This window comes from Pristis pectinata, chromosome 10 (genome assembly GCF_009764475.1).
Source record: "Pristis pectinata isolate sPriPec2 chromosome 10, sPriPec2.1.pri, whole genome shotgun sequence".
In the NCBI taxonomy this organism is placed as follows: domain Eukaryota; kingdom Metazoa; phylum Chordata; class Chondrichthyes; order Rhinopristiformes; family Pristidae; genus Pristis; species Pristis pectinata.
In genome coordinates this window covers 84,497,241-84,785,598 of record NC_067414.1, presented here as the reverse complement: position 1 = coordinate 84,785,598, position 288,358 = coordinate 84,497,241, and the positions used below count along the sequence as shown (strand labels likewise).

General features: G+C 42.2%; 3 protein-coding genes across 5 annotated transcripts; 2 read left to right on the top strand and 1 right to left on the bottom strand.

The window, feature by feature from the left end:
- Nucleotides 1-2,930: 2,930 nt before the first annotated feature.
- Nucleotides 2,931-104,954, top strand: mettl24 (methyltransferase like 24). 2 transcript variants are annotated; one of them, XM_052024943.1, is made up of 5 exons: nucleotides 2,931-2,996; nucleotides 36,138-36,236; nucleotides 61,456-61,595; nucleotides 70,710-70,938; nucleotides 104,247-104,954. In XM_052024943.1, the coding sequence occupies exons 3-5, from the start codon at nucleotides 61,471-61,473 to the stop codon at nucleotides 104,565-104,567; spliced, it is 675 nt and encodes a 224-aa protein (XP_051880903.1). In that variant the 5' UTR covers nucleotides 2,931-2,996; nucleotides 36,138-36,236; nucleotides 61,456-61,470; the 3' UTR covers nucleotides 104,568-104,954. The 2 variants fall into 2 exon arrangements, with proteins under 2 accessions (XP_051880903.1, XP_051880902.1); XM_052024942.1 differs by lacking the exon at nucleotides 2,931-2,996 and adding an exon at nucleotides 4,379-4,791.
- A 5,826-nt stretch (nucleotides 104,955-110,780) lies between these two features.
- On the bottom strand, nucleotides 110,781-214,143 carry cdc40 (cell division cycle 40 homolog (S. cerevisiae)). The gene is made up of 15 exons (XM_052024715.1): nucleotides 213,745-214,143; nucleotides 209,253-209,339; nucleotides 196,414-196,543; nucleotides 181,349-181,438; nucleotides 178,316-178,455; nucleotides 175,673-175,769; nucleotides 173,525-173,664; nucleotides 160,439-160,513; nucleotides 159,007-159,052; nucleotides 152,601-152,702; nucleotides 151,175-151,290; nucleotides 148,261-148,394; nucleotides 123,492-123,568; nucleotides 114,769-114,913; nucleotides 110,781-112,428 (listed from the first exon to the last, which is right to left on the bottom strand). Exons 1-15 carry the CDS (start codon nucleotides 213,916-213,918, stop codon nucleotides 112,251-112,253), a joined length of 1,731 nt encoding a protein of 576 aa, XP_051880675.1. The 5' UTR covers nucleotides 213,919-214,143; the 3' UTR covers nucleotides 110,781-112,250.
- Nucleotides 214,144-214,240: 97 nt separating this feature from the next.
- On the top strand, nucleotides 214,241-283,649 carry wasf1 (WASP family member 1). Of its 2 annotated transcripts, none has more exons than XM_052024716.1 (9): nucleotides 214,241-214,755; nucleotides 256,172-256,331; nucleotides 257,737-257,871; nucleotides 261,694-261,847; nucleotides 275,059-275,173; nucleotides 275,502-275,671; nucleotides 276,078-276,269; nucleotides 279,154-279,770; nucleotides 282,712-283,649. In XM_052024716.1, exons 2-9 carry the CDS (start codon nucleotides 256,199-256,201, stop codon nucleotides 282,867-282,869), a joined length of 1,674 nt encoding a protein of 557 aa, XP_051880676.1. In that variant the 5' UTR covers nucleotides 214,241-214,755; nucleotides 256,172-256,198; the 3' UTR covers nucleotides 282,870-283,649. The 2 variants fall into 2 exon arrangements, with proteins under 2 accessions (XP_051880676.1, XP_051880677.1); XM_052024717.1 differs by having other exon boundaries at nucleotides 214,310-214,755; nucleotides 275,505-275,671.
- Nucleotides 283,650-288,358: the final 4,709 nt, after the last annotated feature.

The window sequence follows — 288,358 nt, the reverse complement described above, 5'->3', positions numbered from 1 at the left end:
ATGATGGTGGTTGTGAGGGGAGAGGGTTGGGATGCCATCACCCACACACTGAGATTAGGTAAGGTCAGAAGCCCAGATGACCTGGGTGTCCCCACAGTGACTGACAGTGGGTGATCACAGAAGGTCAGCGATCTGCTGTATTGGGGGAAGAGAAAATGTTTCAAGGAGGGCTGGACCCTGAGAGGCAAATGAAATAATTATTTATAATTATTAGATTCATCACACAGAAACAGCCCATTGGCCCACCAAGTCCACACTGACCATCAAACATCTATGCTAATCCCACATTAATCCTATTTTTCATTCTCCCCACAATCTCATTAACTCTCTCCAGATTCCACCCACCCACTTACACTCATGGTAATTTACAGTGGCCAACTAACCTACCAACCAGCACGTCTTTGGGATGTGGAAGGAAACTGGAGCACCGGAGGAAACCCACACAGTCACGGAGAGAATGTGCAAACTCCACACAGACAGCACCCAAAGTCAGGATCGAACCCAGGTCACTGGAGCTGTGAGACAGCGGCTCTACTGGCTGTGCCACTGTGCTGCTCATTTCACCATCTCAGCTCTTTTGACCAGCCAACCTGAGCACAAGATCACTTAAGGCAGCCTTCAAGGTGGGGGCACTTCTCCTTTGCCCTGATGAGAAGCTGTCAGACACTTGGACACCTATACTGACTGACCCTACTATCAAGGCCTGCAACTTGGGTCTGTCACACCTCTCGTGGGTGGTGACAAAGGTCGTGCTGGCTCACTGTGTGGTCATGAGGAAGATGTTTCAGTTGAGGGTCAGTTGGATTTGTCTCTGAGGCAGAGGAACATTTTCATGGGATATTGAATGGGTGAATGGAGTCCATCACAGAGTGGATTTGATAGTCTGGAGTGTATGGGTTTGCATACTCTTTTGTCTTGTAGTATCATCTCTTTTTATTGAATACAATACACCAGAAAACCTTAAAACCATTTTTCATTCTTCATCATTAGCCTTGACAAACAACATTCAACACAAGGGCTCCAATCAACAGGATCTTGCATTTGTATAGCACTCAATGTAATAAAACACTCGAGTTATACACCCATGAGAGTACTCATTGTAAAATCTCAAATTACCTTCATTGTTCATACCATTATAGGTAGGTCAACCAGCCACTGTAAAATTCCCCCAAGTGTCTGTGAATGGTTGGAAGGTCAGGAGGGAATTGATGAGCATGTGAGAGAGAATAGGTTGCAGGAAAAATGAATGGGGGTATGAGAGTGATGGGAATGCTTTCAGAGGTGGTGTAAACTCAGTGGTCTCCTTCAACATCATAAGGAAATATGTTAAAAGGTAGGCTAAATATTGTTGTGGTGGTGACTTCATACTGTCCTACCTTCCCTCTGATGGTGTTCATGCTGCTTCTTTGTAACTTCACATGCTCTCCCTCCAAAATTACAACATGAGCAAGAGAAACCCTTCCCCACTGTAAGTCACCCCATTAAACTTGTCCCTTCTTATGGTCTAACCTCCTCTTCTGCTGTATTCTCTGGGCTCAGATCCTGCCATACGGTCATCTGCAGCACCAGCAGAAGCCTCTTCTAAGAGGTAAACGAATTGGGAATGACTCTCAGATTCTTATCCCTGTTTGTTTTTGCCATGTAAACTTTGGCACTAAACTTTCTGATGTAATTTCATAAACTTACAACTTTAAGCAAATAGTGCAAACACAGGCAAGGCCTCTGTTCTGAAAAGTCAATATTTGTGAAGGTGGATTGTGCTATTACAAGAAGCAGGTTGGCTGGGAAATATCCACATATCATAATTCTGCTTTCTGAGAAGTTAATTTTAATTTGAAAAGTGGTACTCCGTACTTTCCTAAGGCACAGACCCATAGTTCATTCCAGGAGAGGATTAGAATGTAGATTCTAAAATCAAAAATACATACACCATGGGCAGAAGGAGCAGAAGCTGGGATGTTGTGTTCTCTCCCTCTGGGCAAGCAGAACTGGCAAACTATTCAATGGAGTGGACCATGTACAATGGGTGCTGGTAAACTGGCAGAACAGAATGATCTCCCACCTTCGTTGGTCAATGGAGATAGGGGAAGATGTACAAACAGACTGCCGCTGTAGAGCTGTTGGTCAGTGGGAAAGGAAAGTGGGCATCAATGGACATGACACCCACAATAATCATTAAGCAAGTCAGGACGTGTGTGCTTCCAAGTTTGTGCATTAGTGTGTCAATCTTAAATTCCTGCATAAACTCCATAGCATCTATTTACACCACCGCACAATGTCGAAATTCTGTGCTAACGTGTGGTCATTCCCTCTCTGGAGGCAATACTACCGTTTCATCCATTCAACATTTTGGTGCCTCGCTGATTGCTGCTCTGCATTGACTGAGAGGCTGCTGGGCTTCATCCAATCATTCTTCCCGTGCTATTCCCAGAACGCTGTTCCATCCTCAGTGTAATGGTGCACCAGCTTTGTGCTTCACCTCTCATCGGTGTGTTCAAATTCACCTTGGGCTGTAGGTCCAAGTGCACCCATTTCCTTGCTTGTAATCAATAAATGTCACCGCTCTGTTGAGTTTCTGAATGCAGTCAATAAAGGAGATGAGAATCAGAAGTATTTCCAACACCAAACTCCATGACATTGCTGTTCTCCACTCACCCCCTCCTCAGGGTCTCCCCCCCCCCCCCCACCACCACCCTTCTCTGCCAAGGATTAGTCTGTCTCCACTCACCCTGCTGTGTTCTCTATTCTCATTTTCCCAGAACTGGTAAACTGCAGTTGTCACGACCTCAAAACTGGCCAAGCCTCTGATTGGCACAGAAGTACAGCGATGGTTGAAGGTGCGGCGGTGGCAACCAGTTTCCAGCAGTCTGAAAAATTACCTAATCACCCCTCCCCTCCCCTCCCCACGCCATGGCCGGTTTACCGCTCATCTCGACCACTACGTCCAGCATTGCCTGAACACGGAACCAAGGGCATGACTGATATTTTCAGGAACGGTGAGAACACCCTGGGCACGCTGCCTTAGAGGCAAAGTTCTGATGAGAATCATGTGAAGAAAAACAGGGAATTTATCTAAACAGGGAATTTATCTAGTGCCCGGTCCCAAAAGGCTAAACAACTGATTCATCAGTCACAAGTCAGCACGTAGGTTGAGGACGGATTTAGCGAGGGCGGTGGGGGCACGCCGCGTTAAAGCGCTGAGATACTTCACATCCCACAGATGTGTGAGCCGGGGTGCTAGTGTGTGTGCGGGGGGATGAGATTGCTCTTGAGTCCGGTGGACGCCACGCTTATTTTTCTGACCCGGTTTTGTAATCCTGTATAATCCCGTGAAACTGACACTCGGGGCATCACCAAAACAAGCACACACCCGACACCCTCGGGCTAAACGATAACGCATTGGGGGGTGGGGGTGCTGCATCGAGAGGCGGGTGGGGGGGGGGGGTCCCTGTGATCCCGCTCCGCTGCCGCAGACAGTGGCGCACTCCCCTGCTGAGCAGATCCTTAAGGAAGGAAAGTGGGTTACATGGGTGGGAGGGATGGAGGAACCAGGGGGCGGGGCGGTGCTGAGGGCTGAACCGGGCTGCAGAGAGGGTCCAGACCAGGTGAGTTGGGGGTCTGAGCTGGTGAGGGGGGAGGGGGGAGATGGTTTGGCAAATGGGATGGTCAGGGGGCGTCCCCGGCAAGCGGGAAGGGAGGGAGGGAGGGAAAGGGGGGAGAGGGGGAGGGGGAGTGGGGGACAGAGGGAGGGAGGGAGTGGGGAGGAAGGGAATGGGGAGGGAAGAAAGGAGGGAGTTGGGTGAGAAAAGGAGTTGGGTGAGGGAAGGAGGAGTTGGGGAGGGAGGGAGTAGGGGAAGGAGGGGAGGGAGAGAGGGAGTGGGCGAGGGAGGGAGTGTGGGACGGAGGGTGATGGGGAGGGAAGGAAGGAAGGAATTGGGGTAGGGAAGGGGGTTAGGGAAGGAAGGGAGGAGGGAGGGTGTAGGGGAAGGATAGAGGGAGTAAGGGGACGGAGCGGGGGAGGGAGCGGGGAAGGGAGGGAGAGGGGAGACGGAGAGAGGGGGTGGAGGCGGAGAGGTTCGAGAGAGAGAGGGATGGGAGAGGGAAAGCGGAGGGAGAAGAGTTGGAGGGAGTGGAGATGAAGTTTGAACCGGGAGGAGTGAGGGGGAGGAGGGAGAAGGGAGGAGGGAGAGGAGAGGAGGGAGAGGGGAGGAGGGAGGGGGAGGAGGGAGAGTGGAGGAGAGGAGGGAGAGGAGAGGAGAGGAGGGAGAGGGGAGGAGGGAGAGGGGAGGAGAGGAGGGAGAGGAGGGAGAGGGGAGGCGGGAGAGGGGAGCTGGACTGGGGCGGATCAGGAGGCGTCCCCGGGGAGGGGGCTGGCAGGCAGGCGATGTGTGATCGCTCTCTGCCCATGGAGCTGTCAGTTCGCGGCCAGGCGGCGATCCCGGGCGGAGCAAAGCCGGGGCCAACCCGCGGAGCGGCTCCGTACAGCCGGCCATGTCCAGGCGGAGGCTGAGCCGCCCATTGCCCCTCGGCCTCTGCTCCGTCGCCCTGCTGCTGCTGCTGCTGCTGCTTGGGGGCTTCTGGGGCTCCTGGTGCCCCCGCAACCCGCCGCCGAGCCGGGAGGAGGCGCTGCCGCCCGCCGGGGCAGCGGGCGCCGGCAGGTCAGAGGTGGGCGCCGGGCGGGTGACTTATGTCCGGAGTCTGAAGCGGGACCGTCCCGCAGCCCGCGCCCAGGACGCCGAGGGTTTGGGGCCGGACTGCTGCCGCAGCCCTCTGCTGCAGGGCAGGCGGAAGGTGAGTGAGCGGCGAGCAGCGGGGGCCACCCCGCCGGCTGCAGCCCCTTCTGCATGCACAGCAAGAGGCAAGTGTCAGGATAATGCACAGCAAGAGACAAAGGTCAGGATAATGCACAGCAAGAGGCAAGTGTCAGGATAATGCACAGCAAGAGTTAAGATAATGCACAGTAAGAGGCAAGTGTCTGGACAACTCGGGAAGACAACCAGCCCCGGCGTGAGCAACCCCCTCTCTGGGTTCTTACAACGCTGCAACAGAAAGAAATACCCTGCCTCGGGGTTAGAGACCATATTGTTGCCCCGGACTAAGCCCTTTGCCCTTGTTGGGGCTATTAAAAGGGCGGCATAACCAATATCACTCATGGTCTCGCTGAGCGGACAGGAACTGGATACCCTGCTCCGGTCCCAGGCTGAGGTGGGGGCACCTTGGGGTGAATTTGGCGGGGAGCTGGGGTTAGACAGGTGCCACCGTGACTGGTAAATCATTGGGATGGGAAGCGCTGCTGATAGGCTTCCCTGACCTGACCTGTTAAATGGAAGTCTGAAATGTGTGTGTCTCTATGAAAGACTTAATTTTTTTTAAATTTTATTTACAGCGTGGTAACAGGCCCAACGAGTCCACGCCGCCCATTTTAAACCCAAATTAACCTACCCGTACGTCTTCTTGCAATGTGGGAGGAAACCGGAGCACCCGGAGGAAACCCACGCAGACATGGGAGAACGTACATTATAGACAGCGACGGGAATCGAACCCCGATCGCTAGCGCTGTAATAGCATCTCGCTAACCGCTACGCTACCGTGCCTGTACTTTTAAAAAGGAAGCGAGGTCTGTACGTGCAAACTGTACTTCATGGTGGAATGCCCCGCTATCGGAGCAACAAACTGTACAAATAGGACGGTATTAGGGAGCTCCGCGTCTTTACACCGGTTTGAAAGGAGACTCTGGGCACAAGTTCCAACCTGCGGGGTCATGCGGGGTGGCTGAATGTCTCCGGAGCTGTGTTAGTGACAGTACAATCTAGGATGTCTGTGTTTGTACGAGGTACCTTTGCTTTGTAGGGATCTGCACAGTCATCTTTTTAAAGTAAATATCTGCACGTTACATTGCCTGTAGTCAGTTGCTCCCTGCACATCTCCGAGCCCCTTTGATATGAGAAAGTTTACATGGCACCTGACGTGGTCGTTGAGGTTGTATGCTCCAAGCTCCCTGCAATGGGAAAGCGAGTAATGCGATCCGTGAAAGGGGCATTGAGAACGTCCCTTTGTACAATGGGCAAGGAGTGCCCGCCACGGCTGCAGCCGGCTTGTCTGAGCTGTGATTGAAGCAGAACTGTGGGGCACGTTTAGTAAATGAATTAAGAACTGTGGAGGCACTAAGTAATATCAATAGAGTGGGAATGAAAGGAATGAATGGTGTGTCCCGTTGCTTTAGTTCGTATGCTGACAGATTGAATTAAGTTAGAAAGTTCTAGATATCTGCATGTAAATTATTTCATTGACTAGAGGATGTCTACTGTTGCACCATGAATTGAACGGGACCGCTAATTTAACAGGTCTCTTATTAACAGATTGACAAAAGTACCTTTTTTATTTTGAAGCAATTACTAGTGGAGACACCGCAAGTGAAAAAACTGGTTACTGCAGAGGGCCACAGGAATGTGTGCTCTGCTTTATAAATAGCAGTTTAATAGGCTTGGGGGTTATTAAACTGGGAACACTACCTGAGGCAGTACTCATGCAACTAAGCGAGCGATGAGCCCAGACATCAGCAAACAAGACGTGGTGGAAGGTGTCGCCAAACAGGTTCGTGACCTCCACCAGCTGTAGCTCTCGGCATCAACAAAGTCCACTGAATGTTAAATGTTTATTTTCCTCAAGTGTTTTCACTCCACCCACAAGCCTATTCTCAGTCACTGGCTTTATGGTTTTTGTTGCCAGAGTATCCTGGTCACATGGTACTGGCAATCCAGACGCAGGGAATCCTATTTATAATTAGCAATAAACTACCAGGAGCAGACTGTTGTTGGGCTTGTGATCTCAGTACACATTTATACTGCACTGCATGCCTATTTTAACTTTTCTCTGCATTTGTTGGGAAAACAGAGAGAGAGGGAACTGAGGATTCATGCGAGTCTTTGATCATTATGAATGCTTCCTCTTATTGAATAATGAAGGGGAACTGTTAAAAATATGCGTGAAGCACATTTGCTTGTACTGTGTGAGAATGTGTCACACTCACTATAATCTGTCTGGATGGCATACAAACAAAAGCCTTTCACAGTTTCTCGCTACATGTGACAATAATGAACCAATTACCAATTAAAACAATGCCAGTGTGGCCCCACCTATAGCTGGTCTATGATTTATATTGGATAGCACTTGTTACACCAGCTATGTTGGCTTTCAGGAGAACATCTCACAACAACAACTTCTTAGATGTCCCTCAGATCTGAAGTGGCTGATGAGTCCCTTGTGTGACCTCAGGTCTCTACCACTGGTGGTGCTTGGGAGTAAGATGGGAACCTTGGAAGGTAGTCCACTCCTTCTGCTGTCTGTGAATGGTGCTCCTATTGTAGAGACGTGAGACACTCAGTGCCTTCCTGCATGCTCCTTCTCCACTGAGTGGCCATGGGATTCCCACGAGTTGCATTTTCTCAAGGAGACATTGTGAATGTTCTTGAAGCATTTCTCTTTCCTCCTGGAAACCTCTGCCGAGCTTGTTGTTTCAAGAACCAGAGTGGTTGTTTCAAGAGTATTCTGTTGGAAATGCAGGTAGTGTGGCTGGCTGGTTCAGGTAGTCAGAGCCTTGGTGCTGGGTATGTTGAACTGGGTGAGGATGCTTATTGGTCTGCCTTTCCTGCTAATGGACTTGGACGTTGCAAAGATAGCTTTGATGGTATTTCTCCTATGCATTGAAGTGTCTGTTGTAGGTTATTCTGCACTCTGATAAGATAAGATAAAATCTTTATTAGTCACATGTACATCGAAACACACAGTGAAATGCATTTTTTGCGTAGTGTTCTGGGGCAGCCCACAAGTGTTGCCACGCTTCCGGCGCCAACATAGCATGCCCACAACTTCCTAACCTGTACGTCTTTGGAATGTGGGAGGAAAACGGAGAACCCAGAGGAAACCCACACAGACACGGGGAGAACATACAAACTCCTTACAGACAGCGGCAGGAATTGAACCCGGGTTGCTGGCACTGTAAAATGTTACGCTAACCGCTGAGGTGTTTATGAGAACAGGAATCTCTGCTACTCAGTTGGCAGTCAGCTTAGAGCTGTGTTTAAGCTATTGTTTTTTGTCAGTCAGCTGCAGGCTGTGCTGAGGCACTGGAATTCCATATCATCGATGTCTGCCTACACTGGAGGCATCTCTAGAATATCAGAATCAGGTTTAGTATCACTGACATATGTTGTGAAATTTGTTGTTTTGAGGTAGCAGTACAGTGCAAGACATAACATTTACTAAAATGTACTAATAAATAAATAGTGCGAGAGAGGAATAACAAGGTAGTGTTCATGGACCATTCAGAAATCTGATGGCAGAGGGGAAGAAGCTGTTCCTAAAACATATAACTCTTATGGGAAGCAGTCCAAATTTCCCAGGGTCTTATTATGGGCCACCATTGTCAGAGGGTGGTGCTCTACAGGGGGCTCGGGTTTGTACAGGACCTTTGCCTCAGCACACATGGAAATAAAAATAAATAATTTTATTCATTTCTTTCCCTTTACAACATTATAATCTTAGAATAATTGCCCTGAATAATAGATGTAACTGTTCACTTTGGCCTCTGATTCTGCATTAAGTAAAGTAAAGCTACCCAGAAAGGTTTAATAGTTAAAAGACTGTGAGCATCAAAGCACTGATGCCTCAGCCAATTGTCACATTTCTGTTTAGTTGCTTGTAGACTCCTTGCCAGATGATTACTGTCATCTGCAGGAGTGTTGATAGCTGGAAGACCTAGATTTAAGGTCATTGTCAAAATAAGCAGGAGGGATACAAGGAGGTTCTTTTTTAATTAATTAACTCAGCAAGCTGTTGCAGTCTGCAGTTCACTGCCTGTGGAGGCAATGAAAGAGAAACATAGAAAAATGGAAGCAGGAGAAGGTTGCTCAGCCCTTGGAGCCTGGTCCCCCATTCAATACAATTAGGAGTGATCCTTTGTCTGATTACCTTATTCCTGTTCTCTCCACATAGATCTCAATGTACTTTGTCTAGAAGTTTATCTCCTTCTTGATATAATCAGTGATCTGGCCTCTAAGATGTTGTCTTAGAGCCTTCTGTGGTAGGGAATTTCACAGGTTCACCACACTCTGAGTGAAGAAGTTTCTCTTACCTCAGTCCAAAATATCCTGAGACCCCTGGTTCTGGATGGCCCCAGCCAGGGCAGGGGGAGACATCCTCCCCTCACTCAGCCTGTCAGAATTCAGGATATATCAATGTGATCTCCTCTCATTCTTCTAAACTCTAAAAAATACAGGCCAAATTAATCCTATTAGGGGTTATTCTGAAATTATGAAATGATGGATAGTAGATGTTAATTAAAATGAGAACCAATCCTCAGGAAATAAAACCTGTTTACAATTTAACTTCAACTGAGAAACAAAGGACTGCAAATGCTGGAATCTAGCTGAAAAATACTACGATGCTGGAGGAACTCAGCAGGCCAGGCAGCATCCGTGGAGAAAAGCAGGCAGTCAATGTCTCGGGTCAGGAGCCTTCTTCAGGACTGAAGATAGGAAAAGGGGAAGCCCAATATATAGAAGGGAAAAGCAGAGCGGTGATAGCTGGACAAAAGAGGGGAGGCGGGGTGGGCACAAGATGGTGATAGGCAGATGCAGGTAAGAGACAATGATAGGCAGGTGCAGGAGAGGAGGGGAGAGCAGGTCCACTGGGGGATGGGTCAAAGGTAAGGAGAGAAATAAGAGGCCAACAAAGGTGGTGCTGTGGTAGTCTGGTGTACTGACATCTACCTTGCAGAGGCCAGACCCTTCCACCTATCTTCGCCTGAATCATGACCCCACCAAGGACCACCAGGACACTATCACCTGCACCATCACTGACCTCATCAGGGAGATCTCCCCTGCACAGCTACCAACATGATAGTCCCACAACCCAGGACTGCCTGCTTCTATCTCTTCCCCAAAATCCACAAGATGGTCTGTCCTGGCAGACCTATTGTCTCCGCATGCTCTTGCCCCATGGAGCTTGTATCCTTGTACCTGGACACTATCCTGTCCCCCCAGTCCAATCCCTTCCCACCTACGTTGGTGACACATCACACGCTCTCCAACTCTTCCATAGCTTTAAGTTCTCCTGCATGCACAACCTCATCTTCACCATGGACGTCCAGGCCCTATATACCTCCATTCCCCATCATGATGGCCTCACCACCCTCTGCTTCTTTCTTGACTAGAGACAGAACCAGTCCCCTTCCACTAACACTGTCCTCCGCCTGGCTGAACTTGTCCTCACCCTAAACAAATTCACTTTTGATTCCTCTCACTTTCTACAGACCTATGCCTGCCTCTTCGTTGGTTACGTTGAACAGTCTCTGTTCCAAGCCTATTCTGGCCCTATTCCTCAACTCTTTCTCTGCTATATCGATGACTGCGTTGGTGCCACCTCTTGTACCCGTGTGGAACTCAACAGTTTCATAAGTTTTGTCACAAATTTTCACCCTGTTCTCCAATTCACTTAAGACTATCTCTGACACCTCTCTCTCCTTCCTCGATCTTCCCATCTCCATCTCAGGAGATTCCTTATCCACCAACATCTTCTACAAACCCATTCTCGCCTACAGCTACCTCAATTACAGCTCCTCCCACCCTGTCTCTTGTAAGACGTGATCCCTTTTTCTCAATTTCTCTGCCTCTGCCCCATCTGCTCCCATGATGAGGCTTTCCACTCCAGGACATCTGAGATGTCCAACTTCTTTTCTAACTGTGGCTTCCCCCCAATTGTGGTCGAGAGAGCTCACACCCTTATCTCTGCTATTTCCTGCACCTCTGCTCTCACCCCCACCCCTCCCAGACCCAACAGGGACAGGGTCCCCCTAGTCCTCACATTTCATCCTACCAGCCTACGTATCCAACACGTCATTCTCCGCCACTTCCGCCATCTCCAATGGGACCCCACCACCAAGCATATCTTACCCTCCCCACCCCTTTCTGCCTTTCGCAGGGACCGCTCCTTCCACAACTCCCTAGTTCTCCCTCCCCACCCATCCCGCTCCCACCCCGGGAACTTTCCACTGCCCCCGCCATAGATGTAACACCTGTCCCTACACCACCTCCATCACCCAAACAGTCCTTTCAGGTGAGACAGAGATTCACCTGCACCTTCCTTAATATCATCTACTGCATTCGGTGCTCCAAGTGTGGCCTCCTCTACATTGGTGAGACCAAATGCAGACTAGGTGACCGTTTCGCAGAATACCTGCGCTCTGTCCATAACCACAATCGGTATCTCCCTGTTGCCAGTCACTTCAACTCCCCCTCCCACACTATCACTGATATGTCAGTCCTCGGCCTCCACTGCCAGAAGAATTCCAAGCACAAACTGGAGGAACAGCACTTCATTTTCTGTCTTGGAACCTTGCAGCCTAACGGCATGAACACTGAATTCTCCCACTTTAAGTAACCCCCACACCCCTTTCCTCCACCCCACACCCCCCAACCATGCCTCTTCTTTCCTTTCCTAGCCTCTCTCTTTTACTATCCCCTTTTTTTTCTCTCTCCTTACCTTTGGCCCATCCCCCAGTGGATCTGCTCTCCCCTCCTCCCCTGCACCTGCCTATCACTATCTCTTACCTGCATCTACCTATCATCACCTTGTGCCCACCCCGCCTCCCCTCTTTTGTCCACCTATCACTGCTCTGCTTTTCCCTCCTATATATTGGGCTTCTCCTTTCCCTATCTTTAGTCCTGAAGAAGGCTTTTGACCCGAAATTTTGACCGCCTGAGTTCCTCCAGCATCCTAGTGTTTTTTAATCTTAACTTCAACTGATATTATAAGGCTATTGAAACCAATCATTGGTCGTGGGACATTCTGATTCTGTCCCATTGAAACTACGCAGGGGAAGACAATAGACGAATGTCTTGTTAATCGATGGTCATTGAAAACCTCAGGATGAGATTAAGGAAGGCAATAAGTGGCCATCTCCTGTATTAGTACATTATTAAAGGTGTATCCCTGCCACTTAATGTACAGTTCAGTACAGGTCTGTTTTGTCACTTAATATTCTGGTTAGTTGTATATTCAGGGAGCCATCAATCAACACTGTAACAAAAGGGGTATATTTTGGGTGTCTGGAGTTTGTGCTCAGAAGCTTTTGGACCAACCGCCAGTATTTGAATATTCAAAGGGGTTCTGCTAGTTGGGATGTGTTACCATTGTAGACATGTAATTCTGTAAAGTTAATTGTCTACATTCAAAACGTTGAAGTTACGTAGGTGATTATAGCCATTGAAACTGTAGTTAATCATTTATTGTTGTCTTTGTGTTTAAAAAGTGTAAAACGTAGTGTGAGGAGAGGAGAACGAGATTCTCTCCAGAAGATCTGCTGTGTTGAATAAAGACGTTTTATACATTGCAGTTACAGCTTCCGTGTGGCTCAGTTCAGTCAGTCACCACAAATCCCTCCCCCCACCTCCCCCAACCCCACCCGACCCCACCACCCCATCTCTCATCATAGAACAGGTCTGCTATCCCAGGAATCAGTCTGGTGAATGTTAGTTTTGCTCCTATTGCAAATGTATCATATTTTTTAGGTAGGAGACCAATACTCTAGGTGTGGTTGCATATAATTGTAACTGAACATCAAAAAAATGCAGATGCTGTGATTCTGTAATAAATCAGAAAAAGCTGGGTATACTCAGCAGGTCAGGTAGCATCTGTGGAGAGAAAACCCCAGTTAACTTTTCAAGTTGCACACCCTTCATCAGAGCTGGGAATATGAGAAAATAGGTTTCAAATTGCAGAGAGTGTGGAGGTGGGATGGGTACAACAAAGAGAATATCTCTAACAGAATGATTCGGTTTTCCAGGTGCGTCCAATGTTTACAGAGCTGTCTGGCTGATAGGTAATGAGGACAGTAAGAGAGAGTGAGAAAAAAACACATGTAAAAGCTGTGAAATGCAGGTCAGAGACCTAAAACGAAAAGGAGAATGCTGGAACTGCCCAGCAGATCAGGCAGTGTCTGTGGAGAGAGAAAATGGAGTCAATATTACAGACAGATCACCTTACTGTAGACTGGCCAGTTCTATTACAAACAGATCATACAAGTCAAACAAACAAGTCATACAAACAAGTCATACAAGCAAGTCAAACTAATACAAACAAGTCATCTGAAATTGTTGAATTCAATATTGAGTCCTGAAGGCTGCAGGTTTTGTTCCTCAAGCTTACATTGGGTCTCATTGTAACAGCGTAGGAGGCCACAGGTTGATAGCTTCGAGTGGGAGGGAGATTTAAAATGACAGGCAACTAGAAGCACGGGGTTCATCCTGCGGGCTGAACGCAAGTACTCCACAAAGCCATCAGCCAATCTGTGCTTGGTTTCTTCAATGTAGAGGAGACCACACCATGAGCACTGAACACAATATACTACATTGGAAGAAGTGCAAATGAATCACTGCTTCCCCTGGACAACTGTTTGGGTCCCTGCTCACAATTCTTGAGGTTGCATTGGAAAGTGCTCGAGAAGTATTGGTCAAAATGAAGAGCGGAGCAGGGAGTCACTAAGGGAACTGTCCCTCTGTTGGAGGTTACTCCTTTGAACATGGAGGCTGGTGGGGTGGAAAATGAGGACCATGGGAAATCTGTCCTTGCTCTGAGAAGGATGATGGGAAGTAAGTGAGTTGCTGTCAAGGTCTCTGCTAACTATGGTGGGGGGGGGGGGAGCTGTGGTTAAAGAAAAGAGCAGACATGTCAGAGACACGTGTGTGGAAAGTCTTGTTAATGGAGTAGATAAAACAGAGAAGGAAGAACTGAGAGAATCAAATGAAGCCCTTACAAGAGGTAATGTGGGAGGAACCTCCTCAATACCACTCACTTTCTCTGCATCTGCACAGGTAGTGAAAATTTAATCACTTTTGCAGCCAATTACCACCCTGCTGTTACTTTCACCGTATAAATGCTTCAAACAGGCTCACTGGGTGTTTGCAATGTAGACTGGATATGCTTCATTCTGCTGCCAGATGGAGTGAGGAAGGCATATTGTCTGCTTCCCTGCAGAATTCAAGAATCCCAATGGAAATGGGTTTGACATGCAGGATCTGAGGTATCTGTTTCCAACAGCCCTGCTGTGTGAAGTAGTTGGGAAGAAATAGTACATCAGATCCACAGAAACGTTTGTTCATTATTGGAAAATGAAACCAAATGGGAATAACTGCGACTTCAACCTATGAAGATCTCCTCATTCAATGTGAGTGTCCTTAGCTCTATCCCACAGCAGGCAATCCACTGCAATTTCAGTGGTACTCCAGCCCAGCAGGAGGTTGAAAAGGCCGTCTCACATTTGAAAAACGTGAGGTCTCTAGAGCAGACAAAACCCTGCTGGAGTACTACAACAGAGAAGCATCTCTGGCAGAAGTGCATGTCCTCCCCTTTCCTCACTGGGAAGTGGGAAAGCCTGCTTGGAGATGGTGTAATTGTGACCATCTGCAAGAAAGGAGACACCCAGTTGTGGCAATTACAGAGGGGTCTCCCTGATGTCTGCCACGCGGTAGATTATTGCCAGGGTCCTCCTGAATCACCCCTTCCCAGTGGTCAAAGAGCTGCTCCTGGAGTCGCAATGCAGACTTCAGTTGTCACGGGTTATAATGGATGTGATGTTCATCGTGTAACATGTCCAGGAAAAGCACAGGAAACAGAACTGACCACTGCACTTGGCTCTTTTTGACCTTTGCAAAAGCCTTTGACTATCATTCGAAGGGGATTATTCAAATCCTTCTCAAATTTGTCAGAAATTCATCTCCATTCTCTGATACATGTTGACCCGCACCTGTGAGCCCAACCGATGGGCCAGTGCAGACTGGGGTCAAGCAAGGCAAACCTCTTCTCAATCCCCTCCACTGTAAAGTCTCACCTTGCCTCTAGCATCCTGTTGTAGTGGAGCTAATCTATGGGACGAATGGTAATTGAAGGTCGATTTGGTCATGGTGCCTGAAGGGTCTGTTTCTGTTGTGTGTGACTTGACGAGTATCAAACTCTTCAAGCTATGTTGTCTCCATTCTGGAACCCAGATCACCCCAGCCTATATAGATGATGCATGCATGCACTTGGAGACTGAGCTCTGAGTTACCATCGATTCCCTTGCTGAGGGGTAGGAGAGGTTGCTGCTTACACCAGGAGTCTAGAAAACAAGGCCCTCTGCCAACCTGCTCCTGCTACATAACACTGCCATCATAACCCCCTCCCTGTCCTCTATCCCCCCCTCCACACACACGCGCGCACACACGCACACACACACACACACACGCGCACACACACACACACACACGCGCGCATGCACGCACGCACACACACACACACACACACATACACATCTGCAACATTTGTGACCAAAGCATGACCCTGGAAGACGAGGATTACTTTCGTACCTCAGGAGCCTCCTCTCAATAAAGCCTGACATCAGCAGTGAACATCACTATCACTTCCAGTGCACCAGCACAGCCTTTGGATATCTGAGGGCTTTCGAAGCCCAAGACCTCAAATCTAGCATGAAGCTCATGGTCTACCAGGCATCAGTTGTCCCTGGTGTCCTGTAAGTCTGACACCTAAACAACATTCAATAGGTGTGCAAAGCACTGGAGAGTTAACCACCAACGCTGTCTCTGCAAGATCCTCCAAACTGATTGGCAGGATTGGTGTAAGCATCCTCTCCGAGGCCGACATGCCCAATGCTGAGGTTCTGATTGCTCAACCAGCTCTGGCATAGGGGCAACATTGCCCACGCCTGACATCAGTTCCCGAAACAAGCACTGTACTCCAAGCTCTGTCGTAGGAGCAGACCTCCAGGAACAAGAGAACATGCTTTGAGGATGTAATCAAAGTCTCCTGAAGAAAATGTAACATGTGGAGAATCCCTGGCCCATAACCACTCAAATTGAAAACAGCATTTGGGAAACTACTGAGCATCTCAAGTCTTGGCAATGGGAGCACAGGGAGGCCCCTTGCGAACAGCAGAAGGTCCACCTCCCAAGCTACCGACCCACCCACCCTGTCCTGCATCTCCTCCCCCACCTGTGCCAGAGACTGTGGATCCAACACTGGATTCCTCAGAGCCCACAGAACTGGTGAGGAAGCCAGTCATGCTCAATCCTGGGGCATTGCCCGTGAAGGGGAAGACAACCTGCAGCACTATGGACCAATGGCCGTGCAATGGGATTAACCTGAAGTCCATGGAGATGATGGCTGAATGTCGTTCTATGGTGTAGATTTCTGTTTGTTAAGGTTGCTGTGTTCAAAAGGGGTTTCTCACCACCATCTCCTCAAGGGCAGTTGGGATGGACATGAAATATTGCCCTTGCCAGTGATGCCCAGATCTTGTAAGTAAAATGAAATCCTTTGCAAAACCTGGCCTTTTAATTTTCAGGGAACCGTGTCTCTATCTCTCACATTTATGAAGGCTGTAAACTTAACTTCTTTCTTTGAATCTCACTTCCACCCCAGCCTGTGCACCTCTCAGGTAAGTAAAGCAATCAGTGTTTATCCACAGGAAAAGGCAGAGAAGGACAAGATCCCAGTAACTGGGTCCCGAGGTAGTTGGAAACCGTGTGCGAGTGTGTGAGTGTCTATGTAAGTGTGAGTGTGTGTGTAAGTGTTGTGTGACTGTGTGCGTGAGTGTGTGTGTGTGTAACTCTATATGTGTGACTGTGTGTGTGTGTGACTGTGTGTGTGACTGTGTGTGTGTGTGACTGTGTGTGGGGGGAAGTGTGTGAGTGTGTGGGGGGAAGTGTGTGAGTGTGTGTGACTATGTTTGTGTGTGTGTGTGTGTGTGTGTGTGTGTGTGTGTGTGTGTGTGTGTGTGTGTGTGTGTCTTTAATTTCCCCTCTTTTTAAACGGTGAAGCAAGAGGATACAATGTCCACAGGATCATTGCCTTATGTACCTTGGTGCAGTAAAATGATGAGTAGAACACTTTGGCATATCAACGTGGTATAAGAAGAATAGTTTCAAGGTCTTCAAATGGTGTGGTGGCTGCTGCATCCTGTTCTGGCAGCCGGTCAGGAAAGTTATCCGCACCGTGCTGAGCTATAAGCGCAGCAGCAGGAGAGTGAAGCAACATACCAAAGGTTTAAAGAAATATTCGTTTCAAAAGTTCAGTCAAATGTCAACAGAGAATCTTTTCATCAAGGCAATTTTGTGATGTACTGTATACGCCTTGCCATAACATTTATTGAAGAAAGCACTGCAGGGAAAATTAATTACCAGAAATGGGGAACAATTGAATATTCTGCACCCAGCTCCTTTTGGGCTGATGGTTTACATGAGTTTGTGAGCATTTATCACCGGCAGTATTCAGAACTCACTGCATGAAATGAAGTGGAAAGTGGTCCCATTGAGCCCAATGACAAACTCTGCTTTATACTTGGGAAACTTTTACATTAAGAAAATTCTTTAAGATTACCTGAGGAAGCAAACGACCAGCATGTTGCATCACCAGGGCTGAGATTCTACATGTCAAGGGTGGTCTATTTTACATAGTTTTATTTGGCAATGTTTGTGGTGTATTCATCCAGACACTACAGGGGGACTCTAGAGGGCAGCTCATTTAAAGATTCAGGAGTTGAATGTTTCACCTGCCCTGCAAATAAATAATAAAAAAACAAAAACAAAACTTCAGATGCTGGAAATCTGAAATAAAAACAGAAAATATTGGAAAGACTCAGCAGGTCAGGCAGCATCTGTAGAGAGAGAAACAGAATTAATGTTTCAGGTCAAATAACTGTTTCTCTTTCCAGAGGTGCTGCCTGACCTGGGTGTTTCCTGCATTTTCTGTTTTTATTGCAAATAAACAGCAAATGTTTATAAAGATGAATAATATTCTGGCAATGACAGAGTTTTATCTGTGTTTAACAAAGCAACTTTTGTTTTTTATCCTCCAGTTTGAATGACTGGAATTACCTTCAGAGAAGGTATAGCTGTTGGCCAGCCCAGACCCAGTCAGTGTGAGCACCCAAGGCTGGGGCTGCCAGGTTTGTGTACTCCCCCCTCCAAGTCAGTATTACCAATGGAGGCAGTGTTCCCGATAGGAAACGAGATTCCAGCTGTTGGATTGTCTCAAGTTTTAAGAGCATTTAAAGAAGGGCATTAAACGGTGGCCTTGCCAACAACATTCAGATCGTGACAAATCAATGTTAAAAAATTGCAGTTTTTTTACATTCCAATATAGACACGCTGTGTTTTCTCAATGTATGCATAAGCATCTCATTCCCATACCAGTAATGAGAGAGAATCAGGCTTGTGTCCACAGCCTTAAAGAGGATAAGCTAACATATTTATTAGTCACATGTACATCAAAACACACAGTGAAATGCATCTTTTTGCGTTACTGAGAATGTGCTGGGGGCAGCCCCCCAAGTGTCGCCACTCTTCTGGTGCCAACATAGCATGCCCACAACTCCTAACCCGTACATCTTTGGAATGTGGGAGGAAATCAGAGCACCCAGAGGAAACCCACGCAGACATGGGGAGAACGTACAAACTCCTTACAGAAGGGGCGGGAATTGAACCCGGGTCACTGGCGCTGTAATGGCCTTACGCTAACCGTAAAAATATCGACTCTGGCGGGACTCGAACCCACAACCTTTCAATTACTTGATCACGCATCAGTAGAAGTCCAACACACTATCCATTGCACCGAGTGAACTGGCTGGGTCCCACACTCACCTGAACACACAACCTCCAACTGTAGGAATGCTTTCACTGCAGCTATTTGTGCACCACAGAAGCAAAATACCATTGCTTGACAGGGCCACTTATACCAATATGTATATGGCACAGAAAAAGGTCATCTGGTCTAACAGGACCATGCTGGTCTCCACTCACCTCACTGTGTTTAACTCTAGTGACATATCCCTCTATTATTGTGTCCCTCATGAGCTTGTTTATCATCCCTGTAAGTGACATAGAGTCATACGGCATTGGAACAGGCCCTTCCATGCCGACTGTGTTGCCCGGTGAGCTAGTCTCATCTGCCTGCATTTGGCCATAGCACTCTAAACCTGTCCTATCCATGTATTTACCTGGATGGCTTGTAAATCTTGCTAATGTGCCCGCCTCAACCATTGTTTCTGGGAGCTCATTCCAAATACGCACCACCCTTTGCATGAAGAAGCTGCCCAGTGCATCTGTACAGTTTGTGTCATGTGGTGACTGGTTATACAGCCTGTTCTGTGCATTCCCACTGTCTCTTATCTGTTAGTGTCCAATGAACAGTGGAGCCATGTTCCCTGTAATTGCTCTCACCCTGATCAAACCGTGTAAGAGAAGGATAGGTGAAGGCTGTAGCTCGGACCTCCCATGCCATTTAGTTTGGTCCACGTGGTGTAGAGCACAGTGCTTTAGATTAAATACGCGAGCACGGTAGTGTTGCAGTTTGTGTAACGCTATTACAGCGCCAGCGACCCGGGTTCAATTCCCACCTCTGTCTATAAGGAGTTTGTATGTTCTCCCCGTGTCTGCATGGGTTTCCTCTTGGTGCTCTGGTTTCCTCCCACATTCCAAAGACATACGGGTTAGGAAGTTGTGGGCATGTTATGTTGGCGCCGGAAGCGGGGCGACACTTGTGGGCTGCCCCCAGAACATACTACACAAAGATACATTTCACTGTGTGTTGTGACGTACATGTGACTAATAAAGAAATCTTATATCACCAATGCTGTGTTGAGGGTCTGACCCCAGTGTCTTTGCCTGAGGGTTGCCTGAGAGAATATGCCAGGACCGTGTGACACCAAGTGACAAGATCTGACCTTCCGCTTTCACTCTTGCACACAGCAAACATTAGACTTCAAAACATCGACCTAGACTGTTGTGTGGTGCTCGCAATGGGTGGCCACATCAAAGATAGGGAACTGATTTTTTTTTACAGCATTCATTGGAAGAACAACAGATTTTGTGGCAAAGCTGCAGAAAACTTTAAGCTAGGAAAAGACTATCATCTTAGATGATTCCTTTAGCATTCTTTTTACAGTTCACTTCAGTGCATAATTTAATGGGGGATGAAATAAACATGAATTTTTGTAAATTATATTGTAGCATTTCAGCCCACAGTGGTCTTGGAACCTGGAGTTAACCAGACTTTAACTGATTGACAAAAAGATCAAAATGTAAATATCTCCATCCATGTGTGGCTGTTAGCGATTTATTTTTGGCCACGATTATGCAACCTCCAATAATAGTTCTAAGCATGACTTCTTGTTATGTTCTATCCCGACAGCTATAATCATCTTTTCATGTAAATGTGAACTCAGTCCATTACAGCTCCAGCTTCCATTGACGCCGAAAGCAAGGTCTTGGGATAACATTATAATCTTGCATTATGATTCTGCATAGACGGATTGTTTAGATAATTACCTCATGCCTTGACTTTGCATTAGTATCAGTAAAGCCTACAAAGCCTACTACACCTCACTGGATGTAATGAGGGCTTGTATATGTTGATGGTTTGCTTGATCACCTGTGAGAAGCCTGGTGCACACTTGGATTCCTCTACTTGGCTACAGTATTATGTTGCATTTCCTAAGAGGCAGAGGGAAGAAAATGCACAAGATTAGCTTATTCTCTGTGGTCAGCGTGCATGTGTATCTGTTTACTTGTTATTGTATTTGGCTTATGACATAATATGGTGTGAAAATGAGAAACTGATAGTAAATTAAAATGGAAGTAAAGTTAATGTGTGAATGTCAAACACAGATGTTTTTGCATTGAAAACCAGATGGATGCTTTCCCTGCTCAAAAGTACTGAAGCCAGTGTTGGTTGGCCATCTCAAAGTGTGACCAAACCGCAAGCCTGAAGCTTAGCGGAGAATTTCATAAAAAAAACAGAATTCTGTAATAAAAGCAGAAATTGCTGGAACTGCACAGCAGGTCAGGCAGCATCTGTGCAGAGAGAAGCAGATTAACGATTCAGGTTGAGGACCACCCACAAGGTATTGGTATTGGTTTATTATTGTCACTTGTACCGAGGTACAGTGAAAAACTTGTTTTGCATACTGTTTGTACAGATCAATTCATTACACAGTGCAATGAGTTGGTACAGGGTAAAAACAATAACAGAATACAGAGTAAAGTGTCACAGCTACAGGGAAGTGCATTGCAGATGGACAATAATGTGCAAAGTCACAACAAGGTGGATTGTGAGGTCAAGAGTCCTCTCATTGTATAAGGGAACCGTTCAATAGTCTTATCACAGTGGGATAGAAGCTGTCCTCGAACCTGGTGGTATGTGCTCTCAGGCTCCTGTATCTTCTGCCTGATGGGAGAGGAGAGAAGAGAGAATGACCCGGGTGGGTGGGGTCTTTGATTATGCCGGCTGCTTCACCAAGGCAGTGAGAGGTATAGACAGTTATATAAGAAGGTTAGACGTAGTATTTAAGATGAAGAGGAAGGGGAAGAGAATAAAATAGGAAGTTTGATAGGGTGGTAGGCAAGGAGGAATTACATAACGAAAGATTACATCATTTCAAAGTGAGGGAATGTAGTAATGGAACAAGAAACAAAAGATACATCTGGAGGAGGTACACTTTGGAGAAGCAAAATCATTATTTGAAATTAAAAAAGGAAAATACTGCGAATGCTGGAAAGCTGAAGGTAACTCAGAAGAATGTTGGGAATGTTAATTATTTGAAGTAGTCGAACTCACAATACAGAAGGCTTTAACATGACAAGGTGAAGGATGAGGTCCTGTCCTTCGAGTTTATGCTCAGATTTGTCGGAATTTTGTTAATCCATAGGCACAGAGGTCAGAGTCGGAAAGGCATGAAGCATTAAAGTGTCAGCAACTGGAAGCTTGGGGGCAGGGGTGTGGACTAAAAGAGTCTTTCTACAAATTGATTCAAGGACTCTGTAAACCGGCTGCATGTTTAGCTGCCGGACAGGAAGGAGATGTGATTCTTTCTTAAGTCTAACCTGGGTGACTGGAACAAATATCACTGGCCTTAATGTTTGAAGCTGTTTGCAATTATATTCCTCGTTTTAGGATACTGGATGATGTGGCCCTTGTGGGTAATTCTCACATGGGCATGTCTAAAAACCGCAAGGTCTTTGAAAATTTTTTGTGAAAAGACAGGCCTTGAGATTAATCTCAAGAAAACTACCGGATTTTATATGACTTTTAAAAAACAAAAACTTCATTTTTAATACCATTGATAGTTGGCTGTTTAATAAGGAAAAAGTTAGTTTTATCAGTCCTGGTGAGTAGGAGACGTACTTTGGCGCCAGGATTGATCCTTGGAATATTAGGACATTCTAGGACCTCCCAAAGTGTCTTGCAGCCAACGTGCTTTCGAAGTGTGGTCACTGATGCAATCCAGAAAAGGCAGCAGCCAGTCTGTGCACAGAAAGTTCCCATTATTAACAATGTGATAATTACCAGATAATTTTTTAATGATGTTGTTTGAGGGATAAATATTGGGCAAGGTACACTGGATAAACTCTCTAATTTCAAAATAGCATCATGACATCCTGAGAGTGCAGGCAGAATCTTGGTTTAATGTCCTTCTCAATAATGGTATCTTCAACAGTGTAGCATATCCTTGGATCTGCTGGGGCCCCAATTAAACCTCGAATCCAAACCTCCTGGCACGGAGAAGCCGGCTGAGTCCTGGCTTACAGTTTTGCCCACTCATATTCTCAATTTCCTGCTGCCAGCCACACTGCTGACTGTTCCTCCTAATCTGTGCCATCCACAGACTTGGATCTACAATTCTCCATTCCTTTTTCTGAGCCATTAGTAAACATGGTGAAAAGTTGAGCTTCTAGTTGTGAACTCTGGGCTCAAACCTTGGAGAGAAACAATTTAAACAACATGAATGCAATCATTTTACAATTGAGGAAGTAATACAAATTCGATCAGGAAATGAATGGCAGGAATATCCTATCCACTGTGTTATCACGGAAGGAAGCAGAGTCATGCTCAGAGTCACAGAGGCAGCAGCATTTGCAGTCGGTGTAGAGTGAAATGGGCTTCATTCCACATTCCAGTCTAGTCTGCCACAGCTCAGTGGCCCTTTTATTAAGCTGCACTTTCAGAGCGATCAGTGATGACGTGTCATTGAATTTGTACATCTGCGCAATTTATTGCAATGCTACCAATTCTTTGGAAATGCAAGAGGATTTCTAACAAAGCTTGCTGTCCAGATTGCTCACACTCCTTCTCAGACTGATAAATCCCAGTAAATAAGGTGACTGACCCCAAAAATCCAACAGTCTGCAGTGAGTATTCTAAGCAATTTATAATCTGGACACTGTAGCAAAAGTCTACAAAATCAACTGAAATCATTGCAGTAAGATGAAGCCACAGAAACAGTTGAGTTTTCCCACTCTCCTCTTGACCCAAGAGATCTTGTGCTTGTGTCTATAATAAAGCAGGATGTTGGCTAAGACAAGACCATCTTCCAAGCATTTTGTCAGGAGGACTTTGTTGGGGTTACCTTTCCCTACTCCCTCCTTGCCAGAGGATTGTGTCCTTTTGACTCTGGCATTGACGTTGTCATTCAGGAGACCAGGAGTTAATTACCACAATACTGTTGGTGGACCTTACGCACTTTTTTCACCTGCCATCTATATCTTTTCTGTTAAACTTGATCTTCAGTTGCTGATAGAACTGTTTCTTTACCCATCAGATGCAGAGGAGTTTCTAATCCAAGAATCCCTTGTGTTGGTGCTAATTAACTCCTGGTCTCCTGAACGGTAACTTCACTGCCACGGTCAAATAGAATACAATCGTCTGGCAAGGAGGGAGTGGGGAAAGTAACTCCAACAAAGTCCTCCTGACACAATGCTTGGAGTTATAACCAACATTCTGCTTCAGTGTAGAGACGAGCACAAGACCTCATGGCAACATGCTTAGTCCAGGCACTAGTACCTGTCTGAGTGGGAGACCACACAGATATTTGCATAATCCACACTATACCCAGTCTGTTGGACTGACCACTTTTATCTGTTATCTCCATAATTGTGGCCCTGAAACAACAGTGGCAATAGAAACTCTGCTGCAAGAAAATCAACGTCGAAGGTCTCAAGGACCCCTCAAGTCGGCCCCTTGGAGGCAGCCTGACAACCCTCAACCAACAGGAGACACATAGTGTCCACAATGGCACGGTCCACTGCCCTGTCCACCTTCATTAGCATCTGTGAAGAGACTCTTGGCTTCTCCACTAGAAAACACTGGGACTGATTTGATGAAAATAAGCAGGAGCTGGTGGAGCTAATTCACTGCAAATGTGTGGTTCGTGAATGTTGTTATTAGCTGCCAAGGCCCTAGGCTCTGAAATAACCTCTTTACTTCTTGCTCCTACTATAAGGCATTCCTCCCATCCCATGTTTTTGACTGAGCTTTGCATCGTCTGTGACTCAGTGTCACATTTTAATTGACGGCCCTCCTGCAAAATGCCCTGGGATATTTTACCACCTTAAGTAAACGATATATAAAGTCAAATCTTTGTTGACACTTTGTGAGCACAGAAATGTACACACTTCCAGCAAGGTCACTGGGTGTCTATTAGCTGGCATCCTTGGCTAATTTATTATTCCTCTTCCCTACTCCTAAAGGTAGTGAGATTGATGCTGGTGCTCCACTTTGAGATAAAAGATGAAATCTTAGTGTGCAGAGTTGAATTCCACTCTACGTGGGATCTTTCCAACAACTGAAATACTGTTGGATTGTTTAATTATGTTTGTGAAGCTTGGTGTGCTCTGAACCGGGAAGGACTCTGCCAGCTTGTCTCATGTGCAATCTGAAATATGGAGGCTGCTGTGTTTTAATCTGCCTTTACCTGGGGGTTTACGATAGCTTTAAGACAATGCTGTGTCACAGCAAAAGAAGCAATTACATTGCACTTTCCTTCCAGGATATTAATTGAGAGAGCAGGAATATTGTATTGGTAATTGGTTTATTATTGTCACATGTACTGAGATACAATGAAAAACTTTGCATGCCTTCCATACAAATTGTTTCAAAACATAAATACATCGAGGTAGTACAAAGGGAAGAGCAATAACAATGCAGAATGTAGTGTTACAGTTGCAGAGAAAGTGCAGTGAGGGTAGGCAATGAGGTGCAAGGGCCATAGCGAGGTAGACTGCAAGGTCAAGAGTTCATCTTTATCATACTAGAGGTCCATTCATGATATAGAGATCAGCCATGATTACTGAATGGCAAAACAAGCTGAAGGGCTGAATGGCCTACTCCAGCTCCTGTTTTCTACGTTAAGGCACAGTAGTGTAGCGGTTAGCGTAATGCTTTACAGCGCCAGCGACCCGGGTTCAAATCCAGCCACTGTCTGTAAGGAGTTTGTACGTTCTCCCTGTGACTGCATGGGTTTCCTCCGGGTGCTCCGGTTTCCTCCCACATTCCAAATATGTACAGGTTAGGAAGTTGTGGGCATGCTATGTTGGCGCTGGAAGCATGGTGACACTTGCGGGCTGTCCCCAGAACACTACACAAAAAGATGCATTTCACTGTGTGTTTCGATGTACATGTGACTAATAAAGATATCTTATCTTACATACAGTTGAAATTGCCTCAGGTTTAAAAGCAGTGAGTTTCACAGGTTCAAAGGCAAATGTCTCTGTAAATGTTCTGCTCACTCACTGATTTTCTAAGATCCCCTTTGTGGTGGGGTTGGGATCAATCAACAGATTTCTATTTACGTTAACAATACAAAAGATGTTCTTTTTGTTGGAAGCTTTTGCAGCCATATATTTCGGGCTTTCCTGCACCCATCATCAAACCACCCTGCCTCCCCCACCCCCCACATCCTCATGCCCAACCTCCACCAAGCTGTCTGAATATTCTATTGCAGTACTGAGGGACTGCTGCACTGCTGAAGAGGCCATCTTATTGGATGAGGTGTTAGAGTGATGCCATATTTTGTGGTGCTTTTTTAAAAAAGAGCAGATGAATTGCTGTGATGTCTTAGCATTCACCTTTCAGTCAATATCATGAAAAGTTATCTGGTAATGATCTTATTGTTGTTTGTGGCCTCTTCCTGTACATGTCACCTGCTATGTTTCCTGCGTTAAAACAGACTTGTAGTTCAAGAGGCACCTCATTGGCTGTAAAGCCCCTTGCGGTCCTGAGGGTCTGGATAAAAAAACCAACCTGCCGTTCAGTACACTTCCCTGCCATCGTAACTTGCATTACAGTTCATTACTGGCTCCTCCTCTGTCTATGCCCTTACATGGAATGTAAGAACAGTACAGCACAGGAACAGGCCCTTCAGCCCACAATGTCTGTGCCGACCATGATGCCAAATTAAACAAAACCTATCTGTCTACACATGATCCATATCCCTCCATCCTGTGCCTGTCTAAAAGCTCCTTAAATGCCACTATTGTATCTGCTTCCACCACCACCGCTGGCAGCACTTTTCAGGAACCTACCACTCTCTGTGTAAAAAAAACACATCTCTTTTAAATTTTCCCCCTCTCACCTTAAAGCTATGTCCTCTAGTATCTGACATTTCTACCCTACGAAAAAGACTCTTATCTCTACCCTATGCCTCCCATAATTTTATAAACCTCTATCAGGCCTCCCCTCAGACTGTGAAGCTCCAAAGAAAACAATCCAAATCTGTCCAACCTCTCATAGCCCAGACAGTTTGGAGAGCACTCAGCAGGACAGGCTGAATCAAGGTTTCAGGTCCATGATCTATCACTGCAGCCCTGACAGGAGCCGTTCCTTTCACCAGCCCATACGTGAGGTGTGCCCCTCATTCACACCCTGTCACAGTAACATACTGGTAGGAGACCATGAGGCTGTGTTACTTTTGTTTCATGACTTTGCATAAACAGGAAGAATTAAATAAACTGCAGTGAAAATCTGTTTTCTTTCCGTAAATAATAAAAAAACAGATTGTTGTGACACTGGAAGGCTCCCACCCGCCTTTACCCCTCACATCTGTCAGACTTGGCTTCTGACACGCTGACGAAGGCAACAGCCTTGGTCTAGACTTCAGCTGCTGAAAGCTGATGACTGAGGGTTCTAAAGAAAGGTTGTTGACCCGGGACCTTAGCCTTGCTCCCCTCTTTCCCTTGGACTGGAGCTGGAGTTGGGTTGCCGAGAGGACACAGCGGGGGTGGTGAGTCCTGTTGGCTATTGTCCTCTGCATCATGGATGAACCCTACTGGAAATGTTGATGGCTGGAATTACGGAAAAGGGATTGGACAAACACATTTTCTTAACCATTGCTGAACCTTTAGTGGCAGGCAAGTTGGTAAAACCTCTCAGGTTGATGTTAAAGATGCCACAGCACTCTCTGGAGATCAGGAGGAGAATTATACCTGGTGACCTAGCCAGCGTTTATCTCTCAATCAATATCACTAAAAGTAGAAAATGCTGGAAACCCTCAGCAGGTCAGGTGACATCTGTGGAGAGAGAAATAGTTCATGTTTCAGGTCAATGACCCTGCATCAGTTCAGCTGAAGGGTTGTCGATCTGAAACATTAACTCTGTTTCTCTCTCCAGAGGCACTGCCTGACCTGCATTTCCTGCCTTTATTTCAGATTTTCAGGATCTGCAGTTTATTTGCTTTTCAATTACTTAGTACAGACCGACTGTAGAAGGTGGTGTGGTCATTGCCATTAGTGTTTCCCACATTACAACAGTGACATCTAAGATTTTTCACTGACTTTAAAGCGCCACAGAAGTAAAAGAAGATAAGATATCTTTATTAGTCACATGTATATCGAAACACACAGTGAAATGCATCTTTTGCATAGACTGTTCTGGGGGCAGCCTGCAAGTGTCATCATGCTTCCGGTGCCAAAATAGCACACCCACAACTTCCTAACCTGTACGTCTTTGGAATGTGGGAGGAAACCGGAGCACCCAGAGGAAACCCACGCAGACACGGGGAGAATGTACAAACTCCTTACAGACAGTAGCCGGAATTGAACCTGGGTCGCTGACACTGTAGTAGCGTTACGCTAACCGCTACGCAACCGTGCCTACGGTACCGTGCGTACCGTCCTGAGGTTGTGAAAGGATCTTTTTTTCCATGTGAATGATACCCAATTGTCATCCTCCTGAAAGGGAGACATAGATATCAGAGAACAAACAAAGGTATATGGAAGGCAAGAACCAAGGGTCTTGTTGCAATATTACTTCCATTTATAAATTTGGTTTAGAATGCTGATTTTGTGGTGGCTTTTATTTTTTGCATGGCAATCAGACAACAATGTAACGACCAGTGACAGAGAGAGGTTAAGGAGCCTGAGATAGATGTTGAATGTAGATTTGGGGGTCTAGGGAGTTCGACAGGTGGGTAGAGCAGGGAGGTCATGGTAGAACTATGTGGAGCTTGCATCTTCTCTCTGTGGCCGAATGGGTTCCCCCAGATGCTCTGGTTTCCTCCCACATCCCATGTGTAGGTTGTAGGTTAGAGGGAGGATGTAATAGCACCAGAGAGGGTGCAGAGGAGATTCGCTGGGCTGGGGAACTGTACTGGTGAGAGGAGACCAACTAGGCTATGGTTATTTTCTGTGGAATAGGCGATTTATTTGAGGTGACACAATTATGAGTGGCTTGGACATGATGAACGGGAAGGACCTACTCCCCATAGCAGAGGTGGATAACTAGGATGTGCAGATTTATGTTAACAGGTAAAAGCATCAGAGGCAATTTGGGGTGATTTTTTTTCATTCAAATAGTGGTGAGTGTCTGGAATTTACTGCCTGAGAGAGTGTTAGAAGCAGAGATTAACACATTTATAAAGTATCTGGATGAGGATTTGGGAAGGCGAAGGGAAGAGAGCTGGAATGAGCCTAAGGAGCACATTTCTTTGACCAGGGAACGACACATGGGCTGAATGCCTTCCTCTGTGTGCCACATACGTGTCTGGTTCTGTGGTCACAGTTCCTTCCAAACATCCTGGCTAGAGGAAGATTGAGGTTGCCTTCTTCCTCATGCTGGTGCAAGGACTGGTTTCCCGTGACAACGCATTGTGCAGCGTGCAGCAGGTCCCACCGAGCGCTGCGTGGTTCCTCTGCAGTGGTCCAGCCACTAGATGTTGTGCAGCACAGTGGCTTGTTCTGTCACATCTGGAGTTTCATTGGACCCATGCTGCACATGGTTGCTTGGGCTGTACCATTAGTGCTGTGTCTTGTTGCCCAGTAGCCAGACTCTGTTATGGTGGCTCACTAGACTGTTGCAGAATGAAGACATTGTGACTGTTGACAGGATGCCGGGCTTTGACATATACATGTGTTGCCTTTGGACTCATAAGCAGCTGGATATTGGGGGATTCTGGATTCCTGTATGGGGACCATGTGGACGCACGGAGCATCTACAGTGATGTGTGTGTGCATTCAGTGACAGCCTGCACCACAGGAAACCCTGCCACAAGCAAGGTCACACTCTCTGGTGAGGGGGAATGAGGTGTAGTTAGCTCACTCTGGACAGAAAGCTTCAATACTGATGTTACACAACATCAGATGGAAAACTGCAAGTTGTTGCAAATATCTCCAACCAGGAACGATTCGGATACATAAATGTCCATTGCTGTGGTCACCTTCACAGCCGCTGGCAATGCAGTCCTTGTCCTGCTCAGAAGCTGCATTTATGGTTGGAGCAAGTGACAGATTTCAGTGAGGACATCGTTGTTGAAGGCTGTCAATGTCTCACATATTGTCCATCATTGAGGTTCAGTAAGGCAAATGACTCCCTGAATACCCTGGGAGAATAGGCCTCCTGCGGAAAGCTCTGCTTCTCCTCCCCCTTCCAGCTTCGTTGCTGCCTGCTTGTTGCAACACTCCAGGGGGGAATGCCTACCACTGCACCCTCCTCTGACCACATCAAGAACCTTGATCAGCAGAGAGTCCTGCTGCACCTGCCATACTATTTTCTAAAGTATTATACGTCCCAGCTTTCTATACAACACAGAAAGCACTGGAGGAACTCAGCAGGTCAGGCAGCATCTAAGGAGGGAAATGGACAGTCGATGTTTCAGGTCGAGACCCTTCATCAGGACCGGAAAGAAAGAGGCAAAATAGCCAGTATAAAAAGGTAGAGGGAAGGGATGGAGCAAGAATTGCTGGGTTAAAGGGGGATCCAGGTTAAGGCCGGGGGTGGGGGGGGATGGTGACAGCCAGGTGAGGGAGGGGGGGAGAGTGGGAATGAAGTGAGAAGCTGAGAGGTGATAGGTGGAAGTGACAAAGGGCTAAAGAAGATGGAATCTGATCGGAGAGGACCGTGGACCATGGAATAGTCTTTCCATAATATCTTTTCAAGATTTCCTGATAAAGTCAATGCTTCCTGTAAAGTGCAGAAACCCCCATGGAGGCAGTGCTAAAGTTTACACTGACATAGCCAAGCAAACTGTTATTGTGGATTTGTCCTAATTGAGGAGTGGAACCCATCATGAGGAGTGGTTCAGAGGCACAGCTGGTGGTGACAACGGGAACAGTACTGAAAGAGACGAGCGGTCCGACCCGGCAGACCTGCGGAGGATGCGCGAGTGCCAGCGGGTCTACTCGGCCGCGTCCTCCACCAGGATCAACTGGGCGAAGTGTTCGGGTCTGCTGGTGGGGCCGTGGCGGGCGGACTCCCTGCCGGAGGAGCTGCGGCCCTTCGAGTGGAGCACCTCACACGTCCTCTACCTGGGGTTCTACCTGCCCCCGACCGAGGGGTCCTGGCTGGCGAACTGGCAGGAGTTGGGGGCGAAAGTCTCTGCCCGGCTGGGGCGCTGGTCGGGTCTGCTCCGGGCGATCTCGTACCGGGGCAGGGCGCTTGTCATCAACCAGCTGGTGGCCTCCATGCTGTGGTACCGGCTGGCCACGCTGGTGCCGCCCAATGTCTTCATCGCCACCACCCAGAGGAGGTTGACAGACTTCTTCTGGGGCGGCCGGAGGCACTGGGTCTCCACGGCGGTCCTGAGTCTGTCGTCGGCGGAGGGGGGTCAGTCGTTGGTGTGCATGCGCACCCAGATGGCGGCCCTCTGCCTCCGGGCGCTGCAGAGGTACCTGTACACGGAGCATCCCCCGTGGTGGCACGCGCTAGCCACCTACTTCCTCCGCCGGGGACGCTGCCTCCGGGAGGGGGTGCGTCTCCAGGTGGCGGGCGTCGGCCGTGCCGCTCTGCGGGAGCTGCCCGGGTTCTACCGGGATCTGATGCGGGTGTGGGGCACGGTGTTGTGCAGCGAGCGCGCGGCCGCTCCCCCTCCAGCCGCGGCGGGCGCCAGGGGGGTCCCGGCCACGCCGGCGCCGGCCCCGCCGGAGTTGCTGGTCGGGCCCAGGGCCTGGCGTCTCTCGCGGGAGGCGGTGCGGCACAACCTGAGCCGCCTGGCGGACACGCCGAAGGTACCATTCCGCGAGGCGCCTAGGCGGTTCTTGTACGGGCTGCTCCTGCACACCTTTCACCTCCTCGCCCTGGTCTGCCGGCCGGACACGCCGTGGCGGTCCGTCTTGCCGGCGGGCAGCGAGGGCGGTCCCCGGTGGGGGTCTCTCTACGCGGGAGTCCTCCTGCTGTACATCGGGGACCTGGGGTGGAGGGTGTTGCAACGGGCCGTGCCGTGCAACCAATTCTTGAGCTGGTTCACCGACACCCCGGCCGCCTGTCACTTCTGCGGCCAGGAGGAGACGGTGTACCACGGGCACGCGGAGTGTGAGAGGTTGCAGCCCCTCTTCGAGTATCTGCGGGGGCTGCTGCTGAAGTTCTGGTTGCACTTCAGCCTGGCGCTGTTGGTCTACGGGCACCCAGTGCGGTACAGGGAGGGGCGCGTGGTGGATCTCCTGGTGGGTCTCCTGCTGGGCCTGGCCAAGCTGGCCATCCACGGGACACGGTGGCGGGCGGCCGAGGGTACCAGCAGGTCGGCCTGCCTGCCCGTCTTCTGCGCTTACGTGTGTGCGCGGGTGCGTTTAGAGAGGGTGCACGCGGTTTCCGCGGGGTCCCTAGCTGAGTTCCGCGCTTGGTGGGCCCCTCAGGGGATCACGTGTGTCGTGGACGGTACGAACACGATTCTTATTTGAAGTGTTGCGTGTCGCGTTAACGGGTGTAGCATCGCGTGTGCGTTTCGTTAGTATTAGTTTGCATTCTCTACCGTAGTATGTCATTGCGTAGTTTCTTCTTTTCTGTATTAGATGTAGTGCTTTTAGTGAATAAACGTTTATCATTAAAAAAAAGAGGCGAGCGGTTTAGTGTCACGTTGGTGATTAATTGGTTGCTGCCGACATTGGAAGCCTCATCAGGCTTATTTATTTGCTATGCTCATTTATTGCTGGAGTTGGAAGGGATCATGCCCCTTGTCAGGAGGTAATTGACAATGTTCAGCAGAGAGAGACTGACAGACTCCTCAGACTTATTCTGCTGCAAGTGAAGCCTTGCCAACTCAATCACACTGACAGCTCCCCTGAACCGTGTCAACATCCCAAGCCTGGAGGAGAGTGCCTGTTACACCTCTGCCCACATGAGTTTAAAGTAGAGCAAACTGGGAGAAATCAAAAGTCTACACATGGAATCACGGATCGATATCTCACATAGGAAGTCATTCATCCCATCAATAATGTGCTGGCTTCTTGAGAATTATCCACAGTTCATTTCCCCTATTTCTACACATCCATACACTTGTAATCTTCCTTTAAAGTACAGGCACTCCTTGATTTACGAAAGTTCAATTTACGAATTTTCACCATCATGTCAATGACTCTCTTGGGTAGGTGTCCTCGATTTACAAACCTGTTTTTCATTACAGTGAATAGCTCGTCATTCTCTGCCTATCGGAGTATATCGTGCCAAAGTACCAACAATACATTTTGCCCAGCATCTTCCAGTTATGAAAGTTCATTAAGGAAACCCTTCTTCCAGGAATGATGTCCTTTTATAAATGGGAAAAGGCTGTATTTGTTCAATTCACTTCTGGAAGTTACTTCTAAATCTGCATCCCCACACTTTTAGCTTGAGAGTTTCAGTAATAGCAACAAGGTGTTTTTGTTAAAAAGCTCTAACAGAGCAGAACATCCCAAGATGCTTCACAGGAGAGATTATCCAACAGAGTGAGACACAAGGCACATGAAGAGGTGTTAGCACAGACAGCCAAAAGCTTGGTACAAATGGGTTTTCGCCGGGTGCTCCGGTTTCCTCCCACATTCCAAAGACGTACGGGTTAGGAAGTTGTGGGCATGCTATGTTGGCGCCGGAAGCGTGGTGACACTTGTGGGCTGCCCCCAGAACACTCTACGCAAAAGATGCATTTCACTGTGTGGTTCAGTGTACATGTGACTAATAAAGATATCTTATCTTGGGTGTTAAGGACTAGAAAGAGGCAGTGAGGTTTAACAAAGAAATTCCAGAGTTTTTGAACTCAGCTACTGAAAGCATCTTGGCAAATGGAGCAATTAGATTTGGGGCTGAGCAAGAGCCCAGAACTGCTTGAGCATTGGTACCTCAGAGGATGAGTGGGCTGGAAGAGATTAGAGAAGGGAAGGTGTGAGACTGTGGAAAGATTTACAGACAACGTCAGAGTTTTGTCATGAGGGAGCTGCTGAATGAGAGCGAGGGATGAGTGGGCTGGAAGCAAGACACTGACAGCCTGGTTTTAGATGGCCTCAAGTTTATAGGGAGTAGATGAAGGATCAGGCCTGGAGGTAACAAGACCACTGGTGTGAAGTTCTGCAGCAGATGATGAGATCATGTTCCACATCACAACACTTCACAGTCTGAATGTCATTTCAGCAAACCACTTGTCTCTAAATTCAACATATTGGCCTCCAGAAGTGATATGGTCCATTGTCTTTGCCAGGCACAAGAACCTCGAAGCAATTGTGCTCCCTGACGGATGTGCCAGTGGCCTTCGCAGTGGTGTGACAGGGACTATTCTGGTGAACCTCAGTGTATCCCGAGGCCCAAGGCTTAAGGTGTTCCGCTTTCCCGGGAATAAAAATGTGCCAGCCAGCACCAAGACCAGGTGTGGGAGGATGTAGTGGAGGGAGAGAGAGCCAGTGGTCTGGGGCTGGTTTGGTGATAGGTGGATGGATAATGTGGGAGATGGAGATTTCTGGAGATCGGTGCTTTCATCAAGGAGCCGAGGAGATTGCCAGGATTGGAGGAAAATTGAAGGGTGGGTTAGTGATGCGCTGGTCGCTGGTGTTGTGGGGGTACAGTGCAGGAAGGATAACAGGGAAGTGTCCGACTTCCCTTTGTGGCCCCACTCCGGTGCTCACTCCCGGGACAACCTGGTCTAATTTTCCCCACAATGCTCGAAAAGGAGTGCTGTGCAGGGAAGTAACTGGATGCAGAAATGCACAAATGTCACCCACACCAGTAAGCACATGGCTGAATTTCCAGAGTGATGCAAGACAACTCTGGAATGGTCACTATCTTATTTCAACCCATGGTCATTACATTTGCAATATGAAATAAAGAGTGCAATGCAATCTAATTTCCATTTGAGTTTCTGATCACCTCAATATGAATAAGATTGCTGGAAGTACTCAGCAGGTCAGGCAGCATCTGTGGAGAAAAGAACAGAAGTAATGTTTCAGAACGATGGCCTTTCTTCAAACCTGCTGAGTATATCTAGTATCTTATGTTTCGGTTTCATTTTACTGCCATGTGCAGATTTATGCATTTTATAAAACCATAAGATATAGGAGCAGTATTAGGCCATTTGGCCCATCGATCTGCCCTGCCATTCAATCATGGCTGATTTTCTTTCAACCCCATTCTCCCATCTTCTCCCCATAACCCTTAACCCCCTCACCAATCAAGAACCCATCAATCTCTGCCTTAAATATACCCAATGACTTGGCCTCCACAGCCCTCTGTGGCAATGAATTCCTCAGATTCACCACCGTCTAGCTGAAGAAATTCCTCCTCATCTCAGTTTTAAAGGGACCTCCCTGCTGCCTGGATTAGAGAACATGTTTTATGAGGAGAGGTTGAGAAAGTTAGGGCGTTTCTCTTTGGAGCGACGGAGGATGAGAGGCGACTTGATAGAGGTACATAAGATTATGAGAGACATAGACGGAGTGGACAGCCGACACCTTTTCCCCAGGGCATTAATGACCAATACTAGAGGTCACCCATTTAAGGTGCGTGGAGTAAAGTTCAGGAAGATGTCAGAGGTAGGTTTTTTACACGGAGAGTGGTGGGTGCCTGGAATGCATTGTCAGGGGTGGTGGTAGGGGCCAATACGTTAGGGTCTTTTAAGAGACTCTCAGATAGGCACATGGATGAAAGAAAAATGGAGGGTTATGGGAGGTAGAGAGAGGGGGATAGATTGAATGTGGATAATGTTTATGGCACAACATCGTGGGTGGAAGGGCCTGTAATGTGCTGCACTGTTCTATGTCCCTTTATTCTGAGGCTGTGCCCTCAGATCCTAGACTCTCCTACTGTTGGAAACACCCTCTCTGTGACCACTGTATCCAGGTCTTTCAGTATCCAGAAGGTTTCAATGAGATCAATGAGATTTTAGTACATCTCTCCATTGACTTAGGATCAGCTTCACTTTGCAGGACTGATATCTCTCTAGAGATGTGGGGAAGGAACTAAAGCAATCACTACTGAGAAGGTATATAATCCTCATGTAAAATACCACATGGATGAAATTCCCGAGCTTAGAGGTGGAGAGGGTACAAAGGAGATTCACAAGGATGTTGCATGGGATGGAACACTTTAGTTGTGAGGAGAGACTGGATAGGCCGGATTTGTTTTCCGTGGATAGTGGAGGCTGAGGGGGACCTGAGAGAGGTATATAAAATTATGAGGGGCCTAGATGGAGTAGACATGACAGAGGTGTCTAAACCAGGGGGCATAGGTTTAACGTGAGGCGTAGGAGGTTTAGGAGGGATTTGAGGGAGAATATTTTCACCCAGAGGGTGTTTGCAATTTGGAACACGCTACCGGAGAAGCAGGTACTCTCACAACATTTAAAAAAGTACTTGAATCACTAAGTGCTAGCAAATGGGATTGTATAGATAGCTAGTTGATGGTCGGCACAGATGTGTTGGACCGTAGGGCTTGCTTCTGTGTTGTACCACTCTGAGAACGCAAAGCTGACCATGTATCACTAAAGTAATCATTGAGGCATAGGTTGCAAGCAACTATGATTACGCTATGGGTGATAGATTGTCTGGGGGTTTCATGCACACTAACTGTAGTTTGTCTTTTTATAGTCACTTCGTTGGCACATAGCACTCCAACCATGGGTCAGTCCACGGCATTCCCTGGAGGAGGAGGCAGCTCGGTTCCTGGACTATATCAGCAGTTCTCAGGTGGGTCTAAAACATAAGAGAACGGGAGCAGGAGTAGGCCACTCAGCCCCTCAAACCTGCCCCACCATTCAATGTAACGATGGCTGATCTGGCCCAGGACTCATCTCTTCTGTGCCAGTTCCCCATAGCCCTCAATTCCCTGGTTGGCTAATGGGAACGTGAACCAGAGTGGAAGTGTGGCAACAGGTACAGTCATTGCCATCAGGAAGGAAGCAATATAAATGGAGCCTTGCATCTCTTCTGGCTGCAGCAAATGTAAAGCTTTGCTGTGTTTTTTCGCGAATTACAGCTGCTGTTCTGGAACACAGCGAGTCCAACAGCAATGAGTTAAGTAACCAGTGAAGTGACTTCAGTCGTGTTAGTTGAGGAAAATTCCAACTGTGTGTTCTACACCAGCAGTGAGAGGCATCTTCCCACATCTGAACTGATGCCTACCCTGCTCCTATTACCCAAACCAGCTTGGCTCTCTCACCCACTTCAGGTTCACATTTGCTCCAGGCACTGCTGCCTCTGACTGCACCATGTCCACCCCTAGTGCCGTCTGACTCCGATCTCCTTCGAATCCAGAGAAGATGCAAACCCCAACCTTCAGTTCTACTTCATCTCGCTGCCTCTTTTTGGCTGGCAGCAGGCAGTGAATTCTCAGTGCAACAAACAATCTGCTGGAGGAACTCAGCAGGTCGAGGGGGATGTGTGGGGGGGTGGAAAGGAATTGTCGACGCTTCAGGTCGAAACCCTGCATCAGGACTTTCAGTGGGTGGCCACAAACTGACTGCTAGTGGCTACTGGCTAAATGGTGGCTGGCCCTTGTCTGAGTGGTGGCCATTCCCTGTCTGGGTGGTGGCCATCTCCTGTCTGAGTGGTAGCTGTCTCCCGTCTGAGTGGTAGCCATCCCCTGTCTGAGTGGTGGCCGTCTCCTGTCTGAGTGGTGGCCGTCTCCTGTCTGAGTGGTATGTGCAAACATTAAATTAGGAGCGAGATTGGGCAACTCAGCCCTTCAAGCCTGTACTGTCATTTAGTAGGATTATGGCTAATCTGATGGTAGCCTTGGCTCCACATTCCCATCTACCCGGGTAACCTTTCTCCTCCGTGCTTATCAAGAATCTACCTACCTCTGCCTTAAAAATATTCAAAGACTCTGCTTCTACTGTTCTTTGAGGAAGAGAGCTCCAGAGACTCAGGACCCTCAGAGAAAAAATGTTGCCTCATCTCTGTCTTAAACGTGAAACCCCTTATTTTTAAACCATGAACCCTCGTTCTAGATTCTTCCATAAGAGGAAACATCCTCTCCACATCCACACTGTCAAGACCCCTCAGGATCTTGTATGTTTCACTCAAGTCCCCTCTCACTCTTCTGAAGTCCAGCGGATAGAAGCCAAGCCTCTCCAACCTTTCCTCATAAGACAACTGACCCATCCCAGGGGTTAGCCTAGTAAACCTTCTCTGAACTGCTAATGCATTTACATCCTTCTTTAAATAAAGAGACTGATACTGTACACTGTCCTCCAGATGTGGTCTCACCAGCGCCCTATATAACCTAAGCATAACCTTCCCATCTTTATACTGTATTCAACTTCCCAAATAACAATATCATTCTGGTAGCTTTTCTAATTACCTGCTCTACCTACACATGAACCTTTGCAAATCAGGCACCAGGACACCCAGATCCCTCTGAAATCTCTCACCATTTAGATCATGTTTTTTTTCATTTTTCCTGCCAAAATGGAAATTTCTCCCCCTGACCCGCCCTGCCCCACACTCCATTTACCAGATCTTTGTCACTCTCTTAACTTACCTAAATACCTCTGTAGACACAAGAGACTGCAGATGCTGGAATCTGGAGCAACACACAAGATGCTGGAGGAACTCAGCAGGTCAGGCAGCATCTGTGGAGAGAAAGGGACAGTCGATGTCTCAGGTCTGGACTGAAGGATAGAGGGGAGATGGCCAGTGTAAAAAGGTGGGGGGGAAGGGGTGGAGCAAGAGCTGGCGGGTGATAGGTGGACCCAGGTGAGGAGGGGTGAGGGGCAGATGGAGGAGGGGAGAGTGGGAATAGTGACAGAGGCTGGGAGGTGATAGGTGGAGGTGACAGAGAGCTTCGGATGATGGAATCTGATAGGAAAGGAAGGTGAAGCATGGAATCAAATGAGGGATTGGGGAGGGCAGATGGGAACAGCGGAGGGGGGAGGGGACCCAGTGGGAGGAGTGTGTGGGTGAGGGGCAGATGGACTGGGTGGAGGAGGGGAAAGAGATGGGGTGATGGGGAGGCTGAGGTGACTGTCAGAAGAACGGGAGAAAAGGGATAGGGAGGGGAACTGGTGGGAGGAGTGTGTGGGTGAGGGGCAGATGGGGGGAATGAGGGGAAAGAGATGGGGTGATGGAAGCCAGTTGTATCAGGAGGAGAGAGAAAAGAACAGAGAGGGGAAAGGGACAGAGGGGGAGCAGTTTACCGGAAGTTGGAGAATTCAATGTTCTTGCCGTCAGGTCGTAGACGACCCAGGAGGAATATGAAGTGTTGTTCCTCCGGTTTGCATTTTGCCTCACCGTGGCCGTGGAAGAGGCTGAGGACAGACATGTCAGTGTGGGAATGGGGAGCAGTCGCCTAGTCTGTATCAGGTCTCACCAATGTAGAGGAGCACAGGATGCAATGAACAAAGCCGGAGGATTTGCGTGTGAATGTCTGCCTCACCTGGAAGGGCTGTTTAGGCCACTGGATGGTAAATACCTGTCGTATCCTTCTTATCTCTTAGCAAACTACTTTTCCACTTATCTTTGAGACATTAGCAAATGATGACATCACTGACGGACTGTTGGCCGGCTACTGATGAACTGTCAGTGGCTACTTGCTGACTTGTGGTGGCTATTGATTGGCTGGTGGCCTACATCTGGTGACTACTGGTTGACTAGTGGTTAGCTATCAAATGAACGGGGCCCACATATTAACTGACTGGTGGCCAGCTATTGATCAACTGTTGGCAACTGCTGACTGACATGTTGGCGACTGGTTGAATGGTGGCCAGTTATTAACTGACTGATGACTGGTTACTGGCTGTCTAGTTGTCAGCTGCTAGCTACTGTGGACTAACTGCAGGCAGCTGTTTGACCCTGAGCTTGCTGGAATGGCTGTGTATTTTTGGGCCCATTATGTTTAATATGGAATGGATTGTGGTTGCTGCATCCTGTGTGTGACTTAATATGGAATGAATCCCACTAGCCACATCCACATCCAGGGCACTCTGCATTCTACACCTAGTGAAACTAGAAGACTTATCATTATGGCAACCCTGTGTCCAACGAGAGCAGTATGTTTACATAACATTGGAAGGTGATTGGCAGTGGGATTTGAGTATTTGGGATTTTGTGATGGATGGTGCTGATTAAGACCAACAATTCCTTTATTGTTTTACAGTACCTTAACTCAGATTGGCTCGGTATCAATTGGATTATGTGTGTCTGGATTATGAATGTGGCAGACCACTTAGCATGTTACATGACATTTCACTGGATGGGTGGAATTTCTGCAACAAGTGTTCTGTGATTGGATCTTTTGTGTTGGAATTTCTGCCGGCACTGGAATGTCTGGCACATTTCCTACTGTTTGCTCTCTTTCAACTGTTCTCTATCTGATGCTCAGGTCACTGAAGTGACAGACAGGGCTTTCAGTCAGAACCTGAAACATTTTTTTACAGAAATACAATCAGAGCTTCTGCAAAGGAGTGCTTAGCAAACTAACCTTCTCCTCTGGGTTCAGGTTCCGCAAGGCTGCAAGGTCCAGTGAGGTGAAATCTTCCCCTCCGCTATGTGCAATGTTGTTGCTGCAGTCTTGAACAAACTCTTAAAGCTGTAGAACGTAAGAAATAGGACAGGTATAGGTCATCCGACCCCTTTGAGCTTGCTCTGCCATTTATCAAGATCATAGCTGATCTTCTATCTGCGTGCTATTTTCCTGCACCGTCTCTATATCACTCTACTCCCTTAATATCCAGAGATCTATTGATCTGTTATGAATGAACACAATAACTCAGCCTTTGCAGTTCTCCGAGGTAGAGAATTCTGAAGAAATTCTCTTCATCTTACTCCTAAGTGGCTTACCCCTTATTCTTAAACCCCTCAGTCAATGGATATATCCTCTCTGCTTCTAGCCTGTCAAGACCTTTAAGAATTTAGTACCTGTTGATGAGATCTCCTCTCATTCTTCTAAACCCCGAGAAACATAATCGCTGTCTACTCAATCTCTGCTCCTGCAACAAACCTGCCATCCCTGGAAAGAGGATTACACAATTGAAAATTAACTTTACCTGAAGTAATGACCATTTTTGCAATTTAATGATATGGTAATTTTGTAAAGTCCATGCATTAGGAGGTAACCTAAGCAACTGGGGAAGGTTCTGTGATGATAGCGAAGGCTTTTATTAGTCTGGGAGCTTACCCTGCAAGTGACCTCGTTCTGCTGAAGCTCACCTGGGCCGGATATCGACAATGGTTAAGGAACATTTTTTGCTTTGAAACTTCGTGGACAAAATTTGTGAGAGGCTGCAAGGTCAAAATGCTGTTGCTGCGGTCAAAGTGCGGTCTTTGGTGAGCATCAAGCTTTGGCAGGGAGGGAGGGTAGTGTCAGGTAAGGTCTCAGAGTCTTTCTTAGTACAAGGGTCTGGGATAAACGATATGGAAGCTTGGGCAGTGGTACTCTCCCTACAGAATGTGGAATATCAGGGACATTTCCAGTGTCAAGATGAAGGGTCACGACCCAAAATGTTGACTGTTCATTCCCCTTCACAGATGCTGCATGGCCCGTTGAGTTCCTCCAGCATCTTGCCTGTTGCTCCAGATTCCAATATCTGCAGTCTCGTGTGTCTGCATTTCAAACGTCCCTGGTGACTATACCTGTGGGAAGTGTGTCCAGCTGCAGCTCCTATCAGACCACACAGAGCAGCTGAAGCTGTGGTTGGACTTGCTATGGAGCATCTGGGATGCAGAAAAAGTTGCAGACAGCACCTATGACGAGTTGGTCACACTACAGGTATAGAGAGAAAGGAGGTAGATGACCACCAGAAAGGGCAGGAAGTGCAGGAGTCCCCTGTAGTCTTTCCCCTCACAGACAGGTATCAAGTTTTGGATATTGTTAGTTGGGGGGGTGGCCTCTCAGAGGCAAGTGACAGCAGCGGGTAAATTTGTGCACCACAGGAAGGGAGGGAAATGTCTAGATGAGCAAAGTGGTGGGGGATTCGTTAGTGAGGGAAACAGTAAAGGTATTTCTGTGACTGAGAGTGAGTCTCCAGAATGATATTTTGCCTCCCTGGTGCCAGGGTCCAGGATGTCTCAGACTGGGTACTGAATGTTGGTACTAATGACATAGGTAAACAGGGGATGAAGTCCTGCAAAGTAAGTTTAGGGAGTTAGGCAGAAGGTTAAAAATCAAGAACTCTAGGGTCAAAATGTCGGGGTTACTCCCTGTGCCACAGGCTAATGAGACAGAACAGAAGAGCACTGGCTAAGGATCTGGTGCAAGAAGGAGGGCTTTAGATACTTGGATCATCGAGATCGCTTCTGGGGTAGGTGGGACCTGTATAAGAAGGACGAGTTGCACCTAAACTGGAAAGGGACCAATGTCCTTGCTGGGAGTTCTGCCCTTGCTACCTGGGAGGGTTTAAACAAATTAGGCAGGAGAGTAGGAAGCATAGGAGCAGAGCAGTAGGTGGGGAGAAAAATGTAGAGGAGATTCATCAGGATGCTGCCTGGATTGGAGGACTTTAGTTATGAGGAGGGACTGGATAGGCTGGACTTGTCTTCCAAAGGGCAAAGAAGCTGAGGAGTGACTTAGAGGTACTATATGTAAAACTACAAGAGGCATAAAAAGGGTTGATAGAATTTTCTTCCCATGGAGCAGGTATCAAAAGCAAGAGGGCCGTAGGTTTAAGGTGAGAAGAAGTTTTAAAGGGGATCTGAAAGGAAAGTTTTTACACAGGGAATTGATATCAGGAACTCAACTGCCAGAGGTGGTGGAATGAGATAAAATCACTACATTTAAGCGATATTTAGACAGGTACACGAATAGGAAACGCATAGAAGGATATGGTCCTAATGCAGAGAAATGGGATTATTGTAGATGGGCAAAAAGGTCAGTATGGACGTGGTGGGCTGAAGGGCCTGTTTCTGTTCTGTACAACGCTATGACTGTGTGACTCTATGAATTCAACCTACAAAAAAACATGAACCTGATTAGGAGAGTCCAGAAGCAAAGCTGGGCAGATGCTGGAAAACCAGAATGAAACAAACTGCCAGCGATGCTCAGCAGGCCAGGCTATGTCCGTGCAGAACAAAACAATTAACATTTCAGGTCAATGACCTTCCATTAGATGGAGCAACACAACTGGCAGCTGTTTGGATCCTTGGAGAAGGGTGGTTGATAGCCAGGAGGGGAGAGGGAGGAAGCCAATGTAAATCTCATGTGTGTTCAGAACTGGGGAATCTGAAGCTTGCTGGAAGGTGCAAGGCATTCGGAGCAGGTGCAAGCATAACATGAAGTTGGTGGGAAATAAACACGAGCTGGCAAAATTTAACTTCTTAATTCTTTGGAATCCATCAAAGGTTGAGCTGTGTTCCTCAAGCAGCTGTCCCTGTCCAGCTGCAGTGCGATCCTGATTCTGGTAATGTGTAGGACAGCTGCAGTAGCCTCACACCTACATCTACATTCTGCCCTCTGTTATTCATTCACAGGATGTGGAAGTCACTGACAACATACGTCCCTAATTACCCCTGATGAGGGGAGAGGCACGCCACAAATGCCCCCAAGCTGACTACGTTAGAGAACGCATTACCCCTCGTGCTTCAATCTGTTCTTGATAGCTTAGTTGGCAGGCAGCAAGGCATGGTTGTGTGTGGAGGAAGCCGAGCTTTTCTCCGCTGCTGGAGGTGACAAGCTGGCACTGAAAACTGCATCAGGTGAGTCACTGACCTGATGTTGGAAAAACACAGCAGTACCTGGGACTGTACAGAGAAAAGGCAAGCTGGTACCTTAGGGCTTTTGTCTGAGCAGGCACTAGCTCCCAGAGTGTTAGTCTGGCTTATTAGTAAATTGGTAAATTGGTTTATTATCGTCACATGTACCGAGGAACAGTGATAAACTTTGTTTTGCGTGCCATTAATACAGATCATTTCATCACATCAGTACATTGAGGTAGTACTAGGGAAAAGCAATAAAAGAATGCAGAGTAAAGTGTTACAGTTACAGAGAAAGTGCAGTGCAGTCAGGCAATAAGGTGCAAGGCTATAACGGGTAGATTTTGAGGTCAAGAGTCCATCTTATCCTATTAGGGAACTGTTCAGTTTTCTCATAACAGCGGGATAGAAGCTGTCCTTGAGCCTGGTGGTACATGCTTTCAGGCTTTTGTATCTTCAGCCTGATGGGAGGGGGGAGAAGGGAGAATGTCCGGGGTGGGTGGGGTCTTTGACTATGCTGGCTGCTTTACCAAGGCAGCGAGAAGTGTAGACAGAGTCCATAGAGGGGAGGATGACACCTGTTCCATATTTACTATTTCGTATTTCCAGGATTTTATTTATTATCTCTTGTGCTGACTATATCATTTATCATCGATTTAAGAAAAGTGGAAGAATCCCACAATGCCAGAATTTTCTAATCTGTAGCACACATCCAATACAACTTCAACAGTAAAATTCTTTTTTTAAATAAATCTTGTTGATAGAGTTAAAATAAAAATGAGAGACTTGTTCCGTTTTCCCCTTGAAATCCCAGAATCTCTCCTCGGAAAGCTCAGCAATGCGAGATTGCTCGCCTGATGCAACTTATTGCACTGTGGCACCAGATAAAGGATGAATTATTTCAACAGCTGGATGCTCAGTTCACCGGGCTTGGATTCTGGCTCCAGAAACAGTGCTAGCACGAGTCTTCACATCTGCACAATGTCTGTCCACATGCTGCTGTGGATAATAACCTCATCATTAAAGAGATCACTGGGATGAGTGCCATTGTCTGCTCTAGCTTGCTCTGCTCGGGAGTTCTCTATGAAAAGCAGCAATGGATTTGGCTGTTGCAAGAACGATTTTGTTAGCTCATGGCTGATCTGTACCTCAGGCTGATTTGACCCTCTTTACACCAGATCCATTGACACTCTGTAGCCAGCAACATTTTCAATCTCAGTCTTGCAGATTGTGTGGGGAACCAGCCCTTCATTTATTCTCCCTGTTCAAGAGTTTCCTCACCAGAGGAAATCGTTTTTGTGGATCTGCCCTTTTTTGATTACAATCACCCTTAGACTGCCTTCTAAACTCATGGTGATATAAATCACATCGAAACAGCCTCAGATCTAATCCTGATCGGTGTTGTATCATGCTGGTGAAGTTGTAGTATAGCTTCTTAGTTACCTCCTTGAAAAACTCAATTGCTCACAGTCACCCAGCACCACACATAGATTACCCCTCTGGTCCATAAGGGGACCCACTCTTTCCCTGGCACCTGCTTCAGTTTTTGGTTTTCAAGGATGTGAAAGGTTTGTGGGTTCCTGAAGGAAGGCCCCAGGGCTCTTGATATCAGACTTCCAATTCTTCAGAAGAAGTTAATCCAGGTTGGTTTAAGACTGAGTTATTACATGACCTCAATGTTGCCTCAAAATTATTCTAACTCTTCCAACATGATCCCCCGAGAAACTTTCACAGGCAGCTCATCACTCATTGAGCAATGGTGTAAAATCAGTTTGGAAAGTCCCCAGTGCTCAAAGCTGAGTTACTTGATTGATGAGACTTGCCAAGCACTCATAGAATCATAGAGAGATACAGTGTGAAAAGAGGCCCTTCAGCCCACTGAGTCCATGCAGACAATCAACCACCTATTTATCCTACATTAACCCCATTTTCCTGACATTGTCAACTTCCCGCCCCCACCCCAGTTTCTACCACTCACCTACACACCAGGGGCAATTAAGTTACCAAGCCACATGTCTTTAGGCTGTGAGAGGAAACTGCTGGAAACCTATGCAGTCACAAGGAGAATGTATAAACTCCATCAGACAGCACGCGAGGTCAGGATTGAACCCAGGACTCTGGTACTGTGAGGCTGTGGCTCTACTCGCTGCACCACTGCGCCACTCCACTCACCTGGGGCATAACACCAACACCCACTTTCAGTTACCAGGTACCAATCACAATAGTTAGCTTTCCTGCCAGTGGCTGTACTGGAGTTACATTGCAACCAGCCATTTGACCCAACCAATAGTTCTTACAGTCCACGTGAGCTGGCAATTCTAATCAGATTCTCACGCCCTGTTTCCATATTATCCTCTCCTCTGGACTCCTTTCTACCTGGACCCATGATCTCTACCAGCTCTCCTGTTTAACCTGGTATCTATGGTTGATTGTACGTGACCTCTCAGCTACTGGAAGCATTTTTTATGTACGCTGTTCCCTGCCTTCAGTGTTTTAAACACTCCGCCCAACTGTGAAGCAATCAGCATTGTTAATCGAAATGAGCTAATTTTTCCACATAATGTTGAAACCCACCCTTCTCATAACTGACCTCACCCCAACGGCATCAGTAAACTGTTTCCCTCGAGCAAACCAAACTGATAGAGGGAGCCGTATTTATAGGAGGACTGGATCAACTCCACATCCGTGGCCCCAGCCAAGGAGTTAAAAAAAAACTCATTTTGGCAGGAATGAAAGGACAAGGAAACAATAAAAGTGAAAGCCAAATTGAAATGATTGCCTTCGGTGTAACAGAAATTCCAGCAGAACATGAGAGTGTGCAATATAAGAAGGGGTAATATAAGACTGTCCAAATTCTAACCTTGATCTGAACCCTTAGAATAAACTCCCGAGTGTATTGTCCTTCACAGTTATCATCAATGGTTAAAAATGCTTTCTGTTCCAGTGGATGATGGGCTCCCAGCGATGGGCCAAAATTACCGAGGTACTGTACTGCCTCTGGTAGTGGAGTTCATGAGACCTCTGAATGTCTGATAAGAACAAGGATGGATCCCTTTACTTGGACAGCACATTGGCCAAATCTGCTGAAGCACATAGTACAATGAATGCAACTCCAAAAAGGAGCTCAATACCATACAGAACAAAGCAGTTCGCTTAACTGGCAACCCATCCACACCTTAAACATTTGCTCCCTCCACCACCACCCCAGGGCTGCAGTGAGTGCCACCTTCAGACACACTGAGTGGCTTCTTTGCTGGCACTTCTCAACACACGCACACCTCTGCCTCCTGGAAGGGCAGGAGCAGCAGGCATTTGAGAGCCCCACCTCCTGTAAGTCAATCCAAGTCACACGCTACCCTGACTTGGAAATGTTTGCTCTTCCATTGACAGACCCGTGGAGCTTCCTACCTACCTAAGTGGCATTTTGAGGGGTTTTTAGATAGACACATGACTATGTAGGGAATGGAGGGATTATGGACCATGTGCAGGCAGAAGAGATTTACTTTAATTTGACATCATGTTCGGCACAGAGACCTTGGGCTTTAGGGCCTGTTCCTGTGCTGAACTGTTCCATGTTCTAATAGCACCTAAGGTGTGACCACACAGCACACCACCTTCCTTAGGGAAAAAAGGGTCAAGCAATGAATGCTAGCCATGACCACATCCCTGGAATGTTTACGAAGAGTTAGGAACGGTCAGGACAGGAGAGCAGTTGTCCCCTCTTACCTTCATTTTCTCAGTAATTGCTGGAGGATCTCTGACACCAGAGATTATCACAACTACTTTGTTTTTTATTATTCCCTATTCTGTCTCAAAGGGCAACTATTATCTGCTACCCTGATAAGGTGAAAATAAGGTGAAGATAGCCCAAGGAAGCAAAGGGAGACCTTCTTGCAACTCTCCCTCCTAGAGTGTGTTGGATTTTCAGAGGGCTTTCAATAGCATCTCACACATGAAGTTGGTCAATGAGGTTAGAGCCCAGGAAGTTAGAGCTACAATATTGAGATGGATTGAAACATAGAAATTTATAACATAAAGAGCAGCAGTAGGTCATTCAGCTCTTCAAGCCTTCTCTACCATTCAGTACAATCATGGCTGATCCTCCACCTCAATACCATATTCCTGCTCACTTCCCATTGATGCCACAGAGTTGTGATTTGATTATTGGACAGAAGGACTAAGTGGGTCATTCAGAGGTTGGCAGTGATATAAGTACCATTCAGAGGTTGGCAATGATGTAAGTACCATTCAGAGGTTGGCAATGATATAAGTACCAGGTGTGCTTGCTGGACATGATCTCAAAGGCTCCACCTGATGAGATTGATGTAAAAAAATCTATGTGTGAGAGAATTCCAAAGGTGAATCCCATGAATACTTAGATTTTGTAATCCTGCCATAAGGTGATTCTTGGGAACAGAAGAAAGCAAGTATTTAGCAGCAATGGTCTTTCACAGATCAAAGGAGGAGTGCTGCAATAGGGAGGTTCAGTCCTGATCTCGGGCGCTGCCTCTGTGTGGTTTGCACATTCCCCTGTGTCTGCGCTCGTTTCCTTCAGGTGCTCCGGCTTCCTCCCACATAGAGTCACAGAGCAATACAGCACAGATACAGGCCCCTTGGCCCAACCAGTCCATGCCGCCCACGTTGTCCACCCAGCTAGTCCCAATTTCCTGTGTTCGGCCCATATCCCTCCAGGCCTCTCCCCTCCCTGTACCTATCCAAGTGCTTCTTAAATGACACTATTGGACCTGCCTCACCCACTTCCTCTGGCAGCTCGTTCCATATACTCACCACCTTCTGTGTGAAAAGTTGCCCCTCAGGTCCCTTTTAAATCTTTCCCCTCTCACCCTAAACCTATACCCCCTAGTTTTGGATTCCTCTACCCTGGGGAACAGACTGTTACCGTCCACTTTATCTATGCCTCTCATAATTTTAAACACTTCTATAAGGTCGCCCCTCATTCTCCTGTGTTCCGAGGAATAAAGACCTATCCTGACCAACCTCTCCCTATAACTCAGGCTCTCTAGTCCTGGCAACATCCTTGTAAATCTTTTCTGCACTCTTTCCAGTTTAACCACGTCTTTCCTATAACAAGGTGACCAAAGCTGTACACAATACTCCCAAGTGCAGCCTCACCAATGACTTATCCTAAAGATGTGCCTTTACATAGGTTAAGTGGCCAACGTAAATCGCCCCTACTGTGCGGGGAGTGGAGGAAACTGGGAAGAGGTGATGGGAATGGGGGGAGAGTAAAAGTGGGGTTAGTGTAAATGGGTGGTTGATGGCTGACGGGGACTCTGTGGGCCAAAGAGCCTGTTTCTGTGCTGTATGACTCTTTGATTCTATTAAATGGCAGAGCCAGAGGACCTATTGGACAGGGCAGAATTCCCAAGGTTTCCCAGGAACTGCCCTACATGCCCTCTCACTAGCAGACATGGTGTGCGGGGCAAGTGCAGGCAACGGGAAAACCCTTCATTCCCTGCCCTTACAATCTCAGGTTGTCCAGTTTGAATGTAACCTGACAAAAACTGGGTTGAAACTACCCAGTGTCATTTCAGTTACATCCCTGGCGGAAAGAGAAAACCTTTACCCCACCAGTTTGATCTCGATTCAAAATACGGCTCTAGAGACAAAGCATTAAATTAACCCACTTGGCTTCTTAAACCGATGTTCAGAAATAAAGGAAAAACTGAAACCGTCAAAGTGGTTTACAATATAAAGCTCATCAGTAGTTAACTTGGAAATGTAACATACGCAAACCCTTCCTTTCCTTTTCAAAGTAGGCCAACATTGTATATAATTATCCTCAATCCCAAGGATCGCTGAAGAAGAAGTAATTAATCACTCTTTGGATCAAATTAATTACATGTGTGTGTTCCGGAAGATAGCTGGCTGGCCATTGTGTAACCCTGGGTTTTAAAGCAGGAGTGAGTCTGTCAAAAGAAAACGGCAGCAAGCGATATTGGGGGGAGCAGGGGGACAGGGTGAGTGGAGAGAGGAAGCAACCTGACCTGTACTTTGAAGTGCGCTCTTGATGAAGGCTCTGGGATTTGAACTGTCGGAAACACAGAGGCAGAAGGAAAGATGAGGCAAGTCAAGAGCATGTTGACCTGCGTAATTTTATTTTGCTCATTAATTCAAAGGTGCTGTTATCTGACGCGAGCACTTGATGTGCTGCAGCGTATCACTAGTGCATGGGCTCGAGCCAAGAGTTAAGGGTTGGGAGTCTGACTCCCAGGGCCAATGCCTTGCTCTCTCTAATGCCTGCACAGATCGGGTGTTAGCAGTGGGTTCCTCTGAGTGTACAGACATGCTCTTAAAGTGTAAAAAAAACTCACTTTGCCAATTCCACCTTGAAGGATTTCAAGGACAGAAAGCATACAGCAAACATAAGCATAACAACATGAGAAGTAGAAGCAGGACAAGGTCATCTAGCGTCCCGTGCCTGCTCTGCCATTCAATAAGATCACGGCTGATCTGTCACTTTGATAAATTGCATTTTGAGTACTGAAAACTGTTGGGGTTCAGCAATTAAAAGACGACAATTAAAATGAGGGGGCTAGTTGTTACCTCTTCTGTGCCTACCCATTCCCTCCCCACCATCTCCTGCTGTGAACCAGCTCTTTTGAAAATGCAGCAGCAATTAAGGCTGTTGCTGTGTAGACAGACCTAATTAATTGTCACCGTGTTGAAGTTTCTGACTGGTACCAGAACCACCCCCCCCCCCCCCCCCCCCCCCCACCACACCACACACACACACACACACACACACAGAGACACACACACACACACACACTGTCCATAAAGAAGCAAACTTCAGTGCTGTCATGATTGGACATACAGGGCAGGACCTCAGTCTGTGGCCTGTGTTAAATTTAACCTTGGGTGTAGAAAATATTCCTTTCCCCTGACCTTGATATGAGCTTTGATAAGTGCAAATCTTTGAATAATTTTGAACAATTTTGAATAGTCCAGTTATCAGTGCCATTCTTCCCTGAGCCAGTCACACCTAATGGGGCACCCACTGCAAATCAGTCTGGACATAAATGTCCAGTGTTCACAGGACACCTGCAGCTGTAATTGCTTATTCCCTGTGAATGGGACTGATGTGTAGAGTGCCCAGGTGAACAAGGAACCCTTTCATTGATAATGACAAATCCATAGGGATTTCACCACTCTTTCTTCATGTCAGTTGATGTTAATGCTCATCAGGCCAACTTTTGGAACAAGTTAGCCTATCTATGAATGAGGCTTTATTCATGAATAAGGCTAAATAAGGAAGCTAATGGTAAAAGCAAAAGATTGAAGTCAATCAAGATCAATGGTCTGGAGCCAGTTCAAGAAGATTAGACGATCTGAATGAAATCATTTAAAAATTTATTTTCTGTACTTTATTAGAATCAATACATGAAGAGGCCATTTGAACCACTCTACTAACCCTTGGATTGCCAAGGGGTTGCCTTGTTCTTTTCCCATATTCTTGTAGATGCTTCCTTTTCAAACACTTGCCTAATTCCCTTTTATATTGTGTCATGGTCTCTGCTTCTGTGACAACATGGCATAACACCTGCATTCAAAACACACACCACGAACAAAGACTTCTTTCAGCGGCCGTCTTGCAGTGATAATCCTTCATCTTTGCAGAAACTGATTTTTTATTAATGGACAGAAACAAATTCTTCAGGTACAGTGGTGCAATAGTTAGTGCAGCTGCCTCAGCAGTGCCAGAGACCCAGGTTGAATCCTGACCTCCAGTGCTGTGTGAAGTTTGCACATTCTCCCAATGACTTCTCTGCACACTCCAATTTCCTCCCACTTCCCAAAGATGTGCAGGTTGGTAGGTTAATTGGCCACTGTGACTTGCCCTGGTGTGTAGGTGATTGGTGGAATCTGGGGGGAGCTGAAAGGAATCTGGGGGGAATAAAAATGGGATTAGCAATGGATTACTGTCAGCCCAGACTTTTTGGGCTGAAGGGCCTTTTTCTGTGTTGCATGACTCTACAACAATGAGCTTATGACAAAGATCAGGTTCAGCTATCATGTCTCTACACAGAGGAGCAGCTACAAGGCCCAAGGTCCAGTGTCAGAAGTGGAGAATGGCACTTCATGCAACGGGCTGGAGAGTGGACAATGGCTGATTCTGTAAGAACCAGAGCACAAGATCCAGCAGCATCCTTGGAGAAGGAGGGAAGATAAACATTAAACCCAGATGTCTTGCAATGAGGGAGGAATATATATGTTTCTGAGTGAAGACAGATTTACATTTCTTTAGCATCGTTTATAACCTCAGCATGTTGCAAAGTTTTTTACAGCCAATGGAATTCTCTTGCAATGAGATCAAGCACCAATGAGATCAAGACCAGATAACTTGTTTTTAGCAGAGTTGGTGAAGGACTGAATGTTTTCCAGGACACTGAAGAAAACTGCTCTTCTTCAGATAACTCTCTGAGATCCTTTACGTCCACCTCTGAGGAGATTTTCCCTCAATTTAACAAAGGGGTTCAATCCTGGCCTCCAGTGCTGTCTGTGTGGAGTTTGCACATTCCCCCTGTGACTGTGTGGGTTGCTCCCCGGTGCTGTGGTTTCCTTCCACATCCCAAAGACGTGCCACCTGATAGATTAATTGGCCACTGTAAATTGTACCCAATGAGTAGGTGAGTGGTGGAATCGGAGTTGATGGGATTCTGGGGAGAATAAAATAGGATTCATGTAGATGAGTGCTTGCTGGTTGGTGCAGACTTGATGGGGCTGAAGGGTCTGTATGTGCTGTGTGACTCTATGTAACATCTGGAATGAGCTACCAGAGGAGGTGAAGGAGTTAGAAAAAGTCACAACAGTTAAGAGGCATCTGTATAGGTACTTGAATGAGCAGGGCATAGAGGAATATGGGATTAATGCAAGTGGGAATAGTATAGGTAGTTAGCATAGATATGGTGGGCTGGAGGGCCTGTTTCTATGCTGTACAACTCTATGATTCTGTGACTGTCTCAAAATATTTCATCCTTCTGAAATCTCGTCTAGATTTCCTTCTCCTTCTTAGTTTTCTTAGCTCCAGTAAAAAAAAACCCAAAAAAATCTGGCTCAAGTGGGTGAACTTTGCTTGAATTGATGTTGTTTCTCTCTTTTGATGCCAAGGAGAAATGCTGTTGTAGTCCACAGAGGGTTAATTGCTGCTGAGCCACCCTCTCCCGAGTTTATGCACAATGCCCGTTTGCTTGATGCCTGGCACATTTGCAGGTTTAAGTGAGCTCTTGTGTTCTTTTCTCTCACTATAATCATCAGATTATCATTATACCCTTCTTTCTGGCAACACAGCAGACAAGTGGACTCTGTATGTCCTGCTACACAAGCTTCACCCAAAGTAAACACAACATTCCTGGGGAGCTGATTGAAATTTGATTTATGCTCCATCAAAGTCAACACTTAGAAGCTCAGAATTCTGAAGAAGAGAGGGTTGTCTAAGAATCTGAGTTTAGCCCATTCATTTTATATTTAATATTTCATAATAATTATTTTATCAGATGCAGTGACATTCATTCAACCATGGGCAATGTTTTGACAAACTGGCAGGTAGGTTTTCTAGTGCGAGCATCATTATGCACCATGGGGCACTGAGCACAATAACAGCCTCTGGACTGATGGCCACTGTCACTTCTTCTTAAACAAACACTGCGGGTCTGATCTTTATTAGCTCTCACTGGAGGGAACAGTGTCCTTCAGGGTAAGTCTTCTGCGTAAATATGAAAAATCTGAAACAGTAGAATGGACACACAAGAGACTGCAGATGCTGGAATCTGAAGCAACAAACAATCTGCTGGAGGAGCTCAGCAGGTCGAGCAGTACCCGTGGGAGGAGAGGAATTGTCGACATTTCAGGTCGAAACCCTGCATCAGGACCATTATCCTGCCACTGTTTACTTGTTCAAATTTTAACTCATTGTCTCTTAAATCCAATAACATCTCCAGGCTCAAGCTACCACATTCACAGGAATACTGTGCTCCAGTGCAGAAATTCCCAAAACCTGACAAAATGGGGAATGTCTCAATGTCACCAGTAAGGCTGCATTCAACTAGAGGTCTACAAGAAAGACTAGCTGCTGGTTATTATCCTCAAAAGCCTGTTGATGTCCATGCAGGTGGAGGAGACACCTGCATGGACACAGAGATCACAGAGAGCAGTGATCGGACTGCACATTTCTGGGGATTTCAGTTACAAGGCTCTGAGATGTGGTTGTAGCCTTTATCTAGAAGATAGAACATAGAACAGTACAGCATGGAACAGACCCTTTGCCCCACAATGTTGTGCCATTCTAATTAAATTAGTAATCAAATACCCAACTAAACTAATCCCTTCTGCCCAAATATCCATATCCTTACATCTCCTGCACATTCATGTGCCTATCTAAGAGCCTCTTGAATGCCCCTACTGTATTTGCCTCCACCACCACCCCAGGCAGTGCATTCCAGGCACCCACCACTCTCTGTGTAAAGAACTTACCCTGGACATCTCCTTTGAACTTGCCCCCTGTCACCTTAAATGCATGTCCTCTGGTATTAGACATTTCAACCCTGGGAAAAAGAAACTGGCTGTCTACTCTATCTATGCCTCTCATAATCTTATAAACCTCTATCAGATTTCCCCTCAGCCTCCACCGTCCCAGAGAAAACAACCCAAGTTTGTCCAACCTCTTCTTAAAGCACATGCCCTCTAATCCAGGCAGCATCCTGATAAACCTCTTCTGCACCCTCTCCATAGCCTCCAGATCCTCCTTGAAATGAGGTGACCAGAACTGAATGCAATACTCTAGATGCGGCCTAACCAGAGTTTTATAAAGCTCCTGATTCTTGAACTCAATGCCTGGACTAATATAGGCAAGCATGCCATATGCCTTCTTTACTGCCCTATCAACCTGTGTAGCCATCTTCAGGGAGCTATGAACTTGGACCCCAATTCTGATGAATTCCTGATCTGCGTTGAGTGAGGTGGGGAAGTGATACATAATGGCTGGCCTCTCTCTGAGACTGAGGAAGTACTGGAGGGGTGGTCTTCCTGCAGCAACTCCTTCATTCTCCAAGGGGTGGGTAGGGTGAATGGCTGCTGGAGCTGTAGATGCCCCAGTCCAAACAGACTGAAGAATGATGAAAAATAGATTCACCTTATGGATCATGTTTTTATATTTTCTTAAGACATAGGAGGAGGTTGTTCAGCCTATCAAGTTAATGCTGGCACTCAGAGCAATCCCATCAGTACCATTTCCCCACTTACTTCCCTGTAACCCATTTTATCTCACCTGCCTATCCACTCCACCCTGATTCTCCTGTCATCTACCTATATCAGGGGCAATTTGCAGTAGCCAATTAACCTACACATCTCTAGGATGTAGGAGGAAACTGGAGCACCCAGAGGAAACACAGGTGGTCACAGGGAGAACGTGCAAACTCCACACAGACATCACCGGAGGTCAGGATTGAAGCTGGGTTGCTGGAGCTGTGAGGGAGCACATCTACCTGCTGTACCACTTTTGGAACTGGAATTGAGATTGTTTCATTATTGTCACATGTACTGAGATACAGTGAAAAACTTTTGTTTTCATGCCATCCAGACAAATTATTCCTTACATAAGTATATCGAGGTAGCAAAAAGGAAAATGGAATGCAGAATGTCGTGTTCCAGGTACAGAGAAAATGCAGTGTAGGTAGACGAATAAAGTGCAAGGGCCACGACAAGGTAGATTGCAAGATCAAGAGCTCATCTTTTAATGCATGAGAGGTATGTTCAAGAGTCTGATAACGGCGGGATAGATGCCGTCCATGAGTTTGGTGGTACGTGCTCTCAAGCTTTTGTATCTTCTGCCTGACGGGACAAGAGAGAAGTGAAAATGTCCAGGGTGGGAATTCTCAGGATAAGAGGAGAAAAAAGGCAGTCTTTCATCTTGTGTAGCTTGGAGATGAATACCAAAAATATTACATTGGAATTCTCCTCAATGTGGCTTGAAATGATGGCGTGTAATTTTAATAACAAGATGCAGATACAGGATTCAGTGTTTTACTAGAACTTTGATCTTCGTACTTTATTCAGTGAAACAAAGTCTTCTTCAAGTTCTGACCAGCAGACTCTGCGAATGAGCAGACATCACTGCATTGAGGAAGAGATGAAGCAACAAATACTCTCTTGGTACCAGAGCAGCCACCTCCTACATCAAAGGACTTACCCGCAAGTGAAATATGATGAGCAAGCAGTCTCCAGAAGGAAACCTCAGGCCATAGTAAGATGCAGAATCTCAAAAGGAAGGAAGAGAGAATGACCAAAGTGTTCAGCCAAGGGAAATAGTCCAACACGAGACCATTCCAATGGAAGTTATGTGCAGCTTTTCACACTGGATGTCTCTCAAAGGTCAGCCAGCTGTCTGTACATTCTCAGCAAATGGAAATCCCCTTTCCCTCAGCCCCGGGAGTTGAAGTCCAGCTGCCAAGGAAAATCCTGGATAGAAAACAGTCTCAAATAACATTGAGGCGCAAGTATTCTGTTCAGTGGAGGCAATTCTTCCAAAGTCATCCAAAATTCTTCCAAATGCTTCCTGGTACCAAGACAAATCCCATTACGATAGCAGCTAAAAATCTGAGCCAATTCCAAGATGTTCCCATCATAACTCTGTTGGGACTGCAGGATTGCTCCAGAAGAGTCCCATTCAACCATATTCTCAACATTCACCTGGAGCCACTGAGGAAAGAGCTTCCACCCCACCCCTGATTGAAACAAGAGGGGTAACGGGATTCTCTATGTCTGGATTTTCCACCTTTCAGGGGAACATGCTTGGATTTGGTGAAGATGAAAAATTGCCGCTGCTGCATGTGCTAATATGGTAATAATTAGGTAATATGGTAGCGCACAAGTGTCAAATTCCACACTGTTACCGTATTGTGTGTTTGGTGCATGCTATAGAGAACGAATATATGCCCTGTACAATCGTACAGCTCAGAGGAAATCATGTGGACCTTTGATAAAGCAGGCAGTAGATGTACCCACAGGATGGGTCCAGTGGTCCGCCATCCCTCCCCACCCCAACTCCCAACCTGAAGAAAGCCTGACATACCCATTCCCACCCAGCCGCTTGTTGCTTGGACTTTTCAGTCACTTTAGATGCTCTCCCACTGCCACATACACCAGCTGTCGCTGTGCAGATTAGAAAATCCCTGTCAAACCCTGCACACTTTAGCAGAAGTTCAGGGCTGGAGACCCTCACTATTTATACTGGGATACAGTTTCCCAGCCCCCCCCCCCCACCCTGCCACCCCCCAAACCACTGCCCCCACCACTTGAAATTATTTGGTGTTCTGATCTCTGCAAAAGCTACAAAGTTAAAAAATAATTGCTCGCTACTTGGAAACACAACATTAGAATAAGTTTATTACTGTTACATGTATAGAGGTACAGTGAAAAACTTTGGTTTGCACGCCATCCATACAGATCATTTCATTACAACAGTGCATTACAACAGTACAACAATAACAGAGTGCAGAATAAAGTGTTCCAGTTACAGAGAAAGTGATGTGCAAGGCCATAACAAGGTAGATTGTGAGGTCAAGAGTCTATCTTATCGTACTAGGGGACAGTTCAGTAGTCTTATAACAGTGGGATAGAAGCTGTCCTTGAGCCTGGATGTACGTGCTTTCAGGCTTTTGTATCTTCTGCTCAATGGGAGGGAGGAGAGAATGTCCAGGGGAGGGGTTGGGTGGGGTCTTTGATTACGTTTATGTTGGCTGCTTTACCAACATTATATACATTTATTCTCCATCTGTCCTTAAATAATCAAACGTCATCTGGAGATTCTCCTTCATCTTGCTGTTGGTGAGGCAAGTAAATAGGACACGGCTTCTAGCCAAGATTCTTTAATTAATGGCTAGGATAAGAACATAAGAAAATAGGAGCAGGAATTGGCCACTTGACCCTTCAGTCCTCTCCTGCCATCGAATATGATCCTGGCTGATCTGCCCCAGGGCTCATCTCCTTTTCTGTGCCAGTTCCCCATAGCTCTCAATTACCCCATCTTTCAAAAGTCTATCTACTTCCAGTGATCTGGCCTCCAGAACCTTCCAGGATAGAGAATTCCAGAGATTCATCACCCTCTGTGAAAAGAAATTCATCTGCATCTCAGTTTTAAATGACCACTCCCTAACCTTGTAACTTTGTCCCCTAGTTCAAGACACTCCCACTAGTGGTGACATCTCGACATCTACTCTGTCATTGCCCCCTCAGGATCTCATATGTTTCAACAAGATCACCCCTCATTCTTCTAAACTCCAAGGAATACAGGTCTATTTTGTTTGTGCTGCTTGTGACACAGCAGCCCCCTCATCACAGGAGTTAGTCCAGTGAATCTCTTTTGAACTGCCTCCAATGCCAGTAACACACAAAAGATGCTGAAGGAACTCAGCAGGTCAGGCAGTGTCTATGGAGGGAAATGAACAGTCGACGTTTCGGCCTGAGACCCTTCATCAGTCCAGTATGCCAGTACATCCTTTCTTAAATGAGGGGACCAAAATCGTGCACAGCAACATCCAATTAACAGTGGTGGTTGATACAATGCATCTAAATTTGATCACACCACTGTAGTGGGGCCAAATCTCAAATAACGATGAGTCGGAGTACAGGAAGGAGATAGAGACCTTGTGACATGGTGTCACGACAACAGTCTTTCCCTCATTGTCAGTAAAACAAAAGAGCTGGTCATTGACTTCAGGAAGGGGGAGGTGCACATGCTCCTGTTTAGTTCAACAGTGCTGAGGTTGAGAGGGTTGAGAGCTTCAAGTTCCTGGGAGTGAACATCACCAATACCCTGTCCTGGTCCAACCACATAGGCACCATGACCAAGAAAGATCACCAGCATCTCTACTTCCTCAGGAGGCAAAGAAATTTGGCATGTCCCCTTTGACCCTCACCAATTTTTATTGATGCCCCATAGAAAGCATCCTATCTGGATGCATCACAGCTTGGTATGGCAACTGCTCTGCCCATGACTGCAAGAAACTGCAGAGAGTTGTGGACACAGCTCAGCATCACAGAAACCAACCTCCCCTTTTTCACTTACATCGAGGTACAGTTTTTCACTGTACCTCAGTACATGTGACAATAATAAACCAATAAACTTACACCACATGGTATACATAGTCCTTAAAGGTGTACATACACAACATATACTAATATCTGAAGTGAATTATTTTTGCTATTGCATTTTCCTGCTTTCTTTTGTAAATTTAAAACAATCTTCCTTTATGTCATTGCATGGGAGCATTGACTGCTTTGAAATGTCACTGCAAATGCACATTAGCAGGTTAGGGCTCCGAAATGGTGATAATTTTGCAGTTACACTCGCTTGTTGGAGCTTTTGTGTTTGTCTTCTGGCACGAGCTGACAAAGTACCAGATCTGTTGTGTTTAGATTCACAACCCTCTATGGTGTGGTTAAAAACTCACAGCCCTCTGGGTTGCTAGTCCAAACCTGGAACCAACAGGCTGGTGTCCTGGTTTCCCTTCAAAATAGTTCTCCTATCACGGGGATGAAAAGAGTGTTTGTTTTAATATTTCTAATCGCTTGGAAGAACTTGCTCGACTGGGTTTTCTCATTTTTATTTCCTGGACGATCTTCTTTCTACCTTTGATAAATATGGACCTGAGATTGCCACACTGTTAATGTTGCACACCATTAGCTTCTGCCCAGCTGCAGTTCATTGCAGGATTTCTATCTGGGATCTGTCACCTCCTCGTTCCCCAGAGATCCTCCTGCACACTAAAAGTGCAATCTCATTATTTCCAGCTAAATCTAATAAATATCTGGTCGTGAGTGAATGCAGTCTCCCAAATTCTCTGACCTTCATACAACACTCAAGCTTCACTCTCAGAGCCTGCAATTTCATTGCAACTGTCTGATTGAATTACAGCTCTGGCACTCAGTCCTGGTCATATTTTACATTCTGCACTGGAGCTCTGCAACAAGGAATACAGATTTGCTGATAAAAATGCTCAAGTAAAAGTGACTGACTTCGGAATTCTACTGCATCAGCGCAATGTTTACCTGCATCATGCAGTAAGATTGCTTTGCATTTACTGTGTTCCTAACAGCGGACGACGGGTTGCTTCCTGGTCCGCCATGCGTGTGGCATTGCGACACACCAAGGTGTCTGGACACGCACAGTGATGCCCAACAGCTTGCGACGCATGTTTGGGAATCACCTCCATGAAATTTATTGCCCCTCTGTGCCCCATCTGTTCTGAGAGTCTTCTGCATGAGTGGCAAGCCTACCGATGGGCCAAACAAGTGAACTAAATTTTGTGGAACTGGGTTTCAAATCTGCATTGCTGTTGGACACTCTGAGACAATTTCCTAATCTAAATGTGTGAAATAAATCCAAACTGTTGCTGGTTTGTTCAGCATCCTTATTGGGAATAATTTGGATAAGAAGCAATGGACAAGTTAAATCCAATTTGTTCCCCTTGTTCTTCCTCCCCCACTTTGTCCCTCAGTCATCTCTGATCTGTGTGTTGGTCAGGGAAGCGAGGCTGGTCTGCTGACGTGACCTGCAATCTGCCACTGTTTTCAGAGAACATAAAAGCACAGTAGAGGCCCTTCAACCCACAATGTTGTGCTGACATTTTATCCTGCTCTAAGATCTATCTAACACTTCCCTCCGACAGAGCCCTCCATTTCTTTATCATTCATGTGTCTATCTAAGAGTGTCTTAAATGTCCTTAATGTATCTGCCCCCATAACCTCTTCCGGCAGTGTGTTCCACACACCCCCCACTCTCTGTGTAAAAAACTTACCTCTGACATCCCCCTTATATCTTCCTCCAATCACTTTAAAATTATGTCCCCTCGTATTAGTTATTTTCGCCCTGGGAGAAATTCTCTGACTGTCCATTCGATCTATGCCTCTTATCACCTTGTACACCTCTATCAAGTCACCTCTCATCCTCCTTCTCTCCAAAGAGAAAAGCCCTAGCTCACTCAACCTATCCTCATAAGACATGCTCTCCAATCCAGGCAGCACCTAAGCAGCCGTGTCCTCTCCCACAGTGAGGGCCTCCTCTTAGCAGAAGCCTGCAGCCAAATGGGAAGCAGAGCTCTGAGCTCCACCGTGGACCACAGACTGAGCCCGTGCAGAGGTAGATCCCCCAGCACTAAAGGCCCTTGTGTGCTGAGGAGAGTAAAGCCACTCATCCTGTCCAGGACTTTTGCTTCTCCTAAATAAGCAGGTCATATGTAGGGATGGGTTCGGGGCTCAGTTCTTCTTTTTGGCTGTTCCAGTTGTTAACCAGCTAACACTGGGGATGGAAAATGAGACAAACGGGACCATTTGATCAGTTTTGCCTCATTTAGCATTAAAATTGCTGCAGGTACCACTTTACTTTCCCCACCATCTCCCAGGAAACTCAGAATATGCCAGGATGTTTGAGGTACCTGGGTTACTGGGTCTCTTCATCTGGTGAGTAATATGTAGAGTACATGGGAACTGCTTTTATGGAACTGACAACATAAATGTAAATTTGTGCCTTGTCGTGGGGAACAACGTGATGTTTCATTAATTCTTCAAATGGTTTGTGTGTGTGTGTGTGTGTGTGTGTATTTGTGTGTGTGTGAGAGTGTGTGTGTGCGCGTGTGTGTGTGAGAGTGTGTGTGTGTGTGTGAGAGAGTGTGTCTGTATGTGGGTGTGAGAGTGTGGGTGTATGTGTGCATGTGAGTGTGGCTGCATGTGTGAGTGTGGGTGTGAGTGCCTCTGTATGTATGTTTATGGGTGTGTGTGTGTGAGAGAGTGTGGGTGCCACTGTGTGTGTGTCTATGTATTTATTTCCTGTCCCTAGATACTTAGAGAAGCTGGTGATGCTCTCTGGTGCTTTGCTATAATGGAGAGATTTGCAATCCTACTTCACTTTAAAACTAACCTTGAGGCCAAGGGACTGGAATCACAAGTGGGCCAGACTGGTTCGGTGCTGGTTCAGGTTTTAACTGAATTCTCCATCAGCCACACTGGGATCTATTTCATTGATTACTAGACCAGGAGTGTAACCTCTGTGCTTCCAGAGACTGTGATTGATAACCAGCTCTCTGAGGCTTCTGATAACCTACTTGTAACTTCATCCAGTCTGAGTTGCCTAGTCAACCTCACAGGAGGTGATAGATGTGTGTGGGCGGGGCTTCAGTCAGTTTAAGCGCCAGACACAGGAACTATTTGCTCAAGATCCATAATTGAGAGATACAAGCTACTTTCAGCTTTTGTCACTGAACAGGTTCCCTGCACCAACATGGATGAAAAGAGTTTGATGGGCAGCTCGGAGGAGACCCAGGAACCATGGGCTGTCTGCCTGGACAATACGTTTCACCTTGCTCGACAGATGCACACACGACAGTGCCGGATTTACTCAGTGGGGTAGGTCTGATTCTCAAAGGTGCAAACTTTCCATTTCAAGTCAGTGAGAATCAACATACAGCATGTATGGGTTTAGAATAGACTGGCTTTAAGTGTTGTGTTTCCTTAAGAAAGGGACAGAGATGTGTATTTGAAGAGGATTGATAACAGTGGTCTAATTTCCATGGAAACTCTCTCATCTCTTAAACCAAGAACTCATGAGTTCAGGTCCCACCCCAAGGGACCCTAATCTGGCCCAGCACTTCTGAGGGAGTGCTGCACTGTTGGTACTGCTGTTTTCCAATGACTCTTTAGTCCAAAACCTCCCAATGACATCTCTCAAAAAATCTCATGAGATAATTTTAAAGAAATGTAGAGGAGTTCTCCCCAGTGCCCTGGGCAATAGAGCAATACATCACGGATACAGGCCCTTCGGCCCAACGAGTCCATGCCGACCACGATACCCACCCCAGAAGTCCCAATTTCCTGTGTTCAGCCCATATCCCTCCAAGCCCTGCCCCTCCATGTACCTCTCCAAGTGCTTCTTAAATGATACCATTGCACCTGCCTCAGCCACTTCCTCTGGCAGCCCGTTCCATATACTCACCACCCTCTGCGTGAAAGAGTTGCCCCTCAAGTCCCTTTAATAGTTACCCCTTGAATCTATTCTCCCTTCAGCTTATAGGGGGATGTTGCAGGAAATTGGAGCACACAGAGGAAACCCACACAGACACAGGGAGAACATGCAAAGTGCATACAGACAGCGCTGGAGGTCAGGATTGAACCCAAATCACTGGAGCTGTGGAGCCACAGCCCTACCTGCTGCACCACTGTGCTGCTCCTGTGCCCAGGTACATTAAAGAAATGCCCGTCAGTGCTGTCATGCCGGCCCCAGCTGCAGCACTGCAAGTTTCATGAGTTCAAAAAACACAAGAACATAGGAGCTGGAGTAGGCCATCAGGCCCTTCAAGCCTGTCCCACTATTTAATATGAGCATACCTGATGTATGCTGGCCTCAGCTCTTCTTCTGTGCCATTTCCCCATACCCCTTGATCTATCAAGGGACATCTACCTCCACTTTAAATACTCCTAGTGGTATGGCTTCCACTGGCCTCTGAGGCGCAGAATTCCAGAGACTCACCACCGTCTGTGAGAAGAAATTTCTGCGTACCTCAGTTTTAGATAGCTGGCCCATTATCTTGTAGTTATACCCCCTTGATCTAGTCTCTCCCACTGGTGAAAACATCCCAACATCTACCCTGTCAAGCCCCCTTAATGTTTGAATAAGGTCACCCCTCATTCTTCTAAATTCCAAGGAATACAGGTCCAAAATAATAGTCTCACTTGGTCAGACAACCCTCTCATCCCAGGAACTAGCCTTGTAAATCTCCTTTGCATCTCTGATGTTACTATATCTTTTCTTAAGGGACCAAAACTGTACACAGTATTCCAGGTGAGGCCTCACCAACAACCTGTAAATTGCAACAAAACCTCCCTATTTTTAAACTCCAACCCCTTCGCAATGAAGGCCAAAATGGTGCTTGCCTTCTTAACTACATATTGGATGTTATTGCGATTCATGCACCAGAACACCTCTGTATTTCCCTCACTGGCAGTCCCTCTCCATTTAGATAATAATCTGCCTTTTGATTTCTCTTTCCAAGGTGCATGACCTCACACTTTCCCACATTAAACTCCATTTGCCAGTCCATTTCCCACTCACTCAATCTACTTACTGACTGTCCCCAGGTAATGAACGGATCAGTTTTGTCCACAAGTTGGAAAATACACAAAGTCGCTCGATAGGGTAACCACATCTCCAGAGTATTGTAATGAATGGCATCAAAAGCACATATGACTGATAAGAAAGAATAATTACTCAAAGTGGAGAGAGAGGGGAAATTAGTTCTGCCTTTCATAATTAGATGTGTCGGACTTTTGAATTATAGGAGGTCATTCATATGTAGGAGGTGTCTCTAAGTCAGGTGTTAACCCAGGGACAGCCTGCATATCCCATTGTAGAATCACAGTATCTGTATCACAACTTGCCCTTCCACCTATTTTTGTATCAGCAGCATTTGAATTGAAAAGAGAACATGGAAACCTCATGTATTGTTCGCTCTTACAGATCACTCATGTAAATAGAGAACAATTGTGGGCCAAGAACTGATGCCTGTGGTCTTCCACTAGTTACCTCCTTCCGGGGAGATTATAGGAGAATGGACCATTGGCGAACTGGTTGCCCCTGACACCAGTTATTATCTGGATACGGTGACAGCTGGGTTGACAGTGCAGCCTGCAATGCTTCTCAACTCTTGGAATCAATTCACAGGTTCACGGCCTTAGGCTGTTAGCCAGACGTACATCCCCAGCTATTTTCCAGTCCCTGTTCAGTTTGTCAGCATCAGGTCCTGTTTATGTTGCTGTTGTGCTGAATCTTAACAGAGTGTAATGTAAACTTTGGACTTTGCCATGTTAGAAGTGTTTACAAAGAGCAGATGCAGGGTCTAAGAAATCACTAATTCATTTTCGTACGACGCTGGTGGGCGGTGACTGGAAGGTCACATTCATTTCGGGACACCATGTTTAGGAAGGCCAACAGACCTCGGGGAAACATCGGAGTGGTGAGAGGGATGCAGGACTTCAATTGCATTGAGAGATTTCACGAGCTGGAGTTGTTCTCCTTGGAGCAAAGCAGGTTAAAGGGAGAATTAATGAAGGTGTCCAAAATCCTGAAGAGTTGTGATAAGGCTGAAGCTGCTTCCAGTGGCAGGAAGTTGATGCCTGGAGGAAGTAGATTTTAGAATTATAGTCATAGAGCTGAACAGCTCGGAAGCAGGCTCTTCGACCCAACTCGTCCGTGCCGACCAAGTTGCCTAACTGAGCTAGTTCTATTAGTCTGCATTTGGCCCATATCCCTCTAAACCTTTCCTCTCCATGTACCTGTCCAAGTGTCTTAAATGTCATAACTGTACCCACCTCTACCACCTCCTCTGGCAGCTCGTTCCATATACCCACCACCCTCTGCATGAAAACGTTGCCCCTCAGGTCCCTTTTAAATCTTTCCTCTCTCACTTTAAACCTGCACCCTCTAGTTTTAGACTCTCTTACCCCAGGGGAAAGATTGTGGCTATTCACTGTGCTCCTCATGATTTTATAAATCTCTATAAGGTCACCCCTCAGCCTCTTAGCTCCAGGGCAAAAAGTCCCAGTCTATCCAGCCTCTCCCTATAACTCAAGCCCTACAGTCCTGGTAACATCCTCGTGAATCGTTTTTGAACCCTTTCTGGTTTAATGACATATTTGGGGAAGAATCTGGAGGCAATGTGGCAAAGCTTTGGTTTTCTGCTTTGAGGTGTGTGGGTCGGGAATACACTGCCTGAACGTGTTCAATAGTAACTCCCAACAGAAAATTGAATAAATAAACAAAGGGTAAAAGGATCTACAGGCTATGGGACAAGAAAGGAAGGATATATAATCTTTCCAATCATGTGGAGGCTTTGGAGAGGGTGCAGAAGAGGTTTACCAGGATGCTGCCTGGATTAGAGGGCATGAGGAGAGGTTGGACAAGCTTGGGTTGTTTTCTCAGGAGCGGTGGGAGTTGAGGGGAGTCCTGATAGAAGTTTATAAGATAATGAGAAGCATAGATAGATTAGACAGCCAGTATCTTTTTCCCAGAGTCAAAATGTCTAATACTAGAGGGCATGCATTTAAGGTGCGAGGGGGTAAGTTCAAAGAAGATGTGCGGGGCAAGTTGTTTTACACAGAGCAGTGGGTGCCTGGAATGCACTGCCTGGGGTGGTGGTAGAGGCAAATACAATAGAGGCATTTAAAAGGCTCTTAGATAGACAAATGGATGTGCAGAGAATGGAAGGATGTGGACACTGTGTAGGCAGGAGGAATTAATTTAGTTAGGCATTTGATTACTAGTTTGATTAGTTCGGCACAACATTGTGGGCTGAGGGCCTGTTCCTGTGCTGTACTGTTCTATGTTCTACGTTGAAGGAGTACTGGGATCTATTGGAGAGACCCTTGAAAGAGACAGTCCGTGATGGGTGGCCTCCCCTGTGATATGACTTCATAAATATCATCAGTGCTGGACACACCCATCAGAACAGACACTGAACCAACCAAGCTATTCAACGCAAAGTCTCAGCAAATACCTCAAAATATCACATCAACCTTGCTCTGTGCCTTTGGGCATCTGGCAGAGATTTACTTGGGAAATGTTAACTCGATTAGTTGCCTCCACAGTTCAGTGCAGCATTTTTCTGTCTGTTTCATATTTCCCGTTCCTGGAAATTTCCAGAAACTTCAAGTGATTTTTTTTACCTGAAACCCAACACCTCCTCCCTCACCCGCAATCCCACTCTGGAGAATATTTAAAGATAATTTCTGGAAAAATAATCTCTACTGTTGGTGTTTGCTGTGGAGACAGTTCAAAGTACAGCACAAACTGAGGTTGAGATGATATGCAAGTTATTTCCTGAGATAAAGGGACTTGGCTGAAGTTGTGTGCTCAGTGTTCCAAAGGACAGGAAGTATTGGTAAACAAAAGTCTTTCAAACCAGTTTAGATTCTGGTCAAGATTTTAATACAGGAAGGTGCTTTCTCATCAAGTAACCTTACAGATCCTGATAAGTTTAGATAGAGTGGGGCTAAGGTCCAAAAAGAACAAATTCCTAACCTTCCAATAACTGAATAAAGTTTTATTGTCTCAGGCCGGGCTCCAAGGGAGCAGAGCTGCACCAAGCCTGAGTACGAGGCACTTTGGGCTGTCCCAGGCTCAGTGAGACAAAGCTTGGGCATCAGCTGCCTCAGGTCCAGGAACTCTCGCCCCCACCTCCCCTCCTTCCTGTAGAATGTTCCTTAATAGCTACCTGTTTAACCAGGTCACCTTTTGCAGTGAATCTTTAATTCAGTGTCTAACCTTGTCTGAATGTCCCTTTTGTCAAGGGCCTCAGGGGAATGCTTCACTATGTTAAAGGCACAATACAAGGCCAGTTGTTGTAGTGTACATCATAACAAGATAGACTTAACGATTCTTAGTGACAAAACAACAAGAAAGTGTGAGGAGAAATTGAGTGTAGGTCCATAAAATTAGAGCTTTGAGTGAAGCTGAGAGGACCAGGGACTCAGTTGCCATCTTCTTCCATGTGAACCAACGATTCCTGTAGATGTCACTGGCTGATGCAGACGGTTCTGGCGTGAATAGTCAAGGCTCAAGGGCTGCAGGATCTGCCCTAGCAAGATGGCCCTCCCTTACATGGAGGAGCAGTAAAACTGGTTGGTCATTGTCCACTGACAGTGTTCAACACTCCAAGGAGACGCGCACGATCACATGTCAAAAAGACAGAGCCCGTGGTTATCGGTGAGCTGGGCATTGAGCAGAATCTGAAGGCTTTCCTCTGCTGGCTTGCTGTTCAAGCTTTGGATGTGATGATCGTTCCTCTGCTTATTCAAGCATATTGTTGACGTGCCCTGTCATGCCGGTTGTCAATCCCAATATCATCAGGGGGATGTAACTGTTTGAAGCTGAGCTGGGCTAATGAAGTGAGTGGAACTGCTCTGGAAGTCAGTCTGAGGTCACACTAATCCATTTAGCACCTAATCCTTCTAAATCCAATTTACTATTCATTTCAGCAACCTCATATTTTCACAGTGCTGTCTATGAATAATCCTAACTTGTTCCAGATGGATGTTTAAAGAAGCTCATTTAATATTCCTTGCTCATTCATTCTTTTTGAAGCATTTTGGGGTGAAGGATTTCAGGCCCAATTGTAACATTAGAGGAAGAAGTTGCAATTAAATACCATCATTTATATCTTTAGGCATGTCACACTGTGCTTTGATTACTTTTTCATGACGTCAGACGACAGTGGAGCAGCAAGTAAACAGGAGGAGGCCTTTTAGCTTTCCAGTCCACTTTCACCACTTTTGTCCATTGGTCCACAGGATTGGACATCACTGGCAAGGCCAAGCATGTATTGTCCCTGACTTTAGTGGTTTGTGAGGTCACTTCAGTCACATGAATGGGTCTGGAGTCACATAGAAGTCATGCTAGGGAAGAGTGGCAGATCGCTTCCACATGTTTTGTATTTCCTCACAACAAAGAGGCCATTTGGCCCATCGAGTTTCAGTCCCATCCCCCTCATATTTCCCTGTAACTTATTCTCTCTCACGTGCCCATCCACTACACCCTGATTCTCCTATCATTGACCTACACTGAGGGACAGTTTGCAATGATCAATTAACCTCTCAACTAGCACGTCTTTTGGATGTGGGTGGAAACCAGAGCACCCAGAGGAAACCCATGCGGTCACTGAGAGAACATGCAAACTCCACACAGACAGCACTGGAGGTCAGGATCAAACCTGGGTCACTGGTTCTGCCAGCTGCACCACTGTGCCACTGTACTCTGCAATAGTGAATCAGGGAGGTTTTTTGCAACGGTCCAATGGTTCCATTATTGACGCTACCTTTTAAACTTAAAAGTTATTTAATTATTTTGAATTAGACAGTGGCACTTGAATTTGCATCTCCTGAGAAATAGCCTACTTTACTGAATACAAACTCAGTGAGTTAACCACAGAGCTGCAAACTCTTGTGAGATCATGGTCAATCTGTGACCTGCTTCTCCAGACTGAGTTATTGGTTTATGTCCAACTCCGGGAGCTGAGACCCTTGATTTGGGCTGACGTGACACTGCTCAGCCTAGAGCAACTTAACAAGGCACTGGAGGGTCAGGCAGCATCTATGGAAGGAAATGGACAGTGGACATTTTGGGTCAAGACCCTTCATCAGGACCGGAAAGAAAGAGGGGAGATAGCCAGTATAAAATGGTGGTGGGGAGGAGGGGTGGAGCAAGAGCTGGCAGGTGATCGGGGGATACAAGAGGGGGGTTGGTAGGCAGATGAGGGAGTAGGGAGAGTGGAAATGATGTCAGAAGCTGAGAGGTGATAGGTGGAAGTGACAAAGGGCTGAAGATGATGGAATCTGATAGGAGAGGATGGGGGAGCATGGAATAAAGGGAAGGAGGTGGGGAGGGGAGCCAGTGGGAGGAGTGTGTGGCTGATGGGCAGGTGGGGCGTTCGGGGAAAGAGATAAGGTGATGGGGGCCAGTTGGATCAGGAGGAAAGAGGGGATAAAAATGGAAAAGGGACAGAGGGGGAGCAGTTACTGGAAGTTTGAGAATTCGACGTTCGTGCCTTCAAGTTGGAGACTGCCCAGGTGGAGAAAGTGATAAATTAAGAGACTGGTGACTGTTAGATGCAACTGTCTGCTCACTTGGTGTCCTGTCCAATGAGTAATCTTTACCAGTAAAACGTAAGCAGATAATCTGAAATAAAAATAGAAAATGCTGGAAAAACTCAGCAGGTTAGGCAACATGTGTGGAAAGTGAGCAGTTAACATTGCAGGTCAAAGATCCTTCATTGGAACTCAGATCAGTTGATTTTCATCAATAGATTATCTGACTATTTATTCACTGTGGGAGCCGGCTTGGGGCACAACTTTTCACTAAGTTAAGACAATGACCACATTTCAAAAGCACTCAATTGACTGGAGGCTACTTTGGTACATATCAAGGATATAAACACCCAACAACAACAGCAACCTTCATCTATATAGAGCCCTTAACATAGCTAAACCATCTCAAGGTGTTTCATAGGAATGTTACCAAGCAGAACATTGACAGAACAGTTATGTAAAGAGTTCTTGGTGCAGGTGAGCAAAGCCTTGTTCAGTGTTAAGTTTTAAGGAGAAGCATAATGGAGGAAAGGCAGTTCCATGTAAAGGCGAATTCTGTCTTCTTTGTTATGCGGGCAAGCATAGGCTGCATTTCCCAGCCAGCAAAGCCCCATAGTGGCGCAGCTAGTGGGGCTGCTGCCTCATAGTTCCACCAATGCCAGTTCAGTCCTGACCTCGGGAGATGTATGTGTGAAGTTTGCACATTCTCCCTGGTGTCCTCCCACATCCCGAAGGTATGCGGGTTGGCTGGTTCATTATCCACTGTAAATTGACCCTAATTTAGGTGGGTGTTGTTAGAATCGGAGAGGTGGGCAGAGTTGATGGGTATATGAGTGAAAGTGGCCGCACAAGTCAATGGGGTGGTAAAGAAGGCATTTGGCGTGCTTGCTTTTAATAGCTGAGGCACTGAGTTCAAGAGTCAGGTTATGTTACAGCTTTATAAAACTCTGGTTAGGCCGCATCTGGAGTATCGCATTCAATTCTGGTGGCCCAATTATAGGAAGGGTGTCGAGGCTATGGAGAGGGTGCAGAAGAGGTTTACCAGGATGCTGCCTGGATTAGAGGGTATGTGCTTTCAGGAGAGGTTGGACAAACTTGGGTTGTTTTCTCCGAAGCGGCGGAGGCTGAGGGGAGACCTGATAGATGTTTATAAAATTAGACAGCTGATATCTTTTTCCCAGGGCTGAAATATCTAATACTAGAGGGCATGCATTTAAGGAGAGAGGAGTTAAGTTCGAAGGAGATGTGCAGGGCAAGTTTTTGACACAGAGAGTGGTGGGTGCCTGGAATGTGCTGCCTGGGTTGTGTTGGTGGAGGCAAATACGATAGGGGCATTTAAGAGGCCCTTAGATAGGCACATGAATGTGCAGGGAATGGTGGGATGTGGACATTGTGTGGGCAGAAGAGATTAGTTTAGTTAGACCTTTAATTGATATCGTGGTGTTCCTGTGCTGTACTGTTCTATGTTCTATAATATTCACTAGGACACTGCAATGGACTCAGATACTGCCATAAGGTCTTTTACCTCACCCTTGATTATTTTGACATCCAAAAGTCAGTGTCCCTGACGGTGCGGCCTTAGTTCAGACTGCTGAAGGAGAGGGAAAAGAATTATTACTCATTTTGGGAAGTGGTTTTATTTCTTAAAATACAACAGTGTGAATTGTGAATGAAACACACTGCCGTGAGTATCAAATGAAACCCTTGAAGAATACACCACTGCCATTCGTAGTGTCTGCACTGGCTGTGAATGCCCCAGCTACAGGTGGCAGGTCTGGGGAATGATTGGACAGATATTTCTCTGCAGTGGTTGGTTTATTGATGATTCTAGCTTCACAATGTCACTCCAGGCAAATAGCTTAATCAGCCTTTCACTTTTTGCTTCAGACTAGGGAGCGGAGACAAACATTTTGAAGAGGAAATGGCCAGAGCGGGTTGCGAGGTTCACTATTTTGATCCCAGTGTCAAAGAGGCTCACGTTCTGAAGCGCGAGGGTTACTGGCACCATCGCATATCAATTGACTGGCGAGACCCCAACCCAGCCATCGCAGCCCACAGACAACCCATAACCACCAAAAAGTTGGGCGTGATCATGAATGAGTTTGGTCACAGGAAGGTGAGTCTTACAGGAGCTGAAGGGAAGCAAGTCCTCTCTCTTAGACACTTCCCTCTTTTTATAAGATAAGACAAGATAAGATAAGATACCTTTATTAGTCACACGTACATCGAAACACACAGTGAAATGCATCTTTTGCAGAGAGTGTACTGGGGGCAGCCCACAAGTGTCGCCACACTTCCGGTGCCAACATAACATGCCCACAACTTCCTAACCCGTACATCTTTGGAATGTGGGAGGAAACCGGAGCACCCGGAGGAAACCCACGCAGACGCGGGGAGAACGTACAAAATCCTTACAGGCAGCAGCTGGAATTGAAGCCGGTTCACTGATGCTGTAATAGCATTACGCTAACTGCTACACTACCGTGCCTGCCCATAAATACAACCTGCAATGGCCAGGAATCGAACCCGGGTCAACTGCTTGGAAGGCAGCTATGCTCACCACTATACACCATCGCCATTATTGCATGCAGTTTACGTTACTACATTGTAACGAGAACCTGAGGACATTCTGCCTCCTCCAGAGGGATACTGCTGGTGTTCTGTGCACAGTTTGAGCTACTGAATTATAAAAGGAGAGACAGAGAGAAATTGGGAGGTGTTGTCTTCACTGTGGGTAGGGCAATCATTACAGGATGTAATTTAGCGTGAGCTGGTTTGGGATTGTGCACACTGCTCTCACTGCCTGGGGATTTCCAATCTCCATGAGAAAAGTAAGACTAGGGAGATGAGTAGCTTGCCCACTCCCACAAGTCTGTGTCCTCTGGTAACTGACTGTCCCACCACTTTCAGCCTGTCTTCTGCAAATTGCATAGGCAGCCTGAGCAAGGAGGTCTCACCACCGGTGGGCCCTTGAGAGTCTGTCTGGAGATTTTGAGGCGGATTGAATTGATGGGAGCTTCTGACCATCAGCGATCCGGATGCTCAGTAGGGCTGGTGACAGCCAGTGCAAGGGTCGGGCGGGGGGGGGGGGGGGGGGGGGGGGGGGGGGGGGGTGGGTGGGGGGGTGGGGTGGTGAGGTGTGAACACCATTGACGTTGCCTTCTCCACAGCTGCCCTTCTCTCTCACCATGTGTCCAACCACTGCCTGTCATGGTGGCAGAAGGCAGCTGGAGGAGACAGTGCAAGGTGTGGAGTTTAACTCAACCAATTGACAGTTGGATGCACCTTCCAATTACCCCCAATTAAAACTGAATTTTGTGGTCCTAAAACTGTACAGAGCAGGCTATTCAGCCCTGAGTACCTATGATGGGGTCTTTGAAAGAGCTACAAACAAAGAATCCTAAAGCAGGGTTTCGATCTGAAACATTGACGATTCCTTTTCTCCCACAGATGCTGCTCGACCTCCAGCAGATTATTTGCTCTACAAAATTATCACACCGCCTCCCACTCTCTCCGTCACATGCCATTCTTTCCCCATTAATTATTTATCCAACAACCTAGTGAAAGTCCCAACAAACCTGCTGCCTGCACTCTTTCGGGCAGCACTTTGTAGAACATGACATGAGTTGTCTTCTGGTTCCTTGATGATTACCATAAATGTGTTCCCTCTGGTAACTGACCATCCCGCAAGTTTCAGCTTGTCTTCTGCAGATTACAGAGCACAATCACACTGTGTTTGTGTGCAGGAGTCTCTGCCTGCTTTCAGCGGGCATCCAGCTCCCCTGCTGCAGTGTCCAGATAAAACATTGGCCAGTGCCGCTGACAACAGGCCGTAAAGTCATCGCTTGACCTTAACAGCCTCCTTGTCCCATTCTCACTGAGTGTCTTTCACAGAACCATAGAATCATAGAATCATAGAACAATACAGCACAATACAGGTCCTTTGGCCCACAATGTTGTGTTGACCTTTAAACCTCACCTAAGACTATCTAACCCTTTCCTCTGACATATCCCTCTATTTTTAATTCCTCCATATGCTTATCTAGTAATCTCTTGAATTTGACCAATGTACCTGCCTCCACCACCACCCCAGGCAGTGCATTCCATGCACCAACCACCCTCTGGGTAAAAAACCTCCCTCTGATCTCTCCCTTGAACTTCCCACCCATTACTTTAAAGCCATGCCCTCTTGTATTGAGCATTGGTGCCCTGGGAAAGAGGCACTGGCTGTCTACTCTATCTATTCCTCTTAATATTTTGTATACCTCTATCATGTCTCCCCTCATCCTCCTTCCCTCCAAAGAGTAAAGCCCTAGCACCCTTAGTCTCTCCTCATAATGCATACTCTCTAAACCAGGCAGCATCCTGGTAAATCTCCTCTTCACCCTTTCCAACGCTTCCACATCCTTCCTATAATGAGGCGACCAGAACTGGACACAGTACTCCAAGTCTGGTTAGAGTTTTGTAGAGCTGCATCATCACCTCGCGGCTCTTAAACTCGATCCCACGTCTTATGAATGCTAACATCCCATAAGCTTTATTAGCTACCCTATCCACCCATGAGGCGACTTTCAGTGATCTGTGGATATGAACCCCCAGATCCCTCTGCTCCTCCACACTACCCAGAATCCTGCCATTAACTTTGTACTCCGCCTTGGAGTTTGTCCTTCCAAAGTGTTTCCAAATCCTTCCCTCTCACTTGTCAGAAAACCAACATTTTAATGGAGAGATATTGTAGAATTTCTAGGCAACACATGATTAATACTCATTTCTTGTCTGTGTTAAGCAGGTTTATTCATTATAAGAATATTTTAAAACACTGGAGCATTTTGAGGCAATGTGCCAGCATCAGAATTACGTGAATATCTGGAATATCTGAGAAAATCAACGCTCTCCCAGAGTCTACTGTCAGGCATTGTGATATATTGTGTTCCATTTTGCTCTGGGAGTTTCTCTCTCTCTTTCACGTGTGCGTGTGCGCACGCGTGCACACACACACACACACACACACACACACACACAAATACAAACACACACAAACAGAAATACAAACACACACACACACAAACACACAAAAATATAAACACAAACACACATGTAAACAGAAATACAAACACACACACCCACACATACAAATACAAACACACACACAAATACAAACACTCGCAAACACACACACACATGCATGCACACATGCACACATACACACATCTGATTCATTTTCTTAGGCTTCAGTCTTCAATAGTTGCCAGGCTTCAGGGTGATTATTTGCATGAAATTGGAAGGAATTAACCACTTGGGGTTTCTCCTGATTGGCTGGGACATGCAATTTTGGAAAAGCTGCAGATGCTCAGGAGAAATGACGTAAGCCCCATTTACATTGTTCCTGGAGGGTTTCAACAAATGATTCCCATCTGCAGAAGTCCGCTCCTGGCAGTGAGGCCAAATGTCCCAATTTAATTGATGGCAAGGAGAGGAATGAAACTCTTTGCAGTACGTGGACCAAGTGCCAGTCAGCATCAAGCACTCCGAGGTCATAGATAACTGCCAGATGCAGCATAAAGCACTCTCTGAAGTTCATGTACCAGGCATTGTTCAGTTGGTAGCTCACACCCTGCCCCCCACCCCGAGTCAAAAAATTGTGGGTTTGTGCCAGTCTGCAGATTTGAACACAAAAGTTCAGGCTGACCCTGCAGTGCAGCCCTTCAACATCCAAAGCCAGAAAATCAACTGGAACAGTTCCGTAAGTACTGTGCCTGCAAGAGCAGATCAGAGACTGGATATCCTTTGGCAAGTGGCTCACCTCCTCATTCCCCAAAACCTTTCCCCCATCTACAGGGGACATCAGGAGTGTGACGGAATACTCTCCCCTTCCTGGCTGGGTGCAGCTCAACCACTCTCAAGAAGCACACCACCATTCAGAACTGCAAACAATCTGCTAGAGGAACTCAGCGGGTCGAGCAGCATCTGTGGGGGGGGGGGGGGGGGAAGGAATTGTCGACATATGATTTTAGCCCCCGCTGAGTTCCTGCAGCAGATCGGTTGTTGCTCCAGGTTCCAGCATCTGCAGTCTCTGATGTCTCCACTTAGACCAAAGCAGGCAGGTTGTTTGGTGCCACCACTATCCTCTCCCTCCACCACTCATCCTCCAGGTTTATTTCTTAACTTTGTCGCTATAATCAGGAAAATATCATTAGATTAACATTTCTTCAAGCATGATACGTTTCCTCATCCAGCGCTGTTCACAAGAGTCAAAAGGACATCCAGGATCACGCATGACTTTAGCAGCCTTCAGCCAAGAAATTTATTGTCTTCCATAAACGGCCTGTGCTTGCAATATCCTGTAAAGATGTCACTTGTTATTTACAGTATGGTTTTTTTCCAACACTGAATGAGATTGATATTTAGCAAAGCTGTGCGGAAGGTTTCCTGAGCACATAGTGGTATGCAGCAGCACAAAGGCAAGCCTGAAATGCCTGTTAACTCCTGAGTTCATGTGACCATTAAAGTTGTGCGGGGGATGACGGTTGTTTATGTTCAGGCAGTCCCAGAGTGCTGCACAGTCCAATGAACCACAATAGAAGTATGGTCACTATCGCAGGGAGACGGTAGGTGCTGATATGTGCATAGTAAGATCCCACAGGCAGAAAACAGATGCTACAGTAGCCAGCAACGAACAGCAGGCAGTCCACCTCGTGTGCAAGGAGGGGTGACACCTGCTCACCAGGAAAGGAGGGTGAAAGAAAGCAGAGTAATACACGAAGGACCTGTCAGAACAGAGACAGGGGTGAAGGTAGGACTGAGACTTTAACTCCAACAGCTGACCTTACTTATGGGCTCTGTGTTCTGGGTTGACTGCTGCTTGAAGACTGAATGCTTCAATGGTCGAGGTTTGCTGGTTTGTGGTGTATATTGGAGTCTGCTTGTGGCGGTCAGTGACGAAACACACAGACTGGGCTCCTTGCATGAAAACGTTTCCTTTCCAATGTCAAGAACTGCAGTAAAAACCAAAGCACAGCATTGGAAAATTATAAGTCACAAAATAATGAATGCAGCTTTATAACATGCAGTAAACTTATACTGGGTGTGCTCCAGTATCCCCTTACCAAACACAATATAAACTATTCTTATTATAAATAGCTACTTTTTTCTAAAAATAAATATTTTTCCAATATTTTTCTTTGTTTTCCTCTCTTACTTTATCTCCATCCCTCCTTCTGCATCCACCCGCCTTCTCTCAGGATGTAACTGAGAGAAACTGTCCACTTCTCCATGTTGTCAGGGTTAACAGTAATGGTTGGGAAGGTGTTGGAGGGATGGGTGGAAGTGGGCCGGTTGGAGGAGGCTTCCATTTCAGCAGCACTTTCAGATGCCCCAGAGCACAATGGGGTGAACGTGAAGTGCGGTCACTGCAGCCTTGAAAAAAATGTCATCTAATTTGAGCGCGGCAAGGTTCCACAGTGCACTTTGATGATGAGCCTTCCTAATGACATTGGGTAAGTGTAGGTATTGGATAGGATAATGAGAATCCGGAGACCAATTCCTAAAAGGTTGGTTGAGGCAGAAATCCTCATCACATTTAAAGTGTGCTTAGGTGGGAACAATGGCTATAACCTGCAAGGTCAGGGACAAGAGCTGGAAAGCAGGATCAGTCCCCATTGCTCTCCTCTGGCCTAGTTACGGACCAAGTTAGAATATTCAGCAACAGAAACTTGGGAGGATCAATGGCATTGTTCTGATCTACGAATTTCTCACACTGTGTAAAATTCAGGCTAATGCAGTGAAATGCTTTACATCAACCTGAGAGAGTGACCAACTCACTTTCGCTTCATTCAAAAGATGTGAAAAAAGTAGCTATTTGTAATAAGAATAGTTTAGTTTGTGTTTGGTAAGGGGATACTGGACCACTCCCAGTATAAGTGTATTGCATGTTATAAAGTTGCATTCATTATTTTGTGACTTACAATTTTTCAGTAAGTGCTACACTGGTGCATTAGGGCACCATTTGCTCTTAAGTTGGATTTGAGGCTACAACCTTCTGACACAGAAGCACCAGCACTACCTACCAAGCTTCAGCTGCTTGCTGCAAGTCCTAGTGTCTGAGTCTGTCGAGCGGTTTTCTTCGCAGGTCCCAAACAGAAATATTTAATGATTTTATTCAGCAAATGATATGGTGAGAATCCTTTCCCCTAATAGGACACCCCATAAAATAATTCCCTTATAATCCTGTTAAGTACAGACTGTGAGTGTATGTTCGAATGAGTATTTAGGTTTGTGGCAAGTTACAGTTAACTGAAGGAAAGGACTTTCCTTCTGGAGAAGCAGAAGGAAAAGTCTGTGTAAAAAAGGATAAATTAGATATTATGTAATCAGACCTAAATATTGAACTTGAAATGGTAAGGAACAGCAACACGAATAAATCACATCAATCCAGCTCATTCTGATCCAGCTCTATCTTGCTTTAATCCAGCTTCTTTTAAACTGCACTGCTAACCCAAGCTGTAAGGCTTGAAAAGCACCAATTTGTGGGGTTATTTGGAAAGAGCAGGAGACTGGGATTGCTAGGATAGCTCTTTCAAAAAGCTGTGCAATCACAAGGGGCTTTGCTGCCTCCTTTTGTGGCCGCTGATTATGTGATTCTAGTATTGCTCTATGACCTTATACTAACTGTTGGAAAGGTTAGAAGGGAGTCCAGTGCAGGATTATGTCATCCTGAAGGAATGTTTTTGATGCGGTATAATTACGTGGGTGCAGCAGTATAGAACAGACTTGTTTTTAATGAATATAAATGATCCCACTCTCGGTCCCACAAGGGATTGTTAGCTGAGTTTCCCATTGTTTCCTGGTTTGGTCAGTCGATCTGTGGAACAGACGATGGGGCCGGAGGGAGGATGGGTGGCTTCAGACATTGGAAGATTAGGGTCCGGAGAGCTGGGATGTGGAGTTCGGCAATGGGGAGGTGGGAAATGGGGTGTGGGCTAGGTTGGTGGCTGTTTGGAGCTTTAGGGGCCTTTTGTGGAGGGGATTGGGGCATGGTGATTGGGTCTCCATGGGGAGTTTGCAAGTGTGATCAAAGGATTAGGGCCTGTGGCGATGGGAAGGACTGAACCAAGGGTGATCAGGGACTTAAGGGTAGCATCAGTGGGCGAGTGGGGTGGGGAAGGGATGGGGGGACAGGGGTGTGGGTGGAAGCATGCAGGTGCCCCCACATAGAATTTAGTGAGGCCCCAGTTTGGCAGCCTGCTGGCAAAACCTAGTCCTTCTGAGAGTAACCAGTCGTGGTCCCTGCTCAGAGCAACGTGGACTAATGACCCTCGCAGTGCTGCACAAAGACAGTTGCAGGGGAATGACGTCATGATGCATGCTTAGCACAGAAGTCATTGCGCACTGGTTCAGCTCCTCGGGAGTGCCCCTTCAGGTTTATAGAATCTTGCAAAATTACATGAAAATAGTTCTTATCCTATTTCACTGTGTAACACTAAACAGTGTTGCATCACCAAGTCCAAGCCTACCTGTTGTAGTGTTGCCAGTTAAGAAATGTTACTGACCAGGAAAATTGTAAAGCTCTCTTGCTCAGTTAATGCCGTGGACGCTTTACTGGGCAGGTGGTGCCTGAATTAATATCATATTGAAAGAATCATTGCCTGAATATGCAGCACTGCCGTACCATACTGGAGTCGAAAATGTTCCCCCACCCTCTAACTGACTGCTCTAAGGGGTATATTATGTGATTAGAAATTGGATTCCACACCCAAGGGTCAACTCTGAATTAATAAATTAAAATGTATAGTGAAGGGTGGAACATCGGCACTTTCTACACTGTTGAATTATGTGCAGCTAGACTTAAAAGTGGAATATAAGCAAAATGAATATTAAAACCATGGGATTTCATACATTGAATGGAGCCCAGTCCACACACAAGAGGCTCCTCCCTGTTCATCTCACTCCTGTCCCTCCCCTCCCTGTTAATCTCACTCCCCTGTCCCTCCCCTCCCTGTTAATCTCACTCCCCTGTCCCTCCCCTCCCTGTTAATCTCACTCCCCTGTCCCTCCCCTCCCTGTTAATCTCACTCACCTGTCCCTCCCCTCCCTGTTAACCTCACTCCCGTCCTTTCCTGTCCTGTTGATGACATTTCCCTGTCACTCCCAACCCTGTTAATCTCATTCTTTTATAATTTATCCACCCCCCTTGATTAGTTCATCTTTTGATTATTTATTCATCCTACTTTCAAAAACAGCTTTACAAGAAGCATGCAAAAAGGCATTGTCAATTAGAGGGCACTGTTCTAACAGGGCTACAGGGACGGAGAGTTCCAGGGATGTTAGTGCACAGTTTGTTGAAAGTGGCAGGGCAGTTTGACAAAGTGGTTAAAAAGGCAGGCAGGGTCTAAATCCAAAAGCAAGGAAATCATGATGAATCTTTATAAAACACTGCCTCAGCCACAGTTAGGATGCTGATTCTAATTCTGGGCACCATACCTTACAACACAGAACAACACAGCACAGGAACAGGCCCTTCGGCCCACGATGTCTGTGCTGAGCATGATGCCAAATTAAATTAATCCCTTCTGCCTGCACATGATACACATCCCTTCATTCTCTGCATATTCATGTGCCTATCGAAAAGCCTCTTGGATGCTTCTATCCTATCTGCTTCCACCACCAACCCAGGCAGCAAGTTCCAGGCATCTACCACCCTCTGTGTGAAAACCATGCCCCACGCATCCCCTTTAAACTTTCCCCCTCTCACCTTAAAGCTATGCCCTCTAATATTCAACATGGAAAGATGTGGAAGCTTTCATGTAAGTGCAGAAGAGATTTACTGAAGTGATTCCAGTGTTCAGGGATTTTAGTTATGCAGAAAGCCTGGAGAATTGGAAATTGTTCTTCTTGGAACAGACAAAGTTTGCCAGGGGATCTAGCAGAAGCATTTAAAATCGTGAAGGGTAAAGACAGGGTAGATGGAGAGAAACTGTTCCCATTGGTGGAGGGGCCAAGAACAGAGGACATAGAATGAAGGAGATTAGCAAAAGAACCGAGACTAACATGAAAATTTTTTTCTGCATTGGTTCATTGGAATGCAGTGCCAGGGTGGTAGTGAAGGCAGATTCAACTGTGGTGTTCAGAAGGAAACTGAATAAGTATCTGAAGTCAAGGCATGTGCAGTGCTTTGTTGAGAGTGTGGGAGCGTGAGACCAGGTGAACCGTCCTTACATGGAGCTAGTATGGGCTCGATGAGCTGAATGGCCCCCCTCCCGTGCTGAATTCTTTCTGTCATTCAATTCCAGATCTTTTTCTCACCACTGTTTCTGTCAACTGTAATCTGTAACCTGCAGAGCTTCAGCTAATGTCTGTAATCTAGATAAGTGTTAGGGCAACATATTTTATTGTAAAGGCTAATTTGGCTCATAACTCAGTGACTTGTACCTGTTTAGCCGAGACTGCCACCCACACACGACCAGGGTACTTTCTTTGTAACCATCAGTGGGTCAATGGACTTCATCTCTGCCAGTTTTCACCCCTTGCTAGACCCCTAACCCCTGCACATTTCTGGGGTCTATGTGTATCTCATCCACAAATACAAACACAAGTTGGCCAATAACATCAGGATAAAGACATTGGCTGATCACAGTTTCTTAAAAAATTCAATAAATATAGTTAATTGGTCTCTGTAGGACACTTTACCCAAAGTTGCCCTTGTAAACCACTCCTAAACCCAGAGCCCACACCACTGCCTGACATCTTAGTGCCCTGCTTTGCTGTGGGATAGATGGGGAGTGCATCCAATGACCTCATTGCACCTGGTGCCTTGGAGACTACAGTGGAAGAGTGTAGGGTAATGAACGCCAACAAAATGACCAAAGTGAACTGGATCCTGAGCTGTATCCTGTCGAGATCCTCCTCAGGAAGCAAAGTCACACCGAGGTCAGACAATGGCACATCCAATCCCGGAAAAAGATTCATGCTGCTATTTTATTGCCCTGACCCCACATCCCAAGGGTGAAGAAACTTCTTTCTTGTTGCTGCTGTTCTGCACTGAAATAATATTGTTGTGTAGATTTTATGAATGAGGCTAGAGTTTCAGCGAGGGGACTGTCCGTACTGTGTAAATAGAACTTTTGTTCTCTGGGTCTTGTTGACCTACTGGATGGCAGCTCAGAAATTCTCCTGCCGGCAGTCCCACAGGTTGCCGACACATGTCGGCTGCAGGGGCCGTCTATGAGCAAGATTATGCTGTGTGTTTGACAGAAACTCATTTTGCTTTGGAATGATGAGAGGCCCTTTCTTTAATCCGCTCCTCCCAGCAGCATGTCCACATCTGGCAATCTTTCAGCTCACCTACCATACCCGATCAGATTTTGTACTACTTCCATGTACCTATATTTGGAATGATCTGTCTGCATGGCATACAAGATATTTATTTATTAGTCACATGTACATTGAAACACACAGTGAAATGCATCTTTTTGCGTAGAGTGTTCTGGGGGCAGCCCGCAGGTGTCGCCACGCTTCTGGCGCCAACGTAGCATGGCCACAACTTCCTAACCTGTACATCTTTGGAATGTGTACATACAGCGGCCGGGATTGAACCCGGGTCGCTGGCGCTGTAATAGTTTTTCACTGTATCTCGGTGTATGTGACAATGATAAACCAATTAATATTATTCTGCAGAGACAGGCAAAGTGAGAGAATGGCCGCGGCTTCTCCCAGTGTTACCCCGTCAGAGCTTGTAGGCAACTTTTCAGGGTAATTCCACTGTTAATGGAAATAAACTTACTACAAAGGCTGAGAGGTGACATGATAGAGGCATAGATAAGGTAGATAGCCAGACTCTGTTTCCGGTGGTAGGGCTGTCTAGAACTAGAGGGCATAGGTTTAAGTTGAGAGGGAGGGGGTTTAATGTGAATCTGGGTGGTTAGTTTTCACACACAGTGTATTTGGTATCTGGAATGAGCTGTCAGAAGAGGTGGTGGAGGCAGGAACAGTAACAACATTTAAGAGGCAGCTGGAAGAGGAATGAGCCCGGCACGGAGGGATATAGAATTAATACAGATTCGTATAGATAGGCATGACCATCGACGTAGGAGTGGCGGGCCAAAGGGCCTGTTTCTATGCTGTACAACTCTATGATTATATGATAACACAGTAGGCCATTCAGCCCATCAGGTCAATGCTAGCTCCCAGCAGAGCAATCCCATCATTACCATTCCGTCTCTCCTTACTTCTCCCTTTCTCTGCAACTTATTCTCTCTCACACGTGCTCCACCTCCCTTTTGCTTCTTTTTGCTGTTCATTGACACTAGAGGGTATTTTACAGTAGCCAGTTTACCTCTGGATACATCTTTGGGCAGTGGGTGGATACAGGAGCAGTTACCAGTCACATGGAGAACATGCAAACTCCACACAGACAGCCGAACAGCCTCATTGTTTGATTCTATTAGAGCAAGAGGAGTCATGCAGGTTTTGAATACGAGTTGAAATAAATTCAGTGCGTTTCAGAGAAGCTGGGTTTTAAGCAAGGAGTTCCAGATCAAATGGACTTTTCCCTCTTTTAGGAAAGTAGATGTTCAGGTGCCAACAGTGAACAACATGAAGAAGGTGGAAAGAAGCCGGCCAGAGTATTGCAGAGTACAGGGTTATAGATGGGAGAGAGGGGGGAGGAAAGCTCAGTCTGGGACAGTGGTGAAAGTCAGCCACCTATACGACCTTCCAGTAAGAAGGTTCTGTACAAATGGGTAAAATGCAGTAAAAGTGTATATGACTGCATTGGTACAAAATTTACTTTAACGTCACCCCTGGTTGGGGAGGAGATGTGGGGAGGGAGCCAGTTTAAGGATTGGTAGCGGAGTACGGCACTTCCATTGCCCCTTTGGTGAAGCCAAGAGGGAAATGAAAAAAAACCTGAGGTATGAGGAGATCAGGAACTGAAGTAGGACATGGAGGACTGGGATGGTGAGTAAGTGTTTCTGCTAGCCCCAGGTCATGCCAGCACAAAGGGGCCGGCGTGCATACACACGTGTCTTCGGCCTTTGGGACGTGAGAGGAAACTTGAGTACCCAGAGGAGAAGTTAATTTTACTTTACACCAGGGAGTTGGGCAGCCATAGTCTGTGAAATTACTTTTTATAGAACAATTCTCACCACCTCAAAGGTGCCACAAAGCATAAACTGCAGAGGGCAGCAACATGGACAACTGTTAACTGCCCTCTGTCACAGCCAAGCAAATCACCCAGTTACCCTGAGCTGCCGGGACACAGATTCACCGCCATCTCTTCAAGGGCAGTTAGTGATGGGCAATAAAATACCTCCCCAAGTAACAAAGGTCATGTCTAATGCATGAATAATAAAAATCTATTATGAATTGATTGAAACTCTGATACTGTCATAAACAGAAATCAGTTGTAAACTTTATAATGCAACTACTAAAAGTATAATTATATTGTGCAGTTGGGATGATCCTTGACAAATGGGCCTTGAAAGCATTCCAATTATTAATTTACAAACATCAGTCCTCATAAGTCTTTTAATTTTTTTGTTGGTTGGCACTGCTTGAGTATAATGAAAATTACATGCTCCAAAATTACAAGGCTGTTCATTTAATGATGATGATTGCCTCCAATTTGTTGCATGCAGTGATTTTATCCCTTAAGGTTTGTGTTCGTTGTCGTGTGCACAAATGGTGATGGATGCTCTCTCTGCGGTGGTGCCGCTTATTTACATAGTACTAATCTGGTTGCCATGGTAACAGATGGTAAAGTGGAGGTGTTAGATGATAATGATCCACCGACTGATGCCTATGCCTCAGAAAGATCATGGAACCTGCCATCTCCTTAGAAGGATGCATATATTATATCTGCAATGATTATATGTGACCCATGAGACTCCTTGTCCAGTCCAGGAAGTTTCAAAGTTAAATGACTACATCCAAATCTAAGATAAAACAAATAATCTCTGAGAATTATACAGCATACAATCTATGTCAGTGCCAAACCCCTGTGCAAAATACTTGGAAGGCACAGAATGTATTTATCTTTGTAAGCAGGTGGCAGGTTCAATGATTTTCCGGAGGCATAGGTATCAGTCAGTGTATCATTACCATCTCTGAGAACAGTTGAATCAGCATTCAAAGCTGTTTCTGTTGAAAGTGGCACTAAACCATAGTCAAGGTAGACTCAAACCATCTCCTTAGAAATTCATGCTGGCGGCATTATCTTGCTTTGTCTGCATAGACAGAGGGTAGTGGTCAATGGGACTTAATCAGGCTGGAGGTCCGTGACTAGTGGTGCTCCACAGGGATCCATACTGGAACCTCTGCTGCTTGTTCTTCTCTGCTAGAGAATGCACCGCATTTTAGATGTCACAATTGGGTCCTCCACCCCGGTTTGGAAGAGGAAGATCAGCTGGGTTTTCTAGTCCTGAATTACTCACAACCGGCCAATAGTTATCACTCACCTACAGTCACCCAATCAGATTCTCCACTCAGTATCTAATTGCTACTTGTGAGATTTTCTTTGCACCAAAGATGCAACATTCCCACTGATTCCTGGGAATCTCTGGCCCAAGTGGGGAAGGAGTATTCAGGATGGTATTGAGAACCTGAAGGTTATGCACGGGGAGCATAAGGAACAGATCATCTCACAGACTACCCACCTGCTCAACCCAGCAGTGACCGCCTGCCCTACCCATCTGTTGAGGAGCCAGTGGTGCCCACATCAACCTCATCAGCCTCCTCAGAACCCTCGAAACCAGAGCAAAGGCATCCTTGATCCCAAGAGACAGTCTAAAAAGGAGTGTGAAGCAGTGTGAGAGTTTGTGGAAGGCACTATGTAAATACAGGTTCCTTCTTGTTTATAAACTAAACGTTACAAAATATTGGCTCATGCCTGCATATTCCTTTTAATATGATAGTTAAACCACTAGACCAGTAATCCAGAAGTGAGTCCAGATTCCACGCTGGCAGCTGGGAATTTCAAATTCAGTAAACTTAATAAATTTGTCGTTTATTAAAACAAAACTATCATAAGTCTTGGTTACCATAAACTCTCGGGTTGTTTCAAAGCCCATCTGGTTCACTAGTGCTCAGTGATGTCAAACTGCTGTCTTTGCCTGGTTAGACCTACATTTTTCTAATGCATTGGTTCATGGTGCATTGAGGCAACTGGACAGACTGGAATTGATTGTTCTTCCCTGACCAATGCTGGGCCATTTCAGAGTGCAATTAAGTTCAACCACATTGACAGGTCTGGAGTCACATACAAGCTGGGTTGGGGAAGGAGGACACAACAACCATCCTCCATTGCCTGCAAAAGACCCCATTAAAGCCAAGGTACCAAATACAACAAATTTGTGTTTCTGATGTCTTTATCCCGACCTCAGGATTTCCCATTGCAGCCAATGAACTGTTTTAAAATGTGACACTGGCTGTAACACAGGAATTTAGCAATGGCCCTCGGTCTCCCTTTTGCACTGCAGACCTGCATCTTCTCACTCCAGGGTAGGTCACTGTGGCAGCCTGGAAATTCTACTCCCAGGCTTGTGCTCAGAGTCAGAGGGCAATTTAAATCAGTGGGTCTGTGTATTCTATAGACTTGGAGCAGTACTCCTCACATAAATGAGAGAGCCCAGGGCAAACAGCTGAACAGTTTTAAAAAAAAACTGCAGATGCTAGAAATCTGAAACAAACCCAGAAAATGCTGGAAACACTCAGCAGGTTGGTCAGTGTCTGTGGAGAGAGAAACAGAGTTAATACTTTAGGTCAAAGACCCTTCATCAGAAATACAAAATGTGGAATACAAAACCAGGGGAAGTATGTTGAACATGTGTGGCACATTGGTTAGGCCACAAATGCAGCCAGCGATTAGTGTAGGTTGGTTGTTGGTGGCTGGCATGGACTCAGTGGGCCGAAGGGCCTGTTTTCTTGCTGTCTGCCTCCATTCCTCCATAACTCTGTGACACCAGGGCTGTCTTGCATGACACACCACACGGGTTTCCTGCCATACTCTGCTCTTCTCTCAAAGGGTGGCAAGTAGAGTCTGACGTCCAGGCCAAACTAATTTAACAAGGTAAAGTTATTGGACAAAAGATTAAATGCAGAACCGGATGCGATTCTGGACTTACATATTTTGGAATAAGTAAGGAATTCTAGATGTTTTGAATTTTATTTCAAAAGCTTTTCAGCAGGCTCTCTGCTGAGCCATTAAATGTGACAACACCATGACCCCTGTGCTGCCTCCAGTGAAATGAGCAGATTAATTACTGCTGGGCACTGATGTGTCTATATTTCTTCTTTGAAGTCTGTGTGTGAAGGCAAAAGAACAGCCTGCCATTTTTTACAGTAATTTCAATACATCAAAGTGCTTCAGCCTGTTATCCACATGCAGAACATCCAAAATGAGAGTCAGGAAGGGTGAGCCAAGGTGTGCTTGAAACAACAGGTTTTAAATGCAGGGGAAACAGATGATGTTAAAATATGGAGAGGAAGGCTGTGCCACTGAAAGACGAGAGTGATGGGTGAGCAGAGCAGGATAACAGCACGGAAGCAGGCCCCATGACCCAAGTGGCCCATGCTGACCAAGATGCCCATCTTAGCTAGTTATATTTGCCTGTGCTTGACCCATAACCCTCGAAGCCTTTTCTATCCATGTACCTGTCCAAACGCCTTTTAAATGTTGTTATTCTACCTGCCTCAACTACTTCCTCTGGCAGCTCATTCCATACATGCACCACCCTCTGGGTGAAGCATTTGCCCCTCAGGTCTCTTTTAAACCTTTCCCCTCTCACCTCAGACCTATGCCCTCTAGTTTTTGATTCGTTTTCCCTAAGAAAAAGACGGTGTGCCTTCATCATATCTACACCCCTCATGACTTTATACACCTCTACAGGGTCACGCCCCAGTGTCCTATGTTCCAGGGAATAAAGTTCTAGCCTGGCCAACCTCTCACTATAACACAGAGTAACATTCTCATAGATCTCCTTTGCATGCTTTCCAGCTTAGTGACGTATTTCCCATAACAGGATAACTAAAACATGTACAAAATACTCCAGGTGCAGCCTCACCAACATGGGCAAGGCGGTTTGGGTAGATGGGACTCAGTAAGCTTACGCAGAGAGTGCTGTGGAAAATCAGATACTGAGGTGGCCAAGATGTACCTCAGTATTTCAGCAGTGGCAGGGTGAGGTGGGATGGGATGAAGCTGAGCAATGTGAACTGTTAGTAAGGGAAGGGTGTGGTGTTTGACGCTAAGCTCAAGCTGCATTTGAGGATCAAGGAGTGTCAGTGGTCTAGCATTGAAGATACTAATCATTTCACTGACATACATATAATATCAGAATGGCAGTTTAATTATTTGTTGAGGCGAGTTGTTGACTCCTACATATCCTTAACATCTCGTTACGAGTCTTCAGGTTTATTTGCATTTCCACTTCCAAAACGCAAAGGACCAAATGAAACAAATCATCTGATAAGCCTCTGATCAGATTGGCTTAATGGCTATTTTGAGACAAAACTCTTCCCCACCATTGGTGAGTAACCAAGCAAGGTTTGGAAGTGTCTGATGTTATCCTAGAGCCCTGGTTTACAAGAGGAAGCCGTTTGGCCCTCCTTGTGTCTGGGCTCTCTGAAAGCATGTTCCTCTGTCCGTTCCTTTTCATGCTGAGTGCAGCTCAGGAAAGCACTGAAGTATCAGACCAGCCTGGACATTCAGCTGTGACTTTAGGGCAGTAACCTGGGCTTCAGTCTCATGCAAATTCTAAAGACACAAGAGTCTGCAGCTGCTGGAATCTGGAGCCAAAGTGCTGAAGGAGCTCAGCGGGTCGAGCAGCATCTATGGGAGGAACGGAAATGTTGATTTTTTTGGGTTGAAACTCCCTGCTTCAGGACGAAGAGTGGAGAAGGTAGATAGCCAGTATAAAGAGAGGGGGAGGGGTGAGACAGGGGCCTGTAGGTGATTGGTGGACCGAGGAGGGGTGAAGGATGATGGGCAGAAGGAGCCAGGAGGGAACGGGGTGTAGTTGGGGTATGGAGGCAGGTGAATGGTAGGTGGAAGCTGACAAGGGACAAAAAGAGCTGGGGGGGGTGTGTGAAGGGGAGGGTAAGGTGGAGACAGAGGCTGGCGGGTGATAAACAGGGACACAAGAGGCTACTAGTGCTGGAATCTGATAAGTAAGGAGGGTAATGTTGGGAACCGTTAAGAGAGAAATGAAGGGTAAATGGATCCAGCTGGGAGTGGAGATCCGGTGGGTAAAATGTGTAGGTAGTAGGTGGATGGAACCAGGAGGGGGAGGAGGGCAAAAATGGGCAGTGAGGGGCTGGATGGGGGTTATGGGAAAAAGAACAAAAATGGGAGGACCAGAGGTAGATCAGAGGGAGAGAGAGAGAGGGGAATACAGGAGGTAAGGGTTGCCTGAAATTGGAAAATTCAGCATTTATACCATTGGGTTGTAGACTACCCAGGTGTTGTTATAAGATAAGATCTCTTTATTAGTCACATGTACATCGAAACACACAGTGAAATGCATCTTTTGCATAGAGTGTTCTGGGGGCAGCCCGCAAGTGTCGCCATGCTTCTGGCGCCAACATAGCATGCCCACAACTTCTCTAGTTTGCTTTGGACCGGTTACCTTTCCTCTCTGCTCTCAGTCCTGATGCAAGCACTCAAACCGAAATATCAACAATTCCACCCCCACCCCTCCTCAGATGCTGCTCAGCCTGATGAGTTTCTCCAACATTTTATTTTTTGTTTTGTGTAAATTCTAACAACTGAAAGGCTTTGGATGGCACGCCAGCGGATTGCATTCTGGGCGAATGGCAGCAGTGTCGCAAAGGATGAAAGAAAAGTAGAGATTAAGCGAGAGGTGGGGGTGTACTTCCAAAGTCTGGGCCCCTAACAAATGAAAACATGGTTCATTTCTGCCCGATAACCACGAGTTTTGTGTCAGGTTTGAGGTCTTGATTTTCAAATACCCGTTTCCTCAGCTGGCCAAACACCATGCTGGCATACTGATTTGAATGCGCAGGAGCATAAGAAGCCGCAGAGGTTAGTGGGTTCTGACCAATACCTCACAGGCATATCCCTCCCCACCATTGGTAGTAGCTACTGGAGGCCCTGCCTCAAGAAGACATCTGTCATCAAGGATCCCCACCATCCGGGCCATGCCTTCTTCTCGCAGCTACCATTGGGCAGGAAGTACAGAAGTCTCACTGTAGTGATTAACGTTGTTCTGACTGGTTCAAGAATCGAATAGTTGAAGGGAAGTAACTGTCCTTGAACCTGGTGGTTTGGGTCTTCAGGCTTCCATACTCCTGCCCGATGGTAGCTGTGAGAAGATGGCATGGCCCGGATGGTGGGGATCTTTGACGATAGATGTTGCCTTCTTGAGGCAGCGCCTCCTGTAGATACTACCAGTGTTGGGGAGGGATATGCCTGTGATGTATTGGGCAGAGCCCACTACCCTCTGCAGCTTCTTGCGTTCCTGCGCATTGGAATTGCAATATCATACCATGCTGCAAACAGTCATTATGGCCTGCCGGTTGACCCTGCGGTCACTCTCATCACTTCCTAGAGGATATTATTGAAACTGCTGACTTGCCCTCTTTGTTTACTGCACCACTATCCCCAGCCCAGATATTTCTCTATGGTAACAAGCTCAGCAAGCAGCCTCTCTCTACTGAGTAATGGGGAGGCTGTTCATTGCTGGATTCATGCCAGGTCCTTGCTACAGCAAGACTGTCGATGACACATCTCTAAATATAATGCTATCACGACCCCTTTTAGCACTGATTCAATTAGCACTCCCAATCCTGGGAACACTTCCTGTGCACCAAGCGAGCTACCAATGGATCTTCTTTTATGTATTTTCCTTTCTCTCTCAAGCCAACTTTTTTTCCCTCTCTTTATTTCTCTTTTGTTAATAATTTGGGGTACAATTTATCTTCACTGCCATTCTCCCTACCATTCTTTTCACTTAGAGATAAACCACTACATGAAGTGCCAGTGCCTCTCTGAACTTGCTGCATCATGGACAGCAGGATGCAGTGCATCGCTTGTACAACTGGAAGCATGAGGAATAAAATTCAAGTCACTGCCCTGGACGTGAAATCCCTATTTTAATATTTTCTGGGCCTGAACACACCCCTGGTAGGAATAAACAATACAGGAAAATCTGCTTTTTATGCTTTACCTCACCAGATGCGTCTTGTGAAAACCCTTAAATAAGTTCTGTTTACAATTAATTTTTTGGCAGTGACATATTACCTTTGAATGCAAAGTATTTATTTATTGTCACAAAAAAATTCTACAATATCCACAAGTTCAAATTGCAAATCTCTCAGGCAGTTACCATGTGAGATCCAATATCCTTCAGTAGTATTTCAGAAAATATGGTGCCTATAGCACTTTTGTGCTCCATTTAATGGTTTAATCTTTCATTGTTAAGGCTTTACCTAACGTAGCTGACTAAAGCACTTGGGAAAACAGAAGGTTTTGGTGTATGAAGATTGTTTTGTTCAGGGATTATGTCTAAATTGGATCTTGCTAATAATGACTCAGTTCAGGTAGCTGGTTTATCCAGTATCGACAACACCAACTGATTTATTTCCAAGCAAACACCACTTTATTCTTTTTCATAGTCAATTAACATTGACACAAATGCATCGCTATAGCAATCTTCTGTTGTCAGTTTTAAAGTCTGGAATTTTCCTGAATCAAAATGCCTTCATTTCCTGTAACATAATCAAATAATTCCTTTACCATCTTCAAGTATGTTTTGGCTCATCCAAAGGAATGCTGAGCATAGTCTGGTCGTTCTGCAGTTTGTCACTGTGCCTCTGACAGTCTGCTTGGAAGCCTGGATTGATTGTGTGTGACGAGTACCGAGAATGAAACTCACCAGTCTGGGGGCTGGCTTGAGATCTCTTTAGGAGAATAACAAGTGACTTTCTTATCCTCTGTTTTTGGACTATCTGCCATGGGCAGGACTGCAGCTCAATGTTCTGGGGTACAGATGGTACAGGCATGGTAGAAGCTGAGGTAAGAAAGGAGGGAGAGTTGCACTTTTGATTGGAAAGAACATCATGGCTGTACTTAGAGAGGACATTCCTGGGGGAGTGTCCAGTGAGGTTATACAGGTAGAATTTAGGAATAAGAAGGGGGCAATCACTTTGATGGGATTGTACTATAGGCCTCCCAATAGCAGCAGAGAGCAAATTTGAAGGGAGATTGCAGATAGCTGTAGGAATAAGAGGGTTGCAATAGTAGGTGATTTTAACTTCCATAATATTGACTGGCACTGCCATAATGCTAAGGGATTAGATAGGGCAGAATCTGTTGTGTGTCCAGGAAATTTTTCTCAAGCAACATGTAGATGTCCCTTCTAGAGAGGGGGCAACACCTGACCTCCTCTTGGGAAATGGGGCTGGGCAAGTGGCTGAAGTGTCATTGGGGGGAGCATTTTGGGACCAGTGACTATAATTCGATCAGTTTTAAAAGAGTTATAGAGAAAGTTAGGACTGGTCCACAAGTTAAAGTCCGAAATTGGGGAAAGGCTAATTTTGATGGCATTAGACAGAAACTTGCAAAGGTTTATTGGGAGAGGCTTTTAGCAGGTAAAGGGATGTCTGGCAAGTGGGAGGCTTTTAAAAGTGAGACAGGGAAAGTTCAGGGCCAATAAGTTCCCATTAGTGCAAGGGCAAGCACGGTAGTGTGGCAGTTAGTTTAACGCTATTACAGTGCCAGTGTCCTGAGTTCAATTCCAGCTGCTGTCTGTAAGGAGTTTGTATGTTTTCCCTGTGTCTGTGTGGGTTTCCTCTGGGTGTTCTGGTTTCCTTCCACATTCCAAAGACATACATGTTAGGAAGTTGTGGGCATGCTATGTTGGTGCCGGAAACGTGGCAACACTTTTGGGCTACCCCCAGAACACTCCATATAAAAGATGTATTTCACTGTGTGTTTTGATATACATGTGACTAATAAAGATATCTTATTTTATATTATCGTAGAGTGAAGGGCAGTGCTGGAAGGATTGGGGGAACCCTGATTGATGAGGGGTATTGAGGCTGTGGTCAGGAAAAAGGAGGCAAATGTCAGGTATAGATAGCTGCAAATCCATTGAGGAATACAAGGGTTATAGGAGTACACGTAAGAATGAAATTGGGAGAGTAAAAAGGCTGATAAAGTAAATGATAATCCTAAAAGATTCTATAAGTGTATTAAGAGCAGAAAGATAACTAGAGAGAGTAGGTCCTCTTAAAGGTCAGTATGGTCATCTACATGTAGAGCCACAGGAGATGGGTGAGGTCTTAAATGAATGTTTTTCATCTGTATTTATCATGGAGAAGGTCATGGAAGCTAGGGAATTCAGGGAAGAGAACAGTGATGTCCTGAAACATATAGATATTATGAAAGAGGAGGTGTTGGTGATCATGAGGTGCATAAAAGTGGATAAATCCCCAGGGCCTGACCAAATGTATCCTTGGATGTTGTGGGAAGCAAAGGAAGAAATTGTTGGGGCCTTGGCAGAGACTTCTGTATGTTTCTTAGCCACAGGTGAGGTACTGGAAGGCTAGAGGATGGCTAATATTGTGCATTTATTTAAGAAGGGCTGCAAGACCAAGCCAGGGAACTATAGACTGAGCACTTAGTGGAATGAGCTAGAGGGTGGTAGCGAAGGGTTGTTTTTCAGACTGGAGGCCTGTGACCAGTGGTGTGCAGCAGGGATCGGTGCTGGGTCCCTGTTGTTTGTCATGTATCTGGGATGAGAACGAAGGTGTCATAGTTAATAAGTTTGTGAAATGACACCAAAACTGGTGGTGTGGTGGAGAGTGAAGGAGGTTGTCTGAGGTTACAACAGGATCTAGGTCAACTGGGAAAGTGGGCAAAGGAATGGCCAATGGAATTTAACTCAGACAAGTGTGAAGTAATTCATTTTGTGAAGTTAACCAGGGCTGTACTTACACAGTAAATGACATGGCCTCAAGGAGTCCTGTAGAACACACACCTAGGGGTACAAGTACAGATTTCTCTGAAAGTGACAGCACAGGTAGACAGGGCATTGAGTACAAGAGTTGGGACATCATGTTAGACGTTGGTGAGAACCCAAATGGAATACTGTGTGCAATTCTGGTTGTAATTCCATAGGAAAGATGTCATTCAGCTGGAAAGGGTGCTGAAAAGATTCACAAGGATGTTACCAGGATTGAAAGGCTCAAGTTATAAGGAGAGACTGGATAGGCTGGGATTGCTTCCCCTGGAGCATAGGAGGCTGATGGGTGACCTTGAAGAGGTTTATAAAATCATGACAGGAATAGATAAGGTTGATGGTCACTAGAGGGCATAGGTTTAAGGTGAGAGGGGAAATATTTAAAGCAAACCCAAAGGGGCAATTTTTCACACAGGCTGGTGGGTATGTGAAACAAGCTGCCGGAGGAAATGGTAGAGGTGAGTACAAGTACAACATTTAATGGATAGGAAAGGTTTAGAGGGATGTGGGCCACATGCAGGCAAATGGACTAGCTGAGGAAGGTACCTTAATTGGCAGGGATGAGTTGTGATGAAGGGCCTGTTTCTGTGCTGTACAAATCTATAACTCTATGACAGACAATTTCTCTTCATCTTCTCATACCACTTAGTAATCAACAAAAGCTCTATCAGGATACTCCTCAACTCTTTCACCAGAGGAAGTAGCCCCTGCCTCTTAGGCTTTTCCTAACTCTACCCTCTCATTATATACTGTCAGTTCTGGTATTGTCTTTGTAAATTTTTTGGTACCTTCTCTAGTTCAAGAAAGATCTATGTCCTTCTTTAAGTATGGATGCAAGAATTATTCACCCCATTCCATGAGGGATTTAATTAATTTTCTCCATAAATATAAACCAACTTTCCCAACTTTAAATTCTATCACCCAAGAAATGAATCAGAATGTTTGCTATGGTCTTATTAATCTGCATCACTTCTCTTAGTGACAAGCATAAATGTACCCCTTGTTACTCCACTCCATTCATACTGTAATCAAGGTGCACGTGATCACTTATTTTTTTCTGTCACTTCATCTGGCAGCTTATTCCATACAACCCTCAGATCTCCTTTACATTTCTCCCCTCTCTCCTTGGGAAAGAGATTCAGACTGTCTATCCTATCTACGCCCCTTATAGTTTTATAAACCTTTATAAGGTCATGCTTCAGCCTCCGACGTTCCACATCCCAAAGGCACGTCAGTAGGATAATTGTTTACTATAAGCTCCCCATGGTGCAGGTGGGTTGGGGGGAGGGGAGGTTAGTGCAAGGAAGTGCAGGAACAGGACTGATAGATGTGCTCTAGGTGCTAGCATGGACTTGATTGGCTGAATTATCTCCTTCTGTCTCATAAGGAAATATGACAGAAATGAGAAATTGGTACTAATAGAACCATAGAATACTACAGCACAGAAAACAGGCCATTCGGCCCTTCTAGTCTGTGCCAAAACTTTATTCCGCTAGTCCCATTGACCTGCACCCAGTCCATAACCCTCCAGACCTCTCCCATCCATGTATCTATCCAATTTATTCTTAAGAGTGAGCCCACATTTACCACATCAGACGGCAGCCCGTTCCACACTCCCACCACTCTGAGTGAAGAAGTTCCCCCAAATGTTCCCCCTAAACCTTTTTCCTTTCACCCTGAAGCCATGTCCTCTCGTACTTCTCTCTCCTAATCTAGGTGGAAAGAGCCTACTCACATTTACTCTGTCTATACCCCTCATAATTTTGTAAACCTCTATCAAATCTCCCCTCATTCTTCTACACTTCAAGGAATAAATTCCTAACCTGTTCAATCTTTCCCTGTAACTCAACTCCTGAAGACTCCTGAATATTGATATTGTTTCTGTAAGTTATTCATTTACTGTTTAATAAGTTAATTTAACCTTGCCCACATCAGCATTATTTCCCCCCCACCCCAATAGAAATCAGAGTAACACTCCCCTCTCCAGTGTCTGGTACATGTTGTTCACCCTATTCAAACAGTGGATGAAGTTGAACAATGTGTCTCAAAATGGTGCCATCTCTCCCATTTTTAACTTGCAGTCACTTGGTTTCCCTCCCTCACCAAATACTTGCGGTGTGGTTTTCTGTGGGGGTTCAGACACGTACTTCCGATCAAACCTCTCTCCTTCCCACCTCTGACATCATCGCTCACTCTCTGGCCTCTGACATCATCACTCATTCCTTCCTGGCTCTGACATCATTCTTCACCCCTTCCTGCCTCTGACATCACTCACCCCTCCTTTTCCCACACTATACTATATATTGCAGCAATCTAACAGGCTTTCCTTAGGCTGAACCTTCTGTGTTGCCCCTGTAATGCAAAGACTCCCTCCCTTTGCCCACTTCTTTTCTAAGGATGTTTGTGCTCACCAGCTACATGTAGCCACATAACAATCCTCAGACACTTATTCTTAACAATTCAGCAGCATTGCAGTTAGTTACTGGACTAGCAGCCAGATTTCTAGATCCAGAAACACAAGTTTGAATCCCACCACAGCAGCTAGGGACTTCAAAATCAAGTCATTAAATAAATCTGAAATTTAATGCCAGTAAGGGTAAACAAAACTATGGGCTGGTTAGAAATCCATCTGGTTCACTGATATCCTTCAGGGACAGAAACCTGCCATCCCTGTGTGTGCCCCCAGACTCACCTATGTGGTTGACAATTAACTCTTTAGGTGAGAGGCATTTTGGGAATGGACAAAGTGCTGGCTCTCCCATCTAGTGAATGAACAAAAAGGTGTTGGCTGCAAGCTAGGAAGCCAAGTTTTCCCATTGAATAGGTTGCAATCGAATACAAATCCCCATCTGCTGATGTCATTTTGTTTAAAGTGCACAGCTGGTATGTCGTTTTAAAGTGCATGATTTTCTGGACCAGATGTGTAGGCCACTGCACTCTTTGTAAGTCAATAAATTTCCATCTTGGAAAAATGGCATTTCAGAAGTCCTGAATGTAGATGTGGGTTGTGCTGGGAACCAGCAGAATAGCTGAAGGCCTGATAAGCACAGGTCTCGTCAATCCCAGGAACCCCTGCAGGACCTGCGAGGCCAGGATATCAGCCGCTGACTCTAAGTGGGTGACAGGGATCCAGACCACTGGCACTGGCCACTGTGTATAGACCGATGTGGTGAAAGAACTCTCGATGGCTGGAGACCTTCGTGGGGCCTTGGGTCCAAGGAAGTTATCTTGCCCCACACATCTCCTTTGAACTTACCCCCTATCACCCTAAATACATGCCCTTTGGTGTTAGACATTTCAACCCTGGGGAAAGATACTGGTTGTCTACTCTATCTGTGCCTCTCATAATCTTATAAACCTTTATCAGATCTCCCCTCAGCCTCTGCCACTCCAGAGAGAACAATCCAAGTTTGTCTAATCTATTCTCATAGCACATGCCCTCTAATCCAGGCAGCATCTTGGTAAACCTCTTCTCAAAGTCTCCACATCATTCCTATAATGGGGCAACCAGAACTGAATGCAATACTCCAGATGCAGCCTAACTAAAGTTTTATAAAGCTGCAGCATAACTTCCTGACTCTTGAACTCAATGCCTCGACTAATGAAGGCAAGTATGCCATTTGCTTTCTTCACCGCTCTATCAACCTGTGTAGCCACTTTCAGGGAGCTACGAACTTGAAAACCAAGATCCCTCTGCTCATCAAGACTATTAAGGGTCTTGCCATTAACAGTGTACTGTCTCTTTGCATTTATCTCCCAAGGTGCAACACTCCACATTTGGCCAGTGTGAACTCCATCTGCCATTCCTCTGCCTATATCTGCAACTGATTTATATCCCACTGTATCCTTTGTCAGTTTTGTATGCTATCCACAACACCACCAATCTTCGGATCATCTGCAAACTTACTAACACACCCACGTACATTTTCATCCAGGTCATTTATATACATCACAAACGGCAGAGGTCCCAGCACAGATTCATGAGGAACACCACTAGTCAAATGGCCAATTTACCGTGGCTCCCATGCATCTTAATCTTCTGGATGAGCCTCCCATGAGGGACCTTGTCAAACACCTCACTAAAATCCATGTAGGCATCATCCACAGCTCTACCTTCATCAATCACCCTCATCACCTTGTCAAAAAACTCAGTCAAGTTAGTAAGGCATGACTTGCCCTGCACAAAGCCATGCTGACTGTCCCCAATTAGGCTATGGTTTTCCAAATGCTCATAAATCCTATCCCTCCAGTAACTTCCCTACTACTGACGTGAGACTCACCGGTCTATAGTTACCAGGATTATCCTTGTTTTCCTTCTTGAATAATGGAACATTAGCTACTCACCAATCCTCTGGGACCTTGCTTATGGCTAGAGGACATGAAGATATTGGTCAAGGTCCCAGTAATCTCATCTCTTGCCTCTCTCGATAACCTGGGGTATATCCCATCAGGCCCTGGGGACTTATCCACCTTAATGCTCTTTAAGAGACCCAACACTATCTCCTCCTTTATCTTGAAATGCCCTAGCATATTAGCACGCTCCACACTGATCTCCCTGTCCTCCACATCCTTCTCCTTGGTAAATACTGATGCAAAGTACTCATTAAGGACCTCACCTACATCTGCCGCTTCCAAGCAGATGTTCCCTCCTTTATCCTTAGTTATCCTCTTGCTCTTGATGCCTGTATAGAATGCCTTGGGATTCTCTTTAATCCTACTTGCCAAGGACTTTTCATGGCCCCTCCTGGCTTTCCTAATTCCCTTCTTGAGTTCCTTTCTGGCTTCCTTAAGTGCTCTGTTTGAACCTAGCTTCCTAACCTTTATATACATTTCCTTTTCCTTCTTGTCTAAATTCACCACCTCTCTCGACATCCAAGGTTCTCTTACCTTGCCATCCTTGTCCTTCCTTCTTCCTGGAACATACCCGTCCTGTACTCTGTGCAGTTGGTCTTTAAACACCCTCCACATGTCAGATGTGGACTTGCCCAAAAACGGCTGTTCCCAATTAATTATCCCTAGTTCCTGCCTGATGCTCTCATGATTTGCCCTGCTCCAATTTAATACTCTCCTGCAAGATCCATACTTATCCTTATCCATAGCTAACTTAAATCTTAAGGAATTGTAATCACTGTTCCCTAATCGTTCTCCCACTGAAAGTTTGGTTACCTGGCTATGCTCATTACCCAACACCAGGTCCAGTACAGCCCATCCCTTTGTTGGACTATCTATGTATTGATTTAAGAAACCCTCCTGGATGCACCTAACAAATTCTGCCCCGTCTAAACCTCTTACACTTAGGAGGTCCCAGTTATATTAGGGAAGTTGAAGTCCCATGACAACAACCCTATTAGTTTTACATCTTTCCCTAATCTACCTGCATATCTGTTCTTTTATGTCCTGGCGGGACACTGGGGGGTCTGAAGTATAATCCCATCAGAGTGATTGCACCTTTCTTTTTTTTTGAGTTCTACTCGTAGGGACTCAGTGGACAGGCCCTCCATTATGTCCCCTGAGTGCAGCTGTGATATTGTCCCTGATTAGGGATGCTCTGGTTCCCATCCCCCTGCCAAACTAGTTTAAACCCTCCCAAGCAGTACTAGTGAACCTCCCAATCAGGATATTGGTTCCCCTCCAGACAAGGTGCAGCCCATCCTTCTTGTACAGGTCACCCCTACCTTGGGGGTCCTGCTCTTCAGCCTCGTTCCTAACTCCCTGCGCAGGACCTCTTCCTCCTTTCTACCCATGTCATTGGTGCCAATGCACACCACGACCTCTGGCTGCTCACCCTCCCCCTTGAAAATATTCTGCAGCCACTCTGAGACATCCTCCACCCAGGCACCTGGGAGGCAACACACCATCCTGGTGTCTCTTTCACAGCCACAAAATCTCCTGTCTGTCCCCCTAACTATTGAGTCTCCTATCACTATTCCTCCACCTGACTTTACCTTTCCCTGCTGAGCCACAGTGCCACTAACCTGGTTGCTGTTGCTGTGCCCTGATAGGTCACCCCCCCACCCCACCAGCAGCATCCAAAGGGATATACTTGTTGCTGAGGGGCATGGTCACAGGGGAACCCTGCACTGACTGCTTATTCCCCTTACTTCTCCTGATGGTCACCCATCTGTCTGAAGCCTGTAACCTGGGTGTGATCACCTTGGTAAAAGTCTCAACCATGAGGTTTTCAGCTTCCTGGATGGTCCTGAGCACATCCAACTCCAGCTCCATTTCCTTGACTGTCAGTCAGGAGCTGCAGCTGGGTGCACTTCCTGCAGATGTAGTCATCAGGGAGGCTGTGAGGTTCCCTGACATACCACATCTTATAGGAGGAGCATTCCACTGCCCTAACTGCCATCCTGCCTACACTGAATCGAGGACGAAGGATTTACAGACAACAAAATAAAGACCTTATCTGTTCTTATCTGTGCCTTCTTACTGAAACTTTTTTTTAAAGAGCTGCTCACAGTCCCCTCACCTAGGTCATTTGCCTCAGCCTCAGCCTCTCAAACACTGAACCACTCCAACAATGGCCACTCTGCTTAACCCCAGCTCTTTTTATTGGCTGCTGCCGATTAGCTAATTAGCCAGTTGTTACTAACAATATGCAAGTGTGCCTCTTTACGGGTCCTGTTCACTGAAAATGAGCACCAAGATTCACCTCTTTTGAAAACTCCCACCTCTCGTTCCAAGTCCCAGCTCCCGCTACTAAAAACACTACTGAACATCCTTAAAACCAAATTGTCCCAAGGGCCTATACTCGATGGAGTTCAGAGGATGGGTGGGGGGGTGGAGGAATCTCATTGAAACCTACTGGATACAAAAGCCTGGATAAAGTGGACATGGAGAGGATGTTTCTATTAGTAGGAGAGTCCAGGATCCGAGGGCACAGTCTCAGAATAAAGGGACAGCCCTTTAGAACTGAGATGAGAGGGTATTTCTTCAACCAGAAGGTGGTGAATCTGTGGAATTCGTTGCCACAGAGGGCTGTGGAGGCCAAGTCATTAGGCGTATTTAAGGCAGAGATTGATAGGTTGGTAAGAGGATTAAGAGGATACAGGGAGAAGGAGGAGAATGGCGTTGAAAAAAAATCAGCGATGATTAAATGGTGGAGCAGACTCAATGGGCCGAATGGCCTAATTCTGCTTCTGTATCTTATGGTCTTATGGAATCTTTAACAACTGCTTGGTCAAGGCCTCAGTTTAAAATGGGCTCCCAGCATAGGATCTCAGTGCTCCCTTGGTACCGCATTGAAGTGTCAGCCTGGTCTTAGAGTGGGTCTTTCACTTATGACACTCAGAGATAAGGATCCTTCCCCTGCATCAAGCTGACAAGTTAAAATAAAACAGTGATGTTTATGATTTATTTTAGAACAGGACTCATCCGTTCCTGGAGCTTGCCCAGCTCATCATTTTCTTAGTCCTTTGTTGTGGGAGATGCAAGTGTCCCTGTTTCCATGACAGCACACTGTACCATCCATAGTCTGTTTACCGTAAGCTTGAAGAGCTGGCAGGATGTTCATAATTATGCAATTTCCCTCAATCCAATTTAAAATTAGACTCAAAATCTGAAATAAAAATCAAGCACATTGAGAACAAAAAGATCATTCTGCTCAACATTATTCAATAGCATTTTCAGCTAGCTTCACTTTTTAGTGTGCCTTATTCAAATGTGGCTCTGTTTAATCTCAAATGTTTCACGTCAGCCAGTTGTGTTTGCAACGTCACCCTTACCTTTGGTGTTATGGTGACAGAGAGCTGTGTTTTTTCTGGGGCCCATAGAGATCAGTCTTGGCTCATCTGAGGCTTATCCAGCTCTGTGTTACATATGGGAAGGAACCCAAACAATTTATTTTCTTTAGGGGGATGGATATACTGTAATATCATCGCTTTGTATTCGGAAGTTGTGGTGGAGATCTGTACCTATGTGTTCATTTCTGCCAATGACTGTGGGTTAGTTATTATCAAACTCCATCAGTATCTGGTTTGTACAGATGTGTACAACTTTGACTGAAGGGCCAAGTCTTTCCCTCACAGGGAAAATAAATCCAAATTCAGAAATTATTGTTATTTCAAAACGTACTCCTTGAGGGGGCTCTGCTTTTTTAATGTTTTTATGTTGAGCTTTGGTTGTACTCCCTTGAACTCAAAAGTTTGAGGGCTGATCTGACTGAGGTATCTAAGTGATAATCTGAAATAGATGTGGAAGGGATGCTGATTCCATTACTGGGGAGTCCAGAACATAGTGCCTAACCTTACAACGACAGCTGGGTCCTTTAGGGGTGAGATCACAAGGGACTTCCTCACACAGAGATTAATGAAGCTAGGATTCAACCCTCCCAAATGGCAGCAGATACTGAATCAAACACAGTCTTCAAAACTGACACTAACTTTTCTAAGCAAATATTTTGCAGAATATGAATAAAGGGATCTCAAGAAGATAAGACACATGATCAAATGAAATGGTTGACACAGCAGCTAGTGCTGCAGTCTCACAGGTCAAGTGACCTGGGTTCAATCCTGACCTCGGGTGCATCCTGTATGGAACTTGAACATTTGAATCTGGGTGCTCTGGTTCCCTCCCAGATCCCAAGGATGTGCTATTTTGTGGCTAATTGCCTTATGTAAATTGCCCCGAGTGTAGGTGGGTGGCAGAAGAAGCACCACGCAGAAGTGTTAAAGGGTGTGTGGGAGAAGAAATCACAGGGAAATAAGAGGATAAGAGGGAGAATGGGACTGGGCTGAGGAGCCCCATAGACTCAATGGGCGGAATGGCCTCCTTCTATGTCAAAGGAAATACAAGAAAGCTATGAGATAAATAGATGAGTAGACTCAAGGAACTGAACAGGCCTCTTTTTGTGGCCCTACACACATGTCTCTGGGGATTTATATAGATTCCTTTGGCTGAACAATTTAGGGATTGATTTGAATTGTTTACTCCAGGTTTCAGTAGGTGGATTTGGGCTGGCAATGGTATCTGGCCTAACCAGCGGTCCCCTTGGATAAGACCAGTGTCTCTGCCCTACTCTTGGTGGACCGCAACTGATGCCTTCCTGTTTTGATCAGGAGGTGGCCAGCATGGCTGGGGGATGGGGAAATATTATTACTTAAGATATTATAAGTTCTTTGTGTTTCCAAAAAAATTGACTGCTTGTGTTTAGCGCATGGCAATAGCCAGAGAGTAATGGATTTCATGCATTGCTGGAGCTCGGAGCCCTGATTTGTTTCAGCATCAATAGATGCTGGTTTGGTCTCTTTCCAAGTGTGTCTTCACAATGCTCATCCTCCCTGCCCTGCTCCACACATAAAGCAGGGAGAATTGGACCAACAAACAATCTGGATTGCAGATTCCAGTATTTGCATCTACACGGAGAATTGAAGAGTGTCTCTCCTTCCTCCCTGCTCTTGCTTACATTCTGGTGGTCAAGTGTCCCTAATGGTGGAGTGCTTAGCGGCTTTTCAATTTGTATATCGGAGAGGCACCACCTGGGAAACAAGGCAGAACGGCGAATAAAAGGAGGAATTCATCCACGGAAAAAAAAGGGGTAAAATAATATCACAGGCTTTAGGTAATCTCAAGCCTAGTTTCTCTAAACCTACTAATTTCTGTCGTATTTTAGCAGAACCAAAATTAGGAAGTGCAAAGAATTAAGTCATTGAACAGACTGAACTCATTGTCACCAATATTCATAAAGCTACTATAAAGCAGGGGAAACTCCTCTTGAACTCCAGGTCCATCATGCCTGAATAGGTGAACATGAGACTGTAGGTTGGAAAGTCTTCCAAATAATACATTTTTCTGAATACAGAAAATGGGAAGTAACTGATGGCTAAATATTATTATATTTCCATTGAGTAGTGCTTGGGACATGTAATGAACTACTTGCTCAACAATGCCATCGGATTATCTTCACTGAGGCAGTTCAGGAATGTGGCTCTGCAACACCTTCTTGAGGGCAATTAGGAATGGGCAATAAACATGAGCTTTGCTAAGGATGCCCACATCCCTGGAAATGAAAATTCTCAGGAAAGCCTAACCTTGACAGCTGTAAGTGTGTAAGTGTGGAATAAACTGGAGAAGATTCAAGACCTTTCCAGCCCAAACTATCCAGAGCTTGGTACCAGTCGCTCCTCAATTACTATTGTAAATCAGAGTTGTGTTAGTTGGTTAAATAAAGTTGGTTAGTGTGGGGGATAATATGAGGCAGTTGCATATTCTGGGGAAAGGCGGATAATTCGGGCAAAATAGTGAGAGGATTGGTCTGAATTGAATGGACCTTTTGATGAGATGAACTCTTGACCTCACAATCTACCTTGTCATGGCCCTTGTACCTTATTGTCTACCTGCACTGCACTTTCTCTGTAACTGTAACACTATATTCTGCATTCTGTTATTGCTTTTCCTTTTGTAGTATCTCAATGTACTTAAATGTTTTGAAATGATCTGTATGGATGGCATGCAAAACAAAGTTTTTCACTGTATCTCAGTACATGTGACAATAAAAAACAATTACCAATTACTAACAAAAGTATCCAAAATAGAAAGGTTTTCAGTTTCCCAGGACAGAATCCATCACTTTAATAGATATTAAAGATTAAAAAAAAGGTACATTTGTCAGATTTGAAAAAAATATTGGCTTCCCTTTGTACTGAAGCACCACTTTGGAAAACAAATTCTCTTTGCCTGGTGAAAGGAGTCTTCATGCTCATCGTCAGCCCTGTGTTGAGATGCTGACCCTTGTGTACCAGCCTTCAGGTCCCACCTGATTCACTGCAGTCCTCACTGGATATTCACCAAGCTGAGTGTGCAGCTGCTCCACCTTGTACAGATGTTGTGGGCTGTTATTGTACAACAGTTGGGAACCTGATTTGGCATTGTCTTGCCAAGTAGCCTGAGGCCAGGCATGAATCCCCTGATAGTGCACTCGCTGAGAGTGGCTAAGAAGACATAAAGGGGAGAAGCTCTGGTACTTCCAGGGCCACATAGCTACCTCCATTTCGATTTGTTCACTGAGGAACAAAAGGCTTGCCATTAAAATCTGCAAGTCTCAAATTAAAATCACTTTGCACATCAAAGTACTTTACAGCCAATAGAGTGCCTTTTGAAGTGTGCTTATGGTTGTAGTGGCCAATTTGCACACAGCAAGCTCCCACAGACAGCAGAATAAAAATGACCAGATAATCTATTCTAGTGATGTCACTGAGAGAGAAACAATTTATCAGAACACTATCACGAACCCCTCCTTCAATAACTGCTGTGGCACCCTCTACAGGGAGATTAGAGGGTATTTTGTGGTCTTGTCTCACTTCATCTTTATGGCACTAGAAAGCCAGGCTAGATGTTGTGGATAACTCACTGCATAAGGGTTAATAAGCCATTAGTTTGATATATTGTGTAGCTTGTGCAGCAGACAATTAAAATTGCATGCCCCAACAAATCTGTTTACTCTTTCTAGATTGATGTTCTCAAGGCAGACTTGGAGAGTGCAGAGTGGAAGATTCTGGAAAACCTAATTCTAGAAAATGTCATTGAAGAAATTGGACAGCTCGTTTTTGCAATACATCTGCATTGGCCTGGGTTCGAGGTCAGTGGAGGTGACAATGATGTGGTTCGGTATTGGTACAGCCTGCTGAAGGAACTAGAACTCACGGGATTCAAGCTTTTCTGCAGTTACAAGAACGTAAATAAGCCACAAATCTTCCTGCAAAAGCAGGCTTTCAATGCCAGTAGCAGCTACATCCTCAGCTGGGTGAATACCCAGTGGGGACAGCATTGAATCAGGAAATACGGATCCACTGGTGAGGTTAGATGTTGATGCTTTGTGCTCAGTCCAAGCCTCCCCATGACCCACTGGTGGAAACAATCAATGATCTGTAAATTCCTTCAGGAGCATTTAATCTATTCCAGAGAAATGCAGTTTGAGACTTCATTGCTGGAACAATTTCAGTGGCTACATTGCCTCTTATTTTCAGTGCTTAATGCTGGGCTTCCTCTAGACAGTAAACTGAACTGATTTGGATTTGATTGCCACAATCCTGGTTATGTGCACCTCAAGGACAAGTTTAGGTTCCGACACACTAAAGTTCAGACTGGACATTATGTTGTGTGGAATGTAGTTCTCAGGGTTGACAGTTACCAACACTGGTGACAACCTGGTAAATGTTACAGAAAGAAATAGATGTTTAAGAAAATAAATTCTTTTCAATAACTTGCCTTCCTTTTCTTTAATCTCAAAATTTTCGTTTACAAATAAATATCACAGATGTCAAAATTGTTTTTGTACATATGTGAGGTGGGTCTAAATGAGTTACATTTAATGAGCAAGGGACTAGAAGTTTGTATCAGTTCAAATTACAGGCGTTGATGGAGGAAATTTAAGAAATTTGTTTGTAAGCACAGGGTCTGGAACTGAGCAAAGAGTGAGGGAATAGGGCTGATGGGTTTGCTATACTAGCAGCTGACTCAATGGGATGAATGGTCTTCTTCAATGTGATAACTATTCTATGGTTCTATAATCTTACAACAGTGAGGTAAGTGACCACAAGACCTTAATAAACATTGTAAGAAACAAAATCATGAAGTGTTTTGATAAGGAAAAATAGTAAATCCCAGTGGTTATAAAGTCATTGATGAGGGGTCATTAAATTGAAAGCGATGAAGGCAAGAAGGGAAGTTGGACAGATCTAACAGCTGGCCCTGGCAGAATGGGCTGAATGGCCATGGCATATAAGACATGAGCTGAAAGCTGGGAAATGGGATTAGTATAGGCTGGTACTTGATGACTGGTATGGACATGCTGGGCAGAAAGGTCTGTTTCCAGTTCAAGGACATATGACTTTATTCTTGTATCTATCTACACAGCAGGAGAGAAGGTGCAAGGACTTTAAATTCCTGAACAAAATACTTTTATGTGAAATAAAAACAGAAAATACTGAAAAGACTCAGCGGGTCAGGCAGCATCTGTGGAAAAAGAAACACAGTTAAGTTTCAGGTCCCTTTGTCATAACTGTAAAGAGTTTCAGCAGCAGAGCAGATGGAGGAGAGACGGGTAAGAGAAAGGGAACATCACCGATAAGGTGAGCTCAGTTTTGCCATGGGAATAAGCTGTTGATGAGTTAACTTGGTTTTCCACAGTTACAAGAACAAAAATAAATCACAACTCTTTTTGCAGAAAGCAGACTTTCAATGTTAGTAGCAGCTGCATTCCACTGCTCACTACCCAGCGGAGACAGCATTGAATCAGGTGATATGGGCACCTGGTTTACATGTAAACCTCCAGACTCTCTGTCATTGCCAACAGCCTACCCCACGGCAAGTTGGTTTATCCTTCTTGCTTTCAAAACCCTTTCCAGGTTCCTCCTTCACTGCTTTTCTTCAGGCTCCCCCTCCAAATTCTACAGCGTCTTCTCTACCCACCACCAGGTAAAATGCTCCGATGCCCTTGCACCTAATGAACCCTGTTCAATATAATACTGCTGTTACTGATGAACATATAATGAACATCTATATTTCTTTCTAGGAATGCTTTAGAGCTAAGCTCACAGCTGGTGAGATCAATAGAAAATAATATCAGCTGGATTTTCTGCTTAGTTGCATCTATATTTTGCCATAGATCAGCAATACCAGTGGGTAATTGCAAAGTTAGGTGTAAATTATGGTAGCAAGAATCAAGTTTCTATGATCCTTTGTGCTGGTTAAATTAGTTGTGCTCCCTTTACACTGCAAGCTGTTCCAAGCTGGGGCTCCTGGATGCCTCATCCAATTGACTGCTGCCTTGGTGTCAAGGGCACTCATTCCAGTCTCACCATACTACTGAAATTAGTGATCCTGGAGCAACCCAAATTGAGCATCAATAAGTAGTTATTTATTTATTGGAATGTAAGCATTTATTGCCCATCCTTAGTTACCCTTGAGGAGGTGATTCTTGAACTGCCAGAATGTTTCTGGTGATGGGACCTTTGCAGTGCAGTTGGGCAGGAGTCTCAGGATTTACCCTGCACTTTATACCCTTCTCTCTCCAGGGGGTGGGGGGTGGTGCAGAGCTCATGGGTTTGGAGGTGCCGATTGAGTAAGGTCCCTAGGTAAGTAAATGTATTGCGTTTTGTTAAGGCGCACACTGATGTCTCTTTCTCCTGCTGATGGAGGGAATGGATATACAAGGTGGTGGATAGGATGCCATTCAAGCAGCCTGCTTTGTCCTGGATGGTGCTGAGGTCCTTGAGTGTTCTTAGAGATAGATTGGACAAAGGGAATCTTATCATCAAGGGTTGCCTTGATAAGATGTTGGTGAAGCCATTTGATTGGTAGGTAGAGAGGGCAACTGGAGGGAGAGAGAGAAAAAACAAAGTGTCTTGTAAAAGCTGTAAAATGCAAAGTAAGGAATATCCAGCAAATCAGGCAGTGTCAGTGGAGAGATAAAAAACTGGATTAATATTTTCTGGATAACCTACAGCAGAACCAGCCAGTCATAGAGTGCTACAGCACAGGAACAGGCCCTTCGGCCCAGCATGTCTATGCTGACCTTTTTTTGTCCATGTATACTAATTCCTTTGGTCTGTACTAGGACCATACTTTGCCTATTTAAGTGTCTGTCTAAATGTCTCTTAAATGTAGTAATTGTACCTGATTCCACCACCTCCTCTGGCGGTGAATTCCAGGTATCAACCACTCTCTGTGCAAGATAAAACTTACCCCTCAGATCTCCTTTAAAACTTTCTCTCACCTTCAATCTATGCTCTCTTGTTTTTGATACCCATACCTATGGGAAAAAGGTTTTGACTGCCCACCTTATCTATGCCTCTCATAATCTTATTCTTCTATCAGGTCATCCCTCAACCTCCTCTGCTCCAGAGAAAACAAGCCCAGCCTATCTGATGTCTCCCCATAATTAAAGTCCTCCAATCCAGGTAACATCTTGGTGAATCTCCTCTGCACCCTCCCCACTGCAATCGCGTCCTTCCCATGGTGTGGTGATGAGTTCTGATAGCTTGACCTAAAACATTAACTGTCTCCCTTTCTACAGACACTGCCTGACTTGCTGGTGTTTCCATCATTTTCTGTTTTTATTTCGGATTTCCAGCATCTGCAATTTGTTTTGTATTTTGTTTGATGAATCAAGTGGGCTTTTCTGGCAATTCAGCTGTTTAGTGGCATCAGTTATTGAACGTAGCTGCTTCTTTAAAAAGCTGATCACTTTTAATTAATTTTTTTTAAAATTCATACTCACATCCAATACAAGCTCATGCCTCTGCATCATTATTCCAGCTCTTTGGATTACAGTTTCACCATTCCTACAAAATACTTTAAAGTGATATTACTAAAACTGCACCAGGTTACCACTTAAATATAGAAATATTTTTTTAAATGATTAAAAAATAACTTGCATTCTAATTGGCTGTTCTCCAATGGTTTAGAGCAGGTTTTATGTTAGGCAATATGAACATGGATTTTCACAGAAAGAAGCAACATTTATCAGAACTGCTGTGATTGGCACCTGGATTGTCAAATGCACTCAATGTAGAAACATTCTTTACTTTGTTCAGAACTTGTGATTCTTCTCCAGCCAGGTATTTTTTCCCCATCCAAAGCTATCTTGAAACAAAGGTTATGCATTTTTAAGCAGCACCATAGCAACTGGTAAGAAATAAACTGCAGGGAGCTGAGAGCTCTGATGGGATTTTTGGAAATAAAAACACAACTGTTCAGCCTTAGAATTCTGCCTGGAGGAAGAGAGCAAGGGATTCAGATCTGGCCCACATAAAATATCTTGCTCATTTCAGGTGGAATCTGGATCCATGCCCACATTGGCTCTGGGCAGTTGTCAATGTAAACCTTCTTGGATAAGTGCGTGGAAGTCTAATCCCAGTGGAATGGGATTACTGTGAAACCACAGGTAGGGCTACAGTGTGATGATGTTTGCCAGTTTTCTCCTTGCAAGCAAATAAAATGGCTTCATTCACGTTGCAGGAAGGTGCATAGAGCAATTTGTAACATGACTATGAGGAGCACCAAAGGCTGGCCTGGGAATTTCACTTTCACTTTGCCTCAATGGGAACAATTTTTGTGTTGACACCAATCAACAAGTGATCCTTTTCATACAATTACAGCAGTCAATGGAATTGATGATTGCAGATGATTAAGAAGAATTTTGAGAACAACAATTAAGGTTAAATAAACAATCCCAAATCATTTGAAACAATTTGGCCTGCTCTGTGGTCAGGGGAGTATGGTGGGGGTGTCTCCCTGGGAGACCCATCTGTTGGTATGTCCATATCCCCACCCCTTCCCTCACAACAGATGACTCAGTGTATGAATGGTTCGAGCTGGTCGTCTAGAAAGAAGCTGCTGTGTGTGAACTGCACAGGCTGGGATGTAAGATGGAATAAATCACAGCAATGATTTATTAAATCAAAAATGCCCTGAATTCGCAACTTTTTTTTTAAGTGACTTCCAATTTGGGGATATTGCTTATATGCAGCACTCACTTTTGTGTTTCAAAAATGGCTAATATCTATTGCCAATTTAGAGGAAAGGTTGGGACTTGTGAAATGATAAGCTTGGAATAAGACACGTGAAGTGACTGCCCACAGGTTTGGCTGATTTCAGCACCTTGGTCCAAATATGTCTTTGCCAATCAAGATTGGTTGTTGTTGTCATTGGAAGTTGAAGGTCAGACCTGAGCACAAGGTGGGGTTGAAAGGAAAGGAAGTTCATGGCAATAGTGAGCCAAGGTTTCCTTCCCATTCCTGTTGGTTCAGCAGGAGTTTGAATAAAAAGAACTTACTTTGCTGTTCCTCTTATGGTCTGGTCTGACTCCTAGCTGTCTTCTTCACGATGGCCTTGAACACAGAATGTAAGCTGCCACCAGCGCAATGCTGAGGGAATGCTGCTCTGTTGGAGGTGCCACCTTGCAGTCAACGTGCCAGGGTAAGGCCTGTGTCACTTGCTCAGCTGGATGTAAATGACTGTACAGTATTCAGTTCTTCTGGTGTCCTGTTGGCACTCTGCTGTTACCCAGAACTGGTTATCTGGTTAGTCATTCACTGTTTGTTAGATATGGTTGTTCACAACTTAGCTGTTGTATTTTTTTACAAGGTAACAGTAATGGGTTCAAGTATGTGAATGGTTTTAAGACCCTCAGGTCATGGGAAGTACTAAATATGTACAAAATATTGCCGAGTACTATAGTATAGCACCCTAAAAATAAAGCACAATACACTTTGAACACAATTTCCCCATTTCTCTGCAGTAGCAGCATTAGACCACCCATCATTATCAATAACTGCAGCACAAGTACACAAAATACAGTCCTTCAAAAAGAAATTTAGGACAGGGTTAAAGAAGGGGAAATTCTGAAAGCAATGTCCCAGGAACCCATGTGTTTATTTTAGCCTAGTGCGGGTAAACATCTGTTGAGAAAACCCTGAGCTATTGAATGGATTTGTTTAAATGGAATCCCAAACTAGAAGGAAAAGTTTGGCTTCCCAACCTTTAATTAGCATTTGGAGAAATGCCTCAGCTTTGATATGAACCACCCTGTCAAAATATACCACCACACTTGTCTTATTTACGAAGTCTGCACATGTAACTTTTAGTATTCCATTTGCAATGCTGTGCACCAGATGACTTCTTACAAAACCATGCCATAGCCTGTATACTGGCTGACCTGTCAAGACATTTGAAGCTGTGTCTTATTACAAAGAATCAGTCAATTTGAATTTCCAATGTAATATTTAAAGTGCACAATGATTAATCACTATTCAGATCATAAGCTCTTTCATCTCTGAGATTTACAAAAATCAAGTGGATTGTTTTCAGGACATTAAAGTTCAAGGGTAATTTTCTTCAGTAAAATGCTTTCTGTTGCCTGTCAAAGTGGACTGTTTGACATTTAATTATGAACTCTGTCCTTTCACGCTGTCAACCTTAAACTGACACTAGAAACCAACGTGCCAGAGAAACAAATGCACATATACACACACAGGCACATAATGGCATAGAAAAGTACATTTATTAGGGTACACAATCCAACAAAAAAAACATATTGTTTAAAAAAGACCCCTTGAATTCAATTTACTGTTAAATCAGCACAGTTCACCAATGTCAAAAAATAAACTCTTATTAATCATTCAGCATAAAAATAATTTAAATATTTCTGTTGGAGACCTGTGAATGCCAGTATCTCTGGGCTTTGTTTCAACTCCTTGCCTTCTACATACACCAAGGTACTTGATATTATCTCTTCTGGTTCAACCCCCATTCTGTCATACAAATTATATAAACAAAAAAATGCTGGAAATTCTCAGCTTGTTAGGTGGTATTAATAGAGCAAAAGCAGTTAACATTTTAAATCAGAGAATAAACAGCAGAACTAGAAAAGTTCATCTAACATATTCCAATTCACAGTAAAAGTAAACAACTTATACTATTAAATTCTATTTCTCTCTTGCAAGCTGCTCGTCCTGCTGAGTATTCCCTACATTTTCCATTGATATTTCAGATTTCCAGCATCTGCAGTACTGTCTTTGTTTCAAGGACTAGAAGGGCAGGCGGTTTGGTTACCAATTTTCTGTACAAATCTCCACCATTGTGTAAATGTTTGCAATTATATTGAAGGGCAAATATGTAGGTTTCTAATTAGGACTGCACTAATTTCACAACAGCTGAACAATAAAAAAGCCTTTTGTAGCAAAATTGTGATTATATGGTAAATATTAGTCTTGAAACAGTCAATACTTAGTTTTCTGAACAATATATTCAAAGAAAGGTCAATTTGATTAACGATACCATCAAGATCAAATCCCTTGACAAGTAAGATGACTACTTTTCTCTGTAATTCGTAGCACTCTGACGTCCCTTAGAAATTAACCATTTCAGAATTGCATGTTCCTGTTTAATTAAAAAGTCTGGAGGCATTATCTATTTTCCATTTAGTAATAGAGACTATACTGAAATAAGAGAGAGTGGTGACCCAAGGTTCATTTAGTAATTCACAAACAGCAGTTGCATTAAACAATACTTCTACAGTGAAAGAACAGTAGGTTATTTGAAGATACCACAATCCTCCGAGGAATCTTTAACTGCTTTGGCCCAAAAGAAGCACTGTATGATAGCTTAGTTCTTTACACTGAAAGACTTTTGAAGTTATGTGTTCAAAAATATCCTTTATCTTGTTCTTTCCAATTTTTAGTCACTCAGAACTGTTTTTGCTCAGAACAGCACAAATTCAAAATAAATAATGGGAGAATAAAACAGTACAGAGCAGTTTGTTGATTGTTTAAGATTACTCAAATTTATAAAAGACTAGAAGCAGGTGGATATTCTTGCATCTTGGAACCTTCAATCTAATACACATTCAATTTTCCTTGAGAATGTTAGTGGCTTCAGCCACTTAGAATGTATCTGAGAGCACTTCGATGGAACTTGAAGTCCAGATGCCAGGTAATTTCAGGAAATCCCATCAGTCCCACAGTTTGATTTGCCCATCCCAACCACAGGTGATGACTTTTGATGTTTCATGAGGATGCCAGATTGCACTAATGCAGACCTTATCGTGTGCTTTGATTCGACTGTAAAGTTTGGTTGTCTTCCAGTCCCAGATGTTCAGTTTTCCATCAGCGTCACCTGAGGCAACATAGCTGTTCAAACAAAGGAAAGGTTTAGAATATAAAGCAATGTGTGCTCTAATGGAATGTGGATATTGATCTTTAGGTGAAAAATGCATAGTCTTCAAGTCACCGGCGATTTGGTTTCTTTTGTGGATGTATATTCTTTTGTTTTTTTAAAAAATTTATTCACTTATGGTATGGTATGGGCCATCGCTGGTATCTCTCAGCTCTAATGGCCCTTGAGAAGGTGGTGATGAGTCCCTTCTCAACTGCTGCAGTCTGTGTGATGAAGTTATTACTGTGGCTTTGTTAGGCAGTGAGCTCCAGGATTTTTACTCAGCAACGATGAAGGCTAGATCATGGAAGTTTAGACAACAGACCCTATCATTTAAAGTTGGATTTTCAAAGCAATATTTTACTAGCTAATACCTTCCAAGTTCAATCAGTCAGTCAACCATCATTTGATCCATTGCCACATTTGTTCTAACGAGCAAACATTTTCAATAGATTACTCAGACAAGTGTTGCACAAATAATACATTGTGGCTTAATTACTCGAGATATCTGGAGTGTGGAATATTAATCTGGAGACATGGGTTTGAATCCCACAACCGTTTAAATTCAAAGAACTACATAAATTTGGAATAAATGCTAGTGTACGTAATGCAAATAAACAACAAAACTAGGAGATTGTTGGAAAAACCCATCTTGTTCACCAATGCCTTTCAGTGAAGGAAATCTGCCATCTCCATCTTGTTCCGTCTCCATGTGACTCTAGGTCAACAACGTGGGTGACTCTCCTCTGAAATGGCCTAGCAAACTATTAAGTTCAGTGAGGGATGGATAATAGAAGTATGCATTTTCATGCAATACTCAGTTACCATAATTTCCAGGTCAAGGAATAAAGATTCACCATTGTGAGTAGCTATAAAAACTTGCACATTTTCACTATTTTTTTGCTAAAGACACTTCCACAGGCGTTAAGTAGAGAAATTCCAGGATTATGAATCAACAGAATGGATGAAGTGCAACTTGCTCTGGGTAGCAGTGCCCTTTTGCAACTACTGTCTTTGATGCTTCATGTCACAGGTTTGGGAGCTTTGGCAAGTTACTATGGCACATATTGCAGAGAGAGTGAATGTTTGAGGCAGTGGATGCCAGCATCAATCAGGAGTTAGAGTCTTAATGGCACAGAAGCAGGTCATTTGATTCATCAAGCCCATGCCTGCTCTCTACTCAGCAATACAGTGAGTCACATTCCCCTGCTCTATCTACATAAGTCTGCAAGTTCACTTCCCTCAAATGACTATCTATATTTTTTTCCAAAACCTTTAGTTGTCTACCCCCAGTGGGTTCCAGGTCACTTCCACTTGTGCAAAAAGTTCTTCCTCACATTTCCATTGCATCTCTTGCCCCAAACCTAAAATCTGGATTCTCTAATCCTTGTATTATTAGCTAATGGGAAAAACATTTCTTTGTCTGCCATATATAATCTGTCATAATATCTAACCTCTCCATAATATCCTTTTACTCCAAGAAGAACAATGCTACTTTGACAACCTCACCTTGTAGCTTCAATCCCTTATCCACGGAACTAGTGATAAATCTTCTTTGCACCCTCTCAAGGACCTGCACACCCTTCCTAATGTTAAGTAGTGACAGGAACAAGATGTAATACTCTAGTTGTGGCCTAACAAAGCTTTATAAAGGTTCAATAAATCTTCCTTGCTTTTGTACTGAGTCTCCCTATTTATGAAGTGCAAGATCGCATATGGCTTGCTATCTACTGTCTCAATATGTCCTGCCACCTTCAGATTTATGCATATCAATCCCTTGGTCCCTCTGTTTTAGTACACTCTTTAGAAACATGCCATTAAGTTTAGCAACAAACAATCTGCTGGAGAAACTTTGGAGGAAAGGAATTGTCAATGTTTCAGGTCAAAACCCTGCATCAGGTCCTGGAATTCCTTTCCTCCCATAGCTGCTGCTCGACCTGCTGAGTTCCTTCAGCTGACTGTTTGTTGCTCCAGATTCCAGCATCTGTTGGCTCTTGTGTCTCCTCTGCTGTTAAGTTTATACTGTCTCTCCTTGTCCCTTCCACCAAAATGCATTACCTCACACTTCTCTGCGTTAAATTTCATCTGTACTTCTCTGCCCAGTTAGCTAGCCCCATTGCAGTTGATTAGTTTCACTGTCTGCCATACATCCATGAGGACTGCCCCGAATATCACTGAGCTTCTTGAGCATTGCTGGAGGTACATTCATTCACCTCGATAAGTTGAGAGTATTAGATTTGAATAGTCCGATTTCAAAGCAACAACAAATCAGAAATTAATTCAGTATTCCAAAAACTTACAACCAAGCAACTCACCTCATGTCAGGTGAAAAATCAACCTGACAGGCATAACCTGCCACCATGTGGCCCTTAAAGATCTTTTTCTTGTTCAGTCGGAATCTGTTTTGAGCTCCAAAGATTAGAATTTGGTTATCCATTGATTGACATGCCAGCCATTTTCCTACACAAAAAGCAAAAGAGAAAATAATCTAGTCAATTGTGCAACAGTTAAACATTCTATAATAAGTTCCCATTTAAAATTCAAGCATAATTTTTGCAAGTTATTACTTTAGATCAGAATCAGAAAGAGTATGTGAGGTTTTTGCCTCTTCCCATCTATATGAGGGTACTGTGAATAGTTCTTATTGCTGTACTAGCTTCCTGACACACTGATCAGTGCAACATGAGCTGCATCTGTAGTCAGATTCACGAGGCAGTTTCTTCCCTGCAGGAGGGGAAAGAAATTGGAGGAGGATGTTAAATAGGGTGACCCAGTGCAGCTCTCTCAAACATTAATTACAAGCAGAGGCCCAGGAGTAGAACCCACCATGTAGGGACATGGGGGATGGTGAGAGATTATGAGGTGGAGGAGGAAAATTACATTTTTACTTTGAACTTAATCCACCTGGACAACATTTGGGATTCTGTGCTCAGAAGTAACATAAACCACAATAATAATTTTCAAGTTAATGGACGAAATTGTGGAACAATCTATGATTTACGATGAACGGGATTTATATTTGGGTCCTCTTGTGTCCAAAGAAAAAGGAACAGCATTTGCAAGTGTGTCAGGTTAGGCAGCAGATACTTGTGACAGAACAGTTAATTTTGTGTAGCTGGTTTCAATGAAGTACATTTACAGTAAAAAGTGTCTTGTGCCTATGTGTCATTCTCACTCATAACATAAACATTCATGTAAACTGCCAATGCAAACTGGTCAAACCATAAATTCCATCTTCTCACTGGTGGTGATGATGCTGTAGCATCTATCAAACTGTCAGATTGTACTCCAGAGAAATTCCTATGTTGCAACCAACACCCATGCTTTCCTGCTCCACAATTCCTCCACCTTGATTTATCAATAGGAAAATAAGAATTTGAAAGCTGCAGTGACCACGTCCCTGGCATTGAGCCTGGTTGTGTGGTGCAGAATGAAAGGGGGGAGAAAAGGAGAGCTGTAGTGATAGGGGATTCAATAGTAAAGGTGGGGGGGGGGGGGGGGAGGTGGTGGGAGGAAGACAGGAGTTTCTGAAAGAGACTCCCAGATGGTATGTTGCCTCCCAGGTGCCAGGGTCAGGGATGCCTGGGATCGGATCCACAGCATTCTGAAAGGGGAGGGTGAACAGCCAGAAGTCATGGTACATATTGGTACCAATGACATAGGTAGGAAAAGAGATGAGGTCCTGAGGAGGGAATATACGTAGGAAGCTGAAAAGCAGGATCTCAAGGGTAGTAATCTCTGGATTGCTGCCTGTGCCACATGCCAGTGAGGGTACGAACAGGTTGATTTGGCAGATGAATGTCTGGCTGAGGAGTTGGTGCAGGGGGCAGGGTTTCAGATTTGTGGATTATTGGGATCTCTTCTGGGGAAGGTATGACCTGTACAAAAGGGACAGGTTACACCTGAACTGGAGAGGAACCAATATTCCTGCGGGCAGGTTTGCTAGTACTGTTGGGGAGGGTTTAAACTAGTTTGGCAGGGGGATGGGAACCTGAGTGGCAGGTTAGAGGTTGGTGCATTTAGTGTACAAGTAGATGCAGTGTGTAGAAAGACTGTGTCGAAGGTTAGGCAGTTGAAAGGGCAAAATTGCAGTTAGTTGGATGGGCTGAAGTGTGTCTACTTTAATGCGAGAAGTATCAGGAACAAGGCTGATGAACTTAGAGCATGGGTAAGTACATGGAACTACGACGTAGTGGCCATTACAGAGACTTAGCTGTCACAAGGGCAGGAATGGCTGCTGGATATTCCGGGGTTTAGATGTTTCAAAAGGGACAGGGATGGAGGTAAAAGAGGTGGGGGAGTGGCTTTGCTGATCAGGGACAGTGTCACAGCTGTAGAAAGGAAGGACGTCCTGGAGGGATCGTCTACTGAGTCAGTGCGGGTGGAATTCAGAAACAGGAAGGGGGCAACCACTTAATATGGGAGAATTCTACCGACCTCCAATAGCAGCAGATACATTGAGGAGCAGATTGGGAAGCAGATTTTGGAAAGGTGCAAAAATAGCAGGTGTTGTCATGGGTGATTTCAACTTCCCTAATATTCATTGGCACCTCCTTAGTGTAAAGGGGAAAGATGGGGCAGAGCTTGTTAGGAGTGTCCAGGAAGGATTGCAGACACAGTATGTGGACAGGCCGACTAGAAGAGAGGCCATACTGCACCTGGTACTAGGCAATGAGCCTGATCATGTTTCAGATCTCTCAGTTGAAGAGCATTTTGGAGACAGTAACCATAACTCCTTGACCTTTACCATTAGCCTTGAAGAAGGATAGGAGCAGATGATATGGGAAAGCATTTAATTGGGAGAGAAGGAATTAAGATGCTATGAGGCAGGAACTTGGGAGCGTAAATTGGGAATAGATGTTCTTGGGGAAGTGCACAACAGAAATGTGGAGGTTGTTTAGGGAGTACTTGCATGGTGTTCTGGATAGGTTTGAGGCAGGGTAACGATGGTAGAGTGAAGGAACCATGGTTGACAAGAGACATAGAATATCTTGTCAAGAGAAAGAAAGAAGCTTACCTAAGGTTTAGAAAGCAAGGATCAGACAAGGCTCTTGAGAGTTACAAGGTAGCCAGGAAGGAACTTAAGAATGGACTTAGGAGAGCTAGAAGGGGGCATGTGAAGGCCTTGGTGAGTAGGAGTAAGGAAAGCCCCAAGGCGTTCTACATGTATGTGAAGAATAGGAGGATGACTAGAGTGAGGGTAGGACCGATCAGGGATAAAAGAGGAAACACGTGCCTGCAAGAGGTAGGGGAGGTCCTTAATGAATAGTTTGTTTCAGTATTCACCAGTGAGAGAGACCTTGACGTTTGTGAGAATGGCATACAACAGGCTGATACACTAGAGCACTTCGACATGAGGAAAAAGGACGTGCTGGATCTTTTGAAAAACATTAGGATAGATAAGTCACTGGGGCCCGATGGGATATATCCAAGGTTATTACGGGAAGCGACGGAAGAGATAGCTGCACTTTTGGCGATGATCTTTGTGTCCTTGCTGGCCACAGGAGTAATGCCAGATGATGGGAGGGTGGCAAATGTTGTTCCTTTGTTCAAGAAAGGGAGTAGGGATAACCCTGGGAATTACAGACCAGTGAGTCTTACTTTAGTGGTGGGCAAATTACTGGAGAAGATTCTTAGAGACAGGATTTATGGGCACTTGGAGAAGCATAGGCTGATTAGGGACAGTCAGCGTGGCTTTGTGAGGGGCAGGTCGTGCCTCACGAGCCTGATTGAATTCTTCGAGGAAGTGACAAAACAAATGGATGAAGGTAGAGCAATGGATGTGGTGTACATGGATTTTAGTAAGGCTTTTGATAATGTTCCTCATGGAAGGCTCATTCAGAAAGTCAGGAGGTGTGTGGATTCAGAATTGGCTTGCCCGTAGAAGACAGGGGGTGGTGGTAGATGGAGCGTATTCTCCCTGGAGGTCGGTGACCAGTGGTGTTTCACAGGAATCTGTACTGGGACCCCTGCTCTTTGTGATTTTTATAAATAAATTGGATGAGGACGTGGAAGAGTGGGTTAGTAAGTTTGCTGATGACACGAAGGTTGGTGGTGTTGTGGATAGTGTAGAAGGTTACTGTAGGTTACAACAGGATATTGATAGGATGCAGAGCTGGGCTGAGAAGTGGCAGATGGAGTTCAACCCGAAAAAGTGTGAAGTGATACACTTTGGAAGATCTAATTTGATGGCAGAATACAAGGTTAATGCAGGACTCTTAGCAGTGTGGAGGAACAGAGGGATCTTAGGGTCCACGTCCATTGATCCCTCAAGGTTGCCACATAGGTTGATACGGTTGTTAAGAAGGCATATGGTGTGTTGGCCTTCATTAGTTGGGGTATTGAGTTCAAGAGTCACAAAGTAATATTGGAGCTCTATAAAACTCTGGTTAGACCACACTTGGAATATTGTGTTCAGTTCTGATCGCCTCATTATAGGAATCTTTAGAGAGGGTGCGGAGGAGATTTACCAGGATGTTGCCTGGATTGGAGAGCACATCTTTTGAGGATAGGTTGACCGAGCTAGGACTTCTCTCTTTGGAGCGGAGGAGGATGAGAGGTGACTTGATAGAGGTGTACAAGATGATAAGAGGCATAGATCAAGTGGACAGTGAGAGATTTTTTTCCCAGGGCGAAAATGGCCAACACAAGGAGGCATAATTTTAAGGTGATTGGAGGAAGGTATTGGGGGGGGGGGGGGGGTGCGGGGGTGGGGGATGTCAGAGGTAAATTTCTTTTTGTTTTACACAGAGAGTAGTGGGTGCATGGAACGCACTGCCGGCAGAGGTTGTGGAGACAGATACACTAGGGACTCTTAGATAGGCACATGAATGATAGAAAAATGGAGGGCAATGTGGGAGAGAAGGGTTAGATAGATAGGAACAGACAGACTAGAAAGGTGTTTACTTGGAGTAAAGGGAATTATGAGGCTCTCAGGCAGGAAATTGGAAGATTAAATTGGGAACAGATGTTCTCAGGGAAAAGTACAGAAGAAATGTGTCAAATATTCAGGGGATATTTGTGTGGAGTTCTGCATAGGCATGTTCCAATGAGACAGGGGAGTCACGAGAGGATACAGGAACCGTGGTGTACAAAGGCTATAATAAATCTAGTCAAAAGGAAGAGAAAAGCTTACAAAAGGTACAGAGAGCTAGGTAATGTTAGAGATCTGGAAGAGTATAAGGCTAATAGGAAGGAGCTTAAGAAGGAGATTAGGAGAACCAGAAGGGGGCATGAGAAGGCCTTGGTGGGCAGGATTAAGGAAAACCCCAAGGCATTCTACAAGTATGTGAAGAGCAAGAGGATAAGATGCAAAAGAATAGGGCCTATCAAGTGCAGCAGTGGGAAAATGTGTATGGATCCGGAAGAAATAGCGGAGGTACTTAATGAGTACTTTACGTCAGTATTCACTATGGAAAAAGATCTGGGGGATTGTAGTGGGGACTTTCAGCGGGCTGAAAAGCTTGAGCATGTAGATATTAGGAAAGAGGAGGTGCTGAAACTTTTGGAAAGTTGGATAAGTCGCCGGGACCGGATGAATGTACCCCAGGCTGCTGTGGGAGGCGAGGGAAGAGATTGCGGAGACTCTGACGATGATCTTTGCATTGTTGATGGAGACGGGAGAGGTTCCGGAAGATTGGAGGGTTGCGCATGTTGTTCCCTTATTCAAGAAAGGGAGTAGGGATAGCCCAGGGAATTATAGACCGGTGAGTCTCACCTCAGTGGTTGGTAAGCTAATGGAAAAGATCCTGAGAGGCAGGATTTATGAACATTTGGAGAGGTATAATATGATTAGGAATAGTCAGCATGGCTTTGTCAACGGCAGGTCCTGCCTTATGAGCCTGATTGAATTTTTTGAGGATGTGACTAAACACATTGATGAAGGAAGAGCAGTAGATGTAGTGTATATGGATTTCAGCAAGGTGTTTGATAAGGTACCCCATGCAAGGCTTATTGAGAAAGTAAGGAGACATGGGATCCAAGGGGACATTGCAGTGTGGATCCAGAACTGGCTGGCCTACAGAAGGTAAAGAGTGGTTATTGAAGGGTCGTATTCTGTGTGGAGGTCGGTGACCAGTGGTGTACCTCAGGGATCTGTACTGGGACCCTTGCTCTTTGTGATTTTTATAAACGACCTGGATGAGGAAGTGGAGGGGTGGGTTAGTAAGTTTGCGGATGGCACAAAGGTTGGGGGTGTTGTGGATAGTTTGGAGGGCTGTCAGAGGTTACAGAGGGACATAGATAGGATGCAAAGTTGGGCTGAGATGTGGCAGATGCAATTCAACCCAGATAAGTGTGAAGTGGTTCATTTTGGTAGGTCAAATATGATGGTAGAATATAGTTTTAATGGTAGGACTCTTGGCAGTGTGCAGGATCAGAGGGATCTTGGGGTCCGAGTCCACAGGATGCTCAAAGCGGCTGCGCAGGTTAACTCTGTGGTTAAGGCGGCATATGGTGTATTGCCCTTCATCAATCGTGGAATTGAATTTAGGAGCCGTGATGTATTGTTGCAGCTATATAGGTCCCTGGTCAGACCCCACTTGGAGTACTGTGCTCAGTTCTGGTCACCTCACTACAGGAAGGATGTGGAAGCCACAGACAGGGTGCAGAGGAGATTTACAAGGATGCTGCCTGGAATGCAGAGCATGCTTTATGAAAGCAGGTTGAGGGAACTCAGCCTTTTCTCCTTGGAGCGACGGAGGATGAGGGGGGACCTGATAGAGGTATATAAGATGATGAGAGGTATTGATCAGGTAGATAGTCAGAGGCTTTTCCCCAGGGCTGAAATGGTGACCACAAGAGGACATAGGTTTAAGGTGCTGGGGAGTAGATATAGAGGAGATGTCAGGGGTAAGTTTTTTTACTCAGAGAGTGGTGAGTGCGTGGAATGGGCTGCCGGCAACGGTGGTGGAGGCGGATATGATAGGGTCTTTTATGAGACTGTTGGATAGGTACATGGAGCTGAGAAAAATAGAGGGCTATGGGTATGCCTAGTAATTTCTAGGGTAGGGATGTGTTCAGCACAGGTTTGTGGGCAGAAGGGCCTGAATTGTGCTATAGTTTTTCTATGTTTCTATCTTAGAGCAGGATAAAATGTTGGCACAACATTGTGGGACGAAGGGTCTGTACTGTGCTGTAAATGTTCTAAGTCCTCTGTTCTAAAATACATCAAAATAATATCTCAATACATCATGGGCACATCCCTCCCCACCATCAGTAGTATCAACAGGAGGTGCTGCTTCAAGAAAGAAACATCTATCATCAAAGATCCCCATCATTCAGGCCATGCCATCTTTTCGCAGCTACCATCAGGCAGGAGGTACAGAAGCCTGAAGTCCCACACCACCAGGGTCAAGAACAGCTACTTCCCTTCAACTATTAGATTCTTGAGCCAACCGGCACAACCCTAATCACTACAGTTTAGCAACGTTATCACTTTGCACTAAGTGATTTTGGACAGAGAAACAGAGTTAATGTTTCAGGTCAATGAACTTTCATCACAACCAGGAAAAGTTAGAAATCAAACATATTTCAAAATCAAATTGCAGAGAAAGGTGAGGAGTGAAAGGACAATGGGAATGTGTGTGATGGTGGAGACCACGAAAGACTGAATGGGACATGGTAATGGTGTCGGCTGAGAGAAGTGGCAAAGGTTTGTTGTTTTGCTGCTGATCTGACTGGAGAAGATGAAAATAGAAAGAGATGACTGTGTCAGAGGAAAGAGAGAAACTGAAATGCTGGAACCGTGAGTTACAAAACACAGTAGCTGCTGGAAATCTAAAATAGTGGATTTCCAGTACAAGCAGGTCAGGCTGCATCTGTGGAGTGACAAAAGCAAAGGGTGGGAGTGGGATGGAGAATTAAAGTAATTTTAGTTTTCCATCCCACGCAGACCTCTCCATTTTTGACCCAATGTGAACTTGAAAACAGCAGCTTCTTTCTGACCCGACTTATTATAGCCCTCAGGATTTCATATTGAGTTCAGAAGTTTCAGATAAGCAGTGTTTCTGGTTTGCATCAGAACTGGCCAGACTATTAAGTATTTGCAGCATTTTCTTTTATTTCAGGTCAGCATTGCTTTTTTTTCTCTCTTTCCTTTGACATCATTCATCTCCATTTATTTACATCTCTTCCAGACAGATCAGCTGTGATTAAAAAAAACCTTCACCACCCTCTCTGCCAGCAGTGCCTCTTGTGTCACCCATTCCTTCTTGGTCTCCCTCTATCACTGACATTCCTTCTGTTCTCTCCACTCTAACCCCTTCTCTGCAATTTAAAGCATGTTTGGTTTTTAACTTTTCCTAGTTCTGATGAAAGATCATTTACCTGAAACTTTAACTCTGTTTCTCTAACTGCAGATTTTGACTGATCTGGTGAGTAAATTCAGCATTCTGTTTTTGTCTTGAACACAAAATGGGGATCAAATTACAGATAAAAACCTTGGGTCCAAGTTTCTTCTCTCCTTTAATTCTGCTTTAGCTAAATACTGCATTTGGTCTTGATTCTCTTTCTGCATCTGTACCTGCCCCACCTGAATTATTCTAATGTTCTTTGGTCCAGTCTCCATCTTTCACCTTACTCACCCATGTCCTAACGCTCACCAAGTCTCATTCACCCATCACCTACCTTCACTGACATATCTTCCAGCCATGTATCCTCCAAAATCTCTGTACTTCTCACATATTGTTTATTTTCAGCCCCGTTCTAATCACTTCATCACTGTCTGCTGTATAACTCCTTGTCACAGATTCTGCAATTCCATTCCTATTTCTATTTATCTCTGATCCTTAAGATATTCCCTAAAACCATATCTTGGATCAACCCTTTGGCTGTCTGCCCTAACATCTCTGTGGAGATTTGTTTGAAATTTTGTCTGAAGGTGTGTTTGTGATACCGCTAACATTGTAAAATGTCCCAAAATGTATCATATAAATACAATGTTATGATCAACAAAATTAACATAGTACAGTTCTTTTAAGTGAGGTTGTGCCTTACTGCTCAGGACAGCAAAGCAGGTTCAGAGATTATAAGGACTTACCATTGGGTGACAATGTTACTGCAGGCATGGAATGCATACTTGGCTCAGCAATGTATTTGAAGTCCACAGGAATATCCCTGTAGGAAAACAACACAGACATAAGATGTTGGAAAAAAAGGTTCTGCTGAAGTTCACACAATTCATACCCGAGTTCCAAAGGTGCAGCGAGCTAAATACTCCAAAAGCACAAAGCGTGTGCTCACACAAAAGCCAAACTGTCAGAGTGATGAATAAGTAGGATAAAAGCTCTAAGAGGAAATCTCAACAACAACTTTTTTTTTATTTTTAAATGCAGCAACACCTTATAGAGAAGTAAAAGGAAACAAAGATATATCATTCAGTTGAGGATTACATTCAACGGTAACCACACCATGAAAGGAAAGATGAAATTGCAAATAATTCAAACAAATGACGAACGTCTTAGCACAGAACTATTGCAATTATTTGTTAGTTGTAAGAGACAAAGAAGATGTAAATTCCTTGGAGTGTTTTTTTTTAGAAAAGAGGACCATGTTTAGGAATTTCACGAGAATGATTACAGCTGTACCTAATAAATGAATGCCAAAAATCTCTCTGCAACTGAAATTGTTTAAAGCAATAACTTCTTAGGCAAACAGGAGAATGGAGTCTAAAAGTGCTCCTATTCAAAACTGATTAATTTCTTTATAATACATATTAGATAAAATTCATACAATTCTGTACTATTACCCATCTCCCCAATTTAACCATATCTTCTTCAGAATTCACAACAACAAAAGCAGAAAATCACTAGGTACCAAAGCACTGTAAAAAATTATAGTTACTCGGATTGATATCCTCCTTCTATGTAATTTAGTCTCTGAATTTTTGAACCTATTGGTTTGAATGAGCGATGAAGATCCTAGTTCAAGTCTGCAGCTATATTAGGTGTTAACCCTTATCATTATCACTCCATTTCTTTATTAGAAACACCGACCACAAATTGCTTAGAATGGCATTATTAGGAGTGGAAAGGGAAAGACAAGATTCACCTTGGGAACTGCAAAGTAGAGTTTACCAATTCAATGTTCAAATAAAAATGCACAGGAGGCTATTATGCGACTGCGTCTTTGAAAGATCTACCCAACTAATCCACTCTTTGCTCTTTCCTTGTAGCTGTGCACAATTTTTCTCCTCATTTATACAATTGTCTTTCCAAAATTATTATTGCGCCTACGATCATCATTCTTTTAAATTATGTATCCCAGTTCATAATTTATGGTGCAATTCTTTTTCCTCATGACACCAATGGTCCTTCTTCACATTAAAATACCCTGTTGTCTCAATACAATTCCACCTTATTTCCTCTTTCAAAAATCTTCAAGATTTTGAATAGTTCTATCAAATCTCCATTTAACGACCTCTGCTGAAAGGAAAACAGCCCATAACAACAGAGTATACACAAGGGGGTGGTGAACCAACTATTTTGCATTAATACATGCCAGAATGCATCTGTTTCTGTATTCAATTATTCCTTGTCGCTGTTCCTACTGCCAGCTCGACTCAGTGGTAGTGCTCTCACATCTGAACAAAAGGTACATGATTTAGGCATAGCCAGCTATGGACCTAGTGCTGGGTAAAGAGATTAATATGAAGGATGCCTACTGGCTGGCATGGATGAGTTGGGCCAAATAGCTTGTTTCTATGCTCTATGATTCTATGACTCCCAAATTTGCAGTCAGTATTAGGGCCTCCCACATCACCCAAACTCCTGATTTTGTATTGCCTGGGCTTCCACATATTACAGAAAAGATCTCCTTGTTCTCAATCAAGAACTGTGACCTGGAGGGCTTCATCTTGGCTTCCTCTGCAAGCCCAATTCTCACTGCAATTGTGTATTCCATTAAAATGGTCATCTGCATGGGCTTTGGGATTAACCATAGTGTGCTAATTTTGACATACAGAACACACCAGAGCTTCCAGAAAATGTGCTAGTGAGAGTATAGTAACAAGGACAAAACTTTCAAGTAAAATTTCAGTCCCTGAGGTCATACTAAACTGAATCACTTTATACATTTCTGACAAGAAGGAAAAAAAAATCCATGCTCTATGGAACAAAAAAACCATCATAATCATTTGGTTGAATGTTCAGCAAAAGGCCATTTTGAATCACTACACAAATAATGAGATGTGAAATTTGCCATTATGATTGGCTGTGGCTTTGAGCTAAATGAATACTCTCAATTATTGAGCAATGACCTAGAACCAAGGTAATACAAAGCATGTTAGCTCAGGGCAGCTTGTGCATTTTATTAAAGTGCATAGAATACTGGATGTTTCATTGAAAGTAAATACTTCTCTGAATCTGATTCACAGCAGATACAAACAGCAAGGGGAGCAGATATTTGAAAAATGGAACTGCAAAACAGTTTAAAAACAAAAAATCTTTGGTAACTAGTTAGTCAACATATAATTCAAAAAGATGCATTCCTCCTTTATAATATAGGAGATGATATGGAATCATAGAACCATATTGTTGTGAAACTTTTCTTCTCCAAGTATTTCAGAGCTGCCCATGATTTCTGTTCAACCATCTGGTTCCTCTTCAGCTTGGCACAATATTCATTGCTCAGGATTCTGCAGCTCGTGCACAATTGTTGAAAAGATAAAAACTATTTTTAGTACAAGTGCTAACTTAATTCATCTCTACATTTTATGTAACACATTTCAAGTACATTAATATTTTTCCACATTTCTGTCATATTGAAAGGATCTTGACCTAAATTATGTTCCCATTATTGCAGGGACAAATAACAAGTAACATGTTACTTGACTCCTGTTACTGTAATCAAGCAACAAGAAGGAATTTATTTTTTCTCCTTTTGGTAAATTAGGTAGAGCACTGGCAGATGGAATTTAATCCTGATAAGTATGAAGTGATTAATTTGGAAGGTCAAATAAGAGCAGGGCCCCAAATGTATTGAGGAACAGAAGGACATTCGTGTCCAAGTCCAAAGATTCCTGAAGGTGGCAGCTCTGGTAGATAGAGTGGTAAAGGAGGCCAATGTTATGCTGGCCTTCAACTGTTATGATACAGCTTTATTAAACATTGATGAGGGCACACCTGGAATACTGTGTGCAGTTCTGGTTGCCACAGTATATAAAGGCTGTGATTGCTCGAGAGAGAATGTAAAGGAGATTCATCAGGATGTTGCCTGGGATGGAATCATAGAATCATACAGTTATACAGTGGGAAAACAGGCCCTTTGGCCCACCTCATCCATGCTGACCAAGATGTTTATCTGAGCTAGTCCATTTGCCTGTGACTGGCCCATATCCCTCTAAACCTGTTCTATCCATGGACCTGTCCAAATGTCTTTTAAACACTTTAATTGTACACACCTCTACAGCTTCCTCTGGCAGCTTGTCCACTTACCCACCACTCTCTGTATGAAAAAGCTGGCCCTCAGATCCCTTTTAAATCTTTCCCCTCTCACCTTAAATCTATGTCCTCTAGTTTTAGACTTTCCTACTCTGGGAAAAAAAACTGACCATCCACCTTATCCAAGCCCCTCATGAAGCCCCTTTATAAGGTCACCCCTTAGCCTCTTACACTCCAGGGAAAAAAGTCCTAGCCTATCCAACCTCTCCTTATAATTCAAGACCTCCAGTCCCAGTAATATCCCAGTCAATCTTTCTACACCCTTTCCAGCTTAATGACATCCTTCCTATAGGACTGTGCACAATTCTGTGATCTCATCAATGTCTTGTACAGTTGTAACATGACATCCCAACTCCTGTACTCAATACCCTGATGGATGAAGGCAAGCATGCCAAACGCCTTTTTCACCACACTGTCTACCTATGTCACCACTTCCAGGGAACAATGTACTAGGTCTCTCTGTTCTACAACACTCTCCAGGGCCCTAACATTTACTGTGCAAGTCCTGCCCTGGTTTAACTTCTCAAAATGCAACACCTCCCTCTAGTCAGAGTTAAATTCCATCTGCCATTCCTTGGCTCACTTCCCTTGTTCATCTAGATCCTGTTGTAATCTCAGATAACCTTCTTCACTGTCCATTACGCCACCAATTTTGGTGTCATCCACAAAGTTACTAACTGTGTTACAACATTGTCATCCAAATCATTAATATACATGAAAAACAACAGCGGACTGAACACCGATCCCTGTGGCACACTACTGGTCAGAAGCCTCCAATCTGAATAACAACCCTCCACTACCACCCTCTATCTCCTTCCACCAAGCCAATTTTGTATCCAATTGACCAGCTCACCCTAGATCCCATGCAGTCTACCTTCTAGACAAGCCTATCATGCAAGACCTTGTCAAGGGCCTTGCTAAAGTTCATGCAGACAATGTCTACTGCCCTGCCCTCATCAATCTTCTTCATTACTTGACTATCCCTTATCAGTCCTTCCCTTTCCAAATGCTGGTAGATCCTGTCCCTCAGAAGCCCCACCAGTAACATTCCCAACACTGAAGTTAGGCTGAACGGCTTGTAGTTCCCTGGCTTGTTCTTGCAACCTTTCTCAAATAAAGACACAACTTTAGCCAACTTCCAGTACCTCACCCCAGCTAAAGATGATGCAACTATTTCTGCAAGGGCCTCTGAAATTTCTTCCCTAGCTTCCCACAATACCCTAGTGTACACTTGATCATGCCCTGTGGATTTATCCACCGTACTATGCCTTAAGGCTGGCAGCACCTCCTCTGTAGTAATATGGATAATATTCCAATACATTCATTTCCCTTAATTCTTTAGCTTCCATGACCTGCTCCACAGCAAATACAGACAAGAAATATTCATTTAAGGCCTTGCTCATCTCCTGTGGCCCCACACGTAGATGACCACACTGATTCTTAAGGGAACTTATTCTTTCCTTATTTGTCCTTTTGCTCTTAATATACTTGTAGAATCCCAGGATTCTCCTTTACCTTATCTGCCAAAGCTATTTCATGTCCCCTCTTGATTTCTCTCTTAAGTGTACTCCTACATCTCTTATACCCAAGGGATTCACTTGATCCCATCTGCCTATTCCTGACTTACACCTCCTTGTTCCTAACCAGAACCTCAATATCCCTCATCAATGAGGGTTCTCTAATCCTGCCAGCCTAGCCCTTCACTCTAACAGAAATATGCTGTCTCTGAAATCTTCCTATCTCCCTCGTCAGCTGTCCCTTTACCTGCAAACAGCCTCTCCCAATCAACCTTTGCAAATTCTTGTCTAATGCCTTCAAAATTTGCCTTGCCCTTATTTAGGATTTTAATTTGTGAACCAGTCCTATCTTTTTCCATAACTATTTTAAAACTAATAGAATTATAGTCACTGGTCCTGAAGTGTTCCCCCATTAACACTTCAGTCACTTGCCCAGCCTCATTTCCCAAGAGGAGGTCGAGTCCTCTAGTAGGACCAGCTATATACTGTTTGAGAAAACTTTCCTTTCAGTAATGAGGAGAGACTGAAAAGGTTAAGTTTGTTTACCTTGGAGTAGAGAAAGCTGAAGAAAGGACCTGATAGGTGTGTACAAAATTATGTGGGGCACAGATAGGGTAGCAGAGTAAACTTTTCCCCATAACAAAGGTGTCTATAACCAAATGACATACGTTGAAGGTATGGAATAACAGATTTAGAGGGGATAGAAGGAAGAATTCTTTCATCCAGAGGGTGGATGGTGTTTGGAATGCACTGCCTGAGAGGGTGGTGGAGGTAAGCGCTCTTATGCCATTTTGGGAGTAACTAGATGAGCACTTGAATCATCAAGGCATAGAAAGCTATGGAATTCCTACAGATGAGTACTTAAAAGTCAACATGGACGGTAGGGAGGGCAAGCACCGTTCCTGTACTGCATGACTCCTTTTCCATTTGCATTAATAAACTGGTTCACATTTGAACAAAACCTGAAATAAAAACAGAAAATGCCATCAGATGGACCTTCAACATGAAATGTTAACTCTGTTTCTATTTCCACAGACACTGCCTGACCTGCTGAGTGTTTCCAGCCTTTTCTGTTTTTATTTCAGATTTCTGTTGTCTGCAGGTTTTTAATTTTTGTGTTTGGATTGATGTTCTGGGCTAATATTGAAACCTTTTCTTTATTGAGAACATAATCCAAAGTACAAATGTGGTTCAAACTGATTATTTTACAATCATCAATATGTGGTACAAAACTGAGTTACGTACAGTGGCATGCAAAAGTTTGGGCACCCCTGGTCAAAATTGATGTTACTGTGAATAGTTAAGCGAGTAGAAAATGAACTGATCTCCAAAAGTCATAAAGTTAAAGATGAAACATTCTTTTCAACATTTTAAGCAAGATTAGTGTATTATTGTTGTTTTGTACAATTTTAGAGTGAAAAAAAGGAAAGAAGCACCATGCAAAGGTTTGGGCACCCCAAGAGATTTGAGCTCTCAGATAACTTTTACCAAGGTCTCAGACCTTCATTAGCTTGTTAGGGCAATGGCTTGTTCACAGTCATTGTTAGGAAAGGCCAGGTGATGCAAATTCCAAAGCTTTATAAATACCCTGACTCCTCAAACCTTGTCCCAACAATCAGCAGCCATGGGCTCCTCTAGGCAGCTGCCTAGCACTCTGAAAATTAAAATAAATGATGCCCACAAAGCAGGAGAAGGCTATAAGAAGATAGCAAAGCGTTTTCAGGTAGCCATTTCCTCAGTTTGTAATGTAATTAAGAAATGGCAGTTAACAGGAACGGTGGAGGTCAAGTTGAGGTCTGGAAGACCAAGAAAACTTTCCGAGAGAACTGCTTGTAGGATTGATAGAAAGGCAAATCAAAACCCCTGTTTGACTGCAAAAGACCTTCAGGAAGATTTAGCAGCCTCTGGAGTGGTGGTGCACTGTTCTACTATGCAGCGACACCTGCACAAATATGACCTTCATGGAAGGGTCATCAGAAGAAAACCTTTCCTGCATCCTCACCACAAAATTCAGCGTCAGAAGTTTGCAAAGGAACATCTAAACAAGCCTGATGCATTTTGGAAACAAGTCCTGTGGACTGATGAAGTTAAAATAGAACTTTTTGGCTGCAATGAGCAAAGGTATGTTTGGAGAAAAAAGGGTGCAGAATTTCATGAAAAGAACACCTCTCCAACTGTTAAGCACGGTAGCGTAGTGGTTAGCGCGATGCTATTACAGCGCCAGCAATCGGGGTTCGATTCCCGTCGCTGTCTGTAAGGAGTTTGTACATTCTCCCGTGTCTGCGTGGGTTTTCTCCGGGTGCTCCAGTTTCCTCCCACATTGCAAAGACGTATGGGTAGGTTAATTTGGGTTTAAAACGGGCGGCCAAAATTTTAAAAGAAATTTTTAAAAAGCATGGGGATGGATCGATCATGCTTTGGGTTTGTGTTGCAGCCAGTGGCACGGGGAACATTTCACTGGTGGAGGGAAGAATGAATTCAATTAAATACCAACAAATTCTGGAAGCAAACATCACACCGTCTGTAAAAAAAGCTGAAGATGAAAAGACAATGGCTTCTACAACAGGATAACGATCCTAAACACACCTCAAAATCCACAATGGACTACCTCAAGAGGCACAAGCTGAAGGTTTTGCCATGGCCCTCACAGTCTCCCGACCTAAATATCATCGAAAACCTCAAAAGAGCAGTGCATGCAAGACAGCCCAAGAATCTCACAGAACTAGAAGCCTTTTGCAAGGAAGAATGGGTGACAATTCCCCAAACAAGAATTGAAAGACTCTTAGCTGGCTACAAAAAGCTTTTACAAGCTGTGATACTTGCCAAAGGGGGTATTACTAAGTACTGACCACGCAGGGTGCCCAAACTTTTGCTTCAGGCCCTTTTCCTTTTCTGTTATTTTGAAACTGTTAAAGATGGAAATAAAAAAGTAATCTTGCTTAAAGTATTAAAGAAATGTGTCATCTTTAACTTTGTGCCTTTTGGAAATCAGGTCATCTTTCACTTGCTTAGCTATTCACAGTAACAGAAATTTTGACCAGGGGTGCCCAAACTTTTGCATGCCACTGTATGTATAACTACAATTGGGTCTCTATTGCACAAAGGTGGCAAAAAGGAATATCCACCCTGGCTCTAGAAAGATTTTAATTCTTTCAGTATCATACATAGCTTGTGTGGAAACTCTGGAAAATGCATTCAGTCCTTGATGCACTCACTGCAAACTAACTTGACCTATATGCAGAGAAATTTGGCACATTTTGTGATAAGACTGCAGTCTACAGCAAGTCAGGGACAACTAACCTGGTCCCTATGCAAATCTGCCAATTAGGAACACACTTGGACTTTGGTTGTGTACTGAATACAAGGTTTGGATACATGCTGGATTCTAGTATAAGGAAGCATTTCCACTAAGTAATAGAATCAACTGCAATTTTTATATTATTGAAGGGGATTATACATACATTGGGAGGCATCACATCTGCCAAAATCTTATGGACAAAGGCTGCAGCACAAAATCTTAAATGCATTCCCAGTTTATAATGGTGGGAACAATACAGGAAGCCATTCAGCCCATTGTGTCCATGAGGGTTGAAAAAGAACCACCCTCCTTGTCACCTCCTCAAAAACTCCAGTTGTTAGCCAGACAGGGTTTTTGATTAACAAATCCATGCTGACCTTCTTTGATTAATCAGTGTCTTTCTAAATGAAAGTTGATACTGTCTCTCAGATTCCTGTAATTTGCCCACCAATGCAGTTAAGCTATCTGGCCTGTGATTATTTGCACTTTGAAAACAATGGTACAACATTTGCAATCCTCTGCCAATATTCCTGAAGCCAGGGAGAACTGAAAAATGGTCAGAGCCTCGCCAATTTGTGAGAAGCCTTCCTTTGCTGCCATAAACTAATTTCCCTAACATTCTGATAAGACAGTAATGGGTTGTGGTTTTAAAAGTTTGTTTACTACAATGTTCAGTGGAGCACATAGTTCAAAGCCATCCAAACCATAGAAGGCATAAGAAGCTTATATTATATCTGATATGTTTCTTTCATAAAGCCAGAGTAATGGCTTAGATTTATCAATTTGGCTATTACCAATACTTAAATTAACCAATGGCTCAGATTGGGAGTCACTGATTTCAGGATTGTCAGGGCAGAGGGGAAGGCAAAATATTCCTACTGGAAGAGACATACTCTTAATGTGATGGGAACAGGACTGAAGAATGTCAACTGATTAGTTTGTTTTTAACTAATGTTCCATGATGTGAATAAAAAGAGCAAACAAGACTAAATAAATGAATGTGTAAAATATTTTTAACAGAAGCATATCAAAAAGTTGCAGTGATTCAAACAAAATCATATGATACTTGCCACTTCCTGTAGGTCATTTATAGTTTGTCACCTTATCTACTCGTGACGAATAAAAATAAGATGCTGAAAATAAACTGAGTATCAGTTAGCATCTGCAAAGCAAAAGGATTAAGTTGTGGCTTTTTGGATCTAATTGGGCTGTTGTGCATCTCCTTTTTTTTTAAATGTTGTTACCAATTGCCAGCAGTTACAAGTTTTCTCTTTCTATGACATATATCTACAAATTATTTGATCTTGAGGTGGGAGTGAATAACAAGCTGATAATTACAGCACAAAATGCTGGAAATACTTGTCAAATTGGTTAAGTGGGGAGAGAAAAGAATTCAGATCAATAGCTTTTCATCAGATGAAAAGGTCAAAGATCATTGACCCGAAACATTAACTCTGCTTCTCAATATTTTGCTTTTGGATTAGGTTACAAGGTAACTAAATCAGAGCTACAGGATATAACCTACATTACACTGGAGCAGCTATACCACTTTCCTTACAGTCACTGGTACACTCAGCATTTTACTACATATAGATCAAGACAGTGCAACTGCTGAATTTGCTCTACACCATAAAGCTATTTTAGCACAGAAGAAAAGAACGTACACATGCAAGATTTGTTACTCAGGAATAAATTTTCACTGCTAAGCATTTTCTTAACATAAAGTGAAGTAAGATGCTTGGTATTGCATTATGGCCCCATTCCTGTCAGGCCCTAGAAATGTTCGCCAAATAGAACATAGAACAGTATAGCATAGTACGGGCCCTTCCACCCACAATGTTGTGCCGACCTATATAACCTTATCCACATTCAATCCATCCCCCTCTCTCCTTCACCTCCCATAACCCTCTATTTTTCTTTCATCCATGTGCCTATTTGAGAGTCTCTTAAAAGACGGTATAGGATCGGCCCTTACCACCACCCCTGGCAATGCATTCCAGGCACCCACCACTCTCTGTGTAAAAAAACCTACCTGACATCTCCCCTGAACTTTCCTCCTCGCACCTTAAACGGATGACCTCTACTATTGGCCATCACCTCCCTGGGGAAAAGGTGCTGGGTATCCACTTTGTCTATGCCTCTCATAATCTCATATACCTCTATCAAGTCACCTCTCATCCTCCATCGCTTCAAAGAGAAAAGCCCTATCTCACTCAACCTCTCCTCATAAGACATGTTCTCTAATCCAGGCAACATCCTTGTAAATCTCCTCTGCACCCTCTCCAGAGTTTCCACATAATGTGGCAACCAGAACTGAACACAATATTCCAAGTGTGGTCTAACCAGATTTTTATAGAGCTGCAACATTACCTCTCAGTTCTTGAACACAATCCCCTGGCTAACCACACCATACACCTTCTTAACCACCCTATCACCTTGTGTGGCAACTTTGAGGGATCTTTCTACTAGGACCCCAAGATCTCTCTGTTCCTCCACACTGCTAAGAATCTTGCCGTTAACCTTGTACACTGCTTTCAAGTTTGATCTTCCAAAGTGTATCACCTCACACTTCTCTGGATTGAACTCCATCTGCCATTTCTCCACCCAGCTCTGCATCCTGTCTATAACCTGTTGCAACCTATGACAACCTTATTCACTATCTACTACACCACCAACCTTCATGTCATCTGCAAACTTATCAACCCACCCTCCCACTTTATAAAAATCACTAAGAGTCAGGGTCCCAGAACAGATCCCTGTGGAACACCACTAGTCACCAACCTCCAAATCAAATACTTCCTTCTACAACCACCTTCTCTCTGCCTTCTGTGGGCAAGCCAATTCGGAATCCACACAGCCAATTCTCCATGGATCCCAAATCTCATGACTTTCTGGATGAGTGTACCATGGGGAAACCTTGTCAAACACCTTGCTAAGATCCATATACACCACATTCACCGCACTTCATCACTTTGTTTTGTCACTTCCTTGAAAAACTCTATTAGGCTTATGAGGCACAACCTGCCCTTCACAAAGCCATGTTGACCATCCCTAATAAGACTATGCTTCTCCAAATGCTCATAAATGTCCCTAAGAATCTTCTCCAATAGTTTGCGCACCACTGATTTAAGACTCATTGGTGTATAGTTCCCAGGACTATCCCTTTTACCTTTCTTGAACAATGGAACAATATTTGCCATCCTCCAGTCCTCTAGTACCACTCCTGTGGCCAGGGAGGACGCAAAGATCATCGTTAAAGCCCCAGCAATCTCTTCCCTCACTTCCCATAGTAACCTGGGGTATATCCTAGCCGATCCCAGGGACTTATCTATCCTAATGCTTTTTAGTAGCTCCAACACTGCTTCTTTCTTAATCTCGACATGCTCCTGTTCTACACTGACCTCACATCCGTCCAAGTCCCTCTCCCTGGTGAATACTGAAGCAAAATATTCATTCAGGACCTCCCCTACCTCCTCTGCCTCCAGACACATCTTTTCCCCCCCTTATCCCTGAGCAGTCCTACCCTGCCCCTAGTCATCCCCTTGTTCCTCACATATGCATGGAATGCCTAAGGGTTTTCCTTAACCCTACTTGCCAAGGTCTTCTCATGTCCCCTTCTAGCTCTCCGAAGTCCTTCTTAAGTTCCTTCCTGGCTACCTTATAACTCACAAGAACCCTGTCTGATTTTTGCTTCCTAACCTTTAAATATGCTTCCATCTTCTTCTTGACTAAACCTTACATCTTTCTTGTTAACCATGGTCCCTTCACCCTACCATCCTTTCCTTGTCTCAGTGGAACAAACTATCCAGAACCCCATGTAAGTGGTCCTGAAACAACCTCCACATTTCTGCGGTGCATTTACCAGAGAACATCTGTTCCCAATTTACACTCCCAAGTTTCTGCCTAATACCATCATAATTTGCCCTCCCCCAATTAAATACTTTCCCATAACGTCTGCTCCTATCCTTGTCCATGGCTATCCTAAAGGTCAGGGAGATGTGGTCACTATCCCTGAAATGCTCACCCACCAAGAGGTCCGTCATCTGACCAGGTTCATTGTCTAATACCAGATCCAGCATGGCCTCTCCTCTAGTCGGTCTGTCCACATACTGTGTCAGGAATCCTTCCTGTGCACACCTAACAAATTCTGCCCCTTCTAAACCTTTTGCACTAAGGAGGTGCCAATCAACATTAGGGAAGTTGAAGTCACCCATGACAACAACCTTGCTATTTTTGCACCTTTTCAAAATCTGCCTACTTATCTGCTCCTTAGTATCCCGGTGGCTATTTGGGGGCCTACAGAATATTCCTAATAGAGCGATTGCTCCTTTCCTGTATCTGACTTCCACCCACACTGACTCAATAGATGTCCTTCCTTCCTACAGCTGTGATACTATCCCTGATTAGCAACGCCATCCCCCCTATCCCTTTTGAAACATCTAAACCGCAGAACCTCAAGTAGCCAATCCTGCTCTTGTGATAGCCAAGTTTCTGTAATGGCCACAACATCGTAATTCCATGTATTGTTCCATGGTCTAAATTCATCACCCTTATTCTTAACACTTCTCGTATTAAAGTAAACACATTTCAACTCATCTAACTGACTGCATTTATGCCCTATCCCCTGCCTATCCTTCCTCACATTCTCTCTACACATCTGCTTCTACACCAACTGATCCATCATCTAACCTAACACTCTGGTTCCCACCCCCCTGCCAACCTAGGTTAAACCCTCCCCAACAGCTCTAGCAAACCTGCCTGCAAGGACATTGGTCCCTCTTGAGTTCAGTTGTAACACGTCACTTTCGTACAGGTCATGCCTTCCCCAGAAGAGATCCCAATGATCCACAAATCTGAACCCCTGCCCCCTGCACCAACTCTTCAGCTACTCATTAGTCTGCTGTATCTTCCTATTCTTTCCCTCCCTGGCACATGGCACAAGCAGCAATCTAGAGATTACTACCCTTGAGGTCCTGCTTTTTAGCTTCCTTCCTAACTCCCAATACTCGCTCTTCAGGATCTCATCCCTTTTCTTACGTATGCCATTGGTGCCAATGTGTACCATGACTTCTGGCTGCTCACCCTCCCCCTTAAGAATACCGTGCACTCAATCCCACCTGGGAGGCAACATACCATCTGGGAGTCTCGTTCTTGTCCACAGAATCTCCTGTCTGTTCTCCTAACCAAGGGATCCCCTATCACTATCACACTCCTTTCCCCCACCCCTCGACCTTCCTTTCTGAGCCACAGAGCCATACTCAACGCCAGAGACCTGACTGCTGTGGCTCTCTACCAGTGGTCCATCCCCCACAACAGCATCCAAAACAACATACTTGTTATTGAGGGAAACGTTCACCAGGGAACACTGTAGTGACTACCTATTTCTTTTCCCTCTCCTAACGGACACCCAATTATCTTCATCCCGCACCCAGGTGTAACGGCCTCCTGGTAACTCCTACCTATCATCTCTTCAGCTTCCCGAATGATACAGACTTCATCCAGCTGCAGCTCCAGCTCCCTAACATGGTCTGTAAGGAGCTGCAGCTGGATGCACTTCCTGTAGGTGTAGTCGTCGGGGAGACTGGAAGTCTCCCTGACTTCCCACATCCTACAGGAGGAGCATACTACTGCCCTGACTGCCATTCCCACTGTTCTATAACAAAGAAAAAAAACAAAGAAAGAGAACCTACCAGATGCCTCCGCTCACCTACTCCACCTCTTTACGCCGAAGCTTCAGCTCCCCACTCTAACACTGTCCACTCCAACAATGGCCGCTCTGCTTGACCCTAACTTCTTTTTAATGGCAGCTGCTGCCTAATTATCCAATTAGCTAATCAACATGCTTATCAACTCACCACAGCAACAAGAACAATAACAACAGGCCTAGCTTCTTAAACTGCTTCCCACTCTCGCACTAGTTCTCGTGGTACTTACCATGGCAACGAGACTTCCTGCTCCCGTACTACTCACCACATCTATTGATCTAACTTGAACAATATCAGTTATAATGTTACATGTATATCCTAATTTCTCATTCAATTCAGATTTTACACAGTGTTAACTTCTTATTGTTCACTTTATCTCCAGGACCATTAAGTAATTTTGCTATTCTACCTGTGATCTGATATCTGGGAGCCAGCAATGGTAACGTGTTGCCTGCCTGTATAAATGGGATGAGGTTCCACTCAGAACCAAGTTTCTGGACCAGATGCACACAATAAAGGTGCCACTTTTGTTGTTGGAGGAATTCGGTGAAAACTCCTCCTCAAATGGCACCCATTTTTTTTGTCATTTCTAAGTTACAACATTGCTACATAACACACTTGCTGGTGACAACTTTGCAAAGCAACCAAAATAAAAATGGCTACATTTATACAAGCCAATTCTTTTCTTAAATAGATGCTCTTCTAACTTTTGACCAAATCCTTCTTCAACAAATCAACACACATTTGCTTTAAGCAGTATCTTTCATCTATCCTTTTGGGAAACCATGCTTTAACCTCAGGCTTTGCTTAAAGCCTGCTAATTTTGATCTTATCCTCTAATCATATTTGAAGTTCCATAATTGCTTATTTATGTATTACTCATTCACGGCACAAAGCATTTTATTTTAAAGAGCTGGATTATGTTCAAAAACTGCCGATTAAAACATCTACAATTTTGTCCACAGATCCTAATAACAGGAGATTTTAAGTCTGAGTCATTCTAATTGCTCTTTGAAATGTTCCTCAAATCAATCATGTCCTTTTCATACTAGGATGCAGGAAACTACATAATTCTGAAAATATAGTTTTTATGAATCACTTGTATAGATTTTTTTATAACTTAATAAAATTTATCAAAAATTCACAACATACAGTTCCAAATTGATTGGCCTCAATAACTACTCAATATTTACTACATACAATCTGGATGACTAATAATAATCATTTGATTACAATTATTACATGTTCCTGGAGTTATTAATCTGATTTCAAAGAAAAAAAATGTTTTTTATTACAACTTATGGGATGCTCATAAACAAATAAACAATGGAACTGATTTTCTAAATGTTTCATTACACCTTCTCGGGTGGTCAGGATGGATGATACAAGAGTGCTGCTGACAGTCTCAAAGCAAGGATGTGAAGTTGCAGAGTATATGCTGATGTTACGTTTCTCAGTGCAGGGCGTTTCAGTAGAGGATGGTACTTAACTAGCAAAGAGAGCACAGGTGTGTGATGTGAACGGCTGGAAGCCTCAATGATTCATTTTTGTCAAGGGTACTTTGGTGCAGAGCTGCATCATGATATAATTGTAAGAGTTTGATTGATACAATAAATTCAGGTTAGCAAATTGAGAGAGCCAAGACCTAAAGTCACACTGTGGACTTCTTTCAGTGAAGAGGCAGGGATATGAATTCTTTTAACCTTTTCCCTTTTTAAGAAATTCAGACCAGGTAAACAGTGCACCTCCCTGGACAATGCTTGATTGTAATGTTGAGCAAAAAAAAACAAACTGCTGGAGGAATTACGTGGGTCAGACAGCAATCTGTGGAGGCAGAGGCATAAGTCAACGTTTTGGGTCAAGACCCTGCATCAGGACCTGTAGGGTCTCCTCCAGCAGTTTGTTTTTTGCTCCAGATTCCAACATCTGCAATCTCCTTTTAATTGTAATGTTGCAGAATTAATGACGTTGTACACTGTCTGAACTTTAAAGGAAGAGCTTGGATTAACCAATCTTTATCAACCACAAGGAGCAGTGGGCCCTCCAGCATCCATACTGGGTCTTGGCTTTACAGTGGCTTGGATAAGAGAGCTGCTTAACCAGTTTGAGATCTAACTCCAATTGAATGGAGAATGAGATCATCCATATTGGACCAAAGTAAAACAAAACTGGAATATTTTCGTAATGGAAGGAAACAAGGAATCGTAAAGTTGGAAAGAGATTTGTGAATCCAGCTACACATATCACTAGAAGATGATGCATAGTTAAAAAACTGTGAACAAGGGGTTTTGAATACATAAAGAGTTTATGTTTCAGTTATATAGACAGTTGATCAGAGTAGATCTAGAGGACTGCACTGATGATTTTAGGAAACGAAAATCAAAAATGACCAGAAATCCTTCAGTGCATGTTTTAATGTGTTGAAGTACAGAACAGGAGACAAACAGGAGGGAGGTGATTGAAGGCAACCAATTTGGTCCAAGATGTGAGGCACTCATATTTCATCATGCATATTCCCAAGGTGACTGGCATGGCACAATTAGTCTTGCATACAACATTGTACATAAAAGGACTTTGCAATTTCCCTCCTTGACGGAAGGTCAAAATTATGGAGAGAGTGGTGGGAAAGGGATTGTGCGCAGTTGTGATTATGGGAAGGAGATAAGATCAGTGAGGTGAGAATTAAGGGTATGAAGGACTGATGCAGGAATGGAGAAGGGGCAGCTGTTTAAAGTAGAAGATGAGAGAGAGCTGGCAAAAGGCCAAGAAGGATGTCGTGGCAGAGTACAAGGGGTCAGCAGGGAGAAAAAGGAAAGATCCCAGTGGCTACGGAGGATGTTGGCAAGGAGTGTAGACTAAATGTCATTGGGTGGGATTGGGATGATGGGAGGAGTAGGTAGTGATGGTGGGAAGGATTGGTAGTGGTGGTAATGCCAACTAGTGCAGAATGCAACAAGGATGATAAAGAAGGGATTTACTTTAATGAAGGTGGATGGCCTGGAATTCTCAGCAGTAGCTGAGAATCAACAAACACTTTAATCAATACTGAACAGATCTCAAACCTCCAATTAACACCTGGTCTAGTGTTCAAGGCCTGAAGCAATGAAAAATGAAAGTAGGTAATATCACTTGTGCACTGTACGCTGACTAACATCATTGCACATTAAAAGGGGGCTCCATGTCTATGCATGATATGTACAAAGAACTGGGACTGAATTTCAGGAAGTATGCTACAGCCAAAAAAAAAGTACCTGATAGCATTTAATATTCAGGTTTTGAATTAAATTCTCTCAGAAAAATCATGCAATAGACCAATTTCTTGACCAGTGACTTGAGGACATAAAGTGCAGATTCACTAAAAAGATTTTAGATCTTTGAGCATTAAATGAAGAAAGACAGGTTGCACTACAAGACTTGAATCCTGTTGAGTTTAGAAGGGTGGTCTAAAATTAGAAAAATCTATAAACTACAAATCCAACAACCATTTCCACTGAACATCAGTCATGCACTGTATGCTGGAATCCAGAACATCAACACCAGTATTAAAATATAAGATAGGCCACTCGTGAGTGAAATCAGAGAGCATCTTTTCTACACGAAAGGGTAATAAAAAAAAATCTCAATACTGACATTGAAATAGATATGATAAGCAGGTCAAGGGATACATTAAATGAAATGCTGCTGCTAAATATTGGAAGGCTGGAAGTGCTAAATGACCCATGCCCATTTATTGGTAAATGTGATATTTGTTCCTGGGAAGGTGCATGGATGACATGATCGAGTCTAGCTGAATGACCTGTTTCCTTATTGTAATGCCTGTATGATCAGCAATGGTCATTTTTAATGGCAAAGCAGGCTGAGTGGGCCAAAGGCCTACTCTTGCTCCTATTTTCCATGTTGCTGTGTAACACTGCAGTTACAAAAAAAGGATTATTATATTGTAGTTCAGATACAAGTTCCTACTCACTTCCATGAACGTAATGTACAAGTTACAAGTGAAAAGCAAAGTGCCATAGAGTAAAGACTCTATGTGTAAAAGTCGTTTACTTCAGGTTCCCAATTTACAAACACTGGATTAACTAAAACAACAAGCAGACTGGATAAATGAATTTGGTTCAGAATTAGAAGAATATTGTGGAAAGTACTGACTTCTTAAATTACAATATATGGGCATGAATAATACAAAGATTGGCTTGCACTTCTTAAAATAATAAAATTCACTAAATGAAATACAGCAGTAGCTACAATATAATTATCTAGCAAAAGACGAATGGATAACTTGGAACTGACTATGTGGGTCACAATTCAAACCAGCTGCTCAGAAGCTGTATAAATAAATAAGAAAATAAATCTTGACAAGCTTATGCTATTTTCTGAACACACCAATTCTACTATTCTTCTATTGTTGCCTTGTATTTTTTAAATAGTACTTGAAGATTCATCAAATCCTAGATGGCATGGGAAAAACAAGCTTAAGAATGTAACATGAATTAATGGAGAACACTGTATAACTGGACCAACATCAAGGTCCCTTTCTAAGACATGTGGCATTATATTCATATGTAACTCATGCCTTCTCCTGCAATATATCTAGCTGTGCATGAAGTAGATGTGCTGCAAGCTCCCAATGGGAGGCAGTTATATCATTAATTAGGAAAAAAAAATCACTTGGGGATACATTCTTGCTACAGTTAGTGGCTTCCTCAAAAAAGACACATAGAGACACCTCTATAAGCCTTTAAGATCTCTGTGCTCTTCTAGTTCTAGGCTCTTGTGCGTCCTCAATTTTAACCACTCTACCATCAGTGACCATGCCTTCAGCTGTCTAGAATTTAAGTTTGGATTCCTTCCCTAAGAACATTAAACTATTAAACTAAAGAAAAATAATTTATAAATTATGTTCTATAATCCCTACTGAAATCAACGGGGATTGGAATCCTGCACCAGATCTGGTCTGGCAAAGGACCCGAGTGGCAATTCCCCAGTATATTTTTCAGTAAATCCCAGTAGGACTGAGCTCTGGTACTTCCACGGGAAGTCCAGCAACAGAATGAACGCACAGATATAGGCTTCTAAGTCTGTGAGTAGGTCACAAGCTTCCAAGCTTCACAATATGTGCATGTAGTCCAGAACTTCAGTTTTAACAGCTGCTCGGAACCATCATCAAAAGTCAAATTTTCTCATCTTGAGAAAACATCAGGAATTAACCAGGCTTTTTCATTTAAAAGAAATCATGATACCAAAACAGGTTGAACTAAAGTTAAAAGTGTGATCAAACAAAAAAAATCAATGAAGATCATTGAGATTTGAATTTCACAAAACTGGAGAACTACGCCTATACTCTGAAAACCTGCGATAGTTGCAATAGTCCATGGTATTACAGAATACTGCATGAACAATATCCAATCGGTTCTTAGCCATGAAGAAATTGTTTCCCATTGGAAGGAAGCTAGCAAAAGAAATAAAAGAACAAGGTTGTAGTTATATGACACATTGCATGTCTTCAGGGAAGTTGTAAGCACTTCAAAGTCACAAATTTACTTTTGAAGTATAGTCATTAGCGACAAATAATTTTGAGGCAAGCAATCCAACAAACAGTAACTAAATGACCTATTTGACTACTTTAGTAATGTTAACTTTATGGGCAGGACACTGGTAAAATTTCCAAGTCTGCTTTGAATAGAGCCACAGAATCTTTGACAAACAGTAAAATGTTTGATTATCTTATCCAAGCTAAAATATTTCCAATGATGCAGCACTCCTTCTGCCAGTTTAGATTTTTAACACAACTCTTGGGGTGGAGATTTTTATCTACAGCTTTCTGACTCACATCAACCATCAACTAAGCCAAACAGGCACACAAAAAAACTAAAGCTAGGGAAAATCTTACTCCAAGCTACTGTAATAAATCTTTTTAAAACTGCTTTGGTGAGTCAGGAGGTCTTGGAGGTCAACAAGACATGCAAATAGTCTGCACTGCAAAATGTAGGACAACAGGAATGAGACTGATCCAATTCAATGTCAGCAATAACTTTTTCCCTCAAACCAACATGAAAACATGACAAGCGCATGCTTTGCTTTTGTTTGTATGCATTAAAAGGTCGATATATTAATTACATTTCATATTGTGCACTATATATATCTAATTATAAAAATGAAGCAGAATATGAAGCATTTATTTAGTGACAATCTGAATTTTGAAATTTGAGAACCTCGGAAGCATTCAAATTGATTTGCACAACATTTAGTTAATGAAAGATACTTTTCAAAAGCATATTCATCAGCTAAATACATAATTAAACTGTACATAACTCCACTGTAAATGTAAATTTTTCATTCATTCCAACTGTACAGATTCTATAAAACAGAACAAATCAGTTTAAAATTCAAACTAAGTTAATTTCATACTCAAGTGATATTACATTACCTGTCCTCATAGAAAAACTAATTATTGTTACTAGATCATAGGTTTAAGATGGATTAAATAAATTCTAGGAAACAGATTCCAGAAGGGAAGTTTACAAGTGATATGGATTGAAATGACACCAGGGCAAATGCAATGTATTACACAAAAAGCAAACAATCTGTATTCATAGTTCTAATACTTTTACGTATACACTTGGTTTACAGAAATGCAGATTTATTCTAGATTTCATTTTCTTAATTATATGCCATCTTTTGCAATTGATTATTTTGATTTGGTTTCAGAGTCATAGAGTTCTATGGCACAGAAGCAGGCACTTTGGCCCAACTCATCCATGCCGACCATGATGTCTATCTACATGAATCCCATTTGCCCACATTAGGCCTGTATCCCTCTACTGCTTTCCTATCCAAGTACCTGTCCAAATGCCGTTTAAAGACAGTAATTGTCACTGTCATATGACTACCACCCTGTATGAAAACGTGCCCGTCGGACCTCCTTTAAATTGCTCCTCTCTCACCTTAAACCTATGATCCCTATAGACTCTCCCACCCTAACAAAAAGACCCTGGGTATCTACCCTATTTATGCTCCTCATAATTTTCTCTCTTCACAACCATTAGGAACCATGTGAAAGGTGATGTGATGAAAAACACTCTCACAGAAGCACTCTACAAGGACATTAATTTATCTCTCTCCTCTTTGGTTATCTATCATCCCCCAGTCCCCCCCATCCAAATATCTCCTGGATATTGACATTAAACTAAAATTTGAAGAGTGAAGAATGAAACTGAAAAAAAATAGAATCCTAATTATTTTCAGCAGTTAATTGAAACCATAGAATTGTATTCTCATAAAGTATAAACACTCTTGAGAGAGATGGAAGAGAAGAAAAAAATGTTTCTTCTCACAAAACTGCACTTTTATTAGTGTACAATTTTATGATATCAATCTCTCTTCAGCACCTCATATAAGTGGACAGTGTTCTGACCAGTGTGATATTTGATTGAATGGCATATCAAGTTCAAACTTGATCTGCTCCTTTCTGCAGATTCACCAACAATGATCAATGATGGAAAAGCTAGCCGAGTTAAGTTTTGGTTATTTGTGGCATCCCAGCACTGTCACTACTGGAAAAAAACAACTCAGAACTAATCTTTATGGTGGTGGTGCAGTGGTTAAACAGACAGATGAGTAATCTGTAGGTTAGGGCTAACAATCCAAAGATCAGAGTTCAAATCTCATTATGGCAGTAGTGGAATCTAGGGTCACCTGGGTTTGATCCCGAGTTCAGGTGCTGTCTGTGTGCAGTTTGAACATTCTCCTGTTGACTAAATGGGTTTCCACCAGGTGAGTTTTGATTGAGTTTTTTTTTGAGGAGGTGACGAACATTATTGAAGAGGGTAGGGCAGTGGATGTTAGCAAAGCATTTAATAAGGTTCCCCCATGGTAAGCTGATCCGGATGACTAAGATGCATAGGATCCAGAGTGACTTGGTAGATTGGATTCAAAATTGGCGTGGTCATAGAAGACAGAGGGCAATGGTGGAGGGTGTTATTCTGACTAGAGGTCTGTGACCCGTGGTGTTCTGTAGGGATCAGTGCTGGGACCTCTGTTGTTTGTGATATATTTAAATGACTTGGACGAAAATGTAGATGGGCTGATTAGTAAGTTTTCAGACGACACAAAAATTGGTGGAGCTGTGGATAGTGAAGGAGGTTGTTAAAGAATATAGCATATATATCAGTTGCAGATATGGGCAGAAAAATGACAGATGGAGTTTAATCCAGGCTAGTATAAGTTGTTGCACTTTAAGAGGTCAAATGTAAGAGGAAAGTATACCGTAAATGGCAGGACCCTTATGGTGAGGAGGGCAAAGTTTGAAGGAGATGTACGGGCAAGAGAGTGGTAGGTGCCTGGTACACATTACCAGGGGTGGCAGTGGAAGCAGACACGATTGCAGTGTTTAAGAGGCATTTAGACAGGCACATGAACATGCAAGAAATAGAGGAATATGGATCATGTGCAGGCAGATAGGATTAGTTTAATTTGGCATCATGGTCAGCATAAACATCATGGGCTGAAAGGCCTGTTGCTGTGCAATATCATCCTATGTTCTATGCTCTGGTTTCCTTGTACATCCCAAAGATATGCTGGTAGGTTAAGTGGCAATAGTAAATTATCTCTCTGTATCAGTAAGTGGTAAGCAGAATCAAAGGCAAGTTGAAGGGCATGTGAGAGAGAACAGTTTGCAGGGTTAGGAGAGAGAGGAATTGACATGGACCCAATGGGCTGAATGGCCAATGTCTTAATCAGTAATTACTGATTGTTTTCCTGGTTCAGCTGGCTGGGTCCAATTAATTTTGTGATTATTAAGGAGTGAGAATCCGGGTGAAGTGGATAAATGAGGTAATACGAAAAGAAAGGTCTGCACGTATACAGTGGCATGCAAAAGTTTGGGCACCCCTGGTCAAAATTTCTGTTACTGTGAATAGCTAAGCGAGTGAAAGATGACCTGATTTCCAAAAGGCATAAAGTTAAAGATGACACATTTCTTTAATATTTTAAGCAAGATTACTTTTTTATTTCCATCTTTAACAGTTTCAAAATAAAAAAAAGGAAAAGGGCCTGAAGCAAAAGTTTGGGCACCCTGCATGGTCAGTACTTAGTAACACCCCCTTTGGCAAGTATCACAGCTTGTAAATGCTTTCTGTAGCCAGCTAAGAGTCTTTCAATTCTTGTATGGGGGATTTTTGCCCATTCTTCCTTGCAAAAGGCTTCTAGTTCTGTGAGATTCTTGGGCTGTCCTGAATGCACTGCTCTTTTGAGGTCTATCCACAGATTTTCGATGATGTTTAGGTCAGGGGACTGTGATACCCATGGCAAAACCTTCAACTTGTGCCTCTTGAGGTAGTCCATTGAGGATTTTGAGGTGTGTTTAGGATCGTTATCCTGTTGTAGAAGCCATCCTCTTCATCTTCAGCTTTTTTTTTACAGACGGTGTGATGTTTGCTTCCAGAATTTGCTGGTATTTAATTGAATTCATTCTTCCCTCTACCAGTGAAATGTTCCCCGTGCCACTGGCTGCAACATAAGCCCAAAGCATGATCGATCCACCCCCGTGCTTAACAGTTGGAGAGGTGTTCTTTTCATGAAATGCTGCACCCTTTTTTCTCCAAACATCCTTTTGCTCATTGTGGCCAAAAAGTTCTATTTTAACTTCATCAGTCCACAGGACTTGTTTCCAAAATGCATCAGGCTTGTTTAGATGTTCCTTTGCAAACTTCTGCTGCTGAATTTTGTGGTGAGGACACAGGAAAATTTGGAGTAGCAGTAACAGAAATTTTGACCAGGGGTGCCCAAACTTTTGCATGCCACTGTAGTGTACCATAATATTGGGTTATTTTAAAACTAATTTTATAATTGGTTAAAAACACATGTTGAAGTTCTGGGATTCTACAAATACAGAAAGTCAGGTGTTCATGAGATCCTGGAGGCCTCGCCAGAAAAAAATGCCAAGGGTCAGAGCCTAAGGCTAGAATCAGCAAGGAAAAAAGGCTAAGCTGGAAAAAGAAGATGGAGGTTCAAATGAGGGAGTAGTCAGCAGGGAAGGCAAGAGTGCAGGGCAATAACAGCCAGAATTTAGCAGGAAGGGGCAGAGTGCACAAGCACAAGAGTGCACCAGTAAATAAAGTCAGAGTCAAGAAAAATGAAAAGATAAAATTAAAGGCAAAAAGAAATGGGGAAGGCAGTTCACATTTGATGTCACTCTTGTCAATAGAATCAAGATTTATCTACTCCATTACTTTTCTGCAAATGAGTCAATTTATTTTCTATCAATGGTCTGATGCAGAACAATGAATGGCTTGAAGATTGATGAGAATTTTACTTTTTTGAGTGAATTGCTACTACTGTTACAAACAATCTGATCAAATTAGCAAATTGGCATTGGCAAATCAGAATTTTTACAACAGTATAATTTTGAAGAAACCTTATAATAAGACCAATATCCTGTCCAACACCATTCCATTATATTACCTGTTCATCAATCAGTATTCGTGATCAATTCAAGCTGCAAAATATTTACAACTACTCGAGCTGTTTCCAGATATGTAAAGGAAATTTTATCCAGCATAAACTCAACAACCAGCCTCAGAGAATATTTACCAGAAAAAGCCAGTGAAGTTCCAAAACAGAATTGATATTCTGAATATACAAGGAAATTTGAAATTTTGGTTAAAAAATTACTACAGTATTTACATAGACTATAGTCTAGTCTAATTGAGCATGAAGTGAAGTAAATTCCACAATGGGAATGAATATTAAGTTTCCTGGAATATCATTTCTTTCGGGATTTTCTCCCTCTCACAAGCAGCCACAGAAAATAAACGTTATTTCTCTCCTTCACACTGATAGGGCAACTTACCATTCCCAGACTCGGAGGCTCTTGTCATCAGATGTACTCACAAACCGTCTGTTTTCATCCACAAATGTGATTGTATTAACAGCTCCCAGATGCCTGTCATACTCCTGCACAATCTCTCCAGATCGAATGTCCCACTACAGAAAGAAAATTTGATTCTTCACATTGAGCATTTTAAGAGAGATTAAGACTTTCCTCTTTAAGATAATGTAAACAATTCCACTCAATTACAATAATAAATTTAGCTTTAAATGTGAGATAGAGATTTTAAGACAAATATTTTTAAAGTATTAAATACTCATTCATGTATTTTTTTCCACACAGATGTTTTTGAGTTCATTGAAATTCTCTGGCAACTGGATTATCCCTTAGTATAAGTAACTTCATATTTAATTACTTTAGATAAATCTCAAATTCTTTCCTATTTCCATTTTACAACAAGGGACAAGCTTTGCTGAACTGTGAAAGCTGGGAGTTTACAAAAATATATTTGTCAGATCATTAGGTCCAAAATTCTGACCTGTTTCTTGAACTATGGACCAAAAGAACATAAGAAATAGAAGGAGTAGACAACTGTTCCTTCAAGCCTGCTTCACCAAACAATACAATCACTGCTGATCTTCTTCCTCAAACACCATTTTACTGCCCAACCCCATATCTTTCAATTCCTTGAATATCCAAGTCTATTTTGAATGCAATCAATGACATTGTCTCCGCAGATCTCCAGAGTAGAGAATTTCAAAGGTTCACCACCATCTGTAGAACATAGAACAATTACAGCACAATTCAGGCCCTTCGGCCCACAAAGCTGTGCCGAACATGTCCCTACCCTAGAAATTACTAGGCTTACCTACAGCCCTCTATTTTACTCAGCTCCATATACCGATCTAACAGTCTCTTGAAAGACCCTAATGTATCAGCCTCCACCACAATTTCCGGCAGCCCATTCCAAGCACTCACCACTCTCTGAGTAAAAAACCTACCCCTGACATCTCCTCTATATCTACTCCCCAGCACCTTAAACCTATGTCCTCTTGTGGCCATCAATTCCGCCCTGGGGAAAAGCCTCTGACTATCTACCCTATCAATACCTCTCATCATCTTATACACCTCTATCAGGTCCCCCCTCATCCTCAGTCTCTCCAAGGAGAAAAGGCCGAGTTCCCTCAACCTGCTTTCATAAGACATGCTCCGCATCCCAGGCAGCATCCTTGTAAATCTCCTCTGCACCGCCTCTATGGCTTCCACATTTTTCCTGTAGTGAGGCGACCAGAACTGAGCACAGTACTCCAAGTGGGGTCTGACCAGGGACCTATATGTCTGTGTAGAGAAAATGTTCCTATTTCAGTCCTAGATGACCCATCCATTATTTTGGGACTATGACCCTCAAAGAGTGATGCTTCTGCACTCCAAACACATCTAAGACAGTTGTCCTAACTGGAAGACTTATCACCTCTGGCAAATTACAAGAAAATAACGTGAAGAGAATGATTGCAGGGCATTATCCTACTGAACTCTATTTAAAGCAAAAACAAGTTTTGCTACTTAAATGTTGCATGGAGTATGCTAACAACTTGCATCCAATTGTGTGGAACAAAATTTTATTTGCAATTGTTATTACTGGGGCAATCAACTGATGAGTAACATTCCAGAAAACTCCTTCAACACGATTCCACTGCAACACAACTGTTACTGTTTATAAAAATTGGCTTAAGAATAAAATGCAGGTTGAAACTCTAGTCTAGCACCAGAAAACCTGGACCACAGTAATTGCCCTCGATCATCTCCCTCTAAGCAGGTCCAAGTATAGACATTCCCCAGGTTGGTAAGGATTCAGAGAACTGTCTGTAACCCGAATGTTCTGTAAATTGGAAACATTGTCAACTGAGGTCACAAAATTTGCAAGTGTAGGTTGATTAGCTACAGATTAGTACCAAGCTTAGTTCACTTTAGATCTTAGTTAGAATTAGGTTATTAGTACAGATCTGTACTACAGATACAAAACATGCCGGACCATGGGAGCTGCCAGACCACAGAATGCCAGACTAGAGAGTTTCAACCTGTGCTGTGACCAAGAATTTCTTCGGTCTGGAATGGCATGTTAAATGGGTGCACCTATAACTATTTTATTCAAGGACCTGCTGCTTAGAAATGAAACTCAATACTCAAATACATTGTGTGTGACTGAATCAGCCTTAAACAAAAGCAAGGCACTTTCTTCATGGACTGTGCTGTGCCACACTTATAAAGGAAATCAGGTCTGTCGAGGGCTCACTTCTGGGAGTTCAGTGCGAGGGTGGGAGGGGAGAGAGACAGAGGGGTGGAGGGAGACAGTGGGGTGGCAGAGAGATGGGGGTGGCAGAGTGGGAGGGCACAAATAGGGGTCAGAGAGAAGGGGATCCACTCCCAAAAGGAGACTGACCTAGTAAATAACTTAAAGGGGGTGGGCCCACTTGTGTATGATTCCCAGAATGGATCTGGGACCAGTTTAAGAGGTCCTTTTATGTCATGCAGAAGCAGGGCTCATGCATGTTGTGAACAGCTACTTCTGCAGGAATATCCTGAGGATAGTGTAAATGAAATTTTGGAAGTGGTGCACAAATGTGCATCGCACATTGTTGGACATAGCTCTGAAAGCCGTGGGTTTTTGTGTTATACTTTGGATAGGAAACTGGAATAGAAATCACAGATTTTTGATCTAAGCTGCTTTTGCATTATTCCACTTAGTCACACTCAGTTTGTGAAAAAACTTTGAAATTGGAAGTCCACATGAAGTAACTGCATACAAATATTGAGGTAATTATAACCCAAGCTACTTCTTCTAATGTTGTAAATAGGATCTAGATTGAAGCAATAACTAGAAGTCATTAATAATGCAGTGGAATGCAAAATAGAGATGACCACAGGAAGTTTTCACCTGAACAATTTTCTTATCTGACATTCCAGCGACAAACAGATGCTGCTTATCTTCATCAGGATTAAACTTGACACAGTATGGGACTTTTCGATTAGAAAACTTGGCAATACATTTCCCTGATGGCAAAAATAAACAGGATGAAAAGGTCAATAATGATGCATCTGATTATATTGCAAACTAAAAGAATAATATCTTCTGAGATGCTGGTGTATAATTAATCATATAAATGAACATATACATTAGTAAAATCCCCCACTTAGGTTTCAGAGAGGAGAATGGGGACTTTTGATACAATTTGACAAGACTCATTTTGGTAATGTACCAAGGGAAAAGTAACGATTGGAGGGATTCATACAAAAAGTTCCAGGGAAAGTGGGCACAAATTTGGGAGCCTACCACATATTCAACGTTGAAGAGGACCGTGAACTTGGAGACGGGAAGAAGCTTGCAAGAACAGAAGTGTCTGTCTTTTGAGGAATGGGTGAATATCGCTTGACCATTAACAATATCAGTAAATAAAGGCTGTCGGTTTAGTGAAAATAGGAAGCAGCAGATGAGCCTCATGTTCAAGATGAACTCATACAGCAACTAAAGAAATTTGTAAGTGTAGAGCTATGGGTTGGAGAGATCCTTAGAAGTTTGACTTGATGGGCTAGAGGAAAGCAGTGTCGTGATAGAGGCAGCCGACCAGATGGTTTCAATTTTAATGAGAAATAATTTCATGAGCTCCTCACAGAGGCAAGGGTAGAGAAGGGAAGAAAATACCTGCCAGCAGAGAAAAATTGAGGATTATTACTGCATTCCAGGAAGATCCTGGATAGCGAATAGCTTTGAAAGATCAGAGAAGGGCTCAACAGTGCATTATGTGGTCAAGCTAGATCTAGTGGTTCACGCAGCTTTCTAATACTTCATGTTTTATTTCCAGATCTCAAGCATCCAGTGTTTTACTTTTTCAATCATCTAGCAGCCTCCAGTAACAATCCAGCGATTCCACTAATTCAAACTCTGGTATGGCAGCCTGAAAAACTGAATCCTGTTACAAAATATGTGTCTGTAAATGAAAAGTTGATATTGGTATAAGTGACCATGAAGTGGTTAGATTGTTCTCAATAATATACATCAGTATATACATGAGAAACTTTCTAACTGGAGGCAGTAACCAAAAGATATAGATTTTGGAAAGTTGGGAAAATAAATTTTTCATCTGGTTTCAAATCAACAAACTACCAAGCCATATACTCATTAGTGACACTAGGAACAGGTTAAATTAATTTACGAAGACAGTATGAAAAACTTTCAACTATTGGCATTTACTATATTAAGAATAAGAATTATATACGGTGTGATAGTTTATGAGCTTTGTGATAGTTTAGGTGCTGTTTAAGATTATTAAGTGCTACAAATAACATTTTTTTTGTTTACGTACCTGTCTCGGAATCCCAAAGTTTAAGGTATCGGTCATAAGCAGCACTGAGGAACTGCTTGCCATCATTATTGAAACAGATATCTCGCACAGCTTTACTATGACCTTAAGATGGAGATAATGAGGAAGAAAATTCATGAACACCTATCAAATAATAGCATTAAATATTTCTTGGCTTCATTTTATACTTGAGCTTTATTCTACCAAAACTCCAATGTACCAAATAAACCTTTGCCATTATAACACTACCACTAGTCATCAATGGGGTAGCAAAGCTATTAGCTCTGAGGAAATCCAAGGATAAAATACATTGTACAATAATAAAGCAAATACAAAAAAAAGCTGATAGTAAAAGGACAGGATATCAAGACAGGGATGATTTCAATTTCAGTAGGGATGGAATTCAGCTTACTACAGAATGGTACATGATATATTCTCTTGGTATGTGTTGCAAGAGTTTTAAAATAAGCTTGCTCTGTAAAATGATTTCAAAAACTTATTGCATCATTTATCTTTCAAAATTTATCTTTAATCTGTATGTATTAAATTGAACATGGCCAGATTTCCCCAAACCCTGCTGTACAAATGCTTCAGATAGTTTATTTCAATATTCCTCATGCCATTTAGAAAAGTTTTGATATAAAAGTACTCCTAAACCTGTGTAGAGACCAGTAAATACTTTAAAAAAATGGTGAGTTAAATGTTGGGAACAAGATAATGGACAAATATCATAGAGTACAGCAAGTCAATATAACAAAAAAGGGCAAACAGTTCAGCATGGACACAGTGGGCCCAATTCTGTGCCGTACAGCTCCATGACTAAAATGACTCATTAATCTGGTTGAGTACCATCATATATTAATTCCAAGAAAAGTACAACTTTAGAAACTATATTAAATTCTATTAAGCTTAATTATTTCTAAGTTACATTTCCCCTACCTAGAACATACACCAAAAGATTGAATTTAAAGATCAAAAATAGGATTACCCCATGATAATTAATATCTGTTAAGTGGACTCCTCCTCTTACAACATGGTTTATCATATTTTAGCCAATTGCAAAGTCAATTTGTCAAAGATTGAAGCTAGTGTTCCACTAGTCACTAAAAAGTTCTTAATTTTCTAATGACCCAGATTTTGCAGTCAGTAGTAAAAGAATAATGCTTTCCACTGAGAGCAGGTGGGAGCAGCCATTTTGAGAGGAGTGCTGCTGGTTGTCTAAGTGTGGGCTTTGATGAATACTGGGCTTTGGTGAGGAGGGCAAGCAACACCAAGGTAGGGTGAGGATAGGTTGCTATTGTTTTGTCTCTTTTTCTCCCCTCAAAGCTTTTTAGTCATGGCAGGTAGGCTCAGACCTGTGTCATGCTCCTCCTGCGCAATGTGGGAACTCATGAAGGCTGTCAGGTTTCAGATTCCTGGGACATTGGAACCGGTTCTGGGGGACGTGCAACCAATATAAACCGGATGGTCTACACCTGGGCAAGACCGGAATCAATGTCTGAGTGGGATTGTTTGCGAGTGCTGTTGGGGAGGGTTTAAACTAATATGGCAGGGGGATGGGAATCCATACAGAAAGACAGAGGGAAGCAATGCAGAGACCAAAGCAAAAGTTAGAAAAGAGAAAAGTAAGAGTGGAGTACAGAAAAGCCAAATGCAAAGAACGCAAAGATTACTAGATTCTAAAGGGACTATGAGAGTAAGGGCAACACACACAAAATGCTGGAGGAACTCAGCAGGTCAGGCAGCATCTATGGAGGGAAATAAACAATCAATGTTTTGGGTTGAGACCCTTCAGCAGGACTGGAAAGGAGGAGGACAGAAGCCAGAATAAGAAGATCGGGGGAGGGGGAAAAGCACATGCTAGCAGCTGATAGGTGAGTTGAGGTGAGAGGGGGAAGGTAGGGGGAGGGCAGAGCTGTAAGAAGCTGAGAGGTGATAGGTAGAAGAGGAAAAGGACTGCCTTTTGCCTACATCCTTTTTCAAACAGTGGCGTGACATTCTCTGTCTTCCAATCTGTTGAAACCCGCTCAGAGTCCAGAGAATTTTAGTAAATCATCACAAACACGTCTACTTTAACTTCCACCATTTCTTTCAGTACCCTGGGATTCATCCCATTAGGACGAGTGGGAGAGGGCAGTGGACCATGGAATAAAGGGAAGGAGGTGGGGAATAGATGGGTAGGTCATGAGGGCGGGGAAAGGGAAAAGAGAAGGGATGAGGGGGCCACAGGAATGAGGGAAGACAAAGGCGGGGTGGAGGAGGGAGAAAGAAAGGGCAGGGAGAGAGGAGGGATTACCGAAAGTTAGAGAAATCGATGTTGAGGCTGTCAGGTTGGAGTGTAAGGGCACTTTATCTGAATGCCAGTAGTATTTGAAACAAGGTCAGTGAACTTGCGGCACAAATCAGTACAAAGGGGAATGATTTAGTGGCCATTGCAGAAACATGGTTGCAGGGTGGAGATGATTGGGAATTAAACATCTAAGGGCATCAGGTAATACAGAAGGATAGGTAGGAAGGTAAGGGAGGTGGGGTTATGCTCTTATTTAAGGATGAGAGCGGGGCAATAGTAAGAGACGATATAAGATCTAAAGAGCAGAATATTGAGTCCATCTGGGTAGAGGTTAGGAACAGTAAAGGGGGGAAAAAAAAAAATCACCGGTGGGAGTTGTCTATAGGCCACTGAATAACAACATTACAGTGGCACAGGCAATAAACCAAGAAATATCTGACGCATGTAAGAATGGAATGGCAGTTGTCGTGGGAGACTAACATGCACATAGATTGGGAGAATCAAGTTGGTCGAGGACTTCATAGAATGCACCTGTGATAGCCTTCTTGAACAGCATGTTAGTGAACCTACAAGAGAAAAAGCTGTCTTAGATCTGGTCATGTGCAATGTGACAGATATAATTAATAATCTTGTAGTTAGGGATCCTCTTGGAAAGAGTGATCACAGTATGATTCTCATACAAATGGAGGGTGCAATAGTTCAATCTAAAACCAGTGTATTATGCCTAAACAAGAGAGACTACAACGAGGGATTAGTGGAAGACTTCCAAAGAGATTTGTCACAGTGCTCAACAAGAGTATATTCCAGTTAAAAGCAAGGACAGTAAGGGTGGGGAGAGCCAGCCTTGGATAAGTATGGAAATAAAAGAAGGCATCAAACTAAAAGCTGATGCATACAAAGTCACCAAGAGTAGTGGGAAACTGGAAGATTGGGAAAACTTTACAAAGCAACAAAGAACCACTAAGCAAACAATAAGAAAAGGGAAGATAGATTTTGAAAGTAAACTAGCACAAAATATAAAAAAACAGAGTAAAAGTTTCTATAATTATATAAAGCAGAAAAACATGGCTAAAGTGAACATAGGTCCCTTGGAAGATGAGAAGGGGAATTAATGGAAATGTAATTAATGTAATATGGAAATGGCCAAGGCTTTGAACGACTATTTTGTGCTGGTCTTCACGGTGGAGGACATCTAACATGCCAAAGAGAGATGTTATGGATGCGGTGGGAGGTGAGGTCCTCAATACAATCGCTGTCACTAAAGAGGTAGTGATGAGCAAACTAGTGGGCCTAAAGGTAGCCAAATCCTCTCGTCCTAATGGGATGAATTCCAGCGTACTGAAAGAAATGGTGGAAGTTCAAGTAGACGTGTTTGTGATAACTTACTAAAATTCTCTGGACTCTGAGGAGGTTTCAGCAGATTGGAAGACAGAGAATGTCACGCCACTGTTTGAAAAAGGATGTAGGCAAAAGGCAGTCAACTATAGGCCAGTTAGCTTAATGTCTGTAGTTCCGAAAATGCTTGAAGCTATCATTAAGGAAGAAATAGCAAGACATCTGGATAGAAGTGGTTCCATCAGGCAGACACAGCATGCATTCAGGAAGGGCAGGTCCTGTTTGACAAACTTACTGGAGTTCTTTGAGGATATAGTGAGTGCAGTGGATAGAGGGGAACAGGTGGATATTGCATACTTGGATTTCCAGAAGGCATTTGACAAGGTGCTGCATAAAAGGGTAATAGGGAAAAGCCAAGTAGTGGAGCTGAGTCCACAGCCAGATCAGCTATGATCTTACTGAATGGCAGAGCAGGCTCAACAAAATTGAACTCTTGCCTCATGAGAACATAAGAAATAGGAGCAGGAGTAGGCAATCTGAGCAGGCTCGACGGGTCAGATGGCCTACTCCTGCTCCTATTTCTTATGTTCTTATGTCATCTGAGGCAAGAGTTTAATTTAGTTGAGCCTGCTCTGCCATTCAATAAGATCATGGCTGATCTGGCCGTGGACTGAGCTCCACCTGCTTGCCTTTTCCCTATTACCCTTTTATGCAGCACCTTGTCGAATGGGAAGGTTCCCATTCCCATTAGACAATGGGATCCCTTGTCTAAAGGGATCCCTAGTATCCAGCAGCCAGACTGTCATTAAACTGCTTAGACAAATAATCACATTAAAGAATTCCTAAAGGCTGCATACCAGAAATAAATTCACAATTTTTAATTAAATTTGTAAATATTACAGAGAGCCTTAATTAATTTTGGCATATTAACAATATGATTAAGGCAGAAGCTGAATTATCATAAATAAACCTAAAAAAAATCTTTACTTTTAGATAGCCTCTATTTTTAAATGTTCATGTGAAGGATAATTTCTAAATTTACACATACATAAAATTAGATTTATCCAGCCAGATAGTCTGCACTAATTATGGCTTAGCATGCCATTAATAACTCACATATACATCATGAAACAAAAGCAACATTTTCAGGGAATTTTACAGCCAAACTACATGTTTCATGTTTAAATTCATAATCGTGACTGGGTAGAAAATGTAATAGAATATAATGTGGAAAAATGCAAGGTCATCCACACTGGTGTTTCCTTAGGCTGAGAATCGGGGTTTACAGTTTCAGAATAAGGGGTGGGCTGTTTAGGATTGAGATGAGGAGGCATTTTTTTCTATTCAGAGGTTGGTAAATCTTTAGAGTTCTCTACCCCAGAGTGCTGTAGAGGCTCAATTGTTGAATGCATTCAAAACAGAAATCCATAGATTACTGCATATTAAGTGAATCAATGGATATAGGATAATGTGGAAAAATATTGAGGTAGAAGACAGCCTAGATCTTAATGAATGGTGGAGGAGGTTCAAAGGGGCAGATGGTCTGCTCCTGCTCCTAATTATTATGTTTATTTATATTTATTTTCCTTGATTGCAGTGGAGAAGGCTGCAAACAATGGAGTCTGTAGTGATGTACTGAATCCAGACAGCAGTTCCACATTAAATTATGGATTTGTGAAATCCTGAATTGTTGTCACTTTCATGGAATGATTACACCAAATGCTGCTACTTTCCCATCATTACTTGTACAAAATCAGGGCCATTTATATTTTTACTGTTAGATTACACCATAAAAAATATGATGCATTTTACTTGGCCAAACATACTTGACTTGAAATAACAGAATGTCTATTTCCACAATGTAATGTAAAACACATCGTAATCTCTATCTTTCGAAAGAAAATCACACACTAATGTTATCATTCACTTTAACAGCAATGCATAAAGTGTACAAATCAGAGAGCTGATTGTGTAAAACCCTATTTAAAAATTAACATAAATTTACTTTTCAAGATAAAAAAATATTTAAAATAATTACAATAAACAAAATACAAAAAGTGCTAAACGTTCAAATAGGTTACAGTGTTATATTTCCTCAGAGCAAAAAAATCCACAACGCAAAGTGTAGTTTTCAAATGTTCACATTTTCCAAGCTATTTCTAAAATTCAATTTTCTGCAGATTAGAATAAAATCGGCCTAAGAATCAAATCCTCTACCAAGCTATTTATATTCTGTACTTCTCTTTAGTCACCCCCAGATAATATCCCATCAAGAAGTGGGCAGTGAACCTCAAGACCTAGAACCTAGAACCTGGCAGAGAGAGGTGGTGACTTCCACAACATATGCACAGACAACAATATAGGAATCAGCAATCTGAAAGTTAGTTGAGAAATCATCAGGATGAGGGAATGCCACCACCAATTGTGATTTATAATTACTACTGAAAATTAAAAAAAAGGTACTTCTAAAATTATACGATCGAATGAAATCCTCACTGCAGCTCATTTATGTGCTGCACCTGCAACACAAATACATACAAGGTGTGTCAAGGTTGTGCCATATTCATCATGGTTTAACTTCATGTGGTCAAGTCTGCCATTCTTGAAACATACTTGGCAAGCCAATATTCGAAAAATCCTCCTTTAAACGAAGGACAAAAGTGTTTAAAAAAAAGACTTAGAAATTATCTAAAACTGCCCGCCCTTCTCCGATAGTCAATGTACTAGTGTATCTGATCTTTCCCAGATGCTTGTCCAGATCTAGCAGAACAGAATTGTACTTACCAATGAATGTTCGAATACACCTGCGTTCATTGTAAACCTCCCAAAGCTGCAATCAAAACATTTAATACAAGATGTAAAGGGTATATCACATTTCAATTCCTGTCTACATTTTTCTCCTTTCTGATCTCTACAGATTACACAACTCCTACAGCTATAAGGTGAACAGACAGTCATTTCCAAATACCAATCATTATTTAGTGCACTGCCAGACAGGATGCAATAACCTGCTGCTGCTCTGATGTGACCATCTTAAAATTTCCTGTACGCTGACCCTTTGTAAGAACATATGGAAGCTGATCATACACCGATGTATGCTGATTACCCAGTTCTTAATTTGGTCCCAGTTCTATTTCTCCTGGATGCAATGAGTTTCCATGGGCCAGAATTTCCTCTGATTGAACATTAGAAGGCTGAAGGCACCGCATTGAGACCTTGGTAAACTCTGGTCCCTTACAATTGCCACCATTCTCTCCCTGGCTGGTTACTCAATCTAATCCAAACTCTGTGCAGTCTCAATGTTGTATATGATCTTCAAAGTCCATCCACCTGTCTATACCTTTAAAGCACTTCCAAAAGCTTGTCACCTCAGACAATCCTTTGTCACTGTTTGCATATTTATCAGAGCAGCTTGTCATCCATTCCTTTCTTCCTCTCTGAAATGGCTTGGGATGCTTTGCAATGCCTGAGCTGCAGTCACTTTTTCCAGTCAATTTTAGGTGTGATACACTGAAATCCAAATATTTATGTGCAGACTACTTTTCAATTAACTTGCATTAACATCACAAGTATCAAATGTATGCCTAAGTCTCACACATCCCAGTTGTGGAGCCCATTAATAGGTGTCAGCTATTTGACAGCATCACAAGACTTAATAGAATAATCCCTAATGTAAAATTAAAATGGTTTATATTAACAACAGTTGACACCAGAGAGGTATTGCACCTCTAGAGGGTTTATAATTCAAAAGAGTAGTTCATGGTTTAGGGTGTCATCTAAATTTCTCATCATGCAGCTAATATACACTTCTAATAAACACATTATTTCCAGTAATCAAATCCATATATGCTCCTGCATGAACTTAAATCTTTTAATAAGATTATCATAGCAGCCAAAATATGAAGTAACAGATTTGTTAATAAGAGATTTCCATAGACAGGAATGGGTAAGAATTTAATCATTCAGTAGGACACACAGAAACCATATAAATGTGGACAAGCAAGCATGTGGATACAGTTAAAGGGAAAATATTTTTATTTTGGTTTTCAGTTGACAAAATATTCAAGCTTCACAATCATGGTTCAAGGATGCTAATAAAACTTATCATTATATTATGGTATTTTTCTGCAACCACTCACCACTAACCTTTACTCTCATATATTTGGTTCTAGATAAGTACCATTAGGAATTGTGAAGCTGCATAAGAAATCTTTACCTTGATTTTGCAGTCCATGGAACAGGACAAAAGCAGGTGACCAGATGTTGGAAATAGTCGAATAGCACTGACACCCTAAAATATAATGCATCAAATATTACTTCAGTTGCAAATACAGAGTATATTTTATATAGCAGTAAAAATTGTTGAATTTTTGTTCTACTTTTTAGGACAATAACAGGGCAATTTTGTCAGGAAATGCCAATATCACAACTGGGATAGAACAGTTTGGTGTTGATTGATTCTGGTTTGCGAGTCTGGGCTAGTCCAGAGCACATGACTTTTACTATGTCCAACAAGTCTCTTTACGCTTTGTGCAAGTTCAGTGATGTATGTCAGCTCCGTTTAATGTAAAATTAACGCATTATATCAAATATCTACCTCTATGGCAAAAGAACACAGGGATATAGTACATCATTTAGCAATTTACCCCAATCCAATTATTTTGAAAGAAATACTATGTAAATAAGGACAATTTCTGTATGATCACTACACTGCACAAAGGACCAAGCTAGTGAATTATTGCAGTGCAATAAGATAAAAAAATACCTTGTGCATATTCATAGTATGAACAGATGTATTTTAGAACGACTCATGGATTAAGTCTTTTATTTAAATGTATGGATCAAACTGAACCCTGGAATGAAAGATCAATGTAGATAATAGTGGGAACACACACAAATTCAACTTGTCTAATAGGTGAGCTTTAAATCAGACATCGCTACATCACCCAGGAATATACTTCTTTCTTCCATCCTTTATGATAGCCTGGAAACCTTCAGCTCAAAGAAAATTAAGATACAACAGAGTGATGAGGCAATTTACCAGTTGGTAAGATTGGATCCAGTGTTCAAACCAATTTGACACAAATTATACCAATTCAATGGGTAGAAACATGGTCTCAATCCTACCCCGTTATTTCATCCCTGGTTGAACCTTAAATAGAAATAAACTTCCCTTTTCTTTAATAATCCACATGAACTTTATCTGACATATCCACTTTCACTTCTTTCTAAATAGCTACAGCAATTGTAATTTATGGAAGTTTACAAAGACACCAAAACACACGATCACATCAACTCCTGGCCTGGTCTGCTGAAAGGGAACACTTCTGAAGGAGAGGCTTAGATATTCCACAGTACAGAAGCCCAAGGAGTTATAGCAGATGCATTAGATCTTTTTAGGGGAGAGGATTGCAGCAGGAAGGAGAGTCAGAGAAAGGATCATGAAGGCAAAGGGGAGAAGGCTAGATGATCAGGAGATGTAGAGGTGTCAGGCAGATGATCTGAGAGGATTGAGGGCACTGGCAGTGAGTGAGGAAGGTATGTGATATCCAACTGGGAGGAAGGTGGATACCCGGGAGTCCCAGAGAATGGCTTTTCAAGATCTGCCTTATGCTCTCATTGAATTGCAATCAAATTTTATGCATGTAACATTAATTTGTATCATTTTTCATGCCTGGCCCCTATGTGGTAACAATTTTAGACCATGATCTTTTATTCGAACTGGACAATGGCCCTCAAAGTACAAAAGTTTGAACACCCTGTTCTATGTTTTCTCACTAAGAGAGGTGCAAGTATCAGTAAATAATTCATTGTATACTAATAAAGCAGCTATCTTTATAACCTTTCCCACAATGTCAACAAAACAAAAGAGCTGGTCATTGACTTCAGGAAAGGGGGTGGTGTACATGCACCTGTCTGCATCAATGGTGCTGAGGTCGAGAGGATTGAGAGCTTCAAGTTCCTGGGAGTGAACATTACCAATAGCCTGTCCTGGTCAAATTGCGTAGATGCCATGGCCAAGAAAGCTCACCAGCACCTCTACTTCCTCGGGAGGCTAAAGAAATTTGGTTTGTCCCCTTTGACTCTCACTAACTTTTATCGATGCAGCATAGAAAGCATCCGATCTGGATGTATCACGGCTTGGTACGGCAACTGCTCTGCCCAGGACCGCAAGAAACTGCAGAGAGTTGTGGACACAGCCCAGCGCATCACGGACACCAGCCTCCCCTCCTTGGACTCTGTCTTTACCTCTCATTGTCTTGGTGAAGCAGTCAGCATAATCAAAGACCCCACCCACCCGGGTCATTCTCTCTTCTCTCCTCTTCCATTGGGCAGAAGATACAGGAGCCTGAGGGCACGTACCACCAGACTTAAGGACAGCTTCTACCCCACTGTGATAAGACTATTGAATGGTTCCCTTATACAATGAGATGGACTCTGACCTCACGATCTACCTTGTTGTGACCTTGCACCTTATTGCACTGCACTTTCTCTGAAGCTGTGACACTTTACTCTGTACTGTCATTGTTTTTACCTGTACTACCTCAATGCACTCTGTACTACCTCAATGTAACTGCACTGTGTAATGAATTGATCTGTACGATCAGTATGCAAGACAAGTTTTTCCACTGTACCTCGGTACAAGTGACAATAATAAACCAATACCAATAATACATCCCACAGAGACATGTCATGCTTAAATTTTAAGTTAAAAGGAAGAAATTAGAAATAATGTTACACCATTATGATAATTTCCTCAACAACGTTAGAAAACATTCCAGGACTTAGTTTAAAGCTTTCTTTTCTAACCAACTTCAAGCACCAAATGCACCTTGCACACACTTACAGTCCCACATCTATGTTACTTACAATATGGAAGCAACAGAATATCAAATGAGATTAATCGTGATATAGCCAGGCATTTGTCAAACAAAGAGGTAAAAAAAATTAAGAATTACAAAAAAACTTGCAAATGCTGGAAATCTGAAACAAAAAACAGAAAATGTTGGTAAAACAGCAAGTCAAGCAGCATCTGTAGAAAGGAAAGCAGAGCTAACATTACTGGTCAATGACCCTTCAACAGAATAGCATGGTGACTTATTTACTGATTCTCATGAATAATCTTCAACCTGTAATGTTAACTCTTGATTCTTTTTCCACAGATCCTGCCTGACCTGCAGAGTGGTTCCAGCATTTTCTGTTAAGTGACAAAAAAATCTACTTGCTGTGCAGTCTGGTATTCTGCAGGTGAGGCACTCTTTAATATTTCTTCTTAATATGCTGTCTATATAGAGCAACTACAAAATACCAATCAAAAGCAAGGTATTGAAACCTGCACTTTTCAATTACACTTTCAAAAGAGGTGGATGCTCAATAGACACACAAATACTCTAAAAGCAGATGAGAAAATGCTTTCCAAAAAATATATGATGTAACAAAAAACATTAAATGGCCAATGTCTGGGTCCCCAATTATTTTCCTTCTTCCAAATAGCTTATGGATCCAAGTTATGCTGCATTCTGATTTTATAAACCTCTCTCACCCACAGGTTCAGTGCTTGCTATTTACTTCAGTACTTGTCCCATGCTATCCCACACTAATTTATCTCAAGCCAAATGCAGAAGAACCAATGGCACCTTGTGAATTTTTTCTTGTTTACCAGCAAGAATATCATAGAAGCACAGAATCACAGAATGGTTACAGAACAAAAGGTTGTTAATCAATCCATTGTGTCTGCTCCGGCCCTTTCGCCATAGTCTTGCAACTTTTTCCTCAATTCCCTCCTGAAAACTACAATAGTTCCTCCACATATGAAGGCAGTACATTCCAGATTTCAACCACACATTACATAAAAGGTTTTTCCTTATCTCACTCTTAATTCTCTTTGCCGTTATGTTATACCCGGGACCTCTAGTCGTCAACCTATCCACCAAAGGGAACTGCTTCCCACTATCCATTCTGTCCAGAAACCTCATCATTTTGTACACGTCTATCAAATCTCCCCTCAGTCTTCTCCTTGCTAAGGGTCCCAGCCTCACTAACCTACCCTTGTAAATGTAGTCCCTCTCCACAGGAACCAGTCCTGTAAATCTTTTCTGGACCCCCTCTAATGCCCTCAACATCCTTCCTATATCATGGTGACCAGAATTGATCCCAATACTCCAGTTGAGGCCAGTCCAGTGTTTCGTGAAGGCTCAGCATGACTCTCCAGCTTTTATACTCTGAGCCTTAACCAATAAAGATCAGAATTGTGTATACCTTATTAACTATTTTCTCAATCTGCCCAGCGCCATTTTCAATGATTTGTGTCCTCTGCTCTTGTACCCTTTTTAGAACACTATCCTTTATTCTAAATTGTCTCTTCTTATTTTGCCTACCAAAATGCATCACCTCACATTTCTCCAGATTAAACTTCACCTGCCACACCACCAACCTATTTATATCCTGCTGCAATCCATTACTATCCTCCCTGTAGTTCACAATATTACCAAGTTATCTGTCATCTGCAAATTTAGAAATTGTGACTTGCACCCCCATGTCTAGACCCCGAAATTGTGTCCCAAATACTGATCCCTGGGGAACATCACTATTGACCTTCCTCCAGTCTGAAAAACAACCATTCACCACAACCTTCTGCTATCTATTACTTGGTCAACCTTGTATCCATACTTTCAATGCCCCTTTTATGCTTTAACATTGCTGATAAGCCTGTTATATGGCACTTTATCAAAAGTCTTCTAGAAGTTCTTGTACACCACATTGAAGGTATTAACCTCATCAACTCTTTCTGTTACCTCATCTAAAAATTTTATCAAGTTGATTAAACACAATTTGCCCTTGAAAGATTATCGTCAGTTCCCCATGATCTCTTCCCATGTATCCTTCAAAATCCTAGAATGCATGCCATTTGGTACCGGGGATTTACCTAGTTCAGCCAACTTTTATAGTACCTCCATGCTATTTTTCTTAATATATCTAGTACTCAACCAACCCCTTCTTCACTTTTACTTTGGAAGTATTCTCTTCCCTGGTGGACAGATGCAAAGTACTCATTTAGTACCTTAAGAGTGTCCTGAGCATCCAGTTGCAAGTTCCCATTTTTGTCTTTAATAAGTCCCACCCCTCCATGTACTACCCTTTTACTATTTACATGTCTGCAGAACAGGTTTGGACCCCCAAAACTGCTGAACAGTCAGAAGAATAATTCAAGTGAGAACCAGGATAAATAATAGTAGGCAGGGGTAGGAGGTGGAAAGGAAAGTAATACAAGCAAAGGGAGATTATTATAGAATGGCTGCTAATAATAACGGGAAACTCAAAAGCCTTTTCTTGATTAGGAGCCTAGAGGGTAATTTTTGTAGGGACACAGAAGGCAAGGTTAGAGTACTCTGAGTACTCTGGTTCTATTGAGATATTGGCACATCCTCTTCCTTGGTAAATGTGAGCAGAGTCGTAGGGGGAAATGAATGTGATATTAGAAAACTATGATTAAGGTAAAACCATCACCAAAACTGGATGGGAAAAATCCTAGGCTCCTGGGGAAAATGGGACTGAAGATTTCAGTAGGGCTTGCCAAACCTTCCTAAATAGAGGGACCTTGATTAAAAATGGCTGGAAGGATATGTCAGACAACCAAAGGGCAGTCAGTTTAACATCAGTGGGAAGCTGTTTTAAAAACTATGATCAGGAAAAAAAAAATCAGAGAGCTGACTTAGATTTGTTAAAAGCAAATTGTTTGAGAAATCTGAAAGAATTTTTGAGAAGGTAACATTGACTGCTGGTGAAAAGAATCTAATAGCAGTCATCTATGGTAATTTTCTGAAAGCATTTGACAAAGTCTCACTTAAAAGGCTGGTAAGCAAATTGAAACAATAATGGAACTATGAACACACAAAAAATAGATTCAAGGAATGGCTGTTTATTAGACTGGGTAATAAGAGTCACTGATTTTCCTAAGGATTCGGTGCTGCGTTACACTTGAAGTAAAATTTCCAAATTTACAGATGACACCAAAATGTGAAGAGGATAGCCAAGGACTGATTGAGCAGGTAAGTGGCAGAGAAAAATGAATGCAGAGAAGTGAAGTGATACATTTTGGCAGAAAGGAAAAGGACAGATAATATAAATTAAATGATATGGTTCCAAAGGGTGTGCAGGAACAGGGGGAACTAGTGCACAAATCTTTGAAAGTGGGATGACACATTGAGGGAGCAGTTAGTAAAGTAATTGGGATACTGGGCTTCATAAAGAGAGACAAAAGCAGAGATGTCGTGTTGAACTTTTATAAAACATTGATTGTGCCACAACTAGAGTAGGGCATCTAATTTTGGTCACTATTTTAGTGTGTATGCGAGGGTCTAGAAAGAGTACAGAAGAGATTTACTGAACTGATTCCAAGGTTGGGGAATTCATCAAAAAGGTTAAAATGGGGAAGCCTGGGCTGCTTTCTTTGGAATGAAGAAGATTAAGAGGTGAACAAGATCATGGTAGGTTTAGATATGGTAGAGAAAAGCTGTTTCCACTGATGAATGGCTTGAAGGCAACATTTTGTTTTAAAATGCACAGTAGTTTTGATCTGGAACTCACTTGCTGTAAGCATGGTAGAAATAGAGTCCATTAGGGCTTTCAAAACAAAATTGGATCAACACAAGGGAGAATTATTTTCTATGCAGAAGGAGCAATGGAATGGGACTGACTGGATAGCACTACATGGAGCTTGGTCGAAGGCCTCTCTCTGCACCAAAATTATTCAGTGATTCTACACAAGTCATTGATGAGTCAGACAGCAAGTATCAACCTGGAGAGAGTTATGCTTTCTCAACAAAAAGTTTAAAATAATTATATAAAATGATTATATTGAATGAAATTCCTCCTTTTGATGAAAAAGGCTAAGACTTAAATAAATAGATCCAAAGTTCCCAGAGATCCACAGAAATAATCAGAAAATGAAACATCTATCCTCCAATGTACTGCAGTAAAGGATATGGGGATCTGAATAATTGGAGCAGCAAGTGACAAAGACAAATTGGCAGTATAGGAGAAGCCAAATTGAGTTAGTGCGTTGTTGGCACCAACCTGTGGGTCTTTCAAAGACCCTCTATATTTTATTGCTGAGGGGAGTTGGCTTAATGGATTGTGCTTTATCATACTGAGTTTTTGCTTTGTGCTTTCTAATGCCAGTTGAAAAATGACATCTGCAGTGCACTGTAATTAGATGAGTTGACTCAGATCAGTACATTTGCTTAATGTTCCTACGTGGATATCAGAGCACAAATTGCACTTCTACCCACTGATGTTTTTTGGAAGAAAGTCAATCGCTGTTTAAATGGAAAAAAAAATAAGAGCGGCTAAGAAATAAAAAGAAAACATAATATAATTTCATTATGTAAGCATCACAATGCTGTCTTTAGATCAGTATCATATTGGCAACTTGCCTGATTGAGGAAAAAAAGACCATAGTCCATTGGTGCTGGTTGCGAGCACAGGCGAAGTCAAAACAATATTATCATTACCAAAACATACTATGCTGTTCAAACTGCTGGACTGCCTCAAATAAGTTAGTGGGGCAACTACAGTGAGATATTAAACTGCTGAATGAAAATGGATTGAAATCCACATCCCTGAATGCTTAATTTAACAGGCAACATTAAAAAAAACCCTTCCATTATCAGTGAGTAAATGTACTATGATGCTGTGCACTGAACTGCATCAACAGAGATAGCCTCAGGTTTTATTGCTATTCTGTCTAAATTAAGTTATCTCAGCCAGGGCACTGGTGTATACACAATATACCCTCAGGCTAGGGAGATCAGCAAAGGTTATCCTTTATGACGTCTGTCCAATGAGAACTATTAGATAAATAGACAGCATGGCTGAGAGCAGATTAGGCCCATTGATGAAGTCTGTAGTTAAGTAGGTTACCATCATTCACATGAAAATAAATAAAAACACAGATGCTGAAAATATGTAGGATCTTCAACCTGAAAGATTAACTCTGTTTCTCTTTCCACAGGTGCTGTTCCAGCATTTTCAGTTTTTGTATCACCATTTATCCCCAGATTCACTTTTGTACTGGTAAAATACTAGCACAAATGCAAACGTACTATTTTCAAAACAGGAAAAGTAACTTTAGAAAAATAAAACTAGAAAGGTAAAATGAATCTTAAGTTATCTGGACAATCACTAGCATTTTGGGTATTTTCTATACTTCCAGATGTGCAATTGTGATCTGGTGGTCTTGGCTTAGTGGTCGCACTCTCACCTTCTGAGTCTGAAGATAGTTCAAGATCCATTCTCAACACAAGCACAGAATTGTAGCTGTCAGGGGAATGCAGCTGCAAAGGAGTGATGACTTTTGGATCAGGTATTAAAATGAATTCTGTCTACCCCCTAAGATGAATGTTTAAAAAAAAGTTCCATGGCACTATTCAAAACACCAAGTGAATTTCCCTGTGACCTGGTCAATATTTAACCCTCAACCAACATGCCTGGAAATTTATTTCTTGGAGTTTGTGGGACCTTGCTGTGTGAAAATTGGGCGGTGTACTTCCCTACACTTGCAAACGTATTAGCTGTAAAATGCTTTGAGACTGAGGCCATAAAAACACATGGAAATTCATTTTTTCTTTCTTATTAGGTAATAAGATGATCTATTTCAAAACTAAAAAATCTTCAAAAAGAACTGTAAAAATGTCTCCCATTTACAAAAACCAATCTGTAAAATCACCAGGATATGAAAAAAAGCAGCATAACTCACCTCATCCATGTAACTAAAGATAGTACATGTTATAATTACTGGATTAGCAGAGTTCTGAATTGCTGATCCAGAAAAACAAGTTTGAATCTCATCAGGGCTGCTGAGGAATTTAAATTCAAGGAAATAAACTAACAGAAAGTAATTTAGATTAAAATAAACTGGTTTCAGTAATGGCAACCATAATAGTGTTGGATTGTTGTAAAAACCCATCTGGTTTATTAATATCCTGCCTTCCTTCCCAAACTGGTGGATATGTAACTCCAGACTCTCCAATCTGTTTGACTCTTAACTGCTTCCTCAGTTCAGGAGCAATTAGCTTAGCTGCTTCCATCCCAGGCTTGCTGTTCACATCTCATGAACAAACATATAAAAACATTCCAGAGCCATCTCAACAGATCTGGAGGGAATACATTGTGCCAGGTATAAAATTATGAGCTAGACTTCAAAATAAAGGAATAAAATAGTCTATAAATCTCTGGAGAGTCTCAAAAGGCATATTTCTATTACTAGACTATGGATTGGCTGAAGATCACAAAGACTATGAACAAATAAACAAAAATTAAGGAAACAAAACCCAAGATCAATGAATAAGTAAAAAGCAACTAGCCCTTTCATCACTCTCAAAATAGAGGTAGGGATGAAAGGGGTAACTGCAAGCACAAAAGTCATGGCTCTGAGTGGGCACAGGACATTCTGAGAGGGGAGGGTGAGCAGCCAGAAGTCTGTCCATGCAATGTCCATGTTGGTACTAATCACATACGCATGAAGAGTGATGAGGACCTGCAAAGAGAATTTATGGAGTTAGGCAGAAAGTTAAAAGGCAGGACCTCTTGGGTTATAATCTCAGGATTACTCCGTGTCATGTGCTAGCGAGGCAAGAAAAAGGAAGATCATACAGTTAAATGCATGGCTGAGGAGCTGGTGCAGGAGGGAGGACTTCAGGTACTTGGATCATTGGGTTCTCTTCCAGGGGAGACCTGTACAAGAAGGACGGGTTGCACCTAAACTGGAGGGCTAACAATGTCTTTGCAGGGAGGTTCACTAGTGCTACTCAGCAGGGTTTAAACTAGCGTGGCAGGGGGGTGCGAACCAGAGCAGTAGGTCAGCAAGAGGAGGGACTCAGGGGAAGGTAGAAGTTAGGCCAAGTATGGCTGAAAGGAAGGACAGGCAGAGCCAGATTAAGGAACTTGGTGGGACTGATGGGATGAAGTGTATTCATTTCAGTGCAACGGGTATTAAAGGTTAGGCAGATGAATTTAGGGCCTGGATTAGTACATGGAACTACAATGTTATAGCCATTACAGAGACATGACATCTCAATGTTCCAGGATTCAGATGTTTCAAAAATAATAGAGGGACATGCAACAGAGGTGGGGAAGTTCTACTACTGATCAGGGAGAACGTCACAGTGGCACTGATAGATGACATCCAGGAGAGCTCATCCAGTGAGGCAATATGGATGGAGCTCAGGAATAAGAAAGGTTCAATCACTATAATGGAGTTATACTATATACACTTCCCAATAGCCAGTGGGAGATAGAGGAACAGATATATAGGCAGATTATGGAAAGATGCAATAGCAACAGGGTGGCTATAGTATGCAACTTTAATTTCCCTGATATTGACTGAGACTCCCATTGTGCTAAAGGTTTAGATGAGGCCGAATTTGTTAGTTGCATCCAGAAGGGTTTCTTGACACAGTATGTAGATAATCTAACCAAGGAAGAGGCCATACTGGGAAATGAGCTCAGCCAGATCATTGGAGTTTCAGTGGGAGAGCATTTTGGGAACAGTGTGATCATAAGCTTTTAAGATAGCTATGGATAAGGATAAGACTGGACCTCAGGGGAAAATATTAAATAGGGGAAAGGCTAATTACAACAGTATTAGGCAGGAGTTGTGAAGAGTAGATTGGGAGCAGCTGTGATTGGGTAAGTCCAAATCCAACGTGGGAGTCGTTTAAAGGCCAGCGAGTCAGAATTCAGGACCGATATGCTCCTATGAGAAGAAAGACAAGGATGGCAAGGTTTGGGAACCTTGGATGATGAGAGATGTTGCAAATTTAGTTAAAACAAAAAAGGAACCATGTGTAAGGTTTAAGAAGCAGGACAGAATTTAAACAGGGAATCAGGACTAAAAGCAGCCATGAAATGTCCTTGGCAGGTAGGATTAAAGAGAATCCCAAGGCATTTTATACATAAACTAAAAACAAGAGCGTAACTAGGGGTAGGACCACTCAAGGACAAAGGAAGGAATTTACACCTGGAGCCAGAAGAAGAGGGGGGTCTGCTCCCTGATCTCGCTATCCTCTAGGGAATGGAATGATATAGCAGGCAGATGGGATTAGTTAAAACTGGCATCATGGTCAGCACATACATCATGGGCTGAGGGGCCTGTTCGCATACCGTACTGTTCTATGTTCTATCCCAATTAATGGTGCAATCGATATAGGAGAGCACTGCAAATATTAAAATGACAGTTTTCATTCTGCAGTGTACAAGCTAACAAATTCCATGTGCTAATGGTTTCCTTGAACATTAGCTCAAATGTAGACAGGGTTGCATAGTACTTAGATAAGTGAACATTCTGGACATTTGGTCCAGAGATATAGCAGCTAGGGAATTTGCAATCAAGTAATTAAATAAATCTTGAATTTTTAAAAACTAATCTTAGAAACAGTCATTATAAAACTACTGGAAAAACCCCATCTAGTTTAATAATGTCTTTCCGAGAAAAAAATCTGCCGTCCTTGCCTAGTGCGGCCTGAATCACAAATGTGGTTGACTCTTAACTACTCCATCAGTTCAGGAATGACAGCTAGGGATGAACAATAAAAGCCTGCATTATGAATAATATCCACATCACATGAACAAATAAATAAAACCTAGATAGTCACATAAACTCTTCCGGAATTTAAGTAGAGGGGAAAGAAATAGAGCCATCACACCTGTATTAAAGTTGCAGATGCCCTTGCAGTAGATAGCAGATTGCCATCTCTGCCTTGACACTAACCCACATCCTAAAAATGTAGTTCCTCCCTTATGCAAGCTAGGTGTGCTGTTGCATGCAGTAATATTTTGTGGGTTCACTTTATGTCTTCCTGGCTAGTGCAGTCAGGCTGATAGTCACCATGGTGCGCAGTCCCCATAAAAGTGTGACATATTTTAATACAAGCACTTAAAGGAAATGTCCAACATTAAAATTAACATAGCATAGCAGTAATACTGGGTCTGCGATGAACTTTCCTGCAGGAATTTCAAGTTGCCAACTATATTACTTGACAAAAAGTGACTCATTTTAATTTGTAGCTGCACTATTTTAGGCACAGAGCATCCTCCTGACTTGCCTGGCATCCCTCTGAAGGTCTTTGTCCAACCCATTAGTGCTAGTAATGATTTCAGCAAAAAGGCAAATAAAATACTGAGAACAAATTTTGTGAGGATCCAAGATTTGGAAGCAAAACAACCCAGAGTAAAATGGTTCATAAATGGTTTAAGTATACTTATCTTTATGGAACCATAGAACAATACAGCACAATACAGGCCCTTTGGCCCACCACGTTGTGCCGACCTTCAAACCACTCCTAAGACTACCTAATCCCTTCCTCCCATATATCCCTCTATCTTAAATTCCTCCATATGCTTTTCTAACAATCTCTTGAACTTGCCCAATGTATCAGCCTCCACCACCATCCCCGGCAGCGCATTCCATGCACCAACCACTCTGAGTGAAAATCCTCCCTCTGACATCTCCCTTGAACTTCCCACCCATTACCTTAAAGCCATGCCTATTACTATACCATTATATACTATTCAAGGTCTTCAAAATACCTGCCAATGTTACTTAGCAATTCTGAATACTCACTGCAAATAGATCCACTTCACATCTCATGTTTTACACATCAGGAAATTAAAACTATATGTGAATGAAGCACTCACAGCCATTTCAGCTGGGCATTTCCTTTGTTATTTCCAACCAATGAAAAATGCATTTGGATGCAAATGGCTCACCTAATTTCTGCTGAAATCCAAATCCATTAATGGTATTTTGGGGGAAAGTGGGATAAACTTGCACCATCAGCACAGCAGTGTAGGTGGCACAGTGGTGCAGCTAGTGAAGCTGATGCCTCACAGTGCCAGAGACTTGGGTTCAATCCCGACCTCAGGTGTTTTCTGTGTGTAGTTTGTACATTCTCACTGTGTGAGTCTCCTTCATTGCTGGAGTTTCCTCCCAAATCCCAAAGATATGTCAGTTGGTAGGGTAATTGGCTGCTGTAATTTGCCCCTAGTGTATACAGGAGTGGTAAAATCTGGTGGAAGTTGATGAAAACGTGGGGAGAATAAAATAAATGGTATTAATGTAGGATTAGTGTAAATGGGTGATTAATGGTTGGCATGGACTCAGTGGGGTGAAAGTGCTGTATCTCTATATGGCACATACAGTTTTTAGTTATACAATATAAAATGAAACAAAAGGAAGGATAAAAACTTCCATTTTAAAAATTTAGCAAATGTACATCTACAACATTGCAATCTGAAATGGTACCTTAGTATGTCCAGTCCATACATGCATCTGCTTCTTAGGAAGATAACATTTCTCAGGTGGTTGAGCAGATCGTAAATTGACTCCAAGGTCCTGAGGAATATGCAAGTATGATCTTCCTTGATAGTCATACATATCTTTGACTGTAAAAAAAAAACACAATCTTGTTTAATGCTTTATTCAAAAATGATTTCAGGTTTTTCAGGAGGCAAGAGAAGAAGATAAATATTTTTGAAATTTTAGTCATCAAAAAATTCTCTTACAAGGCAAAATGTGTACATGTCAACAATACAAAATTGTATGTTTGAGGGGCAATTCATCAAAAAAGTTAAATCATATTAATATACAAGCATAAAAATTGGAATGTGAATTGAAATGCAAATGTTGAAGATGAAAACCAAAAGCTCTTGCAGAGACTTATTTTCCGTCAATTAAACATGCATCTTAAGTATGATTCAGCTCATGAATATAAAGTGGAATCATGAATCTGGAATAATTGTTTAATCTATGCTAGTTTATATTCTTTCCATACTCTTCTCAGAAAGATGTTCTGCCTCCAGTGCTATATTTTTGTTCATAGTGAAATGTAAAGGTTCCATTTCTTGTCGCTGAACAAGCATCTTAGACTCAATTTTTCATCACTTTGCAGAAAATATTTTCAGGAAACATCAAATAAAGCACGAGGGTTAGTTGTTAAATGTCAGTAAATGCTAAAGGCAGCAGCAGCTTAGTTGTTTTCTCAGTATTTCCAATTACAATCAGATGTCACCAAGTGTGTTACATTATCTGAAATTCCTAAATTAATGAATCACTAACTCCAACTGCAAGCAGACAGGTGTCAGTCTACCTTGGGAATTGAAGTTACACTGCTTTGAAACTGCATTTTCACTGCTGGTTCTCACTTTGCCAACATTTTGATACTTCCAGGATTCATGCTACTAGATCCTCGATAACCCAATTATATGATTCATGCCTAAGCTTAGTATGCTAATAGTCAATCTCACCAGCAAGACCTTTCCCTCATTTGTAAATGTGGCATGTAGAAATATCCACATATAAATTACTTTGCTCCCAATTCAGATTAGAATGACTGCAGGGAACAGTAACGTGATGTAGAAAATGAAGGGAAAAAATAAAAATAAATTATAAAAGGAAATAAATAAAATTAAAGATATTATAAGTTAATAGGAGAAGCATCCCATATATTTTTACATTAACACCCTCTCTGTTTTGGCATCAACTGACTGTTTTAGCATTTTCTGCTACAGCTCTTCAATTTTACTGTTGATGTAGTCTTTTTAATCCTATTGACCCAGTCACAGGTAAGGCCACTTCTGCTGGTTACCTTGAAAAATTTGTTGCTCACATTCACTTCTAAACCCACTTTCTTCTCCTTCCAGCTCTATGAAAACCTTCCCCTTCAAATTATTACTATCACACCTCCATTTTCCCAATTTTGTTTCCTTTCTCGAACTACAGATCTACACAATCCCACTCTCACCCTCATCTATGATGCACCTGTTCCTTCCATGCAAGTAGGCATGCAGGGAGCTAACTCTGCTCCCTTAAATCCAAGTTTATGGTGAACAATAGGTTTGGGATTCAACAGCAAAAATGTCCTGCAAAGACAATCCCCATATTGTCTCCAAGATCGAGACCATCTGGTTATTTGTTTTGTGCTGCATAACTCCTTAGCACACTAAAGTAAACACCCCAGTAAACCCAGCTGCACTCTGACCTTGCATCTCTCTCTAGTTTCTCTCTTCATACCACTCAGAATTCAGTTCCATTTCACCACCACTTTTCTTGGTCACTCCACTGCATGTGATTTTTAAGCAACTTGACAACATGCTCAAACAAAACTCTAAGACTTAAATTGAAGTGAAATTCCACTACAGCATTAACAGGTATCAAAATTAAGAGGTGGAAGGTTGGGAAGAAGGAAGACTGGACAGGAAGGAAAGAAAGAAAGCAAGCAGAGACAGTGGGTTATGTGACAAGTATTTAAAAGAAAGACAGAAGCAAAATACTTCAGACTGCTGTCAATTTGTGCATGCCGTGAAATAAGATAAAAAATTCAATCAATTCCTCCCTTTCAAAATATCACAATTGCTACCCTCTGTGGAAAAGCAAACAAACAAGATGTATTACGGTGAAGGATTGTTTTCTCTTCTGCAGGTTTTTCATCTTCTTGTTTGCCTTTCTTCTGCCTTTTTGCTATGATCTCATCGAGTTCTTTCTGTTCTTCCTGTGAAAGTAATAAAATCATCCAAATCATAAATAGCCTGTAGTAAAAGATGGGAATGTAATTTTATTGACAATCCACACAGCTACATTGGTTGGACATTACACAGAGAATGAAAAGATAATCTAATTAAGAATAACAGGGGACATACAAACCATGAGAATAAAGTTCAAATAATTTATGACTGGCATCTAAATTCTAGGAAGAACTTAAAACTACTTTGTAAGTTTTAAGCATATTGTGATTTTTTTTTTGGTGAGGCATTGGTGCTGGCTTTGCTCCATACATTATTGGCAGAAGGATACTGATTAACATTGCATTCTATATTATTAATGTGCAGAAAGCAAATACTTTTCCAAATTTTTATCAGAGTTACGTAGTGTTTTCTCAGGATGTTTTCTGAAGCTAACACAATTTGGCTCTTTCTCAAATTAATTTGACACTGACCAGTCAGAAAGTTTGTTCCTTTGCTTCAGCCACTCAGTCTGACAGCACTGAAAGAGCCCTTCAGCCATCAAGTCCATGCATCCATTTACACTAATCCCATTTTTAATCTTCCCACATTCTCGTCAAATCCCCCAGATTCTACCACTGACCGACATACTAAGGGAAATCTACAGTGGCCAATTAACCTACCAATTTGCACATCTTTGGGATGTGCGAGGAAACCAGAACTCCCAGAGGAAACCCATACCCAATGAGAATGCGAAACTCCACACAGACAGCACCAGGGTTGACCATGGGTCACTGGAGCTGTGAGGCAGCGGCTCTACTAGCTGCGCCACTGTGATGCAGCAAGAAAAGGCTACATGAAGCAAAATCATAGTTCTACCCACTTGAGAAACAGGAAACAGTACTTATGTCAGTCATATGAGGTATGGTACTAAAAGAACCTCATTTTGAATTCAAAAGTAAAATACTGCACATGCTGGAAATATGAAACAAAAAAGAAAATGGTAGAAATACTCAGCAGATTAGGCAGCATCTGTGGGGAGGGAAGCAGTAAACTTTTCAAAGGAATGACCTTTCATCTGATGAAAGGCGTCAACCTGAAATATTAACTCTGTTTCTCTCTCTATAAACGTTGGCTTACCTGCTGTGTATTTCTAGCATACATTATATCTCATTTCCCAATTGATATTACCAAGTTTCACGATACTTCTATGCAAATGGTAACTATCATATCAGTACTAGGTCATGCATTATTTCCATGCTGCTTTGAACAACTTGAAAATACATTTTAGGAAATGACTTAATAAATCACTGCAAATACAAGTCAAACAAATTCTAGAGAATAGCTCTATGTGCATTAAACAGGCTCCCAATTTAATAAAGCAATGCTATGTTTATAAGTAAAATAATTAGCAACCCATTACTTACATCCTGTCAATTTCAGATGCAATTTTTATGGAAGTATCTATACATCCCTTGGCATTATCAGTTATAGCACCAGAACAGTGTGTGCATTTTATATGGCCTTGCTTTAGATTGAGTAACGGTTTTAGTCAGCATTGCTACAGGGAAATCAAAGCAAGTTTGAAATGCCCATTAGCAAGTATGGCAGATATGTAAAAATTTTTACAAATAAAATCTTGGATTCATGGTCAAGATCCTATTTCCACACAGCAAGTTTTTGACTTGCGATTGTACATACATCTCACTGCAAGTAAAGGAGGGTTGCTGATGAAAACTGATCAGAGTCAGCCTGATACCATCCAAAGTCCCATCTACTAGTCAAGTCAATAGCAGGGTGCACATCCACACTTTCCAGCAGAGAAAGACTACCACCAGTAAATAACACTTAGAGGCAGCATATTGGCACAGCCAGTAGAGTTTGCTGCCTCACGGTACCAGAGACTTGGGTTCCACCCTGATATAAGGTGCTGTCTATGTGGAGTTTGCACATTCTCCCTGTGATCACATGAGTTTACTCTGAATGCTCCAGTTTCTTCCCACATCCCAAAGACATGTGGGATGGTAGGTTAATTGGTCACTGTAAATTGCCAATTTGTAGGTGAGTGATAGAATCTGGGGACAGTTAATGAGAATGTAGAGAGAATTAAAAAAAATGGGACTAGTGTAGGACTAGTGTAGGATTAGTGTAATGGGTAGTTGGCAAAGACCTGGTGGGCCAAAGTGCTGTTTCCATGCTGTATCTCTCAATGACTCTACAGTACACTCAATTAACACTGATTTTTCTTCAAAAATTTCATTTCAAAATTAGCTGCCTCATTAAATTATGTCTGAGCCAAGAATTGTAGTAGCCAACAAATACTCCATCAATTATACTCACGATAATAACTGCTAGGTTATCAGTAAAGGATGACAATTAATTATTTGGCAAGATACTCTCATACACAAATGTTCAGATGTTGAAAAAAAGATGTGGCCTTCCATTTTACAAATATCTGTTGCTACCATAGTCATAATTGATAGATAACATAAAGCAACAGTATTTTTTTAAACCACTCAGATTTGTACATTTTATTCAAATACCTGCAGATCCTGAATTTATCCAGTGCCATCTTTGCCCAGGTAAATAAACTAACCTCTGAAGGTTTGGCCACATCCTTTTCATCGACATACTTTGCCCAAGGCCCTTGAAAACCCTCAATATTTGCTGGGTCGGATTCTTTTAGTTTCTTTCGCTTTTCTGTTTTCTTTTTACCAGATTCAAATACTGTAAGTCCTGCATGATTTTAAAATAAATACAAAAGACATGTTGGCAAATTCTTTAAACTAAGCAAAGCAAATTCACTTCAATTAAAATGGATTCCTCAAATTGACACGTCATTCAGCAATGTTTCAAATACTTTATTCTTGAAAACTATGCAAGGAGCAAAAGGACTGGTAGATTTTTAGCTATTAGGGAATCAAGGGATATGGGTTTAGGGCAGTAAAGTGGAGTCAAGGTAAAGATCAGCCACATTCTTACTGAATGGTGAGCAGACACAAGGGGCTGAATATCCTAACCCTGCCCTTATGCCCTTTTGTTATTATGTTCAAAACCAAATTCAAACATCATCAGGAATTCAAAGGCAATAAAACAGCAGTCAGAAATTATACTAAAATAGAGACACATCCAAATCCATAATGAAACCAACCACATCCAGCTGGAGGATCCTACATGAAGGGTCCTACACCATCTCTTCTTATCTTTTCAAAGGCTTTTTTTGGAGGGTACTTTGGTCTTTACATTAGCTATTCCCCTTTAAAAGTTGTACTAAACAGAACAGGTGATTGTATATTGCTTGCAGCTCCACAAAATTTGTAGAAGAGTGCTGGGTGCCCCCTGTCTGATAGTAAATAAACTGCAATAACGAGTTACAGAGTTCATTTAAATAAGTCACACCAAGCTTGAAGCAACTCCAGTTCACAACCCTAAAACAAAAAAAAGTCAGGCAACCAACTGTAATTTTCCATAAATTGGTTATGAGAAATGGACCAGTCAGTATTTATTAGTGGGTATGATCCCATACTTCCTTCAACATTAACAATCAGAGACAACTAGTGGATGTGCACTCATCCACAATGACAGGAAATTAATTCAGTATTTTGCTGGTAGCATTTTTGGCAATATTTTAACATTACATGAAAAAGAGTAAATTAAAATTCTGTACATCCTGGCTGGTGATGCATTTCCTTAGATTCAAAATAACTTCTCTGGAGCTTCCAAGAAAACTGGTTAATGACATTGCATGGTGATGCAACTAGTTCATGATCTTGCCTGGCTTTGACTGTGTCACAAACATTAATTATACACTCATTCGCAAACTGGAATATTTTCCACTTCCTGCACTCTGGCTGGTCAGTGATGGCACAGACATATTGAATTCTCTGGAAAGACAAGGTTGCACTTGTATTGATCACCAATTATCTGCTAGAATGGAAATTGGTACTTTCCAAGATGAAGTGTAAAAATGAACTATTATTCTCACTCAATTTAAAAATACCTGTATGGAATAAGAGCAGTTTAACTGCTGTTAACTAGCTGCAGATGGGTCTCTCCAAAAATGTTTTTTTTTATAGAAACCAAATTATATTCATCAGTTGATGGACTGGAATGCTTTCCATTTCATGTCATAAACCACTTCCAGGTCAGGTATACCTTTTGTCTGGCCTAACAACTATCTCAGTTCCAACCAGACACAACAACCTAATTTCATCAATAGAGCAATTTTTTTTTCCCTGTTTTCCTCTTCAAACATTCTTAGAGCTGTCTGAGTAAGAATGCATTCGTTTATCTGGAGTGGATTTGTCTCAAGTTCCAGATGTAAAATGCCTGTGACTGTTCACTGAACCATCATGTTTGGTCTGTCTGTGGCTTTTTATCAAACTGTTTAAGTTGGTTTGAATCAGCTCTTGCAAAAGAATGACAACTGCAGAAACAAAAACATAAGCTGGGTACAGAAATTTAGGCAAATTTTTTTATACAGGCTTAAAAAACAGTCCAGCATGAAGTCAATAACATTGTAATTATTTCACCAAAGGCATTTCAGCAGATCCAACTTATGAAGATGCAGTCTCATGGACTCACAGGTATGTATTTTGAACAGGCAAGATAAAACTATCGATAAAACAAATTCTCAAATGTCCTATTTAGCAGATGTTATTATCTGTTTTCTTATAGTCATCTGTGATTCCAAAATGAAATTGAACACCAAATAAAAATTGACACACCCAGATTTTCAAGAAAGAAAAATATTTATGACAGAGGGAGGACACTTGTGCTTGCACACCTCACTATCAGTTCCAAAAATGCAACAGATAACATTACATGGTTCAGAGATGAAGACTTCATCTCAAAACCATACAGAAGAGAGGAGATTCCAGGTTCAATTTCTGATCAATGTTGAGGTGACTCTTCTCAGGTAGGCTACAATTGTTGCCAACAACCCTGGGTTGGACAGAGACAGAGAGGAGACACAAGAGACTGAAGATGCTGGAATCTGGAGCAACAAACAAAATGCTAGAGGAACTTAGCAGGTCAGGCAGCATCTGCAGAGGGAAATGGACAGTGGGTGTTTCAGGTCAAGACCCTTCATTTGGGCTGAAAGATAGAGAGGAGTTAGCCAGACTAAGAAGGAGTAAGAGCTGGCAGGTGATAGGTAGATCCAGGGGAGGAGGGGAGACAGACAAAGAGGGTTTAGCATAACTAGATAACTTGCTGGTTCTCACTATTGTAACAGACCAAGGAACCCAGAAATTACTGAGCACACAGGCAACACAAGAGACTGCAGATGCTAGGATCAGGAGCAAAAAAACAAGCTTTTGGAGGAGCTCAGTGGGTCAGGTAGCATTGTGGAGGCAAAAGGACAGTCAGTACTTTGGGTCAAGAGCCTGCATCAGATTCATAAAAGATTAATTAATTAATGAGGGCTAAAAGTTGCCCCTTAATGTTATCATTCCCCCCCCCCCCCCACCACCAATTAAAGTAAGCTACATAATACTATCTAGAATCAAAATGCTGCCATTACACATCTAGGATATCGTAGAGTTAGTAACCAAACCCTGTGACTGAATAAAAGGTCAGGTAGCAAGTCATACAATTTTGATTACATTTTTGAGTACAAGACACAAACCTTGGTTCTTCTCAGCATCTTCAACACTACCAATATATGTATCCCCTGCTGGAACTTCACTGTGGTCTAAAGTTGGATCCAAAGCATAACCTAAAATTAGAATAGAATGTTTTAAAATAATTGTTTTTAAAAAAGGCAAATTATAGAAGTGAAAGATAAATGAAAATCAATCAACTCACATTCATGTTCCTTCAGACTTCAATGAGGATTAAAGAGAAATAAATCAGGCAAAAAAAAAGACATTTTGACAACATTAAGGCACAGAATTGTTTAAAAAAAATTCCAGATCTATTCATGTCAAGGTGAGTGAGATGAAGTAAAACTTTAAATGTAGCAAAAATTGTGTGATGAACTGCTTTTATTATGAGAACATAAGACTATAGAAGCAGGAATAGGCCATTTGGCTCCTCCTTCCTGGTCTTCTCTTTGCTGCTGTTTTAACTGAAATTCATTTGGCCAGTCCATGTACACCAAAGTGGAAGCACCAACCTGATCAAGTTCGGTTGGACAGCCCATTTCTGTGCTGCAAATTCTATGCAAATTGAAATGTTAGAAATGGTGATTCTTTTAGTAAATCTATAAGCATAATGCCTTAAAAGTGGCCGGCCTCAATAACCAGATCTCTCGAATCTCCATGTCACCTCTGTATCCAACGTGATTAACTAGAGATGTAAAATGAGCAATTGTGGCAAAACATACAAGCATCATCACACGATCAACAGTCCAACTGATGAGATGATTTATAAACTGATGCAGTAAACAGAAAGAGGTGTGATCAGAGCAATGACCTTGAATGTAAAAGCTCATTAAAATGACAAGCATTTGCAAATAGGCACTAAGAATTTGACAAAAGAGGCTGCACAATTTGTACAGAAATAACTTTTGTAAAGCAATCTATACAAGCACCAATGCCCCAGGCTGGGAAATTATTTTGAAGCACATGATTTTTAACAGATGTGTAAAACTGCAAAGTAGTCTACAAGCAGACTGCTTTGCTGATTGCTAAGATATGAGGATGAAAATGACTAAGAACATCTGATACATCAAAACTGCGGGGGGGGGGGGGGGGGGAATCAATTATTTATTTTGTCTCCAGTGCAGTTTGATGAGCATCATACATTCTATGCCATTCTATTCTAATACATGGATCTGGGAAACAACAGACATCTAGCACGCATTTACACAAGAAGTGCACAATCCAGATAGTGTAACTAATATAGAACAACCAGCCTTTTAATTTGTCAAAAACAACATGGAGCTCTATGTTATTGCTGAAGCCAACAGAGGGAAAATAGCAAAAAATGAATTGAAAGTTAGCCAAATGCAAACACCACAAGTGAAAGATGAAAATGGACTCCATAGGAGCAGGATGGGAAAATTTGGTGAGAATTATTAGCTCGTGCACAGATTAAATGTGAAACACAGCTGGCCCAAAATTCTCTATTTCTGTGTTGGAACTGCTGAGTACTTTTATTAAGTAAGATTTTAAAAACTGGAAAGGAAAACAAGCATTAATCATTCAAGGTAATTATAGAACTAGTGGAAAGTTCAAGTTATATTCCCAAAAGAAAAGGAATTAGAAGTTTCATCGTTTTTTCATTGTAACTATCGTCACTGCTTTGTTTTAGATTTACAGACATTTAGTGATTTTATTTTCAGTGTCAAGTCTCTCAGTGGTTTAGAGGGCAGGGAATTGACTGCCATTAGCAGGCCAGTAGGGTCTGTGCATACTTGTGCATTCTGTTCCATGGGCCTCCTGAATAACAGTGTGAAGGAAAAGTCACTGGTGATTCAAGTTCACTGAAAAACATTGGGATCACTCAGTATACCCAGGAGCTCAAGCACTTCCTGAACATACCTGTCATGGGGCGAGTAACCAAGTGCCATGGAAGATGTAAAAGATGAGTGATGGCCAGGAGTCAGACCACCAAGGTCTGATCTGATTGATTTGTTGTGACATTGCTTTTAGTTTTACTTATAGCATGCACGTTTTCCTTTCCTCAGGTTGGTACCTTATTTTTATGTATAACAGCTACTGCTCTGCTATATACTTACACACACCTCTTCTACCTCGGTTTGTAATATTGGCAAAAAGAGGATGTCAGGCCCCAAGATTATAGATTGTAGTGGAATGCAACCCGACTATTACTGATGACCAGTGCAAATCATGGCTGCCCGTTTTGGGTTTCTGATCCATCCATGTCCTCTCACTCATCCCCTTCTTTCCGACAACTATCCCCGAACCACTAGCCCCCTGTTACCCAGTTTCTCTCCCCTTCCCCACCTGGTTGCATCCGCCTATCACCCACACACATACAATACATGGTAACCCCTATTCCCTCCCCCTACTGTTCCCATCTGCCCACCATTCTTCCCTTATCTGATTCCACTTATCACCTTCCTTTCTTATCAAACAACATAACCTGCAGCCCATTGTTTTCTCCGCATATCACCTCCCAGTCTCTGTCACTATCTTCAACTTTCCCTCCCACATCTGGCTCCATTTGCCCATCAACCCTTCCTCACCTGGATCCACCCATCATAAGCCAACTCCTGCTTCACCACACCGCTCCCCTCACCTCTTCATACTGGCTATCTCCCCTTTACACCCTCAGTTCTGATGTCTTGACCTGAAACGTCAACCGTGCCTTCACCTCCACAGATGCTGCCTGACCCGCTGGGTTCCTCCTGCAGCTTGTTTTTTTGCTCTCATCACTGTGCGAGTTCCTCAGGGCAGTTTCCCAGATGCATTGTCCTTCCATTGTACTGTCAAATGTGGAGATGTTCCCTGATCATTGCACAATGTTCAATTCTATTTGCAACTCCTCAGCAAAAGAAGAAATCTGTGTCTACATGTAGCAAGACCTAAACAACATTCAAGCATGGACTGACAAGTAAAATTTTCATCACAAAAGTACCAGTCACTGATCATCTCTAACAAGAGTCTAACAATTATGCTTGACTTCCAGTGGCACTACCTTGAAGAATCAACAAATAGGAGGTCACCACTGACTAGAAACTGTACTGTACCAGCCTCAGAAGCATTGAGGTCACAAGAACAGGTCAGAAGTTGGGTATCTTGCGGTGAATGACTCAGCTCTTGATACCTCAAAGCCTTTCCACCATCAACAAGGCATAAATCAGGAGCACGATCAGGAGCAGAACCTTCCACTTGCCTAGAGGAGTGTAGTTCCAACAACTCTCAATGAGTTTGTGCCAAGCAGTCAAAGCAGCCTGCTTGACTGGCACCCCATCAACCAACTTAAACATTCATTCCTTACACCACCCCCAATTCTCTTTGTCATCACTATTCAACCTTCCACACCTTCTGTGGCATTTGAGTGCTCTCCCAAACATCGTAAGCAAAGATAGAATATAGAACAGCACAACACAGCCAAAGATGTCCAGTATAAAAGAATGAAATTAAATATAAAGCAGAAAAAGGAAGCTTGCGTTGTGGGAATTCAGTCACGCTCTGCATATTGCAGTAATCAGTCAAAAGTCAAGTTCCCTTGTTCACTGGTTTCCTGGTGCATATACAAGCAAGCCATCCAGATACATACTTCTGGGATGACTTAAAAATAATCACAGTCACACAGTGACCCATTTCATCCAATTCTAATGTTACATATTATAGATGAATGTTTTCTTGACCAATCTACAAACATTTAACCATTACTTCCTTATGAACCCGGGATGAGGCCTCTGCCCCGGTATCCGATCATAACAAAATATCTGATGAAGGATCTCCCGTCTGAAATGTTAACTCTGTTTCTCTTTCCACAGATGCTGCCTGACCTCCTGAGTGTTTCCAGCATTTTCTGTTTATATTTCAGATTTCCAGCATCTGCATTTTTTTGTACTTTCATGACAAAATATCCCTTTGATTCAATCAGTCAATGTCACATCCCTCCAAAGGTTATTTGTACTCAACTGGCCCATTATTTGTAGCCACGTTTCTTCTTGTGACCAATCACCTCTGTTCACAAACCAATTACCTCTCCCTGTATTCCTGCAGAGGCGAATTGTTTTAGGAACAAGTCTGGTGTTCATTTATTTCTTTTCCATCCTGAATCTATTCCAAAGGCTGCCTATTTGGAGTCAGCATGTCATATCTGAAAATGTCCATGTATTGTTCTGGTTAACAGGAAGGGGATATATCTTCAGGAGAGTATTCTAGCGGGCCGCTATTTATTATAGTTTTATATCAAGCCTTCTACCTCAATTACGGAAACCAGGTCTGTGTTATTTATTAGGACAGGGACTTTTGTTCTGTACCAACTTGTTTTGTATCAAGCCTACACTTATGACAAATGTTGGGAAGTTAAGGAAAAGGAGAAAACATAAAATGCTAACATGCAAGACCAAGAGAAGTTACCTTTGAAGGTTCACCAGACTGATTCTTAGATGGTGGAACTGTCATATGAGATACTTGTTCAACTAGCTTTTGAATTTCCCTATCTCCACCTCAGGAGATAGATTAGTGACCAATATCCATCACAAGCCCACAGGCTTCCAAAGTTATCTTGCACAAGGACTCTATTCCATTCTTCTAGTCTCTCCATTTCTGTCATATGTGAGCTCTTTACTCCCTTTATCCTATTGAGCTCTCCCCCATCCTCTCTGTAACTTAAAACTAACTTGTTTTCTTAATTTCCCAGTTCTGACGAAGGTCTCAGACCTGAAATGTTAACGCTGTTTCTCTTTCTGAAGATACTGCCTGACCTGCTGACAGTTTCCAGCATTTACAGATTTCATTTCAACTTTCAATCTTTGTTGGTTACAGGAATAGGGCCAGATGACTAAAAGATTGTTAATATTATACTGCTATTCAAGAGAAAAGGAAAAGGGATAATCCAGGAAATGGCAGATCAGTCAAATTAGCAATGATAGGCAAATATTGTAAATCAATATAATGGATAAACATCAGAAAGGCATGTTAATCAGGAAAGCTACTCTGGATTTGTCAAAAAGAACATTATGTCTGACTAACAACTGATTTCTTTGATGAGATGGCTTCCCCTCTACAATAGTTGACAGAGCCCTTGAGGAATTTAAATAGACATTACGTTGATAAACTTTTGGAAGACATTCAAAGGCTTATAAAGAGAATAGAATTAAGGGAAGTATCAGGGTATGGATGCAAAATTAGCTCAGTGAAATGAAGCAAAGGGCAGCAATTTAAGATACTGACTGCAGGTAGTTTGCATTGGTATTCTTCAAGGGTCAGTTTCAAGTTCAGTGCTCTTATTAAATAAATGGAAGGGTGTTGAAAAGTGTAAATCAGTAGAAATACTTTGAGGTCCATTTACAGAAGTTCTTAAAAGTTGACAGGAAATGTTAATTAGATGGTTTAAAAAAATTAGAACAATATAATTTAAAAGCAAAGAAATCATGCTGAATCAATGTTTAAGCCCCAGCTAGAGTATAATGAGTAATTATGGGCAACATACTTCAAAAAGACTTAGGAAGGCTATAGAGGTGGTATACCACGAGGTTACCAGGGATGAGGGACAGTTATGGAAAAGTCAAAACTGTTTTCCCTGAAACAAAGGATGTTACGGTTGTGTCAATTTTGTTTTATAAGCAAAGGATATGGACGAGGCATAACTGTTCTTTCAAAGAATCAGCACAATTATGATGCTTCTGTCCTACAAGTTTATGAATTCTACAAAAGATGAATTTTGAGTTCATACTGAGGTCCAATTTTGGGACTGGAGAACGTGCCAACTATTTAAAATGTGTAATAGGTGTCACTTAGCTTAAATCATTCAAAAGACTTTTTCAAAATGTTCCACAGCATTTATGTTTTTTATGAAGAGTTTAAAGAGGGAGACTGTGCTGTTACTTCCATGGATGCCTAATGGAAGAAATTACTCTCGATCCCTGGACCTTACATCACAGTGGCGTTTAATTCTTTTTGAAGAGGACACAGCATTCATTGTTGTAATTTTTAATCTCTCCCACTGGGTGGTGTTGAGCAAATGCAAATTACAACAGCACTTATCTTGACAAAGGAAGTCAAAGGGCTGAGGATGCAAAAGACGGAGAGACATTCCTATTTACGATGATGGAGCTAAGCTTCTTTCCTGTACCAAGTGCTGACTTGACATAAGGCCAGAAATGACTTCATTGATGAAGTAGGTGTACCTCACTATAAGAAATCATTGCTTCTTGTCAACAACCTGACATGGGACACAAAGGAAGAGCTACATGAGAGACATGGGCCTAGAAATTCAATTGCATTAGTTTCAGAATCAGAATCAGGTTTATTATCACTGACCTATGTCGTGAAATTTGTTGTTTTGCGGCAACAGTACAGTGCAAGACATAAAAATTACTACGTTACAAAAATAAATAGTGCAAAAGAGGAATAACGAGGTAGTGTTCATGGGTCCATGGACCGTTCAGAAATCTGATGGTGGCAGGGAAGAAGCTGTTCCTGAAACGTTGAGTGTGGGTCTTCAGGCTCCTGTACCTCTTCCCCGATGGTAGAAATGTGAAGAGGGCATGTCCTGGGTGGTGATGGTCCTTAATGATGGATGCCGCCTTCTTGAGGCACTGCCTCTTGAAGATGACATCAATGGCAGGGAGGGTTGTGCCCATGATGGAGCTGGCTGAGTCTACAACCCTCTGCAGCCATCATCACTTTCTTCCCCATGCAGGGTTACACCAATGAAAGTCGAATTTACTCAGACTGAAATGTGATGATAACCATTTTGGAGTTGTTTTTGTATTGCTCTGGAAATTTGAACAGGCCTTTCCTGGAATGATTCATTCTTGTTCTCAAGAAGTGACTGTCACATCAGTCACACAATGTCATTCTCATTTTGGCACCAGAGGGGAAAGTTGACAAGTTGTTCCAGAAGCAGTGGTCAGTCTAGGGGCAACAAGGTTTTAATAATACAGGACTTCATTAGCACCCTCCTAATTCCATAATGCTTCAATTCTCCGATCTCTACCTCCCACATATGGCACCACCTACTCCAATCCCATCCATCACCCCAAATTGCCAAGGTGCAGTCTCTCCCCACAGTGGTTCTGACCCTACCCTCTAAGGTCAAATTCTGACACTCTGAACTCCCAATGGTCCACATGCACAATCATCTTGAGTTCCCAAGGCTAGGTCCCGGCTTTCCCCCAACAATCATAACCCTTCATCTCTCCGATCATCATAACATTCCTGAAGCCCAGATCACAATCTTCCAAACCCCGAAGACCATGACCCCTGCCCCCTGACACTTACCCGTTGCAGACAACCATCCAACCCTGTGATCCTTCAAGAAACCTCCATCCCCACCCCCTTCCCCCAGAGTCCCTACCTCCCAAATGAAGGCCCTGATCACCCCTTTCTATTTACCAGACTGCCACAACAAACTCTAGAATCTCATCTTTATTGCAGAATCCAACTACCTCACCTCCAGCCACTTACCTTGCTCACCAACCCAACCCCAGGCTCCAATCGAGCCTATCCTGACAGCCTCACTCTCTACCACCCCTTGACAAAGCCAGGGTGTAGGGCAACACATTTCCAAATGTGAAAATTGCAGCTGGTGCTCCCACAACCAAAATGGTTGATGAGCACCCTAATGCAGGAACACATTAGGGCAGTGGTAGCATTGCGGTTAAATTACCAAACAAGTAATCCAAAGACTGGGACAAACAGACCAGAGATCAAAGTTCAAATCCCACTACAATAGCTGTGGAATTTAAATTCTGATTCATAATAATCTGCAAATTATTACTAACACCAGTTGGTGTTTTCCCAATGTCCATAAAGCCACCAGATTGATGCAAAAAAAAACTATCTGGTTCAATAATGCCTTTCAGGGGAGGAAATATGACATCCTGATCCATTCCAACCTGAATGTGACTCCAAAACCAACTCATCCCATGGGGTTAACTCATAAGTGCCCTCTGAAATGGCCAAGCAAGCCACTCCATTGTACCCCTTCCTGTGTTCAAACAGAGAAAGAATAAAACTGGAAAGACCACCTGACATTGATCTAGGTACTGAATTCGGACAAGGCAAAATTGCTGATAGCAGAACTGATCTTGCAAAGGCCTTCTCAAAAAAGGCTGGAGACCAGTGCCAGGTGCACCACCAAGCATACTTAAAAATGATGAGATGCCAACCTAGGGAAGATGCAACACAGGTCTACATATGAATATACGAGTTACGAGCAGGAGTAGGCCATTCGACCCTACAACTCTCTTACCTAATGTTAACAGCCTGACATAATGGTACTCACAGAATCATACCTTACAGATAACAGGCCAACCTCTTTCACAATCTGTAGGTACATCCTGTTCCTTCAGCAGGGAAGAGCCACCAGAGGTGGTGGTACAGTGGCATTCAGGTGGGTAGGAGAATCCATCTCATCTCTATCTTAAATAGATCACACCTAGCTTTAAATTCTCTCATATGAGGAAACATCCTCTCCACATCCATCCTATCAAGACTTCCCAGGACCTTTTTTTTCCAAACTCTCTTTCACACTTCTAAACTCCAGTGGATACAAACCTAGGCTGTAAAACCTTTGCTTATGAGATCACCTGCCCATCTGAGGTTTTAGTTTATGAAACCTTCACTAAACTGCTCATAAACATCCTTCCTGAAATAAAGAGATCAATATTGTACACAGTACAGCCAACATGATCTAATCAATACCCAACATAGTACTCCAGCAGCTGGAGTTAGACCTCATGCAAAGAAGATGTTTGTTATTGTTGGAGATCATCACAGCCCAAGGACATCAGTGCAGGAGTCACTGAGGGCATTATCCTGGGCTCAACCATCTTATGCTGCATCATCATGATCACCCTTCCATCAAGGTCAGAAGTGGGGTTGTTTGCTGATGACTGCATGTTCAATTCCATTTGCAGCTCCTCAGCAAATGAAGCATCCATGCCTGCATGGTCAAGAATTGGACATCATTCAAGAATAGACTGATAAGTAGCAGGTAACATTTGTGCCACAAAAGTAATCATTTCTAGTAAGACAGAGTCTAATCATTCAATGGTATGACCATCACCAAATCCACCACCACTGGGAGTCATCAGTGACATGAAGTTCAACTGGATCAGCGAGATAAACATCATAGCTACAAGAACAGGTCAGAGGCTGGGTATCCTGTGGCAACTGACTCATCCCTGTCATTACAAAGCCTTTCCACGCATACAAGGCACATGTCTGGAATGTGATTGAATACTCTCCATTTGCCTAAGGTATTACAGCTCTGACAACACTCAAGAAGTTCCAACTATCCAGGTGAAAGCAACCCCTTGATTAGCATACCACCAATCACCCTACACATTTGTACCTCTCTGACAACAGCATATACTGGTTGCAGTGCAATTACCTGAGAGCACTCTACCACTAGGATGGACAAAGGCAGAAGGTGCAGAACACCACCATCTGCAGTTTCCCTACAAGTCACACATCATCTTGATTTTGAAATATATCATTGGCCTTTCATTGTTGCTAGGTCTAAATTCCGGAATTCCCTACCCAAAAGCACCATGGAAGTACCTTCATCAGAAGTACTGCAGTGGTTCAAGGCAGCAATTCATAATACTTTCCCTTGGGTAATTAGGAATGGGCAATAAATGCTAATCTTGCCAGTGATGCCCACACCCCAAAAAACAAATGCATTGAAGACAAACGTTTGGGTGCACTGTAATTTCTAGTTGTAAAACATCTACTGCTTTTGTATTCTGCCTAATTGATCCCTCTTAAGCCTTCACATAAGCTTGAATGGTGTATTGTCACTGAGTATTTATTTATTATTGATGGTTCTGTGAGATGTTGGTGGCCTTGGGAATAAAGAAAGCTACCCTTAGATAACTTCACCTCAGCTAAGTAGCCAGTAGAGAGCCTGCTGACAAAGCAACTTTGTAAGCATGCTTTTGCATTAACAATGCTCAGATCAGTCCATGATGGACATCTTACTTTGCTAAGAAAAATCCTGAAGCTCTTCAAAAGAAAAATCGAAGAATATATATTCTTTAATTTCTCCTACATTCAGTTCTTTTCCTTTCAGCCAAAACATTACGTTGACAGTTAAAAATACAATTGTTGATTAATTGGTATGCCAGAACACGTGTTAAGTGTGAATTTAATAATAAAGGAAAGGTAACAGGTAACAGCTCATCGATAATTTGTTTATCAGTTTTGCTAACAAGATCACAGTTCACCTAGAGAAGGAAACAAAATGTAATGCTTCCCTATAAGTTGCTGACAGCTTCACTTACATAAATCTGCCATTTTCAACACCTCTTTAAACCTGTTACTTCAACACCAGTGAGCCTAAATCCATCAAAATTTCCTCACTTCTATATTCTTTACTGCATTTATGCTGGGATTATGTTTGTTATAGCAAATACAGAGTCTCCCATCAGATGGCTACTTTCAACACACTTTATAATGAAGCAATTTCTTATCCAATATCCACAGCTTCTGTAAACCTATCTGGTTCTGTGTGGTGTAGTAAAACATTGGATATTATCTGCAGCTTAAAGCTTGTTTCATTTCTATCTTTTCTCAGTTCTGATAAAACATCAGCAACCCAAAATGTTAACTTTATTTCTCTCTCCACAAATGCTGCTTGGTCTGCTGAGAATTTCCAATATTTTCTGTTTTTATTTGACCAATATTATATTTGGTCATTTTCCCACTTAATCTTCATGCAATTTCTGTATGTGATCACTCTCCAATTCCACAAGACCTATTTATCAAAAAGTGGAAGATCTAATTTGGAGGTGTTCTTTCAATGTATTGCAATGATCAGAGATTAGTAACATAGTTTTAATCCAGGTTTAGAAAATTGAATTCTTAGAGCATGAATTAGTAACTTAAGATGAAACTTGCCTCCTAATGTAAAAAGAGAAGGGCTGCGAGACCTGACCCAGCAACTGGAGACTCTACTCTCTGAAATTTGGGCACTACGGGCTGTCCCTGGGTAACAAATGAGTTCTGTTTTTACAGACATCACTATTTTGTCCATAAATTGGAAAATATTCAAAAATCACTCAATATGGTAACCACACCTCCACAGTATTGTAATAAATGGCATCAAAAGCACATGACTGGTAAAAATGAACAATTACTAAAAGTGGGATGAGAGGGGAAACTAGTTCTACCATTCATAGGAACGAATGCATGTACAAACGTCAGGCTTTTGAATTTAATTATAATATGAGAGCTTGTTTATAAGTACGGGTGTCCATAAGTAAGGCATGCATAACCCAGGGAAGGCCTGTACTGATATTACACATATCAACAATAGCTTGGACCAGTTTAAAGCACGGGAAAACATTTCTCTGCATCTCTACTGCTTTATTTAGCCCTTTTCTAGAGAGTGGTGGCACTCTGTCTAAATTAGAATATCACATTCAACACATATCATAGACTGGCACTTTTTTTTAAACAGGATTGAGATAGAACTTCAGATGAGGCATTAAACCCAAGGCCCATTTGCATTCTCAGATAAAAAGAAAGACTTGCATTTGTACAGTACCTACACACCTTTGAAGTTATCCTGAAGCAAAGTTCCAGACTCAGTACTGAATTCTCCAATTCTGGGTCACTTATATTCTCAAGAAGGCAGCATCCATCATTAAGGACCCTCACCATTTGGGATATGTCCTCTTCTTGTTACTACCATTAGGGAGGAGGTACAGGAGCCTGAAGATCCATACTCAATGATTCAGGAACAGCTTCTTCTCCTCCACTATTAAATTTCTGAACAATCCATGAACACTACCTCCCTTCTTTTTTGCATTATTTATTTATGTAATTTATAGATTTTTATGTCTTTGCACTGTACTGCTGCCACAAAATAAATTTCATGTCATACATCAGTAATAATAAATCTGATTCTGCCTATATCAAAAGTGGTCAATTTTGCTGCAAGTCATTCATCCATGATATTGGCTCAGTTTCCCAATGTGCTGAGTATGTTCCTTTGTTTATATTCTCATTCTCTAACTGCCTCCCGTTGACCCATCAACTGGATGACCATTTAAAGTTAGGCATTGTGGCAATTCAAATTGCACAACATTTAGATTCCTTGTGGGACTTTTCTTTAAAAGAAGGATTTTTTCCACCTATGACAACTCTTAGAAGATAATGAGAAGAAACCAGTATCTTACAAGTCCATGGCACAGCACAGTGGAATCTCAATACACTATGTTATCCCTAAAATGGAATGAATATTTCCTCAGTTGTTACTCAAGGTCAGGCTGTAATAAAGGGGAAAGAAAATCTGAGTCCATATCATAGATGGATGATGTACAGTAGAAATGGCCAGTTCAGATACACACAGAGAAAGCAAGTTACCTTACGTTACATAATTCAATATTGAGTCCAGAAAGCTGCAACATGGCTAGACGGAAGATGAGGTGATTCTCCTCAGGCTTAGGTCAGGTCTCATTACACAGTGCAAGAGGCCAAGACAGACACCAAATTGAGAGTGGGATGGAGAAGTAAAGTGGCAGGCAATTGGAAGCTCAGATCACTCCTAAGAACTGAACAGAGGTGCTCTGCAAAGTGGTCCTCTAATATGCATTTGATGTCTCCAATGTAGAGGAGACGAATATGTGAATAGTACTCTACACTGAGAATTATACATGAATCTTCATTTAAAAGGGCTGCTTGAGTCTCTGGATGGTGGGAAGTGAAAAGGTGAAAAGGACAGGAGCTGCATGGAAGAGTGGACCAGCAAGTCACAAAGGGAATGGTCTTTGGAAATGCTGAAAGGAGAGGGTGGGGGAAGATATGTCTGGTGGTGGAATCTCATTGAAGCTAGTGGAAATTGCTACAGATGATCCATTGAGAGTAGAGGCTGATGGGGTTGAATGTGAGGACCTCTATCCTGGCTCTGTGCAGGAATAATGGGGGTGGAGGGGGGGGTTGATGAAAGCAGAGGTGTGGCAAATAGATGAAAACAGTCAAGGGCTATGTCAATGCTGGTAAAGGGGAAACCATAGTGTAGGAAAAAGGAGATTCCTCAGAAGTACCTGTGTTTGAAAGTCTTATCATGAAAGCACAAAGGACTGAGACAGAGGAAATGGGAGAAATCATGGAGTCCTTACAGGAGGCAGGGTGGTGGAAAGAAATTGTCAAGATAGCTGTGGGATTCTGTAGGCTTGTAATGGATGTTTGTCATTAGCCTTTTTCTTGAGATGGAGAAAAAGAGATTCAGAAAGGGAACGGAAGAGTCAGAGATGGATCTTATAATCGTGAGGGTAGTGTGGAAATTGGCAGAAAAAGTAATGACATTTGAGCTCTTGTTCTCTCTCTTTCCCAGTTCCAAGGAAGGATCTTTGAGTGGAAATGTTAACTCTATTTCTTTTTCCACAGATGCTGTCTGATCTGCTTAGTCTTCCCAGTATCTTCAGCTTTTATTTCAGATTCCTAGTATCTATAATTTTTTTTGAGTTTTTGTTATATCTAGATCTATCCGTTTCAATGAAATCCTGGCTAGCTTCTTATTCTCAATCTCCATAAAGTTAGGCACATCCAAAGTTAGAATTGCATCAAACTTTGTGCCTGCAATACTGATATCTTGGCCATGCATTATTTTAGAACTCCAGCACTGTCAGCTGTGCCTTCAGCTGCTAAGGCATTAGACCCTGCAACTTCTTTGCCCTTCCACCTGCATCACACAGGTCAACTGATCTGTATCTTCTTAAGTAATGCAATGTCAGACTTTCTTGAGTAATGTTTATGTGAGCATCTCAGATGGTTTAGTCTGTTAAAGGTGCTATTTAAATGCAGGTTATCGTTGCTCTTTATAGAACATAAGCCTTAAGGTCTCACTTATGGTTTGCAGCTGGTGGTCTTTCTTCGGTCTACTTACAATCTAATTTATACAAATAACTTATAGGTGTAAAATAAGGTTGATCTTTATACATATACATATATCTATATATCTCTATCTATCTATCTTGCAGAATTCCGGGATATTTCAAAGTGATAATTCTCAGCATATAAGCAGAATCTATACAAAGAACTAAGTTCAACTAAGGTCATTGCTCTCATTTTGGAATTAATTAATTAATATTACAGATTTCATTATTGTTAAATACAGATGCCAATAAAAGTAGTCACAGTAGATTCAAGTGTTTAGGGATGTGGATCTATATTAATTACAGTGCAAAAGAAAGATGCTGCAGATGGAGGAAATCCAAAATAAAAAATACTGGACTACTCAGTGGATCAGGCAGTATCCGTAGAGAAGCATGATGATTTTTCATCTAAATTGATTAAGAAAGGACCTGCAACATTGTAACACTGTTTTTTTCCAAACCTGAGATCATTCAATATTTTCAGTTTAAGTTCAGTGCAAACTATTTAAATTCAGAATACTTGCCAAGGATATGAAAAAAGTGCTACAAGATTTATGCAAGTTTATAGAACACAAAAAGATTATGATCTTATTTGACAACATAAAGTAAGATTCGTGTAACATAATGAACATCTGCTCTAAGCCCTATGGTGCCATTATTAAATCTGTGGCCTGATCTGTAAACCCTGCAAACTTTGCAAGCCTTGCCTCCCAGCTCACATTCTTCATTCTGTACACTTTGCTGTTCAATACACTCTCTCCTCCAAATTCACCTTAACCTCTATCAAGACGTAATTCAGCTGTTACTCCTCAGCAGCTTGAAGTACCTTGCAAAAGTCTTTGGCCTCCCATGTCACTCAGCAGGAAGACTTTCAGAGTTGAAAGAAAGCCTCCAGTTGTCTACTGTTACTCGATCATAGCAAAATCACAATTTAGAAATGACACATTCTTCTCCATCTAAAGTATTCTCTAACATGTTTACGGTGATTGTAGTTAAAAATCTCTCAAAATCCTGTACACCAAGTGAAGAGCAAAAGATGTAATTATGAATGTGTCTAGTGTGAACAGAGTAAAAAAATCATTACAGGCAGCCACTGTTTTTAGTCATGAGGCAAAGTTATAGATTAGCGCAAACAAGACTATACAACAAACCACTATATATGTCATTGACAGCCTCTTCTATAACACAATACTGAAGAGTAAATTGGAGCTTACCATAGGTATGAAAGGTCCTTCTTTGCTCCTCGAACCTGAAGTCATTAATATGGGCAGGTTCAGCATATCCAGACAGCATATTTCTAGGGGCAGCCATCTGCTGTGTCTTGAAAGGGTTCACTGGTCCAAACTGAAAGGATATTATGTACATATGATTAATTGTTCTGACTCAAAATACATTGCCTTTTATTCTAGTCACTGCTATGCAATTTCAATAACAAGCCATTACATTTATTCAATAATTATACTAAAATATTTATGTTGAAATATAAACTGAACATGAACGACTAAATTAAGTAATGAAAACCATTTAGTTAAAATGTATTTCTTTGAATAGACAAAAAAGTTCAGTAACTTCTTTCCAAGAAATTGAGTTGAAAAAACTCACTAGAATTTTCCAGCATCATATTGTTAATCAACTATCCATTTACTCCAGGACTATTTTAGATACGTTGGCATCAAATGCTTTCAGTCTAGTTACAAAATAATGTCACAGTACTATGGGTAAAAATATTGCCAATGATTCTTCTCAAGTACAATTCTTCTACTGGAGACAGTAGAAGTATATCCCTCCTTAAACACAGTGACCAAACTTGTATGCAGTACCCCAGCTGTGATCTCACCAGTGCCCGGTATAGTTGTACTAAGACTTCTTTTGCTTAAACTCTATCCCCCTTGCAATAAAGGCTAACACATGATCTGCCTTCCTAATTATTTGCTGCATTTAAGCTTTCTCTCTTTCATGTTCATAGACACCTAATTCCTTCTTAACCACAGCAATTTGTTGTCTCTCTCCAGTTGTGAAATATCCTGCTTTTCTATTCTTCATCTTCTTTGAACTACAAGGAAATCAAGGGAGATGGGGAGTGCATGAATGTGGTATTGAGGCCAAGACTGGATCAGCCACGGCAATGAATGGCGGAGTAGGTTCGAGGGGGCTGACTGCCCTACACTATCCCTATCTTTTTAAATCTTATTTTCTTACCAGAGTGGATAACCACACATTTCCCACATTAACTTACATCATTGTGCAAACTCTTTGTATCCTCCTCACAATTTACTTTTCTACTCGTCTTTTGACAACAGCAAAGTTGGCTACAATACATCTGATCTCTTCATCAAAGTCATTATTGTAGATTTTAAATAGTTGTGGTATCCCACTAGTTACAACTTGCTAAACTGAAAATGACCCATTTTTCCTCCGACTCTCTGTGTAAGTTAGCCAGTCCTTTATCCATGCTAATATATTATCTCCAATGCCTTGAGCTCTTAACTGCAAGTACAGAGGGTTGAAAGAATTGGCAAAATAAATTATCTAAGGTTTTGTGAGCTGATTTAAAACCACAGTAATAGTTAAAAGTTAAGTATATTTCACAAAAATAAATTCCAATGTTCTTACATGCTAATCTCTCCTGGTACACAACAGTCAGGCATTTGGACTGTGAAGCATGGTTATGATGTTGAATATTGCCCATTCTTAATTATGGGAAGAACAATGGTGAAAAATATAGCTGGAAATGGGAATGGGAGTGCAGGGGAGAGAGAAAAGAAGCACTGAACAGAATTTTTAAATCTTGTTATTATGAAAGAAGCAGGTGCTTGTCAACTTTGTTGTGTCTAGATTTAGTTAACTGTGCTGCCATGCACTGTCACAGAAATTATTTCAGGTGTTATTGCTATTTGATTTAACGCATATGAAATCAAAAAACATCAGATTTCCAGCATCTGTAATAATAAAAAAATCAAAATACTGGAAACACACATTACCATCTCACAAATTTGACTGAATTCTTTTTTTCCGAGGAACTGATGAAGATGATTAAGGTAGAGCAGTGATATTGTCAACATGGACTTTAGTAAAGCATCTGAAAAGGTTCCTCATGATAGACTGGTCCAGAAGATTAAGTGTGTTGGTAAGCTGGATACAAAACTGGCTTGTCATAGAAGACAGAGAAGACAGTGGTGGAGGTGTGTTTTTCTGTGATGACTGCTGTTCCTCAAGGATCAATGCTGGGACCTCTGTTATTCGGTATACAGTATACATTAATGAACTGGATGGAAAAGTAGGTGGTCTGATTATCAAGTTTGCAGACAACACAAAAATTGGTGGTGTTGTGGATAGTGAATAAGGTTGTCAAAGGATACAGTATCATAGAATCACAGAACAGTACAGCACAATACAGGCCCTTTGGCCCACAATGTTGTGCCGATCTTTAAACCTCTCCTAAGACTATCTAAACCCTTCCTCCCACATATCCCTCTATTTTAAGTTCTTCCATATGCTTATCTATAGATATAGAGGATATACAGTAGGATATAGATCAGTTGGAAACTTGGGCAGAGAAACAGCAAATGGAGTTTAATCTAGACAAGTGTGAGGTAATGCATTTAGGAGATCAAATACAGGAGGAAAATATATAGTAAACAGCAGGGCCCTTGGTAGCATTAATGTACAGAGGGATCTTGGGGCACAAGTCCATAGTTCCCTGAAAGTGGCAACACAAGTAGATAAGGTGGTAAAGAAGGCTTATGGCAGACATTCCTTTATCAGTCAGAGCACCGAGTACAAAAGCTGGCAAGTCATGATGCAGTGGTATAAAATTTTGGTTGGGCCACATTTGGAGTATTGTATGTAGTTTTGTCAACACACTATAGTAAGGATATGGAGGCTTTGGGGAGGGTGCAGAAGAAGTTCACCAGGATGTTGCCTGGATTGGACTGTATTAGCTAAGAGAGATTGGACAAACTTGGATTATTTTCTCTGGAGCGTCGGAAGCTAAGGGGCAGGCAGTTACAAGTTTATGAAATGATGAGAGGTGTTACGGACTCAGTGAAAGTCCCTTTAAGATAGAGAGTGTGTGTATGTGTGTGTGGGGCGTGCTTACGTCAATAGAAGATAAAGGACGTAATGACGTTGTTGAAGAAGTAAGAAGAAGAAGGAGAGAGAGAAGGGAGAGAGACACCAGCCTGCTTGTTTTCTCTATCGATGGATGAGAAACAATAACTGTGTTTGCCACTGAAATCCATGTATGGAAGTTGGAAGTAATCCGGTGGAGTTCACTTTGTTGCTGACCTGTAGAAGGAAACAGGTATTTGTGTGTGGACGACCACGGTTCGGATGCTTTTTGGGGTGAGGAAGTCTACCGAGTAAACACTGAAGTGTCGTTTGGGTTCCATCGTGGAACATTTGGATTTCGTATGTACTCTCTCTATGTTTTTCTACATCTACATCTTATCTTCAGACAACGGTGGTTGTTGAAGAAGCCCTTGCTCATGTTTCACCTTATGGCTTGCGGAACTGAACTTTAAGAACCATTCCGGAACTGGGAGTTTTGGACTTTGTCACACACACACACACGAAGAGTTTAGTTTTGGGGTTAACGTTCGAGGTTTAACATTCTTGAATTCTAACATACTAACATTTTTACTTTATTTTACGTATTATCTTAAGTAGTGATTAATAAAATAGTTTTTTAACACTAAATCATGCTCAGTGTGTTTCTTTTGTTGCTGGTTCGTGACAGAGGCATAGAGAGGGTAGGCAGTCAGAGTCTTTTTCCCCAGGGTAGAAATGTCAAATACCAGAGGCCATAGGTTGGCACCAACATAGTGGGCTGAAGGGCCTGTATTGCTCTATGTTCAATATCAAGCAGCATCTGTACAAAGAGAAGCACATTTAATGTTTCCAGGTCATAGAACCTTTATCATTACTGTGAAAATGAGAAAATGAGTTAGCTTTAAGTTGCAAAGAAAGGGTGGGGGAACAATGGATAGGGCTAAGGGTTCATCTCTGATAGCGTGAGGGCAGGTTTGCCTAGATGTACAGAGCCATCTGGTTAACAGATTAATTAGGGCTATGTGAGGAAGGGGGGAGGGGGGAGGACAGACAAAGGTGTGAAATGCTGGTTGGAACCTTTGCTGAAACCTGAAACCATCGAGAGAAAGGTAGAGACACAAGAAATTCTGCAGATGCTGGATGTATCTGGAGAAATACACAAAAAAAGTGCTGGAGGAACTCAGCAGGTCAGGCAGCATCCATGGAGGGAAATAAACAGTCAACATTACGGGCTGAGACCCTTCATAAGGACTGGAAAGGAAGAGGGCAAAAGCCAGCCTATAATTCAGGGTAGGCATCCCTGGAAGAGACTTCGCAGTGGAGCAGCAAAACAGAGACACGAGAAATTCTGCAGATGCTGGAAAAGATGGAAATGCCAAGCCATGACAATGAGGGGACGTGGTCACAAGATTAGTGGGCGGTCATTTAAAACTACGGTGCGTAGGAACTTCTTCTCACAGAGGATGGTGAATTTCTGGAATTCTCTACCCCAGAGGGTTGCAGAGGCTAAATCATTGGGGGCATTTAAAGAAGAAATGGATATGTTTTTGAAAGATCAAGGTATTGAGGACTATGGGAACTGGTACAGCAAAGGAAGCCTGAGGCAGATCAGCCATCATCATATTCAATGTCAGGGCAGGATTGAGGGCCAAGTGGTCTACACCTGCTCCTATGTTATGTTACATAAGTACCAATGATTGTTGGATTGACCATTGCCTAATCCACTCTTATCTCCATCAACCTGTTCCCAAAACAATAGTGGCAACAGAAACAATGCCACACAAAGAAATTCAACATTGATGCTCTCAAGGACTCTGCAAAACTTCTTCTTAGGCAGCTCCTTACATACAGCCTAATGACTCTCAATCAACAAGAAATGCAAAATGTCCACAAGAATTTGGACTGCTCTAAAGTCCTTCATAATTTTCACTTGAAAAGACACACTTGGCTTCTCCACCAGAAAACACCAGTTTGATGAGAATGGCAAGAAGATCCAGCAGTTACATAACCACAAATTCTCCAAATTCATTGGCAGGATAAGCAAACCAAGGTCAGCATCCTCTCCTAGGCTAACATCTGCAGCACTGAGGCTTGAATTGCCAGCGCTGAAGAGCAGGCTATGTCACTCACACGCCCAAAACCAGAATCCCAAAACAGACACTCAGTTCTGAGCTCCATCATGACAAGAGTTGATCAGAGAGACAGGAGAAGATCCAAAACCTCTTTGGAAAAAGAATATCTTCTCTGACTTGTGGGAATACCTAATCAAAATAGAGTAGGGGTATTCAGAATGACATTGGTAACCTCAAATCCATTTGTCAAGATTACACGTAAGCCCAGCATAAATGGCAGAAGAAATAGTATCACATCCCAAACTATCCCCACGCACATTACATCAAGAATCTTCCCCTCTGTCCCATCTCCCACCCCCCTCTATGGTGGAGTATGTGGATTCCACATGGGCTTCATATGTCTCCTCAGAACTCACAGGCTGGAGTGGAAGCAAGCCATTCCAAATTCTGAGGGCTAAAGAAAGTTCAGAAGCTGGAATCTGAAACCCAGAAGGTCAAAGCAGCATTTGTGGAGGCAAAAGACGTACGTTGACATTTCAGGTTGAGACCCTGCATCAGGACTGAGAGGGAAGAGGAAGGATAAGATAAGATATCTTTATTAGTCACATGTACATCGAAACACACAGTGAAACACATCTTTTGCGTAGAGTGTTCTGGGGGCAGCCCACAAGTGTCGCCACAACATGCATGCCCACAACTCCTAACCAGTACGTCTTTAGAACGTGGGAGGAAACTGGAGCACCCGGAGAAAACGCACACAGACACGGGGAGAACGTACAAACTCCTTACAGACAGTGGCCGGAATTGAACCCAGGTCGCTGGCGCTGTAATAGCGTTACACTAACTGCTACACTACCGTGCCTGCCCAGAAGTAGTGAGTAGATCTGCTGAGAGCAGCTTGCAATGAGTTACTATGCTCTGGCACCACCTTCAGTTGGAATGTAGGCCTTGATCCCAATGTTGGTGAAACCAGAGGGGGAGGGGATGATGGACAGATGGAACCAGTTGGGGAAGGGGATAGGAAAGGTGAACAAGGGGGGAACAAAACTTGGTAGCCAGGGAAGTGTGTGTGGGAGAAGAACACCGGGGGGCGTGAGTAATATGAAATTGGATAATCTAATATTTCATACCATTGCCCCCACCTCCCCCCCCAACTATCGAGCTACCAAGTGAAATATATGAGATGTTGTTCTTCCAATCTGCATTTGGCCTCTCTGTAGCAATGGTGAGGGTCAAGGACAATGTGGAAGTGGGAAGGAGAGTTAAAATGACATGCAACCAGAAGCTCAAGATGGCTGTTGGAGACAGAGTGCAGGTGCTCCGCAAAACATTCGTCTAGTCTATGCTTGGTCTCTCTCTAATGTAAAGAAGGCCACATCACGAGCTGTTAAATAAACAGGGCTGTAGTTCCCTGCCCGTTGTCTTTCTCTTTTTTTTTGAATAAGGGAGTTACACTGGCTGTTTTCCAATCTCCCACTACCTTTCCAGAGTTTAGCAAGTTATGAAAAATTTTAAACAATGGGTCCACTGTCTCTGTCATTTTCTTTAAAACCCTTGGGTGCAGCCCCACCCATGAGTTTCTCCAATGCTTTATCCCTTATAATTTACAAAAATCCCAATTAGAGAGTCATAGAGTTATACAGCATGGAAACTGATCCTTTAGCCCAACTCGTCCAAGTTGCCTACCCGAGCAAGTCCCATTTGTCTGCATTTCCCTCTTAAACCTTTCCCATCCATATACCCGTCTAAATGTCTCTTAAACCACGTACCCACGTCTACCACTCTCTAGCAGCTAGTTCCACATGCCCATCACCCTCTGTGTGAAAAAGATGCTAAGGAACCCTTTAAATTTATGCCCTCTATTTTAGACTCCCCTACTACGGCAAAAAGACTGTTACCATCCATGTCATCTATGCCCCTCATGATTCTATATGCCTCAACAACGTCACCCCTCAGCCTCCTATGCTCGAGGGAAAAAAGGCCGAGCCTATCCAGTCTCTCCTTATAACTGAGGCCCTCCAGTCCCAGTAACATCATCGTGAATCTTCTCTGCACCCTTTGCAGCTTAATGACATCCTTCCTATAACTAGGTGACCAGGACTGCACACAATACTCCAAGTGTGGCTCAACATCATCTTGTACAGTTGTAACATGACATCCCAAGTCTTGTACTCAATGCCCTGATTAATGAAAGCAAGCGTGCCAAACACCTTCTTCACCCCCTATCTACCTGTGTTGTCACTTTCAGGGAACTATGTACTTATATCCCTAGGTCTCTCTGTTCCACGATGCTCTCAAGGGCACTGCCACTTACTGTGCAAGTCCTGCCCTGGTTTAACTACCAATTGTGCCTCTTTCTCATGGAATCCCTCTTTCTGATTGGGATAAATTCTTGCTGAGCATTACAGACCTGCTGTTTGAATATCTGCCATTCTTCATCGACTGTCTTGTCTCTTAGCTTCTTTACCTAGTCCACCTTAGACAACACCTCCCTCATACAATTATAACTGCCCTTATTTCAACTGAAGACAGTGATTATGGATGGACCTATGGTGTTCATCCTCAAAGTACATTCCCGGGGGATCTTTAACCACAAGATCCCTTATTAATCCTTCCTTATTACACAAGACCAAATCTAAAGTGTCCCATTCCCCAGTAGGCTCTGCAATGTGCTGCTCTAAAAAGCAATCCCTGGCACATTCCACAAATTCTTCTTCTACGATACCCTTGCTAGTTTGCAATTCCCACAGGCCGATGTGCATTATAATTGCTGGCGATAAGCACTGTGACTGGACAAAGACCTGGGCTCCTAGCCAAGGGCAGGAGATGGAGACAGGGCTCTCTGTCCCCTTTGTCTGTCCTTCTACCATGGACTCTTATTGGCTAGAAGAGCAGGCTGGTGGTCATTCCACCTCTTCCAATTCTTTGCTGGTTCCCCACAATTCCCTTCCACCCTCCTCATATTCTCTTTCTCTCCGCCACTCTCTTACCCACTCACGTTCCTCTGCCTCCGCTCGTAGTTCTTGATGCTCAGCTGATTGCAAGGTAGCAAGAGTTTGAAAAGACATTGTGATCTGCAGTTGATGAACACTGACAGAGCAAGTAGGCGATAGGCTCTCCCTCTCACACAGGCACTGAGGCAGCAAGTGGAGGGGATGGAATTGGTGCTGGTCAACAATTATCTGACAGCTCGTAGACAATAAAACCATCAGACCAAGAGAACAGGAATAGGCTACTCCTCAAATGCACCTTTTTGCCCTCTCTCCATATCCTCAATTCCCCTGCTGATTAGAAATCTACCTCAGCCTTAAAAGCTATATTTACCTCACATTCCCTATTTCAAAATTTAAAACTACATTTTTGGTCTTGCTCATTCAATGCCTACACACAACACAACCAAAAAGATGCTTTCTCACCATAAGTTCCTAAAGAAAAACAGAAAAAATATACCGATAGATTTCCCCAGAGCCTCAGCAGAGAGACCTCCTGTATACAAGGACTCAGTTACAACAGCTTTCTGTGGCAAAGAGTTCCAAAGACACTTAACCTTCTAAACAAAGAAATTCTTCCTCATCTCAGTCACAAATCGGCAACCCTTGATCTGAGACCATGCCTTCTGATTCTGGACTATCTCATGAGAGGAAGCAACAATCTCCCAGTAATTTCCCTGTCTAGTCCCCCTAACAATCTTGTACGTTTCTTGTAGGACAATCCCTCCATACCCAGTATTATCTTAGTGAATCTTCTCTGACTCACCAACAATAAAATAAAATCTTTCCTTAAATAATGGGACCAAAGCAATGGTGGACCTAATGTGGCATATGGATTGCAATTTTGCTGGTGTTGCAAATCAGTTTCTAAAAGCAGTTCAGATGCAAGCTGTCAAAATGCTGCGAGGGCAGTATGGGCAGAGCCTCAGAATCCAGCATCTGAGACCTAGTTTCCATATACAGCCTGCAGCAGACAGACTTCATGGACAACTGGACCCCAGGGCTGCAAAAAGAGCTCCTATATGATTCTGTCCATTATTTCTATGATATCATAACTCTACATGCCATCTTGTATCTGTACCTTACCAGCCTTGATTTTCACGTTCTGGGTACTCCAAACCCATCCTGGTCTGTCTTGCATTTCACTCCTCTTTTTCTACACAACTGTTTATTTTAGTGGTATTTGTCTCTCAAAGTCCCTCATGCAATTTGTTTCACTACATCCTATCAAATTAGTTGAAATTCTTCTCCACAACATTAGCTCAAGCAATACCAGCTATGACGCTTACATATTTATCTCACATTCCCTAATTCAAAATTTAAAACTACATTTTTGGTCTTGCTCATTCAATGCTTACACACAACACAACCAAAAAGATGCTTTCTCACCATAAGTTCCTAAAGAAAAACAGAAAAAACATACCGATAGATTTCCCCAGAGCCTCAGCAGAATTCACCACCTCTAACGTAATTCAATCACAGAATCCATGGACATTAGATCAGTTTTCTATTGAGTTAACTTCTCAATACCTCTACAAGACTTCTACTACCTCAATCTTCATTTTAAAAATTGTCCAGAGGAAACATCTCTAAATGTACTAAAAACAGTACAAGTAACTGAAACAAGCTATAAACACAGGAATGTTCTTTGTTCCCAGTTATGAAGAACAAACTAGATAGAAAAGTTTATAAATAATTTTTAAAAATAGAATTGACTCAACAGGCTCAACAGACTCCTGTGCTGTAAATTTCATTGATTCTATGAAATCCTTGGGTGAAAATTCATGCCATGTATCCATGCTAGATTAATTTCTTTTTCTCAGAATTGTACTTTTGCCTTAAGTTTACTCTCTCATGCGAATAGTTTAAAAAGAAACTAAGCAAGCATGAAATTGCTGAACTAGATTTACTGAAATATTTAAGAGCCAATGGGATACAGCAACTTTCTCAATTGCACTGAATTTTTTTTGCTCCAAGTTTCCACTAGGTGCAATTCCAAGAAACATCTGTCCCATCTGCACTTCATTCTCAAATCTGCAATTTCAACATTTTTAAGCCATAGATTATCTTGGCACTTAGAATAAACAAATAAAACAATGAAGCATCAGCAAGACTTTGGAGTTGAGACCGGCTAATCATTAGATGCATCCTGGATATTTTTTAAGACAATAAAGTTCAAGTAAAAACTGTAAAATGTTTTCATCTCAACTATATTAAATATTATAAAATGTGACCTTTGACCATTTTTTTTTGTCACAGAAACTTGCGTTCATATTGCACAGGAAAACAATACTCCCAAAATCAACAATTAAAATTTAAAAAGGTAAGGTCAGAAGCATCATTATTGAGTGGTGGATGAGAAGAAAGAGCATGCAGAAAATCTACAGCCAAAAGAATGGAGAGTCTGGAGAAAAGGAATGCAGAGCTGGAGTGGCTTCAAAGATTGGGAGGGAATAGGTGAGGCCATGAAAGGGATTAAAACAAATTAGAAACAATGGGCAACAGGGAGCCATTCCAACACAGCAAGGCCAGGTGTTCTAATCATTTGGGAGGTAGGGGATTGGATGCAGGCTGTAGAGCTTTGAAATTTATTGAGCATGGGCAATGGGGATGCTGGCCATTAAAATACTGAAACAGTTGAGGTTGTAGGTAAGGAAGGAAAGAATGAAGATGTCAGTGCCAGCTGTTTGGAAGCAAGAGTAGTACATCAGAATACTGCTAAACACAAAGAGACCACTGCATACAACGGTATTGGGATATCATAGAGTCATACAGCACAGAAATAGGCCCTTCGGCCCAACTCATTCAATGCCAACCATGGTCGCCATCTAAGCTAGTCCCATTTGCCTGCACTTGACCCATATCCCTCTAAACCTTTCCTATCTATGTACCTATCCAAATGCCTTTTAAATGTTGTTATTGTACCTGCCTCAACTACTTCCCCTGGCAACTTATTCCATACATGTACCATCCTTTACATGAAGAAATTGTTCCTCAGGTTCCTATTAAATCTTTCCCCTCTCACATTAAACCTATGCCCTTCAGTTTTTGATTCCCCAGCCCTGGTAAAAAGACTGTATGCATTCAGCCTTTCTATGCCCCTCATGATTTTATACACTCCTATACTATCACACCTCAGTATCCTCCGCTCCAAGAAATCAAGTCCAAGCCTGCCCAACTTCTCCCTACAACCCAGTCCCTCGAGTCCTGGCAACATCCTTGTAAATCTTTTATGTACTCTTGCCAGTTTAATGCCATCTACCCTATAGCAGGGTGACCAAAACAATACTCCAAGTGCAGCATCACCAACATCTTGTACAACCACAACACAGCATCTCAACTTCCATACCCAATGTCGTAACTGATGAAGGCCAGCATGCCAAAAACCTCCCTTACCATCCTGTCTACCTGTGATACCAATTTCAGGGAACTATGTACTCCTGGGTCCCTTGGTTCTAAAACACTCCCCTGGACTTGGTTCTAAAACACTACCGTTCACTGTGAAAGTCCTACCCTGGTTTAACTTCCCAAAATGCAACACCTCGCATTTATCTGAATTGAGCTCCATTTGCCATTCCTCAGTCCACTTTCCCAGTTGATCAAGATCCCACCAGATTCCTGATAACCTTCTTCGCTATCTATGATAGTGCCAATTTTAATATCAGCTGCAAACTTACTAATTAAGTTTCATTCTCATTCTCATGCAGACAAGCAACAATGGGCCAGCAACAACCCCTGAGGCACACCATTAGTCACAGGCTTCCAGTCTGAAAACAACCTTCCACCATCAGCCTTTGCTTCCTATCATCAAGCCAATTCTGTACCCAGATAGCTAGCTCTTCCTGGATCCCATGAAATCTAACCTTCCAGAGCAGCCTACAATGCAGAACCTTATCAAAGGCCTTGCTGAAATCCATATAAACTACATCTACCACCCTGCCCTCATCAACCTTCTTGGTTATTTCTTCAAAAACTCAATCAAATTCATGAGATATGATCTCCCACGCACAAAGCCGTGTTGACTATCTTTAAACAACCCATCTTTCCAAATGCGTGTATATCTTATCCCTCAGAATTCCCTCCAATAACTTACCTACTACAGACATTAGGCTTACTTGTCTATAGTTCCCACGTTTTTCTTTGCAACCCTTCTTAAACAAAAGGCACAGCATTAGCCATCCTCCAGTATTCCAAGCACCTCACCTGTCACTAATGATGATGCATATATCTCAGCCAGTGCTCCTGCAATTTCTTCTCTAGCTTCCCACAGCATTCTTGGATATACCTGATCAGGCCTTGGAGATTTATCTAGCTTCATACATTTTAAGACGCCCAGCACCCTCTCTGCTGTAATGTACTATCTTCAAGAACATCCCAATTAACTTTCCCATGTTCCCTAGACTTCATGTCTTTCTCCATGGTAAAAAAAGAGAAATATTCATTGAAGACCTCACTCATCTCCTGTGGCTCTACACATAGATGTCTACTTTGGCCTTTGAGAGACACTATTCTCTCCCTAGTTACTCTTTTTCCCTTAATAAACTTAGAAGATCTCTTTGGGTTCTCTGTAATCTTCCTGACCAAAGCTATCTCATGCCCCCTTTTTGCCCTCCTGATTTCTTTCTCAAGTCCTCTTTCATGAATCACAGAAAGTTAGCACGCAAGTACATCAAGTAATTAGGAAGGCAAATAGAATTAGGAAAGCAAATAGGCAAACAGAAGGCAATCAAAAGGTGCCACTACTATGTGCAAAGGACCATGCTTCACAGAAACGAAGTAAACCACAGCAAGCTATGTCGACATTCTAACTTCCTCAAGTTCCACAATCTAAATTTAATGTAGAAATCCAATTTATGGAATGCCTCATTGAGATGACTCATAAGCTCAATAATGCAAATGCAATTATATAGATACAGGATTGTAGTGTCTGAGATATCCTACCTCTGGTGCAAACATAGTTTCATACAATGGATTGAATGTGACTTCTTTCAGAAATGGGTCAAGGTGAACTCCTGTCTCCACATCTTCCTGGAAATAAGGAAACATGGGATTAGGAATGACTCAGCATGATTGTATCATAAATATTTACCACATAAAGCTGTAATATTAAAACTACAAATGAGTTAAAGATGGGAAATCAACTACCCAACCACCTCAAGTTTGGACTCAACACTCCCAAATGATTCAATTAAAAGGCACACCATACAACACCAGGCATTCACCAGAGTATCACTCAAAATATCAGCAGTAAATGTAAGCAAGTGCTTTATTTATTAAAAACAGTTAAATTCAGAGATAATTATAAACATTGAAATAGGCTACTTGTCCCCTCAAGTATGGACTGATGGTTTTCTCCATATTAGAATGTAAAGCTAATGAATATTCTTCACCATACATTTATCCCAGTTATGGATTTCACACAGTAATCTTCCACATTCTATATTTTAGATTGAGATGTGAAAGAAACCAGAACACCTGCTAGAAATCCACTTGGTCACAAGTAAAATGTGCAAACTCCACACAGACAGAACCTCTATCTCTAGTGCTGTGAGAAAGTATCACTAACTGCTGCACTACCATGACACCACCTAAAATTATATGCAGCATTTTCTTTGCCATTATAAATCTATTATTTGTACCTTATAAAATACTTTATAAATCACAACAAAAACAATGTTGTTATTGATCTACCTCTTATTTCCTCAAAGAATTCTGAAAATTGCATAAGCATGATCTATCTCTTAGAATTAAGTGCTCCAGTCCTGATTAGCTTGTCTGTCTCTTTATGCCTCCATAATAGAGACCTTAATAACGTACCAATGGAAAGACTAAAAGGCCCACAACCTCTTATCTTCATTTTCAAAGACAAGCACAATATTCATCTCCTCTGCAAACACTGAGACAAGGTAATTGTTAGCTTTTTGCTGTTCCCCTTATTCTGCCTCTTAGCAGCATTTTGCCTTCACTGATTATTTTCTATCTATCAATAGCAAAGCTTTCTTGCTTTATTCCCTTTGATATACATATAATTATTTATATTGTCAGTATTATTACTTAAAAATATTTTTGTTCTTACCCCTATATTCAATCATAAATTCCTTTCTCCAGTTTACCACTTACTCCTTGCCAGAGACTTTTTCCACTCAGCTTACTAATAATTAGCCATAATGTCACAATTAAGCACCCAATAGTACAATTGGAACCAACCTTTGGTTTCAATTTTTAATCTTGCCCCTCCCCACTTACTTCATTCACCTGTTATCTTCAATGCATTTTCCAAATCTCAGATGAGCTGTTCTACCCTTGCTTTTATTGAAGTAGGTTAAAAATGCAAGAAATAGAAGAAGAGTAGGTCTTTTGGCCCTACTCTGCCATTCAATAATATTAGGGCTGTTCTTTATTACCTCAATGCCACTTTGCAGCGTGGATCCCGTAGAACATAAAACAGTACAGTACAGGGACAGGCCCTTCAGCCCATGATGTCTATGCGGACCATGATACCAATTTAAACCTCATCGTGGACGTGGACATTATCCCTCAATTCCCTGCTTGTTCATCTATCTAAATGCCTCTTAAACATTGCTATCGTATCTGCTTCCACCACTTCTCCTGGCGGAACATTCCGGGCGCCTGCCCCTCTGTGTAAAAAAAACTTGCCTCGCACATCTCTTTTAAACTTTCCCCCTCTCACTTTAAAACTATGCCCTCCTGTCTTAGTTCGATAAAATTCTATCAGGTCGCCCCCGAGCCTCCAACGATCCAGAGAAAAGAATGTTTGTCTAACCTCTCCTTACAGCTAGTACTCTCTAATCCAGGCAACATCCCGGTGACCCTCTGCTGCACCCTCTCCTAAGTCTCCACATCCTTCCTGTAACGCAATGACCAGAACTGCACACATTGCTCCAAATGAGGCCTAACCCAAGTTTTATACAGCTGTAACATGACTTCCTGACTTTTATACTCATCACCCTGACCAAAGAAGGTAAATATGCAATACACCTTCTTTACTAACCTATTTATTTGTGTTGCCACTTTCAGGGAGCTATGGACTTGCACCCAAAGATTCCTCGGTACAGCAATGCTCCTAAGGGTCCTGCCATTTACTGTATACTTTCCACTTACATTTGACCTCCCAAAATGCAACACCTCACACTTGACTGCATTAAACTTCATCTGCCACATCTCTGCCCATATTTCCAACTAGCCTATAATATGCTGAATCCTTTGACAACCTTCCTCACGATCCACAACTCCGCCTATTTTTGTGTCATCTGTAGACTTACTAATTAGCCCGCCTGCATTTTCGTCCAAATCATTTATATATAATATATACGTATCACAAACAACAGAGGTTCCAGCACTGATGCTTACATAATATCACTGGTCAAAGACCTCCAGAGTAACACCCCTCCACCACTACCCTCTGATTTCTATGGCCAAGCCAATTTTGAATCCAAGTCTCAATGGATCCCATTTGACTTTGACCCATATACCTTGATTGCCTTATTTTCAGCAGATTAATGGGTTTCCACTATATCTGAGACTTCAAAGTTCTCCAAACATTCAGCCCAGCTACTAGTGAAGCTGCACCACAATGCCTACCAGCTTTCATGAGCAACCACACTACTCATTGAGCCCTACTTCATTTTACCTAAGCATCATTGCTTTTGTAATTGTTTGCTGCACCTTCACATTCACTTTTAGTGACTGGTATAGAAAAAACCCAAGTCTCTTTGTACATCAAAACTTCACATTCTAACACCATTTAAATAATATGCTGCCTTTCTGCTCTTCCTAGTTAACTTCATATTTATCCATGTTATACTGTATCTGCCATGTTTTTTCACTTGTCCAATCTAAGTTATCTGCAAGCCTATTTACATGAAACCTTTCTAGAAATCACATGGTGCTTTTAACACTTCTGTGGAGAAGGATGGGAAAGAGCCTTAAACACCCATGCTTATCATTGATGCAAAGGTCAACCACAATTCGATAATAAATCACAAAGTAAATCTATAATAGCTATAGTAAGCTAAATAGCTATATGCTTCTGGAAGAGTAAAGCAAGTGGACAATGGTCATTGTTCATAACTTGGTTAATAGGCCTTGTCAAATTTATCATATATTCCCTGGCATAGCTCCACACATCATTAATTTTCTCAGGATTAAAAATGAAAACAGAAGATGATGGAAATACTCAACAGGTCAAGCAACATACAGAGAGAGAGAGAAACAGTTAACATTTAAGGTTGATGACCTTTCTACAGAACTGGGAAAAATTCTGATTTACGAGAGTTTACCTCATTGAAATGTATGAAATTCTGACAGCATTTGGACAGGCTGGATGCAGAGAGGCTGTTTCTTGTGTATGTGGGGAGGTTGGGGGTGGTGGTAAGGGAAAGGTGGTGCAATAGATTGGTGGGGTGGTCTAAAACCCAGAGTCAGCCTCAGGATATACAGCAAAAGATTTGAGACTGAGAAGGGAAATGCCTTCACTCACTTCACTCCCATAGAAGGCAATGGAGGCCAAATCATTGAATGTATGTAAGGGAGATAGGCAGATTTCTAGACACAAAAGGCATCAAGGTATGAAGAGGAAGTGAAAATATGGTGTTAAACTACAGGATTGGAGTACAGGAAGAAGATAGATGCACCATAGAAAACATTCTATCCGGATGCATCACAGATTGATATGACAACTGCTCTGCCGAAGACCGCAAGAAACTGCAGAGAATTGTGGACACAGCTTAACACATCATGAAAACCAGTCTCTCCTCCACGGACTCTGTCTATACTTCTCGCTGCCTCGGAAGAGCAGCCAACATAATCAAAGAACCCTCCCACACTGGATGTTCTCTCTTCTCCCCCCTCTTATTGGGCAGAAAATACAAACCACAAACCACCAGGCTCGAGGACAGCTTCTATCAAACTGTTATAAGACTATTGAATAGACTTTTGAATGATAAAATGGATTCTTGACCTCATAATCTATCTCGTCATGGCGTTGCACCTTGTCTACCTGCACTGCACTTTCTCTATAACTGTAACACTATATTCCACATTCTGTTATTGCTTTTCCCTTTTACTGCTTCGATATACTAATGTGGAGAAATGATCTGTATGGATGGCATGTAAAACTAAGTTCTCTGTACCTCGGTGCCTGTGACAATGATAAACCACCTATTAAAGTATTGAAACACAAAGGGCCGAATGGCCTCCTCCTACTCCCTATTTTGTTCTTGTTTCTATGTAAGGTTAGAATTTTCGTGGAAACGTTTTAGCCCCAATCTTTGAGACGGTAGTATAACAGGAATCACGTCAACTCCACATCCATCCCTCAGCATGTCCATTCAGCAATACTGGGAAACTCCAGCTGCACCCATGTGTACAGCTACCCGGGACCAGGCCAAGGCTTCAGACCTTCAGCACCCACCTTCACGGCGACCTCTGGCGCCGAGTTCAAAGCGACTGACATCGACTTCCCGGAATCAAGAGCCTGCAAATGAACCACGGCGTCGCCGCTGGGAACCTCTCCGTAATCCCCATCAGAATCGTTCCCACTCTCGCTGCCGCTGCCGTACGAAGCCAGAGCCGCGATCGCCGACATCTTGGCCGCTGCCTGGTAAACAAATCGCTGAAGTCGGATTAAAGTCAGATGATAAATGGTTATCGGTCTCCCCTCGGTGGCTTCACTTTAAATCTCTACTTTTCCTGTTCCGTTCAGTCTGATATTATCTCTCGGATTTCTTTCTTTTTTGTCTTTATTGAATATACAATCGAAAGGTCCAAGCCCGGGCCCGGGCATTGCCCGCGGCATCCCGCCTTCACGCGAACCTCATTGGTTCGATTGGCAGAAAGTGGGCGTGTCCCATCGGACCGGGTCTTCCGCTTTTTCTATTGGCCACCTTGTCCTGCCGCTCAAGTGACGTCACAAAGCCGCTACCTCTGCCTGGGTCCATTCCAAGCTCAAGTCAAAGCCATCTCGGCTTGTGCCATTGGGAACTCTCCATGGAGGAACGCCCAGTCCGTTTGGACGGGAAAAGGCAGCTGGAATCCAGGCTGTTCGAGTTCGTGCCGTGGAGTGCTGTGGGAGTTGTTGGAGTGCATCTCCTCTGAGTCCAGAAGCGACGGCAATCGGCGATCTGGGAGAGAGCGGTCCGGTCCTGGTGAGGGTTGATGTTCCCCGTGTGCCAGGCTGACGTGCGCCATTCCCGCTGAAGCGGCGCGGTGTTGTTATCGAGACCGATGCAAACTTGGGGCGGCGGGGCAAGGCGGACCGGCGAGAGGCAGCATCTGGCCTGACGTTGCGACCGTTATCGCCCCGCGCAACGGCGTCCCCTCCTCCTCAAACCGTCGCAGCGAGAATTTCACCCCCTTTTCAACTGGCAAATTAAGAAGGGGGGAAAAAACCCGTTAGAGCTGCGGAGAGTTTGCGCCGAGCTGGGTAGGTGATTTTTCTTTTAATCCCGGTGAATGTGATATGGAGCTTTTGTTCCGTTAATTGCAGCGGCGCATTCTGTGAGTGCGGTCGGGGCGAGTGGAGAGGGGTTAGCGAGGGATGCCTTTTGGCCGTCGTTTTGTTTTTCGCCACAATCCTCTCCTCCCTCCCCGCCCCAGGCCCCGGCAGGTTGTCGGTGCACCTGGGCTTCGGGAACTCCGTCCTCCACACACACACACACACACACACACACACACACACGTCTCCGTTGTGGTGTCCTCGGCTCCGGGCGGGCGCTCCACTCTGAGGGACGTGCCGGAGGCTTGAGTCCGGCTCCTCGCTCGCATCCATAAAAGATCGTGGATCCGGAGGCGGGGACACCCGCTTCCACTGGACGCTCTCGTAAACGAAAACATTGTAAGCGGGGAGGGGGTGGGGTGCTTGCAAATCACATTGCCCGAGTGTGGGGATAGCTCTTTCCCCACCCCCCACCCCCCACTCCGCTCCCACCAAACAAAGAAGTCGCCATCACCCTAACCTGTGCCTGACACTGGGGTAGTGATTACAACGGGCTGCGTATTTTGTTACAGTGTGTGTAGGTTCTGAGGATTAAAGTGCGTGAGTGAACGGAGCATTTCTCTACGCCCTTCTTGCATCAGTAAAGTTTCCAACGTTGTTCGTGCAGTTGCATCCCTGATAAAATTCGACTCGCTGTCCATCAGTGTATTCGATTGGGATGCACGATTGATACTTTATTCCAATGAGATCAGTTGTCCTGGAGTAACTTTGTGAGGATTAGTTTCCTCTCACCATTGAGCTGATGGGACAAAATGAAATTCGTTGCGCTTTGGACTCGGAAAGAGAGCTGAATTGATCTTATCTCTTGCTTGAAACCCTGCCGCCCCTGTACTCGATTCCTACGCCACTGGCAAACCAGAGGTGCTGTCTATTCATTTCATTTTGAATACATCTTTACTCGTCCAGACTGCTTGTGAATCACAGTTTGGAAGTGAAAGAGAAACAAAGCTGTGTGGGTGTTGGTTTAATTCGTAGACTTGTCCGGTTGCACTTTTCCAACATGTGGAGAAGTGAATGGACTTGATTTCAACTCGAACTTAAAATTTAAGCACATAATTGTCTTTATTGTATTTGTGTGTGGATGGAATTACGTTTTTAAAGTAGGGCGGAATGTGTAAGGGTCTTTTAAATCACGATAAGAACAAGGATAGGCCATCCGTCCCTCCGAACTTGCTTTGATATTCAAGATCATGGCTGATCTTCTACCTTAGTGGTATTTTCCTGCGCTGTCCTCCTATTTCTTTGTTCCTTTAATATACAGAAATTCATCGATATCTATTTCGAATGAACTCAACGACTAAGCCTCTACAGCACTTGCGTAAAGAATTCTGAACACATTTTTCCTCCTCTGTCCTGAATGGCCTATGCCTTTGGAGACTGTGACCCCTGATTTTCGAAGGAGAAACATCCTCCTCGCAGCCAGCCTGTCACTTCCATTAAGGAGTTCGAAAGTTTCATTGAGATCTTCTCTCATTCTTCTAAACTCTTGGAGGATACTGGCGTAGTCTACTCAACCTCTCCTGATATGGCAAACCCACTACCCCTAGAACCAGTCCAGTGAATCTCTACTGCACCCCATCCATAGCAGATGCAACTTAGGAAGGAGATCAAAACTATGCATAGTACTGTGCAGTCTCGCCAAAGCCTGATGCAAATACAGTCAGATTTCTCTACTCCTGTATGCAAATCCCCTCAATGATAAAAGACTAACATCCTATTTATCTTCTAATTGCTTGTTGCAGCTGCATATTGGCTTTCAGTGACCTAGGGCTCTGAGGGAGATGGGGGTAAATAGTAAGAAGTTGTTTCTGGTGTCAGGGGTGTCTAAAACTGGAGCATATAGGTTTAAGGTAAGGGGTAAAAGGGAATCCAAGGAAGAATTCTTTTTCATCCAGAGGTTACTTTGAGTCTGGAACTCAATGCCTGAGAGGACAGTGGAGGCAGAGATTCTCGCAACATTTAAACGTTTAGATGAACACTTGAATCGCAAAGGCATAGAGGTTATGGGCCAAATGCTGGAAAATGGGATTCGTATTGAGGGGTACTCAATAGTAGGCTCGGACATAGTGGGCTGAAAAACCTGTTTCCATGTTGCATAACTGATTCTCAATGACTACAAGCAAAGAAATGTGTGATGTTGCCATTCATTAAATGTTGTGCAGAATAACATTCCCGAATACTGAAAATCTTATGCATGGAGAATTTGTAGTCTATAATCTGATGACGAGGATTTTGCTGCACTTGTTTTGCTATGACTTTTTTATAATTGTAACATAAATGTCTTGCAAAGTGATTGTTTCAGTAATACCCATCTAATTGTGTTGCAGTTCTTCCCTAGTGCAAATTGGAAATCAGAAAAGATAAGTGACCTGAGCAGAGTGTGGAACTCTTGCAGTACCATTAACAAAATTGAGTAGTTGGCATTTGCATTGTAAGGCTGATGCTGTCTATTTGAGTTTTATGCATCTAGCCATTTTTTAATTTGAGCAAATCATACTTTATCACAAAATAGCATTGCATAACTTTTGTTAGTTTAGTTGTAATTCAAATACAATATTGTAAATATTCTGTGCGCACAATTTACTAGAAGTGCAAAATAAGAAGCAATTAGGTAATGTTTTTGTTTTAGCTGGGTTTTTGAACTAACATATAAAATCATAGCTGTGTGTTGTAAATGAATGACAAATGTTAAGGAGACTAATTGTGAACGATATTTCAAGTAGTCATCTTAAGGCACTGAAAATCATTGGACGAAAAGGTCAGATTTTGTAATATCATGGAAGCCATGACTTTGGTTGTCATACTACATTAAATCAGTAGCTGCCTAATAAATGAGTGACATGTCTTCCAACCAAATTAGTTAATGGTGTGGTTTCTTTTCAGAAAGCCTTTCTCACTAGGATTGTAGAAAGCCCTATTTTGAGCAGTGGATACATTTTTGAGTTGAGTAACTTCAAATGCTTCCGTATGAAAATCCCACATTTTTGTTTACTTTATGGAGTGTATCCACACTATCAAATCCACATGTTAGTATGGTCATGCATTTCTCTTGAGATATAAAATAGACAAACTTTCAAATGCACTTGCCTATTTTTTTTCCGATCAGTGGAAATGGATAATGTAATGAGATGAGCTCAATATAAATCTAGAAACAGATTTACTTTTGCCAAATACAAATGACTGACTATAAGCAGCAATTTTGGACTTTTAAAATCTTCCCAATACATCCCACTATACAGTGAGAAATACAAACACAGAACATCAGCATTGTTCAGTTTTTTAAATTTTCTTAAGTACTGAAATCTTTGCCAGAATATAGTTCCAGGCTCAGGCCAAAAGCTTTTTTCAGCTTTTATTAAATATGGTTGACCCTGACTGGGTTCAACACCCCTTTCTGTTGATCCTGATCTTAGGAGGCAGACTCTTGCCTATTTACCTTAAGAGTTACCCATTTGAGCTAGCATAAGTCTTGTTATGAGTAGTTGTAAATGAACCTTTTGCAAATTATCCAAACTAAAGTACATTGACGGAACTGCACACATTCAATACCCTGTGTGAATACTAATCTGAATCTCTCAGCCCTGCTATTGTGTGCTATTAACCTCTTGTTTAATCCAACATTTACAGTGCATATTAGACCAATGGCCACCAATGGATCATGATCGGTATTAACTATGGTTAGTAAAAGTGGATTAGTATGGAATTTGACTTTTGGCTTCTCTGCTTATTCTAAGGGCCCCTTATACTGGATTTGCTACTGTGTGTGGAATTGTGGTGTAATCAAATTTACACGTGATTCCATGGAATTAACAACTCTTGCATGTGTTGGCTAATGTTGACAGTGAAATCCTTGTTTTTAAAGTGCTTTTGGTCAATGTATTTTCCCTGGTGAAATCTGATTTGTTTTCAGAATTCAGAAATTTATTGGAGTCTACCTAGCACAATTATCTCTGAAGATGTTTGTCTAGTAGATGGTTGCAGAACCAAATCTTCCTTTCTCTCCATTCTTTTAGATTTTGAAATTGGAAAATGTGAAGCTTGCACCATTCTTTTGTAATTTAAAATATTGACAAGGATGTTTAGATGATGTTGACTTTGTTAATTGTACACCAGCTTGGTTTCAGATATATTTGATCATTTTGTATTTTTCACACTTCTAATTGCAGAAATGTTAGTTCATCTTGCTTGATACTTATATTGTATCTGAATTAGTTATTGAGTTAAAATCCCACTTTAGAATTATAGTAAGTAAAGTTGGTACTCTGATTCGGTGCTGAATTGCTATCTCTCCAGTGAGGCATTTAATCCTGTCTTTTTATCCCTGTGCCTGTCTGATTAAGCTCGGAGGACAAAAATAAAACTGGAACATGATCCTTATTTAAAGAATGGCATCTCTACCTAACACTGTTTGTAATGCAAAAAATAACCACTGTATTTTCCTAGATCATAACAGTAATAAACTCCTTGAAAAGAGCTTCTAGGCTGTCCAAGGCTATGTGCTCTGTATGCATGCACTTTTTTTTCCTGTTTATACTTGCCTCCCTTGGCTTTTCTCTACTTTCATTTTTTTTTCCCCCCCTCCCCTCCACCTATTTGCATTTTAGCTCTTTTCCTGTTCCTCCACATTAGGTCCACTATCTACCACCATTGTTCTTAAATCATATTCTCATCATTCAGGATAATTTGTGTGAAATGCCCCTTGAGATTGTCTTGTGCATTATAACTAGTAGTTAAAAGCTAATAATTTGCTCTTCCCCAGTAATCTTTACTGATTAGACGTGTGTTGAGGATTTACTCTATTCTGGAGAGTAAATGATACAAACTAGGAAACATAGCATAGACCACTTATTTCCTGAGATCTTTTATTTTTAAATTTAAATGTATTTGCTACTATTTGTTTACATTATATATTACTGAATATATGAACTAGTATCGGAAGAAATTGTTATAATGAACTGCAGTCCCCATGGATTTTTTTCAATGATTACATTAAAAATAACCCAATTCATTTTGTATATGTGCTGTGTCTGGCTTGTCCACTCACTGACTGCTCATTTATTGTTTGTGCCATGTATTCTTTGCTTTCTCCATTCGCCTTAAGGCTTCGCTTCTACTTCCTATTTATCCTCCTCCTGCTCCTTCACACTAGTGATTAATATCACTGAAGTTAAATTAAATACAGTTTTTTTTTAGTTTATTTAATAAATTAAATTTTGCCATCCAATGTATGTAAAAAAAAAGCTATGGTCTAAGCAATAGATAAAATTTACAGGACACTTTGATTTAGTTGATGAAATTAAATCAAGAGCTGCAGATGCTTGAAGTACCTAGTAGGTTAGGCAGCATCTGTGAAAAGAGAAACAGTTAACGTTTCAGGTTGAAGACCTTTCACTGGAACTGACTTAGTTCAAGCTTTATAGTATCAGGAATTGAATGTTAAAACTTTTGAGAAAACCACTTGACAGACTGGTTAGTTGTACCATTAGCTTTGCACACGAGCCATATTTTTCATTCTACACAAACTTACACCAAATTGTACAGAAGTATAATTGAAAAATATTTTAGTCTCCTAATGTAATATGCTTGAATGAATTTTGACAACATATCCATTTTTCTTTAAAACATGTTCAATCTTCTCGAAGAAAGATTTATGAAGTACTCAAAACAATCTACCTTGTGTTCTCATTAAATCTGAGGTGAACAGCAACTAATTTGAAAATGAATGTCAAAATTCCATTATTTTTTATGATTTAATTCATTTTTTACCTACCAGGTTGACTTGGCCGCATCTTGTTATAAATTTGCCTTTGACCTTCATTTTAAAAACTTGAGCATACAGTCAAAGTTGATGTAAGCCAAAGGTCAATCCAGCGTTTTTTTTTTGTAATTTAAATTTTCAAGACATGGGTGTCATTGTCAAGGCTGGCAATCTCGTTTTTGGGAATATGATAGAAAGCAGCTGCCTTGAACCACTGCAGTTCTTCTAGTGAAGGTTCTCCCACTTTAGATAGAGTTCCAGAATTTAGATGCAGTGACGATGAAGGAACTTCAATATATTTCCAAGTTGAAGTGGTATGTGAGGAGTGGAGAGAACCCTAAGGGTTTCAGGTGCATGGGATGATGTTCCCATGCAGCTGAAGCCCTTACCTTTCCTACAGTTGTGTGTTTGGGAGCTGGCGTGGAATAGTCCAGGAGAATAACAGCAGTACACTTATTAGGTCCTCGATGCTGTGACCACTGTGCGTGAAAGTGGAAGGTGTGGATGTTAAAGATGACAGATGCAATACAAATCAAGTGGGTTGCTTGGTCCAAGCTGCTCTTGATCTGCTTGAATGTAATTGGAGCTGCACTCATCCTGGCAAGTGGAGTGTGTTCATTCACACATCTGATTTGTACCTTGTAGATGGTGTAAAGGATTTGGGGTGTCAGGAGGTGAGTCAACTTGCCTTTGAGAATTTGAAGTATTGCAATCTTTTCCCCTTCCTCATGTCCTACTGAATGTTTGTTCTGCAAGCAATATAGTTGTAATTTATTTAAAATGTCAAATTTGAAATTGTTCTACAACAAAATGTTTGAAATCTAAATGTATTTGAGGATATCAAATGTAAAATAGCTCCACACTGGAAAACTCCATGTATTTGCATTATTTCAATATAAATTTTAATTTATTTTGTAGAAGGTTGCTGTGCTAATTATTAGCCAACACATTTGTCTATATGAGAAATTCATTAATTGTAAAGAACTTTGAGATGTTCTGAAAATATAAAGTGAGGTTATTTAAATTTATTTCTCAAGATGAATTATTTTAATTGCAGCTTTGTTCACAATTTTTGCAGTTGAACTCTAGTAACTTTTTATCTTAGTTTATAATGGTTCTGAAGTTGAAACCAAAATGATACATGTGACACAATGAGTTTACTATCCTGTTGCCTTATCACAAATGTTGTCACCCTTGCAGTATTTCAAATTGTTAAACGACATTGCATTGTAACCAATGTATTTGGGCTGCCACAAAAGAATGCTGAGATAAATTGTGTTGGATTAGACTTAATGGATTTTGTTTACTAAATATTAGTAGACATAGAAAACCTACAGCACAATACAGGCCCTTCAGCCCACAAAGTTGTGCTGAACATGTCCCTAACTTAAAAATCACTAGGCTTACCAATGGCCCTCTATTTTTCTAAGCTCCATGTACCTATCCAACAGTCTCTTAAAAGACCCTCTCATCTCCACCTCCACCACCGTTGCTGGGAGTCCATTCCACACACTCGTCACTCTGAGTGGGGAAAAAAAACTTACCCCTGACATCTCCTCTGTACCTACTCCCCAGCACCTTAAACCTGTGTCCTCTTGTGGCAACCATTTCAGCCCTGGGAAAAAGCCTCTGACTATCCACACAATCAATGCCTCTTATACACCTCTATCAGGTCACCTCTCATTCTCTGTCACTCCAAGGAGTAAATGCCAAGTTCACACAACCTATTTTCGTAAGGAATGCTCCCCAATCCAGGCAACATCCTTGCAAATCTCTTCTGCACCCTTTATGGCTTCCACATCCTCCTGTAGAGGTGACCAGAACTGAGCACAGTACTCCAAGTGGGGTCTGACCAGGGTCCTATATAGCTGCAACATTACTTCTCGGCTCCTAAATTCAATTCCACAATTGATGAAGGATGGTACACCGTATGCTGCCTTAACCACAGAGTCAAAATGTGCAGCTGCTTTGAGCGTCCTATGGACTCTGACCCCAAGATCCCTCTGATCCTCCACACTGCCAAGAGTCTTACCATTAATACTATATTCTGCCATCATATTTGACCTACCAAAATGAACCATTTCACACATCTAGGATGAACGCCATCTGCCACTTATCAGCCCAGTTTTGCATCCTATCTATGTCCCGCTGTAACCTCTGACAGCCCTCCACACTATCCACAACACCTCCAACCTTTGTCATCGGCATACTTGCTAACCCATCCCTCCACTTCCTCATCCAGGTCATCTATAAAAATCACAGAGTAAGGGTCCCAGAACAGATTCCTGAGGTACACCACTGGTCACTGACCTCCATGCAGAATATAACCCGTCAACAACCACTCTTTGCCTTCTGTGGGCAAGCCAGTTCTGGATCCACAAAGCAATGTCCCCTTGGATCCCATGCCGCCTCACTTTCTCAATAAGCTTTGCAAGGGGTAACTTATCAAATGCCTTGCTGAAATCCATATACACTACATCTACTGCTCTTCCTTCATCAATGTGTTTAGTCACATCCTCAAAAAAAAATCCAATCAGGCTCATAATGCAGGACCTGCCCTTGACAAAGCCATGCTAATCATATTATACCTCTCCAAATGTTCATAAATCCTGCCTCTCAGGATCTTCTCCATCAACTTACTAACCACTGAAGTAAGACTCACTGGTCTATAATTTCCTGGGCTATCTCTACTCCCTTTCTTGAATAAAGGTACAACATCCGCAACCCTCTAATCCTCTGGAACCTCTCCCATCCCCATTGGTGATGCAAAGATCATCGCCAGAGGCTCAGTTTCCTCCCTCACCTCCCACAGTTGCCTGGGGTACATCTCGTCCGGACATCTGTACGTGTAAGCTGCCATGCCCCAAGTGCTTAATTCCCTTTCTCCAATTTGTAGTTTACCTTATCCCTTCGTGCAGTGTGGTTAAATCACTTTGGAGGGTTGTTTTTGAACTATAGATTTATCACTAGAGATCATTAGAAATTCTTGACAGGCAGCACTAAAAAAATATTATGGTAACATGCAAGTTTGTTTTGTTCCTTTGAAATCTTTCCTTTTTTAAAAAAAAAAGTTTTATGCTAAAATGCAGTAACTACCAGGAATACTCATCTATACTTGAATTCTTTTTGGTCTAAAGCCCAGTCAGATTAAATTAGTCATAGCACTTGCAGAATGGGAAATGTAATTGCAGTTACTGTTTCTGCTAGCCATTTTGTAACCTGAAAAGTTTGCAGTTGAGCATGGTTGGCAAGAGATCATGAGTCTCCATCTTCTGGAGAATGAGAAAATTGAATAAGGCAGGGAAGATTTTGAATTGCTTATGGAAAGTCTGTTATTTTGCCACTCAAAATTTCTTTCTTTTAATTTAAGATATCTTTATTAGTCACGTGCATCAAAACACAATGAAATAATCTTTTGCATAGAGTGTTCTGGGGGCAGCCCACAAGTGTCTGACGCCAACATAGCATGCCCACAACTTCCTAACTGGTAGGTCTTTGGAATGTGGGAGGAAACCAGAGCACCCAGAGGACACATGCAGACACGGGAGAACGTATAAACTCCTTACAGACAGCGGCGGTATCTCATAACCTGGTGATTAGGTATTCAGCATATGACTGGTGCAAGAAAACAATGTATTTCTACTTCCAGGTTTATGGGACTTTTCATTTTTCAAATGCTATGATTATGGGCCCTTCTGTACTATTATAATTCATTACATGTGCTCATGCTATTACAAGATTGATCTTGATAGAGATTGTTCTTCAGTATCGTATAGCACTCTTGGGCAGTTTCGATGAAATAAAAACCTTCAGTATGTTATCCTGATTTGTTTGTAATAACATTTTTCACAAAAAAAAGCTTGTGCCAAAAGTTAAGGATTGTATTATGTTATTTTAGCTTTACCTTTCTGTCTTAAACAGCAGTTGAATAATTACAAATTAGGAAATTAATCCATAGATATCGGCACCGTTAACTCGCCAGCAATTGTTTTCTTTTAACACACAAAGTACACATCTCTCCAAGATGATTGCGATTGTATATCGGTATGCTTAGCAGGAGTAGTTATCTATTATACTCAAAAGATCAGAATCATTTATTACTGACTTGTGTGACCTGATTTGTTTTGGAGCAGCAGTACAGTGCAAAGACCTGAAATTACTATAAATTACAAAAATAGTGCAAAAATAAAAAGAATAACGACTGTTCAGAAATCTAATGGTGGAGGGGAAGAAGCTGTTCCTGAATCGTTGAGTGAGTTTTCAGGCTTCTGTACCACCAGTTCCCCAATGGTAGTAATGCAAAGAAGGCATGTCCCAAATAGTGAGAGTCCTTGGTGATAGATGCTGTCTTCTTGAGGCACTCCCTCTTAAAGATGTCCTCTATGATGGGGATAGTCACTGAAATGGCATAAAATATTTTTTAATTCCTGGTCTTGCCATTGACCAGTCCGTTCAGATTGAAGGGAAATGTGGATATAGATTTGACGAAAATAAGTGGTGATTTTTTTTTGGTCTGGATGGAAGTGTGTAGTGACCCAGAGACTGACATTGGGTCAGCAATGAAAGCTTACTTGCAGCAGCATCACAGGCACATTGCATCATATAAACAGCATTCAGAAGAAAAACATCAATTAATCATAAACACAACTTTTACAAGAAAGAACACAAATAAACGGTCCATTTTAGTGCAAAGTGATCAAAGTAGTAACAGTGTTGCTAAATTCTAGTGATTAAGGTTGTGCTGTTTGGTTCAAGAACCAAATGGTTGAAGGGAAGTAGCTGTTCTTGAACCTGGTGGTGTGGGACCTCCGGCTTCTGTACCTCCTGCTCAATGGTAGCTATGGGAAGATGGCATGACCTGGATGGTGAGGATTTTTGATGGGCAGCCAGCACCTTTTCCCCAGGGTGGCAGTGACCAATCCAGAGGACATCAGTTTAAAGTCAGAAGAGGAAAGTTTAGGGGAGATGTCAGAGGTAGGTTTTGTTTTACAGAGTGGTGGGTGCCTGGAATGCACTGCTTGGGGGTGGTGGTAGAGGCTGACACAATAGGGACATTTAGACTCTTAGGCACATGGAAGTGAATAAAATGGAGGGTTATGGGCTGTTTAGGAGGGAAGGGTTAGATTGATCAGGGAGTAGGTGTTTATGTAGGTCACACAACACTGTGGGCCGAAGGGCCTGTACTGTGCTTTCCTCTGTTGCCTACTTGAGGCAGCACCTCCTATAGATGCTACTGATGGTGGGGAGGGATGTGCCTGTGGTGTACTGGGCAGAGTCCACTACTCTCTGCAGCTGCTTGTGTTCCTGCACATTCGAATTGTCATACCAGACCACAATGCAACCAGTCAGGACACTTTCAACAGTACATTTTCAACAGTACACCTGCAGAAGTTTGTTAGTGTTGGGTGACAAGCCGATTAATGATTTGGATAAATGGAGCATTATTTGAGTTTGTAGGTGTTAATTGGGCAAATAATGGATTATGAGGCAGTTGGTATAGGCAGGTTAAAGGGTCAGAAAAATGTCAGATGAAATTTAATACAAAAATACGAGAGGCAATATGCAGTACAGTTTTCAAGGAATGCAGGACAAGAAATGCATTGGGAGTGTATGTATACAAACTTTTGTAGCTAGCAAAAGTTGATAAGGCTCTTAAAACCAAGACCTTGTAATGTTTTTCAAAAATACAACCCAGTATATCCATGCAGGGCAGTTCTTCAGGGCAGTGTGTAGAGCTTAAATGTCTGCTGCTGCTTTAATGACATTCCTTCCACTACAAGGTCAGAAGTGGAGTTGTTTTATGATGATTAGACAATTTTCTATTCCATCTACTACTCAGGGGAAATGAATACCAATGCCAAGTAACTTTCAAGCTACAAGTGCCAGGCAATAACCATTTTCGACAAGAGAGTTTAATCTCCTTCCATTGATATTAAATGGTATTTTCATCATCAATATCTTGTGTGTCATCATTGACCAGTATCTGCTGCACCAGCCACATAAGTAAGACTGGTTTGCTCCACCAGTCCTCAAGATATGGCTGATCTTTTTGCCTTAGCACAATTTTCCAGCACTTATCACCCTTGATATCCAGAAATCTGTTGGTCTCTGTTTTGAGTTAACTCGGTGACTGAGCTGCCATAGCTCCTCAAGATAGAGAATTCTGAAGGTTCACCATCATCTGAGTGAAGAAATCTTTCCTTGAAGTTCTAACAGCTTTGTTCTGAGCCTGTGACCTGGTTATACAGTCCCAGTCTACATGGTCTTTTCATACATCCATCCCTGGAAACAGTCTAGAAATTCTTAACTCTAGAGTCAGCACATTTTCCTTTAAGAGGAGACCAAAACCAAAATAGTATCCAGATGGAATCTCACAAGGTGCTAAACAGTTGTCATAAGATTTCTTTAGTCCTATATTCAAGCCCTCTTGTAATAAAAGCAAGCACACTATTTGCACTCCAAACTACCAACTATGCCCATATGTTGATCTTCAGTAGCTTGTGTACAATCTCACCAAGCTCACTTTGAATGTCAGTATTACCCAGTTTCTTTCCATTTAACAAATGCTCTGCTTTTCCACTCTATTTGCCATGTTCTTACCCACTCATTCAGCCTGTCCATGTCCCCCAATGTCTCTTTAGATCTTTCTCCATATTCACAATTAGCCCTAGTTTAGTATCATTAACAAACTTGGGAAGATGCCATTGGTCCCCTCGGCCAAATTCATGATATAGATCATGAATAGTTTAGGCCTAAGCGCTCATCCCTGTGATCCTTCCGTGGTCATAGTCTGCGGATCTGAGAAGGAACCCTTTATTCCCTCTTGCTTTCTCTTTGATGACCAATTCTGAACCCACGTCAATACAGTAGAACTCTAATCCGCTATCCTACTATTTGGAAATCCTAATGGCTCACTGGCACCCCGGTTCCCGCACTCCCTTTGACACAAGGGCCTGGCTCCTGCACTCCCTTCAAATTTACTGGGTTCACTGGAAAATGTATTATTCTATTGTGTATATCAGTTTTCTTAAAAAAAACAGATTATTGTGTTGGAGTATTAATGGAAATAACATTGGAATAGTCTGGGAAATCTGCTAGTTTGGCACCACCATAGTACTGAGTGTGTTAGATTAATCAAGTTTTACTGTATATTACCACCAATTCTAGGTGTTCTAACCTTGGTGACCAACCTCCAGTGTGGAACTTTATCGAAAGCCTTTGGGGAAAATCTGTTTTCCCTTGTGTATTATACTAGTGACATCCTCAAAGAACTTCAGTAGTTTTAATGCAATTTTCCTCTTATAATTCAATGTTGACTCTGCTCAATCCTATTATTCTTACAGTATTCTGTTATTACATCTTTCAGTATAGATTCCAGCATTTTCCCTATCACATAATGTTGGGTGTCTAGTTCCCTGTCACATTTGCTACCTTCTAATCCAGAAGAATAATTCTAGAATCTATAGTACCCTGGAAGAATGATAACCTTGGCGTCTCTGTAGCCACTTCCTTAAGTGCTGGGAAAGAGATTATCAGGTCTTTAGGATTTCAGTTTAAGTGCATACAAATAACATAGTCAACAGCGCTCGGTTTGGGCTTTGCTGGGATCACTCATCATAACCTTGGTCCAAATGTGGACCAAAAGGCTGTATTCCAGGTATAAGGCCTTGGCATCAAGGCAGCATTTGAACAAATACAGCATCAAGAAATACTGGTACCTGTAACTGGGAGGCATCTGGTGAAGTGTAATGAGCCTTTAGGTGGTATACTGGTGAGGTCTAATGAACATGTGTGCCCATGCATCACCGACCCACCCCCCCCCCCCCCCCTCCACTTCACCCAGCATCCAAGAACAGGCTTTGACAGGAGGTAAAGCTGAGGTAGGGTTTTTGTCCTTTTGTCTCTTGTTAATAGCTGTGGGCATTTTGTATACAGAGATGTCTAAAATGGCTGTAAAATTAAAGTAGTTAATTGAAAACACGTGCTATAAATCCAATAGTAAACATAGAAAACCTACAGCACATACAGGCCTTTCAGCCCACAAAGTTGTGCTGAACATGCCCCTACCTTAGAAATTACTAGGCTTACCCATAGCCCTCTATTTTTCTAAGCTCCATGTTCCTATCCAAAAGTCTCTTAAAAGACCCTATCGTAGCTGCCTCCACCACCGTTGCCGGCAGCCCATTCCATGCACTCACCACTCTGAGTAAAAAAAAAAACTTACCCGACATCTCCTCTGTACCTACTTCCCAGCACCTTAACCTGTGTCCTCTTGTGGCAACCATTTCAGCCCTGGGAAAAAGCCTCTGAACATCCACACAATCAATGCCTCTCATCTCATACACCTCTATCAGGTCACCTCTCACCCTCCGTCGCTCCAAGGAGAAAAGGCCGAGTTCACTCAACCTGTTTTCATAGGGCATGCTCCCCAATTCAGGCAACATCCTTGTAAATCTCCTCTGCACCCTCTCTAGTAAAGTCTGAGTTTCCCCACTGAAGTGAATGTGGTCTCTGATCCTTTCTCTGTCCTAACTGGCAAAGGATTGAAGAGGTTGATTCCTCAGCTTACTGCAGAGTAATCTCAGGAAATACTGGGTTCATTTACTGAAGTTCACATAAAATGCAGCAACTGAGCAGAATCGTAGCTGGCATGGTGTCTGTCACTCAGTATGCCCACACTTACAATGGATCTGCAAGTTCCAGAACTTGGATGAGTGGGAACTGTTGAACAACTGGTAGTTTGTTGGCAAAACATTGTGGGCCGAAGAGCCTGTACTGTGCTGTAGTGTTCTATGTTCATTTGGAACTACTAGCATAATTCATTTTAATGGCTTTTCATCAGAACTGCTGTGAATCAGTTATTGCTTCTATCTTCATACTGCTTAACTTGCTAGGCATTTTCTGTTTCCACACATGTACATGCAACATTTGTGTTGAAAATCCACAATATTTTACTCTTGCAAGGCCTGGAATCATTAAAGTTCCTCTGTTTTTTGCACTCCACTACTTCAATGTCTAAATAGGAGGGCAGAGTTTCCACTGAATTGTTTTTGTTGCAGTTCATCCAAAACACAACAATCCGCATTCCCCATGGGAAAAATTGTAGAATTTTATGTACAAATTACATTCAACAATGTTTCTCCAAACATTTGAATTAGTCTGAGGAAAAACATAGAGAGATCTCAGTGCTGACCATACTCCAGGCAGAGTTAATTTGCTCTTGGGAGCTGAGCAATAACACTCTTCTGCAGCATTTGAGCTGTTTCTTTAAAAAGAAAGTATCTAATGAGCATGATTTTTAAAGCTGTTGAATTAGATTTTTTTTACTAAAAATATGATTATCAATCAATACAAAGTAGTAAGTGATTTTTATTTGTCATTGAGTAATTTAAAATTCCCGTGTAATTGGTTAAATACTCATCTTTTTGTGTAAAGCCATTCATTTGTCAAACTGCACCATTATTAATTTAAAACTTGTTAAGGAGATTAAACTAGCATTTTAAAATGTGATACTGCTGAAATGTGAATGTGGCGACATTCAAAATAAATGGCCTTGTTGAAGAAATATGTACTTGGTTAAAATTGAAGTTTTCTAATTTAAAAACCCAGGCAATTTTTAAGTCCTGCAGCAGATATTGAGTATTTTTAAATATTTCTATGAAATTAATATTCATATTCCCATTTACATGTTTGGTGTAAGGAAAAAACGCACAATGCTTATACTACACTGTTACCAAATACCAAATACCTGTGGTTCTTAAGCCCAAACAATGCATGTGAAATAACATTTAATTGCTTAGAATGTTCATGCATTTATAACACAAGCATTCTACATGCAAACCTCCTAAAACTTGGAGAGTTGATGGGAATGTAGGGAGAACAAAATAGGATTGGTGTAAATGGGTGCTGTTGGTCAGCATGGTAGGCCAAAGGACCTGTTTCTGTTTCGTGACTCAATGACGCACACTGGATGAATCTAGGATTAACAGGAGTTGTATGATATCGAGAAGTAGCACCCATCCTTGCTGCACACTTGGATGGACACATACATTTTCATTGTTGAAAAGCATTGATGTTCTTAATTAAAAAGTACCTCTTGCCCATCCCTACTATCTCAGTCACCACTCCTTGTTTGTTTAAGTCTGTAAAACACAGCAAAGTTTCCTATGTTAAAGTGTGGAAATGCAAGCTGTTGAGATTAATTTATTTCTGGAGAATGTACATGATTCATACTTTAATTTAGTTTTAAATAAATTTCCATGCCTTAGAATCGCATTCAAAATGGTATACTGTTTTATATTCTGTTACTCAAATATATAGTGGAAAGTGAAAAAATACATTGGGGTGTGCATGCATGTATACTTTTAGGCTCCCCACTTCAATTCAAATCAACCTGTAATTAAACATGCAACAATCTGATGGCAGTAGGAGAACACAATCAACATTGCATTTCAACTGAGATGCAATAGAATTAATTCCAATTGAGAGAATCTCCAAGTCTAAATTTCTTTATGCTGCCTTCGTATAGATGTGTAGCTTTTGCATATGTTGGCAGCATCAAGTGTTACCCCCCCCCCCCCCCCCCCCCCCATCAAAGAGATTCCACGACCCATCCCTCATCTTTTCCCAGCCACTTCCCTATTGGTCCCCAACTGAATTTACAGTTTCAGAGACTCATTCAAGTTTCCACAACAAAAAAGAAAGTCATATCTCCACCCACTGATAGCTAGTATCATGCTTCAAATTAAGAAAATTATTTTCTTAACAAAATTAGAGAGAGGTACTTCAACTCATTACAGGATACAGAGGCACAGATAGTTAATTGGAATTTACAGGGAAATTACAAACAACTGTAGAATTTCTATCAAAGGTCTTGTGTAGCCAACCAATCCACAGCCACTGGTCACCATATTGGGGGGTGGGGGTCATTTTTTCTTAACTATTTCAGAAGTGAGAACTGGCACCACAATGGGAAACATCCTCTCCAAATATCTTGTCAAACCACATAAATCTTAAAGTTCACCCCTCATTCTTCTAAACTCCAAAGAGCATAAACCTCAAATTCATATTTCCACATAACATAGTGGTGATCATTCGGCCCATCAAGTCTATGCCAGCTTTTGAGCACTTCCATCAGTTGCACTGTCCCATTTTATTTACCTGTCACCTATTCTCTATCACATACCCACCAATTCTTCCTCATTCCCCTGCTATCTACCAAGACTATGCCTAATTTACAGTATCTAATTAACTTGCCAACCAGCCCATCATTGAAATATGGGACCAGGTAGTCATGAGTAGAATATGTCAATCCACAGAAACAGTGGCAATGGTCAGGACCAAACCTAGGTTGCTGGAGTTGTGCACCAGCACTAACTGTGCTGCCCAACCTGCTCAATCTTCCCTTAAGAGAAGTTTGGATACTTGCACGGATGGGAGTGGTTTGGAGGGATATGGTTTGGATGCAGGTAGATGGGACCAGGCAGAAGATCAGGTTGGCATGGACTAAATGGGCTGAAGGGCCTGTTTCCGTGCTGTAGTACTCTGACTCAAAGTCAAACCCAAGAACCAATCTAGTGAGTCTTCCCTGAATCGGCTCCAATGCAAGTCTATTCCTTCATAAATAATGGGACAATTAAAATAACTCCATGATGTCTTACCAAGACTCAATGCAGATTTCACTATCTTTAAACGATCTCATTTTCAATAAAGGCCAACAGTCTATTTGCCCTCCTAATTACCTGCTGTACTTCCAAGCTAACTTTGTATTTCATGTACTATAGTATTTTGTGGTCTCTCCATTTTATCAATGTTCATAAAACCAAAAATAAATATTTGACCTACCAAACTGCCTCTGTTAGCTGTAGCAATTATATATCAAACCACAGTAATCCTCCAAATTTATTGGGGATGTTGGTTTACTTGTCCTTCCAACGATGAGGACTGAGTTGACTCTGTTGGCCACACCATGTTGTTTGCAGTGTCTGGCAACCAGATTCCCAAAATACAGCTATTCCAAGCTCTGATAGATAAAGCGATGAAGTTTCATTGGGGGAAAAAAAAAAATTCTTGCCCCATGACTGCTCAAAATGGAAAAGGAGCAATTGGGATGGTATTGCAAACACAAGTTCATGAATCGAGACCACAGAAAAAGCCCTGCATAAACAGTGGAAGGAGCATATTCTACCTGCCCACCCAGTCAAGTACCTACTCCATATGGGGAAGATTTTGTGATTCCCTCATCTGTCACCTCAACCCACAATGAAGGAAGCCATCCTTGATCCTGAGGGGCTGCCTGAGAAGAATCCCATTCTGTTTTCAGGGTTCAGCAAATCACAGTACAAAAAGGGTGTTTTCTCATGCCACTTCCATTGCAATTGCCAAATTTGTCTTTTATTCACCTTGTTTGAAATCCAGGTTTCCCTGAAAGCCAGCATTTATAGCCCATCCATAAATGCCTTTCAGAGAGGGTGAACCATCTTCTTTACCACCAGTCACTCTGGTGAATGTACTCCCAGTGCGCTGCTGAATGAGGATTCTGGGATTTAAACCCATCAGTGAAGGAATGGCAAGATATTTCAAATTCACCAACTTTTGAGTATTCTTTTGATTAAAGTTGGTTCCTTCAGTTATTGTGTCTACAAGAAACAGGTCAGAGTTGACTTGCCTGACACCCCAAACCTATCCACTGTCTACAAAATACAAGTCAGGTGTAAGTTGAAGTATTGCCTAGATGAGCACAGATGCAGCAACACTTGAACCACAGTGCCATCCAGGGCAAAACAGGTCAATTGCCCACCATCAACTGCCTTAAACATTATTTTTCTCCACCACTATCATCATCGTCACGGTTGCAGAATTTACCATTCACAATGCACTACATGTATCTACCTAAGCTATTGAAGCAGCTAAAGCCCAACCTTGTAACCTCTTTCACCAAGAAGGACAATGGTAGCAGGTTATGCACCAATCTATATTAATGATTTGGATGACAATGTTGTTAACATGGTTAGTCAGATTGCAGAAGACACCAAAATTGGTGGTGTAGTGGACAGTGAAGACGGTTATCTAAGTTTACAAGGAAATCTAGACCAACTTGGGAAGTGGGCCAGAGAATGGCAAATGGAATTTAACTCGAAAGTGTGAGGTGTTGCACTTTGGTAAGTTAAACCAGAGCAGGATTTGCACAGTAAATGGTAAGACCTGGAAACTGTTGTAGAACAGAAGGACCTCTGGGTACAAGTGCATAGTTCCCTGAAAGTGGAGATACAGGTAGACAGGGTGGTGAAGTGAACACTTGGCACACTTTCCTTCATCAGTTAGACATTGCGTATAAGAGTTGGGATGTCATTGTTACAGCTGTACAAGACACTGGTGAGACCGCACTTGGAATACTCTGTGCAGTTCTGGTTGCCTGCATATTGGAAGGATGTCATCAAGCTCGAACGGGTGCAGAAAAGATTAATGAGGATTTTGCATGACTGGAGGGCTTGAGCTATACGGAGAGAGTGGATCGGCTGGGACCTTCTTCACTGGAGAGTAGAAGATTGAGGGGTGACCTTATTGAGGTACATAAAATGATAAGGGGCATAGATAAGGTGAATGGTCACAGTCTTTTACCCAAGGTAGGGGAGTCTAAGACGAGTCGCTTCTCAATTATTGTGTGCAATTCTATCTGCCCCATTACAGGGAGGATGTAGAAGCTTTGGAAAGAGTGCAGAAGAGGTTTACCAGGATGCTGCCTGGATTAGAGGATATGAGCTATAAGGAGAGGTTGGACAAACTTGGTTTGTTTTCTCTGGAGTGTCAGAAGCTGAGGGGAGATCTGAGAAGTTTATAAGATTATGGGAGGCATAGATAGGGTAGACAGTCAGAATCTTTTTCCCATGGCAGAAATGTCAAGTACTAGAGGACACACATTTAAGATGAGAGGGGGAAAGTTTAAAAGAGATGTGCAGGGCAGGTTTTTTTTACACAGTGATATGTGCCTAGAATGGCCTGCCAGGGGTAGTGTAGGAAGCAGATAGGATAGGGGCTGTTAGACACATGAATGTGCATGGAATGGAAGGACATGGATCATGTACAGGCAGAAGAGATTTAGTTTAATTCAGTATTGTGTTCAGCACAGACATTGTGGGCCGAAGGGCCTGTTCTTGTTCCATAGAACAGTATAATTCTATGTTCTGGAGGGCATAGGTTTAAGGTGAGCAGGGAAAGATTTCAAAGGGATCTGAGGGGTAACTTTTTCGCATGGAGGGTGGTGGGTATGTCACAAACTGCCAGAGGAAGTGGTAGAGGCAAGTACAATTACAACATTAAAAAAAAATTTAGACAGGTAACATTTAGAGGGATACAGGCAAATGGACTAGCTAGGATAGACATCTTGGTTGGCATGGATGAGCTGGGCTGAAGGGCCTGTTTCCATGCTGTGTGACTCTACAACCATCCTTTTCTGTCTATCAACCAACTCTCAATTCCCCAGTTCCATGTACCCTAACCTTGTTCAACAATGTTCTGTGCAAGACCTTATTGAAAGCATTTCGAAAATCCAAATACCCCATGTCTACTGGTTCCCCTCTTCTACTCTACAAGATAAATTCTGAAAGAATTGTGCTAGATTAATCAAACATGATTTTTCATAAATTCATATTGACTCTACTTCATCATTATTATTTGCTCAGAAATGATATCACATCCTTTATTATAGATTCTAGCATTTTCCCAGCTACTGATATCAGACCAATATGTCAGTTGTTCCTGGTTTTCTCTCTCCTTTTCTTAAATAGTGGGGTCACATTTTGCAACCCTTCAATCCACAGGAACTATTCCAGAATCTATAGAACTTTGAAAATGATAACGAGACCATCCATTATCTCTTCTATTTTTCAGATTTCTAAGATCTGCATTTTTTGATTTTTTTCCTCTCCACAGCTATCACTTTCAAAACTGGGATGTTGATCCTTGCATTAAATATATCCGTTTTCAGGTTTCATAATGTAAGGGACCCACATTTGTCCTTTCTAGCTCTTGCACTTGCTAGCTTACTTTCATATTTTATTTTCCCTTACTTTATCATATGGTCATTGAATTATAATACCCTGAATTCTCGGCTCTGCTGCTTTTTCTACCTTAAGCTTTTTCCTTGGATTTAATATCTTTAATTTCTCCAGCCCATGGAACACCTTTTCTGTTGTCTTTTTGCCTTCTGGGAATATATTTTGGTTGCAAGCCAGAAATTATTTCTTTAAATGTTAGCCATTGCCTACCCACTTTCCTACCCTTTATTGTGGTTTCCCAATTTACCACAGCCAACAAAAAAATTGAAAACCCTGGTTCCAGATTGAAAATATCACTTTCAAACAATGTACACGTTTATTATATTATGGTAAGTCTTTCCATGGGACCCCTCTGCAATAATTTTTGCACATTATGGATCTAATTGTTCCTCAACTGGTTTCTTAACATGTTGCCGTAGAGATCCATCTAGTATTTACTTTAACAATATATCCTCCACATCAGACGAATGGAATTAATACCAACAGTCTATATGTAGATTTAAACCACTATCATTACTGATTACACTCTTACGGGTCCAGTTTCTTCATTTATACTTTACCCTATTTTGCCAGAACTATTCAGAGGCCTATTAACTTCTAGCAGTGTTTTCTGAAACTTGCTGCTGCTTAGTTCCACCCAATGTGATTCTAGTTTTATACTCAAACCAGGTCCTGTCTAAGCAATGTCTTTCCTTATTAATAGCACCAATTCTGCCTCCTTTTCCATTTTGATTATCTTCAGCAGAAATATCCTTCCTAAATCACAAACGCCTTGGAATTGTATAGACACTCAGCTTTCCATATTTCCTTGCAACATAATAGCCTACTTATATGGCTATTATGTTGCAAGTCCATGCTAGTTTACAGAGCAATTCCATCTCCCCTGTTACTTTTCCCTGTAAGCTATTATTCCTGTATTCCTATTCATTCCTCCCAACCCAGATTCTACTGTCTAGTTACACATTAGGGGTAATTTACAGCAACCAACCCACAAATCTTTGGGTTGTGTGAGGAAACTGGAGCAGCTAGGGGAAATGCAGAGTCCGAGGGAGAATGTGCAGACTCCATTTGGATACTACCAGACTTCAGGATTGAAACTGGATCAATCATGTTGAGGCAGCAGCTGTACTAACTGCTTCACTGTCTTGTTCTATAATCACCTTGCAGCTACATTTCTGTGATTGCAATTACATCACATTGAATTATGACATTAGTGCTATTAATTCACCCACCTTATATAGATGCAGCTTGCATTTAGAGATGGTGCCTTTAAATTTGGTCTTTTCATTTTTTTTCTGTAATCTGACACTACTTGCTTTTGGATTTTGTTATTTATTTTAGCTACTGTATTTCTCACTTCCACTTTGAGCTTGTTTCTCTCCCTCATGACTGTCCTCTTGGGTTCTCATCACTTGCCAAACTAGTCTAAGCCAGCTGACCTGATACATTGAAACCTGGAATTAGTGTTAAGGATGCTTAGCCACTCCTGCCCTTCTGTACATGAGTGAGCCACTATCTCTAATGGGTATATCAAGCTTGGGGATATACCCTACAATGCAATCAGTGGAGGTATCTGGCATATTATTTGTCGGAGAGAATTCTGATGCTATGACTTGGAAGTTGCCTGATAGTTTGAGGTCATCTCTCCCTATTTAGATGACACAAGACTTTGCAAGATTGACTGGGGTGGGAGATCTTTGCCATGTCTCAATACAATGTAGTGGGCAGGCATGGTAATGAAGCGTTTAGTGTAATGCTGTTACAGCGCCAGTGACCCAGGTTCAATTCAGGCCACTGTCTGTAAGGAGTTCGTCCAGTGTCTGCATGGGTTTCCTCCAGATTCTCCAGTTTCCTCCTACATTCCAAAGACGTATGGGTTAGGAAGTTGTGGGCGTGCTGTGTTGGCGCTGGAAGCATGGCGACACTTGCGGGCTGCCCCAGAACACTCTGCACAAAAGATGTATTTCACTGTGTTTCGATGTACACGTGACTAATAAAGATATCTTACAGTGTCCAGGTGGTCAGCTGATTTCAGTTTTTCTTCATAATAGTTAGTTTGCTACGCCAATTCAAAGGATAATGAAGAATCAGACGTGGTGTTGTAGATCTACAGTCACACATAGGCCAGTTGGGGTACAGAGGCAGAATTCCTTCCCTAAGACATTTTGCAAATCTACTAACTTCATGGCATGATTGTCATAACTGAAGTTTTTTTTCTGTTTAACTTCCATATTGATATCTTAATTGAATTAAAATTCCCTGGCTCCAGTGTTGGGAATTGAACACTTATCTCTGGATTGTTAGTCCGTAGCTCCAGCTGAATAGTCTGATAATTTAATATTTCACCAAGGTAATGAAACAACTTGGTGAGAAATTGTCATCTGTGAAAAATGTTATATATTGTAAAGAATTATTGTAAATTAAGAATTGAGCCTTGCCATTTTTTTGCTGGTCTAAATTATGTTGAATCTTTGATTGAAATCCTTGGTTTATTCAAAGGACCAATTATCTTTTTTCATTCCACAAAAAATCCATCATATTAGGGAAGGATTGTTGTTCTTGCCTGGTCTAGACCAAATCTGTTTCTAGTCTCCTTTTCTAAAGAAAATCACTCAGCTGCACTAAATTTCAAAAAAATTGGAGATGAGCAATAAATGCTAGTCTTGACATTGATTAACACATGCCAAAAATAACTAGGGGAATAATTTATTATAACTGATTTCTGAATTGTTGCCCTTCACCTTTTATTTCTAGTTGCATTAATTCTGATATATCAAAATAGTTTAAGATTCATTGAATAAAAGGACTTAACCAGTATTTGGCATTGTCCTCTGAAGATTGAAGGGCTTAATTTAAGTAGGGTTACCTCTCATGTATACTAAATAGAGACTTTGGGAACTTTTCATCTTGTTTTAATTTTGCTTGAAAGAACAAAATCAATCTATTAGCTGGAAAGGAGAAGCAATGCAATAATCTACTGAACAACTGTGAATAGAAGGTATAGATATGATCCCAGAAATACTTGATATTTGCATCATAACATGAAAATATGGACAACCAGATCTAGTGATTGAAGGATTTTTAAAAATAGGCGCTCAGGTGGAACAGAGCAGAGCCATTTTGGTGTGGACTACTAATCATAGATAATTAACACTGGTGTCAGTTGCTTGAGCTGAATACACTGTTTACATGTTGTTTAAATGTAGGAAGAAAATTTACCATTTCAAGTTTGTGACCCAAGGGCTTTAGTTTTATTTGAGCCACTGAAATGTAAGGCTTTTTACTCATCTAAATCATTGTACAGCGATAGCCCTTCAAATACTGCTCCAGATTCATGGATGTGCCCTTGGGGCTGTGCGATTCTGAAGGCATTATCTGACAAGAAAGTGAGATTTGTAATGTAACGTTTGAATCAAGAAATATCCTAGATATAATCCATTATGGCAGGGAAGAGAGGATGCCACGTTGACCCAAGGGACTGCAGATGATGGATTCTGAAGCAACAAACAATCTACTGGAGGAACTCAGCCAGTCAAGCAGCATCTGTGGGAGGAAAGAGATTGTTGATGTGGAATTGGGTCGAAACTGTGATGCAGGGTTTTGACCCAAACTCAGTTACCCAGTTTGTTGCTGTCTGTATTTCAGTTGTACTTCAGAGATTGGTGCAGGGAATATTTGAGAAATCAAATCATAGAGCATGGAAATAGGTCCCATGGGCCACCCCTACCAACCATCAGCATCCATCTACATTAATCTTATTTTTCTTTTAAAAAAAAAAATCCCCATCATCTTGACCCACACATTCTCCTGCCGTTCACCTACACATGGACCAATATAAAATAGACACTGACCACATCCTTGGGACATGGAAGGAAACCGGATGGAGCATCTGAGGCTCATAGGGAGAATGTGCAAACTCTACACAAAATGTGCCTGAGGTCCGGATCGAACCAAAAGCTTTGGAATGTGTTGCACCAAAAGCTTTAGAATGTAGAACAGTACAGCACAGGAACATGCCCTTTGGCGCATGATATCTGTGCCAAGCGTGATGCCAAATTAAATTAATGTGGCAAAGATTTTATTGGTAGACTTAGAATTTCTTTTTTTTTCTGGGGAGCTACATAGATCATTGTGCAGTTCACTCTTTATCACCTACCATTGAAACATCTTCACTGCAGGGACATGATTTTCCCTCATTGAGTTATATTCTTTTTTATAGGCTTATGCTGTCCTTTTTATAATCTGTCAAATTAGTGGTTTATTTGCTGAATCTGATCAGTGGATTTGTCAGCCAGCAACTGGATTATGACCACCAAAGTTAATGCAAGTCTAATATCTTGTATTTATTAAAATTAGTTCCTTTTGTTTGGGGGGGTTGGATTCATGGATATCTTCATCGGAAGGGTTAGTTTTACTGCACAAGTTATAAAAAGCTGCAGTGGATGTCTTCTATTTTTGTGATTTTACATTTTTATAATAGGTATGGTTATTTTTTGCTAAATCTTAAATTTGGGACTATTATCTTTGCTCGTGCTGTTTATGTACTTTACAGTGGTCATTTCCATGGTCATGTCTGCAGCTTGTGTTCCTGATTTTATTTTTGCTTAACAAGAACCAGACTTTAAAAGCAGAGCAGCATTCGTATACATGATACTGTCATGTTCATCATCAAAGTAAAACTACATGTGTTTAGTTTGATTTTAGCCACTTTCTGACTCTGAAAATGCATGTTTAAGTAGTTATTTATTATCTAGTTACTTTTCATTTTCTTTCTTTCTCTTTTTTTGTCAGCTGTGGTTTGGTGCAATTAGTAGCATTCAGGCTTTCTAGTGAAAGGATGAATTGATTGTCCACTGAACAAACTAAAGCACGTAATCTAGGCTGATACTTCACCATCCTGACTGAGTGCTACACTGTCTGAGGTGCTATCTTTTTGATGAGATATTAAAAACTGTCTTTCCGCAAGGGAGATGTAGAAAATCTTTAGTCACTATTCTCAAAGAGCGTGAGAGCTACACCTGGTGTTGTGGCCAATGTTTACCCTCGACCAACTTAATTTGGAAAAACGTATCACCTGGTCATCATCACATGGCTGTTTATGGTATTTTGCTGCAAGCAAATTGACTGCCATGTTCCTACATTCCCTACCATGGTGACTACATGTCAAAAATACTTAATACAAATGCAAGCATTTTTGTTTTATTCCTTTAATTGTGTCTCCTGTGTAAGATGGAATTTGTTTAATTTCAGCATCTGAATTATGTATTTTTTTCATGCTCTCAACCCTCTTGTACAACTAATATAAGCAAATTAGTTTGTAAAATCAGAATGTTTTCCTTTGTACTATTTCTGCCTGACTAAATTCTAATATGCTGCTTTTGATTATTATGCACAGTATAATGAAGCACATATAAAATCCTCTGCATACCAGTGTGTGTATATGTAAAATTCTCGAGTGTAATTGTAGTTTATTTACCCCATCTCTTGAGTATAATATCATTTACTGTTCAGTTCTTTTGTAGTGGCATTGAATGCTTGATTATTTCTTGAATCTTTTCCCCCATGAGAAATACCCTATGGTTGCTTTTTCTTTTTTTCTTCTTGGAAAGTAGTGAAAGCTCTGTCACATGGCTGTATTGGTTCAGTGTTCCTTTTACAAAAGACTAGCTACTGTGAATATAGCAGGCTGTGTTCTGAATCATAATGCACTTTAAGAATGTGCAAAATGTTTTTGAGCTATCAAATGACTTCAGGTACCTTTGTCAATTCTGGTTGGACTTGCACTCATTCAAATGCACATACGTGTAGAAGTATTTCATTTTCCCCTTTGTGAAATTTTAAAATGGTTAATAGGGAAAGATGTCGCATTCCATTGCCCAATTTATTTTAAATATATATTTCACCGAACTCATCTGCTGTGAGTGCCCATATTCAGGTTCTGCTATTTTTAAATTTAGATATTGGTAAAAGTAACTCAATAGTGGTTACAACAAAGCAGCTTACAAGCTTACAAAAAAAAATGTAGCTGTAGAACTTGCAGCCAGATGAGGCCACTGGAAAGTGGATGGAATTATTGTTACAGTAGTATGTTGCATTGTGAATATGGTTTTATTTTTCACATCATTGTTGTAAACATGAATAGCATTAAACAGAAGATGCAAATCAAATTTCTTTTGTGTACAGCATTCTCTCTTCAATGGCACTGAGCCACTGTTAAAGTATACAAAGTATGCCCATTTTATAATAGTTTGTAAAATCAGAATGTTTTAAGTATTTATATGTCCATCCCAGCCTCTACACCTGCAATTTCTTGCCCCACCCGGTGCATCATCTTACTTTTCCCAGTTTAGGATCAATGGCGAGCACTTGTGTTAATTTCAGTCTTCAGTGTTTCATTGTTTTGGTTGAATTTCGAAGGCATTATGTTGTCCATCAAATCTTTTTCCATCCCAAGCCTCAACAAAAGTCAAGCTATTAATTTTAAGCAAGATACAGTTTTCAATGACCACTGAGTCATGAAAGGTCTGCAAACATGAAATATAATAACTCGTTTTCAATACTGCATCAACCTGCATTTGTTGGGGGTAGCTCCACACTGCAAGAAATAATTATTCTGTAATAAAATTTTCAATTAATCCTGTGTGATCCAGCATCCATGTGTTCTTGCCACCACTCCCAGTGACACAAAACAGTTGTGGTGGTTTATGTACTTAACCAACTTGCTGAAGCACCATTTGAGACCTTATAAAGTTTTGCATCACAGCCCTCATAGACAGACAATTAAATGAGCTATGTTAACATTATAGTTTCCCCTATAAATTTATATTTGGTTAATATTTGCATGTATTCCAAGCCGAAGACTAGCTTTCTAAGTGATCAGGTATGGTTCATGAATCTGGTCAGTATGCACTTGTCCACATTGCTCAATTATGATTTGGTCTTCGCTATAAATTCAGGCTGGGTTATCTCAGACTTCAGGGGTGCTGGTTGCCTACACAGGCTGGATGTGGTTAAGGTAGTTGGTGGAAGGAGGCAATAATGATGTGGCATGTGAAATCCAAGTTGAAAAGCACTAGAGTCTGAAGGAATAGTGGATACTAATTGTCTTCCAAGGTTTGCCCCTGTCATGTTATTGCATGGCCCTCAAAAAGGATCTTGATCATATTCAAGATACAAAATAGTTGGGATTAGTGGAATCAGAACTACTGCCTAATCTATACTAAGTTACTTCATTCCTTACAACATGCATCCAACATCATGTAAAGTTTTTCACAACCTCCATTCACATTCAATATCAATGATCACTGGGAAATTGGACCTTGGTACCAGTCCTCAGAAGCACGAAGAAGTAGAAATTGTATAGAGTCAATTGGGAGAAATACACCTAGACACAAGAATGGATTATTGTTACAACACTATCCTGGAACATCCTTACGAAAACTTGTAAGGCACCTAATTTATGAATAATATTTTTAAGGAATGTGGCCAATTCTTCAACTTTTTAAAAAAAAATTCCTTGCCCTACACTGATAGAGATCCCAGTAGCCTTCCCCCACATGGTTGAAGGTATGATATCCCAAACCACATTGTCTCTTTCTCCACACTGTCTGACTTGAGTTTTTCCCAGTAGTGAATGCCAAAAAACTGTAAATTCTGGCAATCTGAAATAAAAATAGGAAATGTTGGAAATGATCAGCAGGTCAGGCTCCACTGAATTAACATTTCAGGTTGACGACCATTCATCAGAACTGAGAAAGAGAAAATATGTTAGTTTTAAATTGTAGAGTGGGTAGGGAAGAGATGGCTAGGATAAAGAGGCATCAATTTGACCCATCTATCTGTGGCTCCCTACACTATTCCAATATGGCATAACATAAGCTTGGGGAATAAGACTTTGTCTTCTGTCAGGGCACATTTGTAGATGCATTCTATTTGTATCAGAACTGCCCAGTTGTGCTGTAGGTTATTCATCTCTAACATTAACTCAGTTTTTCTCTGGCCGTTGATGCTGTCTGATCTGTGGGTATTTGCTCTAGCCTCCCCCTCCCGCACACCCCGACCCCCACCCCCACCCCTAACCACCCCCCCCCCCCCCCCGGTCTTCTCTCCCCATTTCTTCTTCCAGCACATTGTCTGCTTTCATCATAGCACATTCAATATAGTGTTATGTCACTAGACCATTGGATGCAGAAGTGGAATGGATTAAAATGTAGATCATGATCTTTGCCATTGTCACCCCCACCCATTCCATTCAATTGTATGTATCTGGAATTGAGATACAAATATAATGAGACTTTTGGTGAAAAGATTTCTATAATGGAAGATATCTTGTATGTTTTTGTTTTTGTTCTAAAAGAAGCTGAATCTCATTTCATGCACGGTTATACCCATGTCTTCAGTGATGAATGATACTGCATTTATGCAGAAGGAAAGAACTGATGGATGGTGCATGCTTTGCAAAAGCACTTTCTATGGCTGAATGGAGAAAAAAATGTCAATTATGTTTTCCTGTTTTATTTATGATAGCTAAATATCCTGCAGTATTGGATGTTGTAAAATAAGTGGAGGGATGGGAACATATTCATTCTGGTTTCTTCATGTAGCTACATATTCAGTGACTATATATTTAAGTATTCTACCACCATAATGGAAATTACAGCTGATGTGATTTTGTTTTAAAATGTAGAATTATTCTAATGTAGAATAGGCTATGAGTACCTAGGTCCTAGAAAATAAAAATCCATACATGTGATTTGTGTGTGAAACTAAAGCTATAATGATGCCCAATCTCCATGTTCTGTACAAAAGCCTAATAATTTTAAGCATTTATTTTAAATTTCTAATCTACACGGCTGGATTTTCTAGTAAGAGAAAATGCAACAGCTGCTATGAACACAGTATTGATTTGTTGAATGAAACCATAGGGGTGCACATCACTACACTTTTATCTATCTAGAAGTGCATTCTGTAATCAATAATCTGTAATATATAATAATGAACATCAAAACTTTTTAAAAAAAAACAAATGAGCTCACCATTGGATTTATAAATAGAAAAAAAAAATACAGGTTTAAAAATCTCACTAAAGGAGCCGAGAGGTATTGTTGCAGCTATATAGGACCCTGGTCAGACCCCACTTGGAGTACTGTGCTCAGTTCTGGTGACTTCACTACAGAAAGGATGTGGAAGCCATAGAAAGGGTGCAGAGGAGATTTACAAGGATGCTGCCTGGAATGCGGAGCATGCCTTATGAAAGCAGGTTGAGGGAACTCTGCCTTTTCTCCTTGGAGTGACAGAGGATGAGGGGGGACCTGATAGAGGTATATAAGATGATGAGAGGCATTGATTGGGTAGATAGTCAGACGCTTTTCCCCAGGGCTAAAATGGTGGCCACGAGGACATAGGTTTAAGGTGCTGGGGTGTAGGTATAGAGGAGATATCAGGGGTAAGTTTCTTACTCGGAGTGGTGAGTGCGTGGAATGGGCTGCCAGCAACAGTGGTGGAAGGGGATACGATAGGGTCTTTTAAGAGACTTTTGGATAGGTACATGGAGCTGAGAAAAATAGAGGGCTATGGGTAAGCCTAGTAATTTCTAAGATGGGGACATGTTCGGCACAGCTTTGTGGGCCGAAGGGCCTGAATTGTGCTGTAGGTTTTCTACGTTTCTCAAGACTCCCTTGTGTTGATTACATCAGTATTTAGATCATTATCACAAGTGTGGAAATTTTACCTTCAAAAGTTGTGCTAAGGTGGTACCAAATGGGGTCTCAAACCAGTTTTCACAAAGCAGTCAAATTCTAACCTGAACAAGTCATAAGGCATTGTTACGATAGTACATGCATTTTCTTTTATTGTGAAGCTATGTTTGAAGACTTAATAGATCATGGATTGTGGTGGTTGAGTAGAGAGGATTATGCCTGGAGTCAGGAGCAGTAGAGAACATTGGAGGTTGGGTGTGCCATTTGGATGGTGGTCAGCTCTCAGCTTGGAATTGGGTGGTGTAGTAGAAGACTTGGGATAGTTGGTGGTGGTGTTAGGGCTTGGCTGCAAAAGTTCTGGGTAGGTTGAACACATGAACAGCCTGAAAGTCAGTGGTGGGATGGATGAGAATGCAGGCTAAATACTCAATCTACCAGAAGAAGAACAGTGCTTTGGATCCCCTAGCAACAAACCAAATAAACTTGATCTACCAATGTAACACCAAAGCAGACCTCAACTTGCCAGTTATGCTATACTTCTGTGTGACAGGTCTGAACTATTCACAAGCATTGATTGCATTGAAGAATTGCATGCAACTTTCAGATGTGCATTGTGTGTTGTTTGATTAGTCATTAACCTGATGGCTAAATGAATACATACCATCTTTGGCCAAATTGAGGGTCTTGAAGGAATGATAGAACCAACACTACAATGCAGAATAATATAATAACATCAGAATCCTGTAGCTGTGTAGTTTCTTCGAGAATGTGTAAGTGGGCTATTAGGATGGTAGTTGTTTGAGTGGGGTTGCTGGGGGTCCCATGGAGAAGAGGGTTGAAACCAGCTTCATTCAGGATCTACTCAAGTTGAACATAGAACAGTACAACACAATACAGGCCCTTTGGCCCACAATGTTGTGCTGACCTTTAAACCTCGCCTAAGACTATTTAACCCCTTCCTCCCACATATCCCTCCGTTTTAAATACTCCATATACCTATCTAGTAATCTCTTGAATTTGACCAATGTACCTGCCTCCACCGCAGCCCCAGGCAGTTCATTTCATGCCCCGAGCACTCTGGGTTTAAAAAAAACCTTCCTCTGATATCTCCCTTGAACTTCTCTCCCATTCCTTTAAAGCCATGCCCTCTTGTATTGAGCATTGGTGCCCTGGGAAAGAGGCTCTGGCTGTCTACTCTATCTATTCCTCTTAATATTTTGTACACCTCTTTCATGTCTCCTCTCATCTTCCTTCTCTCCAAACAGTCAAGCCCTAGCTCCCTTAGTCTCTCCTCATAATGCATACTCTTTAAACCAGGCAGCATCCTGGTAAATCTCCTCTTCACCCTTTCCAGCACTTCCACATCCTTCCTATAATGAGGCGACCAGAACTGGATACAGTACTCTAAGTGTGGTATAACCAGAGTTTTATAGAGCTGCATCATTACGTCGCGGCTCTTAAACTCAATCCCTCGACTTATGAAAGCTAAATTATGGTGGCATAACAGAACGATGTCTGCCAAGTTAAGAATGGATTTAGGAGGCAAGCAGTTAACCTAGCTTGAACCTGATTTGAAATGTGGGGGAAAACCTGTCTTAAATAGTGGATAAGATCTGGAACTCTGCTTGTCAAGATTTTGGAAACCGATTTTGATATTGACTTGGTGGCTGCCTTTGTTGTAACAGTTCTGAGATCCTATCGACTTCATTCTCTTTCTGTAAATCAGCAGACTGCATTTCTAATTGCACCATAATTTTCATGAGTGCTTCTAGCAAAAATAACTTACTCCTCTTCTTCTCCCCCCCCCCCCCCACTCATTCATTACTTTAAATTGCATCTACACCATTCAAATATTTGTAAGTGAAAATCTGTGTTAAGTATTGAGAATAGGCAGTTTTTTTTTAATATATATATCATTACATGTTGCTGGTGGAACAAACCCAGTGGCAAACAGTGATTGAATTTGCTGAAACATTTGAAAATCCCAATTAGGTGCAAGTTAAACGTGCTGCTTTTGACAGTCATGTTTACTTGCTTCAAAGTAGGTATAGCAAAAAAGTTGGGTCACGCTCGTAATCATTGTGCAATTACCTGTTTATCAGCTATCTAAAAAATTAAAATAGAAATGTAGTGGTATAAAGTATCTTGGCATTTCCTTGAGTAATAAGCTGCCTGTGCTGACTGCTTCCTTTCTGGCTCCCTAATTCTACTCTTGCCTGAGTGGATTCTCCAAAAGAGCAACCTAAATAAAGCTAGTTCAAACTGATCAGGGCGTTCTGCACTAAATGCCACAGAAATGCTTTGACAGGAGGTTAAACTGACTATTAAACAATTTGAAAGTTAGTGAATGTCTCGGATATGTGGATGCATTCAGCTTGTTAAAGAAATGCACCTAATTATTTTCCAAATTTAATAACAAAAAATAATTACAACATCAGAACATATTACATGTATCTGAATGTTTAATGCAAATTTAAAAAAAAAGTAAATTACCTGACACCATCTCTTCCTATTCGCAGCCTATCCTAACACTTCATTGGGCGGTGTGGGGGGGGGGGGGGGTGCCTTCTGTACATGTACTGGAGTACTGAACTTCCTGATGGTTAAGGCCATCAATATTGACATTTTCATGCCAGACTGTCAGCCCTTGAGGAGGATTTGGCCTGATATCCCTGTTGTAAACTTTTTATTAATCTGAGATGCAGCAGAATAAGTTAGTAGATGAATACCATTGAATATTATTATTTTTCTGTTGTAAAAGAAAAGCTTAAAAGTGTGTTCAACGTGGTTATTTTATTTAGCCACAACTTGTCTGGCAGAAAATCTTTAGGAAGTTTGTTTTCCTATCTACCTAAAATAATTTGATGTATGAATTCATGGCACAAAAATGAACATTTTGTTGCAAGTAGAGATTTTTGAAATTTAGAGTTATCATATCAAATAAAATATGGTCAACTTTGAATAATTTCCATGCCATCCAGTCTAGGATTGGTGACAAGTGCTTAGAGTGAGGAGAATTTGATGGCAACACAAATTCTTGTGGAGATTTGACAAGATGGATGTAGAGAGGATGTTTCCTCTACTGGGAGAATCTAGAACTAGGGATCACTCTTGAAAAGCAAAGGATAACCCATTTAAGACAGATGAGGTGCTATCGCTTTTGCTGCTGAGTATTGAGAGTTTTTGGTACTCTTCCTCAAAGGGCAGTGGAAGCAGAGTCTTCAAATTTTCTTAATTAGATTTTTGCTAAACAAGGAGTTAAAATATTACAGTAGATAGATGTAAATGTGGAGTTGAGGTAGACTGTTAGATTAGCCATGATCTTACTAAATGACGGAGCAAGCTTGAGGGGCAAAGTGGTCTACTGTTGCTAATTCACATATTTGTATGTAAATGGATCGTATAATTTTTGCTGGATCTGAAGTCTTGATCTTCAAATACACTTTTTCCTCAATTAGCCAAAGGCTGTACTAGATTTTTGACGTAAGAAAATATTTCTTCATGGAGGCTAATTAGCAGCTAGTGCAGGACTCAATTTTAAGAAGTGACTGGATGTTGCAATGGACATGCTGAAAGCAAGAGATCAATAGAGTTAAAGGCCTCCAAATTAACCTTGTGAACAAGGTTACCCTCCTTTTCTAAAAGTTCTTCAGCAGCCAAAACCACAATATGCTTCATCTATTGGAATCTATAATACACAATGCAGGTTGTTGCATTTCAAAACTTCATTTGGTTTCAAAGTGAGTTGATGCATCTTGAAACATAATGCTATAGCAGCCATTTGCTAATTTCTGCTCTTTCACTGTCCTCTTGTTAATGGGGAAAAAAAATAGATTTTCAGGCACATGTTTGAAGTATACAGTTTTAAAGGAACAAACTAAAAAAATCTAAGACAACTAAGTTAACTACTTCCAAATATTTACCATGCTATAGAATGCTGATTTATCTCTAAGGAATGATAACCATTGGAGGAATAAAAAGAGGAAAATGTTGGAAATTCAGCAGGTCGGGCACTATCTGTGGAGACAAAAACTAAGTTAATGTTTCAGGTCAAAGATGTTTCAGAATGAAGAACCCTACATCATCACTGGGTCTAAATCTTTGTGTTGTTGGAGGAGACATGGTGAGTAATTGCAGCCCATTTTGTCGATGATGCACAATGCAGCTACTGTTCTTTGTGGTGGAAGGAATGAACATTTAGGGTGGTGGATGGAATATCAGTCAAGCAAGCTGCTTTGTCCTAGGTGGTGTAGAGCTTCTTGAGCATTGTTGGAGTTGCACTCATCCAGCTATGTGGAGAATATTCGATCACACTCCTGACTTGTACCTTGATGATGGAAAGTTTTGGGATATCAGGAGGTGAATCACTCTGGGGAGACAGCCTCCCACCTCTTGATCAGATATTGATGGTAGGGTACATGGTGTTTATAATACATTGAATCTAGGGTAGGTGATTAGATGTATTTCACATCTTCACACATATGACATTGGGTGGCAGTACAATTGCTCTAGCTGGTTGCACATAATGCTTTGTCATCAGCTAGTTCATTAGAAGTCTTCATAAAGTTAGCTATTCCTATCAGCCTGTTGATGATTATAAAATAGAATCAATTGCAAGTCTGAGAAGACCGCAGCAGTCTTGAAACTATGAAGTATTTTATACTGATGCATTAAAAATTAAGATATTGATAAATATGGAAAGCTTTCTTGTAATTTACATGCATGTTGCCTAATCAAGCTTTTAAATTGTGTCTCCAGCCTGGAATATTTTTCTGGATATTGGTTGTTAGATGTTTTTAAATAGTTTGATTCTTGGTTAAATAGATTTGATGAATTGCTAGTTGATTTTGGTAAATTGAGCTAATTTTTTTCCTCTTGCATAATTAAAAAAATAATGGCAATGTCATCATTTGTTCATAAGAACGTAAGTATAAATAAGCCACGTGGTCTCTGACTGCAGAGGTTGTGCATTAAATGTTTAGAATGGTGGCTGAGATGCCAATCAAGTGGTTGCTTTAACATTGAGCATTGTTAAAGCTGTGCTCCTGCAGGCATTTCATCACATCCCTAACATGCTTTATACTGGAGCATATATCCTGTCATTTGCCAGATTTGTACCTGAAATAATGGTGGTAATGTGAGCTGATTGGTGAACCCATGGCAACCCTGCCAAATTCCTGATATTTGCCAGTGTCATCCTGGCAAATCATAATCCATGTTGATGTCGTGGTGCCTCATTCATGCTGATGATGTCAACCATAAAGGCAACCTCCCTCTATCCAAATTTCTTTCTCAAGTGGGGTAATGGAAACATCTGTGTGTTTTGCAATCTCATTAATATTCTTTTATATCATTTAGGGAGCTAAGTAAAAACATTTCACTATACTTGATTTTAAAGTCTTAAATACTCACCATAAATTGCTCAGAAAATAACTAGAAACAAATCTTTGACTACCAGTAGGTGCGATGGTTGTGATTACTTTCAACGTTTGTTCTACAAGACGTTTTAATTTGACTGCAGATGGCACTGTCTAGCTTTCTTAAGATAGTAATGGAAGCATCTTTGTTACACTAATTTATGCCAACTGCTGCAGGCAGACAGACAAGTGAGTCCATTTCATTAGCCAACTTTTTGGTTAACAAAGCAACAAGAAACTATTTTCTTTTGAACAACCTTTGAAACAATAAATTTCTATTTGCCATATACATCTGTCACCAGAAGAAATTATCAGGCGACATGAAAAAAAGAATTAAAGGGTGTGCTTAATGACTCCTTGACGAAATGCATATACCCACTGCCTCGCTGGGAATCTTTTATGACTGCTCAAAGTGGAGAAGGAGCATTTGGGATGGTGTTGTAAGCCTTGAGGCCATGTGTTAGGAGCACAGACTGCAGAATGAGCAAACCACCTGAGGAACTTCCAACCCACCTACTCTGTCAGCCATCACTTGCCCCATCTATGGCAGAGTCTGTGGTTCTGCCATTGTTTCATTAGCCACCTTGGAATCCATAAAACCAGAGTTGAAGCTGGCTCTCCTCAACCCCAAGAACTGTCAAAGAACAAGATAATAATATGTAACAAGAACTTTATTTAGATGGCTTTGGATTTATTTTGTGCACAATGAAAGAATCATTAAATCAAGAACACATTGCATATGTGATAAGCTGAATCATTCAATCAAGTTTTGCAAATGGTGAGAATATTCACAAAAAATCATGGATTCAAGATTTGCTTTATTGTCGTTTCTAAGTATTTACATACACAAAAAAACAAAATACTGCTGCTCACCAGCTCATATCAGTGCAACAAAAAGAACTCCGATAAATATCTAAAATAGTCTATAAAAAACATCTCTAAAACAAAACTAAAAACACATCACACCACATATTCATATCTGTTAAAGTGTGTTTATGTATTAAGTGCTTATTCAGCTCGAGATGAAGTTCAACGTATTGGGTAACTAACTATCAAACTGTTTCTGTATTGAGTGAGTATGTATTTGTGTGTGGAGGGAGAGCTTGTCGGTGGAAGGGGACACAGTCCATTTATGATCCTGACTGCTTGTGGGGAGAAAGCTGTTCAGCATCCTACTAGATCTAGAGCAGATGCTCCTATATCTCTTCCCCAACGGCAGGAGGGAAAACAGTTCGTGAGAAGGGTGATGAAAGTCCTTAATGATGGCCGTAGCTCTGCAAAACGCAGCGCTGCTGATAGATCTCTCTCAAAAAGGGGAGGGGGCACCAATGATCCTGCTAGCTGTCTTCACCATCCTATTGAGCTGCTGTTGTTTGTAGGCCTTGCAGCTACCAAAACCAGGAGGTGAGGCAGTAGGTCAGGATGCTTTCAATGGTGCCCCTATAAAAAGTGATGAGGTATGGAATAGGGAGGCCTGCCTTTCTGAGTCTCCGGAGGGGATAAAGCCGCTGCTGGGCTTTTTTAATGATGGCTGCAGTGTTAATAGTGGAGGTCAGATCATCTGCTAAGTGAACCCACGGGAACTTAATGTTGCTGACCCTCTCCACAGCAGCACCATCAATAGTCAGCGGTGTATGATCATGCTTGCCAGCCCTCCTAAAATCAATCACCATCTCCTTTGTTTTGTCCACACTGAGGGCGAGATTGTGGAACCTACACCACACTGTTAGCTGCTCCACCTCCATCCAATATGCAGACTCATCATTGTCGCTGACAAGACCCACCACTGTTATGTCATCAGCGAACTTAATGAGTTGGTGTTGAATCTAGCAATGCAGTCGTGTGTGAGCAGGCTAAACAATAAAGGGCTCAGGACGCAGCCTTAAGGTGAGCCTGTGCTCACTGAGATGGTTCCTGATGTATGACTGCCAACTCTATCTGCTGCTGCTGTGTCAGGAAATTGAGGACCCAATTGCAAATGCCAGTATCCACCTCTAACATCCTCAGCTTTTCCACCAGCTGTTGTGGAATGATCGTGTTAAATGTTGAGCTGAAGTCGATGAAGAGGATCCTGATGTATGTATTCTTCCCCTCCAGATGTGACGGTGTGGGGTGGAGCAAAGTGGAGATTGCATCCTCTGTGGATCGATTGACTCTATATGCAAACTGTAGGGGATCTAAGTTTGCAGGAAAACAGGTCTTAATATACTGCATGACCAATCGCTCAAAACATTTCATTATTATTGGTGTAAGGGCCACAGGGCGGAAGTCATTCAGGCAGGCTGGGTTTGACTTTTTAGGGACAGGAATAATGATGGCACTTTTGAGGCAAGTGGGCACTACTGCCTGGCAGAGCGAGATATTAAAGATGTCTGCAAAGACATCCTTCAGCTGCTCTGCACACTTACATGTTCCCCCAAGTTAGTGGTCCAAATAACCAAAAAATCTGTCTGGGTCACTACCAATGAGCATTTTTGTGCTGACACAAAGACCAGGATATCCCTGGCTCCCTCCAGTATGGTAAAGGGCTAGTTGTATAGGTAAGCGGTCAGTCATATGACTGCTGGCTCAGGGAGTAGTGAACGACTCCACTGATCTGGTCACCTTCCAAGCTGAAAAATGGTTAGTGCTAACAATTACTGCTGGTTGACAGGTGAAACATTCCAGCCCTCTGGGGTGTGAAGAGATACGTCAGTTGGTACAGTTTACCCAGGCTTGGACTTGCTCTTGTAGTTGGATTATTTATATGTTGAATCCAGGTTTCGGGTCATTGCTGATCCCAAGTATATGGGGCCTTGTCAATGATGTTTTGAACATCAAGGGTAGCTGATTAAATTCTGCAGAGATGTTCATTGCCTTGCAATTGTTAGGCAGTTATGTTAATTGGTACTTCATAGCCTATGCTTGAATGTCGTGTAGGTCTTGCTGCATACAGGTATGGACTACTTCATGTTCTGAGGTGTTGAGAAAGGAATTGAACATTTGCATTCATCATCTAAAATTTCTTCTTGTAATGGAAAGCAAGTTATTCATGAAACAGCAGAGAATTATGGATCTATTGCACCTTCCTTCTGGAATTAAGTCCTTTGACTAATACTTGGATGAAAGGTGTAATGAGGTAATCTTGGTGACTCCAAAAGTAAGCATCAGTGACCGCCATTATTGGTGAGGAGGTACTGCTTGATATTGTTGATGACAAACTTTCCAAGTGCAATGCTGGTGCAAAATATTGTTACTGTCGGCATCATGATCAAAAAAAGCCTAAGCAATGGAACTGAGGGATCAGATGCAAGAATGAAGTTGAAGTGAATTCTTAAACAAAAGTATCTTTCTCTCAACTTCAGTCTGCCTTATAAAGTGGGTAACAAAATATAGTAATTGCTTCAGAATTTGTATGCTTTTTCTGTCTTTATTCTGGTCAAATGTTGTCATCTTTAAAAACTGACTAGTTTAAAACATTTTAATAATTAAAAGTATTGCCATTTCTTAAAGAATTTAGTTTTCACTTTGCAATTTAGTCTAATGTGCTCTGGAAAAACTGATACAATTAGGTTCAGAAATAAAACCTGAAAGTGTTGCAACTACTCAGTAGATCTGATAGCATCTGTGTGGAGAGATGTAAACAGAAAATTCTGGAAGCACTCAGCAGGTGAGGCAACATATGTGGAAAGTAGCGGTTAACATTTTGGGTCAGGGACCCTTCATCAGAACAGGGAAAGAGAAAACAAGTTAGTGGATTAGGAATGGGTAGAACAAACAGAATTCTGATTGGTGAGACCAAATTGGGTTAATGGGGGCAGTAACAGTTTAAGACACATTATGATGCTTTGTCTGTATAATTTAGTGTTAATATCGAGGCTGTGAGACATGTCAGCAGGCCAGACTTTACTAATAGAAAATTAGAGCCGAGCTAAACCAGTTTCAGGCAGAAATGACCAATTCTGTTATAGACAAAGTGAGTTGCCCAACTTGGGCAAATTCGATATTGAATCTAGAAGGCAGTAACACGTCCAGATGGAAGATGAAGTGTTGTTTCTCAAGTTTGCATTGATCTTTGTTATAACGGTGCAGGCGACAACACACAGAAGGGTTATAGTGGGAGTGGAATGGAAAATTTAAGTGGCTGGCAACAGGAAGCTCGGGATCACTTTGTAGACTGACTGCAGGTGTTCTGCAAAGTGATACCCAATGTGAGTTTAGTTTCTCTAATGTAGAGACCGCCACATTGTGAGCACCGAATATAACAGACTAACTAGATTCAAAGAAATGTAAACGAATTACTGCTTTGCCTGGCAGTACTAGTAGGGTCCCTGGATGGTGGGAAGGGAAGAGGTGAAAGCTGCATCTCTTGTGGTTGCATAGGAAGGTACCATAAGATGGTGTACGATCAGTACTGAAGGAAGAATGGACCAGGGAGTAACAAAGGGAGAGATCCTTTCAAAGTGCTGAAATAGAAGAGAAGGAGAATGTGTTTGGTGGAATCTTGTTGGAGCTGGTGGAAATTGAAAAAAATCCTCCATTGAATGTGGAGGCAGGTGAGGAAGAAGGCAAGACCAGGGGAATTCTGGGCTTGTTTAGTCCAGGAGGAAAGGGTCCCCCCTCCTCTCCTTCCATCTCTACCCTACAACATTTATTTTTCTCTCCACTGATGCTGCATAATTTGCTGAGTATTTTCAGTATTTTTTTTGCTTTCATTTCAGTTTTCTAACATTGAGAGTATTTTGCTTTGAGATTGGGTTCAGTGTTGACGTTTGCAACTCGTCCAATTTTACTTTCCCTTGAACTCTAACAATAATATTGGATGAGGTGTAAAATCTGCTTTTGGGTTTCCTGCCTGACAGATTAGATTATGACTGTTGAATATCTACTTCAACAATGATTATTTTTGAAAGAAAATCAAGCATGTCCAAAGGAAAATTTTGATGCACTTTGTTAAGTCTGACTGAAAAATCACTTGGGTGCCGATTGTAATGGTGGAATAATGTTTTAACTCTGTCATCTGAGTAGTTTTTTTTAAAGAACCCAAACTCTGGAGTAGGGATGGTGGTTTGGGGGGGAGGGGGCAGGGTTTACATATTTTGCAGACCTATTCATAAATTTTAATGTTGCTTGAACTTTAATGCTCTAAATTCAGCCTTCCTGGATTTGAAAGCAGCATTTGTGTTTTTAATATCCTCAAGCTCTCTTCCTGCATTTCTCTCCCTAGAGAAATCCATGTTTTTGTGAAGAGGGAAGTAATTGGGTTTGGGTTTAAAAAAGTGAAAATGGAAAATACACTTCCAGCATATTTACTTGTCTTGATCAGAAATTAAGGGATGAAATGAGATTTCTTTTGGTGATATTGTAGTGCTCATTCCAGTGAATCCTAAGCATACTAACAGATGTGTGTTTCACACTCTCTCTCTCTCCCCTCAGGTATTTTCTCTGTAACTTTAATTCAGGATGCCATTAGTGAAAAGGAACATAGAGCCAAGATATTTGTGCCATACAGTGCTGCCAGGAAATATCCGTAATGAACTGGAATGTGTCACTAACATTTCTCTAGCAAATGTAATCCGACAGTTGAGCAGCCTCAGTAAGTAATTTGCATTGCCCTTAAATGTTTTGTATTGTGATTTATTGTTGCAAACTAAAGCATCATGTCATAATGCTCAATGCTGTATGAAATCAAATTATCAGAAATGTTAGGTGCCTAGTGTGGTTGATAGTATTGTTTAATTAAAGCTTGAATGTTTTGGGGTTTAATAGTTTTTTTGGGGGTTTGGGGAGTTCTTTGTTTTTATCCTCCCCCAAAGACTTGGCGAATTTCTTTTCGTCAGCCTATAAAATTCAGTGTCAGCAATAAATGCCAGCTATGTAGAATTTTAATTTTGCTTTTGGAATGCTGCATGTTGCTTTCAAATATGTCTGATTCTATTTGTCTATTGGACATGTTGGTCAGAGGCCTTCCAAAAAGAAATGGCAGAAGAGCAAGTACATTATGAAAATGGAGATTGGAATAGTAGGAGTGGAATCAAAAGGTGTTTGTGTTCACATGAAAGAAAATTTATACATCTTGCTGAAGACATGGTTAATGGAATGCCTAAGCTAGTCTATAAAACTATAAAGTTATCATTTCTACAGTTATCTTCAAAAGCCACCTGTCAGATTTTATAGCTCCTGAGCAGTGCATGGCATATATAATTTAAAAAAAGTCTAGTCTCAACTCTTGGAGCTGTAAATGTATGACAAATATTTGACTAAAATGAAAAAGCATGAGGGAGAGGACATCACTCGATGTGTAATCAGAGACTGCACATCTGATCACAGCTGATAGGATAACTGCATTCTCCAGTTGGTCTCCTCATGGAATCCAGCAGGGGAATGCAAGCTTCCATAGATTTTCCAGAACTTGCAGTTGGGAAATTTACATGCTGATGTGGTGAAAGGCATTGATTTTAGTGGAGAAAATCAGCTGAAGTGGAGGTAAGTGCAAGCTTATTTCCTTTATAAATTTATGTTGATTTTAATTCACAAGTGCTTTATTTTATAAGAATTTCATTTTTTTAAAAATAAAATTTGATCTATAAACATTCAACTTCTGACAACCAGTAAGTTGGGGGCAGGACATAAATTGGTTTCAAGGCAATTCTAATTTGATACCTGTCAGTTTTGAAAATCCTGCACTATATTGGGCCTTATTAGTCTACTGAGAGCTGCCATCTCATGAATGCATGCACCTATGGGCCTATTCCAGCTATGAGCAGGCTTCAAGTGCAAGCTCAGGCATTCACCAATCTGTGGAAGAATTGGACCTTGGATACTGGGAGTGAAATAGATAATTTTCACTGATTACCATTTTATGTCCTGCAGATAATCATAATACAATACAAATTTCTTACACTGTTGGATAGATGTCCAAACTTGATTTTTCAGTTTTTTTGTCATTGATGGCACCTTAGTGATTTTTTCCAAATTTTAACCTTTGTTTTAAACATTAGGTAAATATGCAGAAGATATATTTGGAGAGCTCTTCAATGAGGCTCATAGCTTCTCCTTCAGGGTTAATTCTCTGCAGGAACGTGTCGACCGTCTTTCTGTTAGTGTCACCCAGCTGGATCCAAAAGAGGAAGAATGTAAGTTTTCTTAAATACAGGATTTGTATTGGTTTATTATTGTCACTTGTACCGAGGTACAGTGAAAAGCTTGTCTTACAAACTGATCGTACAGGTCAATTCATTACAAAGTGCAGTTACACTGAGTCAGTACAGAGTGCATTGAAGTAGTACAGGTAAAAACAATAACAGTACTGAGTAAAGTGTCACAGCTACAGAGAGAGTGCAGTGCAATAAGGCGTGAGGTCACAAGAATGTAGATCGTGAAGTCCATCTCACTGTATAAGCGAACTGTTCAATAGTCTTATCGCAGTGGGGTAGAAGCTGACCTTAAGTCTGGTGGTATGTGCCTTCAGGCTCCTGTATCTTCTACCCGATGGAAGAGGAGAGAAGAGAGAATGTCCCGGGTGAAGTAAAGACAGAGTCCAAGGAGGGGAGGCCGGTGTCCATAATGCACTGGGCTGTGTCCACAACTCTCTGCAGTTTCTTGCAGTCCTGGGCAGAGCAGTTGCCGTACCAAGCCGTGATACATCCAGATAGGATGCTTTCTGTGGTGCATCGGTAAAAGTTGGTGAGAGTCAAAGGGGACAAACCAGATTTCTTTAGCCTCCTGAGGAAGTAGAGGCGCTGGTGAGCTTTCTTGGCCGTGGCTTCTACGTGATTTGACCAGGACAGGCTGTTGGTGATGTTCACTCCCAGGAACTTGAAGCTCTCGACCTCAGCACTATTGATGTAGACAGGTGCATGTACACCGCCCCCTTTCCTGAAGTCAATGACCAACTCTCTTGTTTTGTTGACATTGAAGGCAAAGTTGTTGTCATGACACCATTCCACTAAGCTCTATCTCCTTCCTGTACTCCGACTCATCGCTGTTTGAGATATGGCCTACAATGGTGGTATCAACTGCAAACTTGTAGATGGAGTTAGAGCAGAATCTGGCCACACAGTCATGAGTGTATAGGGAGTAGAGGAGAGCTGAGGACACAGTCTTGTGGAGCACCAGTGTTGAGAATAATCGTGCTGGAGGTATTGCTACCTATCCGCACTGATTGTGGTCTGTTTGTTAGTAAGTCAAGGATCCAGTTACAGAGGGAGGTGTTGAGTCCTAGGTCTCGGAGTTTGGTGACAAGCTTACTTGGGATTATTGTATTGAAGGCAGAGCTGTAGTCAAAAAACAATAGTCTAACATAGGTGTCTTTACTGTCCAGATGCTCCAGAGCTGAGTGTAGTGAGAAAAATGAATATCAATGAATTTCGTGCTCAAGTCTCTCAAATTTCCCAATATTTGAAATGATATTTTTTGACACAGAATGGGATCTTATTTCTAACTCAGGATGTGGTTGGTGCTAGCAGTGTGATACATATTCTATTCCATGGCTTTTTATTGTACTCAGAACCATAAAATTATAGCACAGGAGACTATTTTGTCCTTCATGTCCACATCAGGAAAAAGTGGAGCTAGGAAGGTTGCTCCCACTTTGCAATTCTTTATCTGTAGTCTTATAGGTTTGACTACTCATGTCCTCATCCAAGTACTTTTCAAATATGCTGAGGGCTCTTATCTCCATGACCAGGTAGTGAGTTTCAGACCCACATTATTTGGGTTAAAAATAATATCCTCATCTCCCTTCTAATCTTAATTTCAATTAGCATTAACATAGAACAAAATGAAAGGAAAATCATGTTTGACTAATCTGCTGGAGCCCTTTGAGGAGATGACTACTGGAATAGATAAATGGAGCCAATGGATGTGGTGCATGCAGAAGGACTTCAATAAAGTCCTGTAAAGAAGTTTGCTTAACAAGGTTAGAGTGCATGGAATTAAGGGTAATGTACATGGATTTAGAATTGGTTATTGGCTAGAAAGCTAAGAGCAGAAATAAACCAATCCTTCTCAGTTTGGCAGGCTCTGATGTTCAGGGTTTGTATAGATCATTGCTTGGGTCCCAGATGTTTATAATCTATATCAACTGTTTGTTGATGATACCAGACTGGGTGGCATTGTGAGTACAGAAGATGATGTAAAGAGGCTTCAAGCTGAGTAAGTGGGCAAGAACATGGCAAATGGAATATTATGTGGGGAAAAGGTCTGAAGTCATCCACTTTAGTGAATATAACAGGAAAACAGAGTATTTGTTAAATGGAGAGAGATTGGATAGTATTGATATACAAAGGGATAGAGGTGTGCTTCTACACAAGTCACTGAAAGCCAGCATGCAGATGAAGCAAGCAATTAGGAGGACAGGTGGTTTGTTAGCCTTTATAACAAGGGAGTTTGATTACACAAGTCTTAATTGCAATTGCATTGGGCCTTGGTGAGGCTGTATTGTGTACAGTTTTGGTTTCCTTGCCTAGAAAAAGACGTACTTGCCATAGAAGGATTGCAGTGAAGATTTACTTGGCTGGTTCCAGGAATAGTGGGTTTGCTGAATGAGGAGAGATTGAGTAAATTGGGAGTTTAGGAAAATGAAGGGACTTCTCATTCAAAACTTGCACAATTCTTAAACGGCTTGACAAGCTAGTTGCAGGAATTGTTTCCTTTGACTGAGGAGTCTAGGACCAGGGGGCCAGGATGAGAACACGGGGTAAACCACTTACAACTGAAATGAGATAAAACTTCTTCTCTGAGGGTGATGAACCTTTGAAATTTGCTACCTTGTCTGGCTGTGGATGCTCAGTTATTGCATTCATTCAAAACATTGATAGATTTCTAGACATTGAGGGCATCAAGGGATATGGTAATAAGGCGGGAAAATAACGCTGAGGTAAAAGATCAGCTAACCTCAGTGAATGGTGGAGCAGACTTTAGGGCTTGCTTTTGCTCCTATTCCTTTATATTCTTGTAAAATCTATGACCCCTAGTTAATGACTTTGCTAAAGAGACTAGGTCCTTTGTTTTCACTCTGTTTGAAATTGACCACTCGACTTGTACACCATAGTGTTACTTTGGTGACTAAGTAAGCTATATTTTAGTAGTTAAACTAAGGTTTTACACTGGCATTGCACTTGGCATGTAAGAATGCATTCTCAGGAGCAAGAGCACAAATAAAAACAGCCATGGGAGGGGCCATTATGGCATATGTAGAAATGCATCGTTGACAACCTAGCGTGAACACTTGCCCTCCCTGTTGCTGCAGGATGTGCTGATAACCTGGAGTGAATCCGGGAATGAATCATGCATAATCCATTATGGAGAGGCTGCCTGTGATGGCTGGTATTAGTGGGGCAGGGTGTGCGGTGCATCTGTTCAATTATCTGAAGTTGGGCTCAGGGCTGCACCCTGGCTGGAATAGTGAGTATGGACTATCATTGGGGACTGGCAGTACCTGCTCCATGGGCTGATAGACTGCCTGGATCTGATGATCTCCCTTATCACTTCTTGTTGGATGTGATGAAAGCTGTTGTCTTACCCACTCTTTGGCTCCATAGCTCTCCCCAGCATGGAGATTTCTCTGATAACAGGCTGTGGGGCAATTCATTGATGGTGGAAGGCAGTGATTCAGACCAGGTTCCCAGACGGAAGCGTACAACCCATGTGGATGTATTTTTAAATTGCAGAAGGCCAAGCACCTATAGGTGCTTTGACTGAAGGACCAAGAGCCCTATAATAAATCAACATTCTGCAGAGTAATACCAAGTGGACTATCAGTGTAAAGTGGTTTTGCAGTGCTGTTAACTCTAGTAGATACTTTTTGTTTAAACTAGTATGGTTATAATGCTTGCAAACCATGTGATGATACCCTTTAGTCATTAAGTGGAATTAGCATAATGTTTACAGAAGTCAATCATGCAACACTTCTAAACTGGTTTACAGAGAATGACATTAACTGCTTTCATTTTCAGTGTCCCTTCAAGATATCACAATGAGGAAAGCCTTTCGAAGCTCCACAGTTCAAGACCAGCAACTGTTTGACCGTAAATCATTGCCCATTCCATTGCTGGAAACATACAGTACATGTGAGAAACCTCCACCTCTTAACATTCTTTCTGCATACAGGTCAGAAAAACTTGGATCTTATATATTTTGAGATTTTGTGATTTAAAGTGAACTAACCTTGTAATGAAGTGAATTGGAACTGAGCAGAAACTTAAAATCCAGTGAAAGATGGTACATAACAAATAGAAGCAGGATAAGGGCATTTGGCCATATGAACTGCTCTATCGTTCAATAAGATCATGGCTGATCTTTTTACTTCAGGGCCACTTTCCTGCATTAATACCATATCCCTTGATTTTCATTGGAACACAGTTCAGGTGAGCAGGCTACCCTGCTCAACTAGTCAAAACCTCTGAAGATGGAAAAAAGTTTATTTAATTTCTTTCAGTTATTTGCTGAGAAGTCTTTTTATTGTAGATGATTGATCAACGAATGTACAGTTAAAGCACTTTAAATTATATTTTAAAGCAGCAAACTAATTGACAGCAGTTAATGCTAATTAGCTTGTTTACTGAACGTAGAACATTACAGCACAGTACAGGTCCTTCGACCCACAATGTTGTGCCAATATTTTATCCTGCTCTAAGATCTATCTAACCCTTCTCTCCCACATAGCCCTCCATTTTCCTTTCATTCATGTGGCTACCTAAAAGTCTCTTAAATGTCCCTAATGTAATTGCCTCCACCACCTCTGCCGGCAGTGCGTTCCACACACCCACCACTCTCTGTATGTTTAAAAAAAACCTTCAACCAATCACCTTAAAATTATGACCCCCTCGTGTTAGCCATTTTCGCCCTGGTAAAAGTTTTCTGACTGTCCGCTCAATCTACACCTCATCATCTTGAACACCTCTATCAAGTCACCTCTCATCCTCCTCTCCAAAGAGAAAAGCCCTAGCTGACTCAGGAGACATGCTCTCCAATCCAGGCAGCATCCTGGTAAATCTCCTCTGCACCCTCTCTAAAGCTTCCATATCCTTCCTATAATGAAGCTGTTGAACCTTCACAGCAGTAAAAGACAGCATTCAAGCACCCTGCCATATAAAAAGGTCTTGTGCCATTTTCTCCATGTACCTTCATGTAGACACTTCATTTCACTGGGAGAAAAAATATCACAGAACAAGGAATCTTATCCTCAGTTCAAGATTTTCCCCATACACTAGTCAAAGAGGAGTTGGAAGTTTGTTCAGTTCCTGTAAAATTATAGTTTCCTTCTTTTTCCCTTCCCAGTGCAAATGCTTTTAAGTTTTTAATTTCCAAATCTTGTCTTTGTATATCCTTCAATGGGCAGTTAATCCTTGAAGACAGAATTTAAATCCGGGGTGTGGATCAAAGTGTGTTGAGCACGCATCTTGATTCTCTTTATCTGAAAGCGATCAGTTTGATTAAAATCTTGCCCTCTTGGAGTTCAAAACTAAATCTTTAAAGTTATTGCTTTGTGTCCCTGGATTTCCTATTCTGTATTCTTTTCAAACAGAATCTTAACCAAATTTTAAAACGTACCAAATTGTTTTTAGTGTACATCAAAATAATACCAACAAGTTACTAAAAAAATTCCATAAAATATGTGAAGTCGCCTCTTATTCTCTCAATATTGCTTAGGTTGCTTGGAGCAGGAAGACCTGCTTCTTAGGGTTTTATAACAATGGCCTTGTTAATGGAATTATTGCTATGTGTAGATGTCCAATTAATTTATTGATGGGATTAGAAGTCCCTGGAGGATTGCATATTTGCAAGTAGTAGGTTAAGTTTATGCAGAATATAGCACTAAAATATAGTTGCGAATCAAGGAAGTGATCCTGCTGTGGGTATCATACATTTCTAGGATCTCCTGTCAAAGTTGAGACTGATCTTTAGGAAATTAAAAATATAAAGGGATACCTAGAAGTTCTGATCATGATTAGCTTATCCCTTTTCTCCTTTAACAATCCAAGTTTGAACTTTGGCATGGTTCCTGCTTCAAACATTAATACTAGAACTTGATTCCATGTCTTCATATTTCTCACTCATTATTTCTCAATATTTTTGCTTTGTTTTAAACTCTCCTCAACTGCAGTATTTTATATAAACCGACCTATGCTTTCATGATTAGGTGGGGTTGCCAACTTGCCTTTCAACCTATAAAGATGCACTGAGAAAAAGGACAGTAAGGTGATACAGCAACTAGCATTGCTGCCTTACAGTGCCAGGGACTCAGGCTCTATGGTCCTGGTTAGGTCCTCTCTGTGTAGAGATGTGTACATTCTCCCCATGACTCTTTGACATCTGGACAGTACGTGGATAGGAAAGGTTTATAGGGATATGGGCCAAATGCGAGCAAATGGGACTAACTTAGATGGGCATCTTAGTCGGTATGGACCAGCTGGGCAGAAGGACCTGTTTCCACGCTGTATGACTCTATGATTGCATGGCTTTCCATTGGGTGCTCCAGTTTTCTCCCACATCCAAAGATGTGTGAGTGGGTTAATTGCCCACTGTAAAGTACCTCTTCATTTAGTTAAGTGGCAGTGAATCAAAGGGAAATAAGGAGAGGAGAATGGGACTGATGAGATTGCTCTGCTGGAAGGCGACATGGGCCGAATGGCCTCCTGTATCATAATAACTAAGTAAGTTTATTTAAAAAAAAGTTTTTCAAACCAGATAGCATCCTAATGAACCTATATTGTTCACATAGGCTTCAGTCCAGTAGTTCCTTCAATTCGAATAGCTGAATGCTGGCAGTTCCAAAACCAAGACGGTACAACCCAAAATTTTTGATGAATCAACCTCCTCATACAATTGATTTGGAAAAATTCAGGAGGAGGAAACTGAATTATTCAGATCTGAGTACCCTGATTATTGAATCTGGTATTTCTCCTTTAATTGTAATGTAACTGCCTTTAATTGCAAATGTAGTTGTAATGTAATGTAATGATTCATTGAGAATTGACAATAAGTACTCCTGCTTGAGTACTGTTGGGGGAGACAGCCTACCTGGGGCAAGCAACAGTGGCAGTGTCTCTGGCACAGAGCCTGGCCCTGTGGCTCAGATGGGTAGGGAAGGAGTGAGGAGGGCACTAGTGATAGGGGACTCCATAGTTAGGTGGGCAGACAAGCGATTCTGTGGATGCAGGAAAGAAACTCGGAAGGTAGTTTGCCTCCCAGGTGCCAGGGTCCGGGATGTTTCGGATCGCGTCCAAGATATCCTGAAGGGGGAGGGAGAACAGCCAGAGGTCATGGTACATATTGGTACGAACGACATAGGTAGGGAAAGGAATGAGGTCCTGAAAAGAGACTATAGAGAATTAGGAAGGAAGTTGAGAAGCAGGACCTCAAAGGTAGTAATTTCCAGATTACTGCCTGTGCTAAGCGACAGTGTGTATAGGAATAGAATGAGGAGGAGGTTAAATGCGTGGCTGAGGGATTGGATTAAGGAGCAGGGATTCAGTTTTCTGGATCATTGGGGCCTCTTTTGGGGCAGGTATGACCTGTTCAAAGAGGACGGGTTGCACTTGAATCCCAGGGGCACCAATATACTGGCTGGGAGGTTTGCTAAGGCTACTGGGGAGAGTTTAAACTAGAACTGTTGGGGGGTGGGATCCGTATTGGAGAGTCTGGGGAGGAGGTGTTTGGCTCCCGAGTGGTGGAGGCTAGGAGTGGGTGCTGTGGGCAGGTGATAGAGAAGGGACGTGTTTGGACAGGCTTGAGATGTGTCTATTTTAATGCAAGGAGTGTTGTGAACAAGGCGGATGAGATTAGAGCTTGGATCAATACTTGGAGCTATGATTTGGTGGCCATTTACGGAGACTTGGATGGCTCTGGGGCTGGAATGGGTTGATTCAAGTGCCAGGTTTTAGATGTTACAGGAAGGACAGGGACGGAGGCAAGAGAGGTGGGGGAGTGGCACTGTTGATCAGAGATAGTGTCACGGCTGCGGAAAAGGTGGATGTTGTGAAGGGATTATCTACGGAGTCTCCGTGGGTGGAGGTTAGGAACAGGAAGGGGTCGATAACGGTGCTGGGTATTTTTTATAGGCCACCCAATAGTGACAGGGTTATTGAGGAGCAGATGGGGAAGCAGATCCTGGAAAGGTGTGAGAATAACAGAGTTGTGGTGATGGGGGATTTTAATTTCCCAAACATCAATTAGCATCTCCAGACGGTGAGGGGTTTAGATGGGGTGGAGTTTGTTAGGTGTGTTCAGGAAGGATTCTTGACACAGTATGTAGATAGACCTACAAGAGGAGAGGCTGTGCTTGATTTGATATTGGGAAATGAACCTGGTCAGGTGTCAGATCTCTCAGTGGGTGAACATTTTGGTGATAGTGATCATAATTCTATCTCCTTTACGTTAGCACTAGAGAGGGATAGGAACAGACAGGCTAGAAAGGTGTTTACTTGGAGTAAAGGGAATTATGAGGCTCTCAGGCAGGAAATTGGAAGATTAAATTGGGAACAGATGTTCTCTGGGAAAAGTATGGAAGATATGTGGCAATTTCCAGGGGATATTTGTGTGGAGCTCTGAACAGACATGTTTCCGATAAGACAGGAGTCGTGATAGGATATAGGAACCGTGGTGTACGAAGGCTATAATAAATCTAGTCAAAAGGAAAGAAAAGCATACAAAAGGTACAGAGAGCTAGGTAATGTTAGAGATCTGGAGGAGTACAAGGCTAAAAGGAAGGAACTTAAGAGATTAGGAGAGCCAGAAGGGGACATGAGAAGGCCTTGGCGGGCAGGATCAAGGAAAACCCCAAGGTGTTCTACAAGTATGTGAAGAGTAAGAGGATGAAATGCGAAAGGATAGGGCCTATCAAGTGCAGCAGTGGGAAGTGTGTATGGATCCGGAAGAAATAGCGGAGGTACTAATGAATACTTTACATCAGTATTCACCACGGAAAGAGATCTGGGTGATTGTAGTGAGGACTTGCAGTGGCCTGAAAAGCTTGAGCATGTAGATATTAGAAAAAGAGGAGGTGCTGAAACTTATGGAAAGCATCAAGTTAGATAAGTCGCCGGACCGGATGAGATGTACCTTAGGTTGCTGTGGGAGGCGAGGGAGGAGATTGCAGAACCTCTGATGATCTTTTTGTTGTCCATGGAGACTGGAGAGGTTCCGGAAGATTGGAGGCTTGCAGATGTTGTTCCCTTATTCAAGAAGGGGCATAGGGATAGCCCAGGAAATTATAGACTGGTGAGTCTTACCTCAGTGGTTGGTAAGCTGATGGAGAAGATCCTGAGAGGCAGGATTTATGAACATTTGGAGAGGTATAATATGATTAGAAATAGTCAGCATGGCTTTGTTAAGGGCAGGTCCTGCCTTACGAGCTGATTGAAATTTTTAAGGATGTGACTAAGCACATCGATGAAGGGAGAGCAGTAGATGTAGTGTATATGGATTTCAGCAAGGCGTTTGATAAGGTACCCCATGCAAGGCTTATGGAGAAGGTGAGAAGACATGGATCCAAGGGGACATTGCAGTGTGGATCCAGAACTGGTTGGCCCACAGAAGGCAAAGAGTGGTTGTTGAGGGGTCGTATTCTGAGTGGAGGTCAGTGACCAGTGGTGTACCTTAGGGATCTGTACTGGGACCCTTACCATTTGTGATTTTTATAAATGACCTGGATGAGGAAGTGGAGGGGTGGGTTAGTAAGTTTGCGGATGACGCGAAGGTTTGGGGTGTTGTGGATAGTTTGGAGGGCTGTCAGAGGTTATAGAGGGATATAGATAGGATGCAGAGTTGGGCTGAGAAGTGGCAGATGCAGTTCAACCCAGATAAGTGTGAAGTGGTTCATTTTGGTAGGTCAAATATGTTGGCGGAATATAGTCTTAATGGTAGGACTCTTGGCAGTGTGGAGAATCAGAGGGATCTTGGTGTCCGAGTCCATAGGACGCTCAAAGTGGCGGCACAGGTTAACTCTCTGGTTAAGAAGGCATATGGTGTATTGTCCTTCATCAATCGGGGAATTGAATTTAGGAGCCGGAAGGTATTGTTGCAGCTATATAGGTCCCTGGTCAGACCCCACTTGGAGTACTGTGCTCAGTTCTGGTTGCCTCACTACAGGAAAGATGTGGAAGCCATAGAGGGTGCAGAGGAGATTTACAAGGATGCTGCCTGGGATGCAGAGCATGCCTTATGAAAGCAGGTTGAGGGAACTCGGCCTTTTCTCCTTGGAGAGACGGATGAGGAGGGGGGACCTGATAGAGGTGTATAAAATGATAAGTATTGATAGGGTAGATAGTCAGAGACTTTTCCCCTGGGCTGAATTGGTGGCCACAAGAGGACATAGGTTTAAGGTGCTGGGGAGTAGATATAGAGGAGATGTCTGGAGTAAATTTTTTTTACTCAGAGTGGTGAGTGTGTGGAATGGACTGCCAGAAATGGTGGTGGAGGCTGATAGGGTCTTTCAAGAGACTGTTAAATAGGTATATGGAGCTGAGTAAAATAGAGGGCTGTGGGTAAGCCTAGTAATTTTTAGGGTAGGGACATGTTCGGCACAGCTTTGTGGGCCAAAAGGCCTGAATTGTGCTGTAATTGTTCTATGTGTTAAATTTGTTTTTGGCATAATGGCTAAATTACTGCACTGGCTGCCAAATTCCAGCGCACAACTGAAAAATTAATTTATGAATTCTAACAAAACCCTAACTGAATTACTGCAGCCTGCAGGGACAGGAACCTATCATCCCCACCTAATTGATCTTCTTGCAATTCCAGTCCCAAATGAGTTGCTGACCATGTTCTCAGATAGATAATGATCAATAATGCTGAGAATGCCAGTATTAGCCATATCACAACAGCCAGTGTATTTTTTTATTTAATTTGTCAACAGATTTAGGCTAAATACACTTCCACAGCAACTTGGTGGGTTTCTGTCTTTCTCAATATAAATTGAGATCTTTCAGAGATAGCTTGACTCTTGCCTGAGAGCAATAGCTAAAAAGTTAGAAGATGGCAAGATTAGGAAGAATGATATATTATAAATGCATTTGTATAATGAGAATGGATAATTATTATGGATACTAAATCCTAACCTTGGGTGCCATCAATGGAGTTTGCACATTCTTCCTGTGACTGCATGGGCTTCCTCTGGGTGCTCTGGTTTCTTTCTACGTACCAAAGACATGCAGGTTGATAGGTTAATTAGCCTTTGTAAAATGCCCCCAGTGTGTAGATGAATGGTAGAGTTAGGATGTGGGGAGAATAATAAATGGGATTAATGTAGGATTAGTATAAATGGGCAGTTGATGGTCATTGTGGACTTGGTGGGCTGAAGGATCTGTTTCTGTGCTGTGTCTCTCGGACTCTAGCATTCTGTGCAATGTCTCAATATCTCTCTTCTAATATGCTGGAAAATAGAAAACAATAAGGAAACTTTATTATGTTACAGAAACACTTAGCATTAGGACAGGAGTTAGGCAAGCTCTCACCTAGTGTATCAAAACAATATTGTTCACATGACACAATTCTTAGAAGTATAGCCTTAAAACAGCTATGAATGTTCAGTCACTATTACATATGACATGTTACAGGCAGAAAGTTTAGAGGAATGGCAATTGAATGTTTCCCAATTATTTATGGGTTGGCTCCATTGCTAATTACCCTGGCAATGGTGGAGGTGAGCTTCTATTTTGAACTGGTTTAATCCTTTGTTGAAGATCAGAGTCATGGGTGGACAGTTCCAAGATTTAGACCAAGCAACAATGAAGGAATAGTGAGGTCAGAATGCCACTTGACTCGGTGGTAACTTGCAAATGGTGGTGTTCCAATGTGCCTTTGTGGTAGAAGTCATAGGTTTGCTGAAATGCTGTTGAAGTAATCTTGGTGAGTTACTGCAGTGCATTTTTCTTTGATGGTATGTTACCTGCAGCCATGGTATAATGGTGGTGGATAGGTTACCATTCAAGTAGGCTGATTTATCTGGATGTTGTTGAACCTAGTGTTGTTGGAGCTGCACTCATCCTGACAGGTGACAGTATTTCATTACACTCCTGATGTATACCTTGGCAGTGGTGGAGAGGCTTTTGATAGCCATCTATGCAAGTCATTGCAGGTTATTTGTTTTCTCATAACATGGGAAGCCATTTCAGCTCATCAAGTGAATGTTGGTGCTCAGAAATCCCATTCCCCAGTAATTTTCCCTGTAACCTTTCTCCACGTATTCCCATCAACTCCTCCCAAGTTCTGTCACTCACTGACACAGTATGGGGCAACTTACAGTGGCAAGTTAGCCTACCAGCACATCTTTGGAAGGTGAAGGGAAACTGCAGCACCTGAGGAAACTAATGCAGTCACAGGGAGAATGTGCAAACTCCACTCAGATAGCCCTGGAGTTCAGGATTGAATCCGGTGGCTCGAGTTGTGAAGCAGCAGCTCTACCAGCTGTGGCACAGTGTCACCAAGCCTCTGTCAAGCTCTTGCAACTGTGTATTTATGTAGTTTTCTTAAGTTTCTGGTCAAATTTGCAAGTGGGACTCAACAATGTTAATGTTATTTCAATGTCAACATTAGGTGGTTAGACTCTCACTGGAGATGATCATTGTCTGGTACTTGTGTGACAAGTTTAAAAGGTCTTGTCACTTACCAGCCTATATCTAAATGTTGTCTAGGTGTTGCTACACGCAGGTATGGGCTGCTTCATTTCCTGAAGGGTTGTGAACAGAATTGAACAATGGGCAATTAGCAGTTAAGATAAACTCTTCGGATCTTGTAATGGAAGGAAGTTCATTGAAGCAGCTAAAAATAGATGGGTTAAGAATAACTGCCCTGTAAAACTGCAGTGATGTTCAGGGGCTGAGATACTTGACCTCCAATCATCACCTTCCTTTTATTTGAACTATGATTCTCTCTAGTGAAGAATTTGCCCCCTCAATTACCATTAATTTCATTTTACCAGGGCTCCTTAACATCACACTTGGTCAAATGAAGCTCACCCCTTTAAGCATTTTTATCCATGAAATGACGTCTGGAGTTGTGGTTGTCCTGTTATTGGTGAGCAAGTGCCAGCAGATAGCTCTGCCACCTCCAGTGCAAGTATTGAGTCTGGTGGTTTGGCCCCTCTCTGGCATGCACTCTGCTCTGCCTGCAGTCTTAAGGAACTGTTGCAAAACCTGACTGACATTGACATGTTGTGGGATTCGACCCTGAGCTTTGCTTCCTGTGAAAGGCTGTTTAGGGCATTTTAGGGTAGAGCCTCATAAGGACACTGTCTAAGCCCCCCTCATTGGTTGGGGCTTGCCCCTGACTATCAGGGATGGCATGTCAGTTGTTTTGCCCTTTACATCCAACCAAGAAGTTCAGGAAAGCAGGGGCTATGAGCAGCAAATCAAATCCAACTAACTTTGTTCTAAGTTCTAAGGGCCTCTAGAAGTTTATCATTATTTGCCATATACAATTTCTTTTGAAAATGAACTACTAGTGATAAGATCTTGATACAGGCAGTCCCCCAGGTTACGATAGGGTTCCATTCCCTAGGATGTTTTGTAAAGTCGGAGAGGATCACAGAAGCAGCTGTGACGGGAGAACGAACAGGCACAGGAAGATCTGTCACCATCAGCTAGCTTTCGATGACTCAGTGAGTGAATGAGTTGAGTCTGTTGAGTGCTTCCAGCTCTGCTCAACTCGATTGTTGTGGCTCGGTGGGGGGAGGATGCCCTGTTCCCACCCAGCAGAAGATGCCTGGAGCCCCGGATCAGCCAGCAGATCCATCTCCATCCATTCCACTAGTCACCCAAACACTTGATCATGTGTACAGGATGTCCATTAGTCGGGTGTTTGTAACCTGGGGAGGACTTTTATCTCACTTGATAGAAAGACTTGTGCCGGTGTCGTTTTGAACTAATGATCTTTATCCCCCTTAAATAATAGGCTTATTTAGTCAGTGAACTCCAATTTTAATCATTAGGAGGGCCACAAAGAAGAATTGTTTTCTACGTAAATATCTGGAATTAGTGAACCCATTGAGTAGATTCCAATGTTTTGAAATGTTTAGTTTCTGAATTTTTGTTACTGAGTGGTAACTAGGATTTATTTCAGCCACTAGGTGGCAGAAATAGATTAAGGAAGTAGATGACGAGTGGTTTATTCTTGAGGTGAGCTAAGCAGGAACATTGAATGTTCTCTTCTACTCAATTATGAACTGTGCCTTATCAAAAACCCTGGTATGTTGATCGAAGAGGTATTTTCCTATTAATAATCAAAAATTGATTCTGGAAATCTTAAAACCATTCAGCAGGTTGGGCATTAGCTATGGAAAGCAAAACCTAGTTAATGTTTCAGGTCAAAGATTGTTTGTTAGTATTGGGAAAGAGAAAGCAAGCCAGTTTTCTTGCAAGGAACATGGTGAGAGGTAGACAGGACAAGGGGAATATCACTGATAGGGTGAGGCCAGGGATGCCATGAAAGAAAAAAAAGGGATGAAAGCAATTAGTGGGAATACAACCAAAGGAATGTAAGAAGTGGCAAAAATGCAGGGCTGTAGGACAATACCCAGCAGGTCATGCTATGCTAGTGGAAAGGGAAACATTGAGCTAATATCACAGATGGATGACTTGCAGCAGAAATAGCCAGTTCTGATATGGACACAGAAAGGGACTTAATTGAAGTTGTAGGAATCGACATTGAATCTGGAAGGTGCAATGTGCCCAAACAGATAAGTTGCTGTTCCTCAAGTCTGCACTGCAGAAGGCTACAGGTGAATAGGTCAGTGTGGGAATGGAACGAAAGTAGCAGGCAACTGGGAGCTCCATATCGCACTGACAGATTGAACTCTGGTGCTCTGCAACGCGGTTACCCAATCTACACGTGGTTTCTCCAGCGTAGCCTTGGGTGTCTCAGTAAAATGATCATTTAACCCACCACATTAATAGCAAATATTGATCCTATTTAACCACAGAGAATCACAGCCATGCACAAACTGTCCTTTCTCAGTACCCCAGTTAGTGTTCCAACTGTTTGGGTTGATGACATACTGACGTGACAGGGTAAGAGATATTGGAGCAAATCAACGATGACTGTTTCTGGTTCTTGCCTGATATTAATGTATTGATTAACACAAATACTATTAGTATTAGGAATACAGTAACTGGTTGGAATTCAGTCCCTCAGGTCTGTTCTGTATTCATATAGATGATGATTGATCTACACATTTCCATTTACCTGCTTGTGTTCCCAAATCTTGATATCTGGGCCTAACACCAATCTGTTGGTGATAACGAAAATTTCAATAGTTCTGTCATATAGTCTTTTGGGAGAGTGTTCCAAATTTTCACTGAAATATTCCTGCTTAATTTGCCTTCTAAATAGCATAGCCCTAGCTTTATTATACCCCTTGATTTGGATTTCCCAGTACAGAAAATAATTTTTCTACATCTCCACATGTGTCTTAAGTTTAAACACATTCTCCACCATCTGTCAGGCTAACATAAAGCAGTCTTGTTTAACCTGCCTTCATGATTTAACCCTTGCATCCCTAGTAGTATTCTAGTGAGTCTGTCCTGTGTCTATTTCCAAAGGAGTAAAGAGGTTTGATGATCAGAACTGAACATGATACTCCAACTGGGGTCTGGTCAATACTCAATACAACTGAAGCACCACTTATAGTGGCATGCAAAAGTTTGGGCACCCTGGTCAAAATTGATGTTACTGTGAATAGTTAAGTGAGTAGAAGATCAACTGATCTCCAAAAGTCATAAAGTTAAAGATGAAACATTCTTTTCAACATTTTAAGCAAGATTAGTGTATTATTTTTGTTTCGTACAATTTTAGAATGAAAAAAAGGAAAGGAGCACCATGCAAAAGTTTGGGCACCCCAAGAGATTTGAGCTCCCAGATAACTTTTACCAAGGTCTCAGACCTTCATTAGCTTGTTAGGGCAATGGCTTGTTCAGTCATCGTTAGGAAAGGCCAGGTGATATAAAGCAAATACCCTGATTCCTTAAACCTTGTCCCAACAATCAGCAGCCATGGGCTCCTCTAAGCAGCTGCCTAGCACTCTGAAAATTAAAATAAATGATGCCCACAAAGCAGGAGAAGGCTATAAGAAGATAGCAAAGTGTTTTCAGGTAGCCGTTTCCTCAGTTCGTAATGTAATTAAGAAATGGTGGAGGTCAAGACCAAGAAAACTTTCCAAGAGAACTGCTCATAGGATTGTAGAAAGGCAAATCAAAACCCCTGTTTGACTGCAAAAGCCCTTCAGGAAGATTTAGCAGACTCTGGAGTGGTGGTGCACTGTTCTACTGTGCAGCAACACCTGCACAAATATGACCTTCATGGAAGAGTCATCAGAAGAAAACCTTTCCTGCATCCTCACCACAAAATTCAGCGTCAGAAGTTTGCAAAGGAACATCTAAACGAGCCTGATGCATTTTGGAAACAAGTTCTGTGGACTGATGAAGTTAAAATAAAACTTTTTGGCCGCAATGAGCAAAGGTATGTTTGGAGAAAAAAGGGTGCAGGATTTCATGAAGAGAACACCTCTCCAACTGTTAAGCACGGGGATGGATTGATCATACTTTGGGCTTGTGTTGCAGCCAGTGGCACGGGGAACATTTCACTGGTAGAGGGAAGAATGAATTCAATTAAATACCAGCAAATTCTGGAAGCAAACCTCACACCGTCTGTTTAAAAAAAAAAAGCTGAAGATGAAAAGAGGATGGCTTCTACAACAGGATAATGATCCTAAACACCTCAAAATCTACAATGGACTACCTCAAGAGGCACAAGCTGAAGGTTTTGCCATGGCCTAAATATCATTGAAAATCTGTGGATAGACCTCAAAAGAGCAGTGCATGCAAGGCGGCCCAAGAATCTTCACAGAACTAGAAGCCTTTTGCAAGGAACAATGGACAAAAATCCCCCAAACAAGAATTGAAAGACTCTTAGCTGGCTACAGAAAGCGTTTACAAGCTATGATACTTGCCAAAGAGGGTGTTACTAAGTACTGACCATGCAGGGTGCCCAAACCTTTGCTTCGGGCCCTTTTCCTTTTTTGTTATTTTGAAACTGTAAAAGATGGAAATAAAAAGTAATCTTAAAATATTAAAGAAATGTGTCATCTTTAACTTGATGCCTTTTGGAAATCAGGTCATCTTTTACTCGCTTAGCTGTTCACAGTAACAGAAATTTTGACCGGGGTGCCCAAACTTTTGCATGCCACTGTATATAAAAGTATACTAATCCCTTCAGGGAAAGCATTCTTTGAACTATAAAATTAAAAGTGCCCATTCTGAATGGCTTGTAACTTTTATTTGTAGTGTGCAGTAAAAAAATATTGATTTTGAATGTTGTTTCTGCAGAGATGATGGTAAAGATGGCTTAAAGTTCTACACAAATCCATCATATTTCTTTGATCTGTGGAAAGAGAAGATGCTTCAGGATACTGAAGATAAAAGGAAAGAGAGGAAACAAAAGGTTCTCTTTCATTAAATTTATAAATTTGAAGTGCATGTTTAAATGCATTGAAAGAATAAATGCAGGCAATTTGTATAATCATTTTAAGTTTTAGTGAAATGTGAAATCCAGGTCTTTGCTAGAATTGATTAACAGGCTCAGGAAGATGCACTTAAGTTTTCTGCAAAGCCTAGATTTAGTATTTTTTGACATGATTAAATATGTAGCTGATCATAAAATAAATCACTTAGCTTTTTGAATGCTACCCAAGTTCTCTCCTTAGTTTAACTCTACAATTGTGAATCAATGCCACATAGATACCTCACTTATTACTAAATTTTACCCATAGCAGAAACCAATAGATCGTCCTCGAGAACCTGACAAAATGCCTAGAGCACCTCAAGACAGGCGAAAAGTATGGGAAAAACAGGCACCAGGATTGGAACTTGCTGTTGATGGAGATTTTCCACAGAAAAACAGGGATAATATCAATGGACCACCAGTGTACCCTGAACCAAGGTTTGTACCAATTCAGTTTGGAATCTCTAAACTAAGCATGCACATTATTGTGCAAGTCAGATTGTAAAATGAAATGCATTTATCTGATTTTTGTGTTTGTCTTCACTCAAAATAGCATGTTGAAGAATTGAAAACTCTTTAATATTTTCAGTGTTACAATAATACTACTTTAAATGAAAATTATATTTTAAATTATGCACTGCTTCATTGCTTTGAATGATTGAGTTGTAGTATATTACTGGCCAGATATGGTTATTTCCTGCTCCCTCCAATAAACGAAATGCAAAATTTGTATTAGTACAAAGGCCTTTAGAAATATAGAAATATCTCGCCAAATGAGATCCAGTTGGTGATGTGTACTGTGTAAAGAGAATATAAAACTCATGATAATTCTCTCCTTTTTAAGGAAGGAAATATGCATTGAACATAATGAGGACCATCTTGATCACCTTGTACAGTCGACAGTACCTTTTAGGCACGTTACTGAACATCCCAGTGGTATAAGTGACAAACTCTTTGTTTCAAGACCACATGAGCCACCCCCACCACCACCAGTACAGACAGCTGTTGAAATGAAGCCAGTGCTTCCAGCTTTTAGGTAACTAAAATTCACTGCGGTTCTTATTTACCTTTTGAGTTTTGGCTAATTTCAGAATCATCTGATTATGCCTCCACAGTGGTGCCAATTGCAAAATAAGAAATGCTTTGCATTATTTTAATCGCAAAGTAAAGTTACAACAACTTGATCAACTCCTAATTTATAATCTCTTGCACATTTCATCACATTCTTTTTTTGCTGCCCTGCCCTATTTTCATCTCTGCCTTTGTTTGGAATGACAGCATTATTTTTTTATACTTAACCAGTTTTTCTTCTGTGTTGTTGGTACATCATGCACCTGCACCAATGCAGTGGATGGTAAGGCTAAGTGACTATTCTGGTTTTTAATCAGCCGACTGCAAGTAATTTTCTCCAAATTGAAAACACTAATCATCTCAATTATTTGAAATACAAGAACTTTCTGTTTTGACCAAGCCTGTTCATTTCATTGATTGTGTATAATTATCTCTATCTGAGTTGTCTCCTACCCAATCACTTTAACCTGGTGTCCCAAAGTATTCATTTGGTTTCAAAAAAACATCTGTGCTACCATCAACTCAAGCCATACTTTATAAAATTTCCATTTCTTACAAAGCATTCAGCTTGCCAGTTAATCAAAAATGCTGGTCAGTCAAGAGTTGGTTTGCCGTTCCCTCAGCCTGGCCATTTACTGGAACGTGCTAGTTTTAAGTGCTAAATAACCAAGGAGTTCCTGCAGGTGAGCACATCCCTCTTGTTGTTCAATCCTGAGTGGAGTATATTAGCATGTCCCACATACTTGTATTACTATTATATACAACTTTTATAGTATTATTTGTGCATACATCAAAATATTCTGCTTGCCTTTTAAAATGTCTGTGCACATCATTTTGACATTGAAAAAGACCCAGTGTTAAAGTAAAATGGATTTACAGATTTACTAAATTAACTGATCCCTTTTAATTATGCAAGCAGGTTGCTCAATTTTCTTAATCTTCCGTGAAAATTTCCTGTAGAATTACAGGAGGACCACGTTCAGGCTATAAAGTCTATCCAAGTCCCTTGAAAGAGCAATGTGGATAGTCCCACTTCCTGTACCTCATTCACCTATGTGGCTCTTGCACAAGGACTTTGTTTGTAGATCTGTTGTCCCAAAGCATTTGTTGGATTCCCATGATTTTAATTCAATGTTCATTGACGTACAACATCGATAAAGGGATCTCAAAGATCAAATAACCTTTGTAAAGTTTACATAACTCCTTCAAGAAATCAAAACTCTGTCCAGTAGGCATTCTGGATTTGCATTAACTCATACGGAAATATGAATTAGCAGCAGGAATATACTACCCAGCCACTCAAACCTGCTCTGCCATTTAATAAGATTATGGCTGATCCAATTGTAACTTCAATTCTGTATTCCTGTCTACCCATGGTAACCTTTCACTTTCTTGTTTATCAAGTATTTATCTATATCCGACAATATTCAAAGACTCTGCTTCCACTGCCCTTTGAGGAAAAGAGTTCCAACAAAACTGAGGGAAAAGAATTGCCATTTTTGTCTTAAATGAATAACTCCTAATTCTAGATTCTCCACATCTGCCCTGTCAAGATAATTAGGATCTTCTACATGTCAAGTTGCCTCTTTTCTAGACTGCAGCAGATATGCCTTTCCTACTCACTGTTCCTCAGAAGACAATCCACCTGTTATTCTAGTGAAACTTCACTGAACTGCTTTCAATGTATTAATGTTCTTCCTTAAATAAGGAGACCAACAGTCCACACAGTACTCCAGATCCTTATTAAGGCATAACTACCCTATTTTTAAGCCAATACCACACATTACTTCTCCAATCCACTTTTAAGCTTTCCTTTACCCTCTTTTATATAATACTTGATTTTCTCCACATAAGCAGCAATTCTCTTCATTGGTCTGGAATATCGATCCAGTGGCATGATTTCAAATCTACTGCAGGGGCTGATGAACTTAATGTCAGTTAATTAAATAAACAACTGTCAATGTGACCATAAAATCATGAGATTGTTGTGAAAATGTAGCTGCTTCACTGATGCCCTTTCTGGTAGGAAATCTTTGCCTGACTCTAGACCACAGAAATTTGTTCATTCTTGACAACTTTTTCTGATGGCCATTCTGTTCTTAACATTGCTTACTCAAGGCAATAAGAAATGGACAAATGCTAGCCTAATCAGTGCTGTTCATATCCCATGACTGATTTTTTTTTAAATAAATGATTTTGGGAGCTATAGAGGGTTGTGTAGTTGATGTCTTTATAATCTTGAGGATTAATTAAAGACTCTTGTTTTATACTTCTGCCTTTCATTCATAGCCAAAGCAGTATAAACTTTTTGAAGTCTTCACTATAGGTTTGACACTAGCCATCCTCCTCTGCATGGTATATGGGTTTGGGAATATAGTTCCCATGTACCTGCCCTTTAGTGGAAACTATCCATAGTCCTATAAGCAATCTGAAGACAGCATCTATCAATTAAAAGCTTCATGCATATGGCTGGAATCAACTGTGGATCCAATTTACACCCATTGAGGATTTTTAATAATCAAGCAGAAAGGTCAAGGACTGAAGGTCACAGGTACAAAATAAAGAAGAAAATTAATTGTAACGTGAGGAGAAACTTTTTAACTAACCTGTAGTTGGGATCTGAAATGTATTGCCTGCAGATGTGGAGGCAGGTTCCATTATGGCCTTTGAGGGAATTGGATAAATGGTAAATTTTGCAAGGCTATAAAGAAGAGACTGAGTTGGGGTTCAAACTAGTAAATTGCTCTAGTGAAGAGCAGTCATTTTAGGAAAAGCAAACCTCCTTTTGCTTCTGTATATATTTGATTAAAGTGTCATTTAATTTTAAGTGTCTTGGCTTTCCTTTTCAGTTCTAATTCTGATTTGATGGATCATCGACTTAGATCTCCAGCAACAAGCAAGGCAACAGTTTTTGTGAGCCCTGCTGTTCCACCTCCCCCTCCTCCACTGCCGCCGCCACCACCACCTCTTCCTGTCACTATGCCAGGAGCTTCAGTCAAAGCTACCATCAACTCTACTCCTCCACTTGCTCCTCTGGTTTCTCAGCCTGTGGTATCAATGCCCCCAGCAACACCTCTTCAGATTGCCCCTGGAGTACTTCATCCAGCTGCTCCTCCTGTGGCTCCCCCATTAATAAAGCCTTCCCTTCCAGTTTCTGTAACAGCACCTGTCGTTGATATGACAACCTTTCCAGCTCAGACAAATGAAGGACAAGGGCTTCCTCCTCCTCCTCCACCACCACCCCCACCCCCATCTGGGCCACGATCCTTTTCACCACTTGGAGGACCTGTCCCACCACCACCTGGTCCCCCTCCTCCACCATCCTTTGGTTCTAGACCTCCTATTCCCTTGGTCCCACCATCATCTCCTTCCCAAGCACATCCAGGATCTGATGCCAAACGACATCCATCTTCCCTGCCAGTGATAAGTGATGCTAGGAGTGTTCTACTTGAAGCAATTCGCAAGGGTAAGTTGCATGATATTACCATATTCAAGTTTTTTTGAAAATGTATGTTATTGCAATTAGAAATGTATACAGAGACCAAGTCATGATGTAGGAATTTTGTACACATGGTAACTCGTGTTTTGTGCATCTTCCATTTTTCATCTACGTGCTACTGCTTGGCAATGTCGTTTACTCCAGATGCATGCTGCTGACGCTTTGCTCTACCTCAGCACCACTTGATCTCTCTGCTCCCTCTGTTTTGTCACACAGCTTGCCCAACAGTGTAGGTTGAGCAGAAATTTCCTTCAATTATTTGGGAAATTAAACAACTAATTGTGAAAAATTGAAATTGTTTGCCTTTGATCCCTCTTCTAAACTCTGCTTTCTGACCATCATTCCCTTCCCTCTTAGCATCTGCCTGAAACAGAAAGACAGCTCACAACCTCAAATTTGTATTTGATGCTGAGATGAGCTGTTGACCATGCACCCACTCATCACTAAAATGATCTAATTCCACCACTATATCATTGCCCAAATCAACCCTGTCTCATCTCTTCGGAAAGCGATCCATGTTTTTGCTATCTCTAAACTTGATCATTCTGCTTCCTCACCTCCAATCTTCCAGCTTCCATTAACATTTGCTCATCCAAACTTATTTTCCATATCTGAACTCTTCCACCAAGCCGTGCTTACCAGCTATCCTAGTTCCTAACAGCATCAGTTTTAAAATCCTTGTTTTCAAATCACTGACTCACCTTGCCCCTCATGGCTGCAGCACTCATTACAGAATACAGTCCTCCATTTCTTGCATCTTGTATCCATAATTTCAGTCAATTCAATGTTAGTCGTCATTTTCCTGATTTGCCTAGGCCCTAAGCTCTAGCATTTCCCCTCCACCTCTCACTTTATTCCTTTCAGTCAAGTTTATTGTGATAAGTGAAAGTTTATTTTCATATGCACAAGTACATGTATGCACAGGTGCAATGAAAAACTTGCAGCAGCATCACAGACACATAGCATCATATAACCAGCATTCACAATTAAAACATAAATTATACACTTCCTTTTACAAGAGAGAAAATAATTAGAACAAAAAAGAAGTCCATTTTAGTGCAAAGTAGATCATGGCTGATCTGATCCCCTCAACACACTTTCCTGCTCTCATCCCATCCCACCCCACCCCCACCCCACCAGTCGATTCCCTTCGAGATCAAAATTCACAAGCAAAACATAAATTATACACTTCCTTTTACAAGAGAGAAAATAATTAGAACAAAAAAGAAGTCCATTTTAGTGCAAAGTGGTCATAGTGTTGCTAAACTGTGGTGATTAGGGTTTTGCTGGTTGGTTCAAGAACTGAATGGTTAAAGGGAAGCAGCTGTTCTTGAACCTGGTGGTGTGGGACGTCAGGCTTCTGTACCTCCTGCCCGATGGTAGCTCCATGACTATGTTTTGGTCAGTATCTTGAGATCGCCTTCAATGACCTTATGTTGAAATAATTATTGTTAATCGTTAAATGCCTTGATATTTCCACAATGTTGAAGGTGTTATAAGAATGCATTGTTTGACATACTGTTCCATCTAGTTATTTTCCCAAAGGTCTTATCCTGATTCTAGAAAGGTGTATTCTCTTTCCCACTTCACATTTTAAAAAAAATTAATTCAGACCTCCTTTAAACCATATCGGTTTTCTCTGTCACTTGATATTGTTTTCTCTTGCATTTTTTTTTCTTGCTATTTGAAGTGAAGGTTCTGTAACATTTGCTGAAATATTCCACAAGAAAGCTAGCAGAGATCTGAATGAGAGTTTGGAAATTCGGGGCAACTGGCCCCATGGTTTTGCCAAATGTGCTGTGATTTTGGACTCTATGTAGAGCCAGTGGCAGAGTGTGAACTTCAGCAGGTTCCTTAGGACTTGCCCTGCATAATCTGCTGAAGCTGCATCAAGAATAGTAAGCCCATCCATTGGAATGGGAGGAAATGGTTGCAGGAGAGTGCAAGTTAAAATACTTCTATTTACTGCAGTTGTTTCATGTATAATTGATTGCTTTAGGGTTTTCTGTTTCAATTTTAAGTTAGAAATGGTTTATTTAAAATTTTGGGATATCAAATGACCAGCAATTCAGAGAGCATGGCTTAACTGGCTGTCTAAGTAATTCTTTCTGCAGAGCTTGTTCAGCCCCTGCCACATGATACCAGTTGCACTTGCTGATCACCTGTAGCTGGTGCTGGGGGGAAAATGGAAGGGGATGGGGTGTTTGGAAGTTACCTGGGTGGATTATATTTTGAAGGAGGCTGGCTGGCAGTTTGTACACTCATAAGTTCTCCAGTTTAGGGTTTGTTGTCTTATTTCTAGAAAAGTTAAGAAATTGTTGCAGTCAAGTGAACATGTTTTTTTCCTTACATTATCTGAAATATTATGATAGAAATCGCTATCAGTAGCAAGCTATCTGCACTCACTACTGAGCTGTGTACTTTTTCCAGATTTATCAAGGTCAATTTTCTGGTAAACATATCCCAATCTTAAATGGTGGCCTTGGCGACCTTCATGAACTAAGGGGCAGGATAAGTTCCTTCACAGAACGGCTGAAAGGGCAAAAACTTCCACTCATGCTCTGGCTTGCCTATCAAACCTGTCAAGAATCTTTTGAATGCATTTGGATATCCTGACATGCAGAAACATTCAAATATACATTAAATGTTCAAAGCAAAATGCAAAGTCTTTAAATGTAAAGGAAAAGTTTAAATCTATCTGGATAAGTTATATATACCGCATGTATATTCTGGTGTATATAATGGCCTAAGTGTAGAACAGTCATGTAATTGTACACTGCTGTGTTTATTCTTGAATATGGCTTTATCCCCTTCAGAATTCATGGCACATTCATCTGATAAACCCTTCAATGAAAATGAAATCTTAGATTGTGTCATCAAATGTTTGAATAATCTCCTTTATTGGTAGGCATTCAACTTCGCAAGGTAGAAGAACAGCGTGAACAGGAGGCAAAACATGAACAAGTTGGAAATGATGTTGCCACCATTCTATCCAGGCGTATTGCAGTGGAGTACAGTGATTCTGAAGATGATTCTGAATTTGATGAGGTGGACTGGCTGGAATAATCAATTTCTACAGTGTGGAGTTTGGTGTTGACATTCATTGTGGTACTCCATGGGAATGTATCCACATTTCATAGTGGGGGTGGGAGGGGGGGTTGCGGGGTTTGTATTTGTAACACTGACCTTAACAGACACTTGATAGCAGTTTTCTGGGAGGGAGAGGCACAAATAATTTTTGGTTCACCATGCATTACTTTTGATTCAGGCTGATGTTTGTGTGTTGGTTACAGTTCTGTGGAGAGAGTGTATTTTTTTTGAACAAAAACAAACCACTAAGTATTAAAATTGGGACACTGTATATTGCTACAGGACCTATTTTAGGAATCTTGTGCTTTGTCTGAATGCACTGGACTTTGAAAAAAGATATTTGTACCTAAATTGAAGGGCAGCTCTAATTTGTACTATTAAAGCACATTAGAAATGCTATTTGTAAGCTAGGTCTTGCACTATAGTTGTTTCAGATGTGGAGAGACAACCTACCCTTGTAGAAAACATTGCCCAAGTTAGTACTCTGTAAACAAACCATATGCACTAATACTCCATCATGAGTAAATGGACTGCCTGTAATAAATAGAAGTCTTTCTTACATTGTTGTGACTTGCCTTACTCTAACATTAATAATTTAAATACAACTAATTTTTGGTTGAATGTACTATTTTGCCTGCACATGTGCTCATCTGTGAAAACTACTGATTAGAAGACACTACATTACCTATTTAACTGCAAGTGATACAAATGCATTTTCTGGCATTTACTGTATTTAATAAATCGGTTTGTTTGAAATCTCTTTAGTGATTATATTCTGCTTTAAAATTTATACATCATTCTGGTGCCTTTAGTTACATTTGTAGTTTTGTTGCCATGAAGTAATAATTCAGAAAATTCACGAGGTATATTTGTTTGTTTTTTGTCACTAGGTTATTTTGCACCTGATTATAAAATGGGTCAAATGTGGGTTGGGAGGGTCATCATGCTAAATGTGTGCCATTTAAAATTGCTAACTACCTTCCTTGAAGTTTGAAGGTGATAATTGCCTTGTCACATTTACAGTGAAAAGCTTTTGTTTGCATGCCATTCAGACAGATCATATGTACAAAAGGAAAACAGTAACAGAATGCCAAATGTAGTATTACAGTTACAGAGAAAGTGCAGTACAGGTAGACAAATAAGGTGCAAGGGCCATGACAAGGTAGATTGAGAGATTTAAGAGTTCATCTTTATCATCTAAGAGGTCTGTTCAAGTGTTAAAGAAAGGAAAGTTTAACCTAAGCTATTGCTAAATCGTGTATTTATAGAAATATACATTTGCAGACAATCTGCCAACCTTCAGGACTGTAAAAGTAACCTACATTTTAGTGCAGTGATACATTAGCAGGTCAAGGCAGAGGAAGTGGAAATGATTGCTTAATTTTCCACGCTGTTTGATTCTCAACCACAGCAAATTTTGATCTGGAGGTCTCTGATCAGAGTCCAGGTCCATCGGTGTTGGGCCTCTACGTATGAATCTTTGATGTACAAAGCTATTTTTCCCACTATGATGAATAGTACACCACTCTACACTTGTAGCAATGCACTGTACTCAAATGCTTATTAAGCATTTCACTCTGCCTTTGACAATGTTTTGTTTAATGAAACATTTTCCAGGAATGCAAATATTTTGTAAATCAATGAATGGCTGTATTTTAATTTCACTAATGGAAGAGTCCAGAACAAAGGGACACTTTTAAAAAAAAGATGGAGCTTGAAGAATTTTCAGTGGATGAAGTAGATAGAATTTAACATCTGTATACAAGAGGGAGCAGAAGGCTATGGGGGGGGGGGGTGGGAGGAGGGGGAGGAACACAGTCACAAAGTCCTTAAAATTTGGATCCACTGAATAAATAATTTAAAATATGATTTGAGTGACTTAATTTAAATTGGTGATCCTAATAAATGGTGAATTGTGGCATAAACTTTTTTTTAAAAAGAAAAACGCATCTTCAGATTAGTTGGCTTAGCATTTGTTGAAACAAATCATAAACCAGTGATTGTAGTTCACTTCTGAAATTCATTAGTTGATACTCAAATTCATACCCATCTTCAATTGTGTCAAAGGATTGTTAATGGATTCCACATCTCATAGAACTTGCAATTATTTCTACACATTGTACAGCAAAATAATGATTTGGTATGTGCAAGGGAGGTATTAACATTTAACATTTGAAATAAGTGCTTCTGGATAATTTAATCTGCTCTGGCATCAGTTATTGGTTTATATAATGACTTTGGGAAATGGATTTGATTAATACTGAGAACATCATTCAATAAAGAGAAAAAATGCAAAAGATATTTCAAAGCTCTGACTGCCAAGTTTTGAGGCAAATGTTAATATAGCTGCAGGCAATTTTTATTTCTCTCTATTTCTCTGACTGACAAATGGCTGTAGGGAGGGACAGTAATGTTACTTGGCAGATTACATTTTGATAATCATACCAAACATTTAAAAAAAATAGGTTCAGGAGTAGTTCATTCAGACCTTAAAGCTAGCTCCACCATTCGATATAATCATGAATGACCATCCATCTCAAAACCATGCTCCCCTGCTGTCACCATTCCACTTGATACCTTTTGCCTTTAGAAATTTATTTCCTTAAATGTATTCAGTTACTTGGCCTCAACAAGCCGCCTGGAGTAGCAAAATCTACAGGTTCATCAGATAGTTTCTCATGTCGGTCTTAAATTTCTTTCTCTGTAACTTTGGCACAAAGACCCCTCATTCAAGACACCCAGGCCAGGGGGAAAATTCTCCCAGCATCCAGACTGACTTCCCTATTTTTTTAAATTTCATTCATACCCCTCCCATTCTTTTGAACTCTAGTGAATACAAACCTAGTTCAGCTAATCTCTCCTTGTATGTTAGTCCCACCATTTCAGGAATCAGTCTGGTAAACCTTTGTTGCACTTCATCCATGGCAGGTATATCTTGGGTAATGAAACCAACACTGCATGCAGTACTCCATTTATGGTCTCAATGTAACAAGTTATCCTTGCTACTGTACTCTTTCAATGAAGGCAAATGTATCATTTGTCACCTTAACTACTTGATGCATCTGCATTTTGTCTCCAAAATTGTATTATGTACAACTCAAGATGTTTCCTGGTCAGTCTTGAGTTTTTCCTCAGTAGAAACAATACCCAGATCATTATCAGAACCTTGCGAGTTCAATCCCACTCTTGAACACAAGGTACTGAGAGGTGCTATTTTGCTAAGTACCATAATTGTTCCTCTTCAGTCAAATTGAAGCTCCGTCTGGCTGTTCAGGTGGATGCAAAAGATGATATTTCAATGAAAGCAAGGATTCTCTCCTGATATCCCATGTAACATTTCCTCCTTAATCACGACCACTATTTATCTAATATGTTTAACAAGACAAAGTAATCAATTGAATGCAAAGCAGCATTTTGGAGTATTCCTGGGCCTGTGGGGAAAAAAAACCACAAAACATTTCTTGCATTCGATATGCTCTTGATGTGTTAATCTCAGCCCAGAAGAATGTTTTCACTAGGATCTTGACATCAAACCATTCATTCGTTTGTTTTTGACACATTGAACAATATTACACCAGTACTTGGAATGTCACACAGAATAGCCTTGTCTATTCAACTAGTCAAATTTTAAAAGTGAACTGCCTTCCTTTGCTTACAATGTCCCATTGAATTCGGCAGCTTAATAGCCTGTTCCATTAAAACAACATTAAAGGTTCTTATTTAATATGTTATTGGATGTAATAGATAACCCATGGTTCTTCCTATTAATGTTAATGTAATTTGACATCAAATGACAAAAAAAATTAGAATAGATGACCAAACAGAGATTTTGAGGAGTCTGTTAAAGAAGGATAAAGTAATTGAGGAGTCTCAGGTGGGAATTAAGATATCCTTATTTGTCATATGTACATCAAAACACAGTGAAATGCATCTTTGCATAGAATGTTCTGGGGGCAGCCTGTAAGTGTTGCCATGCTTCTGGCACCAACATAGCATGCTCACAACTTCCTAACCCATACGTCTTTGGAATGTGGGAGGAAACCGGAGCACCCGGAGGAAGCTCACGCAGTCACGAGGATACCGTACAAACTCCTTACAGACAGTAGCCGGAATTGAACCTGGGTCACTGGCATTGTAATAGCGTTACGCTAACCACTACACTACCGTGCCCTTAGCAATTGTGACTAGTGGAGAATAATGTGGAATAGTTAGAGGTTCCATCTGCCTGGGCCACAAGTTCAGGAATTCCCTCCCTATACCCCTCAGTCTTGTTGTAAGTAGGCCTACTATGGAAATGCCGTTGGGTGTTTAGAGAATTTTAAAAACTGCATTTTTGGCCACATTATTGAATTAGTCTGTTGCTCACTATTTTATGGCAGAACACCATAACATCCACCCTATCAGGTAAGACTTCCATAACACAAAGCTATTCTGTGCAATCTTCCAAGTATTGATGTAAGATGGTTCAATTTGGCAGAAACAACACAATAAATGGTCTGATGTCAAGATCCCAGTGAAAAAGTTCCTCTGAGCTGAAATTAACACATCAGGGACACAGATCAGAATATTTATACAGTAATTTCTCTCTTTTTGAAACTCTCTGAAAACCTTCAATGTTCAGATAAGCATAGATTTAACCACGTATTTAATTCCACTTCCATCATTTCGAATTCCATTTGTTTCACTGTGAAATAGTTTCTTCTCATTCTATTGCAGTGGAAAAATGTCCATGCAACCAAAAATGTTTCAAAGGGTGCAAATATGAAATTGTGCTATATCTTACTGCCTGTCCAAAAACATCTACGTTTTGCTCAGCACAAGAATAAAAATAATCTACTAGTGACCATAACTCTTGAGTTTTACATAAGTTATGGAAAACGATGGATTGGAAATTAATGCCCTCAACTGGACAAAGGCTGATTTCAATATCATAAGGCTAAAGAACTTGGTGGACAGCATGGAGCAGCTACTTGCAGGTAAGTCGACATTCAACACATGCAGGAGTCATTAAAGTGAAAAAGTAGAGATCAGGGCCAACGAGTTCTCGTAAAGGTAAAAGAGCAACAAGTCCAAGAAGCCAAGGGTTAGATTAAAAAAAAAGGAAGCAAGTGATGGGTACAGAGAATTGAAAACTGAAGTCTGACAGGAATGTAAAAAGTGTAGGGGTGATATTTAAAAAAAGACTGAGTCCTCTTTCCCTTGTTCTCTTGTTCTTAATGTACTTATAAGGACAAGAGGATAACGGATGGAAAAAGTAGGACCCATTAGGGACCAAAATGTCAATGTGTGTTTGGAGCCATAGGACATAAGACAGCACAGAAATAGGCCCTTCGGCCCAACTTAGTTAGTTCCATTTGCCTGTATTTGGCCCATATCCCTTCTAATCTTTCCTATCCATGTCTTGAATGAATACTTCTTATCCATATTCACCAAGGAGAAGGATATTGCAGTTAAGGAATTCAAGG

Bases quoted from the DNA above. Each gene is read 5' to 3' on its own strand.
- mettl24 (XM_052024942.1), top strand. From the start codon at position 4,492: ATGTCCAGGCGGAGGCTGAGCCGCCCATTGCCCCTCGGCCTCTGCTCC. The intron at 4,792-36,137 runs GTGAGTGAGCGG...GTCTTTTTATAG, and splicing joins TGCTGCAGGGCAGGCGGAAG to TCACTTCGTTGGCACATAGC. The intron at 61,596-70,709 runs GTAGGTCTGATT...TTTTTGCTTCAG, and splicing joins TGCCGGATTTACTCAGTGGG to ACTAGGGAGCGGAGACAAAC.
- cdc40 (XM_052024715.1), bottom strand. From the start codon at position 213,918: ATGTCGGCGATCGCGGCTCTGGCTTCGTACGGCAGCGGCAGCGAGAGT. The intron at 209,340-213,744 runs GTGGGTGCTGAA...CCTTATTTCCAG, and splicing joins CGCCAGAGGTCGCCGTGAAG to GAAGATGTGGAGACAGGAGT. The intron at 160,514-173,524 runs GTACCATTTCAG...ATTATATTTTAG, and splicing joins TATGGACTGGACATACTAAG to GGTGTCAGTGCTATTCGACT.
- wasf1 (XM_052024716.1), top strand. From the start codon at position 256,199: ATGCCATTAGTGAAAAGGAACATAGAGCCAAGATATTTGTGCCATACA. The intron at 256,332-257,736 runs GTAAGTAATTTG...TTTAAACATTAG, and splicing joins CCGACAGTTGAGCAGCCTCA to GTAAATATGCAGAAGATATA. The intron at 275,672-276,077 runs GTTTGTACCAAT...CTCCTTTTTAAG, and splicing joins CCAGTGTACCCTGAACCAAG to GAAGGAAATATGCATTGAAC.